The 247,126-nt window shown below is 42.1% G+C and overlaps 2 protein-coding genes across 3 annotated transcripts; both read left to right on the forward strand.

The window, feature by feature from the left end:
• The first annotated feature begins 5,249 nt into the window (after window positions 1-5,249).
• WNK3 (WNK lysine deficient protein kinase 3) lies at window positions 5,250-121,555 on the forward strand. The gene is made up of 22 exons (XM_041001468.1): window positions 5,250-5,786; window positions 29,087-29,259; window positions 32,211-32,431; window positions 33,128-33,285; window positions 39,345-39,433; window positions 43,094-43,313; window positions 48,849-49,143; window positions 51,194-51,393; window positions 51,519-51,668; window positions 74,677-74,738; window positions 77,146-77,296; window positions 79,633-79,749; window positions 80,607-80,750; window positions 80,833-80,884; window positions 83,468-83,599; window positions 83,909-84,807; window positions 88,842-88,932; window positions 89,471-89,601; window positions 90,108-90,727; window positions 92,744-92,958; window positions 117,145-117,347; window positions 121,226-121,555. The coding sequence occupies exons 1-22, from the start codon at window positions 5,250-5,252 to the stop codon at window positions 121,553-121,555; spliced, it is 5,190 nt and encodes a 1,729-aa protein (XP_040857402.1).
• A 16,936-nt stretch (window positions 121,556-138,491) lies between these two features.
• On the forward strand, window positions 138,492-234,074 carry FAM120C (family with sequence similarity 120C). 2 transcript variants are annotated; one of them, XM_040998171.1, is made up of 16 exons: window positions 138,492-139,273; window positions 165,441-165,687; window positions 166,655-166,737; window positions 181,857-181,985; window positions 190,823-190,922; window positions 191,124-191,200; window positions 191,581-191,861; window positions 194,372-194,645; window positions 196,244-196,415; window positions 209,334-209,583; window positions 218,695-218,809; window positions 224,728-224,937; window positions 226,113-226,314; window positions 227,657-227,795; window positions 228,217-228,271; window positions 233,268-234,074. In XM_040998171.1, the coding sequence occupies exons 1-16, from the start codon at window positions 138,563-138,565 to the stop codon at window positions 233,517-233,519; spliced, it is 3,297 nt and encodes a 1,098-aa protein (XP_040854105.1). In that variant the 5' UTR covers window positions 138,492-138,562; the 3' UTR covers window positions 233,520-234,074. The 2 variants fall into 2 exon arrangements, with proteins under 2 accessions (XP_040854105.1, XP_040854114.1); XM_040998180.1 differs by lacking the exons at window positions 224,728-224,937; window positions 226,113-226,314 and having other exon boundaries at window positions 138,561-139,273; window positions 233,268-233,375.
• The last annotated feature ends 13,052 nt before the right edge of the window (window positions 234,075-247,126 follow it).

Consider the following 247,126-nt stretch of genomic DNA (forward strand, 5'->3'; position numbering starts at 1 on the left):
CTTTGTAATTGGCCTCCTTGTTTTAAGTTACATGACATAGCAGTCTTTGGTGGCTATCTGCCCCTGTGCTCACCTGCTGGCTTCTAATATACAAGAAAATTGTTCGTATTATAACTCACCCATTTGCTCCATGCCATTACATGCAGTTGCTTCTGAATTTCTCCTCAAGATCAGGTTGTTTTCTTTGCAATTCAACTCAGGTGTCTTTTCCAGGAAACCATAGTAGAGCATCTGGCTTCATTCTTTTGCATGTGAATATCCAGTTATTTCAGCAACATTTACTGGAATGACTATTCTTTCCCCCATTGAATTGTCTTTGCACTCTCATTAAAAACCAATCAACTTTAAACTATACTCTTATTTCTAGACTCTATCTTTATTCCATTTATCTATATACCTATCATTAGTCCCATACCCATACTCTCTTACTGCTGTAGCTTTGTGGTAGATTATTAAATCAGGAAGAGTAAGTCCTCCAATTTTGTTTTCTTTTATACAAAATTGCTTTTTGGTTTTTGTTATTATGGATTCCTTGAAGTTCCATTTGTATTTTTGGGTTAGCTTGACATTTTTTTGCAGAGCAATCAGTTGGAATATGTATTGCAATTGAGTTGAATGTGCAGGACAATTTTGGCTTATTTCTTTTAAAAAATTTTCTTTTTTTTTCTACTTTTTTTGAAAGGCAGACTTTACAGAGAGAAAAGGAGAGACCAAGAGAGGTCTTCCATCCCCTAGTTCACTCTACAAATGGCTGCATTGGCCAAAGCTAGCTGATATGAAGCTGAGAGCTAGGAGCTTCCTCCAGGTTTCCCACAATGAGTTCAGTGGCCCAAGGACTTGAGCCATCCTTCTCTGCTTTCTCAGGCTGTAAGCAGGAAGTTGGATGGGAGGTGGAGCAGCTGGGACATGAACTGACAGCCTTATGGAATTTTGGCTCTTGCATTTGGAAGATAAGTGTGCTATGCTGTTGTATCAGCCCCATGAGCCTATTTCTGTGAAGTTCATTTTAGTTCTGTTATTTCCTTCAGGTTTTCAAATTTGATATTTGTTTATATTTTTGGCTTGTGCAATTTTAATGCAAATTTTAAGCAAATGTGGTTCTTGAAGGCAGGGTACATAACGATAACTTTGTGATGTTGATTGTGTTAATAAAGGAAGAATTTTCAGTTTCCTAAAAGATCTATTTATTTGGCAGAAATCTTCCATCTGTTGATTCACTCCCTAGGTGGTCACAGCATGTGTGGTAGGAAGTCCAGTACTTGAGCCAGCATCTTCTGCTGCCCAGGTGCATTAGCCAGGAGCTGCATTAGCAGTAGCCAGGACTTGGATCGCAACTCCAATATGTAGTATGGGCATCCCAAATGGAGGTTTAGCTTGCTGCACCACAATGCCTGCTCCATAAGGGAACATTTTTCTTATTTGTGTTTTGACCATTCAGTTGACAATTTTTGAAGTTACTGTGTTCCATAATTTTTATATGTTCATTGTGTAAAGTTTTAGAAAACACACAAAGAAGCAGAAAGAAAAAACATATGTATTTCCACAATTTGGGATTGGGGTATGTGTGAATGTACGTTTTAGAATTAATATCATTAGTATTATGGAAATTTATTCTCTATATTTTCTTTTAAAATTTAATCCTATGATCTTTAGAAGATTTATTTATTTTAGTTGAAAGAGTTAGAGAGAGGGGGAGCCAGAGAAAGATATCTTTTCACTGAATCACTCCCCAAATGTCGCAGTGACCAAAGCTGGACTGCTCTGAAGCTTGGAGCCAAGAGCTTCTTCTGGGTCTCCCATATGGGTGCAGGTGCTCAGGGCCTTAAGCCATCCTCTGCTGCTTTCCTAGTCCATAGCAGTGATATGATGAAAAGTAAAGCAGCCAGGACTTGAATTGGAATCCCCATGGGATGCTGGCGCTGCAGGCTGATGATTAGCCTACTATGGCACCCCCTCACTCCTTCACCATCTTTTACTTTATTTTTTAATGTGTATTTTTGCTTATAAGTCAGTTACAGAGAGAAAACTAGAGACAGAAAAAAACGTCTTCCATGTGCAGTTTCGTTCCACAAATGGCCTCAGTGGCCAGAGCTGGGCCAGTGTAAAGTTGGGAGCCAAGAGCTTCCTCTGAATCTCCCACATCAGTGCAGGGGTCCAAGGACTTGCGCCATCTGCTGTTGTATATCCAGGTCCCTACCAGGGAGCTGGTTTGGAAGTGCAGCTGCTGGGTGCTCATAATGTATTGCTGGCACCCTAAGTGGAAGATTAGCATCCAAATGGCTGCAACAGCTGGGCCTTTGCTTTGCTGAATGCAGGAGCCTAGAACTCCATCCTGGTTTCCCCAAGTGGGTTGCTTGGATGGGCAGGACTCCAGTATTTGAGCTGTCTTCTGCTTCTTCCTTGGCACAGTAACAAAAAGGTGGATCAGAATCAGAGTAGCAGGGACTCAGAGCAGCACTGTGACTGATACTGGACGCTGGTGTCTTAAATGGCACCTTAGCCTGCTTATCTCCAGTGCTTGTCCCAGAAAGTAAATTTTTAAAAAATATATTTTATTTTTATTGTAAAAGCAGATTTACAGAGGGAAGCAGAAACAAAGACTTTCCATCTGTTGGTTCACTCCCCAAGTTGCCACAATGGCCAGAGCTGAATCAATCTGAAGCCAGGAGCCAGGAGCTTCTTCCGGGTCTCCCACGTGGGTGCAGGGTCCCAAGGCTTTGATCATCCTTAACTGCTTTCCCAGGCCACAGGCTGTTGTGCGGTGTGAATGAGAGCATACCAGACAAGTCTATGATTTATTAAGGAGTCTTTATTAACCAGGTTTGGTGATAACAGGGCTCATTAGAAATGGCAAATCACAAATCCATATGGCAATTCAGTCCATCGAAACCCCAAGAGGAACAAATGGTCATTACCCTGAAGTTCATCCCTTAAACTAAAGACCTGTGCCCCAGCTTCCCCAGCAATGTAACTTATCCCAAGAGACATGCAATGAATGTCTGGACACACTTACACAAAGCTGCAGACATTCATCTTTCCCTGGATTCTCTGCCCACATTCCACTACTGTTGGGCCTCACCACTGCTGGAACTCCCGATAGTACACAAAGTAGAAATACAAAGCATCTTAGCTATCTTCACTATCCCGCCCAAGCAGTGAACAGCAGGTGAGGAGTGCAGGCACACAGGGGCCATGCTCAGGGGATGCCTGTCCTTGGAGTCTGTCCATGGGAAGCCAGAGAGCAAGCAGGGACTGGGGAGGTCAATAGCCAGAGTGCTAGAGTGACAGAAGCACAGGACTGAGAGAGTGAGCCCCTCCTTATCATGAGCCTTTATAAGGGCTTGTGAGGGGAATGGTTACACAACAGTGCAATACCGCCCCCTCTCAGGTGATGGTAGGTGAGTATCACCTGTGGGCAGGAAGGAACACCTAGGTGGTGGTGGTTTCTAAGCTCCTGACCCTGAACTAGCTGCCTACCTCACTACAAAGTAGGGAGTTGAAAGGGAAGTAGAGCAACTGGGATACAAACTGGGGCTCTATGGAATGCCAGGATTCAGAGTTAGAGGTTTAGTCAGTTGAGCCATCACTGCCAATCCCTTTAATTTCTTCCTTTCTTTCTTCCTTCTTTTCTTTTTCCTTCCTTCCTTCCTTCCTTCCTTCCTTCCTTCTTTTCTTCCTTCCTTCCTTCCTTCCTTCTTTCCTTCTTTCCTTCCTTCCTTTTCTCTCTCTCTCTTTCCTTTAAAAAATTTATTTTTATGGAAAGCCAGATTGACAGAGAGAACACACAGAGAGAGAGATCTGCCTTTCACTGGTTAACTCCATAAGCGGCCGCAACAGCCATAGCTGAGCTGATCTGAAGCCATTAGCCAGGAGTTTCTTGTGGTTCTCCCAAGAGGGTGCAGGGTCCCAAGGCTTTGGGCCAACCTTGACTGCTTTCCCAGGCCACAAGCAGGGAGCTGGATGGGAAGTGGAGCAGCTGGGACACAAACTGGCACCCATATGGGATTCCAGTGCATGTAAGGCAAGGATTTAGCCACTGGACTATTGCGCTGGGCCCCTTTCCTTCTCTCTGTGTGTTTTCTTTTTTCTTCTCCTTCTTCCCTTCCTTTCTTTTTTTCAAGATTTATTTATATTTGGAAGTCAGAGTTAGAGAGAGTGAGAGACAAAGAGAATAACCCTCCATTTGCTGGTTCACTCTCATGGCTGCAGTGGCTGGAACTGAGTTGATCTGAAGCTAAGAACCATGAAATTTTTCCAGGTCTCCATTGTGAATGTAGGGTCCCAACTGCTTGAGCCATCTACTGCTGCCTTCTCAGATCATAAGCAGGGAGCTAGATGGGAAGTGGAGCAGCCAGGATATGAACCAGGGCCTATAGGGTATGCTCATGCCCCAGATCAGAAAATTAGCTTGCTCTCCTACTGTGCTGGCACTCTAGGAATGAAATTCTAATAATGCTGCATGTTAGCCTAAGTAAAATAAGCCAGACATAAAAAGACAAATGTTTGAAGTAGCTAGAATAAGCAAATTCCTTGAGGTGGAAAGTAGGATACAGAGTAGCAGGGAAGAGAATGCGAATGGATAGTGAATTATTGTTTAATCAGTGTTGTTTCAGTTTGGGTGTTGAAGTTGTAGACATGGACAATAGTGATGATTTCACAGCAGTAGGAATGTGCAGGATGCCACTGAATTGTATACCTAATGTGCTTAAAATGGTAAATCTGATGTGTATATTTTGCCACAATAAAAGAAACTGTTGAATGAATTCCGGAATTTTCTATTCAAACCACCTGGAAATCATGTGATTATTTTGTGTGAACTTGTCAAGTGAACTCCATATTTGATACTTATTTTGAATTTGATAGATTGATCGATGAGAGCAAAAACTAGGTTCCTAATTAATATTTGTGAAATAGGAAGATAGAGTGAGCTAAATACGAAGCAGCTTGCTAGGCACTGAGGCTGCAATGGTAAACAAGATAAGACACAGCCCCTGGAGTCTGCTGGTTGCTAAGATTGGACAGAAAAAAAAAAAGAATAAACTTATTAACCCAAAGGGATTAAAAATCAGGTGACTTGTTTTCTCCTTAATGATTTCCTTAGTTGGGTGATTTAAAAATATTCCTTTCCCCCTTCAGGTTGCTATGGAAATCTATGACCACATAAAAGGAAGTACATTTTCATCATTGTGATGCTTGAGATGTAACTGGATTCAAGGGTGACAGAGTTTTCACAATCTACCTTGATTACCATGGCCACTGACTCAGGGGAGCCAGCCAGCACTGAAGAGTCTGAGAAACCTGATGGAGTCTCTCTTGAAAACAGAGCTCCACAGGTTGCCGCCACTTTGGCCATAGAAGCTAGAGTAAAGGAAAAAGCCAACACCTACTCGGCTTCTGGAGAGACTGTGGAAAGGAAGAGATTTTTCCGAAAGAGTATTGAGATGATGGAAGATGACAAAGTTGCTGAATCTTCTTCCAAAACTGAAAGAATCAAGGCTGCCACAAACATTCCAAGAGTAGATAAACTTCCCACAAACGTGCTAAGGGGCGGACAAGAAGGTAAATACCAGCAATGTTCAAAAGCAGCTTCGGAATCCTCAAAAGACTGCTTGAAGGAGAAGAATGAAAAAGAAATGGAAGAAGAAGCTGAAATGAAGGCTGTGGCTACTTCTCCTAGTGGCAGATTCCTGAAGTTTGATATCGAACTGGGTCGTGGAGCATTTAAAACCGTATATAAAGGACTGGACACGGAAACCTGGGTTGAAGTTGCTTGGTGTGAGCTGCAGGTAGGTGCATATAATCTTCTTGGTTTTAATGAATTCCTGTTTTAACTGATCTGGCCTTCTGAGTGATCCAGGATTAAAATATATCATAGACGAGAATAAAATTAAGGGCTTGTCCCTTGCTTCCCAGAATTTATGCTGTTTTCCTAGATTCTCTTAGAAACTCAGGCCGAACTCCCCCCCCACCCCCCTTCTGTTGTTCCTGTTTTCTTTTAAGGGGAAAATGTGTGCTGTGGCTTTCTTAGGAAAAATTTGTTAATTTATTACCATTAGGAAATCCCTAAAGTTCTATTTAATGAATGCTTATGAAAGCTTCATAAATGTATGCCTTCTGAGTTGATCCTTTACCCTATACTTGATACACTATAATACAGATGTGTTTGGTGTGATATTTACCCTTTTTTATTTTTCTTCAGAAAAATGCAAGTGATTCATGTGGTTCTTTTTGGAACAGGAAACTTTTTAGTGTTTATTTATTTATTTATTTATTTTTGGAAAAGATCTATATGGGTCCAATACAGTTAGCCTAGTGGCTAAATCCTCAACTTGCATGCACTTGGAACCCATATGGGTGGCGATTCATGTCCCAGCTGCTCCACTTCCCATCCAACTCTCTGTTTGTGGCCTGGGAAAGCAGTCAAGGTTGGCCCAAAGCCTTGGGACCCTGCACCTGCATGGGAATTCCGGAAGAAGCTCCTGGCTAATGGCTTCAGATCAGCTCAGCTATGGCTGTTGCAGCCACTTTGGATACAGCTTTCAGCCATTTGGGTAGTGAGGCAGAAGATGGAAGTGCTCACATGTTCATGCTTTCTGTTGCATGCTCTTTCTCTCTTTCACTCTCTTTTCACTCTACCTCTTTCAAATCTTTCTGAAAGGAAGACGGCATCGTGGGTGAGTTAAGCTGCTGCCTTTGACGCTGGCAATGCCATGTCTGTGTGGCAGTTTGAGTCTCAGCTTCCATGCTTCAAATTCAGATTGGTGTAGTGCACCTGGGAAAGCAGCAGATGATCTGAGAACCTGGTCTCCTGCCGCCCATCCAGAAGACCTGCATGGAGTTCCTGACTCCAGTTTCGACCTCTTCTGGAACTAGCTGTTGCAGGCAACTCGGGAGTGATTCAGTGCATAGAAGATTGACTCTCTCTGTTGTTCTTTAAAAGAAATAAACATATTTATTTATTGAAGTATTTGAAAGAGTTGGAGGAGGAGAGATAACAGAAATCTTCCATTTGCAGAATCACTCTCCAAATGATTGCAATAATCAGAGCTGGACCAGGCCAAAGCTAGGAGCTCAGAGCTTCTGGCTCTCCTGTATGGGTGTGGGGGTCCAAGCTCTTGGATCATCTTTTTTTTTAAGGTTTTATTCATTTTTGTTGAAAAGGCAAATATACAGAGAGGAGGGGAGACAGAGGGGAAGATCTTCTGTTTGATGACTCATTCCCCAAACGACAATGGCCGGAGCTACACCGATTCTGAAGCCAGGAGCCAGGAACCATCTTCCAGGTCTCCCACGTGGGTGCAGGGTCCCAAGACTTTGGGCTGTCCTCGACTGCTTTCCCAGGCCACAAGCAGGGAGCTGGATGGGAAGTGGAGCAGCTGGGATTCGAACTGGAGCCCATATGGGATCCTGGCAAGTTCAAGGTGAGGACTTTAGCTGTTAGGCTACTGTGGTGGGTCCTTGGGTCATCTTTTTAAAAGATTCATCTGGTGACTCACTCCCAAATGGCTGGAACAACCAGGGCTGGGCTGTGCTCAACCAGGTCAAAGTTAGAATCCAGGAATTCCACTTAGGTTTTCCGCAAGGATGGTTGGGACCCAAGCACTTGAAACCATCTTCACAGCTTTCCCAGGCCACAAGCAGGCAGCTGGATGGGAAGTGGATGAGTTGGGACATGAACTGCTGTGCATATGGGATGTCTATACTCAGAAGTGGAGGATTGGCCAGTTGAACCATTGGGCCAGCCCCTGGAATGTGTTTTAAAAGGAAAAATGAAAGCAACTGAAGACTGGTGAAATTACCCAGATATTTGACTGCCTAATAAATGTTTATGTAATACTTTAATGAAGCACAGAATGGGGACAGAACATTGTAAAAGAGGTTTTAAACAGAGGTGGGTTGAATATAGGGAATGCTTTTGTCACCTCAATCAGCTGATGGGGAAATAGTGTTCACATGGGAGTTTAAGGTTAAGGTTGAATAAAAAAAAAATTGGTAAGTACAGGTTTATGTTATTCAAATTCTAGTAGTCTCTGTGAGTTGGAATTTGTATGTATAAAATCTCATAATTGCTGCTATTTTAAATTTTTGGTAGGTTTCCTTTTAAATGGGTGGGAATGTGGTCTAGGTCACTGCATTTGTAGCTTTTGTTTGTTTTTAATTTTGATTTTTTAAAATTCTTATTTATTTTTATTGGAAAGACGGATATACTGAAAGGAAGAGAGAGAGGAAGATCTTCTGTCTGATGATTCACTCCCCAAGTGACTGCAACGGCTGGAGCTGAGCCAATCAGAAGTCAGGAGCCAGGAGTCTCTTCCAGGTCTCCCATGTGGCTGCAGAGTCCCAAGGCTTTGGGCCATCCTTGACTGATTTCCCAGGCCACAAGCAGGGAGCTGGATGGGAAGTGGGGCTGCCGGGATTAGAACTGGCGCCCATATGGGATCCCAGTGTGTGCAAGGCAAGGAATTTGTCTGCTAGGCTACTGTGCTGGGCCTTGAAGCTTTTGTTTTTAAAACCATGATTTTCTTTTTAATAAAATTTTATTTTGACATTCTTTACATAGTTAATTAGGGTAAGAAGGTTCAAGGGCTACAGGAAAGTGGATAATACTAGTATGTTTTCCGTATTGTTACCTTCATGTTTAAAGGGGGGTATTAAGGGAGAAGGCCCACCCAATTTCCCACCCTCCCCAGGTCCTGGATGTAGGGCATGCTCTGAGGTTCTTGCTCAAGTGGTTTTGATATTGCAACAGTTATGAATTGCTGTCAATCTTGCCACTCCAAGCACTATGAGTGCTTTGAAAAATCTACTGATTGACATAGTCCATCATAGCTGAGATGGTTGGTTGACCTGTTCTGTCTTCTCTCTTTTCTTCGTTAGGGTTCTGAGTCCAGCATTTAGATTAGGAAGATCTCCAAAGAAACTTCTTGTATGTGCTAACAAGTACAGGGCCTGGCACCGTCCATCGCTCCAATCATCTGGTGGTTGCAATTGCTGGGTTGGTTCTGTTTTCACTCCCGACTTCCACTGGAACCAATGGGCGTTGCAGTCCAGCCTGGTTCTGCCCAGCACATACTTGGCCCTCACATAAACCAGTGGGAGCTGCAGCCTAGTTGGAGCGACCCACAATAACCCCCACCAGGCCCGCCCCCTACCCTGGTTTGCCAGTAAGCGTAGCAGTAATCCAGTCTGTCCCACACCCCATTCCACCCCAGCCGCTATCTTAGTTTTATGTCCTCCTGTGGAAGTAGTAACCCAAGAGGGATGAGCCCACTATTTCCCTCCCAGGCCTCTCCAACTCCCAGATTCCAGCTGATTCTGTGTCTAAGCCCAAACAACCCTCGCCCACTTTAATTTTGTTTGCACCAGTAGGAATAATCCGCCCAGCCCGGCTTTTCCCTGATCTAGTCCACATGAGGCGGACAGGTATGGTAGCTCTGCCTAGTCTGGTCTGCCCCCATCCCAGCCCATGCTCTCCTGCGGAAGTAGCTGTCCTGTAAAGGATCCCTCCCTTATTCCCCTGCCGGCTCTGCCCACTTCCTTTCTTGTTCTCAGGCTGGTTGGGCGCTGTGGTCCCTTCCGGTACAGGCAACCTCACCTCGGCATTCCATAATGTGCACTAGTCTTTGTTGCGACCGACCCTGGGTCGACCCACAGTGGTGCCTGGATTTGCCAGTGGATGACATGGACAGATTCAGCCTGGTCTTGCCCCCATGTCTGCCAATTGTATGCCAGTGGGTAGGTTTCCATGGCCTTTTCTGGGCTGTTTCCTATCATGTTTCTTGTGCTTACCTGCCGGATCTGTGTCCTGCCAGAGGAGTTGCCCAGGCTCCTCCATCAGAACCTCTCCCAATGCCAGGTTTCACGCTTACCAGTGGGTCCATGAGCCAACCCTACTCAGTCCACCTCCTGTCATAGCAGGAACTGTGGCTTTTCCTGACTGGCCTTCCACCCAATCTGTAAAACCATGATTTTCAAACATCACTGTATGTAAGAGTCAATTTTTGCTATGATATGCATATTCCGGGGCCTGTTGTCACAGATTCTGATTTAGTAAGTCTCGGCTGGAGTGAAAAGCCTGCAATTTTCACACACTTTCTAAGTGCCTCTAATTTAGGAAGTCCCTTGATGACTCTGGAAATGCAAGTTACCTCTCAGGCAAGCCTTTCAAGTGGGAGTTGAAAGGTGTGTGTGTGGGGGGGGCTTGGTTTGATTTTCTCATCTTTCAAAACTTTCTAAGGGGGGCCGACGGCATGGGCTAGCGGCTTAAGTCCTGCCCTTGAACCCCTGGAATCCCATATGGGTGCTGGTTCTAATCCCGGCAGCTCCACTTCCCATCCAGCTCCCTGCTTGTGGCCTGGGAAAGCAGATGAGGATGGCCCAAAGCCTTAGGACCCTACACCCTCTTGGGAGATCCGGAAGAGGTTCCTGGTTCCCGGCTTCGGAATGGCATAGCACCGGCTGTTGCGCTTACTTGGGGAGTGAATCATCGGATGGAAGATCTTCTTCTCTGTCTCTTCTCCTCTCTGTATGTCTGACTTTGTAATAAAAATAAATAAATCTTTAAAAAAAAAACCTTTCTAAGATATAAACTGTAGATAATTTTTACACAAATACATCAAAATCACCTAAAATTGTACTTTGGGTACAGTGTTTTAAAGGTTTTAGTATATATGCCTTTCTGGTAAGTAGCATGTGTTTGTATTTTTTTCTATAAAGGCACTGTCTTTTCAGTATAAGTCAGTGTGTTTATGTAATTCACTTTAATAGATGTTTAGTATTTCATCTAAGTTATTTAGCCAGCCTTCTATTTTTGGATATATAGGTTTTTCTTCAATATTTCACTGTTATCAAACTGCAGCTATGGGAAACATTCTTGTATATAATATTGAAGATTATATAAATTTTAGTTTTGTCTATGCACTGTTAACACTTAACTTTTAACAAAAGTATGTAATGTATAAGAGAAATAATTTCCATTAAGTTGCTAGCAGGGTACATGGTAGAGAAAAGAGAAGTGTGTTGTAGACTGTGTGTTCTAGCTTTGCCAAAGGCTGTTTTTGTGACGGTGGAAGGAAATGTTCCATTGGTGGAGACTGCCTAGATGAATTCCTAGCAGCTTTCAGCAGCTCTCAATGAAATAGGGGTTTCTGGATCAACAACATCACTCTGGCAATCTTTGCATTTGTAAAAATGGCCCGGTCCCAGAATCTGCCCTTCCCTACTGGGCCGCTCCCACTGCTGAAACATGCACTCTCCAGGTGGTTCTGCAGTTTTACCTTGACAGAATTAGCCTCCAGTGCCAGACTGCCAGCTGATGCTGCAGCAAAGCCCAGCCAACCCTCACGCTCTGATTTATGCTTGCACCAGTAGGAACAGTCAGCCCAGTCTGGCTCTTCACATGAGGCCCATAGGAGTTGTAGCCGTGCCTGGAGGGTCTACCCCCATCCCAGCTCACGCTCTCCAGGGGGAGTGGCGGTCCAGCAGGGTAGCCCTCCACATTTCTCCTGGGGGGTGGGGGAAGGGTAAACCCTTCCCCCACCCCCCAGTTCTCACATGTGCTGGTTGGTTGCTGAGGCCCAGTGTGGCATGGCCTGCCTTGCCTCGACTTTTGCCAGTGGGTGCTGTAGCCTGGGCCAGCCCTGCCCACCACCAGTTCCAGCTGACACTGGTGGGGATTACAGTCCAGCCCAGCCCAGCCGGCATCCCATCCCAGCTGTAATGTGCTCTGGTATATTTTGCGACCGAACCTGGCACGACCCACACTCTGTTCTGGTGCTCGGATTCGCCAGCAGGTGACGTGAACTGGTTCAGCCTGGTCTGCCCCAACCCGTGCCAAATGTATGCCAGTGGGTGTCTTTCTCTGGCTTGGCCCGGGCTGCTGTCTACTGTGGTTCTTGCACTCACCTGCAGGGACTGTGTCCTGCCAGAGGAGTTTCCCAAGCTCCTCCATCAAAACCTCTCCCATGGCTAGATCTTGCACATACTGGTGGGTCCATGGGCCAGCCTTACTTAGTCCACCTCCTGTCCTGGAAGGAACAGTGGCCTTTCCTGACTGGAATGCCAGCATTCTAAGAGGTGGCTTAATTATGCGGCATGACAATGCTAACTCCCCACCTACTTCCTGCTTAATCTTTTCTCGTAATATTTTTATAAATTTTTTTTCCCTCAGTCTTTTTGTAAAACTTTATTTTTGCATGTTTGTCTTGAAATTCATAGCTAAACAGTAGGTTATAGTACCTTTTTCTTTAAAAAAGACATTTCACACCATTATGAGTTTTAGATAATTTCTCACCCCCCCTCAACTACATTCACAAATCCACACCAGGCACAAGGTCTGAGCAGTGTAAGAACACAGCCAGTGGTAGGCACCAGGAGGCCCTGTAGCAGTTCTTAATAGCTCCACATCCATTTGTTTGGAGTACATTGACATATGGTAGTGCAAAGGACCAGAGGAGGGAGAGGTTTTACTGCTGATGTTTGCTCTTGATCATGTTTTTTTAAAAAAAACTGATGATGTAGGTCAGTTTTAGGATTTTCCTGTAAACATTTGCATTTTAATAGTTTTAATGTTTGGTGGTTTCCATAACTTTTTTTTTCTTTAAAGATTTATTTTTATTATTTTTTTATTGGAAAGGCGGATATACAGAGAGGAGAGACAGAGAGGAAGATCTTCCATCCAATGATTCACTCCCCAAGTGAGCGCAACAGCCGATACTATGCCGATCCGAGGCCAGGAGCCTCTTCCGGATCTCCCACACGGGTGCAGGGTCCCAAAGCTTTGAGCTGTCCTTGACTGCTTTCCCGGGCCACAGGCAGGGAGCTGGAAGGGAAGCGGGGCTGCCGGGATAGAACCGGCGCCCATATGGGATTCCAGGGGCGTGCAAGGTGAGGACCTTAACCACTTGCGCTGGGCCCAGTTTCCATAACTTTTTAAATGCATTAGTAGAATGACTTTTTAATCTATTAATGGAATGTTCTTTGTGGAGAACTGAGTAAATTGCTTGGTAATCATTTGATAAATTAGTAAGTTATCATGTGAGAGAACCATCAGTCATAAGTGCTCTTTAGAAGATGTTGAGACTTGGGCAGGTGATGCTGAAAGGCTGTTTAATGGCACTTAGAAAGTTGGTCACAGGAGTTTGTAACATAGCTTTTTCCTGTACCAGCAACTTAAAAGACAACATTACCTGCTTTTCAACATGGATATACAACTAGGTTTTGGTTTATTTTAGCTTGGAGAAATATTTCCACTTAGTGCATTTATCATTGTTTTCCTGTTGCCCCCAAATTTTTATATGATGGGATTGTATTTTATGTTAAAGAATATAGTTGATCTCTGAAAGTATTCGTTTCCAAAATGTGAGTGAATGTGTTTGTAATCGTCCCCAGGGGATGGGACAAGTGTGAGATTGTATGTTGCTGAGGGTAAACAGGCCTTTTTGAAATAGCACTCAGAATTCTAACTGCCTTGGCTATGGTCTCTGAGCTGGCCCAAGCATGACAGTGAAAAGAAATACTGAAAGGACAAAAAAGGCACAATAGATTGTAGAGGTTGACAGGTTAAGTGGATGTTCTAATATACCTTCATTATAGTAGTGAATCAATTCAAAACAGTGTTGTGGGACCACCCCTAGGAAAATGCATAGCTCCCACTGGAAGCATCTGGGAAACATGAGAAACTGGTTTTCGTTTACTTTCATTCCTCATATAAGCACTATGGAAAAACTACAGATATCAACTGTACATTTAATTAGAAAATTAGAATGGGATACAAAACAGTTGAATTTCCAGTAAGGGAAAAAATAATTTAAAATGCCCAAATACTTCAACGCTTCAATCTGGTACAGTTGATTTTACTCTTGAAATATTTTTGTGACCCCCTCTTTTTGGGAATGTTTCTGTATTCTATTTCAGTCATATAAATATTGTTTCATTGTATTACAGGCACAACCAAATAGTTGTTAGTTCAGTTTTCCACTGTCTTCATTAGATCATATGCAGTGATTGCGTTGAAAAGAGGAAGGATAAAGTTTGCTTATATATGGTCTAGTCTCCTGTTAAAAACTAGACATATAACTTCATGAAGTCTAAATCAGAAAGCAGGTACTTTTACAAAGATGATAAAAGGTAGCAGTGGGCTCAGCATGATAGCCTAGCGGCTAAATCCCCACCTTGCAACTGCCAGGATCCCATATAGGTTCTGACTCATGTCCCGGCTGCTCCACTTCCCATCTAGCTCTCTGCTTGTGATGTGGGAAAGCAGTTGAAGATGGCCCAAAGTCTTTGGACCCTGCACCCACATGGGAGACCCGGAAGAAACTCCTGGCTCCTTGCTTCGGATCTGCTCAGTTCCAGTCACTGCAGCCACTTGAGGAGTAAACCAGCAGATGGAAGATGTTTCTCTCTGTTTCTCTTCTCTGTGAATCTTTCTTTCGAGAAATGTAAAATGAATCTTTAAAAAAAAAGTGGAGGTGGCAGGATATTGTATTGGTCTGGAAAATAACATTCATTTCCCCAGTTAGCTCAGTAAGTTAATTTGAAGCTAACTTTGCTTGATAAACATCGGCAAGGACAGAATACCACCACTAGCACAAGAGTTACGTGTGGTAGGCTGGCTGAATAATAGCTCTTAAAGATATCTGTGTCTTAATCCCTGGAATTTGTGATTAGGTAGCCTTACATTGCAAAATGTACTTTGTAGATGGGATGAAGTTGAAGATTTGGAGATAAGTTATCCTGGATTGTTTGGATGGATCAAGTATAATCGCAAGGGTCCTTATGGATACAGGGTGACCATAGTCAGAGGAAGATGTAACAGTGCAAGGGGAGGTTGGAGAAATTCGTGAACTGGAGAGGCGCAAGAAGCCAAGGAACAGATAGCAAGGTAATAGTTTCTTCCTTGGAGCTTCCAGATGCTTGATCCTTGCTGACACCTTGATTTCAGTTTGATAAGCTTCATTTTTACTTCTCATCTTCACAACTGAAAAATAATCTCCTTAGCCACAAGCTTTCTGGTAATTTGTTATAGTGGCAATAAGAATTGAGTATAGTATACTACAGTTGCCATTCATTTGTTCATACATTCAACAAATAAATAGTGTCTGCAATATGCTAAACTTTTGCTAAGTGTTAGGGACGAAATGGGAAAGAAAAGCAGGCTGAAGCCATATTTGCATAAAGATTACATACAGTAGAGGAAGTTTATAGTCAGTAATAAGAAGGCTTGGAGATTGGAGTTACTGAAAAAATGAAAGGGCTGTTAAATACAGGTTTGTTTAAAGGAAATGGTAGGGTTGGGTGTAGGAAGCCAAAAGGGGGACCACTTCTTTCCTACTTAGTTTTCTTTTTTTAACTTTTTATTTTGAGATAATTTTCTACTTAGAGAAGACTTACAAAGATAGCACAGAAAGTTCCTGTATGCCCTTTACCCACTTTTATAATATCCTGACTAGAAAATGTGTATTAAAACTAAGAATTAACATTAACATAATACTGTCAACTGAAGCACAGAATGGCTTTGGAATTCATAATTTTTTTTTCTATTAATATCCCCTTTCAGTTTTATGATGCAATCCAGAATCCTATACCCCTTCTCCGGTGTGACAATTTTTCTGGTATTCCTTGAACTTTTGGAGCATACCATTCAGTTGTTTTGTGGACTGTGCATACTTTGAACATATCTTACATTTTTTCCATGAGTAGGCTATACGTTTTTTAAGACCTGGATACTTAGCAATGATGCACCCTTCTTAATGTACATGGTACTGCTGTTACTACTGATGATAATATCCTCCTTACTCATTTGGTAAAAAGTACTGTCTGCTAGGTTTTCTTTAAAGTTATTGTTTTTTCCCATTGTGTATCAGGAAGTATCTTAGGGGAGATACTGTGAGGTTATGCAAATATAGTGTTTCTCCTTAAACTTTCAGCCACTAATTTTGTCATCCTCTGGTGTATCTTTGCTGTAATACTTTAATGGTGGTGTTCTAATCATGATTTTCTATTTTCCACATTGATTCTCCAGTATTAAATAGAATTCTCTCTTCATTTTATATTATTTCTTTCCTATATATGTCTGTGGAGTTTGTGATTTAGCTGCTTTAGTATATTTAATGATTTTATACTTTGCATTTATCAAGATTAACATTGAAGATTTACAGAAATTAATTTTTATTTTTAATCTAAATTTTTAATCTTTGCAATAGTTATATGAAGAAAGGATTATTAATTTTCAAACATTAGAACTAATGTCTAGGTACATTAAGTAACTTGTCCAAAGAATAGAGATGTGTTCCACTGATTATATGTGTAAAATTTGCACAGATCATATGTATAAAAATGTATTATGTATTCTGTATAAAAATTTACCCCTTCTAGTTATCTGAGCAGAACATTATGTTTTTAACCCTCCTATACTTTTAACCCTTCCTTTTTAAGTTTTGAGAATTATTTTAGCTTATTTGAAAGACAGAGAAACAGTAAGAGAAATCGATCTTTTATCTACTGATCTAGTCCCCAAATGCCCACAGTGTGCAGGTCTGAAGCACGTCAAAGTGGAAGTGGGGAACTCAGTCCGGGTCCGTGTGTGGGCTTCAGGAAGCCAAGTGCTTCAGCCATCCCCTTTACCTCCCAGGGTGTGTGTCAGTAGGAAGCTGGATCCAAAGCCGAACCAGGACTCAAACCTAAGCTCTGCTATGGGATGCATGCCTCCCAAGCTGTGTGTCAAATGCCTTCCCAACACATGCTTTCTTAAGTGGATTCTATTTGAAATAAGGCTATTTATATCATACTGTTAAAGCTCTAGGGATACCGGTTATTGGGATCTTTCAAGGGCATTCACTGGCATGAGGGTCCCTGAAAGAATAGTTTCCCGCTTGAATTGCCATGTTTCTATATTTGATCTCACCTTTTGTGTAGACTGGTCCAACAGGTGATAAGGCAGACTAGGGCTAACTAAAGCTTGTAACTCTCGGATACAAGTTGGTTAATTTAGAGGGAGGAACAGAGTTGCTAGGTGAAATTCTCCATGCGGTCTATAGGCTGGATGGAAGAGAAGCTAAGTGGTAACCAGAAGCTGGATTGAGGAGTACGGAGTCAGATCAAAGGAACTTGATGTTCCTGCATGTTCCCCTGCTAAGGCACTGGCCTGAGCAGTTAAACTGAGTGCATAGAACCTGAGCATCCTCTTTGCTCAACAGTTCTGGAAGACAAGTGAACTTGGTTCTATGCATGGTGTGTTACTCTTTTTGACTGTTACTCATGAGCAGATTTTTTTAAGATACCAATACCAATGTGATAGTAAGGTTTTAAGCCAATAAGGCCAGACTATGACTATAATCTCCTGATTTCCTGATTATTGCTTTGATGTCATAATTTACAAAATTTTTTACAAAGATTTATTTTTATCAGAAAAGCAGATATATATACAGAGAGGAGGAGAGGCAGAGAGGAAGATCTTCTGTCCCATAATTCACTCCCCAAGTGACCGCAACAGCTGGAGCTGAGCCAGTCCAAAGCCAGGAGCCAGGAGCTCTTCCGGATCTCTTATGTGGGTGCAGGGTCCCAAGGCCTTGGGCCGTCCTCGACTGCTTTCCCAGGCCACAAACAGGAAGCTGAAAGGGAAGTGGGGCTGCCAGGATTAGAACTGGCGCGCATATGGGATCCCAGGCGTGCAAGTTGAGGACTTTAACCACTGTGCCACCGCGCCGGGTCCCATAATTTACAAATTATTACTACCGCAGTGTGTGTTTATTTTACTTAATGTTAGTTTTGGGGTTCACTGTCTGTCCATAGAAAGCAGTTTGTGAGTGACGTAACCACAGTCATTACAGCAAATCTCTGTTCTGAGGGGGTAGAATGATACACTTTAGAAAGTGCTTAGGATTCACAATTCCACATTCTGGGGCTCCAGCATTGCCTGTGCCAAGTAGGTACCCTAGACAAGACAAGTAGCTGAATATTTGGATCTTTTTTTTTTTTTTAACTTAGGAAGAAAAAAGGGAGCAGAATCATGGCACAGTGTATGAAGCCACCTCCTGCAGCACTGGCATCCCATATGGGTTCTGATTTGCATCCTGGTTACTCCATTTATGATCCAACTCTTTGCTATTGTCCCTGGGAAAGTAACAGAAGGTGGCCCAAGTGCTTGGGTTGCTGCCATCCGTGTGGGAAAGTTCCTGGCTCCTGACTTCGGCCTGGCCCAGGCCTGACTATTATGCCCAGTGGGGAGTAGACAAGTAGATTGAAGAACACTCTGTCTCTCTGTCTCTAACTCTGCTTTTCAAATCAATATTTTTTTAAAAATATCAAAAAATAAAATAAGCATTTTGATTATCAAAAAAGAAAACCTCATTTACTGGAAATTGTATGCCTATTAAGCTTAGGAAATAAAGCATTAAAGATTAGAGTTAAATGCTTATAAAGCACACGGTATATATGTTCAATAAATGATACTGATGAAATACTGAGTAATCTCATGGTTATCGACAATATTCTGTGATAAAGTGTTCTCTAGGCTAAGTATCATTTTTAATCTTTTGTGGTATGCATCCTTACTTGAACAAGTTATTTTATAATATAGCTTTTATATAATTCTTGATGATTTCTTCCTTTTTCTACATTTGTAGAAGCAGATTCATCAGCTTCTGACCTGGTTCTGTAGATCGTTGTGGTGTTTGCATTAAGGCCCATAGCTGATAAGGCTGTAGTTTACCTTTTGGAAATGAAATGCTTCTTATCTTGAATAAATACATATACAGGTTAGTCATATTGGTATTGTGCCATGTCTCAGGAAAGGGTTTGTGTACATTTTTAGCATTCCATATGTTATAATAGATTAAGTGTTTAGTTAACATTCATAAAGGGATAACAATTTTTTTAAAGTAGTATAGAGTAGTTGAAATCTATTTGCTAAATTTATATTTGACTTCTGTGTGTCAGTTATATAGACTAATAATTTAACATTGGAAAAATTGATGTTTGATATCTTTTTGGAATAATAGTGCCTTGATTCAAGGATCTTTTTTTAAAAAAAAGATTTATTTATTTTTATTGGAAAGATGGATATACAGAGAGGAAGATCTTCCATCTGATGGTTATCTCCCCAAGCAGCCCCAACAACTGGAGCTGAGCCAATCCAAAGCCAGGAGCCAGGAGCTTCCTCCAGGTCTCCCATGCGGGTGCAGGGTCCCAAGGCTTCTTTGACTGCTTTCCCAGGCCACAGGCAGGGAGCTGGATGGGAAGCGGGGCTGTTGGCATTAGAACCTGCGCCCATATGGGATCTCGGCGTGTTCAAGGCAAGGGTTTTAACTGCTACACTATCGCGCCAGGCCCAATCATTTTTACAGACTAGGATTTCCATGACTTGACTGTGTCAACTCCATTTGTTACCTCTGCTGTCTAGCTTGTGTTTTGTGGCTCCTTACTCATTTCTTGTGTAAAAACTCCTCTTTGATGATGTGTGAAAGTTATTTATCAAGTGGGTATTACTAGTACAATAGTATTTGTATTTATTTTAAAAGTTTTAAAAGGTTGATTGATTATTTAAAGGGCCGGGTGACAGAGAAAAGAAGACAAAGCTCTTCCACCTATATGTTCACTTTCTATATGTCTGCAGCAGCCAGGGCAGTGCCAGGCTAAAGTCAGGAGCCAGGAACTCCACCTGAATCCCCCATGTGGTGGCAGGATCCTTAGTACTTGGGCCATCACCCTCTGTCTTCCCAGGTTCGTCAGTAGGAAACTGGGTTAGCAGTGGAGTAGAGTGTTGAAGTGGCATGGTAATATGGAATGTGAGCCTTCTAAGCTGTGTCCTTAACCCTTTACATCATGATGCCCATCCTTATTTTAGGTATTTTTTTTTAATCCCTTATGGTATCTTCTTTCCAATTTTAGTATATGTGCTGCTGAAGCGAGCATATGATATCTTCTTTATTCCATAGGATATTTTAAAAATACTATTTATTCCAAAGAGAGGGAATGAGGAAAAGAAAAAGAGAAATAATATCTTTCATCTGCTGGCTCATTCTCCCATATGCCTGAACAGTCAGTGCTGGACCAGGCTGAAGCTGGGAGCCAGAATCTCCCACATGGGTCCCAGGAGTTCAGCCCCTGAGCCATTACTTGGTGCTCCTGGCAGAGCCTATTAGTAGGCAACTGGAATGGACTCAAACCCAAGCACTCTGATAAAGAATATGGCTGTCCCAACAGCAGTGAAACACACTCTTACATGTTTAAATGTGGATTACCATGATAGCATAAAAGTTCTACTCTGTTCCATCAGACTTTGGTACAAGTATGACAGATTTACTTTCCACTTGTTGAATTATAAGGGGCCCCTTGAAGATCTTGACTCTCCCTCTTCAGTGGACTTCACCTCTTCTGGGACAGCAGTTGTAATTTTGTAGTTATTAACTCCTCATGTTTGTTCTTTAGGAGCAAAGGATTAAGTAGGAGGAAGGGTTTAGTTTGGCACACGAAAGACTTGCATTCTAATTTAATCAGAAGATATTTGAATTTATTCATTATTCTGAAGAGTAGATCTGCTGATCTATCATGTGTGACTGACTTCTAGCTAATTACAGCAACATTTAGGACTCATTAGTCATCCTAGGTTAGAAAACCATAAACTGTTTTTTTGGTATCTTTTAAGTTTAGCATTGCTTTTGTTCTTCAAGTAAGTCTTTTTGCATTTTTTTGTGACAAAATATACATTGGATAAAATTGACCATTTGTGTGTGTGTGTGTGTGTATGCACGCGTGCGTGTGCACACAGGCACATGCGCATGTCTTTAAAGTAGATAGCGATTTATAAAAAATGTTGTAAGGAGCAGGTGTTATGGTGCAGCATGTTAAGCCGTGGCTTGGGATGCCTGCTGGAAAGCTGCTTCAAGTCCTGATTGTGTTACTTCCATCCTGCATCCTGATGATACACATCTGGCAGGCTGCAAATTGTGGCTCAAGTGCTTGCATTCCTGCCACCCATATAGCAGACCCAGACTGAGTTCTAGACCCCTGGGTTTTGGCCAGGCCCTCCAGTCATTGTGAGCATTTGATGGAATGTATTGGAGAAAAATTTTTTTCTCTTCCCTTCACTCACATGAGAATAACCAATGTTTAGTGTTATCATTTCAGTCATTTAAGAAGTGTATAGTTCATTCAGATTTTTGTACAGACATCAGCATTATCCATTTCCAGAATTTTCTCATCATCACAAACAGGAGCCCAGTGACCATTAAAACAGTAAATCTCCATTCTCTAATTTCCACTAGTGGCTGGTGGTATCCACTGTTTACTTTCTGTCTCTGTGTATCTCGTAAGTGGAATCAAGCAATATTTTTCATTATTATTTCTGGGTTATTTCACATGATACTATGTTTTCAAGATTCATCCCTGTTGTTGTAAATAGTCAAAATTTGATCTTAAGAATAAACAGTATTCCCATTGTATGTATGTATAGCATGCTTTTAAAAATTCCATTTCATTTATTTGTGTCATTGAAAGGCACACATGAGTGTGTGTGCCATGTGTGTGCTCACACACAACCATAAATACACAGAGATCTTCTATCTGCTGATTCACTCCTCAGATGGTTACACCGGCTGGGGAAGTGCCAGGGAGAAGCCAGGAACCCAGAACTCAGTCTGAATTTCCCACATGCGTGGTGAGGGTACAAGTCTTTTTTTTTTTTAAGATTTATTTTATTTTTATTGGAAAGGCGGATATACAGAGGAGAGACAGAGAGGAAGATCTTCCGTCCCATGATTCACTCCCCAAGCGGCCACAATAGCCGGTGCTATGCCGATCTGAACGAAGCCAGGAAGAGGGAACTTCCTCCAGGTCTTCCACACAGTGCAGCAACCCAAGGCTTTAGGCTGTCCTTGACTGCTTTCCCAGGCCACAAGCAGGGAGCTGGATGGGAAGTAGAGCTGCTGAGATTAGAACTGGCACCCATATAGAATCCCAGTGTGTTCAAGGCAAGGACTCTAGCCACTAGGCCACCGCACCAGGCCCTTGGCTAATAATTTAAACTCAGAACCTGTAGTAGATTTTTCTAAAAAAAAAAAAAAAAAGGTAAACATATGAAGATACTTTAACATGTTTATGGAAAAGTAGAATTAAAAAATGATTTATTTGGGAACAGAAGTTTTGAGATCTGTGCATATTTTTTCATAATACATGTTTTGGTTAAACTGATAAGTGTTTATATAGGTTTAGTAGGAAATTTCATGTAGTAGATTTCATTCAGAATAGAATAGATCCAATAAACAAAAGGAGTAGAGAACAACTGAATCTTATAATCCACTGACACTGATCGGTGTGTGGAATTTTGTATCCTCCAAACAGAATATGACTATAAATTACTACATAATTTGGAGTAAACCAGTAGATGCAAGAACTTTCTCTGTCTTTCCTTCTCTGTTAATCTGATCTGACGTTCCAATAAAAAGAAAGAAATCTTTGAAAAGAAAGAAGGAAGTTGAGCAGCTAGGATTTGAACCAGTGCCCAAACATGGGTTGCCATGTTCAACAAGCAGTGGTTTAATCTACTGTACTACACTGCTGGCCCCTGAGCAAAATAATTTTATAAAGATATATAAAATACATAACTATATATTAGATATATACATATACATATATATTATATTCAGCCTTTAAGAATATATTGCTTATAGATTAAAAACAATTCAAGACTTGCACGAATTGGAGTAGTGGTTACTTCTTGGAAGTGAAGAATGGGGATATAAATAATCGATTTCTTGGGTGCTTCCGGTAGATCTAGAATGTTTTATTTATTCAAATATATTTTTTAAAATAAGGAAATTGAAAAATGGAAAACATGAAAGCTGTTAATATATTAGTTCTTAGAACTTTTTTTTAAAGTAAATTGACACATAGTTGCATATATTTATAGGGTGAAAGATTACATTACAATTTAGGAATAGAATAAGAAATAAAACTTGTTAACATGCTCATTACTCCCAATGCTCATTTTTTGTGGTGATGATGTTGGCAACTAATGTATCGCTGTTTGAAATCTAGGTTCTTGCCTCCCACTGAGATAGAGATGCTAAGCAGAAACTGGTATTGTGTGCAAATAGGAACAGAGTTTATTTAGCAACTAGGGGAAAAAAGCATACATTTGTGCGTGAGTGTGGGCCACCACACGGGGATAAATACACAGTCTTGTAGGCTAAAGTGTTACCCATTAAATAGGAAAAAATCCTGACACCAGCATTTCGAAGTGATAGCAGGAGAGGGCCATCTGCCACGGTGGGAAGAAGGAAAACAAAAGCCGGATGTGCAGGTGCTGTCAGAGAGAGTAAACAAGAGGGGCCCTCTAAGTGAAGTCCCTGCAGGAAAGAGCCCATACCTGCCTCCCACCTCTTTTTATGAGGAAAGGGGTGCCAATTCCTACTGGATATATGTGTGGGGTAGGGTCTTAGCCTTACCCTAGTTCCCAATGCAAAAGGTACATCTTAGGAAAGTAGGCACATCAAATCAGTAGTTACAAGAGATAGGGTAACATTGCAGGGGTACAGGAATTCTAGCTCACCTGAACTTTAACTGCCTGGTTGTAACACATCAGGGAGAACATTTGAGATTTACTCACTGATTTTCAATTATAAAATGATTACTCCACATTTTGACTTATATTTCAAAGAAAAATGTTTCTTCTCATTGAAGCTTTGTACCTTTTGAAGATCATTTTCCCATTATTATTTGTTTTTTAGAAAAGGTTATTTACTTGAAAGGCAGATAACAGAGAGAAAGGAAGGGACAGAGAAGGAGAGACCTACTTGGTCAGTCCCCAGATGTCTGCAACATCCAGGGCCGAGCCAGACTGAAGCCAGGAGCCCACAGTTCCGCTTGTGGCTCTCAGATGGGTGGCAGGGGCTCAAGTACTTGAGGTATCATGTGCTGCATTCCCTGGGTATGCGTGAGTAGGAAGCTGCAACTGAAACCAGGCATTCCAACGTGGAATGTGGGTGTCCCCAGCAACAGATTAACTTCTGTGCCACAGCCCGCTCATCTTCCCATTCTTTATGTCTCAGTTTTATAATTCGGACAAGGAAGCACACATTCAGAACTTGAGTTTTCGCTAACCTCTATGACAAGTGATTCCACTATTTTTTATTCATATATTTTTATTTTGGATTCTGAATTATGTGGTACAATTTTGTATAGGCTGGGATTCCCCGCCCCCAAACTCCCAGCCCCAACACTATCAAAACTATTTTTCCAATTAATTTCATAAATCGTGTATAATCTTAATACCAAATTCTTAAATTAAAGAAATGCAAAAGTTAATATACAAATAGATGTGTTAAAAATCTTTAGTAAAATGTTGACAAATACAAGTAAATAAGTTCTGTTTTAAGCATTCATTGTTAGTTCCATATCAGGAAATTTACCAGCAGATCATATGATCATACCAGTAGGTGCTGAGAAAGTGTGATAAAATCAACCATTTCTTATTAAAAAATTGGAGGAGCAATATGTATAAATCATTCCAACATTGTAAGATATCTGTAAAAACAAAACAGTGTCCAGAATACAATTTCAGCTATGAGATGATCAAACTGTTCTTAGGAAAATCTGGTGTAAGGTAGTGATGATTCAACATTGTAAATGTTTTAGTGCAATCAGTAAGATAAGGAAAGCACAAACATTGAAAAAGAGATAACTTCGTTTCTTTTTGCTGATGATAGATGTATTCCTGGAAAATGTGACTCTCAAGTTTTGCTCTGATATAGAATGTAAAATATAGTTACAAACTTGAATTTTGTAAAGCTAACTTTGCTATGTAATATCTAAACTAAGATAGAAACATCACAAGAAAACTATATACCACATCCCTCGTAAGAATAAATGAAAAAATGTTCAACACAGTATTAGCATATTGAATGTAGCAATCCCAGAAAAGTTCATTCATGGGAAAATTGAACTGAAAGAATAAGGGGTCCATGCTGTGGCACAGTAGGTGAAGCTGCCACCTGCAGCATGGGTATCCTCTGTGGGCACCAATTCATGTCCTTGTTGCTTGACTTTTTTTTTTAAGATTCAGTTTTATTGGAAAGGCAGATTTACAGAGAAAAGGAGAGACAGAGAAAGATCTTCCGTTCACTGGTTTACTCCCCAAGTGACCGCAGCAGCTGGAGCTCAGCCGACCTGAAGCCAGGAGCTTCTGGATCTACCATGCAGGTGCAGATTCCCAAGACATTGTGGCATCCTCTGTGCTTTCCCAGTCTGTGAGCAGGGAGCTGGATCAGGAGCAAAGCAGCCGGGACACAAACTGGTGCCCATATAGGATCCTGGCACTTGGAGGTGGAGGATTAGCCAACTTTGTAGCAACAAAACCAACAGCATCTCAGAACTGTCAAAACTACTTAAGCAATACCTTTAGAACATTCTTCTCTTCATTGGGGTTTCTATTCCTGGTACTGATGTAGTTTGACAGCTTGGAGTTGCCCCTTCCTGTTTCCTTCCCCCCTCTCTCCCACCTTCATATAGGAGAAAAGGAAGAAAAAGAAACTTGGAAGAATTTGTTTCACCCGCCTTCCCCCTCCCCACTCTAATCAGTGGTACTCATGGGCATTCATCCTTGTGACCTATATAAACAACGTCAAAAATAAAAGTAAATTTTGTGAAGTTTCTTTTTTAATGGGCTGGTGCTATGGTAAAGCTAGTGGGACTGCTCCCTGTGGTGCTGTCATCCCATATTGGTGCTTGTTTGAGTCCCAGATGTTCCGCATCTGATACAGTCTGCTAATGATGTGCCTGAGAGGGTGGTGGAGAATGGGTCCCTGCACAGGAGATGCAATGAAATTTCAGGTTCCTGGTCCCTCTTACTCTCTATAAAACTCTGCCTTTCAAAAGGATAGCTGAATCTTTGAAGAAAAGAAAAGCATTTATTTTTAAGGCCGAGTTATATAGTGCAGAGGGTAGTGGGGTGTTTGGGGAATGGGAGAATTCTTCTGTCTGCTGAATTACTCCCCAAATGGCTGGAATGTCCAAGACTCTGCCTGGCCTAAGCCAGGAGCCTGGATCTCCCACATGGGTGGAGAGGCCCAAATACTTGGGCCGTCTTCCAGTAAGTTCCCACATACATCATCAGGAAGCTGGATCAGAAGTTGAGACTCCAGTTGGCACCCACAGTAGATGCCTAATTTGCAGGTAGCTGCTTAATGTGCTGTGCCACAACACTGGCTCCCAAAGTGTGTATTCAAATCACTGAACAAAGTTTTTGTACCTTGAATTATATGACGTACTCAGTACACAAATATAGTAGAATCAGCACAACTAAAAAATGAGCTAAAGATTTGAACAGACATTTCACCAAAGATGACATATGTGTGATTCAACACCTTCAATCATTAATGCAATTAATAGTCTGATATTCCCATACACTTATTCATTTGGCTCAAAACAAAGCAAAATACCACTGCAAGGTTTCCTATGTGGGTAGCAGGAAGTCAAAACACTTGAGCCCCATCTGCTGCCTCGCAGGTGCATTACCAGGGAGCTGCATGGGCAGGTGCATTACCAGGGAGCTGCATCTGCTGCCTCGCAGGTGCATTACCAGGGAGCTGCATCTGCTGCCTCGCAGGTGCATTACCAGGGAGCTGCATCTGCTGCCTCGCAGGTGCATTACCAGGGAGCTGCATCTGCTGCCTCGCAGGTGCATTACCAGGGAGCTGCATCCGCAGCAGAGCAAGCAGGATGCAAAGCTGCATGTTGATATGGGCATCTCCAGCCGTGGCCATTGCTTAATCTGCTGTGCCAAAATGTCCATCTATGATTGATAATTTTATTTTGAAAATTTTTTGCTTGACCCTTCCTAATATTTGTTACTTCTCTGCAATTATTTATGTATTTCCTTTGTTATTTTGGTATAATTTGTAAATTAGCATTGTCAATCAGTTTAAAATAGAAATTATGTCTAGATGTTTAGCAAGCACACTTAAGCTTTTTATCAATATCAAAACTTAAATAGTTCTTTTTAATTTAAAGATGTAACAATTTTTGATGGTTTGCTAAACTTACTTTATATGTAGATATTATATACTTACCTTCATTTTCTCTTGAAAATAAGAATATCACAAAATGTAGAATTCGTGACAATCATAAAGTAAGGAAATTAGGCTATATTGTCATGCACATTTATAATTCAATGAACCAGTGTCTATAATTATGTTCAAGATAATATGACATCCATACAATTTTTATACTCTACATATTAAGTTTTACAAATGAAAGTATTTGTCTTTCTGGCCAAGCTTATGAATTTCCCATCATTTTGTCGCAGATGTCCAAATTTCAGTCTTATTGTAGCTGAATAATATTTCATTGTGTACATATACCATGCTTTACTTAATAGTTGATAGACATCTGAGTTAATTCCATGTTTTTGTTTTCAAAAATTAAGTAGTTCTGTCAGTCCTGTCCTGCCATGTGCAAGACAATAGTTTTCATTTTCTTCCTTCTTTACTAATTAAATTTTTTTTTTCTACAATGGAAGCATGGTGTTATGACCTTCCTAGCTTTTTTAAAAAAAGATTTATTTATTTTTGTTACAAAGTCATATACAGAGGAGGAGAGACAGAGAGGAAGATCTTCCTTCCGATAATTCACTCCCCATGTGAGCGCAACGGCCAGTACTGCGCAGATCTGAAGCCATGAACCAGGAACCTCTTCCGGGTCTCCCATGTGGGTGCAGGGTCCAAAGACTTTGGACCGTCCTCGACTGCTTTCCCAGGCCACAGGCAGGGAGCTGGATGGGAAGTGGAGCTGCCGGGATTAGAACCGGTACCCATATGGGATCCCGGCACGTTCAAGGCGAGGACTTTAACCACTAGGCCACTCCGCCAGGGCCCTACTAACTAAATTTTAATAATGTAAGCTGAAAATTTAATTTCAGGCTGTTCTTTTTATGTTATATGTCTTCTATGTTAATGTGTGGAAAACCCTTTCACTTGTATCAACTAAATCAACAATGATTACTTAGCCTTAAATTTAAGTAAAATTTATTGAAAACTTTTTACTATTTATTAGATGCTTTGCCTTTCTTTTCTAATAATGTTATTTTTATTAAAATTATTTAAACTTTCTTTTGTCCAGAAATGTAGGAATCTTTTCCCTCTTAAGCTTGAGGTAGCTTGTCTAAGTTTAGAATTTTAGGATCACAGTCATCCCTCAGAATTTGAGCTCTTGGAATAAAGTCCTAGTGGCTAAGTCGTCGCGTTGCATGTGCCAGGATCCCTTATGGGAGTTGGTTATTGCCCCAACTGCTCCATTTCCCATCCAGCTCCCTGATTGTGACCTGGGAAGGTTGTAGAGGACAGCCTTGGGACCCTGCACCTGCGTGGGAGACTCCAAGGAGGCTCCTTCCTGGCTTGTGGCTGCAGATCAGTTCCGCTCAGGCTGTTGCGTGAGTGGGCCAGCTGGAGAGTGGGCCAGTGGATGGAGGATCTTCTCTCTGTCTCCTTCTCTTTGTAAATCTGACTTTCCAGTGGAGATAAATGTATCTTTAAGAAAAAAATTAATTTGATAAACATTGCTGATTTGACATGAAACATTTTACATAGCAGATTAGAGATCTGATGTCTATTTAAAGGTCTTTCATTGGTTAGAAACCTGATATTTTTTTTTCTGGAAACCTAGGTGGTTCTTATTTTTACAATTCAAAATTTTCACCCCAGTAATTGTCTAAGTTTCTTAACATTGTGATCAGTCTTACGAAGATTTTATGTGTCTTTTAGAGTAGAAAATCAAGGCTTTGTTTGGGAAAATGTCTTGTTGCTTGATTCAACATTCTTTGTCAATTTTGAAATCATTTTTTGCGGGTATTGATAGATGTTTATAATGTGGAAATTAAATGTAGCAATTGTAGTATTGCTGTATGGGAAGAGTCAAAATAACTGCTGTAGAAAGGATAGTAGTGATTATATAGATCCTAAGAACTGATTGATAGGTGAAAATAGATAAATGTATGAATGCTTGCATGAAACAACAAAGTGCTCATTTGAGTAGCTTCTGAAAAATGGGTGAGAGTTTCTGTCACATTATTTTGGAACTTCTTCAATTCCAGGACCGGAAGTTAACCAAAGCTGAGCAGCAGCGCTTCAAGGAAGAAGCAGAGATGTTGAAAGGTCTCCAGCACCCCAATATAGTTCGGTTTTATGATTCCTGGGAATCTACAGTAAAAGGAAAGAAATGCATCGTGTTAGTGACAGAGTTAATGACTTCAGGAACCTTAAAAACGTAAGTTGACTGTAATAATGTCAATGAGGTTTTATTTGAAGCTAATTTTCAGCACTAATAGAAGTTGCTTATGAGTGAATATTGTTTTTTTGCAGGAATTGCCAAGATTTACATCTAATGAATATGTTAGGAATTGGAACATGTTAATGAGAGAATATGATTTCATTTTAAAGCAATTTTAAATTTTATTTGAAAGACAGAGTTAGGGAGAGAGAGTTTTGGTAGTGGGGAGAACACTTCCACCCACTAGTTCACCCCCCAAATAACTGCAGTGGTCAGGGCTGGCCCAGACTGAAGCCGGGAACCTGGAACCAAGCTGGGTCTCCCAGGTGAGTGGCAGGGGTCCAGATACTTGAAGTATTTGCTGCTGCTGCCTCAGGCACAATCGCAGGGAACTGTTACGGAAGTGAAATAGCTGGTACTCAACTGATACCCACATGGGATGCTGGTGTCACAGACAAAGGCTTAATTTGCTGCACCACAGTGCCAGCTCTTATACTTTCATTTTGTAAAAGATAATGTTTGGGTATTTGTCCAGCATCACAAATTTACTAAACAGTAGTATGTGATTATAGTCTTTGGTTTTGAACCTCAGTTTTTCATGTTGTAGTATAATTACTTGTAAATGCAAAATGTGAGGTATATGAGCATTTTTCAAAAAGTTTGTGGAAAATGTATTATGAAATATGTTATTATAACAAGTAAAAGTAGGAAAAGGATGGAAGTTAGGAGTAAGTCAGGGAGAGAAAGTGTAGGGTAGAAAATATTATGCTTTTAAAAAAGATGTATGTATATGTTGGACCCAGTGCTGTGGCCTAGCAGTTAAAGTCCTTGCTTTGAACGCGCCGGGATCCCATATGGGTGCCGGTTCTAATCCCAGCAGCCCTGCTTCCCATCCAGCTCCCCGCTTGTGGCCTGGGAAATCAGTCAAGGACGGCCCAAAGCCTTGGGACCCTGCAGCCACATGGGAGACCTGGAAGAGTTCCTGGCTCCTGGCTTCAGATCTGCGCAGCACCGACCATTGCAGTCTTTTGGGGAGTGAATCATTGGAGGGGAGATCTTCCTCTCTGTCTCTCCTCCTCTCTGTTATGTCTGACTTTTCAATAAAAATAAATAAACTAAAAAAAATATATGTATATATATATATATATATGTATTTGCAAGTTAGAGAGTGAGGAGGAGGAGGAGAAGGCGAGAGGCATCTGCCATCCCTGGGTTTACTCCACAGTTGGCCACAATGGGCACGGCGGATGTAAGCTGAAGGTAGGAGCCAAGGGTTTAGTCCTGTTCCCCCATCTAGGTGCGGGCATGAGCTCAAGCAACTGGGCTGTCTTCTGGTGCTTTCCCAGGTACATTGTCATAGAGGTAGATTGGAGGTTAAGCAGCCAGGTCTCAATTTGGTACCCATATTGGGTACTGGCATCACAGATGGAGGGTTAATGTGCTACACCACAACACCTGCCCTATGTGCTCTTAAAATTATGTGTATGAAATATGTTAAGTTTTTCCCCTTTTATAAACAAAACAAGTTTTACAGTGCCATGTGTGAATCACAGGTTTTTTTTTTTTTAACCAAAAAATTACTTATCTTTTAATTCCTGTTTTCCATATACTTTTTGATTGCCCCTTTAACATTTCCTAGCATTTTTTGGTCTAAAATTTTTTGGTGTGTTTTTTTATTTGCTTGAAAGAGTTACAGAAAGGGAGAAAGATCTTTCATCTACTGATTGATTCCCCAGATGGTAGGGGTTGTGCTAGGCCAAAACTAGGAACCAGGAGCTTCATCTGGGTCTCCCGCATGGATGTAGGGGACCAATCAGTTTACTGTCTTTGATTGCTTTCCCTGGCAGATCAGCGGGGAGCTGGATTGGAAGTAGATCAGCCAGGAGTTGAACTGATTCGATTTCCATGTGGTATGCCAGTGTCTCAGGCTGTGGCTTTACCCACTAGGCCATGATGCCGGCTTCTCTAAAATTTTATTTAGTTGTATTTTCTAAGTAATTATTAGAAATATGGGCCCGGCGCGGTGGCGCAAGTGGTTAAAGGTCCTCGCCTTGCACGCCCGGGATCCCATATGGGCGCCGGTTCTAATCCCGGCAGCCCCGCTTCCCTTCCAGCTCCCTGCCTGTGGCCTGGGAAAGCAGTCGAGGACAGCCCAAAGCTTTGGGACCCTGCACCCGCGTGGGAGACCCGGAAGAGGCTCCTGGCTTCGGATCGGCATAGTATCGGCCCGTTGCGCTCACTTGGGGAGTGAATCATTGGACAGAAGATCTTCCTCTCTGTCTCTCCTCTCTGTATATCCGCCTTTCCAATGAAAAAATAATAAAAATAAATCTTTAGAAATAGAGAAGTGTCTTCTTAAAATTACTGACAGTCCGGGCCCGGCGCCGTGGCGCAAGTGGTTAAGGTCCTCACCTTGCACGCCCGGGATCCCATATGGGCGCCGGTTCTAATCCCGGCAGCCCCGCTTCCCTTCCAGCTCCCTGCCTGTGGCCCGGGGAAGCAGTCGAGGACGGCCCAAAGCTTTGGGATCCTGCACCCGCGTGGGGGACCCGGAAGAGGCTCCTGGCTTCGGATCGGCATAGTATCGGCCCGTTGCGGCTCACTTGGGGAGTGAATCATCGGACGGAAGATCTTCCTCTCTGTCTCTCCTCTCTGCATATCCGCCTTTCCAATAAAAGAAATAATAAAAATAAATCTTTAAAAAAAAATAAAATTACTGACAGTCCACAAAAGACTACTCTGGAGTAATTCTCTGTTTAAATTCCAAGTTTGATACTTAGTAAGATGTCTAATTTTAGATAGAAAGTCCTTTTTTCCTAAGGGTCAAGAGTAAACAACTTGCAGCTAGCCATCATAGAGAATAAATTATCAATCACTCATGTGATTTGCTTGGATAGTGTTCATACAATAAGTTACTTACATGTGGTCTTTTCATTTTCTTTATATAGGTATTTAAAACGATTTAAAGTCATGAAACCAAAGGTTTTAAGGAGCTGGTGTAGGCAAATTCTAAAAGGATTACAGTTCTTACATACTAGAACTCCTCCCATTATTCACCGGGATCTGAAATGCGACAATATCTTCATCACAGGACCCACTGGATCAGTGAAGATTGGTGATCTTGGACTAGCCACCCTAATGCGAACATCATTTGCAAAAAGCGTTATTGGTGATTGATTTTTTTTTTACAATTTACTGCTTGGGTATAAAGAAGTTTATCAATTGTGTAGGTTTACAACAGAGATCAGAAAACTATAGGTCATGGGCTAATCTGGCCCACTACTTGTTTTCATAAATCAGATTGTATTGAAACCACTACCATAGCCACTGTTTTATAGGTTGATTCTGGTTATTTTGGTACTACGATGACAGAGTTGAGTAGTTGTGTAACAGAGACTTTATGAATAACAATACCTACAATGTTTACTAAGTTATCCTTTATAGAAACCTTTCCTACTTTGAATTTTGTTTTGCTATATATGAGTGTATTGAAATATTTCAGAGATAAGTCTGGTATATTTCCTGTGGGATATATCCAGAAATATTTAAATGTCCTGAGGATTTAAGAAAATTTAGTTAATTGAGAAAAATTTAAACAACTAAAAAAAAAAAAGGATTAAAACGCACAGATTTTATTCTTCAGTGTTGTCTTGAGCAGTGTTGTATCTTATCTGTAAAGATAAGGAACAAATTTTAGGTGCTTTACATGAATAATAGAAAATATTTAACGAATTTCATACTTAATAACATTTACCGTTGGGTTGTAGAAAGTCCCACAGGTAATCTTCCCAACTAAAGGACTGTGGTCTTGCTGAATTCACCTTTTTGCTCTTAATAAAAATGTGGATGTGCTGCTATTTTGTAGGTACTCCTGAGTTCATGGCTCCAGAGATGTATGAAGAACACTATGATGAATCCGTTGATGTCTATGCCTTTGGAATGTGTATGCTAGAAATGGCTACTTCGGAGTATCCATACTCGGAGTGCCAAAACGCAGCTCAAATTTACCGCAAAGTAACGAGTGTAGGTATAATTTTACTCTTTACTTCACAAAATTCCATATTTCTTGTTGAAGTGGGTAAAGCTGATTCAGTCAAACCGAATTTTTGTCTTAATCCTAGAGTAGTGGTAAATTTGAAAAGCATAATGAAGCAAATTTTAGAATTGTGTAATGTGCCTACATACTCCTTGAGTCATATAAAATAACTGTATTACTTTCTTTAGGAAACTATTACTGATATTGTATTATTTATATCCATTTTTGAAGAGGTTTTAGTATCAAATGGACCTTTTCAGTTGAAAAAATTTTAATAATGTTTATCTATTTGAAAGAGAAAGAGTGAGATTGAGATTTATTTCTTATCCATGATTTTCTCCTCACATCCCTAGACCAAACTCCTAGACCAAAGTCAGGAGTTTGGAACTCTGTCCACAACTTGTACATGACTGGCAGGCAGCCAACCCCTTGAGCTGTCATCTCCTGCCTTTCTGGCTACCCATTAGCTGGAAGCTGCAGCCAGGAAATCAAGCCAGGACTTGATCCTAGACATTCTGATAGGAGCTGTAGTGCCTATTGGTGTTTCCATATGGCTGTCTATAGATCTTACTTTTCAAGGGTGGAAATAGAGATTGGCTGAATAGTTTTCAAGATGTTTTCTAGTTCCAAAAACCTTATTATGAAGTTATATTCAAAATACCGTTCAATAGACATATTCAAAATACAGTTCAATATTCATAGTATTTGAGGCTCTGCTATGAGTAATTTTTTAAAAAGAATCAGCAAGCAATGAAGTTCTGAGTAAGATATGTTTGCTACCCTCCAGGAATTCAAATTTCTAGCAGGTGAATAATATGAATTCATAGATAACTATAAATGAGAGAAGTGTAAGAAAGGTGAAAGCAACGTATTATGATTATTCAAAGGACAACTCCTTCATGTCCTGTTGAGTGCCTGTATGTAGGTCTTGAAAAAAAATTGTTACAGTGTTGCAGGAAACTAATAGGTACTGTTTTTTAAAATCCTGGTTTATTAATAAGAATAAAAATTGCATGCCTTCATGGGGTATAATGTAATGTATTGATGCATGTATATGATGTGGAATGAGTAAATCAATCTGGTTACCATATCCGTCTTCTCACCATTTTTTGTGTTGAGACATCTGAGGTTTGCTTTCCAAGTTATTTCGAAATATATAACATTATTATTGACTATAGTCATCCTGCTCTGCTGTAGATCTCCAAACTTACTCCTCTTGTCTGACTGGAACTTTGTACCTTTAACCAACAACTTCTCAATTCCTTCCTTTGTCCTCAGCCTGGGGTAAACACCCTGTGAGTCTGACTTTTTACATTTCTCATGTAAGTGAGATCATGCAGTTTCAGTCTTCCTGTGCCTGACTTGTTTCACTTAGCATAATGTCTTCTGAGGTCATTCATGTTGCAAATGAGACTTTCTTTTTTTATTTAAAGGTTAAATGCCCTTCCATCCTATGAATATACCTTAGTTACTGTGTTTACTCATCCCTTGATGGACTTCAGGGTTCTTGTGCATAGTCAATGAACGTAGGATAGTCAACACACTGATGATAATTCTTTTGCATATATACCCAGAAGTGAGATTGCTATCCTCACTTTATTTTTACTTATTTTGAGAAACTTCCATACATTTTATACAATAGCTGTACTAATTTCTGTTCCCACCAACAGCCTTTGTTACACATACTTGCCAATGCTCTTATGTGTCAGGTTTTTGAAAGTTTAGTGCTTTAACAGGTGTGTAAGTGTGTGTATAGTTCTTTAATGCGTGTTGTAGACCACATGATTTAATCTTTATACCTTTACAAAACTGAGCACCATCTTCAATTTACATATGATGAGATTGAGAGCAGAGTTTGTCAGTAGCCCAACTTCCCATATCTAGTGATTGTGGTAGCTTCTGATCCTGAAGTCTGTCCAACTCTGCAAAAGCTTGTTTAAGGAAATAATAAATAAGGCCAAAAAGCCAGATGTGAGATAGTCTGTAGAACAAATGACTTGCTTTCTCCAACAAATTCAATTCATGAAAGAAAAAGGGGGAGACACTTTATAGAATACAAGAGACATAATGGTAGTAGCAAGCTAGTAAATGTATAATGGGTTCTCTGCAATGCTGAAAAGCACTGGTTTTGAGAATTTTCTGCTTTTTGTAGTGTAAGTATTTCCCCTAAGACTGGTTTAAAGTTAAGCAGTGTGACTTCACTGAAGGCTGAACTGGGAAGAGATGTACCGTGACAATTATGTGTTTTTTACAGCATAAGATACAAACGACCTCAAAACATGCATAATGGTAAATTACAGTTGGGGAGGAAGGTTGTCAATAAGTATTATGTTGGCTTTTAATATAATGTTTTAATGGTAACTTTACATGATTTAACATTTTAAAATCTCTGTGTTTAACAATTGGCTTCCAAAGTTGTTGAAAGTCTGGTAGCTCTTGTGTGCTGGGGTAAGCCAGCTTCAGTGTGGCCTTCATGTTTGTTTGGATCCTGAATTGAATAAACTAGCTATTAAGACATAGTTCAGGGTCCAGCACATTGGCTCAGTGGCTAAATCCTTACCTTACAATGGTTGGGATCCCATATGGGTGCTGGTTTGTGCCATGGCTCCTCTACTTCCCATCCAGCTCCCTGCTTGTGTTCTGGTAAAGCAGTAGAAGTTGGCCCAAAGCCTTGGGACCCCGTACCCGCATGGGCGACCCAGAAGAGACTCCTGGCTTTGGATGGGCTCAGCTCCAGCCATTGTGGCCTCCTGGAGAGTGAACCAGCAGGTGGAAGATCTTCCTCTCTGTGTATTTTTCTCTCTGTAAATCTGCTTTTCCAATAAATAAATAAATATTTTAAAAAGAAGACAGAGTTCAGATAATTTTGTGAATTTGAGCATGAATTGAGGTTTAGATTATGTTAAGGAATTATTGATGATTGTTTTGAAGTGATATGAGATTTTTTTTTTTAAAGATTTATTTTTATTATTTTTCCATTGGAAAGGCGGATATACAGAGAGGAGAGACAGAGAGGAAGATCTTCCATCCAATGATTCACTCCCCAAGTGAGCCGCAACGGGCCGATACTAAGCCGATCCGAAGCCAGGAGCCTCTTCCGAGTCTCCCACGCGGGTGCAGGTTCCCAAAGCTTTGGGCCGTCCTCGACTGCTTTCCCAGGCCACAGGCAGGGAGCTGGAAGGGAAGCGGGGCTGCCGGGATTAGAACCGGCGCCCATATGGGATTCCAGGGGCGTGCAAGGCGAGGACCTTTAACCACTTGCGCCACGGCGCCGGGCCCGAGATATTTTTTTAAAGGACATGATGTATTAGAGATGTACACTGGATTTTTAAATTTACTTTTTGAAAAAAAAAATCTATGTAACTTGAAAGTCACAGTTACAGAGAGAGAGGGAGAGATAGAATTTTTACTTCCCCGATGACCACAATGGCTGAAGCTGAGCCAATCTGAAGCCTGGACCCAGGAGCTTCTTCTGGGTCTCCTATGTGGGTGCAGGGGCATGAGAACTTGAACCATCCTCTGTTGCTTTCCCAGGCCATAAGCATTGGTCTGGATTGGAAACCAGTGCAGCTGGGACTCAAAACGGCATCTATGTGAGATGCTAGCACCACAAGTAGAGGATTAGCTGCCTACCCCACTGTAATAACCCCACAAATAGAAAATTTTATGGACAAAATGATGCACTATCTGAGATTTGTTTTGAAACATTTCAGGACATGAAAAGTTTTGGAGTATTCAGCTAGACCAAGGTTAACAAAACATTGTTTTTTGTTGAAGCTGGTGATAATTACGTGGGACTTATTATATTCCTTGCATTCTACTTTTAAATGTCTGAATATTCCTATAATAATTTAGAAAAGGAGCTTGATTTTTTTTGGTCCATCTTTCTTTTTACTTAGTTACCTATATGTGTTCAGTTTTTACATATTGGTTTTTAGTTAAGTGAAAATCAGATAGAGATCTTTTATCCATCTTTACCTTATTCTCTCATTGCTAGTGCTGGGCCAGGCTGAAGCTAAGAATCTGGATTGTAAGCTCAGTACTGTTCTTCCCTGTGGATTGCAGGGACCCACATCCTTGGGCCATCACCATTGGTCGCCAAGGAGGATCATTAGCTTGAAGCAGGAATTGGGAGTAAAGGTGGAACTCAAATTCTGGTACTCAGATATAGAGTGTAAACGTCCTTATTGGCTTATTTTTCTTTCGAAAATATTTATTGATGTTGAAAGTCATAGAGACAGAGATTGGGGGAAAGAGAGAGAACTCTTTTATCTGTTACTTCATTCCCCAATATCCACAACAGCCAGAGCTAGGCCAGGCAAAAGCCAGGAGCCTGGATCTCCATTAGGTCTCCCCTATAGGTGACTGGAACTCCAGTTGTTGGTGCATCATCTGTTGCCTTCCAGGTACATTAGCAGGATCCTGCATCTGAAATGTGGAATAGCCAGGACTCTTAAGCAGGAACTCCAAGATGGCATTGTGCATTGTAAAGCATCTGCTTAACCTGTTGTACCACAATGCCTGTCCCCTACAGAGCATCTCAACCACTGTGCCAAAATACCTATCTCTTACCTGTATTTTGGAGGGACATAAATAATGATTTTGTAATTGAATTTATAAGTGGTAACTTCCCAACTATCTTCACTTAGTAGCAGAGAAAGAATAAATATCATGGCTGAGAATTGGGTAAGAAGTCGGTGGAAAGGTTGAAGATGTGTGTCTGTGTGTGCAGTGTTTTTGAATTTGGAGCCCCAGGTTAAGTCCTTACATTACCAGATTCATTTAATACAATACTGGCTTTCTGACTGTGTGTCTTGTGAGTCAGTTTGACAGGTCTAGAAGTAGATCTTCAATAATATATTTCTGCTTCCAGCCAAATCTGAAATTTTCTGTTAAGTTATGACAGTACTTTTGCATTATTTTTGTGATATTTAAAGCTCATAATTATAAGGTAGTAGAATATAAAATAAATAGATTCATACAAGTAAAATAGCTATCATAGGAATGCTTTTAGTTGTCCAGATATCATTTGTTATTGCATTTCTGGAGCTTGATTATTTCATTTGAGGTAAGTTTATCAATATGTTAGTATTTAAGAGGGAAATAAATAGATTTCTCAAATAGATTTGTTTCTATTTTAATTATACACATATGTAATTGGTTTCCTCTAGCTCTTCTAATAGGGTTTGAAATATAATGACTTGATTTCCTGAAATAGGAAAAACCCTATTTAGAATTTTCAAAAGGTTTTAATAACCTTTATTTTTTAGTAAAAGGCGAAAGATGATCTGAAGAGAAACATGAGTATAATTTTTTATTACTGAAAATATTCGTCTAATCTGTTTTGCACATTGGAAGTTTATTGTGTATTTAAGCAGTATATCTAACAATTATGGGAATTTTCGATGTGATAGGTTATTTTGAGTACATGTTAGTTTCCTTGTGATATTATTGTATTATATACATATATCTGCATACACATACACATAAATTAAAGGGCTTTAAAACGTTTATGGGAAATTTGCATTATTTTTACATTGCGCTTTCCCATAAATTTAAAATCTTATTTATTTCTTTGGGAGGTAGATAGACACAGAGAGCTTCCATCCTCTGGTTTCCTCTCCAGATAGCTGCAAGTAAGACTGGGCTGATGCCAGGAGATTGGAACTCAGTCTAGGTTTCCCCCTGAGATAGGGATAGAACTACCTGCTACCTGAGAGGCAACATTGGAATTAGGAGGGGAAATGAGAAGATTGGACATCTTAACAGGTACATATACTTGTCTTCCATGAACTTTTTGAAGCCATTTTGTATTTATAAAACATATTTAACTTTGCCTGTATTGTTGGAGCTTTTGATTAGTTCTGATTTTTTGACTTTTATTTGTAAAACTATGACAAAACTTGTCAAAAGTTATTAAATGTGTGTATTTTTATTATTTAAAGCTCAAACATGGCTTAGTGATAAAAATAAAATTTAACAAATGTCATATTGACTTGGCTTCCAATGGCCAAACTTGTGAGCAGCACTGTTTTTCTTTTCTTAGGGCATAAAACCAGCCAGCTTTAATAAAGTCACTGATCCTGAAGTAAAAGAAATCATCGAAGGGTGTATTCGTCAAAACAAATCTGAAAGGTGGGTGCAAGTGTAGTGAAATGATCTAAGTGATGTGAATGTATTTTCCTCTTCTTTTGCATTTGGTCATTTTCTCACTTTTTAATCATGTTAAATTTGACTTTTCACCAAAAACAGCCCAAGCATACCGTCTGGAATGAAGTGTGTCAGTGCATGTTCTTTACCTTTTTAGATTTTGATATCATGTTCTGATTTTTTTAGCTGACACTTGGGTTCTATTAATGTGTATATTTTCACTGTGAAATAATTGCAGTACCTTTAGCCATCAGTTCAATGGGTCCTCACAAGTTCATTACTTCTAATAGCTGACAGGGAATAGATTTTTTTAAAAAATATTTTTTTGTTTGTTTGTTTGTTTGTTTGAACGGCAGGTTACAGAGATAAGTGGAGAGAGATTTTGTATCTCTTGGTTCACTCCTCCCTCACTCCTCATATGGCTCTAAAGGCCAGGGCTGAGCCTCGCCAAAGCCAGGAGTCTGTTGCTTCCTCCAGGTCTCCCATGTGTATGCAGGGGCCCAAGTATTTGGGGCACATTGGTAGGGAGGTTGATTGGAAGTGGAACAGCTGAGACCTGAGTTGTCACCTGTTTGGCATGCTGTCATTGCTCAACGTACTATGTCACCACACTTGCCCCAACAGAAAATTTTTATTTAATATCCTTAAGTTATGAGAATGATAAAGATAATATGGATACTTTTGTTCAAGAAATAGTATTCTGTTTTTTTTCACAAAAAAATTTTGAAACAGTGGGGAAATCACAGAAACACTCATGGATAAAGTGGGAAGAGATGGGAAAGATTGGGAGAGATGTTACACTTCCATATGTTATGGATGCGAGAGAGATCACACTGGACCCAAGTGTAGGATGTTAGGAGGAGTTTTCATTTCCCAAGCTTGGTGATAGCAGCTCCCGCTACACTCCAGGAGCCACTGCACCAAGCTGCGTAAATCAGGGGTTTTTAAGCTCTCATCTGCCAATCAGATTGAGAGCCATGCAGTTAAAAAAAAAAGGTTTCAGGCAGGAAAGGAGTTACCAGAGCCCAAAGTTTTCCTATAGTTAACTAACATAATGTAACACAGCGGGAGGCAGGAGGGGATAGGTGCACAGAACTTCCGGAGTAATTTCTGCACTGTCAGTTGTTCTAAGTCCTCTGGAAGGCAGGAGGAGCAGGATGTACTTTACGTGCCTTCAATTAATTTGAATGGTGCGAGAGGAGGACAGGAATCCTAATATTCTTCTTTTTGTTTTTTTTAAGATTTGTTCATTTTTATTGGAAAGTCAGATCTAGAGAGAGAAGGAGACACAAATATCTTCTCCTTTAGGAACATGTGTGTCTGAGTCCCTGCTTTCCATTCTTTTGGATATATATGTATAGAAGTGAAATCGATAGATCACATAATACTGTTGCAATTTTTGAAGAAGTGCCATTTATTTTCTGGAGTAGTTACACCATTTTGAATTCCCTTCAGCAACATAGGGCGATTTCAACATCCTCACTAACACTGGCTTCTCTTTTCTAATAATAGTCATCCTAATGGATGTGAAGTGGTGTCTGCACATGGTTTTATCTTTTTTTTCTCTAATGACTAGTCATATAGAATATCATTTCGTGTGCTTATTGACTGCTTATCTTTGGAGAAGTGTCTGGTCAAGGTTTTTGCCCACTTTAATTTTGTTGTTGAGTTATACAAGTTTAGGTGTACTCTTTTTAAAAATAAGGCTAAAAATGCTATGTTGAAGTAGCTGTTTTAGCTTGGGTTCTGGTTGTGTGCACAACATTTTAATTATGATCCATTACCCATGAATATTGGAATCTTCTTAGTGATTCATGATATATTGGTATATAGGAAAGAGTACAGACTTCAGTGTTCAGATCTGGACTCCAGTGTGCTCTTGAGTGATGTACTTAGTTATTTCTCAAAATAGGTATTATTTTGATTACCCAAAGAGAAAAAATATATAAAACATACATTAGAGTAATGCACATTCAATAAATTATGTCTTCTGCCACTGTTATTATAATTACTCCTTAATAAAAACAGACAAAATTTTAGTAGGCAGAGGACTAAGCTTGGTTTTCATTGCTTCAAAACATCTCACATTAGCCCATGTTAGCCTAATTAACTGGTGTCAGATTAGTTTTCTAATGTTGTCTTAGTTACTAAAAATGTGGAGGTTTGAAAAATCTACTTACAGGAAATTGCTCTGTCTCTATGCTTTTTATATTTTAACTAATCCAAGAAGGGTCAAGGAGACTGCAAGGAAAAGGTTATGCATTTTTGCAACAAGTTTGTGAAGTACTTTTGTATCACTTTCAGCTCTCCCTGGACTATAGTACAGAGTAAATATTATATGCCTGTTTGAAAAGTTAGTAAAAGAAAAAGAAAGTTGCTCTAGCTTCTTAATATTTTACACGCAATCTTTATTTTTCTTCAGAGATGGTTATTTCCTAATATCATGCTATGGTTGTATGCTATAAATATTACCGTGACCTAAAACCAGAGTTCAATATGTGAAGCAAACCACTGGATGTTGTTGAGCCAAATGCAGCGCTCACTAAGGAGTGAAGTACACAGACTACACTATTGTTAATGGAGTCAGTGACTTCTATTTATAATATTCACATGAAAGTTTAACTTTGTAATTTACTTTGGAGTTTATATTCCTGGATGGGAAAACTTTCTTTTTCTAAATGTCTGTAGTCTCAATCTTAGCAACTTAAGTCAGTGTAGGGAAGCTAATTAATTCACTTAGCATGTAATGCAGTATTTCTCCAGTTCTAGCTTGTAATACTATAAAAAATTTTATTTACATTCATTGGAAATGCAGAGTTACAGAGCAGAGAGACAGAGAGAAAGATCTTCCGTCCACCTGTTCATTCCTTAAGTGGCCTCAATGGCTGGAGCTGAGCCGGTCTAAAACCCGGAGCTAGGAGTGTCTTCCATGTCTCCCACACAGATACAATGTCTTGAGGCTTTGGGTCATCCTCTACTTTCCCAGGCCAGAAGCAGGAACCTGGATGGACAGTAGATCAGCAGTGACATGATCCAGGTTTTAGCCACTGTGCCATCACTCCATATCCCCCTTGGCATGCTTTATATATATATAGTTGTGTTACTGGTAATTTTAAATTTTAGCATTCATTTTTATTTTCTTTTAATATTCATTTTCTTGTTATTTGAATGGCACAGAGAGGGAGTGGGAGAAAGATACATTAGGAGATCTTTCATTCTTGATTTCATTCCTCAAATGCCCAAAAGAGCTGGGGCTGGGCTACGCTGTAGGCAGCTTGTGTGCTCCCTTCTGCCTTCCAGGGACACATCGACAGGCAACTAGAATTGAAGATAGAGTTGGGCTCAAATCTAGGTGTTTCAATGTGAGATGTATGTTTCCCAAGTGGAGGCTGAAGCAGTATGCTAAATGTCCAACCCATCGTTAAATTTCAGTGGAGATCATTATGTGTGCATTTTAGTTTCGATTTCATTGTGTCTCTGGTAGTAAGATGGATATGAAATTTTGTTTAATATGGCAATCTATTAATTGCTTCATTAATAGAACATCTAAAATAAGGTTCACTTAATGCACTTAATTTTTTTCTGAATAAAGGATTGACATGATTAGAAGAATTGATAATAAGATATATACATTTTGTTCATTAGGTTGTCTATCAGGGACCTACTAAACCACGCATTTTTTGCTGAGGATACAGGATTGAGGGTGGAGTTAGCTGAGGATGATGATTGCTCAAATTCATCGCTGGGCTTGAGACTCTGGGTTGAAGACCCCAAGAAATTGAAAGGCAAGCACAAAGACAATGAAGCTATTGAGTTCAGTTTCAATTTAGAAACTGACACACCAGAGGAAGTAGCATATGAAATGGTAAGTAAATCCTGCTTTCCCATCCACCCTACTCCTTATAATTCCAACATTGCTTTCTGTTTTTTGCCCATTACTTTCTTTAAAAACATTGTTAGTATGAAATGCATATCTATAGCAGAATATATTAAATTTATACATATCATATAATGAATAATAAGAAACCATCTTTGTTAAGAAATAGATTATCAGTGCCTTGGAAGCCACCTGAATGTCCCTATCAGTTTTGTCCCTCTCCTTTACCACTGTAGGTAGTATTTGCCCTGATGTTGGGATATCTGGAGTCCATCTTTTCTCTGTCCTAAGAAGGAACTCAAGGACAAGATGTAGGTCAAGGTTACCGAAAAATAGCATTTGTTTTCCTGCTAATTGAAAGTAAACAATGAGGAATGAATGTAGGGAAGCTCAAGAAATAACTTCAGTAAGGTTTGGGATTGTCCCTCTATATGATCTAGAGGCACAGGGGTGGGATTAGGAGCAGGACTAGAGTACCATACCAATCATGCATATCCTAACCCTGTGTCAGTAATATCAGAAGTGACATGGCATTTAGAGGCATGATGGGATTGGGAGTGTTAGACATAGTATTATAATCACATTATAATGAACTCCCGGTCGTGGGGATGCAGAATGCAGTCATGTTGGATAATTTTAACGAGTGACAGTTCTAAGCAGCCACACTGTAAAAGCTTTGCTTTTCTGATTTACAGAAAGGAAGAGCTTTAACATTGCATGAAAAGGAGGATTTGGGTAGTGTATGGAAATGCATGTTTACATGCTACATGTTGTAGAGTTTTGGGGTGGTATATAGAAGGGGTGATTTGAGCAGCTTAGGCAAGGCAGTAGGGCAGGCAGAGCTACAGTGTGCAGGGATGAAATGGGCAAGGCTGCAGGGTTGGAAAAATTTAGTACCTCCTGGCTGGTGCTACTTCCTTGCCTGCATTAATGGTATTGTCTGATTAGTTGAAGAATCCCAGGAGAAGGTGAGCTGAGGAGTGTTTGTTGATCATCATTTGGCTCAGCTTCATCGAGAGCTGATGGGATTCACTTCTGGGGAACTCCAAGGGTCAGGCCGTGAATGAGTCTAGGACAACTAACTCGGCATGATCAGGGCAGCGGATCCAATGATGTGTCTACTCACCACGTGGTGTGGTGGGGAGTCGGACCCCCTGACTTTCCACTTCTGGTCTCCCCTCCCACCCTGAGTAGTAGGGCTGGCAGATGAGTACTGGGGGAGAGCTGCCAGGACACACCTGCTCCTGGCAGACACAGCACTGGCATGAGGGGGCTGTAGGAGCTGCTGCAGCTCATGGTCAAGATCAGCTTGGGACAGATTAAGCCAGGTTTACTTATGCATTCTGCTTTCAGGGCAGAGAAGGATGGAATGATTATGTTAGAAGTAACTAACTCTTTACTATCTTTCTAATATTGTCTTTGCTTCAATCTTGTACTGGACTTCACTTTCTTTGAACTTTTCTCTTTCATGGCTTACCCTTATTAGTGACATACATCTTATACTACCCTCTTTTTAAACATTTATTTATTTTTATTGGAAAGGCAGATTTATAGAAAGAAGGGCACAGAGAAAGATCTTCCATCCACTTTTTCACTTTGCAAGTGGCCACAATGGCTGGAGTTGAGCTGATCTATTGCCAGAAGCCAGGAGTTTCTTCCAGGTCTCTTAACATGGGTGTAGGGGCCCAAGAGCCTGATCCACTCTCTGTCACTTTTCCAGGCCACAAGCAGGGAGTTGGATGGCAAATGGAGAATCTGGGACACAAACCAGCACCCATATGAGTTGCTGGTGCTACAGGTGGAGGATTAGCATGATATACCACCACATCAACCCCCATGACAACCTTCTCTTAAAATTTTTTTTTAATCTGAAAAGCAGAGAAACACACACACACACACACACACACACACACACACACACACACTCAGCAGATCTTCAGTCCTCTGATTTATTCTTCCAAAGGCCCGCAACAGCTGGGGTTGGGATAGGCTGAAACCAAAAACTAAAAAAATCTTGGAATCCTCTACTGGATTGTCAGAGACCTGGGTATTTGAGCCATCATCTGTTGCCTGCCAGGCTGTGTATTAGTAGAAAGTTAGATTTGGAAAGGGAGCTGGAGCTTCAACCTGGGTATTAGAATATGTAAGCTAGGCATCCTAAGTGTTGTCTTAACCACAAAACAGATGGCCACTGCTCAAGAAAGTGCACATGAAAGATTCATTCTTTGAAACTTTCATATATTCAGATGTCTTTTATTTTTAAGGTTTATTTATGTTTGTATTGAAAAGGCAGATACACAGAGAGGAGTGACAGAAGATCTTCTGTCTGCTGATTCACCTCTTTAGTGGCTGCAATTGCCAGAAGCTGAGCCAATCCGAAGCCAGGATCCAGGAGCTTCTGGGTCTCTTCTGGGTGCAGGGTCCCAAGGCTTTGAGCTGTCCTCAACTGCTTTCCCAGGCCACAGGCAGGGAGCTGGATGGGAAGTGGGGCAGCCAGGACATGAACTGATGCCCATAAGAATCCCAGCACATGGAAGGCCACTTTAACCACTAGGCTACTTAGTGGACCCGAAAATGCCTTTTTAAAATCTTAATGTTTCATTGGTTGATTGACAGACTAAGACATTTTATGTTGAGATTTATTTTTTTTAAGTCATAGCTCTATGCTTTTTAGCTTTGTCCATTGCTCTTCAGAAGTCCAAAGCTGTTCTGATTCCTGATTTTTTCAATTTGACCTGTTTTTTTCCTCTGTGCATGTTTGTATTTTCTTTTTGCTCAGTATTCTAAAATTTCATAGTGATGTGTCTTGATTTGAATCTGTTTTCATCTACTGTGTTAGACCTTTTTAATCTGTCAACCTATATTCTGTAGTTTATCAGATATTTCTTGACGTATTTTGTTAATAATTTTTTATCCTTTGTTTTCTCTTCCTGGAATTGCTATCACTTGAATGTCAGGCCACTTAAGCTGGTTTCCCAATGTTGTTTTTTATCTTTCATTTCTTTGTTACTTGATTCTTTTCTTCTTACAAATGTTACCAACTTTATTTTCTAAGGCTTCCATTGAAGTTTTCATTCCTGCCCTCATATTTTACATTGAAAATGTCTTTTTGCTTTTTTGTTTCTTAGTTAAAATAAACATCTTGTTCTTTGTCTTATAGATGTTCTATTGCCATACCTATCTGTGTTAATGTTTTTAACTTTTTCCTCCCATTGTGGTCTCTTTTCTCTAAGTTACTGTTTTGTTTGTTTGTTTGTTTGTTTTGTGTGTTTGATCTTATTGTTAGAGGTTTTCTCCTGTTTCTTATCATTCTTGGCTATCTGCTTGTAATTAATAAGAGATTGTATTAGTTTTATCTTGGTGCTTAACAAGCTACCATAATTTAGTGCCTTGCAAATGTCCCATTCCTTCTTCAAAGCCAACAATGGCATGTCAGATTCTTCTAGTATCACCAGCTGGTGAAAGTTTTACTCACATAATCACCCTAGATTAAGCTCAGCTGTGCTGTATAATAGGCATGATGCCTTGTGATATTCAGTTTTGGGTGAAAGGAGGAAGTGTTTTTGAACTTCCATAATTTTGCCTGCCACATATAGTAGCTAAACTGGATATACCATCCAGATCGTTCATGTTGGACTTGCTAACATTGATCTTTACTGTAGGGGATCTGTGTGGGCAGTTCTTTGGGGGAATATCTGATAGCGGTGTTTATGAGTATCTCATTTTGAGTTGATCAGATTCCCCAGAGTAATATCTTTTAATATCTTTCCTGGGGGGTAAGAATCTGTTACTGAGATTTTGCTGGCCCAGGGGAGAAGAGTTGGTTTTTATTGTGTTTGACCTCCAGCATAATTTGGTCACTTAATAATCTAATTGTCAACATGGTAGCCACACCATCAACTCTAATTTATGTTCTGTAGTTCCTTTTGCCTTTTCCAGAGAAATATCCAGACATATGGGATAGTGATGGAACAGTCACCCAAAAATATGGATTGGAAAGTCAGATCAGGGACCTAATTAACCTCTTCTCAAAACCCATTCACTTTGTCTTCCCGATTTCAGCCATCTCTTTTGACTTTACCCTCAGTTCTGAAAGTGCCTCTTGCTGCTAGTTCTCGTACTTTGCGTATTCTTCAATATAAATGAAAATGGTTTTCAGTATTTCCTATTTCATTTTCCCACATCTTCTAGATCAGTTATAACTTCTATTTGTGTTTTGTATTTCCAGATGCCTTAATGTTTTTGTTGTTGTCTTTTTCTTATTTTCCCATTGTTTCTTTGTTGGTTTATAACTTAAAAATTTATTGAGTGGATTTACAAATTTTCCTCCTTTTCATAGGGTAAAAAGGTAAGCATATGTGCTCTATCATACGTTGTAATAATGTTTCATCTACTGTGAGATTTGTAAGAGTTAAGATCCATAAAACATGTATACTGTAACACTGAGAATGCTATTCCATGTTAGCTTCCTGAGTCATGTCTGCTGCTCAGCCTGTTCTACTGAGACACTATGTCAGAACCCTCTCCTTTTTTGCTTACTCTTCAAATGCTAGTATGTATAGAAACTTGCTGTGAGCATACGTTGTCTACCTAGAATGTTGACCTTCCTTAGTAGCTTGTACGTTCCTTTTACATCATATATATATGGTTTATTTGAATGAGTTATAGACACACACATACAGAGAATGTGAGAGAATGAATGAAAGAGAACATCATCCATCCATTGGTTTTCTCCCCAAATGTCTGTGATGCCTAGGGCTCCGGCAGGCTGATGCCAGAAGCCAGAAGCTTCTTCCAGGTCTCCCAAATGGGTTCAGAGGCCAAAGGGCTTGAGTCATCCTCTGCTTCTTTTTCCCTAAGCAGGAATCTGGATTGGAAGTAAAGCAGCTACTATACAAAGTAGTACTCATATGGGATGCTGTCCTCACGGACTGGCTTGACACACTGTGCTACAACACCAGCCTCCCTCTTTTTAGGCCCCCCCCCTTTTTTTTTTTGCCTTCCTCTGTGATACTTTCTGTATTTCCTTCAGAAGAGCATATGTTTCATCTGGGTAGCAGCTTATTTTATGTCATTTGATTCTAGGTTTGTAACTGGCTTATACCACCAGGTTGTGTGTTCATTCGGGACTAAGGATCAAACTCAGGCACCTGTAAATTTTTGGTTCCACTATTGGGCACATTATAGATACTCAATGCTGCTGAGTGAGGGAATCTTTTTAATCTTTTAAAAGAAGTGATGCCATCATACATTGTCTCTCATAAGGCTGTATGTATTGAGGCATAATATGTATGTTTCTATATAAAACCAGAATTATTTCAATTACACTTTGTGGTATTACTTATGTTTCGATTAGAGGCTGTGGCATTTATACATGTTTTTGATTATGAAAGAACACAGAAATAAATGAGGTGTTATTTAATGGAGTATGGAATCTGGGTACACAAAATAATTTTGCTAGTAAAGTAAGTTAAGATCTTACATGTTTAAGAAATAGTTTGCTTACTGTGTTTCTACCTTTAGGTCAAGTCTGGATTTTTTCATGAAAGTGATTCCAAAGCTGTTGCTAAATCCATTAGGGACCGGGTGACCCTGATAAAAAAGACGAGGGAGAAAAAACCTGCTGGGTGTCTAGATGAACGAAAGGATTCCCAGGGCCGGTGTAAAGGGAACGTAGCTCCTCAGCACAAGACTGCAACTTTGCCCCCTGCTCCTGCTCAGCATACTGGCACTGAATGTGAAGAAACTGAAGTTGATCAACATGTTCGACAGCAACTTACACAAAGGGCACCACCACAACACTGCTCCTCTGTTACTGGTAATGTACTTGGCATTTATAGAAGCAAACAAGCATAAAAGCATATTCCACTAGCTTTAAATAACACTTTTGTGTTTTTCAAATATTTGAAAATGAAATTTTTAAAACAAAGGTTTATTTTTATTGGAATGGGAGATTTACAAGAGAAGGAGAGACAGGGAGAAAGATCTTCCATCCACTAATTCACTGCCCAAATGGCCACATGGCTGTAGCTGCGGCAATCCAAAGCCAGGAGCTTCTCATAGGTCTCCCATGCCGGTACAGGGTCCCAAGGCACTGAAACAGCATCCACTGCTTTCCCAGGATACAGACAGGGAGCTAGATGGGAAGTAGAGCAGGCAGGACACAAATCAGTTCCTGTATGGGATATGGGCACTTTCAGGGGAAGGATTATCCTGTTTCAGCCACTGTGCTGGCCTTCACTTTTGTGTTCTTCAAAACATTCTTTTATCTTTCATCTCACAAGCTATCAAAAGCCCTGAGTAGGTCAGCTAGTTTCGTCCTTTTAAAATTGAGAAAATGTTCTGTTAGTGATTTGGACATCATATTCTTTGCAGCATTATTATCTGGCATGTTGTTTTGTTCAAGGAAGAAGTAAAATTACCTTATTCACAATTTTGAGGGTGTAGCTTAAAGCCTTTAATGAAGAAAATTTGGAAGTAAAGAATACAATTTCCCTAAGAAAAAATTTTGTGCCTTTGAGATCTTTTTATTTCATTTTGTTATTTTTTTTTTTGCTTTTTAAAGGTTGTTTTATGATACAGTTCTATAGGTTCTGGGATTTCCCGTCCCCCTCCTCAAGTTCCTTTCCCTATCCCATTGATTTCCCCTGCAGCATTAACAAAGGGTGGTTCTTCATGAACAGTCCTAAGTTCTTCATGCTGTTATTGGGGTAGTATTCTTTTGTAAAGACTTATTTATTTTGTTTGAAAGTCAATTACAGAGAAAGTTAGAGAGTTCTTCTATCTGCTGATTCTCTCCTCAAATGGCCACAACAGCTGGAAATGGGCTATTCCAAACCTGGAAGCCCATCTTCCTGGTCCTATATCGGTTCATGGTCCCAAGGATTTGGTCCGTTCTCTGGCGCTTTCCAAGGCCATTGGCTGGAAGCTGGATTGTAAGTGGAGCAACTCGGATTAGAAGTGGTATGCCTGTGGAATGCTGGTGCTTCCAGTGGGACACTAGCTACCATGCCAACTCTAAGGCCACATTATTTTCCTGGTTTTGTTTTGTTTTGTTTTTTTGTTTTCCAGACTTAGGAGAAGTTTCATTTCCCAAGTGATCAAGTGAATGTAGAAGGGAAGGGAAAGTTCCTCCCAGGGGGATCTGGGAGATGGGCTGTCTCTTCAAAGGAGAGATAGACATCCCCAAGCAGAAGTCTTTATTCCAAGATTCTAATAAAAAAGATAATGACACTTATATTTTATTGAAATTGTGAGGACAAATGTATAATTTAGATAAGAGTAATTATGTGATGGGCCCAGCACAGTAGCCCAATGGCCTGAAGTCTTTGTTTCGCACCAGTGCCGGTTCTAATCTGGGTGGCCTTGCTTCTCGTCCAATTCTCTGCCTGTGGCCCGGGAAAGCAGTAGAGGGTGGCCTAAGGTCTTCGGACCCTGTACCTAAGCAGGAGACCTGGAAGAAGCTCCTGGCTTCTGGCTTTGAATCTGCATAGCTGCGGCTGTTGTGGCCACGTGTGGATTGAATCATCAGATGGAAGATTATTCTTTCTCTCCTCCTATCTATATATCAGACTTTCCAGTAAAAAAAAAATCTTAAAAAAAAAAGAGTATATAGAGTTGAGTTTTATGCAATTTTTTTGCTTTTAGGTTAGACGTACAAAAAGCACTTTATTCAGCATTTCATTGTCTGTTGTAGAATTGACATGTGTACATGATGGATTTTTCTGCAAGTACCTATCTACTTCAATTGTGTCAGGTTGTCAGAATAAAAACAAAAAACATGTAAAAATTCTTACCATTAGCTATCATTATCTATACAATTTGGATATTGTAATTTCAATTTCCTGTTGTTTGTTTCTTTGTTACAGGTGACAGTGTGTCTGAGGCAGGAGCAGGAGCAGGAGCAGTTACACGTTCAGATACATCCGGTCAGCCCAGTATAGCCTGTTCCCAAAACCAGAAGATGGTATCTCAAATGGGTTCTAACACCGCACAATCTGAAATGAATATTCCAGGTCAAATTTATCCATCTCAACAACTAGTGGGACACTACCAGAACATTTCAGGGGTAAGGTGTACTGCTATCTTTTAAAATATGTAATCAGTATATTTAATTCAAGTGAACAAGGCTGTCTTTAATGCCATGGTTTTTGTTTGTTTGTTTGTTTTTGTTTTTTCCCTCTTATTTAGCAGTTGCAGAAGCAGCCAAATTCAGCTCAGCTCCCAAATTTGCCTTTGGTTCAAGGTCAATCCACTGTTTTGCCTGTACATGCCCTTGGATCTACAGTCGTTTCACATCCTCAAATTTCTCCTTTAAGTGCCCAGAAGGTTTCACAGGTAAAGGTAAGACATTTTCTGAGGCTCTCTCTTCATTTAAACACATTTGCCTTGATCTTAGCCAAAAGGCTGTGAAAGTAATAACGTTTAAGCAAATTTAACATTACCTATATTTTGTGAGAGGCAAAGATTCCTTTACTTTCATTCACCATAGTGTAAAGGTCACTGAAAGTTGAAAGTTGCTTGTTTTTCTTCACCTAAGACATTCTTCCTGACTATGTGCTTAACATTGTGTAATTAGAATCTTGAGACACTGCTTGTATAATTAAACAGAGAACTCACTGTAGGGACAAAAGGTTTATTTAGCACTTGGAACTCTTCATATTGGTAATGATAGTTTGTTCTTTATCTTGAACTTTTCCAACTTTGTGCATGGATGGTTGTCTGTTGTAGTTAATTAAAAATAATATTTAATAGACTTGTACAATTTTCAGCATGCTCACCTAAATTCTTGTTTTGGTTCATTTTTTTCTTAAGAGAAATGAGATGTGTTTTTGTCTTTCAGGGTGATCTTTTTCTTTTAAAGATTTATTTTTATTGGCAAGTCAGATTTATGCAGTGAAGGAGAGACAGAGGGAAAAATCTTCCATCCACTGATTCACATCCCATGTAGCCTCATCATTTGGAGCTGAGTTAATCTGAAGCCAGGAGCCAGGAGCGTCTTCTGGATCTCCCTTGCAGGCGCAGGGCCTCCAAGCTTTGGGCCATCCTCTCTTGCTTTTCCAGGGCACAGGCAGGGAGCTAGATGGGAAGCTGGGCCTCTGGGACATGAACTGATGCCCATTTTGGATCCTTTAGGCACTAGACTATTGCACCGGGCCCTTTCAGGGTGATCTTAACGTGAGTGTTATGTATTTGTGACAATGAGGAAACAGATCAGTAAGGGTCTATATGTACCCTTGTTCCCTAGGTTGTGGACTCTGTAAATGGTATTGAGCTTTTCTGTGCCATTATCCTGTTTTTTCCTCTCCCCACCACCATCACCTACACGTACGTTCGGGCTGGGACTAAGATGGTCTGAGCCCCTACTTGTTCTCTGTTAGGTAGCTGCTGATACATCTCTTTCCTTGCATAAGCACCAGGAACTGTGTTTGGCCTTTGGAGAAGATGGACAGACTTCAGCCCAACCCATAATTTTAGACTTTCAGTTACTGGAGTTCCACAATCATTCTTCTCTGCACTTTCTCCTCCGATATTACCTGCTCCACAGATGACCTCCCAGCATCCAGTAGTTGAGCCTGACCCTAGAAATAGGAATCTGGCATAAATCAAAGTACCAGATGTCAATTTCACTTCAAGGTTCTAATTGGCTAATCACCCTCCAGCTTTGTCAGATCATTCCTCTGCCAAATATGTGAACAGTGCACAAAATGCTATTGGTATGCTTAGGTACCTTATATTTCCATTAGGGGACACTCAATGTCACAGCCATACCCATTGTGTATCAGGAGTCTGTAACTCTAGATTTTGCAATGCCACAAGGCTAGATTTTGCATTTGGAAGAATCTTGTTTCCAAGCCTTTATGAAGCAGCAACCATTATTTTTTCAAACTAAGGATGCGGCATCACTACAAAAAAATGTTCAGCAGGACTGTCATCCACACAAGTCTGAAGCTGCTACAAGTCAGCAGTGTGAAAGCCTGGTAATAAAAGTGTGATTTAGCCCCCATAAAGTCCATCTTACTCTGTTCAACACACTTTTCCAGGGCCGCTTATAGAACTACTGCTTTTCCCATTGAAGGCACCTGCGCAACTGCCCTTCATGGTACATCCCCTGTAGCAGACTCCTTATTCATCTCAGCCAATTTACCCAATCCAGGCTCCAGCACAGTTTGTTTATTCTTTGCTAGCCCTGGAGCATCCTGTTTACACTGTACAACCTCTAAGAGTTATCCAGTTCCACCTGCAGGACAGCCCCATTATTTGGCACCAGACCAATGTCAGCCTACTTGGCTGTCCAACACATGGTTGGGTCGCCTTTTTTTGACCAGCCAGCATATGCAATTCTGGCAGCTTATGCTGTGTAACTATGGAACAGCCACACTTACCAGATACTGCCTCTTGAGCATGTCTCTTATTCAGGACAAACTACTTATAGCATCCAAATAACTGAACAGATAACTTTTTTGACTCAAGTATTGTATAGAATAATCCCTCCTACTAGCACTCTAATACACAGTACAAACTCTGCTGATCAGAAGTTGTGTTCTGAATAATCTTTCATAGTATGTGTGCAATAAACTGGTTTAACACAACCACCTGGTAGTACTACTTTAATGTTGGAACACAAGTGTTTTTAATATCAACTTAACACACACGCACATATTCCACTGAACTATTGCTTAATGTGTAGCACTCAGTGGCTCTATCTGAAACAACTTCCAGTTTTGCTCAGGCTCAGTGAGTTAGTTCTTTACTTCCCAGATGGCTGTGGAAGGACAGTGTCAACCCCCTGGGCAGATGTCCTTCATTTAGCAGTCCTCTTCCCAGGCCCAGAGCCAGCATTTCTCAGCACAGCTCTGCTAATCACATATAACACCAAGCCAGGTTTCTCATTCAGATTTCATTCAGCATCAGCAGATGACTCATTCATCTAATAAGCAAGCACAGAAAACCTGCCAATTGTCTACTCAAGAAGTTTCCATAAATCAATAGCTGTCTGTATAGCCAACATGCTGTTCTTCTGCAGCAAATACTGACTCACAGTCTCATAGCCAAGTTCAGCATTACTTGGTATTCCAAAGACTATTACAGACATGGCTCTGGTTATACCTCCTTAAAAAAAAAAAAAAAGATTTTTCTTTATTTGAAACAAAGAGCTACAGAGATAAGGAGAGACAGAGAAAGAAAGATCTTCCATTTGCTGGTTCATTTCCCAAATGGTCACAATGACCAGAGCTGAGTCAATCTGAAACCAGGAACCAGAAGCTACTTCCCATATGGGTGCAGGGTCTCAAGGCTTCCCCAGGCCATAAGCAGGGAACTGGATGGGAAGTGGAGCAGGCAGGACATGAGCCAGCATTCATATGCAGTGCCCGCATTTGCAGGTGGAGAATTAGCCTATTGAACCACCACATTGGGCATCAGATTATACCTCTTTTGCAAGAACAATTTACACCAGGCAGCAGTCAAGCAACAATTTGTAATGCGCTCTTTAGAACAACCTCAAATGCTTCAGGCATTAGACAACAAACTTTCCCTCTAGAGGAAAACCCAGCAGGGCACAAACTGGCATGTATCCAGCTGCAGTCTGCTGGCCAGCCACAAGACAGCCATCTTCTAGTTTAGCACCTGTTTCTGGATCATTAGAACCACGGTTACTACAACAACAAACTCTTTGTTAAAATTCTGCCCGTCCAAATCAGCTGTCTTGTTCTATTTATCCCCTAACGCCTTGCATTCCACTACCAGCTTCTTTTGCCTTTCAGAGCATTTTTGTGTTACAGACACAGCAGCATTTGCAAGGCTAAGAAATTCCAAAGGTAAATCCTACTGGGGAAAATGTGAATGATTGTAATTTTTTTCTGTATTATTCTAGGGTCAGGGAGACAGTGAGCTATAGTAGAAATGGCACTAGATTGGAGGTCACACTTGGTATTCCTAGCTCTTTTCCTAACTTACTGGGTGAGTTTGGTTCAGGCCCTTTCTAAATTGCCTCATCTGTGTAATGAAGGGATTAGGCCAGATTATCACATCAAAACTATTTGAGCACCTGCTTTGGATATCCATGAACAAAATGTAAAAATATCTTCTGTCCTTGAGTTTAGTTACCTGAGGGCAAAGGATTATCAGTAACCACTATTAGTATCAAAGGTGGCCATCCAAAGTAGGTCTCATTGAGAATGTGACATTTGAGGAAACTATTGAAGGAGGCGAATCAACAGTGTATGTTCCTTCACACAGAAGGAATAATGCAAGCAGTGTTCCTTGTGAAAGAGTGTGTCAGACCTGTTTGAAGAACACTGAGGAAGCTACTATATTTTTCTAAGATATCTTAGTCCTTAAATGTTAGGAGCCTATTTTCTTATTGTTTTACATTTATAATCACATCTACCTTTGTGAGTTAGTAATTAAATCTGCCATTATTTTTAAGTTTTAATTTTTTATTATTTATGACAGAGAGGGAAAATATCCCATCTGTTTACTTGTTTTCCCTGCTTGTTTTTTATGGATTGTTTATATCCCTGCTTGTTTACATGGACTATCAGCAGCAATCCACGGCTAAGACCTTTACTGAGAGCTGGGGACTCAGTCTAGGTGTCTCTTAAGATAGCAGAAGCTTAATTACTGGAGCCATCACCGCTGCCTCCTAGGTCTAAACTAGCAGGAAATTGGGTTCAGGATCAGGAATAGGAATAGCCCTTATGTATACTACCCTTACGCAAAGCCTAGGATGGCCTATCCTTATCACTGTTTTACAGATTAGGAAATGGGCTCAGAGATGTTAAGTAATTTTTCTCATGTCATACAGGAGAGCCACAAGAGAGAGCTTTTGACCCAGACTACCTGGCTCCAGAGGCTGTGCGGTCAGAATTATACTCTATCGCCCTTTTGTAAGATGATTATCTTCCCTGCTGGAACTAGAGGAAAGGGTATGTTAGGGTGACTTCACTGAGATTTAGTTAGCTTGTGGACTTGATCGAGTTCATTAAGTCAGGGTAGGGGAGAGGCAGCAATTTTTTTTTTTTTGTTATTCTGCTCTACATACATAAATATTTACAGAAGACTCTAAATGTATTGGGTTTAGATAATGAAACAGTTTGAGGTACTTAAATAAAAGGTATGCTATACTATACAAATTATTGTATGGTGATGATCTATTACTATTATAAACATGTTTACATTAAATACTATTGTTTTATAAAATCTTCATGAAGAGCACACATTATAATGAATTCTGATACATACATACTAAGAATTGAGCAAGATTAAGTAAATATTAAATATCTTTGCAGATAAAGTTTCTTCAGATGGACCCTATTATTCCAAGACTTGTTTCTTTAGAAAAAATTGTGTTTTGGGTTGTTCTTTTCTTTTCTTTGTTTTTTTTAAGATTTATTTTATTTTCATTATAAAGTCAGATATACAGAGAAGAGGAGAGACAGTGAGGAAGATCTTCCATCCGAAGGTTCACTCTCCAAGTGAGCACAACGGCTGGTTGCTGCATCGGTCCCAAGCCAGGAGCCAGGAACTTCCTCTAGGTTTTCCTCATGGCTACCGGGTCCCAAAGCCTTGGGCTGTCCTAGACTTATTTCCCAGGCCACAAGCAGGGAGCTGGATGGGAAGTGGAGCTGCCAGGATTAGAACCAGTGCCCATATGGGGTCCCAGCATGTTCAAGGCGAGAACTTCAGCCGTTAGGCCATGGCACCAGGACCCTGTTCTTTTCTTTTTTAAAGATGTATTTATCTATTTGAAGGACAGAGTTACAGAGAGAGACTGACTGATTAACCAGTTGACCGACCGACATTTCATCCACCAATTTACCCCCTATAAGTCCACAACAGCCAGGATTGGGTCAGGCTGAAGCCAATAGTCAGGAGCTTCATTTCAGTCCTCCCATATTGGTGACAGGGTCCAAGCACTTGGATCTTCTTTTGTTGCTTTCCCAGATGTATTAGTAGGGAGCTGGATTGAAAGTCGAATAGCTAGGACTCAAACTGACACGGGATGCCGGTGTTACAAGTAGCGGCTTAGTCTGCTATACCTCACGTCTGGCCCCTAGAATGCTGCATGCTACAAAGCATTTTGGATTGAATGCTCGTTTCTGTGGTGGATCATATGTATTATTTCTTTTCTTTGCCTAATAACCCCCAGATAACTTACCTGAACAATGCAAAAGATACAAAGTAGTTGGAAAAATTATAAGCACTTTTATACCTACCACATAGATTTTGTGATATTTACTCTGTCCTGTATCTGCCTACACAACCCTTTATTTCTTTATTTACACATCTTATTGGTGCTTTGCAAAGTGAAAATAAGTTCCTGATATTAGTGTACTTCATCCATAAATTCTTCAGCATATATATCATTAAATTCGGCATTCTTTTAGCTTAAATTTATAAGAATTCACAGATTGCAATTCATTGTGTTTTAACAAATGCTTGCTTATACTTGTGTAACCAAATCACCATCTGTCTATAGAATAAATGTTGGCAACCTTTTTTGTTAAAGTTTAGAAAGTATCAAACTTTATGGGTATGTTTTATCTGTTGCAGCAGCTACTCAGTTCTACTATTGTACGCATGAAAACAGCCATGTTATATAAACAAATAAGCATGCTTCTATTCCAATACAACTTCTGTAATGAAAATCAGTCATATACTAGATGTGGCCCAAATGTTTTAGTCTACCTGGACAATGTAAAATCTTGTCATTAGTCTAGAAAGTTTCTTTATGCCTTTTTCTGTTAGTCCTCCTCACACCCCACCAGCGTATACTGTTGTTATTGTTGTTGTTTTTAATTATAAACCAGTTTATCTTGTTCCAAACTTTCTTATAACTGGAATTATATAATATACTATGTAATGTTTCTTTCACACAACATGGCATGTTTTTGAAATTGTTACATGTTGTGTATATCTGTAGCTCATTCGTTTACACTGCAATGTAAATGGATATGAAATGAATTTATATCCTTTCTATTATGGACACCTGAGTAATTTCTAATTTTTTGGCTATTATGAATAAACTACTCTGAGCACACTTTTTTTTTTTTTTTTACAAAAACCACAGCTATATGCAGCTGCCTAGATTACCTTATACCTAGGCAAGTATTACTGTGCTAGAATAGCCAATCAATAGCTGGTAGGCATTCTGGGCCTGGTTAATGTCAAATTAGTGCTAACTCTAGCAGTGTGCCAGCTGAGTTAACTTCTTTTTTTAAAGATTCTAGGGAAAGGGTACAGAGCACCACTGAGGACACATGTAAGCTAGACCACCCTACTGCCACCACCATTGTCATATACATGCAGTGGGATCGTGCATTTCCTGGGGCCAGGAGACTGGTAATGGTTTGCAATGGGTGCCACTGGGGACTTGTTTGACATGTATGAAGTGATTTCTTGCCGCTTCCATGGACTGGGCCACTGTACCCACAGATAATCAAGGGAGCTAAGACAATGTAGATAATGGAGAATATCGGAGGGCCTTCCTTGTTCGAGTCAAAGCACAAGAGCTGGGGCTTGAGGAAGATTGGACCAAGCTAGGTTTTTGTAGTCACTGGTGCTCAAAAGAGCCGTGTTTGGGGGTGAGTGTGTTAGGGATTCTTTGGGGTCACCCTGACTAGGACAAAACATACACTGGTGCAAACAAAGGCAGATGCTGGGGGCATGCCAGGCCAGGATAGGCCATAGCACTGCTGATGCATGTGAAAGCTGGAACTGGCAATGGCCTGGACCTGGCTTGCTTGCAGCACCTGCTAGTAAGTGTCAGGGCTAAGGACAGGCCATGCCGGGTTGAGCTGCACACCCAGTGGCATGCACCAGACCAGCCTCCTATATAGGTCTCATGTGTGCTGATGGGTGTGGTAGCCAGACCTTAGGAGTGTCTCCCTATCTCACTCACCTTGGGCTTGCTTTCTTGCTCACCTGTGAATGCTGTCTAGTCTGTGGAAACCTGTAGTGATCATTCTGTATATTTCAAATAAGCTCCCACTCTGGCCTGTCTGTAATCTGGTATGCAGGTGTGTATGATCTGCTCAGGTGACACGGCATGGTGAACCTTGCCCCTCTCCTCCCACTGGTCCCCTGCAGTGGGTTCTGACAGTGTGGCACCCTTCTGAGCATTCTTATACAAGACTTTAAGTGAATATGTTTTCATTTGTCTTGGATGATACCTAGGAATTGAATTCCTGAATCGTAGAATAAATGTTTCACTTGTTAAGAGGTTTTCAGAATTTCAAATTGGCTGTACTGTTTTATACTAATATCAGCAATGTATGAAATTCTTACCCTTTGTCAACATTTGGTGATGTCTTTAATTTCAGCTGTTCAGATGAATGTGTAGCAGTATGTCGTTGTGGTTTTATTTTATATTTCACAGATGACTGTGATGTTGGCTCTGTGTGTGTATGTGTATACTATGTGAATTTCTAAGTCATTTACTCAGATACTCTTCCCTTGTTTTATGATACAATTAAGTCTGTGTGCATTTTGAATCCATTTTTGTTAAAAATTTCTTAATTTCTAAATTTGATATAAGGAGGTGGCATGGAGGAAGAGAGAGAGAGAGAGCAAGAGAGAGACACAATATCTCAGAAGTAACACTCCTGTTACTTCATTCCTCAAATGTTCACAGTGATCAGAGCTGGAGCTGGGAGCTTAGCACTCAATTCTGGTCTCTGATGTTAGTGACAGGAACAAAACTGCTTGAACCATTTCCTGTAATTCCTCTTACCCAAAACTATTAAAACAAGAAGAGAGAAGAGCATGGGAAGGCCCAGAAAGTTTTTAGTACATGTATTCTGAATGACATTCCAGGACACTCTTGAGGCCGTAGCCTCAGATCCTACACTGCCAAGTCCTCGTGCTCTGATCTACAATCTTCACAGATTGATGGCAGTTCAGTCTTATCCTTGGCACACCTTAAGGGAGGGTATGAAATCAGATTGAAATATTATTCTCTGACAGGTGAGGGAAATCACAGCCCAGAGATGTGCTTTTTGTTCTGTAAAAGCAGAGCCTGAACCTGCTTTCAAGGCTCTGGACACTTGCATGTAGCTTTAGAGGGCAGAGGTGTATAAGTGAACCGTAGGGTGTGAAAGGAGAGCAAATTAGTGCTGTCCTAACCCATTCATACCACACTTTCTTGGAATTGCTGCATTACCGGAAATATAGACAGATGGTCTGCCTTCATGCACTGTAATGAGTTGCTCAACAGGCATGGGAAACCAAGAAACAACCCAAGAGAGTCTCTTGGCAGACACCCTGTGATGATGTCCTGATAAAACACAGCTTCAAAGTAGCCAGCAAGGCCCCATAGCACTGTGTTCATATCCATGGGGGAACTCTAAGCACTTTTTAAATGTGAATAATCATGTAGTCTCCAGTTGTTTTCCACTTATTGTGCCAGCTAGAATTTCCAGTTCAATGTTAAATAAGGGTAATGAATAGGAAAGTCTTATCTTGTTCCCAGTCCTAGGGAAAAACATTGAGTGTTTCCCCATTAGTTATGATACTAGGTTTATTGGTGTTCTTGGTCAAGTTGAGGTAATTGCCCTTTATTCCAGGTCCACTGAGAATTTTTATCATGAGTATGTATTGATTCTTGAGACATTTTTAATGTTCTAGTTCTATGACTATATGATTTTTTAAACTTATTTACATATTGTAGATTTTATTGCTTTCAAATACCAAAACATTCTTGAAGCAAACTTGATCATGTTCTATAGTTCTTTGTATACATTAATGGATTTGAATTTCATGATATTTTGCTGAGGATTTTTGAATCTTAAGCCGATGGGATTGAGAAATATTGTTCTGTAGTTCAGTTCTTCCGTATCTTTGGTAGTTTTTAATCTAGTGGTTCTATCAATTGGTAAGAGTAGGTGTTGGAGTTTCTGAGGAAAATTGTAGGTTAATGTATTTATCCTTTTATCAGAGTCATTTTTTTCCATCTGCTTTGATCTTCTCTTATTTGATATATCCACATTTAGAGTGGATATTTCTTCTTGGTGGATTGATCTTTTTGTCGTTATTTGTATCTAGTAATTTTCCTTTCCTATGAAGTCTATTTTATCTGGTATTATGTATCCACTCCTACTTTCTTTTGATTAATGTCAGGCTGACACATCTTTTTCCATCCTTTTACTTTCAGCTTAGCTATCTTCTTGTGTTTGAAGTTTCTTGTAGAAAACATTTAGTTGGTTTCTAACCATATTTTTTTATTCATTCTGTATTTTAAAGTTATATTAACCTGCAATTTAAAACTTTTGTTAAATTCTGGTTAAAACAAACATCTTAGAATGATTTTCTGTATTCTGTACCCTTGCTAAATATTATTTTATTTTTTAAAGATCTATTGTATTTGGAGTAGGTACAGTGGTGTAATAAGTACAACTGCTGTCTGTGGCGTAGGCATCCCATACGGGCACCATTAGTGTCCCAGTTACTTCAGCTCCCTGCTGACATGCCTGGGAAAGCAATAGCGGTCAATCCAAAGACTTGGGTCCCTGTATCTACTTGGGAGACCTGGAAGAAGTTCCTGGCTCTTGACTTCAACCTGGACAAATCATTGTGGCCATATGGGGAGTGAACCAGCATGTGGAAGTTCTCTGCCTTTAAAATGAATATAAGTATTTGATTTTATTATATAAAAACTACATGAAATTATATGAAAATATTTGATTTATTTGTTTGAAAAACAGTGATGAGGAAAGTGAGAAAGAGAGAGAGAGAAAGCGACATCTGATGATTTACTCCTCAAACATTTGTAAAACCCAGTTAGAATTAGACCAACTGCGGGAGCCTGGAACTTCATCTGGGTCCACCATATTGGTGGCAGGAGCCATCTTTTTTGTGCCGTCCTTCACTATATTCCCAACATCATCATGCATCAGACGTGGAACAGCTAGGACTTGAACCAGCACTCAGACATAGGATGCTGGTGTTGTTTAATGTGCTGTATTTCCAAATCCGGCACTCTGGCTTTTCAAAAACCTTTGCCAGAGAAGTCTAACACATGATTCATCTAAGGTATTTCTGTAATTTCATTTCATTTTTCTCATTTGAGTTGTGACTTTTTCTTTTTCTTGACATATGTCAAGAGATTTTTTTTTTTTTCTTGTATCCCAGACATGTTGAGTATGAAGGTTAGGGAGCAGAGAGAGCTGATGTCTTTAACACTTTTTTTCTGTGCTAAGCTACTGGTTTGTGGAACTCTTTTCCTGGCTGCCTTCTACTCCTTGGAAAAAATGTGAGGAGTTATGAGATTTTCAAGGCTGTCTGCCCCTGGGCAGACTGGGCCAGAATGTTCTGAATAGTTTTATGCTATATGGTTAAGGGCCAGGTGATTCCAGACTTGGACTTTCCTGCACCAAGAACATCCTGTGTCTGGAAGGCTCTCCCATTGTTTGTAAGATTGGCAAATGCTGGCCTTAGTCACTATCTGCTGCAATGTGAAGGGCCAGGAAATACTAAACAGGCAGTGCCCCTTGTATGGGTAGAAATGTGTACCTTCTCCCTGATGCTATATGGAGTGTTAAATGGGTTCTGTTTTTGTCATTGTGGGGAAATCACACATGCCAGCAGATGTTAGACTTGGTGAGGTAGCTATCTACTCCAAAAAGGCAGATTGAACTCACTGTTACTAATTTGTATGGGGTGTGTACTGAGTCAGCTTGTTGCTCAGGCATGCTGCTTGTGGTAGGTGTTCAGTGTGGGGCGATTTGGTGTTCAGTGTGGTGTGATTTGGTGATTAGGTTTAGTATTATTGTTACATACAGATTAGTCTTGGTGCTGCTGGTGTACAGTACAGTATGGGGCCTTTCTGGTAGGCAGGTTGCTACTCCAAGGACTGGATAATACTGCTGCCACCAGACATGAGATATGCGTTGGGGTATCCTGTTTATGTTCTGTTGTTGCTAGCTGTTGTGTTCTATTGTTGCTCTTACTGTTAGTGGGTATTGTACATGGTACAGGTTGACAGACCTGCATTGTGTTCTTGTTGCTGATTCACTCCTCAAGTGGCCGCAGTGGCCAGAGCTGAGCTGATCCAAAATCAAGAGCCAGGAGCTCTTCCAGGTCTCCCACGTGGGTGCAGGGTCCCAAGGCTTTGGGCTGTCCTCAACTGCTTTCCCAGGTCACAAGCAGAGAGCTGGATGGGAAGTGGAGCAGTTGGGACACGAACTGGCATCCATGTGGGATCTCGGTGTTTGTAAGGCAGGATTTAGTCACTAAGCCAGTGCACTGAGCCCTAAATGTATATTTTTGAAATTTGAGAGGTGAAATGAGATATGCCTCTAAATTCAGTGAATCAAACACAGTGCCCACAATAGCAAAGACTGAATTGGGGCATAAGTCAGGAGCTAGGAACACGATTGTTTGAGCAGTTTCTCCTGCCTCCCAGAGTCCTCATTGCCAGGCTGGATTCAGGAGCCAGAGCCAGGAATTAAACCCATACACCTCAATAAGGAACACAGGTGTCTTTTGTTGGTTTTTTTTTTTTTTTTTGCTTTTATTTTTAATATTTATTACAAAGATGAAGGAATGTAGACCTATGTGGGCCTCTGGTTAATATGGAGAGGGCTGGGGTGCAGGGCAGGGTGGGTGAGATAAATGATTCAGTTTTCCCTCCTTTGTCCATGGCACTGGTGGCAGAGGGGGGCCAGTGAGGAGTTGGGCGAGGTTGGATAAAGTGTACCACTCCTTTTGTGACACTATTACATCAATGCATGGTGATGTAGATGGTTGTTTGATGTTGACTTTGAGGCCCCAGTGTAGGGAAGAATGTATCAAGGGTGTTACTTGAGTGGTTTTGATTATGAGTTTGTCTTTGTTACAGCAGAATTGAGAAATTCTAAGTTCCGTTGGCTGTCCTTGTCTACCTCAGTGTACCCACAGACCTAGGTGTTTGTAGAACCTGACCTGGAGTATTGTTCAACCTGTCCTTTATATCTCTTGCTGATATACTTGAAGTCTTCTGTTGACTTAGATGAGCTGACTTATCTTTCACGTGTGTCTATGTATGATCACAGTTCTTGCATGAGGGTCAGTTACTGAGGTTGCCTAGTCCTGCAACATGTGCTCTGGGATTGGATCACATGCCTGTGGGATTGTCCCTGAGGTTTAGGATTGAGCACAGAAGTCTAGTCGGGGAGCCCTCAAAGGAACCTCACCTAGGAGGTGCTCAGTCTTTTGTCTTGTGTGTACCAGCTGGTACAGCAGCCACTGCACATTCCAGTGGGTGTGGCTACCTGATTAGTTCCACCCTCCTGCACCAGCCAATGCACATACCAATCAGTGGGTGATACAGCCTAGTTATGGCAACCACAGAGAGCCTCTACGTGGTTTACCTCTAGCCTCAGTTCTTGCACATGCCTGTGGATGCTGTGGCCTAGCCTAGCCCAACCCAACCTGCCATCATCCCTTACTCTAGTGTGTACCTGTGGGTGCTACAGCCTAGCAGTGATGTCCCCAAAAATCCTCTAACACGCATCCCTCACCCCAACCCTCACACTCACTGGTGGGTGCTGTGGCCCAGCCTGGCCTGGCCCAGCCTACCTCCATTCTCAGCTCTCGCTGGTTGATGCTGTGATCTAGCCTGACCCCACCAACCCTCATCCCCAGCTTTCACATGCACTGGTTGGTGCTCCAGTATAGGAGTATCTTCCCACAGGACCTCCTGCCAAGCTCCCCCCCCCCCCAGTTCCAGTAGTCATATTTGCCAGGGGGTGCTACAGCCAGGCTGGCCTGTCCCAACCCAGTCCTAGCCCTCATGGGCAGGTGCTGCAACCTGACCCAGACCAACTCCCCGCCCCCAACCTGATTTCACATACACTGGTGAGTGCTGTACCTCAGCCAGGGTGTCCTCAAAGATTCCCCACCAGACCTGCTCCCAGCCAAAGTTCTCATGGGTCCTGAGGCCTAGCTGGATCTGTCCTACTCCCACCCTGGCTTTCATGTGTAGTGGTAGATGCTGCAGCCTAGTTGGTGTGGCACTAAAGAACCCCTACCAGACTTGCCCCCAAATGTTGCTATTTAAGTATTGCTACCTAGCTGATTCTGACCGCTCCCCAGCCCTGGATCTTGTGTGCATGGGTAGTGGTTTTGCCTGACCCAAGGAGACCCTCCAGAATCTTTCTTGAGATTCACGCTGTCTCAGCTGCCTTGTTTACTAGTGGCAGTGGCCTGGTCCATGGCAGCCCCGATAAATCATTTTATACATGTCAAACAAGTCCTCAGTGGCTCCCATTCCAACTTGTTCCCAATCACTGGGACCCTAGCAATGCATGCCTACCTCCCCACGCCCCAAACGCACATGTGATACACTGATGACAGTGTGGTGGCCCTCGCTGGTGTGTACCCACAATGGCATGGCAAGTGCCCTGCCTCCTTACCCCAAGATCTTAAAAAGCAAAATAGAATAAGCAACTTGCTGCACAAAGTATAGTTAGCATAGAGCTGGCATGAACCCGGCCAAGAATGCCTGCCTGCTATTGGCTGCTTTTCTCCCATCAGTCTAACACTTGCCTAGGTACAAGACAACTTAGGCAATTGCCTACAGCTGGGGGAGACACAGGTGTCTTGACCACTAGACTAAACACCTGTTCCTAAATATTGACATTTTATTTATCCAACACCAAGCAGTTTTCCTTATAAACAGATAACAATTCTAATCTTTGTAGACTTGTTTATTGCTAGCTGGGTTGTTTCATGTCTGTCTGGCAACCTTAGTTCTCAGGTTACAAAATTATTTGGGTGTTCCTTGCTATAGCTGTCTCTTTTCTGATATTTCTCCTTGTGTTTTCTTCATGGAATTGGTGTTATAAAAGTCCTTCCTCTGCTTTCTGTCTTGTGATACTGTGATTTGTCTTTGGGAGATTTAGCTGCTTTAGGGCTTGCCCTCAATTGCAAAGCCATAAACATGACAAACTCACTTAGTGCCTTTAACTTTCTTTCAAGCATACATCCCAATATTTTTATTTCTACTTTTGATTGTTCTCCTATGCCTCTGAATTTTTTTTAGCAAGTGATACGTATTTCTGTGTGTGTGTGTGTGTGTGTGTGTGTGTGTGTGTGTGTGTGTGTGTGTGTTGAAAGGCACAGTAATAGAGGGGGAGAGGCAGAGATCATGCAGCTGTTTTTATGCTTGTCCAGAACTGTTAGTTATCTATGTACGAGTTAGTTTTATAGCATAATCACTGGAAATAGTCTCTCCTTCCTAATTTTTCTCATTGTTAAAGTTCATCCTTGACTTAATAGAAGTGACCACTACATTTTCATCTGTAAACCCAGGGGAATTGATAACAAAGGGGTGAGAGAATTTCTGATTGTGAGAGTTGTTCTTCATCCTGTACCTGTACTTTCTGTCAGCTCCTCTAGTAACAGAGAAGCCTTAGGGAGAGCAGACGTTTGGTCTGGTGATTGTGAGACCCACATACATGCTGGAGTGTCTGGCCCCAACTTCTGACTCTGACTCCTGATTCCAGCTTGTTGCGAATATGGACTCTAGGAGGCAGCAGGTGATGGCTCATTTAGCTGAGTCCCTACCACCCACTTGGGAGACCTGGATGGAGTTTCTGGCTCCCAGTTTCAACACAACGCAGTCCCAATACATTTGGAGAGTGAAGCAATGGTTGATAGCGTACCCAATTTTGCTCTCTCCCACACAGATACACTCTCAATCCCCTCCCCTTTTTTGTCTCTCTCTCTCTCGATAAATTTACAAAAAACAAAATTCTTTGGGAAATTGATCCCTACTCTAGTTATTTTGTATTTCTAGTATCTTATAATACAAGTGGTTGTTTTGTAATTCCATATTGATTGAATAAGTTAATATTAATAATACCTGTAGGCATATGAGCGTGCCCTAAATGAAAGAAGTTCCTTGTGTATATTATTCTTGTTAACTAAGTAGGGTTTCCACTTCATTGGTGAGGTTATTTTTGATTGGCAGCCTAAGATGTGTTCTTGGTTTTTCACTTTATTTTTCTATATAGCAATGAACTAGAACAAATTAGAAACAGGGATTGACTCAAAGTTCAGATGCAGTTGGTGATTATTTTTTCACAAGCTTTGAAAAACTACTGATTCTGATTTTCTTTTTATGAGTCAGTGAAGAATTTAATGAGAAATTTTTTTGAAGAGATGAAGCTTAAGGAAAAAAAAACATCAAATCCCATGAGATACAGTTTCTGCTGATCTTTGGTGAGATATATCTTCTGTAGGCAACAATTAGATGGGTTTTGTTTTTTAATCCAATCTACTAATCTATGCCATTTGGTTGATGAGTTTAAGCCATTTACATTCAGTGTTAATATGAATGGATGATAATTTGGTCCTGTCATTTTAGCAATGGGTTGTTCATTGGTTTAGTCTTCTGTTGGCATTTTACTGGGATGTTCTTCACGTTTGCCTTTGGTTTCGGTGGATGCTATTCCTCTTCTCTGTCGAGAACAGCTTTAAGTATCATTTGTAGGACAGGTTTGGAAGAGGCATATTTTTTAAACTTTTCTTTACTGTGAAAGAATTTTAGAAGAGTCAGGGCAGTGTTCGGCCATGGGGTTGGGACGAAATGGATCCCTCTGCAGCATGGTGGCTGCCAGGTGTGCCCGACCCAGGCCGGACCCAATGCCTGGGACTCAGGTCATGGTAACTGCTGCCACTCGATGAGCTAGTCCTAGGCTTATTTGGCACCAGACTCTGCCTGCTGGCCTTCTGGTGGCAAGCTCTAGGGTGTTGAGGACATGTAATTGCTTTCTAGGGACATCCATTGATAAGGCAAATGTGAGTGTATGTGAGGGATGAATGCTGTGTGACTCCCAGTGATGGCATCATGGAAGTTGCTGGCAAGTGTGGGGAATTAGACCTGGAGGTTTGGAGGGGAGAGTCCATAAGATCTATATGGGCCAGACTGATTGACCAACCCACATGGGGTGGGCTGTTAGCATAGAGCATTGCTGACTGCCACATGCCAGTCCATACAAAAGCTATGGCTGGGGGCCTGTGTATCAGGGCTAGGTGCCAGTACCTGACTAAGTATTGGAACAGGTGACGGGTCACATTAAGCAGGGTCATGACAGAGAACCAGGTCAGGGGGTATATTCTGTGGGGGATGTGTGGGCCTAACTGCGGAAATACGAGTCTCGCTGGTTAGCTCAAGAGTTGGGGTGGTGATGGGCTGAGCTAGGTGTGACCAGGGAACCTGCCATCACTCACAGGTAAAGGAACCAACAACAGTCTGGGAAGGTCAAGACAGCAGCACCCGAACGTGCATCCTAAAACAGGCTGTGGGGTTGGCTGGGCTGCTACATTCACTAGCCCATACAAGGCCAAAATGGAAGGGCAGACTATGCCAGGCACTGGCTTAACACCCACTGGCATGTATGAGATCTGGGTCTGGGCATGGGTCAACTGGGGGAACTTGGGAAACTCCCCTATTGAGTCACAACTCTCACTGATGATCACCTGGTCCAGGCCTGGGGCTCGGGCAAGCTGCGCAAAGTAGCTGCAATAGCTGGCTGATGTGTGGGTTGGTTAGGGATGGGCATGGCCGAGCAAGCCTTAGCTCACAAGCAAGAACAGAAATCAGATAGGAACACAGGTCACGCTAAGCTAGGTTCATAAACTGACTGGTTTGCATGAGTCAGGGATGCCAGGTCACAGCATCGAAGGCAAAGGCCAAGACAGGTGAGGGCTATGCCAAGCTGGGTCAGTGCAACTACTGACATGAACGCAATCTGTGGTTGGGGAGCCCAGGTGTGATCTTGGTGCGTTCAAGGCGAGGACTTTAGCCGCTAGGTCAAGGCGCCGGGCTGACTGCCAGGATTAAAACCGGCAACCATATGGGATCTTGGCAGGGTCAAGGCAAGGACCTTAGCCGCTAGGCTTCTGTGCCAGGCCCATCCTCTTGAAATTAATTGCTCTGAAGAGTTAATATCCTTGTTATTTATTCTTTGGATATCTGAAACTATTTGACAGTGACTAAATATAAATATGGATATAGATATAGTTTTTTCTCAATTAAAAATAAAATTTCTGTTAATCAGATATGTAGTGCATTACTATAGATGGGAGCCAGTTTGTGTTATTAGATCTGAGTTTGAACTTTGGCTCTTAATTCACTGTATGAGTTAAGGAAAGTTATTTAGTCTGTCTTAGTTGGTTGTTTCCACCTGTAAAACAAAGCTTAAGTTGCTTTTTTTTGCATTTATATCTTATTTTTAGTTATATAAAAATAAGATGAATTGACACATACATGATAATGCATATTCAATAAAATACTATATGTGGTAGATAAATTGTTTTCATTGAACAGTGCATTCATTCATATCAACTTTTTTGGCTGTTATAAAATCTTCATTATGTTGGAAAAAATGTTTACAGCATATTAGGATTAGAGCAGATAATACATGAGTAGTGCTTGACATAAGTGCTCAGTAAATAGTGGTTGTTAAACAGCAATTCAAAGGGAGAGCATTTGTGGAACTAGTTATACAATAAGGCAGTTCATGAGATGTTTAAAAAAGTTTATCAGTTTGGTTCCCTTTATTCCAGAATAACTGACTGAGAATCTCTGCGATGTTGTACATGGCCTTAGATTTTCTTTTTTTCTTTCTTCCCTTCTTCCTTTTTCTTCTCCTCTCTTTTCTTGGATTGTATAATGTGCAGCTAGGACTGAGATTAATTGGTATATAAAGCAGAGGACTGGTGGAACGAGTAGAGGAAAAAGAGCCAAGTAAAAAGCTCTGTGTTAGATGCAAGATTCTTTGCTCCGAAGTTCTTGGGATAACTTATCGATTCATTCATTCTTGTTTATATTTCAATATTGGCTTCCATCTCTTATAGATTAAGCTTCCTCATTCGTAAAATAAAGGTTAACTACTTACTGCTTACTGTTTTTTAAGGATTGAATTTAATGTGCTTAGCAATAAATAGTAGGCTTTTTTTTAAAGATTCATTTATTTTCATTGGAAATGCAGATTTACAGAGAGGAGAGATAGAATGATTTTCCATCTGCTGGTTCACTTCCCAAATGCCAACAACAATCGGAGCTGTGCTGATCTGAAGGTTGGAGCCAGGAGCTTCTTCTGGGTCTCCCATGTGGGTGCAGGGTCCCAAGGCTTTGGGCTGTCCTCCGCTATTTTCCCAAGCCATATGCAGGATGGGAAGTGGAGAAGATGGGACACAGTGCCCATACAAGATCCTGGGGAAGGATTACCCAGTCAAACCATTGCATGGAATGCAAGGATTTAGCCACTGAGTGTGCTATTCTTAATAGGAATAGGGATTGAATTTGAAGTTGGGGGTATATTGTTCTGTACATTCTCTTTGTCTTCCACCTTATTCAACCTGTCCTTAGGATTTTTTTTCCCTTAATCAATTTGAGTAGCCCTAATCTTAGATTAGATAATCAGCTCCTTATCATAGTCACTGGCTAATATTGAGAGTAAGCACTTTAACAAATTACATTTGAACAAAATGCATTCAAATTAAATTATATACATTAAATTGAACAAAATGCATTCAAATTAAATTTTCGTATTCAGGCAACTTCAGAAAATGGTAGTAGGTCTCAGGTAGATGCAGCAGTGTCACGGTATCCTGGTACCGGAATACGGTGGCAAAGACTGCAGGAAGTAGAAAGAAAGAAGATATAGACATGATGAGAAAAATCTGGAATGATATTCTATATCCACTTGAAAGTATGGATGGGATTATTAATGAGGCTTTGTGTTGGTCCTTTGAATCATAGCTGTTTCGTTTAGCTGCCTTTTTAAAAAGATTTATTTAATTTGTATTGCAAATGCAAAGTCATACATATATATATATATGAATTTGCAATACAAAATACATTTATATATAGAGAGAGAGAAAGAGAGAGAAAGAAAGAGAGAGGGAGGAGAGACAGAGAGGAAGATCGTCTGTTCTATGAGTCACTCCCAAAGTGACCACAATTGCTGAAGCCACACCAACCCGAAGCCAGGAGCCAGGAGCTCTTCTGGGTCCCCCACGCAGGTGCAGGGTCCCAAGGCTTTGGGCCGTCCTCCACTACTTTCCAAGGCCACAAATAGGGAGCTGGATGGGAAGGGGGGCTGCTGGGATTAGAATTGGCGCACTTATGGGATCCTGGTGCTTCAGCTGATAGGCAACCATGCGAGGCCGGGTTTATCTGCCTTTTTATTATAAACAGATATTGAGCAATTTTTGCAGATGTCTTTCAGAGTTATGAAATCTTTCAATTTTTTTCTAATGATTAAAATTACCATATTTTATGTTGAAAGAGTGCGACCTGTGCTATGATGATCAGATCTGAGGGTTTGTAAATATATTAGTATAAAGTTAGTTTATTTTGCTCTTATTTTTAAAAAAAGATTTACTTTCTGTTATTGAAAGGCAGATTTACAGAGAGATGGAAAGACAGAAAGACCTTCTTTCCACTGGTCCACTCCCCAATTGGCCACTATGGCCAGAATAGAGCCGATCTGAAGCCAGGATCTAGGAGCCTTTGATGGGTTTCCTATGCACGTGCAGGGTCCCAAGGCTTTAGGCCGTCCTTGACTGCTTTCCCAGGCCACAGGCAGGGAGCTGGATGGGAAGCGGGGCTGCTGGTACACGAACAGGCACCCATATGGCATCTAGTGAATGCAAGTTGAGGATTTAGGCACTAAGCCTTCGCGCCGGGCCCTATTTTTTTGTTTGTTTTTGCCAAAGCAATATGAATGTAGATAAACTCTCTCTTCTTTCTCTCTCTCTTCTTTTAAATTTATTTATTTGTATTGGAAAGTTAAATATACAGAGAGGAGGAGAGACAGAGATGAAGATCTTCTGTCCGATGGTTTATTCCCCAAGCGTCCTCAACCGCTGGAGCTAAGCCCTTCTGAAGCCAGGAGACTGGAGGTTCTTCCAGGTCTCCCAGGCGGGTGCAGGGTCCCAAGGCTTTTGACCACCCTCTACAGCCTTCCCAGGTCACAAGCAGGGAGCTGGATGGGAAGCGAGGCCGCTGGGGTTAGAACCGGCGCCCATATGGAATCCCAGAGCAGTCAAGCCGATGAGTTTAGCCACGACGCTATTGTGCCAGGTCCCCTTGATCCATTTTCTTGCCAGCTTTTGTGTAGGAACGTATGCATGTGTATTTTGAAACTAGTAATATGTTCTCGTTAATATTTTTTTTTACTTTAAAACATTCTTATTATGCACATTTTAATTAATTAATTAGTTAATTAATTAATTTGCATGGGAAGATGGCCCAAGTATTGGGTCCCGGCTCCGTGTGTGAAATGCTCTCCAAGTACTTTCTCCTTTCTTCTAAAGGAGGATGAATCGTCTGTTTGTTTCTATCTCCCCCCCCCATCTCTCTCTCCAGGAAGCACAGGCGGGGTGACTTGCACGAGGTGGGGTGGGGCTGGCACAAAGCGCGGGCAAGCACGTTGCGCCACTTAGCACCACCTCCTCACGTTCTCGACGTAGTACTCTGAGCAAGCCATAGGAGCTGCATAAGGGGGCGTTCACATCCCCCCCTTCCCGCCCAGCTCCTTCTCTGGCGTTCTTCAGATTGAGCGGGCTTGTAGCGTGCTGCTCCCAACCGACACGAGATTGGACTCTGTGGAAGTTGGGCTGCCCGAATGCACTCAGGCCAGTGTCCGGGGGCACCTCCGCTGGCTGCAGCTTTGCATGGTAGGTGTACAGGGCCTTCTGCGGGCCTTCTCCACCCTGTTTCCCACCGGCTTGGCCTTGCCGCCTCACGGAGTGAAGGCCGCCATGGCGGCCCAGGGACGGTGGCCTGCTCGCCCGGCACGCTCACCTGGCCGCACGGCTCCCTCGGCCGTGGCTGCTCTGAGCGGGCCGGCCCGACTGGCTGTTCCCTTCCCCAGCTAGTATCTCCCAGGGCTGCTCCAAAGAGCTTTCCTGCTTCACCAACGCAGAAAATGGAGGAGCTTTCCTGTTCCGCCCGCTACGGGAATGAGCGCCATTTTCTTCCTCACCACATGGAAGCCTAAACACACTTGTAAAGGGCTATGTAATATCCACTGTGAATATGCCTTTATTTATTAATGGAGCCAGAAGAGGAGGCAGTAATGATTTTTTTTTTTCTGTTTGCAACTATATTCCATAATGCAACAAGCCATTGTTACAGGGAAAAACTGATTTTCATCCTCCTCCCCCCTTTTTAAAGATTAATTCATTTTTATTTTAAAGGCACAGTTGCAGACAAAAGAGTGAGAAAGAGAGAAAGATTACCTTCGATTTGCTGGTTCACTCCAGAAATGGAAAATGGTCACAGTTAGTGGGTATCGTGGAGGTGCTGTACCATCGGGGCTTTGTAAACTAGGCTTTTGCCTATGATGTCTGTTCCCAATATGGTTGGAGGTTCAAGTCCTGGTTGCTCCACTTCCCATCCAGCTCCCTGCTTTGTCACCTGGGAAAGCAGAAGAGGTCGGCTCAAAGCCTTGGGATCCTGCACCCACATCGGACACTCAGAAGCTCCTAGCTCCTGGCTTCGAATCAGCTAAACTCCAGCTATTGTGGCCATTTGGGGAATAAAGTGCTCTCTTTCTCTGTCTCTCTCTTTTTCTCTCTTTCTCTCGCTCTCTCTATATATATGTCTAATTCTGCCTTTCAATAAAAAACAAGTACGTATCTTGAAAGATCAGAAAGTTAAAGAGAGATGTGTTCGATCTGCTCATTCATTGCCCCATGGCTGTAGCAGATGGGTGTAGTCAGGCTAGAGAGCTTAGTTTCATCTAGCTCTCCTGTGCAGTTGACTTTGGCCCAAGTGCTTGGGCCATCTTCTGCTGTCCAGGCCATTAGGAGGGAGCTGGATTCAGAGTGGAGCAGCCAGAACCTGAACCTGAACTGGAGCTCATATTTGGTGTCGGCGTTGCAGGTGGCAGCTTTATCTGTGCCCCTGAATTTGAATTTTTTTCCTGTGTTTGTTTTTTAAAAAGCTTCAATTTTTCTTCCAGAACCCTGTGTTGCAGCTACTACATAGTTGGCAATATTCTAATGAAAAGAAACGAGTGGAGGAGACCAGATAACTCTTCTTACTAGTTTTATTACCAGGATTGAAATCTTAGCAGTAGTGGTATCCATTGAAAAATAATAAACCAAGGTACACAAAACACTGTTGACTTTTGAAAGTGAAAAACTGCATTGAATTTCATTTTTCTTTAGATTTGGTAAAATATCAAGAATAGTATTGATGTAGATATTAAATGATATACATGTGCTACCTATTTTGAACACTAACCAAAACATGAAATCTAGTACTCATGTTTTCTGAAATAGCAGGAAATACATCTTTAGTTTAAATTTTTCCATTAACAAAGCAAATTTTTTTCTGTACTGTTTATAGCCTACATTCCAACCCGTTGGAGTTGAACAAGCAGCTCTTCAACAGCCAGATTCAGTTCGAAGGTAAGTAGTCGTGTTGAATTAATTCCACAGAAACAATGAAGATGTGCTGAATGAGATGACATTATTAGCTTCTCTGGTCTCTGTGTGCACATTTAACAAAAATGTTAGGTATTTTTGTATAAATTAGCATTATATGGATTTTGGGATTGTTGACCATTTAAAACATTTTTTTTAAATTATGCTGTGTTTTTCTAATGAGCTTATAAGTGTTCAAGATGGACATAAGAAATAATGCAAATTAGTTTCAGTGGATGTTACTCCTTTTCTCTGTCAAGAACATCTTAAAACATCTTTTGAGGGCAGGTTTGGAAGAGGCATATTCTTTTAACTTCTCTTTACTATGGAAAAATTTTATTTCATTTTCAAAGACAAAGGAAAGCTTTGCTGGGTACGTTATTCTGGGCTGACAATTTTTTGCTTTTATAATCTGGAATATGTCGCTCCATTCTCTTCTGACTTGAAGAGTTTCCTGTGAGAGGTCTCCTGTAAATTTAATTGCCATTCATTTATGTCAGTTGATTTTTTTTTTTTTGCCTAGCACATTTAAAGGTCTTTTTCTTATGTTCAGCTAAGGAGAGCTGAATTGTGATGTGTTGTGGTGACTATAGCTTTTGGTCCACCCTGTTTGGAGTCTGTGTCCCTCCTGTAGGTTTTTTTTTTTTTAATTATTATTTTATTTTGATAATCCTTATGTAGTTGATTAGGGCACAAAGGGTCTAGGGCTACAGGAAAGTGGGTAAGACCATTGTTTCCACATTCTCTTTTTTTTCTGTATCTGGGGTAAGGGGGGAGATAAAGGGAGAAGCCCCTCCCTATTAGGATAGTTTTCCTTTATTATTTTATTTAATATATTTTTTAAACCCAGCTTCTCTTTCTGCACGTTCTAGAACTCGAATAATTCCTATATTTGGCCTTTTAATTGTGTCTTTCAGTTCTTTAATACTTTTTTTTAGCTTGACCCAACTCTGCTCCTAGCTTTCTATTTATTTCCTCCAGTGACAGGAAATATTTTCCGTTTCTGAGATTGTTTCTACTGCTTAGTTCATTCTGTTTTGGAGATTCTCCATCATACTTTTAGTTTGTTCCACTGTATTCTTAATTTCTGATATATTGGTTTTCATTTGATTCATTTCCAGTGACATATTCCTTAAATTCCTTGGATGCTTGCTTTATGTGCTTATCGTTGTCAAGAAGCTTTATAACAAGTATTTTAAATTCTATGTCCCCTATTTTCTCAAAGTATTCCTCAGTTAACTCAGGTTAGCAAAGGCTTTTGCTCCTTTGCAGGGGAGAGTTCTGTAATATTCATTATGCCTTTGTGTCTTCTTTTACTTTTGGTCCTACTTCTGGTTAGCAGATTCCTTAGCACAGGTTTCCAATTAATAATGCAATTTAAAATAAAGATACTGCTAATACACAAAGTAAGAAGGAGAGCCAGAGAGAAAGATCTTCATCCACTGATTTACTCCCCATGTGGCTGCAACAGCCAGAGCAGGAGCTTCTTCAGTGTCTCCCATGGGAGTGCAGGGTCCCAAGACTCTGTCTCTCCTCCTCTCTGTATATCTGACTTTGCAATAAAAAAAAATAAATTTTTAAAAATGAAAGTAGTAAAATTAATTTAAAAGATATGTGTCTGGAACAGAAAGTCCCTAAGCCTATGGAATTGTATAATGAAAAATAAAAATTTTAAAAAACATTATCTTTGAGTAAAAATAGATATCCATTTAGTGGTTGCTGATCTTCTCTTCTAAAATTTCATGCATATTGACTTTTTGATTTATGGAACGAAACTTATTAGAAAGAAAGCTGAAAGTGAGTTTTACAGATGAAAGCTGGCCTGATCTTTCATAATCACTACTGACTTGTAAAATGTATCTAGTTAGAAGTAGTTAACATGGAGCCATTTTTGTATCCTCTATTTTCATTTCTTGTTCTGTTTTCTGCAGTACTCCTATCTCCCACACTATTTTGATAACTGGTTTGTTACATAAACAAGTAAATTTCGCCTGAGAATTTGAGAAGTTTTATTTGAGTGTATTGCTGAGGTAACCCAAATAGATGAGCTTGATCAAGAACATCCCCTAAGAAAAAGAGATCTACCTCTGGGAATGTTTTTCTTCCCATTCTACCATTGTAAGAAGATATTTGCCAAATAAATATAATATCTCATTTTTCCATGACTTTAAAAAGCAGCTTTATTGTAATATTCACATAGTATAGAACTCAGCCATTTAAAGCCTGTACTGCAGTGGATTTTCATATTTACAGAGCCCTGTAATAACTTATAAAAGATGTTTATCAGTTTCCCTTTCAACTGTATGAGTTTTGTAATCACTTGGGAGTTTTATTTTTTTTAAGAATTTTATGATGAGGATTGAAATAAGTTGATTTCTTTTAAAATTACTAGCTTGAATCAAGATATGGCAACTATGAAGGAAAATACCAGTAACCTTGATAATACCAATGTGAATGGCAAACCACCGGACCGGATTAAGCAACGACGGGCTTCCTGTCCTCGACCAGAGAAGGGGACTAAATTTCAGCTTACTGTGCTTCAGGTCTGTATGTAAAGGTGATTCAGTGCAGAGTGAATGTGGTAGATCTGGAGAACCAGGGAGGGGCAGTTGTGTAGAACAGGTGTGTAAAATATTGTGAAACTCTAATTTTCTTTCATTAAAATAAATTATGGTGAAAGTATTGTGTGTAAATATAGGGAAGAAAATAAAAGCCATTGGAGTTTGCATTATGATTCAGCGGAAGAAGTTGTTCGTTGGGGTGCCCGCATTATATTTCAGAGTGCTTGGCATGGCTTCCTGCTCCCGTGCCTGGGAGGAATCAGAGGATGTCCTAAGTGCTTGGTTGATTGCTTCCCACCCTTGTGGGAGGCCCCGATGGAGTTCTTTGCTGCTGACACTCGGCTCTGTTGTTGCCACTCAAGTGACCCAGCAGATGGGGTTTCTCACTTTTTTGGGTATATGTTAAGTAAAAAAAAAAAAAGTTTGTTATTGTCAATCAGTGTTAGTTCTTTTAATAGTTTAGTTTTCATCTTTTTCCTCCTGTGTATGTGCAACATTTAAATTTTTTTCACATTTTATTATTATTGCTATCATTTTACGATATAGTTCCATATTCCCTATCCCCTCCCCAATTCTCCCCCCACCAATTCCTTTATATCCTTACTAACATATAGTTCTTCATACTCAGTCATATGTTCATCATTGTGGGCATGGACAATGGCAGAGAGTCCAGAATCCTATTGTCAAAATATAAACAGTTTCACTGTAAGTCCATCTTTGTCTGGAGACAGAGATGCTTACCACACTGCGTCCTCACACCTGGTTGTTAGTCTCCATTACATAACTACTGTACATTCCCTTAAATGAAAAGTTATGATACAAAATCAACAATAGAAAGAAGAATAGAAATTTACAATGCCATGAAGTTAAATGACATGTTACTAGATATGACAGTCTCCATTACACAACTACTATACCTGGCATTGTTGGCGGCAGCTTAACCTGCTGTTGTATAATGCAGCCTCTATGTAGAACTTTAAAATTGAAAATGTAATTGTACTTCTAATAATAGTGAAAATGTATTGAATTCATTTGTGGTATGTACCCTAATGTTATATACTTATTTTGTCATTTAATCATTTTGTAACCCTTTATTTTAGGTGGTACTATATTCATTAACAAAAAATGACAACACTGAGGATCATAGAAGTAAAATAATTTATCCAGGATTATTTCACTTAAGAATGATAGCACCAAATATATATCTAGTAGTTTAGACATTAGAATCTATAGCACTTTCCAATATAACGTATAGATATTTACATGAAAGTGCTATACAGTTTTATATTCTATATGTTTAAAAACATTATAGAGTCCAGGGTGATGGCCTAGTGCCTAAATCCTCACCTTGCACGTGCCAGGATCCCATATGGGAGCTGGTTCATATCCTGGCGGCCCTAGTTCTCATTCAGCTCCCTGCTTGTGGCCTGGGAGAGCAGTCAAGGACGGCCCAAAACCTTGGGACTCTGCACCCATGTGGGAGACCTGGAGGAAATTCCTGGCTCCTGGCCTTGGATCTGTGCAGGTCCAGTCATTGTGACCACTTGGGGAGTGAATGAATGGATGGAAGATCTTCCTTTCTGTCTCTACTCCTCTGTATTTGTAATTTTCCATTAGAAATAAAATATTTTTTTAAAATTATAGATCAATAGATAATGTATGTTTTCCTGTATAATTAAATAGTATTTCAGTAGCATATTTTTAATAAGGCTAGGCTTCGTTGTGTAGACATCCAGTTTAACTATTCCCTCCGTTCTTTAAGTTCTCTATGTATCTGTGTCTGCCTGTCTTTTGTTCCCTTTTTGTTTGTCTTTCCTCTGCAGCAGACAGCCTTATATACATTAATCTTCATATTTATAGCCTTGATTGTATCCTTATGACTGATCCCTGGAAGTAGAATTAACAAAGAACATGGTGACTGAAATTTTCTCAATGCATTTTGCTAGAATGCTGTCTGGAAAGGTTGAACTTGTTTGCATTTCCATTACCAGTTACTCTTGATTGGAGTCCATTTGTAACTTTAAGGGAATTTGGCAAATGAGTGATTGAAGTCTTTTCATTACATATACCTTTGCTTTTTATTAAAAATTTTTTTTTCTGTTTACTTTTGCATGTGGCTGTATAAACCTTATTATTAGAACCTGTTAGAATTTGTCATATAGTAGCTAGGTGGAGTTTCATCTGGGATCCACAAAATCTTTTCAGATTTTGAACTGTTTAATTCATTTTCCATATATCTTAAATGTGCCCTTATGTGTAATGCTTCCTGACTAGTTAGCAAAGATTGACTCTTCAGTTGGTGAAATGTTTGTACTTAGGTGTCAACCTCTGGAGACAACATGGTGGAATGTCAGCTGGAGACTCACAACAGTAAGATGGTCACTTTCAAGTTTGATGTTGATGGTGATGCGCCAGAAGATATTGCAGACTATATGGTTAAGTACAGCAAAATCAAATTATTTTTCCTTCAATATTCTCTGTCCCTTTTCCTCCAGTTCTTTCTATAGAGCCATATTTTTAAAAATACAGTTAGTTTTGACAATTTATGATTATGATGAAGGGCACGTCACTGTATCTTCTCAAGTTGCACTTGATTTATCTGGGAAATATGAGATGGTTCCCTTAAAATATGATTGCTATCAATGATTCTCTTGTTGCATGCTAAAATCCCCTGAAAAGCTCTTTTCAATTCTGTTGCCTTGGTCCCTGATGAAATCTGCTTGGAAGGGGGGTGGCGGCGGGGATGCTTACATCGTTAGTGCGTAAAATGTCGTCCAGGTAATTCCAGTATGTTAACCACTGATCTAGCATCTGACATGTGGGTGTTCAAGTTTTAGTCATCATTTCATTTAGTTCTGCCTCTTGTTTAACAGTGATTTTCTGAACTGTTTCTTCTTTCATGCTTTTCATGAATATTTCGCCTAATTAAAGGTCTTCTGGACCTTACTTTACCATCTTTGGAGGTATTTCATTTGTGATTTGTTGTTTAAAAGCTTGTGGGTTTGAACTTGCTAGTTTTAAATTTTGCCTCAATTTTATTCTGCAAGTAAACAATTTGTCAAACACCATAATTTTTTTTTAATGTTGGAAATCTAATTAATTAGGTAATGCCAATCTGACAAATGTCAGTAGCCTCAGAAAATTTAATGCATTATGTGACCATTTGTTACTGATTTTTTAATTCTATTGTGATACTTGGATTTAGATACTCAATGTAAAGTTTTATGCATTATCACTATTTGAAGGAAATGAAATTCATTCTCATGAATAGGCTTCTTTTACTTTGGAACAGGTTGAAGATAATTTTGTGTTGGAAAGTGAGAAAGAAAAATTTGTAGAAGAATTGCGAGCTATTGTAGTCCAAGCCCAGGAGATCCTTCATGTCCGCTCTACTGTGGCAGTGGAAGGAAGTGCTTTGGAATCCACTGGTAACCAAGTAAGAGCAAATCCTTTAGCATACAGGTCTTCTTAGATATGCATCAAGAACTTTTTTACTTATCTGGTTATTTTTAATTTAGGCTGGATCAGCTGAGCAAGTACAGATAAATTCAGCATCTACTCAGACTAGTAGTAAGTATATTTCCCATTTGATTTTTGACATGAGACATTTGGTAACGTTAATTTACACTCTTTATTGGGAAATATGTTCCACAAGAACATCATTTGCTCTGTTGTTAATGTAGATTTTCTTTACTGAAATGCACCTTACTTGTAGTCTCAGGGGAAAGTTCATCTTCCAGTTCCCTCAAACTGTTGGGTCTTTATTTGCTTTACTTCTGAGTTGTCCCATGGGATTTTACTAAAATACCAGTTTCTTTAAAGGTCTAACTACCTGAAACTTAACTGCTATGTTCAGTTTGTCTCTGACATGAGACAAACTTTGTTAATTAAAATCATTACGTCGTATTTGTCTTAGTAGTCATTCAGATTTTGATTTCATTCTACCTGTTCTGATGACTGCTAACTTTTGTAAATACGATACTGGGTAGACCCCCCAAGACCATTGCTGTTGTCTCCTATCTTCCTTTCTGGTGACAACTTCCTTCTCCATGCTTGTCTGTTTTGGTTAGGGTGTTACGTGTCCCGAGGGGATTATAAAAACATGAAGGAGCAAAAGGTGGTGTGGGAATAATGGAGCCGTGCAACATTGTCTTGAAATTGAGTTTGGCTGTAGTAAGGATGCCAGAGTCCTCCTATGTCTTAACGTTTCTGATGGGCAGAAATCTGAGCAGATTTCTCACTGACAAAGTTTAAATCACAACACCCATCTGAGTCAAATCATTTCCACAGCAGAAGTTCAGCTGCAAAGGTTGTTTTACTTGAAAATTTAAAATTATCATAGTAAAATTGATGTTTTCCTTTAGAATATAATTACCTAAATTGTAATTACTTGTCTAGTTTTCATTTAGGTATCCCACCATATCAAGATATAGAGCAGGAGAGGCAGGTTTTCATACAACAGTGTGCTCTGTTTCTTCCAAAGAGTGCCTTTATTCTCTCTGTTTAAGAAAAGTGACCTTGGGGCCCATTGCAGTAGCCTAGTAGTGGCTAAAGTCCTAACCTTGAATGCACTGGGATCCCATATGGGCAGTAGTTCTAATCCTGCCCACGTGGGAGATCTGGAAGAAGCTTCTGGCTCCTGGCTTATGATCAGCACGGCTCCGGTCATTGTTGCCACTTGGGGAGTGAATCAACAGAAAGAAGATCTTCCTCTCCGTCTCTGTCTCTCCTCTCTGTATATCTGACTTTCTAATAAAAATAAAATAAATCTTAAAAAAAAAAAAGAAAAGAAAGAAAGGGAAGCACCTTGGAGTGGTTGCTGACACCTACCATGTGGTGTTGATAAAATGCTTTGCTATTTGCTTTTTCCTTTTCTTTAAGATTTATTTGAAATATCTAGAGAGAGAATGGGAGAGAGAGAGAGATCCTCCATCTGCTAATTCATCCCCCAATGACAAGGTCTGGGCCAGGCGGAAGCCAGGAGTCCAGAGTTTGCCTCACAAGTTCCAGAGTAAAAGCAGTTGGGCCATTCTCATTCTCCACTGCTTCCCCAGGCTCTTTAGCAGAGAGCTAGGAAGGAAGTGGAACAGTCAGTTCCATTGAAGTTGTTTTCTTAACTAGTTACACCAGAGTGCACACACGAGGCTTATTGTTTCATAGACACATGAACTTCTCTTAGGAAGCAGTCAAATAAGCATAAAGATTTCTGTGAGCCTGTATGAATGAATTTCCATACTTTACTTGTCGCTCTCAGGGACATCTAATTGACTTTTACTAGACTCATTCAAAAATTAAGTTTCTTGGAGAGTTAGCACTAGGTTCTTATTTTGACCCTGTTTAGCCATGTCTTCTAATGTGATCTTGATTTGTTTTTGAAAATTGTCCCTTTTGATTTCACTCTGATCTGGTTATGCCAGATGAATTCAATCTGAAATTCTATGAAATTGTTTAATAATCTCAAGTACTTTTTGCCTTCTTTATAAGTGAGCTCCCAAGACTGACATACTAAATGACCCATTCTCTGAATCACAGTCCTTGTAAATACTAGTTGTTAAGCAGAGTGCTTTTCTTCTAATTGCTTTTGATTTGTTTACATAGAATCAGATGCCTTTCTAAAGATAACAAGTACTTAGTTTCTTTATGCAATTTGTCAGAGCTGAGATGCCTAGCTGTAAAAATTACACATATAGAAGTGAGTGCTGCTGGAAGCAGATGCAAGACAAAGTTCATTTGTTTTAAAGCATAAGGTCATTTGTTTAGAAACATCTACTTATTGATTTAGAAGGCAAAATTACAGAGAATGAGAAGGGGATAGAAATATTTTATCCACTGGCTCACTCTCTACATGGGTATAATAACCAGACCTGATCCAGGTCAAATCCAAGATCCAGGAGCTTTAAATAGGTCTCCCACAGCAGTTCAGGGACCCAAAGGCTTGGGCCATTTCCTACTAGTTTCCAGTGCACATCAGGAAAGAGCTGGATGGGAAGCGGAGCATCCCAGGCTTCAACTGGAGCTCTTATGGGATAGCAGTGCTGCAGGCAGCAGCTTTATGCGCTATGTCACAGCACCAACCCCAGTCAAAGTTGTTAGGCAATAATATAATAAAGTGAACTATTAACATTACTAATTTTTTACTAATTCTTTTCACAGATGAATCTGCTCCTCAGTCCTCCCCAGTGGGTCGGTGGCGATTCTGTATCAATCAGACCATAAGAAACCGTGAGGCCCAGTCTCCTTTTCAGCAGTCTATGTCTGCCGTTCCTGGGCTAGAAACATCTCCCAGTAAGCTACCATTCTCCCAGCGTTAGGCCACGGGCATTTTATGCTTATGTGGATTGTCCTAAAAATTTTTAAGGACATCATTATTAGGATACAGCTTAAGCCTTGTTAAATTTATTGTTTAGTAAAAAAATGAAAAAAAGTTTTTCTTTAATCCCTTGAGAGATTGAATTCTGTACATTTTCACTCTATGAGAACTACCACACCAATTTTCATTTGTTCCTTGTTGTACCTTTCTCTCTTCAGTTTTGGTACTAGTCCTTGGTTCATGCTCACCATTACATGCCTAGCCATTGTTTGTTATTATTTCAGGTGTAAGAAACACAAGTAATAAGGAAGTATCTCAGGACACGCTGCTAACTAAAGAAAATCATTCATGCCAGCATGCACTTTTCACCTCCAAAACAGAACACAAGGATGTAGTTGATGGCAAGATTCCTGAATGTGCAAGTATAAAATCTGAGCTTCCAGCCATACTTTATGAAGTTAAAGACACAGTGGCACCAGTTACTGGTACTTCAGTCCATTCAGTTTCAGTTGAACACGAGGGACTCAGCAACCAAGCAGGCGTATTTATGCCTATTTATCCAGGTCACCACACTGCCAATCAAGTCCATGTTAGTGAATCAACCCAGATCACTGCAAGCTCTCATACAACTCCAGTACTCATGTCCAATCAAAAGCCTCAGTCCTTAGCAGTAAAGCAAATGAATATGGATACAGACTTGATTTCCCAAGAAGGAGAAACCACAGTAACCAGTGAAATGAGTTCTCCTAAGACAATAATTCCTATTCAGACTCCTGGCATTGAGCATACTTCTGTTCTGCCTACTGCCGTCCTGGAATCTGATGGAGAAAGACCTCCAAAAATGGAGTTTGCAGACAACCGAATTAAAACTTTGGATGAAAAGCTGAGAAATCTGCTGTACCAGGAGCACAGCATCTCCACTATCCACCCTGAGAGTCAGAAGGAAGCCCAGAGCATGGACTCTCCATTTTCGTCCTCAGCTGAAGAGATGCTTTCCTGCCCAGTGCTGGAAGTCACAGCCGTCACTCACTGTGCAACTCAGAATAGTCCTGCACAGTCCCCTCATTTGCAGCAGACAGACTCTAAGACTATGTCAAATGTGGCTGCAGGTCAGCCTAACATATCAGTGTTCAAAAGAGACCTGAATGTGATAACTTCTGTACCCAGCGACTTGTGTTTACATGTAAGTATCAATTCTTTCCAGCCAGCTCTTTATCCTTATTATTCTAAAGAAACGCCTTCTCCACTAAAGTTCCATCCTTTGACATAAAATAGTCCGAGTCACAAGAGTCCACAAACATCTTAGAAGGCCATGACTTAGACTGCGGGTACTTGGCACTTTTCAGTAAATTTGGCAAAACTACCTTTTGTAAGAAAGCCCTATCATGAATTGGGACCATGAGAGCAATCTGTATGTTTATATTAATGATGGAAAAAATTTTAGGAATTATTTGTTGTTGTTGTTTGAAAAGCAGAATTAGAGGGAATGAGAGAGAGAATCATCTGCTGGTTCACTCCCCAAATGGCTGCAAACCCAGACCTGAACTGTTCAGAAGCTGGGACCTAGCGACTTCCTCCAGGTCTCCCACATGGGTGTTGGGACCTAAGATTTTACACCATCCTCTAGTGCTTTCCCGGGCCAGAAGCAGGGAGCTTGATGGGAATAGGAGCAGCCAGGACACCCAGTGGGTTCCATGTTGGATGCTGTGTCCACACATGAGAGGATTAATGAACTACACTGTGGTACCGGCCCCAGAGCAGAAATTTGTTAGATTTCCACTTAAAATACCTGTTATCAGTTTGCTTTGTAAAAAATGTAATGATTTTTTGGGGCCGGTGGTGTGGCCTAGCAGCCAAAGCCCTCACCTTGAATGCACTGGGATCCCATATGGGAGCCGGTTCTAATCCCGGCAGCTCCACTTCCCATCCAGCTCCCTGCTTGTGGCCTGGGAAAGCAGTCGAGAATGGCCCAGTGCCTTGGGACCCTGCACCCACATGGGAGACCTGGAGGAGGTTCCTGGTTCCTGGCTTCAGATTGGTGCAGTACCAGCCATTGCGCTCACTTGGGGAGTGAATCATCGGGTGAAAGATCTTCCTTTCTGTCTCTCCTCCTCTCCCAAGTGTTTGGACGCTGCACACATGAGGGAGACATGGAAGAAACACCTGGCTCCTGTAGTTTGTGCCTTTGGACCAACTCAGCTCTGACTGTTGTGACCGTTGGGGAAATGAACTGACAGAAGAGTGTTTCTCTCTGTTAGTCTTTTTCTGTAACTGCCTTTCAACTAAATACATTAATCTTTTGGAAAAAAAGGAAAAATCATCTGTAATTCCAAGATTTGTTTAAATTAGATACTGTCAGAACTTTTATTTCCCATTTCTATCCCTTCAAATCATAAGGGCAATAGCTAATAAATTGAACATTTGCTTTTCTTATGCTTACAAATATCTGTTTACGTACACATGGCAACATTTCATTCACAAACATTGTAGATATACATATTGATCTATAACTTATTTTTCATCATAGGTGTCTTTTCACAGGTGTCTTGACCACCGTATCTTTTTATTATATCAGCAGTGTATTCTTGCATATAATGTAAAACTTGTCCCTCTCTCAGCCTATGTCTACAGCTGTTAAATCTTTCCAGACACAATTTTAATTACTTACAGAGCACAGGTAAATGTTATGCTTATGTAAATTTGTTGTTTTGCATTTTTCCCATTATTTAAGTCCATCTAGCAATATCAGTATATACCCATAGTCCAACTTAGTTTTTGAAACAAACACATCATATTCCATTGAAGAGATGTAATTTCTTAGCCGATTTTTTTTTTGAAAGACAGAATTTCAGAGGGATTCTAACAGCCAGAGCTGGGCTGATGCAAAGTCATAAACCAGAGAAGCCAGGAGTTTCTTCCAGATCTCCCATGCAGGTGCACCGTCCAATCTCGTTCACCATCCAAATGACCACAATTACCAGAGTTGAGCCAGTCTGAAACCATGAGCCAGGAGCTGCTTCTGTGTCTCCTACATGAGTGCAAGGGCCCAAGCAATCGGGTTATTCCTCCACTGCTTTCCCAGGCATATTTGCAAGCACCTGGATTAGAAGTGTAGCAATTGGAATCCAAACGAGCAGCTGCGGTGGCTGCTGCACGCAGTGCTTTACCTGGCATGCCACAGCACAGGCTCTGAATAGATATAATTTAAGGTGTTTTTTTGTAAACTAGTACTTTAATATTATATAATTATTATATAAATAAAAAAACAATTCAGAAGGATGAAAAAATAAAAGTAATTGTATTAATACTCTTCCATGTTTCGTCCCGCTCAATAAGTACTGGCAGCTGTCTGATTTTAATTCTTGCCACTAATTAAAAATAATAGATGTAGTCATCTCTTTTATGATTTGATAATTTTTAACAAGCCCTGTTGACTTTATGTTATGAAGAGTGAGAAAATCTCGTTTTTGCTTTCCTTCCGCCATTATTTTTTTTTAACTTATTTATTGTTATTGGAAAGTCAGATACAAAGAAAAGAGGACAGACAGAAAGATCTTCTGTTCAGTGATTTGCTCTTTAAGCAGTCACAACAGCCTGAGCTGTACCTTTCCAAAGTCAGGAGTCCAGAGCCTCTTCTGGGTCTCCCATGTGGCTGCAGGGTCCCAAGGCTTTGGACTGTCCCCAACTGCTTTGCCAGGACACAGGAAGGGAGCTGGAAGGGAAGTGGAGCTGCCAGGATTGGAACTGGTGCCCATAAGGGATCCCGGCATGTTAAAGGCGAGGACATTGGTCACTAGGCTACCGCGCTGGGTTTGCAACATTTACATTCCCTGGTTGAATAGTTTGCTTTCATCTATAACTTGTTTTAAGAATAACAATAATAAATAGCATTATATATTTGAAAATTAGCATTATAGAGATTTCTTTCTATTTTGGCAGCTTAACCTGTATCAGCTCAAATAAATAGCATTTATGTTATATGTTATCCGATGATCTGGTAGTATAGTTAGAACCAAATAAAATAACTCTCTGCATTTAAACTTTGTGGTGTCAAGAAGACTCTGTCTAATGTCACTATCTAATGGATCATTATGATGTCAGCAAGTCATAAATTCTCTTTTACAGCAAAGCTTCTTCGTTTATAATCCATTGATTGTGTAATGCATTAGCAGGTTTTTTTCTGCTCGTGAGGGTACAACCCTGTTAGTAAATCAAAGTGGAGATTAAATTTCCACTTGAGTTTTGATGGAGACATTGAGACCACAGCAGTTTCTTTTTAGATTTCTCATTACTGGGCCCGCCTGGTGCAATAGCATTAGTGGTTAAACTACCTGAATATTCCTTTGATGCCCCATGTGTTACTGTGTTATTTAGTAAATGTCTAATGAACAGTAAATATGTCAGGTTTTTTTCATTTGAATTAAAGGATGATGACACAAAGTCTTGAGGATTGTATCATAGTAATCAGGGGAGGACTTGAAAAGGTGAATTTCCCATGAGCATTTTAAAGTCCTAGCCACCCAAGTTTACAGTATTTTGAAGTAGTTCCCACATATGCCGTGGTCTGTTTTTTCTTCCTTCCATTTTATATACCTGTTTCTACATCTGTTTCCTCTGTCATGTCTGCGGATTTAGACTGATAAGGGAAGCTAGAACAAACGTTTCATTTGCCATCTCCATCCAGTTATTAAATATTAAAATCTTTTATGTAATTTCAGTGGGAACAGTGCAGCAACACTTTATAAGTGTTCTCAAGGTTTTTTTTTTGTTTGTTTGTTTGTTTGTTTTTTAAGTTTTTTATTGTTTCTCTTCTTATGAAAGTGGTGGTTTTAGTGGTCCACAGTTGGATTTTTAGAAGGTAAAAATCTGATTCTACAGAATTTTTCTTTCAGAAATTCCTGTCTTGCCCTGCATCTTGACAGTGCGTCCTCAGGACAGTATGCTTACTCTCAGATAGGCTGTCTTCCTTCCGACAAGTGCTAAGTCTCATTCTTCGCGCTTTTATATTTGCTTTCAGTCTTCAATTGGTAGTGATTGATTTCATGTGTTTCACAGTTTTTCTGGTTGTGTGTATTAGTTTTCTATATTCATTAATTAACTATATGTAGATGCGTTAGGTTTGATAAATGATTAATGTATACCTGAAACCAAAAAATTTTTTTCTTCCCTATCCAGATTACTATTTGCTTAATGTTTCTCATTCTTTGTCTCCATTAGGAGATGTCCCCAGAGGCTTCACTTCCAGGGGATCCAGAGCCCTATCCTGCTGCTGTGTCAAGCGCTGGAGCCATTCGTCTGCAGACAGGAGGTGGATATTTTGGCCTAAGCTTTACTTGTCCTAGTCTCAAAAATCCTATTAGCAAGAAATCCTGGACTCGCAAATTAAAAAGCTGGGCGTACAGGCTACGGCAGTCAACTAGCTTTTTCAAGAGATCAAAAGTCCGTCAAGGTAGTGTGCTTACAGTCAGGGACATAGACTAGGTAACATCATTTTTCATTTACTTATTTTTTTGTTATTATTGTTCATATACAAATCCTGCCACTTTTTTCCATGTAGCCTATGTATGTGACATATCCCATTAATGTCATTGCCATTTTTTTCCCTTATTTTATACAATTTACTTTTCTGGTTATTCATTTCATGTAGATAATAAATCTGGGGATACATATTGCAATGTGTGATTTAGAGTTAGGGATTTTTACAATGTTACTTATTACATTAACACGTTTTAATTGTCTAGCAGGAGTTAACATTTTTTTCTGATTGTCTTCATTTTGGTTAATGTAAACAAATTTAGACTCTAACAATTTTCTCTTTTCTACTTACAACTTGGCACAACTTGCAGCTGAAACAGAAGAGTTAAGATCAGCAATTGCTCTCGATCCCATGCCTTTGACACGAGAATCTTCATCCGACACTAGGGCTTTGAGTAGATGCAAAGCGATGGGTGCATCATTTCAGCGGGGTCGGTTCCAGGTTTGTGTTTTCAGTTGAATCTTTATCTACAACAACACTCTCGGCTATAATAGCACTGAACATCTTGCCCTTTCAATGATGATTTAAATGTACACATCATTTTTCAACTTGTTATTCTTGCACATATCCCTTCACATTTTGAAGACACCAGAGATAATCTAAAGAAAAGGGGGTTTTAGTGGCTCAAAAAGAACTTTGAACTGGGTCATCATTTTTGGTGGGTGGTTTGTCATCTTTATTTATCAGTTCAATTTCTTGTCCTTCACAGTCTTGGAAGCTTTAATGTGGAATTTTGCATGAGCGATGTGATGCCAAGTCTCATGGAGACTGACTGAAAAGATTTGGATAGAGGGGGCACAGATGAGATATTTTTTGGTAATATTAATACATGTACGTTACAGTAGACCATCCACTTAACTATGCTGTGTAGTGATGCTCAATTTCCTTGCTGATGTCACCTTTTGGTTAGGTCCCTTGCCAGACAATTTTACCTTTTTGTGTCTCAGGTGATTACGGTTCCCCAGCAGGAGTCCGTGGAAGCAGCTTCGTTTGAAATGGAACCTGCATCGAGCGAAACAATAAACCATTCTAGGGAAGAAGCTCGAGCCTTTACGGAAAGAGCAAAGTCTCAGTCGGCAGACCTGGAACCTGCTGCCCAGAATGTACAGACTTCACTTTCTTCTCTGAAGATAGGAACTCTGCACCAAACCATTGACGAAGATAAAGGAGCTCCCAAACAGGGTGACACCTTCTTATCTTTCAGTACGACATGTGAGACTGACGTATCTTCAGTGACTCCTGAAAAGGAGTTGGGAGAAACTTCAGCTACAGGAAGTAGCATGCACTCTGATTCCAGACTGTTGCTCAAAGAGAGAAAAACACTGGCTGCTAGCAAACAGCTTAGTTCTGATAGTGAATTTTCAACTACACTTTCTGGCAGTGGAAAGGCTGTCGCAAAGGCTGGTGCAGAGCATGATCCAGGCTTACCACACCAGCAAAGGGAACAAGCCTATACCGCAACGCAGAGCTCGCTTTTCTATTCTCCATCTTCCCCAATGAGCAGTGACAATGAGTCAGAAATAGAAGATGAAGACTTGAAAGTGGAGCTTCAGAAGTTACGAGAAAAGTAAGAGCTGTTTATCTTCTGACATCAATCTGGCTGTCCCTGACCAGTACTATTTGAGTGGTAGCTAATTGAGAATTGGTGGTATTTTAATGAATGAAAGTGATTAAAATCATTTTAATGGTAAAAAGTATGAAGAATGCTAATCTTAGGGATTTATGGATATTACTGTTCTTGCATATCAAACATTTTCATAGTTTGAATATAATTATTTGTTTATAGCGTGATTTCTTCCATAATATTTTGTTGTGTGTGTGTCTGTGTAAAATAGAAATGGGTGAAATGGCACTCATTTCTATTTCTAATGATTCTTTTAAGCCATTCTGAAAAGACAGGTGTTTTGTTTTTGGTTTTTATAACTGACTGTAATGGGTACTTTATATTGAAGATAGGATATGGAGTCTCAAAACCTCATGGAGCTCGAGGCCTGGAAGGAAATTTATGATTTAGTCTATACTTTTAATGGTTTTTGGGGGGTGGGAGGGATTCTCTGGTTTCTTTGCAAATTTCTTATACCCTGAGAACGATAGTCTCACAGTTTACAGTCCTATAATCCCGTAATAGTGAGCTTAGGCTTTACAGTTATTTTATTTTGAATTAATTGTCGTCTGAGAAGTGTGGTGATGAGTGAAAGTATTGCATAAGAAAAGGTTTAAACAAGAGTAAAACAGCAAGAGAAACAAGCTCCCATTTCTCGTGCCCGAGTCTCACTTTGAGAGGTGACCACTGTGAACTGTTGGGCAGATCCTTGCCACTCTTATTCTGTACATTTGTACACATATGTAGCTTTTGCTTTTTAAGAAAGTGGAGTCATAGTATACATATTCTGCATTTTTAAGTTATCACCCATGCACATGTTTACACAAATAAATTACAACTACTGTGTACTGTTTCAGTGCGTGGGTGTATGCATATTGATTCCTCTTTAATGGAAATTTTAATTTCCCCCATGTTTTGTTACATAAAACATGTTGGAGTGAACATTGTTATGTTTCTTTAGACATTTATGAGTATTTTTTGTAGAATATTTACAAGTGGAAGTTGTAAAAGTTAAAAGGTGAATAGATTTTAACTTGATAGGTTCTGCTAAACCATGTTTCAAGCATAACCCTAAACAAAAATATTTCACATTTTACATTTCAAAAAAAGTATATGAAAGTGCCCCTTTCTTCAGTTGCAGACAGGCTGATGTTAGGCATTTTTAAATTTTATCCCAGTTAGATAAAAATATATAAAATTTTTCCTTTTTCTTATTAATGGTAAGATTATCTGTTACCTTGTGTTTATTGGCTACTAAATCTATTTCTTCTTTCAAAAGGCCTTTTTATTTTTTGTCCCAATTTATTTGTTTGAATCTGAGAGGGAGATACTAAGAGAGAGGGGTCTTCATCCACTGGTTCTTTCCTCGTGTGGCCAGAGCCAGGCCAAGGCCAAGAACCTCATCTTGGTCTTCCACATAGGTGACAGGGGCCTGGATACTTAGGCCATCCTCCACTGCTTTGCCCAGTCCACTAGCAGGGAGGTTGATTGGAAGTAGAGTATATGAGGCAAAGAACTAGCATTCATATGGGACGTTGGCCTTGGAGGTAGCAGCCTTACCTGTTAGGCTGCAGTGCCAGCCCCTTCCGTTTTTTGTATAAAGTCTTTGTTTTTCTTAACTGGTTTTTGTGAGCTGTTTATATGTCCTGAATGCTAGCCCTGGAGTATATGGTTCACATATTTTCTTCCTGCTTATGCTTATAATAAGAGAAATATTAATAATTATAACTAATTGGCTTTAAATTTTGTTATTTTTCACTATATTCAAGTTTTAGAAATTTGTTTTTGTTGATGTGTTCCTCTGTGAGTGATGTTTAATGTTAGGCTTAGGAAGGTGTTTCCCATTCTAATATTGTAAATATTCTTGGCTACTTCTCCATTCTTAATTTAACCTTTGCTTGTAGTGGCTTAGTGTTTCCTGGCTCATCATCTTTGTGGTCTCCAAGCCATTAAAGTGTTTTCTGCATGGTTTTCATTTAGACATATTCAGGAAGTGGTAAATCTTCAAACCCAACAGAACAAGGAACTACAGGAGCTCTACGATCGCCTTCGGTCAATTAAAGATAACAAAGCCCAGTCGGTGCAAGTTGCTTCGCCACCACCTGCATCACCACGCCGACCAAGATCTTTCAAAAGTAAACTTCGCAACCGCCCTCAGTCCTTGACACATGTGGATAGTGGCGTGGTTGCCACAGGTAAATCAATCACAAAAGTAAAACCAAAAAAATAATCATTTGTTTTCCATTAGGTTAAAATAATTTATGCAAGTATTTGTTATTTTGAGATTATTCTTTAATGTTAGATATTCTTTATAAAATATTGATGAGGATAGTTGATAGATATTGAAGAATAGCTGGGAGTGTGTTATGTTCTCATTTGGAAAAACAATTAAAAGCCTAATATTGATCCCCAGAATAATTTCTAGAATGTTTTCCATTAATGGGAAACTGTTGGGGATGCTTGACAATTCCTACTCCATCTGAGATAAAGAATCTTTGCTTTTTATTTTATAAGAATGTTAGTAAAATATACTTCCTTGACTTTGAAAAATAGAAACCCAAGCTCTACTTAACTAATATTATGTCAGACATCCTTGGTTCCCAGTATACCATCAAGGTGGGTTGAAGATGCAACATAATAATACATTCATATGTGAAATCTCAATAGAATTTGTAGTAGACAGAGTAACCCCTCAGGTTCCATCTGCAAATTTCCGGAACCTGTAATTATGTTAGCTTATATGGCAAAAGAAAAGTAAGCTTAACAGAATTGCTACTCACCTGATTTTAAGAAAGATCATTTTGGATTTGGTGAAACCATAAGGGGTCCTTGAAAATGAAAGAGGGGTTCAAAGACATAACAACAAAGAAATAATTGTCAAAAATAGTAAAAGGGGACTCCAAAGCATTGAGTGAGCTCTCTAGAAGCTAGAAATGCTAGGGCACAAATCTCCCTTAGTGCCTCAAGAAGAAACATTGCCCTGCAAACATTTGTTTATAGGCAGTGAGACCCCTGTTGGACTACGAACCCACAGAACTGTACGCTAATACATGTGGTTGTTTCAGGCCACTCAGTTTTTGATCATTAGTTGTAGCAACGGTAGACAAGTAATAGAGAACTTAAGGATAGAAGCTGTATTTGGAGTGATCCTCATAAAGATAGGATTGAATGGTAGACTTGAACGAAGGCAGCTTTTGAAGCAGAAGCAATGCGCTTTTCATTGGGTTACAAATTACCATGGCTATCCTTGATTGCATTCTGTCTGTCTCAAATGTGTTATTTTTATGCACACTTTTTCTTCCTTCAAATTTTGGCTTTAAAATGACTTTGGCTCGTTCTAATCCGAAAACGTTTCACTTTCAGATACTTACTTACTTGAATTTTTCATTTTTCATTATCCAAATGGAAAAAATACTTATTTACTTGAGAGTTAGAGTTACACAAAGAGGGAGAAATAGTGAGATCTTTTACCCACTGGTTCATTCCCCCAGATGACTACAATGGTTAGGACTAGGTGAGGCCTAAGCCAGGAGACTACACTTCCTTCCAGGTCTTCCACATGCATAGCAGGGGCTCAAGCACTTGGCACCATCTTCTCTGCTTTTACCATGCCATTAGCAGGGAATTGGCTTGGAAGCAGAGTAATTGGGACATGAGCCAGCACTCATATTGGATGCCAGCCTTGCAGGTGGTGACATTATCCGCTTTGCCACAATATAATACCTAGAGTTTTTAGATTTATTTGAAATTTAGACACAGAGATAGACATAACAGATTCTATCTGCTGGCCCACCCTTACCCCTGATTGCCTGAAATTTACTAAGACCAGGGCAGATCCAGGAGCCTTAAATATCATCTGTGTCTCCCACATGACAGTAGGGAACCACACATTAGCTTTCACCTGTTCCCTCCCAGGGTATAAACTGGTAGGGAGTGGAATTGGAAGCAGAGCTAGCATTTGAACATGGGATGTAAGCATTTTAATTGCTGCACCAAATGCCTATGCCTCAGAGATTAGTTTTACTTGTCCTGCTCATCTTCGTTCATGACAAGAAGTACATCAGAACCATTGCCTGGCCTGATGTTGAGCTCTTCTGCACACGGCAGCTGTCCAACTATTTATAAGCAATATGTTTCAAAGGAACGCTAGCTCATGATTAAAAAAAAAAAATGCCTCTTGGGCCTGGATTTTTTTTTTTTTTAACTCAGAACAATCTCTGGAATTTTTTCAAGTTATTTGGTGTTTCAGTGGTTTATCGCTAAGCAGTAATCCAGGCCATGGATGTACCACAGCTTGCTTATCCCTTCACCTTTCACCTTTTGGCAGAGTGTGTGAGTTGTTTCCAGTTTGAGTTTTACAAATAAAGCTGGGTTGTAAACGTTTATGCACAGCTTTTTTGGTGAACATAAGTTTTTAGTTCACTTGAAGAAGATACCTAAAAGTGAGATTGCTGAGCTAATGATATTCAAAAATTTTAAGAAACTACGAAACTGTTTTCCTAGGCAGCTATATCATTTTACATTAGCATCAGCAATGAGTAAGAGTTCTAGTTTGTCTAGATGTTCTTCAGCACTTGGCAGTATTAGTATTCTTTATTTTAGTCAATCTACACAGGTATGTGCTAGTCTAACCTGGTGGCTTGAATTTGCAGTTCCCCAATGGTTAGTGATAAGTGTTTTTCTTGTGCTTATTTGTGTTGTCCATATATTGTCTTTGTTGATGTGCCTCTTCAAAGCTTTAGCCATTTTCCTGTATTCTGGTTTATTTTTAACTGAAGTTTTTATTGAAATAATTGTTGATGTTTACATGTACATGAAGAAATAATACAGAGAAACTCTGTATATCCTTGACACAGTTTACCCAAAAGGTAACATTTTTTACTGTTTTTAAATGAACAGAATGTTAATTTTCATATGGTTGATTTTTTGAGAATTTTTTTTTTCTGTATTTTGGATAAAAATCCTTTGTGGGACATGTGACTTGCAAATATATTCTTCCAGTCTGTACTTGTCTTTTCATTTTCTAAACAGTGTCATTGGAAGAACAAAAGTTTATGGTTTTAATAAAATACACTTTACTAAAAATTTTTATGTATTATTTTTTGTGTAATGTCTAAGAATTCTGGAATACAAAGTTTCATTTATGTTTTCTTCTGAAAATCTTACAACTTTGTGATTTATATTTAGAACTGATACAGTTTTAGTTACTTTTGTATAACGTGTAAGCTTTGTTATGCTTTTGCATATGGATATGCAGTTAAACCATTAGCATTTGGTGGCAAGAGCATCATTTCTCTGAAAAGCTTTCACATCTTTGTCAGAAATCAGTTGGCCATCTATAAAGGTACTTTGAAAACTTTGTGGAAAATGGAAATAGATGTTTCTTTCAATGCAAAAATAATGGTTTTGAAATCCATGCTTAAGTTTTTTTATGATGCCCATCTTCCATGAACTTTTGCAAACCAGTCATACATGTGAGCACATTTCTGGATTCCTGCTCTTCATTCCATTAATGTTTCACCAATAACACACTATCTTCATTGCTGCAGCTTTCTTTCAACTCTTTACAATGATATTATTAAAGTCAGTCATCGTGATCCCTGTGACTTTTTTCATTTTAATATTGTTTTAACTATTCTAATAAGGTAGTTAGCCATTACTTTTTGTATAAATTTTAGAATCCGCTTGACTGTATCTAAGGAATGCTTGTGCTGTGATTTTAAAAAAGATGTTTAGTTTTTTTTTTTTAATTGGAAAGTCAGATTTACACAGAGAAGGAGATACACAGAGAAAAGGTCTCCGATCCACTTCATTCCTCAAGTGGCCACAACGGCTGGAGCTGAGCCAACCCGCAGCCAGGAGCTTCTTCCGAGCCTTCTATGTGGGTGCACGGTCCCAAGGCTTTGTATCATCCTTTCCTGCTTTACCAGGCCACAAGCAGGGAACTGGAAGAGAAGTGGAGCAGACGGGATATATACTGGCACTCATATGGGATCCCAGCGCATGCGAGGCGAGGATTTAGCCACTAAGCTACCATGCTTGTAATTTTTGTTGGAATTATCTTTATATTTCTGTTTGAGGACAGTTGATGTTACTATGGTGAGTCTTCTGATCAGATAGGATGTATCCCCATGCTATTTTTCTTGATATTAGTATGATATTACATGGAACTCAAGACATGGATCATAAAATGAAGAAGGAAGGATATAACAGGAGGGTGTATTATGTGCAGGTTGTAAATCAGTGAAGGCAACATTTAAAGCTATATGTCAAAAAATGTTATCTGTACATTTTTTTTACTTTCTGTGTATGTATTAACTTAAACATTTAAAAGAAAACATATAATTCCCTCTGTTTGGCTTACCTTACTTAGCATAGTGATCCCCGGTTTATTTTGTTACAGTTGTCAGGATTTGATTATTTTTGCATGGCTAAGTAATACTCCATTGAGTATATGCTACATTTTCTTTATCCATTCATCAGTCAATAGACATCCAGATTTATTCTGTATCTTTGCTATTTTAACCTGGGCTGTGGTAAACTTGGGAGTATAGGTTTCATTTCATATGTGGACTTTATTTCTTTTGGGTATGTTTCCGGAAGTGGCACAGTAACCATCTGTCCATGATGGTTACACTAATTTGCATTCCCACCGTGTTAGGCTTCCCTTTTCTTCACGGCCTTGGCAGCGTTTGTTATTTTGTGGGTTTCTGTTCATAGCCACTCAGACTGGGGTGAGATAATACTTCATTGTAGATTTTACTTGCATTTTCTTTTTTCTTTCTTTGTTTTTTTTTTCTTGCAGAAATACTTTTTTAAAGGTATGTTGTTTTTAATTTTTTTATTATTTTATTATACCGTTTTTAGGTATAGGGATCTCCCCCTTTCCCTCTACTGTGTTCTTCCTCCACTTCCCCCCGCCATTTCCCTCCATATTACAGTAGTATAGCCCTTCAATAAAAGTTGCAAATCTAGCATTCTTCTATTCTGCTTCAGAATAAAAGGTCTCCCTGTGAAATTGTAAAATACACCTTGACAATATATTAGACTTTCCGACTTTGTCTACACCATGATGCGTCTAAATTTATTTGCATTTTCCTCATGCCTAGTGATCCTAATGTCTTTTTTTTCAGATACGTGTTGGCCATTTGTAATTATTTGGAAACCGTCCTTATATCATTTGCACATTTCCTAACTGGATTGATCATTTTCTTGTTGAATTTCTTGAATTATTAATCCTTTATCGCCTGGATAATTTGCAATTTTTTTTCCATAGTACTATCTTTTTCTGGTTTGGTTTCAGGGAAAAGCTGACCTGATAAGGGAGTTGGAAGATGCTTCTTTCTTTAAAGTTTCCTTATGTTTAATTGCAGTTTCATTGGAATGTGCTCCATGTGCCATAGAATTCACTCATTTAATATGTGAACCTTTCTGATTTGTATACCTATTACAACAAACTGATTTGAAAGCGTTTTCATTAGTTCAGAAACATGTGCATAGTAACAGTCTCCATTGTAGCTCCTTTATCCAAATACACCACACTCCAGTCACAAGCCCACGCAAGGATAAATATGCTTTCTCTTTCTACAAATTTCACTCTGCTGAACTTTTTGTATCAGTGTCATCACGCAATATATGATTTTACTGAGTGATTTTTTAGAATGCCTTGAAGGGTCAAACGTTATAGCATCTATCAGTAATTCATTTTTACTGCTGAATAATGTTAAAATGTATTATATATGTGTAAACATTTTCATCATTCCCAAAAGAAACCCTACTCCCTTAACCGTTGGTCCTCAAGTTTCTCCTGTTTTCCAGTCCTTGTCAGTCACTAATGTATTTTCTTTCTGTATTTGCCTCTCCTGGACTATTCATGTAAATTAATTTTTTGCAACATGTAGTCTTACTGCTGTCTGCCTTCACTCAATATATGTATAACACTTTATTCTATTGTTCCTGTATGATGCTCATTTCTGTCGCAGATACCATAGCGTTGTATGAACATGCCATATTGTATTTATTTACCAGTAGTTAAACATTTTCTTTTTTGACTGTGATGAATATTGCTGTGAACATTTTTGTTAAAATTTTATGTGAGCACATATTTTCATTTTTCTTAGGTAAATGCATAGGATTAGATTTGTTGGATTCTTAGGTACCTCAGTGTTTAATCTTGTGAGGAATTGGCTACATTTTTTTTTTCTTTTCTGCAGTGGCTACTCTATAAAAGGTGCGCATGAGTACAATTTATCATTGAAAATACTCCATCTCAAGATGGGCAATAGGGGACTGGCATGTGTCACAGTGGGATCAGCTGCCACTTGTGACACTGGTATCTGAACTGATGTACCAAACCCGTAGCCCTAAGCTGTGTTTTCTTTTTCTGCCTATGCTTTTTATGTCATATCTACAATTCCATTGCCCAACCCAAGATCATGAACACTTGCTCTTATATTTTCTCCTAGAAATGTAATGCTTTTAGATTTAGTTCTTTGATCCATTTTGAATTAATTTGTGTCTGTGTAGTGTAACCAGAAGGCCAATTTTTTTTTTTTTTTTGTAGGTGGATATCTGCTTCTCCCAGTACTGTTTATTGAAACAGTTGTTCTTTCACAGATATGTGAATTTATTTCTGGAATCTTTTACTGATCTCTGTGTCTTCCCTATGCCAGTCCCACACTGATTTGATAATTAGTATTTTTGTTTTCATTCATTTCAAAGTCATTTATTTTTCCTGATTCCTTCTTTGAGCTATTCATCATTTAGGACTCTATTATTTAATGTCCACATATTTGTGAATTTCATGAATTTCCTTCCTTTTCTGATTTCTTCTTAAATTTTTTTTTTTTTTTTTATCGAAAGCAGAGTTACAGAGAGAGAGGAAGAAATAGAGCAGTATCTTCTATCTGCTGGTTCACTGCCTGAGTGAGCAGAATGCCTGGGGCTCTTCCATGTCAACGCCAGGAGCTTGGAACTCCATCCAGGGTTCCCATGTTGGTGGCAGTGAACCAAGCACTTGGGCCATCTTTCATTGTTTCCTCAGGCATATTAACAGGGAGCTGGATCAAAAGTGGAGCAGGTGCAACCTGAACCAGCTGCTATATGGTTATTCATATTGAAGGCTACTGTTTAACCCACTGCATCAGGCTCTACTGATGACTAATTTCATTCCATGTGTCAGTCACAGGTTTTTCATGGCTTCAGTCCTTTAGGTATTATTGTGACTTTGTTATCCCCTATTGTCATTTTTGTAAAAAAAAAAAAAAAAGTTCTAAGTATATTTGAGAAAAGGCTATACCCAATTGTTAGAAGCAATATTTCATATGTTCTGTTACATCTGCTTGGTTTATAGAATTATTAAAATATTCTATCCTAGTTGTTCTGTCAGTTGTTGGAAATGAATTAGAATCTCCAACAATTGTTTCCATTTGTCCTTTCAATTCTATTTTTGCTTCATGTGTTTTGAAACTCAATTGTTGCATGTACATTTATAGCTGTTATGCCTCCTTAATGGTAATAGATGTTTCTGACATTTTTGGTTCTTGACTTATAAACTGCATCTTCTATTTCACTTTTAATATTTATTTTTGGGTCTTTGAATTCAAACTGTTTTCATTATGGACACCATATGGATAAATTCTATATGTTTTCCCCATAAGGATTTTTATAGATCTTTCTTATAGAAAATTCTTGTTGCTTGCCTTTGTTCCTTTCTTCCTTGATTCCTGCCCTTTTCTTAACAGATATTTTCTAGTATAACGTTTAATCCATCACTGCATAATTCTTTTTATTGTATTTTGTTATGAAACCATGGGAATTGCACCTGCCTTTTTAATTTAAAGCAGCACAGTTCAGTAATATGAACTTAATTTAATTTTGATGAGGTATTAAATTTAATATGAGTGTTCATGCAAGTGCATGCCTGTGTTACCTACCATTTTCTTTGTACTATTGCTCTTACATTTTTATGTGTCATAAGCCCAGCAGTAGAAGAGAATTTTAAACAGGAAGCACATTTACACTGAATATGATGTGTACCTCTATTGTTCCCTTTTAACGGTGTGCTGTGTTTCTTCATGTGAACTTGAATTGTTTCTAGCATCCTTCCATTTCTTCCTGAAGAACTGCTTAGTGGGATGAATATTCAGTGCTGTACTTGAGATGCAGTTTGGAATGCCTGCATCTCATATTGGAGTGCCTGGATTCGAGTCTTGGATCTGCTCCTTTTTCCAGCTCCCTTCTGCTGTACACGGTAGGAGGTAGCAGGTAATGGCCAAGGTAGTTAAGTTCCTGCTATCCATGTGGAGAACCTGGGTGAATTTACAGACTCCCAGTCACTGCTTGGCCCTGCCCTAGCTGCTTTGGGCATTTGCCGAGTGAAGCAACAGAATGGAAATCTCTCCATGTCTCTATGTGCATCTATTGGCGTTTCCAGTAAATAAATGATTAAAAAGGAATTTTATAAATGCTTTAGACTTCCTTTAATATTTCTTGCAAGACAGGTTACCTAGCAATGAATTTCAAGATTTATTTTTTAGAAATGTTTTCCATTTTTCCTTTATTGTTATTTTTTGATTAATGGAGCTTTTGAAACCCAAGGACATAGAGTGCTATTAAATTGACCAAAGGCCTAGTATAATTCAATTTGTAATAACTCTTCTCCTTTCCAGAAAACAAGATATGGGGGAAAAAAGACAAGATTCCTGGGTTTAGTAACTAGGGAATATGAAGGAAATATTGAATTTTTCCAGTGTGAGTAGACTGTGCGTTTTCTGTGCACCAGAACATCTGTTGTTGTTGTTGTTTAAGATTTATTTATTTTGAAAGAGTTACAGTGGAGGGTGGGGGAGCTTTCACTCCCCGGATTATCTCAACAGCTAGGACTGTACCAGGCTGAAGCCAGTAGCTTCATTGGGATCTCTCCTACATGGGTAGAAGGGCCAAAACATTTCAGCTTTGTTGCACTGCTTTCCAGGCCATTAGCAGGGAGTTAGATCAGAAGTCAAACAGGTGGGGCACTAACTGGTACCCATATAGAAGTCAGTGACATAGTAACTTTACCCTCTGTGGCGCTGTGCTGGCATTAGCATTTGTTATTCTGGATAGATCTGTTAGGCTAAGTTACAGTCCATTCATTGTTTTAAAAGTATATTTATTTGGGCCCCATGCAGTAGCCTAGTCCTTGCCTTGCATGTGCCAGAAGACACTCCTGGGGCTTCGGATGGGCTCAGCTCTGGCCATTGCAGCCCCTTGCGAAATGAATCATTGGACACAAGATCTTCTCTGTTTCTCTCCTCATTGTACATATGACTTTCCAATAAAAATAAATCTTTGTATTTTTTTACTTAAAAGGCAGAGTTCCATATAGAAGGACAAAGAAAGAGATACTCTGTGCTGGTTCACTGCCCAAATGACCACAGTGGCCAAAGCTGAGCTGATCTGAAGCTAGGAGCCAGACACATTTATTATTATTATTATTATTATTATTATTATTAGGCAAATTTACAAAGAGAAGGAGAGACAAAAAGCTCTTCCATCCATTGGTTTACTCCGTAAGCTGCTGCAGTGACCGGAGCTGAGCTGATCATGAGCCAGGAGCTTCTTCTGGTTCTCCCATGGCATGCAGGGACCCAAGGCTTTGGGTCATCCTGTAGTGATTTTGCAGGCCACAAACAGGGAGCTGGATGGGAAGTGGAACAGCTGGAACATGAGCCAATGCCTATATGGGATCCTGATACTTTCAAAGTGAGGATTTAGGCACTAGACTATTACTGCACACAAACACACCCATATATGTTATATACATATATATTTTGGGAGGAGGAGAGAGCCAAAACTCCCATTCATCTGCTTGTTCACTCCCTATGTCCTCAGTGGTCAGGCCAAAGGCAGGAGGTAGAACTTAATTCAGGTATTCCATGAAGTCAGAGACTTAATATCTTGAGTCATTGCTGTTACCTTCCCAAGTTCTTTGACTAGCAGCAAGATGGAATCATAATCCAGGGTTGGATACTGAACCCAGACACTTGGATGTGGGACACAGCTGTCCTAACGAATGTCTTAATCACCAGGCCAAACTATAACACGACAGTTAATGCTTTGCTTAAAAAGTGTGTTAACAAAGTTTCATGTTGTAAAATACCCAAGAATGTGAAACTTTTAAATATTTTTTATAAAAAGAAACCTGATCGTTGGAGCTTGCACATTCCTGGATTCAGTTACACATTATAAGAATAATGTACTCCGTTCTAATTGTGACAGAAATCAAAGTCAGGGCATATTCACCAAAGGTCATGGTCTAGAAATGCTTGGTTCAATGGAAATTTAGGGATTTCAGTTGTTTGTATTCCATTTGTCAGAAAGGACTGGCTGTTAGAATGAACATTGAAAGTACTAAGATGCTTTTGTAAGTCTCTTAAGAGTTAGTAGTCTGCCCTTTTTCCCAATTCTTTCTTTGAGAATTTTATTCTTTATAAAGCAATGGAGAGCTGCCATCCACTGGTTCAATCCCTCCCATGCTCAGAAAGACCCCCAAGCTGCAGCTGAAGCCAGAAACCATGGACTCAATCCGGGTCTCCCAGGTGAGTGCTAGAAAGCTGACTTGAGCGATGCGATACTGCCTCCCAATGTGTGCATCAGCAGAAGCCAGAAATGGGAACCAAGTCGGGACTGAGACCCAGGCATACCAAAATTTTTGGCTTTGGTGTTTCAAGTTACATCCATTTTGTGTTACGGTGAAATGTTCGAGGTGGGTAATAGAATAGAGTTTTATTTCGCTTCCAGTTTTGGAAGCTGGATATCCATGATTATTAGGTGAGCCATGTAGTTGCCCTTTAGGGTGAGCCTAAAATGTGATGACATTGTGATGAATGCATATAGGAGCAATTACTCTCATGGCCAGACACAAAGAGATTCAGGAATGAGGCCCAAGCTTTTATAACAACTCACCCTTGCTAGAATTACAGGACTTTCATGAAAGTCAAAGACATGAAGAAAATCTTTAAAAGATTTATAAGATATGAGGGAACTTCATAAAATTAAGAGCTAGATTCTCATGGAAAACCAAACAGGCCATAAAAGAATACAGTGACATTGTCAAAGTGTTCAAAGAGAAAAGACTGGTGCAGGGCAAGGCGGGGTGGGAGTGAAGTCCCGTTTACAACACTTAGAAATGCCTTGAGGCTTACCCTGTGCTGCTTTCAGTGAGTGCGCAGATGTTTATATTGTAAGGAAATTCTGGTTTTCTACAGGTGAATTTACAGGAAAAAAAATTGGAAAGTGTTGTGGGAAGTAGGGAATGCCATTAAATATTTTAAAATATGCACTCTCTTTTTGGAGCCAACTGTTCATTTGTACAAGTGAACTGAATATAGCTGTTTAGCTATGGATCTCATCGAATTTAGTTGTAGTTCATTGACTTTGAATATGCAGATTAGTATTTGTCATTTAGTTTTGGAAATCAGGTGCCATTATTAATACTTTTTCTCCTTTTATGTTTTATTCTCATTTGTAACTTTTATAGAATTTTCATTTTTCTTCGCAGTAGTCTCATCAGATGATTCCATTTGCTCACTCAAATCTCTTTATTAGGTCACTCTATGCAAATTTTTACTTCAGAGATTGCATTTTTCAACTCCAAATTTTGTTTCATTTATTTTTCTTTAATTTTTTTTATGTGTGTAGACTCATGCTTTGACAGCAGGTCAAACCTCTACCTGTAATCCTATACGAATGCTGGTTTGAGTCCAAGATATTCCATTTGTAATTCAGCTGCCTGCTAATGCACCTGAGGAATAAGTAGAGCATGGCCCAAGTACTTGGGTCACTGCACCCATATGGGAGGCCCGAAAGAGTTCTAGGCTCCTAGACTTGGTCTACTCCAGCCCTGGCCATTGCTAGCCATTTGGGGAGTGAGCCAGCAAATGAAAATGCTCTCATTCTTGCCCTGCCTCTCAACACACGGTCACAATTCTTTGTTATTTATTTGGTAAGGTTCTAATTTTTATTTTTGTTTGTTTGTTTTACATTTGGTTATATTTATGTTAGCTAATTTGAAAGTTTTTTCTATTAAGCCATAACAGATATAGGCTCCCTCAGCAATATTTCACATCCTTTCCTATTTCTTTACTCAATGTTGTGATAAAAAACAATATTTTAGGGGCCAGATTTGCAATTTGATCTCTTGCTATTTTTCTTTTGATCTGGTTCCCTGTTATTTTGCCTAGGAAAGCAGCAGAATGCATTGCCAGTACTTGAGCCATTGCTTTGTATCGAAGAGACGCATGGAATTCCTGGATCCTGGTTTGGGCATGATACTGAACAGCCACCTGGGGAGTAAACTAGTGGATGGGAGATCTCTTTTTAAAGATTTATTTATTTTTACTTGAAAGGCAGATTCTACAGAGAAAGATGGGAGGCATGGAGAGAGAGAGGAGAGAGAATTTTCCATCTATTGGTCCACTCCCTAAAAGAATGCAACAGCCAGAGCTGAGCCAATCTAAAGCCAGGAGCCAGGAGTTCTTCTGGGTCTCCCACATGGATGCAGGGTCTGAAGGCTTTGGGCTGTCTTCCACTGCTTTCCCAGGCCACAAGCAGGGAGCTGGAACCTGAACCGGTGGAAGTATGGAATCTGGGCACTAGCAGGTGGAGGATTATCTTGCTATCCCTCTTGTACCAGGCACAGAAGATCTTTGTCTCTTTGCTGTGCAGAAATAAATCTTTAAAAATGTTTTTCTTTTTTTTAAATTTTGTGTTTTAAGTAATGTAGAGTATCAGATTATTCCATTCCCCCATGATTTGTTGTTGCTCTATTTTTTATTGTTGCTGCTTGTTCATTTAGCAATTTCCTTGACAAATTCAATATTACCTAGTGTCTGTTCTTTTAATTATCTGATATAATTTTAGATTTTCTTTTTTAAAGATTTATTTGTATTTGAAAAATAGATTTAACAGAGAGGAGAGAAAGAGATTTTCCATCCACTTATATCAGAGGATTAGCCTGTTGAGCCATTGTACAGGGCCATTTTTGAAAGTTTATTTTATTTATCTTTGGAAGGCAGAGAAGGAGGGAAGGGAAGAGTTTGAGCTTCCATCTACTAGATCACTGTCCAAATTGCTGCAATGGTTGGAGCTGTCGTGACCTGAAGCTAGGGACCAGGAGCTTCTCCCAGGTCTCCATTGAGGGTACAGCAACCCAAGGACACAGGCCCCTACTGGTTTTTCAGGCCTCAAACAGGGAGCTGGATGGGAAGTGGAGCAGGTAGGACAGAAACCAGTGGCCATATGGGATGCCAGTGCTACAGAAGACAACTTAGTGCACTGCACCAGCTGCTTGGTTTTCACTTTTAAGCTGTTTCATAAGGTTCACACCTGGCCTCTGCTTCGCTTTCATCCCCCTACCTGGAAAAGCAGCAGAAGCCTTGGGACCCTGCAGCCACAAGGGAGACCCTAAAGAAGCTCTTGGCTCCTGGTTACAGATCAGCTCAGCTCTGGCTATTGCAGCCATTTCAGGATTGAACAAATGCATCTTTGTGTCTCTCCTTCTCCTGTAAGTCTACCTTTCAAATAAAAACACAATATTTTTAATGAAAGAATGTTAGAAAAAAAGAGTCACTCAGAAAGGGAGAAACAGAAAGAGATCTTGTTTGCTCATTCATTTTGGCATCTGCATCTCAAGGATTGAACCTGGATCAAGCCAGGAGCCAAGAGCCTTTTCCAGCTTCTGTAGGTGGCAGAGTCTCAAGCACTTGAGCCATCCTTTGCTGCTTTTCCCAGGCCTTTGGCAGGGAGCTGGATCAGAAGTGTCTGGAATAAGAATCTGCACCCACATAGAATGCTCACCTTGTAGGCAGTGGCTTTGCTGGCTACATCACAATGCCAGCCCCAACATTTTCTTTTTTTTTTTTTTAATGCTTATTGGAAAGTCAGATATACAGAGAGGAGGAGAGACAAAGATCTGTCCATTGAATCACTCCCCAAGTACTTGCAACAGCCGGAGCTGCACCAATCCAAAGCTAGGAGTTTATTCTGGGTCTCCTATGTGGGTGCAGTGTTCCAAGGCTTTGGGTCATCCTCGGCTACTTTCCCAGGCCACAGCAAGTAGCAGGATGGGAAGTGGGGCTGCCGGGATATGAACCGGTGCATGCAAAGCAAGGACTTTAGCTGCTAGGCTACTGCGCCAGACCCGGCCCTAACATTTTGCTACCTTCTGCCATTTTTGTTTCTTCCAAGACACTGCTGCCTGATTTGCATATTTTCTGTTGCTGCCCTGGAAGCAGCTGTTGACATAAGTTGCCTTAATTTCTTTTGTTACAGAATAACCTTAAAAACCAAAATATGGGTGTGTGATTCAGGATTTCAAGGAGAGACAGAAAAATTTTCCATTAATAGCTTTATTACCAATATGACAAGGGTTGGGCAGGCTAAAACCAGGATCTAGGAGCCACGAATTCATTCTAGGTCTGCCATGTGGGTGGTACAGATGTAGGTATTTGTAACATCACCAGCTGCCTCCCAGGGTGCGTTAGCAGGAAGCTGGAGTCAGAACTGGAGCTGGAACTCAAACCCATACACCCTGGTAGGAGATGCAGACATAGCAAGCACTGACTTAATCACTAAGCCAAATATCCACTTGTTTTTCTGTTTTAAAATTTTTACCAATTTGTTTAATTATCAGAAAGAAAGTGGCAGGTGGGAAAAGAAATTATCTTCCATCTGCTGGTTCACTCTAAATGCTTGTAGCAACTAGGCCTCGTTCTGGCCAAAGCAAGAAGCTAGGAACCAGCAGTTCCACCCAGATCTCCCACTTGAGTGACAGGAACCCAGGTACCTGAGCCTTCCTTATTAGCAGAAGACCGAGTCAAAAGGTGCAAAACCAGTAAGTTCATTTTGGTGTGTGTGTTTCTTTTCTGTCCTGATTTCACTTACTTCAACACATTTTAGTATTTAATTTTAATTCACTAGATTTTGTCTATATCTTTTTAAATAAATTTTATGGTTGATGCAGTGACTTTTCAACCTACTAAACATTCATTTTTGCTTCTTCAAATACAGTACATTAACCTATCTAGGTCCTCCTACCTACTCTTTATAATTGTATTATGTATTACAGCTGCTTATGTGCAAAGGCTGACAGTGCAGAATTGCAACTTTTCTTTTCCTGGAGTTTCAGAGCAAAGCAAAGGAATACACTCCTTTCCCATCTTCCCTAGTATTTTTTTAATCTGAATTTTTTCACTAATAATCCTAAAGAATATTTTTGCCGCACATAGAATTCTGAATTGACTGTTATGTCTTTCATCATTTTTTAAATTCCATGCTACTTTCTGGCTTCCTTCGTTTGTGATTAAAATCCGCAATAATTTGAATTATTTTTTCTTTACAAAATACGTTGTTTTTTGCTGGCTTCTTTCAGAAGTTTTTCTTGAACTTTCAGTAACTATTTTCTTTACATTTTAATAATTACTTGAAACTGGACACACCTTTGCTGTTGTGGATTTATTGTGCTCCTTGAGTAAGTAGTTTTATGCCATTTGTCTAATCTGGAAAGTTTTCAACTAACATTTCTTCAAATTTTTCTTATACTGCTTTTTCATCTCCTTTTAAAATTCTAATGATGCAAATTGTAGACCTTCTGTTATTATCCTACAGGTCCCTTAATTTCTGTGCACTTTGTTTTTCAGCCTTTCTCTCTCCTTCAAATTTAAATTCTTTTTATTTATTTGTGTATTTGTGTATGTATGTATTTATTTATTTTGGAAAGGCAGATATAAAGAAGGAGAGACAAAGAAAGATCTTTCTGCTTGCTTACTCCCCAGGTGGCCACAGCTGAGCCAATTTGAAGCCAGGAGCTTCTGCCAGGTCTCCCACACAGGTGCAGGGTCCCAAGGCTTTGGGCAGTCCTTGACTGCTTTCCCAAGGCTTTGGGTCATGTCCTTTCCTATGCCACAAGCAGGGAGCTGGATTGGAAGTGGAGTAGTCGGGATATGATCCAGCACCCATATGGATCTCAGGTGAATGCAAGGCGAGGACTTTAGCCACACTGGGCCCCAAATTGAAATTCTAGCTTCTGCTATTAAGCTTAACAAGGGAGTTAATGTTAGTTGTATTTTTTGATTCTAATGTTTCATTTATTTTTTTTCTCATTCTTTCTGATTTGTTATCAATTTCAGTAGTTTCAGAATTACTTCAACACTTTTACAGTAGCTGTTTCAACTTTTGTAATATAATTCCAACATCCATGACCTGTTGATGCTAGTATCTTATTTGTCTTTACCCGTAAGTTGATATGGTCCTGGCTCTTTATTGTATTAGATGATATCCTGTACACTTATAATTAAGCATTATGTTTGAGACTCTTGTGTGTTTTTTTAAAGCCTATGTGTAATTGTGGTGTTTCCAGTTGTAGAAAGCGATCAACCCAATGTTTTTTTGTAAGTTTTGATCCGTTTTGCATGGGCTGTTGTTGAGTGTGTTAGCCTTTGCAGTTCTCTTTGGATCTGTCATGCCACTTGTGGGCCTCTCTGTTAGCCATTCTCCATCTCATGTCTGTGGTTTACTGAGGAGCCTCATATTCATGCATTTGCTTTGCAGTGGAGGACCCTGGAGTTCAGCAATCATGGTCCTCAATTCTTTGCGTAATCCCCCTAATACTTTCAGCTTTTCTTTTTTTCTTTTTTAATTCCTCAACTAGAAAACTGTGGCTGTAGTTTCTCTGTACTGTTGTGTTCTACCGTGCCTTTGCCTAGGGCCAGACTTTAGGAGCTTCTTAGAGAAAGCAGAAAATCAACAATGATGGTCATCCTCATGCGACCATGGGTTCACTAATTGGAGAAAAGGGGTCCCGTCCCCGTGAGTTTAGCTTCTGTGAGCTTCCTTTGTGGCTTTTGACTTGGCATCGTGGGATTTCTTGTGGGCTAGAATGAGGGGTATGGAGAAAAGTAGGGGGAAATGACAGAGTTTCTGTTCTTTGTATAAATGGTGCAAGTTCCTGCTTCCTTTTTGCAAGCTAGAAATGGAGCATTTCCTCTATTGACTTTTTGTTGCTATTGAATGCCCTGATACTTTTAGGTTAGTTGTAAGATAACAGGACAAGCTGGTAAGCGTTGTGTTATTTTAATTGTCCTTTTGTGATCTTACTGCTGAGTCAGCGTTGAACTGTTTCCTTTTGGAATTCTCAAAAAGCAGTTGTTTGCATTTTGACCACCTTTTACAGTGAATATATAAAGTCTTGTCTGCCTTGCAGTATGCAGCCATTCATGTCTCTACTGATGTTCTTCATTTTTAATTCTAAACCTGGATTCATGAAAGTGCTCGCTGTGACTCCATTGCCTGGTATTTAGCCAAAGTTCCATTATAGGCTGTGTTTGGGTGGGAGGAACCAGTTTCAGCTGATGGCTCTGTGTGTGCACATGGAATCCATTCAGGCTTGAGGCCTGTTTGGTTGGGTCACAGCTTTTACTCTCTAACATTAGCTTTCACATCTCCACGTCACTTGTCCAGGCTCTGTCAGTCATCAATGTGTGTATGGTGTTGGCTCTCCACTCTATGCTGTGCAGGAGACATTTCCTGCCAACCTGAGCCTATGTAGAAAATCTATCCAGCTCCCTGAAGCTGTCAAGATCCCATACTTCCCTGCTTCTAAATCTCTAAACCAAGCGAGCAAGTGCCCAGGTTTTGCAGGAGCAGCAGCAGTGATAGTAGCATCAGGAGGAGTGGCAGCAGAGCACAGTGTTTTCTCTGCCTGCTGTGCCTCAGTGGAATTGCTGGGCCACACAGCCAGGCAGGCATGAGGGCAATAGCTCAGATTTACACAAACAACCATAGCTTGTACACTTCTTATCTGAACCTTAATAGTTCTCATGAAAAATCTTTTTCTTCTGTTACATGAAAGATTCGAATGTGCTAAAGTGCCTGAGATTGCTTCCAATTTTATGATTGCTTTTGAAGGAGCAGGTTTGTTAACCTCCTCACTTTATCATGCCAGAATTTTAAACTATCTATTTGAATAACAGGAAGGGGAAAGGGAGAGAGTGGCAAGGACAGGGACAGAGAGAGAGAGAATCTTCCATCTGCTGGTTCACATGCCAAATGCCCACAAAACAGCCAGATCAAAGCCAGGAGCCAGAAAGACCATGCATGTCTCTCACATGGATGTCAGGGACCCAAATGCTTGAACCATCTTTTGCTGCCTTCCTGAGTACATTGCAGAAAGCTGGATCAGAAGCAGAGCAACTGGGACTTGAAACGGCACTCTAATGAGGAATGCTGCCATTGCAAGCAGTAGCCTAATTAGCTGTGCCATGACCCTGGCCTCTAGTTTTTTTTAGTAGATGGGAGGGAAATATTTGAGTATTTTACTTCTGTTCATTTAACTTACTAAAGCATTTACATCTGTTCCAAACCAGACTCAACATAAAAATGCTTAAGTGGAAACTATGGTTTGGATTTATTTTTCTCTTTTCAGAATTTATCAAGGCCAGTTTACAAAAATTAGGCCATTCTTCCAGTAATTTCCACTCATTAGTTCTAATAGCTGTTTTTCTGTGCTTCTGATAGACTATACTTTTTTCTCATTTGTCATGATTGGTTGGAACTTTTTTTTTTGGACTAAGCTCATCATTTCTTAAAATGGCAGTAAGGAATAGGCATTACGTGGTCAAATGGGAAATATTGGATTTGGACGTATAAAATGAATTTCTTATAAAGAATTTCCAGAAAGGAAATAATGTACAGTATTTCCCAGATGGTTTTATCAGAGCCCATTTTGCACAGAATACATTTTAAGAAGCCTATTTAAATGTAGAGATTCCTATCCATCCTTCTCTACCCACATCTATACCTTTCTTATGGGAAACTTGAGTTGCTGCAGTTTTGCAACATAATATTCACAATATGTTACAATATGTTACGCAGTTACCTTATAATATAAACCCTGTGCCATATTTTGCAAAATGCTTAACATAACAGGCCTGAGGCTGCTATCTTTAGAAAGTGCCTGCTCGCTAGCCTGGCCATTGGCTGGTGGTTTCCCTATGTTCCCTTACTGAAAAATAGTTCACTTGGCCTTATTTGTTAGTATGAATGGTTGGACTTATGCTGAACACCTGTTGTCCTTCTGAGAGTCTGGAATTTTGGTATGTGTCTCTGTGATCAGCCTCCAATGAAAACCTTGGGCATCAAGTCTCTTCCATGGCAGATACTTGTACACCTGTTGTTGTAATTTTTGTTGCTAAGGAAAATAGCATGTTCAGGTTTGGTCCTTCAGAATAGGGAGGAAGTATAAAGGAAGGAAGTCTATGTGTGAACTCTTTTAAGATGTGTTTATTTGAAAGACATGCAGAGATACATACAGAGAAATATATTATCCTTCTACTGGTTTGCTCCTCAGACACCATGGCTGAGGCTGGGCCAAGCTGTCACTGAATGGATCTCACATGGGTGTCAGGAGGCCATGTACTTGGAGCATCTTCTGCTCTTTCCCCACACACATTAGCAGGAAGCTGCATTAGATATGTAATAGTTAGCACTTAAGCTAGTCTTCGGACCCAAAGTGCCACAATAACAATCCCATGAATTTCTTTAGATTTTTATATTTTTCCTTACCCACCCTTTTGTGTGTCATTTGATTGTAACAAGCCTTAGCCACGAATATATCTGTATGTCTAGTCCTGTGAGACTCTTTAGCAAATCAGTGATTGTGTGGGTAGCTTTGCGGACCCTGAAGCATAAATACACAGTGTATGTAATTTTAATCTCCCCAAACAATTCTGTAAGATAGGTAGGTAGGTATTAGAGTTTATCTCTTATGTAAGACTAATATAGTGAGGCTGAGCTACTTCCCTTGGATTTCAGTAAGTGTGGAACTCCAAATCTGTCTGACTCCAAAGCCTTGGCTCCTAACTATTGCATTGCATTGTCTGCTGTTCCCGTAAATTGTGTCTGCAGCTGCACTGGGTCGAGATGACCCAATGGAAGCTCATCAAAGGTGATAGTGTCCTGAGAATGCTTCCTGTAGGAGATAAGATTTGAGTTGCTCTTGAAAGGTAAATGAGCAGGATTAAAATCGAATAGATGGAATAGAAACAGTATTGTAATGCCAATAGGTCAAATTGCATGTTATAAAAGCACACAGATGGTATGACTCAAGATTTATTTTGGCAAAAGGCAACATAATGGTTGGGTATAATAAAAAGTTTACACTAGAGCATTTTTCTTTCATGCTTAAAAAAAATAGCCTTGGCAGCCACCACAGCTTGTCTGTGGTAATGTTTGGTATAAGATACTGTATTTGATGTAACATAATTACATATTTTATCTTAATAAGTGATATACATTTGTTTAAGGATAATAAAAATAAAGAATGTATTTGTTCTGCACAAACTACCATGATTTCCAAGGACTTTGTCACCTGAAAAAGATGAAAACTCACTCTTGTGTTAACATTAAGAAATTATTGAGGCTTTTTTAAAGCACTGGAGTAAATTCTGAAAACAGCTTTTAATGACTATTAATCAAGTGACAGTGTGAAGATTATGAGTATATTGGCTACAAACAGGAGTGAGTCCACTTAGATCCTTACAATCATAGTAGTTCGTGCATAAGATGATTGTGAGATTAAAGAATTATGGATAGGAACATAGGTCAAAGATGTTATATTTAATAATTTGTCATAATGTGGTAGTAGACTTGATGTGCATGCATGGGGAGAGGGGCCCAGGGGTCCAAATGGTCTGAGACTGAGTGGTTAGGAGAAAATGCAACATCTTTAACAGCGATACAACTTCTAGGTGAATGGTCAAATTAAGACATTACAGGTTGGTCTGTGAATTGGATTGACCGATTTATTGACATCCCAGCAGAAAAAGCAGATTTTGGAGTTGATTGTGAAATTGGAATTGAAGAGAAAAATCAAGGTTTGAGATAAAAGATGAAAACATTTGTGGCGGCAGAATCACTGAAACCACTTGAACGGAGGTACATCTTAAGGGAGAGAGGGGAACGGAGCACCAAGAACTGAACTCTGATTTTACTAATGTCATCAGCAAAGAAATGAATAGTATTAAAGAACGTGCTAATAAGAACTGTAACTGCTACCAATCATAAATGACATTTGCAAAATGTTTATTTTAATGAGCCTTGAGTAGGAGCTCTCGGGATTGTCAGCTTAAGTGGTCTTTTATAATATGAATAACTGTTACATGAAATCAATAAGTGTTCCTTTCAATTGTAAAGCCTAATGAGGCATGAAATAACATTCAAATGGCATTTTCCTTGTCATATGACACACTGCTCTTGGTAACTTTGGAGGAATGTGTGTCTGTACAAGTGAATGGATCTGTGGCCGTTTTAATCATGGCATTACCCCATCTCATTTCATTTGAATACTTGTTTTTGGTTTGTTAATGTTTTGGCTACCAGTTGAATGTTGCAGATAACTTGTTCCACCTGAGTTGTACAAAGAAAGAGTCTTGACATATTTTCCCTTAGTGCGGAAAGATTTTTTCTTTAAGGTGGATTTATTTGAGACAGTGTAATGAATAAAAATATTTGTGACAATAGATAAAACAGCTTAAGGAAAAATAATATTAACATACATAACATGGCATAAATACATTAAAAATTTATTCTAGCTTTACTGTCAAAGGAAGATTGCAAACAGAATGAATAAAATGAAGGAGAAAGAGTGACAGAGGAGGAGAGACAGAGAAAGAGATCTTCGATCTGCTAGTCCATTCCCCAAATGAACAGAACAGCCAGGAAGGGGCCAAACTGAAACCAGGGGCCTTGAATTCTATCAAAGTCTCCCATGTGGGAGTCAGGGACCCAAATACTTGAGTAGTCTTCTATTGCCTTTCCAAGCGCATTAGCAGGGAGAAGGAAAGGAAACAGGGCAGCCAGGATTATATCCTGATATGGGGTGCCAGTATTGCAAGTGATGGCTTGACCGGCTGCACCATATTGCCAAACCTCCAGAAATTTTCTCAAATCTATTTCTTGGGCTGGTACTGTGGTATATCAAGTTAAGCCTCCATCTTCCATGCCAGCATCCCATATAGGCACCAGTCCTGCCTGCCCCACTTCTGGTCTAGCTCTCAGCTGATGGCCTGGAAAGGCAGCAGCAGATGACTCAAGTGCCTGGACCTCCTGGCTTTTGCCTGGCCCAGCAGCAGATAGACAGTGATCCTCTGCCTGCCACTTCGTTCCCCATATGGGCAGATAGAAGATCGCTGTCTGTCCTCTCTCTCAACTCTGCCTTTCAAATAAAAATAAATCTTCCTCCAAAAATCTAGGCAACAAATATTTTCGGAGCTGAAGGACTCAAGGGAGTCCTTCAGGGAGAAGTTGAATGGCAAAAGCTCTCCCATTGAGATGTCGAGGTTTTTGGCTGTTTTTTCCTTTCAGTCCTCCTAGCCGACATCTTTCCAGGGCAAGAATGCCACCCACCAATGCTTCAACTCTGAAGTCTGCCCCGACTTTGTTGTGTTGTTTGTTCCCTTACTGTAGGTGACTAGGAATTAATGTACAGAGAGATAACATGAAAAGAAAACATTTTTTAATTATACACTGACGTGTATGTCTCAATATTTTAAGCCTTAAAAAGGTAATAATTCCAGAGGCTGGCACGATAGGCTAAGCCTCCACCTGTGGTACTGGCATCCCATATGGGTGCTAGTTTGTGTCCCCGCTTCTGATCCAGCTCCCTGCTTACGGCCTGTGAAAGCAGTGGCAGAGGGCTCAAGTCTGTGGAACCCTGTACACACTTGGGAGACCCAGATGAAACTCCTGATTCATGGCTTCAGTTCGGCCCAGCTCCAATTATACAGCGCTTTGGAGTGAGAACCAGCAGATGGAAGACCTCTCTTTTTCTCTCTATTAACTCTGCCTTTTAAATAAGAATAAAATAAATCTTTTAAAAGGAAAAGGAACAAAAATGAACAGTGACAACCCCAACAATATGGTATGTCATTTTTGTATATCATAGTTGCTCCAAATTAGTAAACAGTATATTGTAAAGCTTTTGTGTATATTCCAGTTCATTCATTAAGCTAGTGATTTTCACTAAAGCCTCCATTTCATATAATTTCCTTGAATTTGAATTTTCAGTAGTACAGAGTTCTTAGAATCACTGACATTGTTGTGTCCTCCCAATTTAAGCACTTGCCTCGTGTATTTTTCAGTTAATTACATGGGTTGACATGATAGCATGGAGAGCACTCTGACCTAACTGTAAGATGCTTGGAGTGTAGCCCTGGCATTTAGCTTGCTGTTTGCCCTCTGGATGCCTGTTTCCCCATCTGTAAAATAGAATAAAACTTGTTATGCCTATACCACAAGCCTTCTGTAAATTTCAGAGAGAGAGAAAACTGAAAAATGTGGAGGTATCTTGCGTTAAGAATACTAAAAGCTGTGGAATTAAAAAAAAATACTAAAATGTAAATAAAGTACCTTAAAATGTACAAGAAAGTTTCATGTGCTTGTTGAATCAAGCCTCTGCAAATGTTATTGTGCTTCAGTTTCACATCTGTATTTTCTAATGTTAGTTTTAGACCACTCTGGCTTGTAAACTGAACCTGATGAATTTTTTGTATGAGACTTATTTAGTAAATATGAATGCTAATACTAAATTATCATTTCAAGACAGTGTGATGTTGGGATTCAGAAACTACACCTGTAGGGTCATCTGTAATTGATTCCTTTCATGTGTTCGAACACACTGTGCTGTGGAACTGAAGAGGCTCATCAAGCCATCTGTGTCCTCATTGCGGCTATGCTAGATGAACATTCCTTTTTAATTATAATCACAGGCAGAAATGTTAGTGATGAAATCAAATAAGGTTCGCGTTTTCCCATATGTTGTCAGTCAGTATGGTATATTGGGCTGTATAGTTCCAGCCTTATCTCTGCAGTAACTAAGAACTCAGACATGTCAAATTACCCTTTTCAGGCTTGTTTCCCCTGTAACAAACAAGGGGTATGGATTACACCTCTAGATTCTTTGCATTTTTGCATTCTGTAATTCCTTAACTATTGTATCTGCATCAGAAGAGACTGAAATAAAGATTATTTATATTAATATTTTTGGAGATAGTGTGTATTATACTTGACTTACACCTAGGGTAACCGTACAATTTACTATCCAAACAAGAGGGAACTTTGGAGAGTTAAGTGGGTAATGTTAGTAATTACTCCAGGATAACTGACAGCCTTAAAGCAGAACAGTACAGGTAAACTAGAAGGTCTGGTCACCCGAATCTATACCTCGTATGTGGTTCTCCCTTATAAAATACAACTGCGTTGTTGGCCAAAGCAGAGTTACCTATTTCTCAATGTTTTCTTTCTTTTTTTTTTTTTTCATGGTTCTCCTGGTTTTTTCTTTATAGATCCACCATGTGTGCAGAGTAATACAGTAACACCCCAGCAATCTCCAGCCAGCAAAAAAGGCATGTTCACAGATGACTTACACAAACTGGTGGATGACTGGACCAAAGAAGCAGTAGGAAGTTCTCATGCCAAGCCAAGTTTAAACCAGCTTAAACTGAGTCAACAGAAGTTAGAGACAGAAAACTGGAACAGAGTCTGTGAAGTAAGTTGTTTACACTCAATCTTTTTCATATATGAGAACTAAAACCATAAAAATTGACTGTCTTGGCAGTAGGGTTATAGTCACTATGAGAAAAAATAAGTATGATTTATAACATACTTTTGTCTGTGTCTAGATTCATTATCTCTTGCAAAATTTAGCTTCCAACAAGAAATCAGAAGGCTTTTTCTGAGAAGGGGCCAGTTACTAAATATTTTGGGTTTTCCAAGCTACACTGTTTCAGCTACTCAACTCTGCTATCGTAGTACCAAAGCAGCCATAGATAAGATGTCAACAAATGGGCATGACTTCTTTCCCTTAAAGCTTGATTTATGAAAAGCTGTAATTTGCTAACTCTGATTTTAAATGGTCTATACTTGACCTTAGCCAAATGGCACAGCGCAATAATTTTTTTAAAGATTTATTTATTTCTATTACAAAGTCAGATATACAGAGAGGAGGAGAGACAGAGAGGAAGATCTTCTGTTCAATGATTCACTCCCCAAGTGGCCACAATGGCTGGAGCTGAGCCAATCCAAAACCAGGAGCCAGGAGCTCTTCCGGGTCTCCCACACAGGTGCAGAAATATAGAAATATAGAAATATAGAAATATAGAAATACAGAAATATAGAAATACAGAAATATAGAAAATTGTCTCCAATTCATTCTGGAATGGGAAGAAGGCAAGTTTATAGAACAGCACATTTTGTATAATGCAGTTGATATAAAATTATATACATTAGAATTGATTATATGCATACAGAAATACAAACATCTGAACAATATGCTGGATGGTGGAATTTGGACCCTATTTTACTTTATAATTTTGTTTAAATTTTTCAAAATGAGTAAACCTATTAAAATGTGAATCAAGACTTAGAATATGAACCCTCAGGATTGAAAGTGATATATGAGTGTGTTGTGTGTTATGTTTCTGTACACGTATGTGTATGTGTAGGGATTGAATATAGTTTGGTGAAGAATGTTAGAAAATACATTTATGATTAACATTTCAAACATCATATGTTTGAAAGTCCAGATTTCCCAAATTAGCCAGTAGTGCACTTCTTGGGGGAGCTGTGTATGTTTCTTGTTCTTGGTGCTGATTTACGCGTAGATAGTATCACCATTGTAGAAATGGGAACTCCCGAACGGAAAATTTCAGGACGTAAAGCCATTTGTACTGCCAGTGAGAGACCCTCAGAGTATGTCTGAATGGAGACATTTATTGAGTAGTCAGAGGACAGTGTGTTGCAGTAAATAATGGTGGATGCTTGGAGAAAAAGGCGAGTCGAGAACAGCATGTGAATAGAAGTGTTGAAGGCCTTTAACAGCCTCAGCATTGCAAACTGAGCTCAGTCGTTGACCAGCTGTGTGATTTAGACAAGTCAACTGATCTCCTTGGGCCTCAGTTCTCATGCCTGTCAAGCAGGAGTACTTTGAGGATTAAATGAGGTCACACTTATAAGTGTGTATATTCACAGATGTTGCATAGTAAGTTCCCTCTGTGGTAATTCTTTTATATTTTTAGGTTCACTTGATTATGTGTTTATGTAAAAAGTCCACCTCACTAGTGTTCTTGCATGTTACCGTTCCATTTTTGCTTGCAGAAAATGTATGTGCCAAACCCTTTACTGGGTGAGCCTTCTGCTAGACAATGGATTTGATGAGTAAAAACAAGTTCAATCTCTATTCTCATGGAATCTATACTGCAATGGGACAGTTAATTGTAAATAAATATAAAATCACAGCTGTAAAAAGAACTACAAAGGAAAGATTGAGGATACTTTAGGAGAAGTCGAATAAGTGAATTCACAGGTGGCTTCCCTGAGAAAGCGGAAGTTGTGAGAGATCCGAGCGATGAGTAGGAATGCCTAGGTAGCAAAGGAGAGGCTGAGTGCAAGCAGCCTGATGCACACGCGTGCAAGGCCTGTGTGAGGCAGGGAGCAGGAAGGGACTGAGCGCTGCCCGTGCTTGGAAAGGGCCAATGATTTGGGACTTCGCCTTCATTTTAAACAACATGGATAGTGACTGAAGCTGACTTTTTTTTTTTAGTCACTCTGAAAGAAGAAAAGACTTGGGGTGGTTAAGGGTAGATATTGATAGGCCATTTAAGGGTTAGTATTCCAGGTGAGAGAAAATGAGTTGAAGAGAAATCTCTGCCAATTCCCAGAAATGTTTTAAAGAGGTGGCGACGGATATGGTGATGGAATGGAAGGTTGGTGGCAGGACTACAAGTCTGGTTGTATAACTGAGTATTTTTCCAGTTTACCAGTCATCTCCTTGGAAAACATGAGTAAACTCTGTGTTTTAGAATTGCACAGTTGAATCAGAGATACCTTTAGGAGATTTAAGAAATGTATGACCTGTTTTCAATTAAGTCCATTTAAAAAATTAAAACCATATTATCATTGTGTGTGAGATAATGCTCGTTACAGAATTTAGTCAATGTAGAAAAAAATACAAATTATAAAATCACACCTTCAAATCCCATCACCCAAAAATACTTGTCATTAACTCTTAGATAAATATCATTTGACATGCCATTTGATATCTATGTGATTGCATTGAAATAACTTTCCAAAAATGTAATTATGCTATGTGTGCTGTTTTGAATCAGAAATACTTAACTTTCCTTTAATACAAGGAAAGTCCTGATATGTAGAAGCAATTTTTGAACTTGAAATGTTTTCTTACCTCATAAGATGCTGTTGTTCATTTTTTTTTAAAGACTTATTTATTTTTATTACAAAGTCAGATATACAGAGAGGAGGAGAGACAGAGAGGAAGATCTTCTGTTCAATGATTCACTCCCCAAGTGACTGCAATAGCCGGAGCTGCGCCAGTCTGAAGCCAGGATCCAGGAACTTCTTTTCCACGTCTCCCATGCAGGTGCAGGATCCCATAGCTTTGGGCCGTCCTCGACTGCTTTCCCAGGCCACAGGCAGGGAGCTGGATGGGAAGTGGGGCCGCTGGGATTAGAACTGGCTCCCATATTGGATCCCAGCGCGTTGAAGGCGAGGACTTTAGCCACTAGACCATGCCGCTGGGCCCATGTTGTTCATTTTTTGAAGTGAAAAACATTGCCTGAAGTTGAAAGTTTCTAAATCAACTTTAGCTGAAAGTTCAGTTTCGGCTTGAAAAATTTAATTTAGAATAGTTAAGCATTTTTGACTGGCATAAAACTGTCTTAAGTATTTACTTCTATTAGATTTATTATTCCTTCTATGCATGAGATTTCATAACATCTATAAACATGAACAATCACAATACAGTAGAAACATGCAGAAATATACTAGTATTCATCACTATTGTCATCAATTTCGATTTCTTAGAACAAAAGTGTTAGACTTTTAGAAACTTAGTAACATGGTATAAGAATAGGAGGGCGGCAGTTACCAACCACTGCTGTATTGTTATGCCACAGTCCGTCTTGCTCCCATTCTCCATCAAATTATGTAGTAGGATGGGCTATTGTCTATGCCACTCTGAGAAAATGCCAGAGCTAGCAAAATGAAATAAAGATCTCACAGTATCACTAACATGAGGAAAGGAGGTGGGAGGGGTATTTAATTCAGGCCTTTGAGCTAACTAGTACTATATTCAAATTCCCCACTTCACTATTAACTTGCTTGTTAGGGCTGGCTAAGTGACCAGTTTCAAGTTTCTGTTTCAGCATATGAAGATGGCTGCCCTGTAAGGTAGGACAGTTATGAAGCTGAAATGAAATCAGGCCAATAATTGTATTTAATTCACAGAGTGTCCCATAAATGGCAGCTACTCATAGTAGTAATAAAAGTAGTAAGCCCCAAAGAATAAGAAGGAATACAGACTGGTCAAATAAACTGATCTTTTGTTTCTATTTTTTTCTTTTTTACTAGAATACTCCACCTACTATGGGCTACACATCAACATGGATTTCTTCTCTGTCCCAAATTCGTGGAGCCGTCCCAAGTTCCTTGCCACAAGGACTCCCACTCCCTTCATTTCCTGGGCCGTTGTCATCATATGGAATGCCCCGTGTTTGCCAATACAATGTTGTGGTGGGGACGGGGTACCCTGTACAGTGGGTAGGAGTTTCAGGAGCACCACAACAGCCTGTGGTAATTCCTGCGCATTCTGGGGGGCCGTTCCCAGCAGGGATGAACTTGCAGCCATTTCCAGGATCTACCGTGCATAATCCAGCTGCGGTCCCTCCTGGTCCCAAGTGAATTCGAGTAAATGATGTATACAAAGGGAGATCTTTCCTAGATTATTTTCAGGACACCTAAGATATTAAAATTTCATCCTTTTGGGTTCTGCCGTATTTTCCCTCATGTGAATTTACTTTCACTTTTTTTTCATTCTTGTGTGGTATTTGATACTGCTCTTCTTTCTGTAGAAATGTGCGCTTTGCACATAGAACACTGCACACGGAGGTGTTTTTCACTTTGAATCCTATCCTCTTTGATACTTGATTTTTTTTAAAGAAAAATAAATAACCTTTCAGAATGCTGTAATAAGCTCAGCTTGAGCATTTCCATTTCCAGGACACTTTCCATGCATTGCTGAGAACCCCCTATTTTTTTATTGCTACAGTCTGCAGCTGGTTAATACTTTTTATTTTAAAAAAAAAAAAGATTGATTTGCCCCAAATGTGGATGGAAGTGAAGCCCTCCACTAGCCGGCCTCTTAGGGGATTTTCACATGTTTGTCTTAGGTTTACCTTTCACTGAAGACAGGAGAACTTGGCTGCAGGAAGAATTTGGCTGTATAAAAATCCGGATAACTTTCTCAACCAACACAGAACACGAGCCCTTTTTAATGTGATTTCCTTCCCGTTGCCACAGCAGCACGAGCAAAGCGGCGGAGGGAAAGGGAAAAAAAATGAAACAGAACTGTAACAGTTCCTTGATACTGCAGATATTGTAGCTGCTTTAGGGTTTGGGTAATAATTCCAAGCAGCTACCTCCTTGCCTCTCATGCGCACACTGCTTTGGTTTGGAGCATTTGAGGGCATTGGTGTGGCTTGCATTCTTTCGCAAGGGATACTTTGCAGCTGTTACCAATCTCATGGGATGGACACGCCGGTGTTTCTCACCAAGGGGTTGAAGTTACACCTCTTGATCCATTCTTCTGAAGAGAAATGTACTTGATACTTATACATGAAACACTGGCTTTACAGGGTTCCCAGAGATGCGGGGCTCGCACTGCCCTGCAGAAAGAGAGTAGACCCTAGAAGGATACTATTTAAGTTGCGCTTAGCTTTTGGGGAGGTTACCATTTCTTAGTTGTTATCATTTCTGGTTAGTATCTGTAGCATTGGAGATGATTGTAGAACTTAGATGAGTTTGGCAGCCTCTTTAGAATCTGAGAGCAATCACTGTCAAGTTGCACTTTACTGGGTTTTATCCAGTTTTAGGAGGGAGGGGAGGCAGTTTCAAAATGTACTCCTTTGGTTTTTAAGAAGGTTAACTATGATAATCCTAAAGGCTGGTCACAGGGTTGCCCCATGTTCAGTCTGTGTAAACCCAAATAGAATCCTTAAATGATATTCACCAACTACCAACTGCACATATCTAAACTGTTTACGTCCCACTCAAGATTTCAAGGTCATTTCTAATACATGCACCTAATTAAGAGTTCTGTCTAATTGTAAACATTCCAAATTGTCACTCAACATTTACGTTAACCCATTTTCTTCCATATCCATGTAAAAGTTGTACCCCGTGGACTGGCCAGGCTTACTGGGTGGACTTTGTTTGCACAGTCTACTTCGTGACATTTTGGTACTCTTTTTTTTTTTTTTTCAAAACCCGTGTCCTACGTTGTTTACCTGAAGATCAGCCCATCATCACCAAGTCTCTGTCGCTGTCCTTTGTTGTGAGAGTTGCTGTTGGCAAGAGCCCAGTTGTTGTTCTAGAACACGAGCTGGTGTAGATGAGTCTTTGCAGATCTTGTATACAGATTCTTCAGATTTCATCCACAGTGTTACTTTGCAAGTTGAAGTGATGGGAGGACGTCAGCCCGATGCAGGATGCTTGCACTGCAAGGTTTTCTATGTGTCCGAAAGAAAAAAAAAAAAAAACTGCTCCTAAAATCCATACTTCTTTAAACTTTTTCATGTTTCATGATAAGAATTGACTTTGTGTGACTACATTGAGACACAGGACTGAGAAAGGGAAAATACTGCAGGTTTTCAGACCCCTTCTCGTCATGGTTGAAAGCTGTGTCCCCCAGGATGAAAAAGCTCCATGGATGAAAACATACACATTTGGTTAACAGCTGCTCTATATCATATGTCCTGCATTTTGTCGCCAAGTCTATTTTGCATATAATTCGTTATTCTTGTTTGCCTGCAGACTTTGGCAGTGCCTTGTAATATTTAGAATCTTTTCAGGTTTTTGCTGGAAAGAAACATAATCTTCTGAAGGTTGAAGGTGGTGAATTTGCATACTGCTGTCCCGGTGCTGACTGCAGTGGCTGGGCGAGCACATGTGCTGAGTATGCCGTATGTATATGTAGCATTTGTGGAAGTTTTAAAATACAGAAGAAAGTGAGTTAGTTTAGAAAACAATGTTCACATTGCTGTGCGGTTTTAAATTCTTTTTTTTCCCATGACTTACATGCTTGAGTCGAGTTATAGTCATTTGGACTATACATTTTCAACTAATTTTCTATCTAGGAGTTTTGCATTATTTTATAATTTTGCTAAATCATATAATAGCGCTGCTTTCATTCTTGCCTGAGGTATGTTTCCTCCCCATAAGTAATTAATCCTTGAGGTGAAGCTCAGAAATTCCCTTCTTACTTAACCAAGAGCCTAATAATAATAATAATAATAATAATAAGGGCCTTCCTACCTATTTTCAAAAACCACACAAAACCTGTCCTCATTTTCCTCCTTGTAGAACAGATAAAGGCTGACCTTAATAATTGTGCTTGTAAAGTTTCTTTGGGACATAGTCATATGTCCAGCCACCATGTTTACTTCTCCAAGTGCAAGTCCAATGAATAGTGCTGTATTTCCATGTGTAGCGACGTGAACGTCTCATCAGGAAGTAACTGCTGCTATGTCTGTGAACTTGGGTGTTAACATCATACAAATATGAAACCAGTATTGATATAAATCTAATGAAAATAACCCTGTGTATATTTGTGGCAGTCTTAAATCTTTAAGGTAATTTGCTGTAATATAACAATTATCCATTCTGGTTTTTATCCCTTCCTTGCCATTTTTCTATCCAGTGATTTGACAGCAAAATTATCTATGAAAGTTTGAAAGGCGCTTTTCCGCTGCAATTTTTGGATTGGATGATGACGGGATACATCAGTTTAGAACCCCAGATTTAATTCCAGTCCAGTTTTTTTTTAATCTACCTCGTTTTCAGTGCTATTTTGGGTGCACAAATAAACACTGCCTGTGAAACTTGTTTGTTTTTGCCTTGCTTCTCAGTATTCATTCAGATTCTAAATCTGGCCTGCCTCTTGGCTCCAGCGCAGACCAACTTTGGAGATAAGAGGGACCATCAGCTCTGCCACCAGTCCATGTTGAAGTGACGAGAGCAACATGTCTATGAGAAATGTGCTTTGAGAATTTGAGGATGACAGCAGAGAAATAAATCCAACTGATGGCAAGATAAAACTTAATTGTAGGAGTTAGCTGTGAAATTAACAAACGAGGTGAGAAAGTACCTAAATTAGTCCAGTGCCTGTAACTTTGCATTCTTTATTAGAGACACATTTCTCTCTGCCTAAAAAGGGCTATGGGTTGAAATTGCTTTAACTACCACAGTGAAGTATTTTACAAATCCTGCAACAGTGGCCTGCCATTCAAGGTATTCGCATACCGCTGGGTATTTGTATTGGTGATGTTGTTATCTTAAAATTTGTTCAATTAATTTAAGTTGAATTGTGGTTGGTGATAAGGGTGTTTTATATGACTGTTTTATCTAGTGTATGGAGGCATTGACTTTCTTTGCTGTCTCCTGTGAATAATGAATATGATGGGTTCCTTTATCTCCCCCAAATCAGCAAATGTTTGTAACCAGATGTTCCTTGTTTCAGATGTTTACTGTACAACAAAACATTGCAGCATATTGAATAGTATTACATACTGTACTTTGGTCATCGGGCACGGTCATATTCATGAGGTATACTTGCCATCACTTACTTCATCTTCTGTTTAATTCAGAAAAACTTGATTTGTTTCAGATAATGTTCAGGCCGTTCTGTGGTTAGGTTTTTACAACCTGTAGTTAACTGGAGACTTGTTCTCCCCCCTTTGTGTTTCAAAGATGAACCAGAAAAGGGCGTGTGTGTGTGTGTGTGTGTGTGTATAGAAAAGGCCTTTGATTTGATTAATGCAATTTGTGGGCTCAAGAGCCTTTTTAAAATAACCAAATATGACTATAAAATGATGACATTCAAAGTTGTTAAAATTCTTTGAAATTAAATCAGTGTGAAATTACTTATGGAGCCAAAATGTTTTCAGGTCACCCAGGAAATAGTTTTTGTTTGTAAAAGGTTGGAAACAAATATTGGTCTGGCAGCTGGACAGCCACCGTCCAGAAGCACCTGGGTAGTAGCTAGGTCAGGCTGAAGTCGTTTTCCGCTGACATAGCTGGAAGCATGTAAAAAGCAACAGCTCCCATTCTGGAAGATTTTAAATAAAGGAAAAACAAACAAAAAATATCTAACCAGAAGGCTGAATGTCAAGCAAGGAGGGAAGAGAGAAACTGGGCTCTGAGAAAAAAAAAAAAGTGCCAGTGTAAAATAAACTCCTCAACGCGTGCGCATCGTGCTTCTGGTTTGTTTACCTTCCGCGGGGGAGGGGGCTGCATTTCTTTTTCATTTCTAACATCAGGTTTGAGATTGAGGGTTGCGGTCAGCAGATTAGACGACTACTCGGAAAGTGCAGTCGTTCCAGGTCTGTCATGCTCAATCCCTTACAGCTGTACCTTGTTTGACATGACTCTAAAGCATGTAGACCTAGCGCAGCATGGGAGCCACTCAGGAAGTTTATGCAGTTAATAAACTTTCATGCATAATTTACTATGAAGTATGCAGAATTTCAGCCACTTCTCTACACTTACCATTTAGTTGTATATGTGAACTCTCCTTTCTTAATTGGGGAATGTAGCATTATATAGAATGATGTTAACCTTAATTTTAATCATTTTTGACGTTAACTTTGATTTTGTTTTGCTTTTTATTTTTGTTTTTATTGTTTTGTTTTGCTAAACCAAGTGGTCTGCCTTTCAGCAACTGTTTTGATTCTTGCAAACTGTGATTTTTCTTTCATTTGTATTCCAGCCATTGTATTCTGTTTTTGTTTCCTGGAAATTTTGTTTGGAAACAGAAAATAAAGGCTGTATAAAATGAGTATGTTATCTTATTAAAATACTGTTGTAGTCACTGCAATGCTATGGCTTAAACTGGCTTTTCATTTGCCAAGTACAATATAGCATATCTAGGAAACGTTGTCTTACAAAATCAGCAAAATCATGTTCCCTCTAGATTTGCACTTCCTAAAAAGACGTCCACTGGATCTGTTCTCCACACTTGTAAATGAGCTATAATTTTAACCATCAGTGTCATCTACTGAATACCTACTCTGTTAGCAAAGACTTTACCTGTGATATTTTAAACTCATGCAACAATCTGGTCGAATAGGTCTGACACTGCACTTTAGACAATTTAAGAATCACAGATATTAATTTACCAGAATCACATAGTAAATGGTGAAGATTGGATCCAAACTCGGCTCTCAGTGACTCCACAGCTCATGGGGAAATCCCAGGCCACACTGACTCAGAGACGCTGCATGCAACGGAGCCCAAACACACTCAGAACACATTTTAATCTAATCTTTGGGATTCTTCAGGATTGAAAAAAAAAAGTTTATTTTTATTGGAAAAGCAGATCAGATTTACAGAGAGGAGAGATAGAAAGATCTTCCATCTGCTGGTTCACTCCCCATTTGGCCACAATGGCAAGAGTTGATCCCGATCTGGCGCTAGGAAGCCCGGAGCCTCTTCTGGATGTGTCACACGGGGGCAGGGTCCCAAGGCTTTGGGCTGTTTTCTACTGCTTCCCCAGGCCACAGGCAGGGAGCTGGAGGGGACGTGGAGCTGCTGGGACATGAACCAGTGCCCACATAGGTCCCAGCATTTACAGGGTGAGGATTTAGCCAATGAGCCATCACACCAGGCCTCTCCGGAATGGATATTTTGACATATCATTCATGAAGTTGTATCCAGTGACTATTTCATACTTTCAGAAGTAGAAGTGTTTATGGTGCCAGTAAGGATTCAAACTACATGTGGTATGCAAACATATTAGTATTTCTTTTCATAACGATAGTGTTTTTTCCATCTTCAGGAAAATGTGCATTTGGAAACGCCCTTCCACACTTCTCGATCACCACTCTGTAGTGGCTGTCAAACCAGAGCAGATCACTTACCCTTCTGATAATATACACAGAAAAATCCTACAAAGGGCCCCAGAGGAAGAGTAATAGGCTTCACATAAATATTCAAGATTATATGAGTATTTAAAAAGTGTGTTTTAAGCTGATCTAGAGCCATGCTCTGTCTTAGGGCGTCCCTCCAGGGAGGCAGTGAGGGACAGGGTAGATCATTTTCTGAGTCCCAGTTTTGTCAACCTTCCATTTTCTCAGTCCTGCAATGTGATGGTTGTACTAAATCAGGCCTGTAAATGCATCCCCTGCTGACTAATTTGCTGATTTTGCTTATTAATAGGTATTGCTCGTAACATTCACACTAAACTGAGACATCAAACTGATTTGGAAATGGGTCCCGATTCTTCTTAGAATTAACACAGATACCTTCTAGTGTCCAGCAGACTCGATCCATATATGGGTCTTTGAACTCAGGAGCTTGCTTACGTTCTCAGTTCCAATTTCCTGATCCATAGAAAGGATGCCTGCCTCAGTGAATTTGTTTTTATATATACATATCTATATAATATATATTTAAATATGTTTTAAAATATACATATTTTATTTTATTTCTAATACTGTTTATATAGTTGAGAGGTACGCACACCCATGTGGGTCTCTGATTAGGGTGGGGAGGGTTGAGGCATGGAGGAAGGTGGGTGGGACAGATATTTCAATTTTTTTCTCCTATGTCCAAAGGGAGAGAAAGAGAGGGATACTCCTTACTCTCAAACCGCAGCAGCACCTGGGGATGGGGGATGGTCGTTTAATGACACCTTAGAGATCCTGATATGGGGAGAAATGTTCTGAGGGTGTTATTTAAGTGTTTGGGTATTTTTTTTAAGATTTATTTTTATTGGGAAGTCAGATATACAGAGAGGAGGAAAGACAGAGACAAAGCTCTTCCGTCCAATGATATTTGAGTGTTTTTGATAGTTCTGAAATGTCATTGGCTTCATTGCACCAGGTTGAGAAAAATCTTCAAAGGTCTGTTGGCTGACCAAGTCCACCTCAGTGTATCCCCAGGCCTGAGAACCATGTTGCAAATCTTGGCCAGGAGAATTGTCCAAACTGTTCTGCTTTCCACTCTGACAAGGTACTTGCCATCCTCTACTGGCCTAGATGAGCTGACTTTCATATCTTCCATGTGCATCTGGGCTTTCTGTCCACTGCACAGGAATCGGTAATTGAGGAAGCCCAGTCTTAACACATGTACTCCAAGGTCAGATTACAGATACTGTGATTTTCTCTGTGGTTTTGATGAGTCCAGTGGTTTAGTTGGGGAGTTCCCCAAGAAACCTTGCCTGGGGTGACCTCAGACATGACTCTTGTGTGCACCAGCCAGAGCAAGATTGGGTTCAGCCATCACCTGCACCAGCCAGTGCACATACTGGTAGATGCTACTCCTGGTCAGTTCCATGGTCAGTTTCATCTTCAGTCCCATCTCCCATGCAAACTGACAGTGCTGCAGTCTAGCCCAGCCTGGCCTGCCACCATGGGTGCTACAGCTTAGCTCAACCCAAACCGCCCCAGACCCAACCCACACATATAGTGATGGGTGCTGCTGCCTTGACTAGCCTGGCCTGCCTGCATTCCTGGTTCTCATGTTCACCAGAGGGAGCTGCAGTCCTGTAGGAGAGTGCCCACAGTTCTACCAGGCCTGTTCCCAGTCTTGGATCTTGGGACTGCCTTGGGATGCTGTGGTCCAGCCTGACATGACTCACACACAGTCCTGGCACTTATCAGTGACTGCTGCAACACAGCCTGGCTAGCCCGCACCCATTCTGACTCTCATTTGTGCCAGCAGGTGTGAAAGCCTAGCCCAGTTTGGCCCACCCCCAGTCTTAAGTTCTCATGATCACCAGTGAAAGCAGTAGCCCAGCAAAGTAGTCCGCAAAGTTCCCCTACCAGGCCTGCTCCTAGCCGCAGGTCTTGTGTGTGTCACTGGGTGCTACAGCCCAGTCTGAGATGATCCAGCCCCACTCTCAGCTTTTGCCAGCAGGTGCTACAACCTGGCTCAGCCTAGCCCACCCTCATTCCCAGCTCTGCTTGGCAGGTGGAGCTGCCTTGCCCAGTCTGGCCTAACTCTAGCCCTCATGTGAACTTGTAGGTAATGCAGTGCAATCTAGCCTGGCATGCACCCTGTCCTAGCTGTTCATGCCAGTGAGTACTGTGGAATGGCCAAGCCCGGCACACCCTCAGATTCTCCTCACACGTATGCTGACAGGTGCTGCTGCCCAGCATGTCCAGCCTAGACCCAGCTCTGACTCTCACGAATGGGAGCTGCAGCCTAGCAACAAAGTTCCCCAAGTTCCTCTACCAGGCCTGCTCCCAGCCCTGGAACACGTGTGTCCCTGTGGGTGCTGTGACTCAGCTTGCCATGGCCAGCCCCCAATCATGACAGTCACTAGCAGTTACTGTGGTCTAGCCTAACTGCTTGGCACCCATTCTAGCTCTCGCAGAGGGTCGAGGGTTGAAAGTTGTTGATGGTAATACTACAGCATAGCCCAGCCTGGCCCACCCCCAACCCCAGCTCCCAAGTGACCCAATGGGAGCCACAACCTAACCCAGCCTGTCCCACACCCTGTTGGCTCTTGCAAGTACCAGCAAGTCCTAGAGCCTTACCCGGTCCGGCCCACTCCCAGATCCAGTCCAGGTGCTGCAGGTTTGGCCAGCCTAGTCCATCCTCACCTCTGGCTCTTGCACTCCCTAGTGGCAGCTGCAGCCTAGCAGAGGATTCCACAACGTTCCCCTACCAGTACTATTCCCAGCCCTGGATCTTGCACATACTGGCACATGCTTCAACCCAGCCTGGCATGGCCCACATGCCATCTCAGCCCTTGCTGGCACGTGTTGCAGACTAGCCCAACCACACGTGACCCACATCCTGTACTGGTTCTTGTGTATGTCAGTGGGTACTGCAGCCTGGCCCAGCCCAGCTCTGGGGTTGCTTTGAAACTGAATTAAAACAACCTATCAAGGATTTAGCTCCATACCTAGTATGTAGTAGGTTGACTCAAAAAAAATAAAAAAAGTACTAATGGATCCAATTATATTAGTCTGTTTTGTGTTGAGCAATTGACTTGAGCAATCCCCTGCTGCTTTCCCAGGCCATAAGCAGGGAATTGGATGGGAAATGGAGCAGCCAAGACACGTACTGGCACCCATATGGAATGCTGGCACTACAGGGTATAGGATTAGCCTGTTGAACCATGGCACCATCCCCTGAAGAATTCTTTAGTCCTGCAAGACATACAGCAAATATTCTTACCTGATTTTTTAAAAATCAAATCTAGGGAACTTTGCATCTGACTCTGAATCAAAATCAAATAAGCATTTTGTGTCTTTAAAGGAACGCACTAGACATCTGAAAAGGAAGTACAAAGATGCAACTCTCTCAAGATCCAGAGCCAGCCCCAAAGACAGTGAGGAGCTTTACACATCTTGAGCCAGATGACAGCTGCTGTGCTCGCTGCAAACAAGCTGCTCCTCGCAATTCTCCAAACCCAGGTCTGATGATTTGCCTACTACCGAGCAGCGTTTAGGACACAAAATGAGACAAACAGGAAAGCAAGAACTGTCATAGGAGGAAAACAATGAGTATAAGATGAAGAACCCCAGGCCAAGGGTCACAATTCAAGTAGATTTTCACAAATGATAGCCAATTTATTCCCAGTGTAATCAACCCAATATTACCAGGAACACATGTGGTGTTCTCAGAGTGAATAAACACAGAAATGCGTGATCCAAAAAGCCATTTTCTTTTTTTTTTTTTTTTAAGTTTAAGCTTTACTTTTATTGGAAAGTCAAATCAGGTTTACAGAGAAAGACTTTCTGACAACTGGTTCACTCCCCAAGTGGCTGCAATGTCCAATGCTGAAGCGATCTGCTCTGGGTCTCCCACATGGGTGCAGGGTCCCAAGGCTTTGGGCCGTCCTCCACTGCTTTCCCAGGCCACAGGCAGGGAAGTGGGGAAGTTGGGACTCAAACTAGTGCCCTTATGAGAATATTGGCACTATAGGCTGGAGACTAGCTTGCTAAGCCACTGTGCTGTTCCCTTCATTCTTGACTAGGGGAACTGGCCATGTAAGACAAACCTTACTCTTTTCCTGTGCCTTACGTTTTTACTCACTTGTTCCAGGATGCGCTCTGCAGATTCCAGAGTGTCTTAACTATGTCAGCTGCCACACGCTGGGCCCCAGAAACCTGAGGGGGCAGAACGGTGCGATACCTTTCTTCACCACAGGCGCACAGCCAGCATCCCTGTGGGTTAGCTGGCAATGTACAGTGGATTAATGAATGTCGCACGTGACACAGGAGCCTAAAGACCAGAAGGAAACCATTCACTTGCATGCTTAGGTTTCAAAATGGAAGGACACCCAAAGTAGAAATGTGATTGGACAAAAGGATATGAAGTAATGGCTATAGACCTGAGGCAGGGAAACCTGGCCAGGCCCATACACTCTGCTGCTCAGGCTCTCTCTGTTACACATGCCAATGTATATGTGTATATGTATGTGCATATACTTGAGCCACTGAGCCATCACATGCTATCTCATGGTGTGGACTAGGAGGAAACAGAATTGTGAAGTGAAGCCGGGATTGGAATGGCGGGACATCCTATGTGGGGTCTTAACCACTCCGGAGCACTCTGTGCCGCCTTCCTCCCCCTGGGTGTAGGGCAGGAGCTTTCTAGGACGAGACCCTTCCACTGAGGGAAGGGAGGCGAGACAGGGAATGTTCTAGATTCCGCAGCTTGCTCTGGGGAGCCGGTTTCCCTGAGCAGTCCTGTGAAGAGGACTTGTGGTTGCTATGACACACTTCAGAAGGAGAGGTAGAAGGCAGGAGGACATTCCACCACTGCGGCCCTCCACCCCTATTTAACCTGAAGGACTCCACGTGCCAAAGGGCCAGACTCTGAAGTGTCATCACCTGAAGACGTTAGAGCCTGCTGGAAGAGTCAGCATGTGGGTCTTGGGACAAAACTCAACTAGGAGTGAGTACAGCGTAGATGATGGTCCACATAGGAGCAGGAGCTCCAGGTATATGTGGAGACTATTACCAGCTGTTAGAATTGAAAACGACTGGTACACGCTCAGCCTCCACCTGCAATGCCAACATCACATCCTGTCCTGACTACTCCACTTCCCATCCAGCTTCTTGCTTGTGGCCTGGCAAAGCAGCAGAATATGGCCCAGGTCCTTGGGCCCCTATGCCCATGTGGAGCACCCAGAAGAAGCTTCTGGCTCCTCCCTGTGGATCAGCCCAGCTCTGGTTGTTGTTGCAGCCATTAAGGGGATGAAGAAGCAGATTTCTGTCTTTCTATCTCTGTTGTAACTCTGCCTTTCAAATGAAATAATCAAATCATAAAGGACTAGTACACATGGTTTATGTTACAGAAGACAAAGCCAACTCAGGAATGTAGCCAATATTTAACTTTCTCCATTCCAGCTCAGTGGGTCTCAACCCTGATTGTCCATGATGCACGCTAGGGGAATGACTTTGAAATACTAGTATTTTGTATGAATATATTTACCACTACTAAAGTATACACTTCAACATGTTTAAGATGACAAGCCTGGTTTTTTCGTGTTTTATCACCATTTTCCTGCTTGTGGTCTGGGAAAGCAATCAAGAACAGCCCAAAGCCTTGGGACCCTGCACCCATGTGGGAGAAGTGGAAGAGCTCCTGACTCCTGACTTCAGACCGGCTCAGCTCTGGCCATTGCAGTCACTTGGGGAGTGAATCAGATGAAGGAAGATCTTTCTGTCTGTGTAAATCTACCTTTCCAATTAAAATAATTAAATCTTAAAAAACAAAACAAAAATAATATTTTTCTTCCAGGGTGCAGCTTTATCCGTGGCATGTAGCTGGTATTAAATAAATTTGTTAAACAGTGAGTCCCTGTGTCGCTGACACAGGACAGATTCAGAATGCTATGTGATTTTTTAAAAAATGTATGTATTTATTTGAAAGAACATTTTACAAAGGGAGGGAGGGAGAGAAAGAAAGATCTATTTATGTATCTATCTGCAGGTTCACTCCGCAAATAACAACAGCCGAAGCTGTCTGAAGCCAGGAACCTGGAGTTTCTTCCCTGTCTCCCATTTGGTTGCAGGGTCCCAGGCACTTAAACCATATTCCACTGTCTCCTAGGCACATTAGCAGGGAGTTGGACGGGAAGCAGAGCATCCAGAAGACACCGCTCACAGGGTAGCTTCACCACAGCATCCCAATCCCTAAGCAAATTCTTAAGGAGCAAACAGTTGTTTGAACTGGTCATGCAATTGCAGCCTGCACACTGGCTCAAAAGCACTCTGTTGAAATCATGATTCTACAACATCCACTAGCCCCTTTCTGTCTTCAGGGTCTTGGTCTCTGTTATCTATATCCTGTCTATGGCTTAGGCCATTGTTGTGCACTATGTGTTTGGAATGTTGTGCTTAAGGAACACAAATACAACTCAACAGTGTGGTTGGGCCTGGGATGTGCACTTAGATGGGTGCTAATTTTCAAACATGGGACTATGTTAGAATCACCTGAATGGTGAGATATGCCTACAAACATTTGGGAGGCCCAGCACGGTGGCCTAATGGCTAAAATTCTCACCTAGCATGCACCGGAATCCCATATGGACGTCGGTTCTAATCACGATGACCCCGCTTCCCATCCAGCTCCCTGCCTGAGGCCTGGGAAAGCAGGCGAAGACAGACCAAAGTCTGGGGACCCTGCACCAACATGGGAGACCTGAAGGAGGCTTCTTTCTGGCTCCTGGCTTTGGATTGGCGCAGCTTCAGCTGTTGTGGCCACTTGGGGAGTGAATCAGCACATGGAAGCTCTTCCTCGTTTGTCTCTTCTCCTCTCTGTATATATCTGACTTTCCAATAAAAACAATTTTTTTTTAAAGATATTTGAAAGGCAAAGAGATTTTCAGTCTTTTTGGTTCACTACCCAATGGCCACAAAGGCCAGAGCTGAGTCAAACCAAAGCCAGGACCCAGGAGATTCTTCCAGGTCTCCCACGTGGGTACAGGGTCCCAAGGCTTTGGGCCGTCTTTGACTGCTTTCCCAGGCCACAAGCAGGGTGCTGGGTGGGAACTGGTGGACCTATGGGAATCCAGTTCTGCAGGCAGAGGCTTTGCCTACTATGCCATTGTTCTGGCCCTGAACTATGTGTTTCTTAACCTAGTCACACCTCCACAATTTCTGATCCCCATAGGCCGAGGATGGATCATGACAACTTACATTTATAACAGTAAATGTCCAGAGGATGACTGTCACAGGAAAAAAGCAGTTGAGGTCACTGTTATGGTTAGTGAAATGATTAACCAGAATAGAGTGAGCACGATCAGATGTACTGAATACACCATGACAGAGCTGCAGGCAGGCCAGCTGGAAAGCTGTCTCCTCACACAATGCAGACTACTGTAGAAGCAGCTGAGCTGGAAACCACAGTACTTTCTTTTTTTCAAAGAAAAAATATTTAGTTTTACTGGAAAGTCAGATATACAGAGAGGAGGAAAGACGGACAGGAAGATCTTCCGTCCGATGATTCACTCTCCAAGTGGCTGTAATGGCCGGTGCTGAGCCGATCTGAAGTCAGGAGCCCAGAGCCTCTTCTGGGTCTCCATGCAGGTGCAGGATCCCAAGGCTTTGGGCCTTTCTCGACTGCTTTCCCAGGCCACAAGCAGGGAGCTGGAAGGGAAGTGGAGCAGCCAGGATATGAATTGGTGCTTGCAAGGTAAGAATTTAGCCACTGAGCCATCACAGCAGGCTCCTTTTGTGGGAATTCGGAATGCTAAAAACAAGTGCCAGGGATCTCATCATTAGGCTCCAAATCATCAGATCTGCTAAAGGAAGTAGGCTGAATAGCCTCCTGAGTCATTCTGCTGAAGCTTCTATATATTTTTTTAAGATTTATTTTTATTTTTATCACAAAGTCAGATATACAGAGAGGAGAGACAGAGAGGAAGATCTTCCATCCACTAGTTCACTCCTCAAGTGACTGCAACAGCCAGTGCTGCTCTGATCCGAAGTCAGGATCCAGGAACTTCCTCCAGGTCTCCCACGCGGGTGCAGGGTCCCAAGGCTTTGGGCTGTTCTTGATTGCTTTCCCAGGCCACAAGCAGGGAGCTGGATGGGAAGTGGAACAGGCAGGACATGAACTGACATCCATATGGGATCTTGATGGTTGCAAGGTTAGAATATAGCCATTGAACCTGCAAGATGGGCCCTAAATTGAGCTTTAAAGATCCGCGGTCTGTCAGCAAGGTCCCAGCATCTCTGGCCCCCAGAAATTGTAGATTTCTGTACAAGCAGAAGGGCTGCTCTGTTTTGAATCCTAAGAGCAATCAGCAGGTACTTCACAGCCACATAAACCAGAATGCCCACTTCTTTCCTGGAGGATCACCCATCACCGTCAGCTCCACGTTTTGGATCTGTCATCAGTCTCATCCCACTTCTAGTGCCAGTTCTTAAATGAGTGCAACTTTTCTTTTCACAAGCAGTAGTTTCAAACCCAAGTGTATATTAAAAACAATAAGGACAGGGTTGTGGCACAGACATCAAGGACAGTAATGCCTCAAGAGTGATGTGGCTAAGGGCCCGGCGCGGTGGCACAGTGGTTAAGGTCCTCGCCTTGCACGCCCCGGGATCCCATATGGGCGCCGGTTCTAATCCCGGCAGCCCTGCTTCCCATCCAGCTTCCGGCCTGTGGCCTGGGAAAGCAGTCAAGGATGGCCCAAAGCCTTGGGACCCTGCACCCGCGTGGGAGACCCGGAAGAGGCTCCTGGCTTCGGATCAGCTCAGTTCTGGCCATTGCGGCCACTTGGGGAGTGAATCAGCAGAAGGAAGATCTTCTTTGTCTTTCCTCCTGTGTATATCTGCCTTTCAAATAAAAATAAAATAAACCTTTTAAAACAAGAGTAAGAGATAAACAGGATAAAAAAGAGATTCAGTGTGAGAGAATCTTTCACCAGTTCATTCACTGCCCAAATGGCCACAACCGCCAGAGCTGAGAAGAGTCAAAATCTGGAACCAGGAGCTTCCTCTAGGTCTCCCCATGTAGATGCAAGGGCCCAAGGCTTTGTGCCATCTTCCACTCCCCCATGCATTAGCATGGGGCTTGATCAGAAGTGGAGCAGCTGGAGCTAGAACCAGTACTCATGTGGGATGCCAGCACTGCAGGTGGAAGATTAGCTTGCTATGCCATGCCAACTGCCCCTTTTCACTTTTTTTGTTTGAGGGGAAGAGAAATCGAAATTCCCATGTGCTGGTTCACTTCCCAAATGTGCAAGGCTACTGCCACGGAGTCCCGAAGTCAGAAACCTCATCAGTTGAGCCCTGACTGCTGCCTCCCTGAGTCTGCATTCATAGGAAGCTGGAGTGAGATTGGAAGTGGGATCGTAGGTACTCTAACAGGGAACAGCAGTGTGGTAACTGCTCCGTCCAACACAAGGCCCCACAATGTAGAGAGAACTGCCTGCCAGTTTCCACTGCCAGCAAGGGCCATGGATGCGACTGCTCCCTTCGCATCTCCTCTTCTGCTTATTCCTGCTCACAGAGTGGGCCGTAAACTCCTAACCACAGGCAGGTGTTCCATGGATTTCATGGAGCCTGCTGCAGATAGATTTCTCAAATGATTATGTCTCCATATGTCTGAAATTAGAGCCCTTGCAAGCTATTTTGAAAAGCTCCCAGACAGACTAATTGCCAATGAGGTTTGGAAATCAAGGCCTTCACCGCTGGCCATACTAGTTCCTTGGTACCGAAAAGATGCAACTTGCACTTTAATTCGTGTGGCTGCTTATCTCCCAGAGCTAGGGCAGGAGATATGTACTTTTCCTTTGTCTCAATGCTGCCTTGGGCAAATGAACACTGTTAAGTGTCAGTATTCCTGAGACCACCAACTCTTGCAAACATTACAGTAGCTAAACGTGGAGTTGCACAGACACGGTCATGGTTAGCATGTTCAATATCTCAAGTGTGTTCTTCTCATTCATTAAAAACATGCTGTTAGTTTTTCCACTGGGAGAAAATTCTCCCCTGTTGGGGGTTTTTACCTCACATTAGCTAAATTCCATCCATCCAGTCTACTTCTTTTCCCGTGATTCATCACTCCACTCCTCCCCACCCTCTTGCTGTCCCCAAACTCTTTTTCCTGGGAAAAGCGGTAAATACCCTGAAGCCACTCTGTGGGATGCAAGCTATTGGAGTGCAAATGCTCAACCCACATCAGCAGGCCCCGCCTCCTGCGAGCCTGGGAACGCAAGGCCTGACAGGGGTGGTAGTCCGGTGCCTCGACTGCATCCCGGTTCCACTGAGCCCAACACTACAACTCCCAGGATGCCCCTGATCCCCGCCCCGCCCCGTCGCCCCTCCTCCAGCTAGAAAGCGTGTACCACCGAGAAGACGAGGCAACATGGCTCCCGGAGGTGGAAGGCACAGGCTTCACCCCCTTTGCAGCGGTTAAGCCCAGCCGGAGAGGAGAAAAAGCAATGAGACGTGACTAGAGCCCATCATCGCTTTTGTCCTCGCAGCCTCTTCTGAGTCCGGTCGGCTTACCCCCGTTTCTCCGCACCCCATTCCAGCTTGTGCTCCCCTCCCCTCCCTTCCCCGCCCTCATCCCACCGCTCCCAGACCCCTCCCCTCGGGAATCCTTTTCCCGCCCCCTGCCGCCCCCCGCGGAGTGCGCACGCGCCCGCCCCCAGCTTCGCGCCCTGATCGCAGCCTTAGCCTGCTCGCGCAGCCTCCGTCTCATCTTGCCTACCGACGAAGCATGGGCGTCCAGGGCTTCCAAGAGTTCCTGGAGAAGCGCTGTCCCGGGGCCGTGGTGCCCGTGGACCTCCTCAAGCTCGCACGCACGGTTTCTCGCCAGCAGCAGCAACAGCAGCAGCACCTGCACCTGCACCGCCAGCTGCCCCCGACGGCAGCCCTAGCGCCCGGAGCTCCTCGCACCGCCAGGGGCTCCACGCCTCTGCAACCGCCGCTCCCGCCCGCTGCCTTTGGTGCCTATTCCGGGGGCGCAGGGCCGACCCGGCACCATCACCCCGCTCACCACTTCCACCACCACGGTCAGGCACCGCCCGGGCTGCACCCACCGCTGCCGCCGCCGCCGCCCCCACCACTGCCTGGTGCCAGGGTGCTGGTAGACGCGGGCTCGGCGCTGCCGCGGCTTTATGGCGGCTACCAAACGGATTGGGTGTGTGGCGGCCAATGGAATGCCATGCTGGGCTACTTGTCAGCGCTGTGCCAGGCTTGTGCCTATCCCGGCGGCGACGGCCTGGAGCTGGTGGTCATGTTCCCAGGGGGCCTGGGCAAGGACCGGCTGGCCGAGTGGGGCCGTCGGTGCCAGGCTGAGCGGCAGACAGCGCAACTGATCGTGGGACACGTGGGCAACAAGGGCACCCCTCCACCACGGGCCTGGTTCCTGCCACCGGCCTGCCTGAGCCACTGCGTGAGGCTAGCACTCATCCGCTTCCGGGTCAAGGTGAGGGAGGGGCCGGATCTTAAATAACACGCCCCACACCTGTTCCCTCTGAACTAAACACCTAACCACCTACCCACTTCCCTGCCCCCCATCTATTCACTTACCTGCCCAATCGGCTAACCTGCTCCCCAACTACCCTCTGCCATCTTACGCCTCCTATCCCCCTCCCCCTTCATACCCTCTCCTGCTGCATCTCTACCCGTGTCACCCTGGTGGCCTCTGTCACATTCACTCACTCTGGTGAGTGACCAGAGTGGACCAGCATTCAGTTGTTTGTTTGGCCTTTTTTCTTTCCTCCAAGTGATGTGACTTTCCTGCCCCCTTTGCAGTTGGCATCTTCTCTCTCTTAAACCTTTGTTCTAGCAAGTCAATGAAAAGGATGTTAATGGAACACCTTTCTTAAGCTTTGTTATTCTGTTTGCCTCGATTCTTTTCTGTCCATTTGTCACTCAACCTTTTTCAGGCTTCTATGCCCTCCTACCTTAGCCTAAGGATGCGAGCAGGCCAAAAAAAAAAAAAAAAAAAAAAAAACCCACTGGTTTGAGTCACTGTTCAACACCTGGAGACCCACTGAGTGTCATGGCTTTGAAAAACATGTGAGGCTAGTTCTCGCCCTTAGGAAAGGACATCTGCACACACAGAACTGTGATCTAATGGCGTACATGTATGTGACTGTGTGTTTTGCTGCAGACAGTAAATAGGGCAGTTGTTTGTTGGGAGTGTGAGGGAGGGATGTCTGTGGACTAAAACGGTTCCCAGGAGGCTTCCCTGGAAAAGTGGTGGCTCACCTGGCTCTTCAGGGGTGCCTTGGGTTGGAATGGGCTACAGCTCTGGGGCTGGAGGAAGTGGTTGCTTCAAGGGGGAAGAAGAAAATGAACAGAAGCACAAAGGAATGCCAACTGCGGGAGGCCCCCTGGGCATGTAGTTGGGTCAGTGCATATGGGGCCCGGGGAGGTGCCTGGCAGCAGCCCCGCTTCTTGGCACCCCTGCTATTGCTCGGTGGCTTTGCCATAATCTGAGGTTTCAAGTTGCTACGTGTGTTGAATGGCATGGCTGCACACTGTAAAGAGGGGGGCAGGAGGAAGATGAGGATTGTTCAGGGTGGCGTAGCCCAAAGGAGCAAACCCACTCTGAAGCTGAGGTTATGGAAGACATCACCACCCTATTTTTGTTTTGTAAAGATTGATTTTGTTTTCATTGTAAAAGCATTTACAAACAAGAGGGACAGAGAGAAACCTCTTCCACATGCTGGTTCACCCTCCAGATGGCTGTAACGGCCAAAACTGAGCCCATCCAAACTCAGGAGCCAGGAGCTTCTTTTGGATGTCCCATATGGGTGCAGGGCCCCAGGGCTTTGGGCCGTAATTTATTGCTTTCCCAGGCTGCAAGCAGGCAGCTGGATGGGAATTTGAGCAGGTGGGATTAGAACCAGCGCCCATGTGGGATGCTGCTGCTTGAAGGTGGAGGATGGGCCTAGTGAGCCACAGCGCCAGCCCTAAAAATTGCCACTCGTAGGGATTCCCGACGTTGGGTAGAATTATGGGGATGAAGGAAATGGCTAAGAGCCTGGCAGAGCCTCAGAGAGGAGCCTGTAGCATTTGCAGTTTGTGGCCAGAATCCAGCCCCACTGGAGTCCCATGTGCCCAGCATCAAGTCTGCATAGGCTGAGCACAGGATGGTTGGCTTTTGCTAATGAAAGATCTAGTCATGTTTGGCCTGAGGAATGGAACAAATGGAAAATGGTCTCATTTGCTTGCTCTGCTGACCAGTCATGCTAAAGGAGATTCTTCCTGCCCAGCCATTCTTGCCACCTTCCTTTTCACTGTTACCCCCCAGACTTGAGAGCTTTTAACCTGCTCAGGCCGTAGCAGCTAGTTGATGAAACACTGTATACCAGGTTATCCTTAACAATGTAGCAAATGAATAAATAATATCTGTTTTCCAAAGGAGGAAACTGAAGCATGGTATGTTTAGAGCCTTTGCCCACTGGGCTTGAGTTTCTGGGGTTTATGGCCATGGAGTCTGTTTCTAGAGCTCAAGTGCTTGAGACCAGAGCTCTAAGTTGAGTCTTTAGAAAGAGCTGCTGTGATTTGCGTCACTTCCAGATGCAGCTAAACTCCTGGCTCCAAGCTCAAGACAGGTTCAGGTCCTTGATTTTGACTTGGCCGTTTTTGGTGCTTGCTGAAGCCTAAGTGTTCTGCTGGTTGCTGCGATTCAGAGGAAAATAAGTGGCCTTTGCCGTCATCCATGAGGTCTGGGTTTCCTAAGAGACTGGGAGGCCCCATAGCAGATAGTGTGTATCAGTTACAGATGATGTAGAATGTAGCCCCTTGGCAGGTGTGGTTAACTCTGATAAAGGGAGGTGGAAGTTGGGAAAGGCTTCACGAGTGGTGAGGAGGCCTGATGCTGGTCCAGGTGGTGGTCCAGGGTGTCACCACCAAGTCGTCATGAGCTCTCAGTAGATTTTCATCGGAGCTTGGTGGAAAACATGAACATTGGAATATTGGTTTGTATTTTCTAGGCTTTTTTAATACATACTTCATCTGTCAAGATTGTTTTGAAAGGCAACAATTTTGTTGTGTTTTGTTGTACTTGACATAAAATCTCATTTGAAAAATGCCAGCAGATGATCCAAAAAAAATCAGATGAACATGTGATCGATCGAGGCTAGTACATGGTAGAATCTTAGTGGTAAATGGATGTTTACCAAAGGGTTATTTCAACTGTGGCATGTTTGAAGTTTTTCATAGTAAAAGATTGGGGAAAATATTTCCAGCAGTCCATTTTAAGTTGCCAGAATCACTATTGGGGAAATGCTCCACAAAGCTAGATTGTAAACAACCGCTTGATTTCCATGTTCCTCATGTCTTCTGTACTTTGGGAACAGGATACATGGTTGTCCCCTAAATGATAGGTCAGTGAGCCTAAGAGAATGGGTGGGAGTGACTTCCTGAAGCATGTCATGTGGCTCCAAAATTGTTTTGTCAAGTATCTGTCCCTGTTACCAGTGAGGTTCTCTTGCTTCCGTCACTGGCTCTCTTGCTGCTGGAGTGGTGGAAAAACTGGATGTGATGAAGACTTGGGATGACTGATTATAGTTTACAGTGTCGCACTGTGTTGTTGGCATGGATGATCTGTGTTCCGTTTCCTTTCACTTCATGGCAGTGCTTCAGAGCAGAGTCCACTGCTGGATCTCTCCTCTGCTTGGTTGTGTTCTTCAGGCTCTAAATAGAGCACAACATGGTCTCATGCTTCTTTAGATTTAGGATGGAGAACATGGAGGTTAACTGATTAAATGATAGAGAAATTTCTTGTTTGCTTATCTGTTTAGCATTAGACATTTAGGACTTCGACGGAACGATTCAGTGTATGTTGTTGGAATGAATTTTCTCGTTTGGTTTCTTTTATGTGCTCAACAGTGCTTTGTGAATGGTAATGGTTAGGGGTAGGAAGATTTAATGAATGTACAAATGGCTTGCTGGGTCTCTTGCTAAGGGTTTTAGAAGTAGAGTAAACTAAAGCAGTTTTAGACTGAATCAGGAAATGATGTAGGGTGATTACAGGAATGAGTGCTTTATTTTAGGGAAGGTATATATTAGATACTTAGCACATGAAACTCATCATAGCTATAGGTTTTTTAAGTATGGGGCTAATTACAGGAAAAGGAATTTTTGTGAACAAATATTAAACTGCAGTGATTAGATGTGGCGGAAAACATGTTAATCCATAAACAACAAGGTCTTGCGAAGCCTGATGCTTCTCATCTCGTGCTTCAGTTCTCCAGAATGCAGTAGAACAATGGCTGCTCTACTTCTTGACTGTTGACCTGTCCTCAGTCCTAGACAGTCTGAAAACTCAGGGACTTTTCTCGGTGCTTTAACTGCCAGGGAAAATGATTAAAATGTATCTCTTGTTACAGCCTGAGCAACAGTGGTATGTAAAGTACTTTTTAAAAACCGCTTATTTGAATGTCAGAATTAACACAGAGAGAAGGAGAGAACTCGTTTACTCTTCAGATGGCTACAGGGCCAGGGCTCCACCAGGCCACAAAAATGAAGCCAGGAACCAGGAGGTTCTTCCAGGTGTCCCCAATGGGTGGCAGAAGCCCAAGTACTTGGGCCATATTTCCTCGGCCATTAGCAAGGAGCTGGATCAGAAGTGGACCAGCTGGGACATGACCCATACGAGGTGCTGATGTTATAGGCAGTGGCTTTAGCTGCTATGCCATAAACCAAAACATTGCCTCATAAAGTACTTTCTAAGTAGTTCAATGAATCCTTATAGGCTTGCAAGGTACATGGTTTTTTCCCCATTTAAATTCGAATAACTGAGGTGCGAAGAGAGAAAATGATTTTCTGTGGTCTGGCACCATGAATTAGTGGCTGAAAATCCTTGTTCTACATCTGTATTACTCAAGAGTCCCTTTCTACCCTCTTTCCTTTTTGGGGATGGGGCGGTACACTGTTGTGTAATACACACTTTTATTGGCTAGATAATATGGGTAGGTACATGAACAAAAAACACTAATAAGTAGATTTATTGAGCACTTAGCTGGTGCCAGCATTGCTAAATGTACACTCGTGCCAATGCAAGGCAATGTGTGAGCTCACTGCCAAGCGAGTGAGTCACATGGCGATGCTATAGGCATTCAAAAGCGGCAGGCCCTTTCTTTGCTGCATTTCCAGTCTCCCCCTCAGATTTCTTTCACTTAGGCATGCACAAATAAACGTAAAAAAAAACAAAAACTTCTCCTTTCCTTTGTTATTCCCTGAAGCCATTAGCCTTGCCCCTTTCTTCCCTTTTTACCATTTTTGAAAAAGAATAATGAAGTGCCTGTTGCTGCTTTGTTATCTGATGTCACCACTCTGAATCTACCACATCCATTCCCATGGCTTTCTTGCAGCCTGTCTCTGAGCCCTACCTTCCTTTGCCTCTACAGTCTTGCTTCTGATAGTGAGTCCCTAGTTCTTTCTCCTCCTCTCCTGCTTCCTTCCTGCTCTGCCTGCTGCTTGACTAGCAGTGCTCTCAAGGCCTCTGTCCTAGTCCCACTGCTTTGCTGCGTTTGTTTCTTCAGCAGTATCATTCTGACTGGAACCCTGTCGTGATGATTTCTGTAGCTCTCTAACCGCACGGATTTCCAGCTCTCTGACATCCAAGGTGAAACTCACTCTTGCTCCAAAACTAGTTCTGTTTCCAGTGATTGTTTTTTAACAAGTGGTGTTTTTTTCACACCACTTTCGGATACCACTAAATCCTCAATTCTTCAGTCTGTCAGTTCCCACGTTGACTTGTTCATCAAATCTTCGCAGGTTTATCTGAAAATACTTCTGAGTCCAGCTACTTACCTGCTTCTGTTCCTTTATTGGAGCGCAGGCCCCCATTAACTGTCTGAAAGGAAGCAGTTCAACTTGTTCCTTCGCCATCACATTCCCGGGCTCCATCCATCCACCACGTCACTGTCACACGTGTGAGGGGACCTTGAGAAAGTTTACGGTCATTGTGTAGTATGAGAAAACTATGCCTAAATCTCCAACTTTTTGCACTGAAATGATTTTTAGATTCCATTTGCTGCGAGCGAGCTGTCTGAGGTCCCCTGACAGCATCCGGAAGGCCCTGGCTGACAATGTTGCATGGCCAGAGATAGGCACTGGCTTGCTGTTCCGTTCTCACCAGGCCCACGCATTTCATCCTGGCAGACAGCGCGCCTTCCGCACACAGCCTCCTCACAGTCTCTTCAGGCCACTCCTGTGCTCATTTGCTCCCAACAGCCGCCCCAACCATTCCTAACTTTCTTTGCTTAGACACGCCATGGCCTCTCACACAGTGCTTTTCTTACATAAAAATCGGCCTTTGCATAGCATGCTCCTGTTCAAAAGTTGCCACTGTGAACTCTGTCCCAGCCAGCCTCTGGGCTTCCTTCGCCTGTGCTACCAGGAATTCTGTTCCTAACTCCTCTGATATCCCCCTACACGCACCATGTTTTCTCATGTTACATACATTTTTCTTTTAAATGAGTTTTGAGAGGGCAGATCATTTGCCGTAGGACTGACACAGTCTACACAACAATGGTTGGTGCAATGGAGGGTGCTTGTTGGACTGTAGAGGGCTTTGAAGGTCAGGTAGGTGAGAATTTGAAACTTTTGTTTTATAATGCTATATGGTAATTCTATGTGAATCAACTCAGATTGCAAAGTAAATTACCATATTTTTTTCCTGTAGAAATTCTAAGAACCACTTTGCAATGCAGTTACACAATATATTGCTCTTTGCATCATAGCTCACCGGTGTGCAGGCCCTGTGTCCTTTGTGAATCTATATGTATGTGTGTCTATATATATATATTTTTTTTTTGCTGCTCCACTTCTGATCCACCTGCCTGCTACTGCGCCTGGGAAGGCAGTGGAAGATGATCTGGATGTTTGCAACTCTGCTACCCATGTGGGAGACGTGCATGGAATTCCAGGCTCCTGGTTTGGCCTGGCACAGGTGCAGCTTTTGTAGCCATTTGGGAGTGAACCAGGAGCTGGAAGAGATCTCTCTTCCCTCCTTTGATCTCTCTTCCTCCCTACCCCTATAATACATAAATAAATAAAACTTAAGAAGTGGCTACCTCATGGGTTTAGTGTCTGCCATAGATTTATTAGGTCATTTACTCTTCACAGCAACCTCCCATGGTGGGTATTAAGCATTAAAAAAAATTTTTTTTTATATTTTTGCTTTTTAAAAATAAAAGTATTTATTTAGGAAAAGTAGATTTATAGAGAGAAGACAAAGAGGAAGATATTCCATTCATTAGTTCACTCCCCAAGTGGCCATGTTGACTGGACCTATGCCCTTCTGAAGCCAGGAGCCAGGAACTTCCTCTAGGTCTCCCACGTGGATGCAGGGTCCCAAGGCTTTGGGCTGTCCTCCACTGCTTCCCAGGCCACAGGCAGGGAGCTGGATGGGAAGTGGAACAGTTAGGATAGGAACCAGGGCCCAACTGTTTTTTTAATATGAAGAAGTTTTTAACATTTATTAGTATAACCATTTCCTGGTTCACTCCTCAAATTCTTAAAATGGCTGGGACCGGGGTTAGGGTGTTTGAAGCCTGGAATTGGAAACTGAACCCAGGTTTCCCATGTGGTTGACAGAAACGCAATCACTGGAGACATTACTGTGGTCTTGGGGTCTGCTCTAGCAGGAAGCTAAAATCTGTAGCCAGAGCTGGAAATGCAAGCCAGGTATTCTGATGTGGTTGCCTTAATTGCTAAGCTAAATGTCCACTCACTGTAGTTAAAATATTGGCAGGCTCAGCATAGTCACCCAAGACTGTGCTGCTAGAACATGATTAGTTTGAGATTTGAGCCCAAGTCTATTTGACACTGGAAACAATATGGTTACATTTTGTTGAAAGATTTGTTTGCTTGAAAGTCAGAATTACAGAGAGATCTTCCATCCACTGCTTCCCATCCAGATAAGCTGTAATAAGCAGTGTGGAGCCAGGCTAATGCCAGGAGCCAGAGGCTTATCCAGGTCTTTCATATTTCTAGCAGGGACCCAAGTACTTAGGCTATGCATCTTTCCCTGATTTTCCCGAAGCCTTAGCAGGGAGCTGGATCAAAGTTGGAGCAGCCAGGACATGAACCATGCCCATATGGGGTGCAAGCATTGCAGTCAGTGGCTTTACTCAGTATGTCACAACTCCGGTCACGTTGCGGGCTTTTTTTTTTTTTGCCCCTATTTATTTTTCTGTTATTTATCTGAGAGAGAAAGAGATCACTTTCCCTCCCATGTGCTTGTTGTTCTCCAAATGACCACAGTAGCCAGGGCAGGTCAAGTCAAAGCCAGGATTCTACAAATTCCATTTAGGTCTTCCAAATGGCTGGCAGGAGCTCAGATACTTGGACTGTCTTCTGATGCTTTTCAGGACTATTAAGGAGCTAGAGATTGGAAGCACAGCAGGTGGGAATTGGACTGGTGTTGCTATGTGATACAGATGTCACAATCGGTGGTTTACCCTGCTGTGCCACAGCGCTGGCCCCTGAATACTTTTTCTTATGTTAAGGTTGTATAGCTTGAGTGTGTAGCCCTGATCTAGTTATGTAACCCTAGGGAAGTTTAACTCTTTTGTGTCTTGGTTCCTTCATTTGGGACGATGAGGATAGTCACAATATCTCCATCATAGATGTTATCAGAAGCATTGAGTGATCAGAAGTGCTAGAGCGTTATGGAGCATAGCATATGACTCAGAAGTAGCAGCTATGGTTATTGGACCAAGATATCATGTGTGTGAAATCAGTTAGACATTGGTCATCTTATTCTCAGGCTTTAAGTTTAGCACAGTGTGCAATGCACACTCCATGATTTACCTCCTAGTATCTAGACTCATTTCCACTCAATATTTCCTTTTAAAGTTAATTAATTTGTTTGCAAGAAAGCTTTTTTTTTAAAAAAAAAAAAGATTTTACTTATTTTTAGTGGAAAGTGAGAAGTACAGAGGAGGAGAAACAGAGAGGAGGATTTTCTGTCCGATGATTCACTCCCCAAGTGACTGCAACGGCCGGTGCTGCACTGATCTGAAGTCAGGATCTTGGAGCCTCTTCCGGGTCTCCCACGCAGGTGCACAGTCCCAAGGCTTTGGGCTGTCCTCGACTGCTTTCCCAGGCCACAAGCAGGGAGCTGGATGGGAAGCGGGGCAGTCAGGATTAGAACTGGTGCCCATATGGGATCCCGGCGCATTCAAGATGAGGACTTTAGCTGCTACACCATTGTGCCGGGCCCACAAGAAAGGTTTCATCTACTTGTTTCACTCCCCAAATTCTTACCAGTGGCCAGGGCTGGACTGCAAGCAAAGCTAGGGATTGGGAACTCAAGTGTGGTCTCCTGTATGGATGGCTGTAGCAGGAAGCCGGGGTCAGGAGCTGCAGCTGCCAGTCAAGGCCAGATGCACCGATGTGGGACGCGGGTATCCTAGTTCCTAGGCCAGTTGTGTTGAAGAATGGACTTTGTTCGATCAGTATATATTTGACTCCTATATGTACCAAGCAGAGACCAAGACTGTGAAGATGTGAATGAAAGAGACTTCTGAGCTTATGAAGCTTATAATCCATCGGGATAAAACACACTAAAGAGACAAAAAATTTAATATTTTCCAGAATTGTTGTGACAAAGTGAAGTAGGTGAGTGAGATAAGCGTGCTGAGGTCATGGGTGCCCCTCAAGAAGCTTGTAGTCCAATAGCAGAAACAATTGAGAAAGTGTATTTGGAGCTTCCAGGATTATTTCTGTGGCTCTTCTTATTGGACTAGATCATAACCAATAAGTGATAGAGCCATATTTGCATACCAGACACCAAAACCTTGGCCTTGCCATACAGGAAATTCTTTTTTTTTTTAAGATTTCTTTATTTTTATTGCCAAGTCAGATATACAGAGAGGAGGACAGAGAGGAAGATCTTCTGTCTGATCATTCATTCCCCAAAGTGACTGCAGTGGCCGCTGCTATGCTGATCCGAAGTCAGGAGCCAGGAGCCTCCTCCAGGTTTCCCATACGGGTGCAGGGTCCCAAGGCTTTGGACCATCCCACACTGCTTTCCCAGGCCACAAGCAGGGAGCTGGATGGGAAACAGAGCAACTGGGATTAGAACCAGCACCCATATGGGATCCCAACACATTCAAGGCGAGGACTTCAGCTGCTAGGCCACCACACTGGGCCCAGAAAATTCTAAAGGTTGTGGCAGAGATGACAAACTGTCAGCCCATTGCAATAAAGGATACATGCCCATACTTTTGCCTTGGTCTCCACATTTTTCTTTTTTTCTTTTATGATTTATTTATTTGAAAGGCAAGGTTACAGGGAGGGAGGAAGAGATACAGATGTTTCATTCCCTGGTTCACTCTCCCAATTTGCCACAGTGGCCAGAGCTGGGCAGGTCTAAAGCCAACAGCCAGGAACAACTTCTGGATGCATGACCCCCAGCATTTGGGCCATCTACTGCTTTTTCAGGCCGTTGCCATGGAGCTGGATCAGAAGTAGAGCAGCCAGGACTCGAACCAGCACCCATATGGGATGCTGATTTTGCAGGTGGCAGCTTTACCAGCTACGCCAAAAGACTAGCTCCGCTGTTTTTTTCTGAAAGGCATTTATTTTTATTGTCATGAATGTTCACCACAATCTATAATGAAGAAATAGCTTTGTACTGATTTATTAAATTATATAGTTGTACAAGTTGAACAATTGTCATTTTCTGCTGTCACTTCTCTTGCATTAGATGAACAGCTTTTTAACAAATTAGAATTCTGGGCCAACTTCTAAACATTGTGAAATGTTGCAAGAAGACTGACTTTTCAACTATTAAGATATTAGATCCTCAGGCAGTACCAGTTGCCTGTTTTTGGCAAGCCACCTTGTCTTCATTTCTTAGTGTCTCTATTTCATGGGATCGCCCTGACACAGTGTCCAAGTGCAAATTGTTCATGGTAGATATGTTATACAGTGACTCTAAATGCTTGCCACTTTGTGGTATTCATACCCTTGTGTGATTTCCTGACTCTGGTAATGTGGGCTGGACTTAGTGGTTTACTTCAAATGAGCCAAAGCAATGGGATGTTGCTTTCAAGGTATGTATGTATGTATGGATGGATGGATGATGCAGCACATACAGAAGTATATATATTTAAAGAAACAAACCCTGCAACTTGCGCCTTGCTTGCATTTTCTTTCTCTGGCTCTTCTTGCTTGATCTCTCTGATGAAGCAAGCTGCCATGTTGTGAACTGCCCTTTGGGGAGGTCCACATGGAACCGAGGGTAGCTACCAACCACCAACCTGCTAGAAATTGAATCCTGCCAGCAGCCACGTGAGTGAGCTTGGAAGTGGATCCTTCCCTAGTGAAGCCCTGAGAGGACTGCACCCCAGCTGACAGTTTGGTGGCAAGGCCGTGAGAGACCCCGGGCCCGAGGGCCTCCAGTGCTGTGCCCACAGCTGCTCTGAAATAATAAATGTTGTTTAAAGCCACTAAGTTTGTGGGTTGCTTTGTCACGCAGAAATAGACAACTCACATACTATCAATGATGGCACTTATACTTTTGTCTAATAGTTTTGATGAACAGGAGACATTTCTTGTACCCACCTCTATTTCAAGTGAAAAAGAAATGGTACAAGAAACTCATCACATTTCAAAGGAGACAGTAGAGAACCCATTTCTTTGTGGAATTGATGCGTTTTCCTCCATATCTAAATAAAATGTGTCTGTTGAAAGACTTCAATTTAAGATACCATTTAAACATAATAAAGTCTAGTGAGAAAATATGACCAGTATCCAAAAATGAGAATAACTTTAAAAAAGGTTTTAGAATTTCAGCAGGCTGTGTGTTTGAATATAGAAGCAATACTTCTATGAAATAGTTATGTGTTAGATGAAAAAAAAAATCCTACACTTGAAAGGTTGTTTTCTAAGCAGTACTTTTACTAAAAAGTGCCCACTGAATGGATCCGAAATTACATCATAAGCATGCATTTGCAAAGGTTAGAAATACTCTTGCTTAGGGAGTTGACAAAGAGTAGAAAAATAATACAAGAAGTTCATTTATCTAAAGTTTTGCACCTGACACAGCAAATATAAACACCACTCACATAGCTGTCCATTTAGCTGTATACATAGCTTAATGGTGCTCAAAGGATGCTCTCTGACCAACTTCATAGCAATACAAATTCCTAGGACCTGTCCCAGACCTACTCGAGCAGAAGCTCGGGATGGGGCTCATCTGTCTTTGAACAAGCCCTCCAGCAAATTCTGATTCAGGCTCAGTTTTGAGAACTGCACCCAAGTAAAATATGTGTGCTAAGAATGTCAATGTAACTCAAGTCTTCAATTTACAGCCAGTTCCAGGTACATCTGGAAATGATCTAGTTTTGTGTGTTTTTCAAAGTCTTGGAAGGTTTGATACCAGCTGGTCGGAATACTTGTGCAATACTGTTACTGTTGGACTTTGGAAACCTCAATTTGAGGCAGAAGCCCTTTGCAGAGACTTAAAATTAACACCGTAACACCATTCAGGATTAATTTTGTGCTGGCCAGGAGCTGGTAAGGAACGTTGTGGTGTGCTCCAAGCACAGCTGAACACTTTGCTGAATGAATTACTAGGTGTGTGTTTATGAAAATTGCCCTGGTAACATAACTTGGGGGACAGTTGGCTTGGTGGAAGCACTGTACTCAAGGTACTGAAAAAAGTAACTTGGTGGGCATTCAGCTCACCTGCAAAGATTGAAATAACATTGGCCTTGTTTCATTGGCGTTGACTGCTGTCTAGACATTTTGGCTAAAAGCAGGTTGTTCACTAATAGTTTTGTGAACGTACAGTTTGTTTTACTCATTCCTCGCAGAATTATGCCTTTGGGAAACTCATTTGGCAAAAGAGAAACTGGCTGACATTCCTTTGATGAAATTGATTTCCGAGAAATGAAAGTGATGGCCTGACTTACATTCCCATAATTGTGGAGTTGTATACTGGGTTCCACAAAACATTCTCTGACATTTTCTGAAAGTGAACTAGTGCTATTTAATTAGTCTTTCTAAATTAACATTCCTTGTGTGAAAGAAGAGTTACAATGGAGATACAGATTTACCATACTATGATACTGAAAATGAACCATGATGTCATTGATCAAATTTTCTGCGACTTTCTTGGTGCTAGTTACCCTACTGCACTGTGCCAAATATTTGGCCAGTGATGTGGCAGAGCATGTGATAATGGCTTCCCACATGGGCGCAGTTCGACTCCTGGCTTCTCTACTTCCAATCCAGCTCCCTTGCTATTGTACCTGGGAAAGCAGTGGACAAATTGAAGCCAGGAGCCAGGAACTTTTTTTGGGTCTCCCATATAGGTGCAAGCACTTGGGTCACCTAGTGCTTTCCAGGCCCCCTAGCAGGGAATTAGAACAGAATGGAGCAGCAGGATTCAAATTGGTGCCCATATGGGATGTCAGTGTCACAGTTGGTGGCTTTAGTCATTGCACCAGAATGCCGTCCTCAAAATGCCTATATTTCTAACCAGTTGTTTCTCGTTATGAAATTGGGTGAAATAGAATCACAGTGGAAGCATCTAAGGCTAAATTCTGTGTTGCATACTGGGAAAAAATATGTAAGACCTAGCATTGACCAACTCCTGGCACGTAAAGACATCAGGCCTCTGATTCTAAGTCAAAGGGTACCAGACTGAACCAAATGTAATGATCAAATTTTTTCTATTTTAAAACTTGTTTTTGATTTCAAATGTAAACTCCCATATCTCACATGTATATATTGTTAACACATAGCTTGCTAAAAAAAAAACATAATAAATAAAATTACACTTCTGGAACTTGATCTTTGTTAATTCAGCCCCCTCGATTCATTCGTATTAGCTGCCCGCTCCTGTAAGTGTTTGCAGCCAAGGACTCTTGGAGATGTCTTGTCATCTCGTCTTTGCCGCAGTTCCTGTCTTCTTTACTAAGGCAAACTCTGAAGAGCCCTGGAATCTGCCGGTTTGGTCCTGAAAATTTGCTTTGGGCAGAACAAATGCCAATCTTGGGTGATTCCGGAGGCCCTCTAGACAGCAGTACATGCCATAGATTTTTCTGAACAGATATGTTGTAGCCAGTTTTTCCAGAGCTTATGTGTCAGATATTTTATATGAACTTCTTGCAGTCAGGTAGGAATGAGCTTATATCTACATCCTGAGTGACTTAACTCTAACAATTTCAATTTGGGCATAGGTCTGCCTGATGACAAGAATTTTCTGCTGTCTCTATTGCTTACAAAAGTCAATGTCAGAGTACAGTCTCTAGCTCACACACGCACGGCACCAGGTTAGAAACTTTTCCTTTGGTTCTGCTACGTGAGAAAAATAACACCCATAGAAAGAGGCTAGCTCTTGGGGAACAGTAGCACTGAGATAGCAGTGCAGGAGAGCATCCAGTAGCATGTGCTGATCATTGAGTCTCTACTTGAAACCTCTACCTTAATGCTGTATTTCATGCCAAAGACCCTGCCACACCTGTTTTCATGTGGATAATTAAAATGTCTGCAGCTGGAAGAGATGGACAGTTTATCAATGTCGCAGTGAATCAGCCGTGATGCTCTTCTTGCTCCTGGTCGCCATTGTTTTTTTAGCTGATTGATTCAGTGTAGTCAGCTTAATGGTGGCTGTGCTCCACAGTGTGTAATGATGAACATTTGCCTCAATAGTAGTTTCATCCTGATTCGATAGACTTCAGAGCATTAGGGCTTTGCAGCGGAGATAATAAATCAGTCACTTCAGGTCTGCTTTTAAGACGATGCTTCCTTTCCTTCTCTTCTTTTGCCTTGAAATTGAGGTCAGATAAGGAAAGTAGCCCACTTGAGTGGGGCACCAGGTGGTGTATTTCATATGGTGGATGGGAGGGAGGCTAAGATCCCAATAGAATAGAAAATAAGCTGGAAGGAGTCATGGTACAGAGCTTTGAAGATAGCATTGTTTCTTGGTTCTAAAGTTAAATAGCAAGCGAGCAAGCATTAAGCTCTTTCTAGGGTCCAGGCAGTGTATTAGAGAGATGGCTGCAGCGCAGCTCTGCCACGAGGGAGTGGACCATCTCGTTCTTGTTTATGCCCCTGTGTTTATTGGGTTGTGAATTGATCGGAGTTTTGTATTTGCTCAGTATTCCAGGTGCTTTTATTAGAGAAACAACACTGTTGATAACAGGAAGATTATTTTGAAAATCTGGCCTAACTGTATTCATAGCCAAGTTCTGCCACATTGGTAGTGTGATGTGGGGCAAGTTATTTAAATTTTTCAGACTTCTATTTTCCATATTTGAAAAGGCAGTAAGAGGGCAATTAATGATGTGATCCCCATTTCATAGGGTTAGGAGGACAAATGAGATGTTCATCTTGAAATATTTTTATAGCTTTTGAATTATAGAAAGAGTTCTTCTATCCAAATGACTGCAGTAGCCAGGCCTGGCCAGGAGTTGGGAACTTCATATGGGTTCCTCACATACCTGCAGGGATCCAACAACTTGGGCCTTCTGCCTCCTCAGGCTCATTCATAGGGAGTTGGATTGGAGATAGAACAGCCGGGAGTTGAACCAGCCCCCATATTATGCTGGTGCTGCTGACAATTGTTTAACTCTCTGGGCTACAACACTGGCCCCCTGCCTTTCATATTCATCACTACCATGTCAGCTCTGCTAAAGCAGGTATATTTATTCATTTCTGTATCCCAACCCAACTATATCAGCGCTTGGCTGAAGAAATACTGGTTGAAAGTTGTGTGACTATTGTATATATTGGAGATACCACAGTGAGTAAACAGATTTTTAAACCCTAGTCATGTTGAAGCTCACTTCCTAGGGAGCTTTTACATGTTGTATTTTTAAAGATTTATTTGCTTATTTATTTGTTACTTTTTTGAAAGGAGAGACAGAGAATCTTCATCTGCTGGTGTGCTTCCTGAATGGTTGCAACAGCCAGGCTGAAGCCAGGAGGCAGTAGCTTCTGGGTTTTCCAAGTTTGTGCAGGGCCACAAGCACTTGGGCTGTCTTCAACTGCTTTTCCAGGTGCATTAGCTGGCAGCTGGATGGGAAATGGAACAGCTCGGCCTCAAGCTGTGGGATGCCAGTGTGGCAGGTAGAGGCCTAACGTGCTGTGCCATGATGCCAGTCCCTCCTAGGTATTTTTCATAGTAAATCTTCAAATAAAATATTTCTAAATAAAACAAACTATGACATCAGGGATACAAGCTGTGGTTGAAGAAAGAATCACCCATCCTTCCTGGTTTTTGGGTGCTTTTTTCATTTACCCAGGACAAAGTTTAAGGAGCATATGATTTGAAAGCCACTGCTTTAGACTATTTCAGGGTGGGAAATGAGGCATTCAACTTCTTAGAGAGTGGTTGTCACTCAAGTTTTATGAATAGATTTCAGTTCCTCTAGAAGAAGTCACCCCACTGGGAGGTTCGGTGTCTCCCTTGTGTGCTCACAGTAATGTGTGCTTACAGGTTCTCACGCTTGTCTTACTCTGTGCTGCGTGCATCTTGGCACTTAGGAGACCCTTAATGCCTAGTCCATGAAATAAAGCTATAATCAGTTGTTCAAACTCTCACTTCCTTTAAAACTCAAATTTGCTGCTTTTCTATGTCTTTTCTGTGCTGTGGTTCTGGCTTCTCTAAATCATTGTACTGCCTGGGAGATAGCAAGACTCCAGCAAGCTGGACCACATTGGGCCAGACACTGGAGATGTGTGTGCTTCTAGGTGGTAGCAGTGAGCATGCGTGTGTGAGTGGAGCTAGGGTGCTCACTCTTTTGGTGGTCATGTGGCTGGAAGAGTATTTCTCTTTGCTTTGATCGGAATGCAGTGACCGTAGGTCATTCTAGCTTGTGTTTGGGAGAAAATGCCATGATGTGTAATCTGTTTCTCAAGTTGGTCTTGCCATGAGAATCATTGGGCTTGTTCAAAAGAGCATTGCAACCTGCCCTTGCAGCTGCTGAATCGACACTGCACAGGGGGAAGAGCATAGAATAGCCGCTCTCCCCAGGGAATGGAGGTAAAAGGAGTACTAGTTTTCACCATACACTCTCCTATATATTTCTTTTTCTCCTGCCCTGTATGTGTTCTTTTGTTCAGCTGTAGTTAATAATTTGCATTGAGCTTGTGATTCATTGTACAAAATGCATACAAAATGTTAAAAGGTATAAAAGGATATATAGTAAAGAAATATCCCCCAACCCCAACTACTCCCAGGCCATTAGGTTCTTCTCCCAGAGGTGATCAGTATCAGTTTGTTATGCATTCTTCCTAATTATATATAAGCATGCACATTTAATTATCCACATAAATATTTACTGTACATGTTCAAATATTTTAAAAATCTACACTTGTAAAAACAGACAGCATGCAATACCTGACATTCTATACCTTGCTTTTATCATTTAATATACTGGCAGTATTTCCATATGTGTACTTGTGTCTTGTTATTTTTTATGGGTCTTTACTATTCCATCCTCTGAATACATTATAGTTTATCTTATTCGTGTTCAGCAGTTGTAGGTGATACTGCAGGGAATATCTTCTACATTTGCAAGGCTGTGTTCACACTTAAGCATTGTTGTTCCAAGTGTTTTATCTAAAAGATAATGCTTTGGCAGCACAAATTGCTGGGTCAAAGGATATGTGTGCATGTGCGCATGCATGTGTGTATGTGTGTTTAATTATTTGAGAGCGAGAAAGAAATGTCTTCCAATGCTCTGGTCATCTTCCCCCCACCACACACACACACCCATGACTGCAGTGGTGCCAGCTACCTGAGCCATCGGTGTTGCTGCCACAGTGTGCATTACCGGGAAGCTGGGGGCAGCTACAAGACCCTGGGCCTCCAGTGTGTGACCTGGATGTCTTTAAGTGCTAGCCAAAGGCCCACCCCTCCTGTGTGTATTTTCCCAAATCCATTATAATCTTAGGGGACCATCATGATCTATGCTTCCCACCATTGCCCAAAATGACAGAATACATAGTATGATTATAATTGTATTTATCCTTTCAACACTGTGAGATTCTGTGCAATTTCATCTATGATGTCTTCTATTTTTTAGAAAGAGATTTCTTTGGAAGACAGATTGGCAAAGAGAGGGAAAGATGGAGACAGAGGTCTTCCATCTGCTGGTTTACTTCCTAAATGCATGCAACATCCAGAGCTAGGCCAGGTCAACGCCAGGAGTCAGTGAGTGTGCAGCTCTCCCATGTGGGCGGCAGGAGCTGAAGCACTTGGGCCATCATCAGTTGCCTCCTAGGTGCATGAGCAGGAAGCAAGATGGAATGCACAGAATAACTGGACTTGAAGCAGCCATTCCAGTCCTACATGGTAGCTTAAGCTCCTGTTCCAAAATGACTCCCCTATTTTTTATTGATTACATTGCATTATGGGACACAGTTTTATAGGCACTGGGATTCCCCCCACTCCTCCCCAGACCCCATCCCCATGGTGGATTCCTCCACCTTGTTGCATTACCACAGTTCAAATTCAGTTGAGATTCTTTTATTGCAAGCATCTACCAAGCATAGAGTCCAGCATCTTACTGTCCAGTTAAGTTCAATGGTTTCTTGGGGAGACCATCTCTGATCTGAAGGTAGAGCCGACAGAGTATCATCCCAATCAATTAAAAGCCCTGACATTACATCAGTAACATTTTATAACGTTATGGAATTAGTTGACATGGTATTGAGTAACCAATATGTTAAAAGAGGAAAAAAAAAAAAGAATGCAAGTTCTGAACCACATCCTGTGACTTCTACATTGACATTGCAATTATTAGTTTATATACAACGGGTTCTATACACCTTAAAATGGCTATAGATTACTATTCAGCTGTCTATTTTAATTTTAGTATTTAGCAGTTTATAGCGTTGAAGCATGATTTTGCAGAACCTGGCTGTTTTTCGGGTAGTCTAACTGTATAACTCTAACAAGACATATGTCAACTGTTGAGGTGAACAGTTTTAGGAGGGGTGTGCAGAGAAATCGTCAATACCCTAGTAAGGAGTAACTAATCTTTGTGTCCCACCCAGTGAGTTATAAGTGCATCCCCACTGACTGTTTCCTGTCTGTTTCTAGGCTTTCCTTGTTGTTCTCTCTTTATTCTAGGTTTTTTTGTTTATTTGTTTGTTTGTTTGTTTTGAGGGGTTTCTGGAGCGATCCTGATGGTCATTATGAGAGAGGGTGGGGACCCAAAGTCAGAACCAGGCAAGGACCAGAGAAAGCTCCTCTCCCTAGTCCCGAAGGAAGTTTACTGTTCTTCTGTTTCTGCACACTGCTCAGTGCTCCTGGATCCTACAAGGCAGGATTTGGGCTTCTTCCATCCCATGAGGTAGATCCAAACGGGGGTGGGTGACCTCAGAGTTCTTGGCCTCCGAGGGCACTCCAATTCCCCGTGGTCTCCTTGGCGGTTGGGATGTAGTCCTCGGTGCTCATACTGATAGTCCTAGGTGAGGATCTGGGAGTCTTCAGGGTTGGGATACAAGCCTCCTCCTGTCCGCCTGCTCCACTTTGCCTCCACCCGCCCCCCACTCTATGCATATGACTTCCATGACTTCCTGTTAAGAGGTTGTCAGGATCACTCCTGATTCCCCCATATGCCTTTGTAGTTTTGCTATTGTCTAATGCTGATTCGAGTCTGTTGTCTATGAGTTGCCAGTTATGATCCTGATAGGTTATATTTCCCGTCTTCCTCACACCTTCTAGGGTGATGTAAGATTTCTCCACTCTCCTTCCCCATTTCTGAGTAGCATAGTGACTGCTCTATTTTTAAAAAAGATTGAATTTATGTTATTTGAAAGGCAGAAGTACACATACACAGCAGGGCAGGGCAAGACAGACCCTCAGACCCTCTGTCTGCTAGTTTGTCCCCAAAATAGCTGAAATGGTCAGGGCTGGACCAGTCTGAAGGCAGGAGCTTCATCTGTGTCTCTCATGTGAGTCACAGGGCCCCAAGCACATGGACCATCTTCTGCTGCTTTTCCCAGGCCATTAGCAGGATTGTGAATCAGAAGTGGAGTAGGTGGGATTTGAACCTACACCCATATGGGAAGCTGACTCTGCAGATGATGGCTTTTAACCACTACACCACAGTGTTGGCCCCTACCCTGTTGCTCTTATGGCTGCATTGCTGAAAGTATGAGGTAGGAACTGTAGTTTTTTGTCTCTTCACATTATTCTTCAGGTATCTTGACACCATGTGTGAGTAATCTCTGTTTGATCTATGCTTTTTCCCCCAAGCAGATAAATTATATTTAAATGAAAGGAAAAAGGAATTGCTTTAAATTAGAAGTTACATCAACCAAGAGCAGAATGTGAACCCTACTTGTGCCATGAATTGAACAAACCAGCTCCCCCTCCCCATCAGGCATTTCGGAGGCAGTTGTGGGAAATACAGGGTATTACGGTAGTGAGACACTCCATTTTATTGGGTGTATTGGTATTGTGAGCATGTTATTTCTTAAAGTACTTAACTACCAGATAAATAATGCAGGATTTCTGAGTCAACGAGTTTGATGTCTGGAATTTGCTTTGTAGTGTGCCAGACGTGGCCACCAGCTGTGAAAAGCTACTTCAGTATTCACTAGTTGGAAAAAGAAATGGAAGTTCAAAGCACGGTGCGTCATCACCTCTCACATCCGTTAGGATGGCTGCTCTAAAATCTACAAATCACACGACAGACAGCTGTGGGGGATGTGCAGACACTGGCGTACTTGTGCACTATTGCTGGAACTGAAAAATGATGCAGTCGTTATGAGCAGTGTGGAGGTTCCTCCAGAAAATACAACTAGAATTCCTGAGTCAGGAATTCTGCCACTTGGTATAGATGTGAGAGAATGGGAGGCAGGATCTCAAAGAGGCGGCAGCACACTCTTCACAAGAGTCCAGGACGGGAAGCAGCTCAGATGGCCCCGGGCTGAAGGGGTAAATGAAACGTGTGTGTCATGGTGAGCCCTGCTCCACCTGAGTGGCACTCTCCACAACACAGGTGGGCTGCACACTTGCAAGCGGGGATGGTGCCGCACTTCACGTAGGTTTCTAAATACACAAGAATGTGCAAGAAGCAAGGGCCGAGTATTTGAAGTAAGAGTGACTTAACATTCAATGAAACTGGAATAGCAATGAAAACTGGATATTCTTGTCCTGGGAGTTCATTATGTTCTCTGTATGTTTAAAATCTTCTATAATAAAATGTTCTTAAAATGAGGACTAGAGGAGTGGGGCTTTGTGCACAAAACTGAATTTGAACCCTAGCCCCACTTTTGAAAATTTGAGACATAAAAATCAGTCATGCTTAATGTGTATAGACAGGCACACATTTGTCACCATTGTCTAATTCCAGAACTTTGGAAAGCTAAAAAGAGCCCTGATACCTACCAGCAATCACTCCTCATTCTTTCCCCCTCCTCATGGTTCTATTTTGGGACATTTTATACATAAGGAGTCATGGAATATGTGGCCACTTTTATCTAGCATATTTCACTTATTATAGTGATTTCATGGTAGCATGAATCAATACTTTGTTCCTTTGTAGCTGGGTAATAACTCCCTCATCTGAGTATACTACATTTGTACAGTGTATATGACAGGCATTTGGGAGGTTTCTACTTTTTTCGGCTGTTATTTAAAAATTCATTTCAGGGGCCAGTGTTGTGGTATAGTGGATTCAGCCACTACCTCCCGTGCCAGCAGCCCAAATTGACACCAGTTAGTGCTCAGCTGCTTCACTTCTAGTCCAGCTCCTTGCAGTTGTACCTGGGAAAGCAGAAGATGGTCTGAGTGTTTGAGCCCCTACCATCCACGTGGGCAGCACAGATAAAAGTTCTGGCTTTTGCCATGGCCTGTGCCATCTGGGGAATGAACCAATGGCTAGATCGATCTCTCTCTCTCTCTGTGTCTCTCACTGATTTTCAGAATAAATTTAAAAAACCACTTTTAAAAATGAAAATCTGTTTGAAAGACCAACAAGACAAAGAGAAGTCCTGTGTCTGCTGATTCCCTTCCCCAAATCCCTCCTGTCTCCAACAGCGCATGCTCACAGAAAGCAGGATCAGAAACAAAGCTGGCACTTGGACCCAGCTACTGCAATGTGGGATGCAGGTTCCCAAGCAGGTTTCCAGTCCTGTGTCAAACACCTGCCTTGACAATATTTCTTTTTTCATTATTTGAGGGATGGAGAGAGAGAAAGGAAGATAGAAGAAGGTAGAGGGAGGGAGGGAGGAGAGAAGGATGCTTGCAGGAAGCGGATTGTTGGAAAGCAGGTGCCCCTGGGAGCTGGGAATGGAATGCCGGTCTTCCACCATGGGTGGCAGGACCCCGATGACATGAGTTGGCACTGCTCCCTGCCATGGTTCATATTAGTAGGAAACTGTAATTGGAAGCTGGAGCTAGGACTTATAACCACGTACTTCCACATGCCTAAACAGCATCCTCAATAACATGGTAGCTACTAGTCCAAATGCTCACCATGTGGACAAATTTTTGTGTTGACGTAGCTTTTCAATTTTCTTGTGGGTATATACCTAAGAGTGGAATTGCTTTATCATGTGGGTGTCATATAGGTCCAAGTATTTGGGACCATCTTCCGCTGCTTTCCCACGTGCATTAGCAAGGAACCAAAAGTAGAGCAGCCTGCTCTGAAACCAGCATTCATTGGGAGTACTGGTAATAGGCTACACCACAACATTGACCCCCAAATTAATGTTTTGTATTGCACCTTGTTTTTGGTGCACCCATCATATCCATATTGTATACAGCTCCCCTTGTGTTAACCATTCAGCAATTGTCTTGTTTGTCAGGTGTACCATGGTGGTATCAACAATGCTTATATGTACTAACCCTGGTCTTCCTTAGTAATAGTCCCAAAGTACAAAAGTAATCATTCTGGCTGGCAATTTGAAAATAGCAAAGACAAGCTGCAAACTGTTCTTTTTAGTGAAGAAGTATAAATTCTCAACACAGTAAAGATAGGAAAAACAAAGCCCTCCTGTTCAGAGATTCCCAAGCTCAAAGGTTGAAAACAAAACAAAACGTCTTTCCTTGAATTTGTGAGGGAGGAAAAGTATGTTTCACTTAGTTTTTCTGTTACACCTGCAAATTGCAACAATGTGTGTGATCACTAGTTAATTAGCATCGAAAGAGTATTAAAGATAGGCATTTTAGAGCAAAACCAGTTTATGTAGTGCTTAGTACTGTGCACAGTTTGAGGCATCCTCTGGGGGGGTCTTGGACTGACTCCCTTGGGGTGACGGGGGCCAGGAGCTACTGTACTAATGCCTCATGGTGTTATTGTGAAGTTAGTGGGCGTGAAGAAGTTTGGGAAGAGTGCATGGCACATGGCAGATGCTCAATTGGAGCCTAATACGATCTTCTTTTGTTGCTCAATACCAGCCAACACCTGCTCTCTGTCCACCCCCTCCCCCGCCATGCATGTGTACACATACCTTCTGAAGTAAATCCAAAACAGGTGCTCTCAGAGGATGATGCTGTTGTCCATTCAGTTCTGTCACTGTGTTGTCTGTCTTAAGTCCTGTAAGAGTGAAGAGGAAAGTATGATGGGGTTGCTCAACAGGCTAATCCTCCATCTTTAAGTGCCAGCATCCCAAATGGGCAGCGGTTCAAGTCCTGACTGCTCCACTTCCACTGCTTATGGCCTGGGAAGCAGTAGAGCATGGCTCAAATCCTTAGGCCCCTGCACCCATGTAGGAGACCCCAAAGAGACTCCTGCCTCCTGGCTTCAGATCAGTTCACCTCTGGCTGTTGCATCCAATTGGGGAGTGAATCAGCAGATGGAAGAGTTCTCTCTGTCTCTCCTTCTCTATAAATTTTCCTTTCCCATAAAAAATATTTTTCCAAAAAGAAAATTTAAGCATTCTCTCAAATACATTACGCAAACGAAAAGACTGAAGAGGTCAGTCAGAACCATGCAGTTTATCTAAGAAGGAATTTGAAATGTCAAGAGAGAGAGGCAGGAGTCCGTTCTGGGCTCAGAAGGCAGAAGTCAGCAGCAGGAGCATTCGTAGAAATGAGCAATGTAGGAGTGAGGCAGTGGTGAATTCGGAATGAGATTCTTATTCTATTTTTTAAAGTGAGGATGCAGAATTGAGATATTAAGCTTTTTAAGAGGATGTTATTTTCATTTGAAAGGTAGAGTTGCAGGGAGAGAAGGAGAGACAGAGAAATTTCTTCCATTTGCTGCTGCACTCTGCAAATGGTCGCATGAGCCAAAGCTGGGCCAGGCCGAAGCCAGGAGTCTGGAGACTCCTCCAGGTCTTCCAGGTGGGTACAGGGGCCCAAGCACTTGGACCATCTTACGCTGCTTTCCCAGGCACATTGCTAGGGTGCTGGATTGATAATAGAGCAGTCAGGATTTGAGCTACTGCCATGAGAGATGTTGATGCTGCAAGCAGAGGCTCAGCTTGCCATGCCACAATGCCAACCCCACTGTTGTTTTCCATTACTACCTATCCTGCACCTGGAGTCATGGGGCTTTTTTTTTTCCCTATTCCTGGTCCTCATGCTAATCAGGTACTCATGCCAAGTCATTTGTCCTCTCAAGGCCTCAGTTGCCAAGCAACAGAGTTCAGCCCTTCAGACTAGATAAAAATCACCAGTCTTTGGCGTTCCAGAGCTCAAGTAGCTTGAGTGGTACATAATTTGCGTCAAACCAGCTGCTGGTTATGCGCACAAAGAGCATGGCTGTGGGTCACTTTGACCCAGGTGGCTGTTTTCAAGTTCGTTGTCTCAGAGCAGGGCACCTTACCTTTCTGAGCCTTGGTTGGCTCTGCTCTTAAATGCGCTGTATAATGCCTACATGTTCCGGTGGTGCTGGTAGAAGTGGGCATGGCACATTTCACATGTACGTGCCTGGGACCAGGCAGATGCATGCTCAACTTGAAACAGCCTAAACCTATAGTGTTCAATCACGACTGGAGCTACCCATAACTCTATATACATGGATTGCAATGATTTTCGGCTCTTTTGCCTAGGTAGCAAACACACACAGACCTTTCCTTCCTTCTCTACCAACCAACTTCCTTCCTTTGGAGTGACCTAATGTGTGATGTGCCTTTAACTTTGACTAGACTGTTTCCATAATCCTGCAAAAAATGTGATGCATGAGGATTCCTGTTAGACTCCAGGAAACTATGACAGGTTAATTGCATTCATCAAAATTATGCAGTTCCATGGTCTCTAGAGCAAAAATGTTGGCTTTGCTCTTTCTAGCCCTATGATCTTAGGGTAATAAAACATCTCTGTGACCTTATAAGATTATATTGTTTACCAAGCTAATGCATGTAAGTACTTGAGCATTACTTTGCACTAGGTACATATTCAGTCTCTTAGTCATTACTGTTCTACTATTTAAAAAAAAAAAAAAAGATTTATTTGTGGGCCCAAAATGGTAGCCTAATGGCTAAAGTCCTCGTCTTACATGTGCCAGAATCCCAAATGGGCACTAGTTCGTGCCCTGGAGTCCCCACTTCCCATCCAGTTTCCTGCTTGTGGCCTGGGAAAGCAGTCAAGGACAACCCAAAGCCTTGGGTCTTTTGCCTGGGTAGCAAACAAACATGTATGGGAGTCCCAGAAGAGCTCCTGGCTCCTGGCTTTGGATTGGCTCAGCTCCAGATGTTGTGGCTACTTGAAGTGGCCAGTTGTTGAAAGATCTTTGTTTTTGTCTCTCTTTCCCTGTTTGTATGTCTGGTTCTAATCTTGGAAGTCCCGTTTCCCACCCAGCTCCCTGCTTGTGGCCTGGGAAAGCAGTGTGGGATGGTCCAAAGCCTTGGGACCCTGCACCCGTATGGGAAACCTGGAGGAGGCTCCTGGCTCCTGACTCCTGGCTTCAGATCAGCTCAGCTTGGGTAGCTGGGGTCCTGCCATCCATGCAAGAGACCTAGTTTGAGTTCCTAGCTACTAGCTTTTGTCGTGGCCATTCTGAGTGTTTTGGGAACGCGCACCAGTGGATGAGAGCTCCCTCCATCTCTGTCTGTCCCTCAAACAGGTAAATGATGTGGAAAACTGAAGTCATACGGACCTCGTTAATTTCAGCATTCTGATTCTGAAGCACTTCAGGCCAACTTCATTAAAGGAGGCTAAAAAGGCTAGATAGTTGAATGACCATGTGTATAATATGAATTCTAGGCTGGGAGAGTATTTTTCTTATTTTTTTTATAATTGTGATTTATAATTTTTATTTTTGTTTTTTATTCGGAAAGGCAGAGAGACTGTGGTATAGATGGAAAGATCTTGCATATGCTGCTTCATTCCCCAGATGCCTCTTACAGCTGTGCTGCTCCTGCCTGAAGGAGGGAGCCAGAAACCCAGGTCCTTCAGCAAGGAGCACTTGAGCCTCATGTCCTGACCTTGGCTATGTGCATCCTCAGAAACAGAGCCAGGACTGAAACCCAGGCTCTCCACTATGGGATGTGGGTGCCCCAAGCAGCATTGGAACTGCTGTACTGGGAAGCTTTCCTGGTGATATTATGTGTCTTTTTTTTTTTTTTTTCATTTACGTATTCTGTTGAAACACACATAAAGTTAAATTTCACCAAACTCTACACTGTAGTTCTTAAGCTTCCTAACTTCTAACAAAATCTGGATCAATTTCAGTGGCATGATGTGTTCTCTGCTTCCCCCGCAGGTCTTTCAGAGCCTTGAGGATCACCATCTGGAAGTGGTAGCTTTTTTCAGGGAAAATGGTTTCCATGGCCTTCTTGCTCATGACTCCGAGTACGCACTCTACAATATCCCCTCTTACTACAGTTCCCACGCTCTGAAGCTGAGCTGGAATGGCAAGAACCTCACCACAAACCAGTTCCTGATGCAGGAGGTGGCCAAACAGCTGGGCCTGAAGCGGATGAATTTTCCCATATTTGCCGCATTGCTAGGTGGGTAATCCAAGGAGGAGACTCCATGAATTGGTAAAGTGCCCTCTTGTTATTAGCAGATAAGAGTAAAGTGAATTAGACTGTCGAGACTGGATTTGTCTTTGAAAGTCCACATGCCAAACACTGTGTTTGGGAGAACCCAGCAGGCTATTGGGCTTCCTAGTAGACCATACTAAAACTCATCATATTGTGTGATAGATTGCTACAGAATATTCTAGAACCTTACTCTGACTCTTGTAAAGCTTTTTTCTTGGGTTTTCATTTATTAGCTGTCTTATGCAGAGCATGATTTTGGCCAGTTGTTTTGTTAGTCCTGTACAAGTTTGAATCACTCAAAGCGTTAGCATTCGTTCCAAAGTATTAAATTTAGATCAGAAACAAATTTGTTGCTTATGTTTTTTTTTTTTCTCTTCGATTCTTTTGTGCTAAGATTTTATGGTGAAAATTTCCAAAAAAATACAAGAAATAAGACGAAAAACTTTGTAGTAAAAACCCTATATCCACCACGTGGATATATATCCACCACCCTATATCCACCACCATTAATGAAGCTGGGTCGGAAGGAGAGAAGGTGCGACGTGAATCAAGCTCTTGGACGAGGGAGGCCGTGTCCCAGGCAGGGCCTTCACTGCTGTGTGACACGCCTACTGCGAAACAGTTCTCACTTCATATCCCACTACAGGCGCATACTAAACAGCTGCCTTGGCCAAGTTGCCAAACTTGTCCAAACATTAGTTTCCTTTCCTAAAAAGACAGGGATAATATTAGATGTGTGAGTCATGACAGCAGTGACTCATTTTAGGCACTTGATACCTAGTAGATTATCAACACATAGCTACTACAATTATGGTACGAGGAATATGGTCCCTTGGGAATAATGTGATCATTTTCTGCTCCCAGACTTCTTTCATGGCCTGGAGGTTCTAAGAAAACTTTGTAAACAATAAATAACCAATGTGCTTTGTAGGAAACCACATTCTCCCAGATGAGGACCTGGCTGCCTTTCACTGGAGCCTGTTAGGACCAGAACATCCTCTTGCATCACTTAAGGTAAAGTGCCCCTTTCTCCCAGCTTCCTGCCCACCGCGATTAAGGGGACATCTGGTTTTGACTGGCTTTCTGATGTAATAATCAGCATGGAATTGCAAGAATTTCAAATATCTGCAGATAAAAAAGAGTTAGTTTCTACACTTAGTATCTTATCTGAAGAACTCGTGGAAATCTGTGAAGAGCACCAGTATCTCAGTAATTCAGTCACGAGGAAAGAACAGAAGCAGAGAATTCACTGCAGAGGACGTGCCGGGCCAGTTACGGGCCGATCTCGGCAGTGAGGAGGAACGCAGATGAGCAGAGCGCTGTGATAACAGTTTTAAGCACACTTTGGAAAGTTTCTCCACCTACTTCTGTGAAGGCTGGAGCAACAATGAGATCCTCGTGCATTTCTGGTGATTGTGTGAAAATTGTGTCCATTTGAACTGTTTGTTTCATTCTTTTCCTCCTTCCCCAAGCCACTAATACTGGTGCTCTCTCCTCATTGGCTCACTCTCGGTTCATGGGCTAATCTGCTATTTCAAGGACAAAATGGGAGCAAGGAGCAAAGAGAATGTCTCTACATTCTCTTGATCTCACCTGTATGTATCTGTGTGTACTGCCTGCCTCCTGTAACTGGGGGTAACCTATCCACTTACACCAGCTCATGGCTGACCTGTGGATGTCTTTGTCTGAGGCTAGCCCTTCCACTTACACAAGCCCCTCACGGTCTCACCAGCTGAAGAACATCAGCACTATAGTTCTCCCACACTGCCTCTTGCATCATCCATTTTTCTCTTTTCATTATAAACATACAGCCAATGGAAAAAACAAAAAGAGAAACACTCTTGATCTCATTTTCCCTGGCAAAGCTCCTGCTCCATATTTCTTCTTACTCCTGTGAAGTGTTGTCTCTCACCCGACCTGCTCACTATCCTCTTCCTCTGTTCTCTCTTCCATCTGATTTGCTGAGGTTGCCCTGATGAGGTCTCCAGGACCCTGCAAGTTGAAAAGCTTGCTGGCCAGCTGGCAGTTTCCATCTCTCCTGACCATCAACAGCGTTGCTTAGAGTCACTGATTCTTCACTTGGGTATAATGTCACTGCTGTCTCCTAGTTTCTTTATTTGTTTAAAGATTTTTCCATTTGTATTGGGAAGACAGATTTACAAAGAGGAGGAGGGACAGAAAGATCTTCCATCCACTGGTCCACTCCCCAAGTGGCTTCAATGGCCGGAGCTGGGCCGATCCAAAGCCAGGAGCCAGAAGCTTCTTCTGGTTCTCCCACTTGGGTGCAGAGAAGATCTTCCTCTCTGTCTCTCCTCCTCTTTGTATATCTGACTTTCCAATAAAATAAGTAAATCTTTAAAAAAAGCACTCTGAGCATCTTTTAGCAAGTATCATTGGTTCCTCCTTTAATGCTTTTTGAAACTTAAGCAATTTTTTAAAAAATTTAACAGGTATAAAAATGATTTATGTGGAATTATGTAGCCTCAATGGCTAGGACTATGCCAGTCCAAAGCCAGGAGCCAGTTGCTTCTTCCAGATCTCCCACGTGGGTACAGGAGCCCACGCACTTAGGCCATGCTGTGCTGCTTTCCCATGTGCATTAGAAGGCACCTGGATTTGAAGTGGAGCAGCTGCAACTCACTGGCCCCCACGTGGGATTCTGGCATCACAAGTGGTAGCTTAACTTTGTATGCTACAATGCTAGCCCAAGCATTTAACATTTCTTAGCTGGGATTATCCTCTAGTTTTAAATTTAAAAAAAAAAATAGGAAATATACAGCACGTTACCATTATCTGTAGTCATCCTACAATTCAGTAACCCCCAAGAACTTATTCCTGTTTACCTATACCTTAGTACTTATCAGGAAACATTTCCCTGTCCCTTCCCTCCTTCTTCCCAACCCATCCTTTGGCAATAATTGTTATATTTTAACTTTTAGGAAATCTCCTATTATTTAGGGTCCACATGAGTGAGAACCCATGGCATTTGTCTTTCTGTATGTAGCTTATTCCAGTTCCATTTGTGGTGTTGTAAATGATGACATTGCATCCATTTTTATGATTGCATACTTACTATTCCACTGTGTGTATGGACCACATTTGCTTTAACCACTTATTGGTGGATAGACACTTCAGTTGTTTCCATGTCTTGGCCTTATGAATAGTGCTGCAATAAGCATGGGAACGCAGACTGTTCTCCAGCTGGCTGTCACTTCCCTTGGATACATTGTATATATGCATGAGTATAGCATCGGTGCATCGAATGGTAATTCTATTTTTAATATGAGGGGAACATCCCTACTGTTTTCTACAACGGCTATTCTGATTTACATTCTCACGAGCAGTGTGAAAATTTCCCTTTCCTTCACATTCTCCCAAGCACCCAGTGTCTTTTGTCTTTTTGATAAAAAGGCAATGTTACTAAATGAGGCTATCTCATCTTGGTTTTTATTTGCATTTCCATGGCCATTAGTGATGTTAGACACTTTTTTTCAATATTTCTGGTAGCCTTTGTATGTCTTTCTTTGAAAAATATCTATTTAGATTTACTAACCATTTTTAGGTTTCTCTTTTGATTAAAAAAGATTTATTTTTATTTGAAAGGCATATTTTACAGGGAGGGGAAACACACAGAAGGAGAGAGAGTGAGAACCTTCCATTTGCTGATTCACTCAGCCAGAGCTGAGCCAATCCGAAGCCAGGAGAGGGGCTTCTTGCAGGTCTCCCATGTGGGTGCAGGGGCCCAAGGCTTTAGACCATACTCTGCTGCTTTCCCAGGCCACAGGCAGGGAAATGGGTGAGAACAGGGTGAGAACTGGATCAGTGGGAACATGAGTTGGTGCCCATATGGGCTGTCAGTGCTGTGGGTGAAGGATTAGCTTTTGAGTTGAGTTCCTCATATATGTTGGATATAAATTTGATATGGCTTGTAAATATATATTGCCATTTGAAATTTACTTCTTTACTCTGTTTGTTGATTCTTTTCCTCCTGTAAAAGTTTTCTAGTTTGTTGAAATCTCATTTTTCTATTTTGCCTTTTATTTCCTGTGCCTTTGGTGTCTAATCTAGAAAATCCTCTATTCCAGTGTCTTAACATTTTTCCCTACATTTTATTTTCAAAATGCATTTATTAATTTGGAAGGTAAAGTGACAGAGAAAGTCACACACATATACACTCATGCACACACATCTTTTGTCCCTTGATTCACTCCCCAAATCCCTGCAGTAGTCAGGAACCCAAGCCCTTGGGCATCTCTGCTCCCTTACCAGGCACATAAATAGGAAGCTGAGTCAGAAGTTTATTGGCTCGGGCTTGAACTGGCACTCTAGTAATGAGATGCCTGTGTTATGTTCTGTACCATAATGCCAGCTCCTTCCCTATAGTTCCTTCTGGTTTCAAAGTTTCAGGTCTCATATTTAGGTCTTAACTCCATTTTGGGGTGATTTTTATACATGGTGAAAGATAAGGATCTAGCTTTATTCTTCTACAAATGGATATCTAATTTTCCCAGTATGATTTGTTGAAAAGACCATTCTTTTTGGATTACATGTTCTTACCACCTTTGTCAAAGATCAGTTGACTGTGAATGTTTCGATTTGTTTCTAGGGTCTCTATTCTGTTCCATTGATCTATGGATCTGTCTTTATGCCAACACCATGCTGTTTTAATCACTGTGACTTTGTAAAATTTTAAAGTCGTGTAGTGTTATGCTTCCTGCTTTGTTCTTTTTGCTTATGATTGCTTCGGAAATTCGTGTTTTTTTTATAGTTCAATACAAGTTTTTGTAGGGTGTTTTTTTTTTTTTTTTTTTTTTTTTTACTATTTATGTGAAAAATGTCATTGGTGTTTGAGAAGGATTGAATTAAATCTGTAAATCACTTTGGATAACATGCACATTTCAATTATATTCAGTGTCTCAGTCTGTGAGTGCAAGATGTTTTTCCAGTCCTTTGTGTTCTTTTCAGTTCTTTCATCAATGATTTACAGTTTCATTGTGGAGTTCTTTCACTTCTTTGGTTAAACTTGTTCCCAGGTATGTTTTGTAGGTATTTGGAATGAGATTACTTTCTGCATTTCTTTTTTAGATGATTCAAAATACTGCTACTGATTTTTTACCTTGCTTTTGTATTCTTAAACGTTGTTCAGTTTATCAGTTTGGATAGCCTTTTGGTGGAGTTTTGGGGCTCTTTCTTTAAGATCACATCATCTGGGAACAGAGTTTGATTTCTCCCTTTCCAGCTTGGATGCCTCTTGCCTAACTGCTGTAAGACTGTGTTGGATAAAAGGGGTGAAAGCCGTCATCCTTCCCTTGTTCCTGATCTTATCTCTTATCTTACATATGTCCTTTATTAAGTTGAGGTATGCTTTTTTATCTAATGTGGTCAAAATTTTTATCATTAATGAATGTAGAATTTTTTCAATGTCATTTCTGCAGTTATTGAGATGATCATATTACATCCCTCATTCTATGGATGTGATATATTTATTGATTTACATGTCTTGAAGCCTCATTATACCCCTACATTGCATCCCATATGATCAATGTTGAATATAATGTCCTGTTGGATTTGAGTTGCTGGTAGCTTTGCATCCATGTTCATCAAAGATCTTAACCTGTAGCTTTCTTTCTTTAAAAGAGGTATCTATCTGTCTGTTTGAAAGAACTACAGAGAGGGAAGGAAGAAGGGAGGAACAGAGAAAGTGAAATTTTCCATTCACTGGGTCACTTCCCAAATGGCCATAGTGGCCAGAGCTAGGCTGGTTTGAAGCCAGGAGCCAAGTGTCCCACATGGATGCAGGGTCCCAAGGCTTTAGGCCATCCTCTACTGTTTTCCCAGACAATTAGCATGGAGCTGGATTGGGATAGAGCAGCCAAGACTTGAGTAATCGCCTTATGGAATGTTGGCATTGCAGGCAGAAACTTAACCCAATATACCACAATGTTCGATCCAACTTGCACTTTTTTGTTATATTCTTGTGTGATTTTGATATTCATGTAATGCTGACATTATAGAACGAATTTGTAAGAATTTCCTCCTCTTCATTTTTTTGGAAAAAATATAAGAAAAATTGGTGTTAACTTTTTTTAGATAATAATTTTTATTGTTGATGATTTTTACATAGTTCATTAGGAGGCAAAGGTTCAAGGGCTGCAGTGAGGAGGGTGAGACCATTATTCCCATATTCTCTTTGTTTCCTTCCTATATACGGGAAAAGGGAGGAGATAAGGGGTTAAGCCACCCCCAGCCTCCATACCCTGGGATGGAGGACAGTCACCAAATGCCATCTCAAGGTCCCTGTTGTAGGGCATGCTCTGAGGTCCTGCTCAAGTGATTTTGATAGTTCAAAAGTTCTGAATTACTGCCAATTTTGCTACTCCCAGCACAATAAAACCTCTCCAAAATCCACTGGTTGCCCATAGTCCACCTTAGAGTCTTCATTTGCCCAGATATTCACTGCCAACACTTGGCTAGGGTAGTTGATCAATTTGTTCAGTCCTCTCTTATGGTACCAGGTGTCCTCTGCAGGCTCCAAATTACTGCCATATCCTCTATGTGCACCTGGATATGCTGTCCACTGCTCCGTCTGAGCCACTGAGGTAGCCTAGCCCTGACACATGCATTCCACGCTCAGACCATGGAATCTGCAATTCTCTCCATGTTGGAGTTCAGTGATTTAGTTGGGACAATCCCCAATGAAACTTCATCTGAGGTGATCCCAGACCTGATTTTTATAAGTGCTCGCCAATAAAGGGACCGACACAGTCCATTGCCCCAATTAGCTTATGCACATGCTGGTAGTTGTAATTGCTGGATCAGTTGTGTCTCCATTCCTGTCCTCTACACACACCAGTGGCTATTGCAGCCCATCCCAATCCTGCCCACCACACACTTGGCCCTTATGTAAACCACTGGGAGCTGCAGCCTAGTAGGAGCAACCTGTAATAACCCCCACCAGATCCATCCCTGCCCTGGTTTCCATGCTTGCCAGTATGTACAGCAGACTTATCCAGTCTGTCCCACATCCCATTCAGCTCTCATACATGTCAATGGGCATTGAAGCCTAGTTCACCCCAACCAGCCCCTCTATCCATCCCACACATGCTGGCAGCTACCACTCTCTGTCTAGCCATGCCTGCCCCAGTCCTAGTTCTCATGCTCACCAGTCAGAGTGGCAACTTAAGAGGGATGTGCCCACTGTTGCCCTACTGGGTCCACTCCCACTCCAGGATCTTGCACTTTCCAGGTGGTACTGCAGTTCAACTTAACAGAATTAGTCCCCTGTGCCAGCATCTGCCAGCTGATACTGCGGCAAAGCCCAACTAGTCCACACCTACTCTGGCTTATGCATGCGCAGAAGGTACAGTCAGCCCAGCCTGGCTTTCCCCTGATCCAGCTCACATGAAGCCAACATGTGTTACAGCCCTGACTGGCCTGGTCTGCCCCCATCACAGCTCTCACGTTCACCAGTGGAAGTAGTGATCCAACAGGGGGGCCCCGTGTATCGCCCCCTACTGGATTAGCCCCCTTCCCAACTGGGTCTCATATGTGCTGGTTGGGTGCTGTGGCCCAGTCTGGCATGGCCCACCTCAACTCAGCATTTGCCAGTGGGTACTGTAGCCTGGCCAGGCCCAGCCCACACCCAATTCCAGCTCACACTGGTGAGGGTACAGCCTAGCCAAGCCCAGCCAGCCCCCAGTCCTGGCCCTCATGTGAACTGGCTTGTGTTGTGACCCAACAACTCAACCCAGGTGCCAAGATTCACCAGCAGATGATGTGAACTTGGCCAGACTAGTTTGCCCATGACCCATGCCAAATGTATGCCAGTGGGTGTCTTTCTCTGGCCTGGTCTGGGCTGCTCCCTATCGTGGTTCATGCACTCACCTGCAGGGACTGTGTCTTGCCAGAGGAGTTGCCCAAGCTCCTCCAGCAGATCCTCTCCTAGTGCCAGATGTTGCTCTTACTGGTGGATCCATAGGGCAGCCCTGTTTAGTCTACCTCCTGTCCTTGCAAGAACAGAGACCTTTCCTGACTGACTTTCACCCATTCTGGATTTTACTTTTGGGTGTTACAGCTCAGCCAAACCTGGTCCGTACCCTGACACAGCTCACACATGGCTCAATAGGGGCAGAGACCTAGCCCAGCCCATCCTCCACCTACCCTGGTTCTCACGAGCAGCAGTGGGTGCTAGAGTCTAGCCCAGACTGGCACACCCCCGACCCAGTCCACACTTGTGCCAAGGGACACTGCAGCCATGTCCAATCTAGACTGCAGCCCCCACTCAGGCCTGTGCACTCACCAGTGGTAACCACAACCCAGCAGGGGCATCTCCTTTGTTCCCCAAACAGGCCTGTTCCCAGCCATTGATATTGTGTGTGCCAGTGGTTGCTCTGACCCAGCTTGGCATAGTCCCTCCCCTGTCTTGGTCTTTGCCTCTGGATGCTGTAGCCTGGGCTGACCCAGCCTGCCCACAATCCCAACTCTTACTGGTGGGTGATAGATCCTGGCCCTGCTCAGTCTGCTCCCATCCCTGGCTCATGCAAAATGGTAGGTGTGACAGCCTAGCCTGGCATGACCTGTGCTCCAGCCTGGTTTCTGCTCTTGCCAGTAAACTAAGGTTTGCTCATCCCTGCCTGGTCTGCCCCCTTCCAAAACCAAGCCACACATTTGCCAATAGTTGGAGCTACCTTGCCCAGCCTGTCTGATCTCCAAGCCTAGACCATGTGCTTACCTGTGGAAGCTGTGACTCACTAAGGAAGTTTTCCAACTTCGCCTAATTGGCCCATTCCCAGACCCAAATCTCATGCATGCCAGTGGGAGCTAGACCCTTGTCTGACATAGCCTAACCCTCCACCTTGGCTTGTATGAGCTAGTGAATGTTACGGTCAGGCCCACACCACATCCTGTTTTAGGATGTATATGTGTGTGCTGCAGCCTAGACCTGCCCAGCCTAACCTGGCCCAAGTCCTCCTAGAAGCAACCATGCTTGCCGGTAGGGGTATCCACTAAAGCCCTGAGACAAAGCCCTGAGATCGAACTCTCCTGGGACTCTCCCACCTTAACATTTTTTTTTTTAAAAAAAAAAGATTTATTTATTTGTTTGTTTTTATTTGAAAGTCAGGCATACAGAGAGGAGGAGAGACTGTTTGCTGATTCACTCCCCAAGTGGCCCCAATGGCCAGAGCTGAGCTGATCCAAAGCCAAGAGCCAGGAGCTTCTTCAGGGTCTTCCAGGCAGGTGTAGGTTCCAAGACTTTGGCTATGCTTGACTGCTTTCCCAGGCCACAAGCAGGGAGCTGGATGGGAAGCGAGGCTGCCAGGATTAGAACCAGCGCCCATGTTGGATACTGGTGTGTGCAAGGCAAGGGCTTTAGCCACTAGACTACCTGGCCCAGTGTTAACTCTAAAAGTTTTAAAACAGGGTCCAGTGCTGTTGTGTAGCAGCCTAAGCCTCTGCTTGTGGTGCTGGCATCGCATAAGGGCACCAGTTGAAGACCTAGCTTCTCCCAGGCAGAGGATGGCTCAAATCCTTGGGTCCCTGCACTCATGTGAGAGCTCTGAATGAAGTTCCTGGTTCCAGCCATTGTGGTCATCTGGGGAGTGAGGCAGCAAATAGAAGATCTTTCTGTCTCCTTTTTTTCTCTGTCATTTTTCTATTCAATTACCATTCATGGCTGTTGTTTGTGTTCTCCTTAAATGAAGATTTTTGTTTGTTTTGTTTTTGACTTGTTAAGCATTGGTTTTGGTGGAGTATTAAGCCATCTTATTGTAATGGAAATTTATACAGATTAATACTATGTTATGCCAACAACTAAAATGGCAGACCATGAGAAAGAAAGAAGGAAAGAGGGTGGGAGGGAGGAGATGTCATCATGTTCTTAGAATTGTATCTACCAGTGACATTGAGTCTGTTAAAAAGTATCTAAAAATGTGAAAGTACCAAAAAAGGATATTTTATAGCATTCAGCAGTGAGGCCTACTAGTCCTGGGCTTTTCTTTGGCAGGACATGTTTATTATTATTATTGATTCCATCTCACTACTCATACCTGATCTGCTTAGATGTTTTGTTTCCTCAAGAGTCCTTCTTAGTGAGGTAGGTATGGCCAAGAGCTTGTCCTAATGTTCTAAGCACTTGAATGTGTTGCTGTGTAGTTGTTCAAAGTACTCTCTCAGCGAGCCTTTGCATTTCTGCAACGTCAGAATGTTTCCGTCTTTCATCTCTGGTTCTCTGTATGAGGAGTTTTTCTTGGTTTGTCTAGCAAAGAGTTTATCAATTTTCTTTTTCCGATGAACAGGCTTTTTATTTAATTGATTTTCTTTTCTCCTGTGCTTGGTTCCAGTCTCGGAATCATTCCTTTGTGTTTCGAGTTTTATTAGCTCTTTACTTCTACCAATTCGGGGTTTGATTTGTTCCCATTTCTCTATTATTTTGAGATGCAGGCATTGATGTGCATAAAATTCCCTCTTGTACTTCTTTTATGGTACCTGTAAGTTTTGGTATGTGATAATTTCTGTTTTCATGTATTTTAAGAAATGTTTTCATTTCTTCCATCATCCATTGACTGTTCAAGATTAAGTTGTTTAATTACCATGTGCTTGTGTAGTTTCCAATGTTTCTCTTATTAGTGACTTCTGGTTTTGTTGCATTGTGGTCCTAAAAGCTATTGGTATGATTCTGTGCTTTTAAATTTCTTGAGACATGCTTTGTTGCCTGTCATATGATCTATGCTGGAATATTTTCCCTGTGCTGCTGAGACAGGTGGGAGTCTGCTGATGTTGGATGGAAGCCCCGGACATGTTGGCTGGGCCCAGGGATGAAGATTACAATCTAGCTCTTCCTCTTTTATGATTTTCTATCTAGATGAGGTATCCATTTCTAAAAGTGGAATGTTAAAGTTCTCTAGTGTTGTAGTATTATAATATCTTTATAATTATTATTATATTATTAAGATACAATATTCTATGCTATATACTAAAAAGATTATATACTATATAATAATAAAGTATAATACATTATACTATTATAATATCTGGTATTGTGTCATCTCTTCTTTTAGTTCTATTAATATTTGCTTTCTGGGAGTTTGCATTTTGGCATAGTGGTTTTAAGCCACTACTTGCAAATTCCAGCATTCCCATGTGCTAGCTCAACTCCTTGCTGCTCAGCTTCTTTCTCTGTCCTTCCCTCTCTTTGTAACTCCTGACTTTCAAATGAATAGATGATTCAGAAAATCCATTCAGCCGTTCTCCGTCTTTTAATTGGCAAATGTAGGCCATTGACATTTAAGGTAATTGTTCTTGGGTAAGGTCTTACTGCTGTCATGTTGATACTTCATTGTATTTTTATTGTAGTTCCTCTCTCTGTGCTTCTCTAACCACAGCTTCACTTGTGGTTCAGTGGTTTTCTCTAGCGGTATACTTTGATTCATTTCTTTTATAACTGTTATAGGTTCTTGCTTTGTGGTTTCCATCCATGAGATTTATAGCAAAAGTCTTTTAGCAAAGAGATAAGAAATAATAATAAGGAAATTTATGCTTTTCTGTTCCTCCCCACATTTTGAATTTTTGACAGTTCACTTATTTTAATATTGCCTTAAGATTTTAATATAGTGATTATAAAATTTTTGATCTTCACAGTAAAAATAAACACCACTTTTACAATGTTAGAGCAAAGCTTCTCTGACCCGTGAGTTTTCTACCTGCTGATATTTTCTACTTATTAAAATCTTCTTCCAGTTTGAAGAATTCCTTTTAGCATTTTTTGTAGCATTTATCTGGTGGTGATAAATTCTTTGAACATTTATCTGGGAATATCTTTGTGTCTTCCACACATATGAAGGATAGTATTGCTGGAGACAGTATGTTTTTAAAGATTTTTTTTTTAATTTGAAAGAGTTACAGAGGCAGAAACTCAAACACACACACACACACACACACACACACACACACACACACACACACACACACACACACACACAATCTTTGGTTTCCTGCTTTATTCTCTAAGTGGCCCCAACGGCCTGGGCTGAGCCAGGCTGACTGGTGCTTCATCTAGACCTCCCATAGGGGTCACCGAGAGCTGGATTGCCAGTGGAGCAGCCCACATGGGATGCCAGTGTCACAGAGTGTGGATTCACCCATTATGCCACAGTGCCAGTCCCTAGGGACAGTATTTTTGACTGGCATTTTTTTTTTGCCTCAGTACAGCATCACATTTCTCATTCCATATGATAAACTTTTCAATTGAAGAATGTCTGTTTTGATTTCATTTTGGTTGAATCTCTGTTGGAACATCGAATTATTTTTCTGTATTCTCTTGACATCTTGAAGTGCTTGCAAATGGCAGTTGCTGGATGGTTGCTCTTTGTCTTGTGACGAGGTCAGCGTTTCCTGGAAGTTCTGGCTGCTTGTTGGTGTGTGGCAGCACTGCGTATGGAAGCATTAGTGTTTAGTTATCTAGATTCATCTGGGGCCGTCCTTGTAGAAATCCTAAGCGGTTTGTTTGATGTCTCTGTTTCTGTACTAGATTGCAACTGAAGTCATGGTCTACTCCATAACACTGCTGGAATGTTCTTGCTGACTCATTTCTACACTGCTCCCCAGATTCCCTTATATCTGTAATCTGCAGTTGCTGTGTCATTCAATATTACTGAGAAAGTACCCGCAAACAAGTGGCCTGTCCCTTTAAGCCTCTCCCTTTTGCCTGTGGTAGTCTCAAATTCTTTGTCCTCCATGCACCAATGCCATGACTCTGTACCACATCTGGAGTTCCCAGCCCACCAAGACCAGTACAGCACAGGGTCAGGCAGTTAGACGCAAGGGTCACATTAGCCAACGGCTGATGAAAGCTAGAGTGTAGGAGTGCCCACCCGGAGCCGTGCGTCAACGTATGCAGAAGTCCTGGGGATAGGCACTGTTAGGATGTGTTCCAAGCTGGATTTCATCAGCCTGGTACTAGGTCCCGAAACAGCTCTGTGATTCCTTGTTGCATTCCCTGAGATTGCTGGGAGTGTGACACGGGCCTCCCCTCAGCTATGCAGGCAGGCCCTAGGTGGATCTCACCTGAGTCTCACAGTTACCAGGCCCTGTGCAACTATTAGGGACACACCAGGGCTGCCAGAAGTTGATGATGCTACACACCAAAACAACTAGCTTGTCTCCCCAGGCTAGAGAGGCTTGGCGAGCTGCAGGTGTAGGCTGGTCTTTGCGCTCCCTAGCGCGATCCTGAGCTCCCTCTTGTGGCTTCTTCGCACAACTGCAGTTTGACTTTCTGCAGGAGATGGGGGGAGGGGCCTAACTTACATTGGTTCCCTGGGACAGAAGTCTGCGATTGGGTCTGGGGTGGGAACGGGGAGTAGTACAAGGGAACTCTGACCTAGGCAATTTTTTACGGTGGGCCTGACACTGGCATTCAATCCGCTCTCCCTTTCCCAGGCAGGAGTGTCTGTCCACGTTGTTTAGGGCTGGGGGCAACATTAGCACAGCCAATGCTTTCCTTGGTTGCTTTCTTCCGTAAGACGTTGCTTATGATTCAAACGCAAGGAGGCGCTGTGATTGGCTTCCTTAGCGCTTGTGAAGCAGCTTGCCCTGGCATATGGCTTCTCACAGTGCTGGCGCCTTGGGGCGATCATGGTTCCCCATTCTTGCAAACTGTATCTGTTGCCCATAATTTTCCACACTGCCACCCTGGGCAACCCGCCATGACTTTTTGTTGTTGTTAAGATTTCATTTATTTATTTATTTACTTACTTAATTACTTGAAAGCGAGAGATCTTCTGTTCCGTCTCCACCGCTACTTTGGGCAAACCACCATGATTTTTGTTAAGATTTTAATTAATTAATTAATTAATTAATTAGAGCTTCCTTCCGCTTTGAGTGCCTAAATGGCCATAACAGCCAAGTCTCCCATGTGCGTGGCAGGGTGACTTTCTGGCCTCAGACCAGAATTCCTATAGGAGATGCTGACATCTTGAGCTTAACACGCTACCCCACAACTCCAGCCCCACTTGCTTGGATTATTATAATAGTTTATTAGCAGTTGATTTTCTGCTTCCTCTCTGTTCATATCTCTTCATATCTTTTCTCAGTATATCAGCAGTGTAAGGCTTTACCAAAAAAAAAGAAGAGAAGAAAGAAAGAAAGAACAACTGACTCATATCCTGTCACCTTTCCCTTTCAAATCCCCCAGTGTCTCGTTGCGTCATCCCCGGGGCCTTTGGCCTGGCCGAGGAACTCAGCTGCGTGGGCCCTGATGCTGTGTCTGCCATCTCATCTCTGCCCTTGCTCTTAGCAATGCTGTTGCCTCCCATCCAGCTCCCTTCGCCCTTTGAAAGGTTCGCACAGACGTCATTTGCTCAGGGAGACCTTCCAGTTCCTGCCCCGAAAGGGCACGTGGGTGCACGTGCACACACGCACACGCAGATGTGCGTGGCACTGCCCAGCTCCTTCGCCCTGACCTGTTCCCCACAGCACTGAGCTGCCTAGAGCACAATGTTGTTCTTACAGAATTCCCTCTTTTAACCCCTTTTACCCATCCCAGCCTGCAAGGACGGGGCTTTAGTCTGTCTTGGTCTCTGCTGAGTCCCCGGGACCTGGGACAGTGCTTAGAGTAGGCAGCAAACATTTTTGAACAGATTGAATGATAATGGCCTTTTAGCAAAGCCGTTTCTATAGAAATGATTGAAGTTGTTTATGCCTATGACTCAATCATGACAATTCAAGGGAGCTTGCAATTAACTGATTGGAACGTGGGCAGCAAGCTATACGCACATTTCACCAGAGCAGTAACATTTTTTTTTCTCCTTAAAATTACAAGTGTCATACGAGCAGGGAAAGGGGTCTTATAGGAGGTGAGTCAGCATTGTACCATCTCCCAGATTTGACAGCTGGCAGGCTGCTGCCACATTTGCTGGGTTTCATTGTTATCATTGCTAATGTGATTCAAGGCACACAGCATATTTCAAGGCACTTCATTGCTGTCTCCTTGTGTGTGCATCACTGAAACACCTTGGTGCTATCTTCCATAAACACAATGCCATAATTACTCCTAAACATGAAAGGCCTTGATAATATCTTTTTTTTTAAAGCTGAAAATATTTCTTTTTTTTAAGATTTATTTTATTTTCATTACAAACTCAGATATCCAGAGAGGAGGAGAGACAGACAGGAAGATCTTCTGTCCGATGATTCACTCCTCAAGCAGCCGCAGCAGCCGGTGCTGTGCCAATCCAGAGCCAGGAGCCAGAAACTTCCTCCAGGTCTCCCACGTGGGTGCAGGTCCCAAGGCTCTGAGCTGTCCTCCTCTGCTTTCCCAGGCCACAAGCAGGGAGCTGGATGGGAAGTGGAGCTGCTGGGACCAGAACCAGTGCCCATATGGAATCCTGGCGCGTTCAAGGCTAGGACTTTAGCCACTAGGTCATGCCGCCGGGCCCTATAATGTCTTAATATGCATTCTGTTTTCCTGATGGACTCTTAAAAAAAAAAAAAACCAATTTTGTGATGTTGCTTCAAGCATGTTCTGCACGTGGCAACATTATTTTTTTTAAACAGTTGTTTGAAAGAAAGAAAAGCAGAGAGAGAGAAAGAGGGAGAGAGAGATCTTCCATCTGTGGATTCGTGCTCCAAGTGGCTGAGACAGCCAGGGCTGGGCCATAGCAAAGCCAGGAGCCAGGAGCTGCATCCCGGTCTCCCATGCAGATGCAGGGCTCTAGCACTGGGGCCATCTTCTGCTACTTTTCCCCCAGCTGCAGTAACTTGGAACTAGAAAAACCAGGCCTAAACACCAGTGCCCATATAGGACACTTTTATAGGTGGTAGCTTTTACCCCTATCCTACAGCGGCAGCCCCACAGTGTTGCTTTTCAAAGCACAAAAGCTGGAAGCAGTCAAAATGTCTTAGGTGATAAATGAAGATGACAGCATAAGGTAGGAGGATTATATCTACAACTGTTTGGTCTCTTGCAAGTGCAGCTATACTGAGAATAAGAGAGGGGAACTATTTTTCAAAATAAAAATAGTTTAACTCCTGTGGGTCAATGGATTGAGTCGCCTTGCAGTCCTCATGTCATCCACCTTACCCTTTTTCTGTTACCCATCTTGCATATCAATGCCCCTTCCTTGTCTTGCCTGTTCTAGGTTCGAGCTCACCAGCTGGTTCTCCCTCCGTGCGACGTGGTGATCAAGGCTGTTTCTGAGTATGTGAGTTCCATCAAGGACCCCTCAAACCTCGATGTGGTTGGAAAGGATGTTTTCAAGCAGTCTCAGGTGAGCCAGCGTTCCTCTTTCTCATAACTGGGACACCAGCCTCTCTCGTCCCAGCTGCTTGTCCCGGGCGGGCTTGCAGATTACACGTCAGGATTTCCTGGGTTCTCCGAAAATATCACCAAGCCTCGATCGAGAGAGTTCTGTTTTGTACTAGAATGATGAACATCCAGTCTGGGAAGTTTGGAACATGGGGAAAACACTTAAAATCTCATTGGGCAGAAAGCCTGCTGACCGCTCTCCCAGTTTTGTATGTGTACGCTAAGGTGCGTCTGAGAGCGGACGATGAGTCTGCGTAAGACAAGGATGGAGCAGGCATTTGACACAGCAGTTCAGACTGCCACATCCCCTGTGGAATCGCCTCTGCTCTTGCCGCTCCTCCAGCTCTGCTGATAGCTGGGTCCCTGGCACCCACATGGGAAACCTGGGCTGACTGCCAGTCTCCAGTCTCCAGCCTGGCCCGGCTCCAGCTGGCAAAGGCATCTGGGAAGTGAGCCAGAGGATGGGAAATCTCTCCCTCTCTTACCTTTCAAACAAATCACAATCAAAATTTCATTGTTAATCGTGGAGAAAAAAACTCAACTGGTAATTTATCCTCTTAAAATGAAACCAAATTTTCGGAAAATAACGGTTTTATTTATAGCAATTTGGTTTGTACTTACAACAGTGGGTTTTTCACTTTTTGTTTTAATATACAAGTGAGACATAAACTTGTGTTGGAGTACATCCCCAGGTTTCTCATGGTGTGCCTCTGTAATAACACCAAGCCTAGCCCTGGTAAGTCACATGTTTGCTCTCTGTCGTAGTAGTTATACCTTCTAGAGAAAGTTCACATGAATGTAATTCAATAGTGGGCAATTTCTTGAGAACAGCTTCTTTCATGCACATAATGCCTTGGGATTTTTCTAACTTCTTAAATATTGACATACTGATGATTCATTTCTTACTGAATACATTCATTCTGTGGATACACCAAAAATTTCAAGGGATAGCGAGACTGACTCCAGTTTTTGATGCTTGTGAGTAGAGCTGATATAACATTTATGGACAAGTTTTGGCACTAACATAATTATTCATTTCCCTAGTGTAAGTACCCAGAGGTGGGATTTCTGGTAACACGGTGAGTGTGTGTGCAAATTCTTACAAACCTTGCCAAGCCATTTTCCAGAGGAACTGCTCCATTCCTTCCTGGCACTTGGTACTCACTGTATTTTTTAATTGTCAAATAAAACCTCTCTATATTATATATAACACATCAGTTTGAAATATGCATATGGTTTGGAATGGCTAAATTGAGCTGATTAACATACACATTACTTCACGTACTTTTCCTTTCTTTGTGACAATGACATTTAAAAACTACCCTTGGGCCCTGTGTAATGGCTTTAATTGGCTAATCTTCCACCTCCAAGAGCCAGCATCCCATATGGACACTGGTTCATGTCCCAGCTGCTCCACTTCCCATCCAGCTCCCTGCTTGTGGCCTGGGAAAGCAGCGAAGAATGGCCCAAGTACTTGGGACTCTGCACCTGCGTGGGAGACCTAGAGGAGGCTCCTGGTTTCAGATTGGCTCAGCAGTTCATAGATCCTCTTTGGTGGATGGTGTTTTCATGAGCAGTCTTTCTCCTGTCATTTAATGTATTTGCTTGTTTACTCACTGTTGAGCTGGGATAATTCTTCACATATTTGTATACAAGTCTTTGTCTGGTTTCTGGTGTGAAAATATTTTCCCATCTATTAATTCTTTAAGATTTATTTCTTTCATTAGAAAAACACAGTTTCAGAGAAAGAGGGAGAGACAGAGAAAGATCTGTCATCCACTGGATCATTCACTAATTGGCTGTGACGATCGGGACTGGGCCACACCAAAGTCAAGTGCCCAGAATTCTGTCTGGGTATCTCATGTGAGTGGCAGGGAATAAAGTACTTAGACCATCTTCTGCTGCCTTCCCAGGCACCTTAGCAAAGAGATGGATTGGAAGCGTAAAAGCTGGGACTCAAACTGGTGCTCTGATATGATATGCTGGTGTTTCTGGTAGTAGCTTAACGTGCTGTGCCCCAACACTGGTCCTATTATCAGTACTTTCGACAACATCTATTACAGAACAGAACTTTTGATTTTCATCCAGTTTTGTCTCATAGATCATGCTTTTGATGTTTTATCCAAGAGTTCTTTGCCTAATTTGCCTAATTTTTTCCTGCTTTCTTTCACATTGTGGGCTAATCAGTGTACGATGTACTAGTTTTTTCATTTGTCTCTTTGAATATGAATGCTTGATTATCTGTACAGTTAATGAAGAAAACTTTTATGCATTCACTTCCCTTTTCACCTTTGTCAATAATCTGGTAGTCATATTCATGTGAGGCTATTTCTGGACTATCTTTTGTTCAGTTGCTCTGTGTCCTTTCACAGTAACCCATATTCTTGATTATTATAGCCTTATAATAAGTCTTTAAATTGACTAGTGGCTCCTCTAATTTTATTCATTTTCAGTATTATTATTTTTTAAAGATTTATTTTTATTATTATTATTTTGTTTATTGGAAAGGCGGATATACAGAGAGGAGAGACAGAGAGGAAGATCTTCTGTCCGATGATTCACTCCCAAGTGAGCGCAATGGCCGATGCTATGCTGATCCGAAACCAGGAGCCAGGAGCTCTTCTGGGTCTCCCACGCAGGTGCAGGGTCCCAAAGCTTTGGGCCGTCCTCGACTGCTTTCCCAGGCCACAGGCAGGGAGCTGGAAGGGAAGCGGGGCTGCTGGGATGGAACCGGCGCCCATATGGGACCCAGGGCGTGCAAGGCAAGGACCTTAACCACTTGCGCCACCGCGCTGGGCCCACTTTCAGTATTATTTTTTAAGTTCAATTGCCTTCCCACATAAATTATAGAACAGCCTTATTTATTTTTACCAAAACAGAAATCTTAGTGTTTAGATTAGAGTGATGTCAAATAAATATATAGATGATTTTTGCTGAGTGTCCGAATCCATGAATATAGTATGCCTCTCTAGTGAGTTCTTCTTTGGTTTCTTTCAACAACTAAAACTCTCATAATTTTAAACATGTAAGCCATGTACATATTATTTTATATTTAAGGTACCCAATATAAAGACTATTGCTTTGCTCATTTCAATGTATAGGAATATGATTGCATTTTATGTATTGACTTTGTACTCTGTAAGCTTTCTAAACTCACTTATTAGATCTAGGAGGGTTTTTTGGGCAGATTTGATGTTGTCTGTGTTTTTGTTTCCCATCTCTGTGCCATCTTTTGATTTACTCACTGTTTAGGATTTCCAAGTAATCTTGAATAGCAATACTAAGAGTAGGCATCCTTATCTCATTCCTGATCCTTAGAGTGTTTAGTCATTGCTAAGTATGATATTTTGTATTGATTATGTACATGTATGTAATCAGGTAGAAGAAATTCTTATATTTTAAAATACGATTTATTTTATTTGAGAGGTAGAAGCGTTATGGCCAATGATGCTGGCACTTGCATGTGGAGAATAAGCCTTTTGTACAAAGTTTTTGAAGTAGCCCCATGTATGTATTTTAGTAGCCAGTACGGGTCTATTTCTGTCTCTTTAAAAAAGAAAAAGATTTATTTTTGGGCACAGCACAATGGCTCAATTAGCTACTCTTCCTTCTTCGAGTGCCAGGATCCTATATGGGACTGGATTGTGTCCTGGCTGCTCCACTTCCCATCTAGCTCCCTGCCTGTGGCCTGGGAAAGCAGCCGATGATGGCCCAAAGCCTTGGGACCCTGCACCCGCGTGGGAGACCCGGAAGAGGCTCCTGGCTCCTGGCTTCAGATCGGCTCAGCTCTGACCATTGTGGCCACTTGGGAGGGGGTGGGTAAACCAGCAGATGGAAGATCATTTTCTCTGCCTTTCCTTTTTTCTGTAGATCAGCCTTTCCAATAAGATATGTTAAATGAGAGTGGATGAAGGAAGGGATAGAAAGATCTGCCAGCCACTGGTTTATTCCCACAAATGGACCCAAGAGTCAGATGTTAGCTAGACTGAAGCTAGGAGCCGGGAACTCCATCTGAGTTCCCTGTGTGAGTGGCAGGGGCTCAGTTAGTCGGACCGTCATCTGCTGCCTTCCTAGGTGCGTGAGGAAGAGCCGCATCCGAAGCGGAGCAGCTGGGACTTGAACTGGTTCTCTGATATGCAGTGCTGGCATCCTGAGCATCAACTTAACCTACTCGGCCACAGCAGCTGTTGCTGTCATGTATTCTTAAAATGAATGAACTGCTGTGTGCAACATCCTGCTCTGGCCCTGGACGGGACTGCGAAGAAACTGTTTTACTTTTTAATTAGTTAAATTTTATTTTTTGTTTTGTTTTTATATTTTATTTTATTTATTTTTCAAATTTTATGATACAATCCCATTGGTTCCTTTTTGTTTTTGTTTTAAGGGTTTATTTGTTTTTATTGGAAAGGTGGGGTTATAGAAAGAGGAGAGAGGAAGATTGTTCATCTGCTACTTTCCTTCCAAAGTTGCTACAATGGCCAGAGCTGAGTTGATCTGAAGCCAGGAGCCAGGAGCTTCATCTGGGTCACCCATGTGGGTGCAGGGTCCCGAGGCTTTGGGCCATCCTTGAGCAGGATAGGAAGTGGGGCTGCCAAGATTAGAACTGGTGCCCATATAGGATGCTATCACCACGGGCAGAAGCTTAGTGTGCCATTCTACCATGCCATGTCCCAGAAACCATTTTCTCTCCTCCTAGAACTTGAGGCTAAGTGGAGGGGAGGCCGAAGCCAATCAGTAAGCCCAATAAAGAGAACAACGCAGATGATGAAGCAGGAAGGGATGTCAGGAAGAGCGTTTGAGACTCACGAAGGGAGGGTGCTCACCTGGCAGGACACAGAACGGGACTGCGTGTGAGGGATGTGCTTCTGTAACTCAGAGTATCTGCAGAGTGGATCGTTGATCTCAACTTATGGGCGTTAAATATTCTGTAAGACATACGAGGGCTCCTTAAAATGCTAATGGGAAGTGTGTGTTATAAAAAGTTATGCATGAATTTCAGAAGGTTTACACCACAATAAACCTGTATTTTGTAAATTTGTATTTATTGAAAGAGAGAAATCTTTTTTAATAAATAATTTTTAAATTATGCTTTTCCTGAATTTGAAAGACAGCGTTAGAAAAGGAGGGACAGAGAAAGACACAGAGTGTCAAGCTGCTGTTTCACTCCTTAACTGGGTACAGTGGCCGGAGCTAAGCAGATCTGAAGCCAGGAGTCCGGAGCTTTGTCTGGGTCTCCCAGGCACGTGCAGGGGCCCAAGGTTTGAGCCATCTACTACTCCTTTTCCAGGCCGCAAGTAGGGAGCTGAAATGGAAGTGGAGTTGCCAGGACACAAATCAGTGTCCATATGGGATGCTGATGGTGGAGGCTTAGCCTACTGTGCTGCAGGACGGTGAGGTCTTGATTTCTTTTGCTTGTGCATGCATACATGTAAATGAGGGAGACTGGCGTTCCATCGAAACGTGGAGCACTAGCACTCTTAGGCTCTGGGACATGACATTGTAGATGCTTTAAAATTTTTTCCATCATGGGTTCAAAGTTTTCTACAAGAAACAAATACTCTTTTGCAATGATCAACTGTTTTTGTAAAAACAAAAACAAAAACTCTTTTGGCGAAATGAACATTCTTGGATGCTGGTGATAGGAGTATAGCTCCAGACGTGTGGTTCAGAAAGCGATTTGGTACATGTTGTCGAGAGTCTGTTAAAATGCTAACACTTTGACCTAGTAATTGTACTTCTCAGAAGTTTCTCTATTAAATAATTCAAAGAGATTTATTTATACATATGTTTATGAGAACATGTTTTGTAATGAGAAGTTAGAAATGACTAAAGAGGCCCAGAGTGATGGCCAAGTGGCTAAATGCATGTGCTGTGACCACATGTGGGCGCAGGTTCATGTCCCGGCTGCTCCACTTCCCATCCAGCTCCCTGCCTGTGGCCTGGGAAAGCAGTCGAGGACGGCCCAAAGCCTTGGACCCTGCACGTGCGTGGGAGACCCAGAGGAAGCTCCTGGCTTCAGATCAGCTCAGCTCTGGCCCTGGTGACCTCTGGGGATGTGAACCAGCAGACAGTAGATCTTTCTCTTTGTCTTTACTTCCCTTTGTAGATCCGTGTTTCCAATAAAAATAAATAAATCTAAAAAATGGCTTAAGGATAACATAGTCTTACAATCCATTTGATCGGAATAGCAAGAGGATTTCTAAGTAGCTGTGGAAACGGCTTGACAACTGAAGAACTCCTTCTCAGTTGGTATTCCCGCCCAAGAGATAAACAGTAATTTTTACCTGTTCTGCCATACATTACATTAATGGAACTTTCTATGTCCTCACATGTGTCTCTCCTTTTATTCAATATAATCATATCAAGGACATTTAGACGTGTCATTGTATATCAATGCTTTTTTTCTTTTTATTACTATATGACATTCCTCTGTATGATTATACTGTAATTTATTCTCTTGTTGATATATATTTATCTCAAGTTTAACATATATATATATATATAAATGAAGGTATTACTAATAGCCTTTCATGGTTTTTTTTGGTATACATATCTGCTAATTTCTTCTGGGTCATGGTGCCAAATGATAAGATATGTTTAATTTATTAAAAGATTTATTTTCTTGGAAAATCACATTTACAGAGACAAGGAGATACAGAGAGAAAGATCTTCCATCCACTGTTCATTCCCCAAGTGGCCAAAATGGCTGGAGCTGAGTTGATCTGAAAGCAGGAGTCAGGAGTTCTTCTGGGTCTGCCACATGGGTGCAAGGTCCCAAGGCTTTGGGCCGTCCTTGACTGATTTTAGGGCACACGCAGGGAACTGGATGGGAAGCAGGGAGACTGGGATTAGAACCAGCGCTCATATGGGATTCCAGCGTGTACAAGACAAGAACTTTAGCCACTAGGCTACTGTGCTGGGCCAAAATATGTGGTTTTATATGCATTTAAGTGCTTTTAGACCTTTTGGACCAATATAATTTAATTTTTACATTATTGTCCTAAGGATATTACCTGAAATCCACAAATGACTTAAATGGACAATATCTACTCTTTATAGATACTCTTTTTAGCATTTTAAAATTTTATTTCAAAGACAAAGAGACAGAGATCCTGTTGTTTTACTTCCAAATGTCCACAACCAGTGGGACCTGTTCACGGAGCCCAGAACCCAGTGCAGGTCTCCCCTATGGGTGACACAGACCCAAGTACTTGGGTCAAAATTCACATGAACAGGAATTTGTTCAAAAGCAGAGCAGCCAAGGCTTGAACCAGGCAGCCTGATTTTAGTGCCTGATGTGGGATGCATGTGTCCTTGACAGCTTAACCAGTGACCCTCCACCCCCTGCTTGATTTACAATAGCTAATAGTGTTAGAGTTAGCTAAATGTTCGATATTAAGAAAATTGTTCCATAATTGATGATACATTCATAGGGATGAAATATGTAAGCCCTCCAAAATTATTTAAATAGTTTAGTTTAATGTAATAAAAGCAAGACAAAAGGGCCAGCATTATGGTGTGGTAGATAATGCTGGCATCCCATATGGGTGCTTTTTTGACTCCTGGCTGCTCCATTTACCATCCATCTTGAGGCTAATGTGTTTGGGAAAGCAGCAAAAGGCAGCCCATATGTTTAGGCCCCTGCATCCTCATGGATGCTCGTTCAAATCCCAACTGCTCCACTTATTTTATTAAAGTTTTTTTGTTTTTAATTTGAAAGACAGAGTCACAGAGAGAGTTCCTTCATTCACTGGTTCACTTGCCAAATGGCCGCAATGGCCAGAGCTGAGCCAATACAAGCAAAGACCCAGGAAGTTCCTCTGGGTCTCCCATGTCGGTGCAGGGTGCTAAGGATTTGAGCCATCTTCTGATGCCTCCCCAGGCCACAAGCAGGGAGCTGGATTGCACAGGTAGGATCTGGAGTGCAAATCAATGCCACATGGCATGCTGGCACACAATTGGAGGCTTAGTCTACCATGCCAAGGCACCAGCCCTGTTCCTGCTCTGTAGGAAGCTCCTGGCTCCTGACTTTGGATCAGCTCAATTCAGGCTGTTGTGCTCATGTGAGGAGTGAATCAGCAGATGGAAAATTTTTCTCTCTGTCTCTCCTTCTCTCTGTAAATCTGCCTTTCCAAAAAAAATAAAATAAATAAATAAATAGATCCTTTTAAAAATGCAATAGTGTAAGTAAACACCACAAAATATCTTTAGATAGTGCTACCATGTGGTTTTCCCCTGCTCCATAGGCACTTTTAAATGATCACAGAATCATTTTCAATAGCAGACAATATAAAGCAAGTTCAATTTATCTAAGGATTTAATAGTATTTCTTTTTTGAGGCAGAGAGAAAAAGAATGAGAGAGAAAGAGAGAGAGAGAGAGAGAGAGAGAAAGCTTCCCTCTACTGATTCAGTGCGCAGTTCTCTGCAGTGACTGGGGCCAGAACCAGGAGGCAGGAACGCAAGCAGGTTTCCCATGCAGGTGATAGAGACTCGATGACTTGCATGCTCACTGTTGCCTCTCCAGGTGGGCAGTGGCAGGAAGCTGGTGTCTGGAGTCAGAGCCTGGGCTTGAATGCAGGCCCGCTAGGATGGGACACAGAGATCTGAACTGTTCAGGCTGAATGGCCATTGCCTTTCCTTTTATGTCTCCCTGCCTGATGTTCTGTGGAGTGGAAATCTGTTCTCTTGTATTTAATAAAATAATGATTTCTGTTGTTGTTTTGACTCCCAGATTGTAAGTTATATGAAACAGATGCATTCTCATAGTTTTTCTAAAAATTTGATGTTCTCTCATGCAGTCCAGGACCGAAGATAAAATAGAACGATTCAAGAAAGCCGTTGAGTACTACTCGGTCACAACCAAGCTCTCTTCGCTGCCAGTGGGTCCCTCTTTTCTTGGTAAGGCTGCCATTTGACCCCCAACTACTTTGTTACTGTGGCAGATTGAGGTGATCTCCCAGGAACACTGGGGCCAGAGTAGCATCACCTGTTCATGTTGTTATTTCTTGGTAGATTTCCATATGACATTGTGTTAGCAGAATCTAACGTGATCAAATTATTGGGCTTGAATAAAGTATGGATCTTTCTGTTGGCCTTTAGGCTTTCGGAATAATCGCCTTGGAAATCCTCCCCTTCCACGAAATCAAATGGGCACCATTTCTACTGGAAAGCCAATGGTAAGCCTTTGTTAGTGCTGCTCAGTTTGCTTCTCAATCTTTATAATCTTGGGTTAGGAGTGATTCAGTGTCGGCAGAACTCCAACGCTCTCTAAGCCTATAGTCACGCTATGTCACTAGAACAGCCAAGTCCATCACCATGAGGACCCTGCAGAGATGGATTAGCTGGTGTTAAAGAGTGGCCCTTGGAGGCCCCGGGCAGGTTCCTTCTCCAGCCTCTGGAGGCATCTGGCCCTGTGCCTCTATTAGAATTCTTCCTTGTTCCTCCACTTTGTATCTCAACACCCCCTGCTCCTGGCACCAATTACTGTGTTGAAGCTACTGAGGGACCCACCTTGGAGCTGATGTTAAATAATTTTTGTGTCTGCTTCGTCCTTTAGTTTTCTCACCAAGTACCCCAGAAAATGAAATATCCACCACCATTCCCAATGGGACCCAGCTCATCACTTCTCTTGTCTCCCCACACTTTGGGGGAGTCACACACTTTTTCTGAGGACCCTGTGCTTCAGGACAGCCCCTTTGCCAACTGGGCTGTCTCTTATGACTCGTCTGCATCCCAGTTCCCCAATTACCTGCCTTCCAAAGCATCGCCACCTTTGAGGCCAGACTCGTCACATTCATCATCTTCTGATGGTGATGAGCCCAATGGAGCCGGCTCTGAGTAAGTATGTGTATGGATCAGCTACCTCTGCGTGCTTGTGTTGGGAACCTGGCCAGAAGGTGTGGGCAGAGTGTGATGTGTTGGATTTCCTAAGAAAGTAAAGTGGGAAACCATTCTCTATACTTACTCACTGCGTGCCCCTTTGACCCCATGTAGAGGGGCGGTGATTTTCAGCCCCTCAGACCACTGAAGTGAAAGGCAACAAAAGTGGTTGGTGAGGGCAGCATTGGCATGGATATATGGTGTGTGTCATGAGTGTCACCTCCTAATTCTTGAAGGAGGTAGATGAGCTTGGTTGGCTACTTAAAGAGTCTCTCCCCAGCTGTAGGCAGCTGCCTAGGTTGGGGCTGAGTTAGTCTGTTAGAAGCAGGTGTTATACTTCTGGGAGTAAAGCAGCCAATAGCTGGCATGCATTCTGGACCTGGATAATGCCAGTGTGCCAGCATAGTTACTTATTATTACTACTACTACTACTACTACTACTACTATTTTAGATACATGGGGAAGACAAGGGAACACTGGGCAGGGACATACCATCACTCCCCTAGGCCAGGGATTGGGGCACTGCAGATTGCCTGGGGAAGGAGGCTCTGAGGATGTATTGGTGTGGAAACAGCTGAAGGCATGTATGACAGGGGAAGAATGACTTCTGAGATTTTCCATGGACCAAGCCAAAGTCCTCGCGGATGTGCGACAGAGCTCAGATCAGGTAGTTTAGAGGGGAGAAACCAAAGGACATGTCCAGGTCAGGCCAAGGCACCTGTGCACGTGGGAAATCTGGGCTGGGCTAAATAGTATCACCCACTTCCTACTAGCACATGTAAAAGCTCAGTCTTGGGGGGCATGCCTGGCTGGGCGAGGCCACAGTACGCACCTGCAAGTGTTGGAGTCGAGAGTGGGCCGGATCGGCCTAGGCTGTAGTACCTACCAGAATGTGAGAGAACTATATATGGGGGCAGATTCTGTAAGGGACTTGTGTGCCTCTGGGGGACTACAGTACTCACTGGTTTATGCAGAGTGCTGATAGTGGTGACAAACTGAGCCAGGCTGGACCATGTAGCTCACCTGACACTCTGGGAGCCAGGGCTGAGAGGGCTGGGCCAGGCTAACCGCATCTGCCAGGACTGAGGACATACCTTGCAAAGAAGGGTCACAGCACCCACTGGCACACATGCAATGTGGGGCTAAGAGCAGGTAGGGGACCTCGGAAACTTCCCTGCTCTGCTGCAGTTTCTACTGGGGAACACAAGGGGCTGGGCTGGGGCTAGGCCGGCCTGGGCCAGACGGTACTACCTGCTGGCACACACGGGAACTGGGGCTTGGGCCAGGCCAGGCCAGGCAAGGCTGAAGCACTTGTGTGGGCTGGGACTAGGGGCAGACCAGGCTGAGCCAGGCCACGGCACCTGTTGCATGCACAAGAATCAGGACAGGGTGTGGGCTATGCCCAGGTGGGCTAAGTTGAAATACTTGCCAGTGAGAGCTGAAGCTATGGGTGGGCCATGGCCAGGTTGAGCCTCCACCAGCATGGTAAGCATCTGCTGTAGTACCTACCAGTGAGTGCCAGGACTGGGGGCTAGCCATGTCATGCTGGGCCACAGCATCTACTGGCACATGCAAGATCTGGGGCAGGGAGCAGGCCTGGTATGGGAACTTGGAAAATTCCCCTGCTAGGCTGCAATTCCCATGGGTAAAAGCAAGGACTGAGTCAAAAAAAAGAAAAAGAAAAAGAAAAAAAGAACTGAGCTTAGGGGTAGGAACAGGTCAAACTAGGCAACAGCACCTGTTAGCATATGTGTGAGCGGAGCCTGGGGATGGGCTGGTTAGGACAAGTCCACGGTTCACACTGGCACAAACAAGAGCCAGGACAGGTTGGACCATAACACCTCCCAGTTCACATGAGGGCTAGAGGTGGGCCAGGCTAGGCTGCTGAACCCACCAGCAAGAGCAAGACTGGGTATGAGCTAGGCTGAACCATGCTGTAACACCTGTTGATGAATGCTGAGACGGAGGGCAGGCCATCTCAGACTGGGCCACAGTGCCCAATAGCACACATAGGAGCCAAGGCTGGGAGTAGACCTAGCAGGGGATTCCCTTGCTGGGAACTGAGCAGTTAGCTGCATCCACTGCTATATGCATTGGCTGGTGAAGGTGAACCTGACCCTGCACTGGCTGGTGCACACAAGAGTCTAGTGAGATTACTGCAAGTGTGGTTTCTTGAAGGAACTCTCCAAGCAGACCACTGGCCCCAGACTTCGGCTACCCTGGAAAAATCACAGGATGTGTGGTCTGACCTTGGAGTGCATGTATCAGGACTGGGCCTCCTCAGTGGTTGATGCCTGTGCAGTGGACAGCATTTGTTTTGGGTGAATGTGGCCCTGAAGGCAGTGAGAACCTCTGTGCGGAAGGGGCAGGTTGAATATTCTAGGAGATGCCTTGGGATTAGAGCAGATGCCCCGACTACAGATCTCTCTACCAGGCTCACTTTTCTGTTGTTTTTTTTTTTTTTCCAGTCATGTCACAGAGGCACTTCAACAGCAGCCTGGATGGACAGATCCCAGTGGCGAGCGCGAGTCTTGGGGACAGCCCATGGATGCTGGCGTTTCAGAATCCAGCCTCGGGGACGGAGAGCCCCACATCCCGTCTCTGCTTTCTATGTCCACAAGGAACCACATGGATATCACCATCCCACCCTTGCCTCCAGTCGCCCCGGAAGTCTTGCGGGTTGCGGAGCACAGACACCGCAGGGGTCTCATGTACCCGTACATCTACCACATCCTCACAAAGGTAGGCTGGCCCCGCCTCCTCCTGGGGCTTAGCACCATACCACATCCTCCCTAAGACCGCGTGAACCAGAGGGAATTCAACCACCAGTATCTGAAGGGAGGAAAAAAGAGAACAAAGGTTCTCTCTCTCTCTTTTTTTAAGATTTATTTATTTCTATTGGAAAGGCAGATTTACAGAGAGAAGAAGAGATAAGGAAAAAATCCTCCGTCCACTAGTTCACTCCCCACGTGGTCGTAACAGCTGGAGCTGAGCTGAAGCCAGGAGCCAGGGACTTGTTCCAGGTCTCCCACGCGGGTGCAGGGTCCCTAAGCTTTGGGCCGTCCTCAACTGCTTTCCCAGGCCACAAGCAGGGAGCTGAAATGGGAAGTAGAGCAGCCAGGATATGAACTGGTGCCCAGATGGGATCCTGGCACTTGCAAGGCGAGGACTTTAGCCAATGAGCCATCATGCTGGGCCCGAACCCAAGGGTTCTGGTGGGAGCCTCATTCAATTCAGGGCCTCACCTAATGCGAAACCACTAGAAGATGGGACTGAGTGGCAAATTAAACCCCCAGAAAAGGAATGTAACTGATATATTTTTAAAGTATCTTCCCTTTCATCAACTTGAAAGGCAGCAATCTTCCATATGCTCATTCACTCCCCAGATGCTGCCAACAGCCCCGCACTGGGAGCCTGGACTTCCACCCACGCCTCCCGCAGGGGCCCAAGCACCTGGACCATCCTCGGCTGCTTTCCCAGGTGCATTTGCTGGATCAGATACACAGCAGCCTGGACTTGGGTTGTCACTCTGATACAGGATGCATGTGTCCACAGTGGTTGGCTCCCCTCCCGTAGGATGCCCAGCCCTCACTGTGGACGTCTGCAGTGTTTAGATCCCATGCTGACACACTGCAGATCTGGGAATGGATATAGCCTAAGAAGAGGCTTCAGGTCCTGGTACCTTATTTCTTCCTGTTTTACTGCAGAGTTGCTCTTCACGTATCGTGCATAACCACGTGTACCCAGCCCCCAGCAAGGCTTCCAAAATGGTCCTGCCCACTAGTCAGCTACGGATGGTCAAAGCTGACACTTTAGAAATAGAATTACTGGGCCTGGTGCCATAGCCTAGTGGCTAAATGCTTGCCTTGCACGTACCAGAATCCCATATGGGTTCCAGTTCATGTCCTGGTTGCTCTACTTTCCTTCCAGCTCCCTGCTTGTGTTCTGGGAAAGCAGCAGAGCATGGCTCAAAGCCTTGGGCCCCTGCACTCACATGGGAGACCTAGATGAAGCTCCTGGCTTCTGGCTTCAGATTAGCTCAATTCTGGCTGCTGTGGCCTCTGGGGTAGTGAACCAGTGGATGAAAGACCTCTGTCAGTCTCTCCTCTCTGTATTATGTCTTTCCAATAAAAAATAAGTCAATGTTGTAAAAAATGGAATGTAGCTTAAAATTGGCTGTGGTAGGCTGGGTTCCTGTTGGGCCACAATTCTGTCTGAATGCAAACAGAAAAGGGAGCAGAATTCACGGAGGCTTCTGCTGTTCAGGTGATTCCCCAGATCCGATCTAAACCTTGCCGGGACTGATTTTTCTCCTTGGCCCCGCACTCTTCTCTCGTTAGGGTGAGATTAAGATTCCTGTCTGTATCGAGGATGAGTGCAACATGGAGTTACCTCCAGCCGCCCTCCTGTTCCGATCAGCCCGTCAGTACGTGTATGGAGTTCTTTTCAGTCTGGCAGAGACCCAGCGGAAAATGGAACGCCTGGCCATACGGCGCCGGCTGCCTGTGGAAAGTAAGTGTGGTGCTGATGTTGGCACGGCTCTCCTGACTTGACACATCCATTCTACGTATGGCCCTGGAGTAATCTTTAGGAAGATGTGTCATTCACCGGAGTATAGATTGGCATAAACGATACATGGAGTGAAGCCTGATTCTGAATGAGTTCTCAGGGGACTTGGGGAATGTACAGGTGTATCTGACACAATCTCTCCTCCATGAGTTTTTGTTTGTTTGTTTGGGGTTTGATCCTGTGGGGATTGGAAGGCCTTGAGATGTTTTGAAGCTGTAGAGTGACATAGTGAAATTAGCATACTCAAAACAACACTCTAGATTTCTGCTTCCAGGAAGAAGGAGTTTATCAGAATTACTGCTCCCTAGCCTTCCTGCTAAGAACAACTGGAAGTCCAGGGCAGTATATAGGAAACAGGCACAAGACATTCTAGCGGGGGAAGAAAAGGCAGACTGGCTGAAGACCTTGATGCTGCAGCGTGGCCTGCAGTACAGTGATGAATTCCCTGCGATTTCTTTCTTTTTTTATGACTTATTTGCTTTTATCAATAAGGCAGATTTATAGAAAAAGAAAGAGAAGAGAGAGATCTCCCATCTGCTATTTTGCTCTTCAAATGGCTGCTCTTCAAATGGCTGAAGCCTCCACTGCTTTCCCAGGCCACAGGCGGGGAGCTGGATGGGAAGTGGGGCAGCCGGGACACGAACCAGTGCCCATGGGAATGCTGGCACTGCAGGCAAAGGATTAGTGTGCTCCAACTGCCTAGATTTTCTGAACTCACATTTCCAATACTTGGGTGTTGGACAAGCTGGTATCGCAGCAATGGCAACAGCTCCAGACATGAAAGTCCTTGAAAACCCTGTGTTCTCTGCGTGAAGGACAAGGGGAAAAAAGGAGTAACCTGACTAGATAGTGAGCCACTCCCAGCCTCAGCAGCAATGCCCACAGAACCACTTCAGACCTCTACCCCGACTGGGCTGCAATGAGGAACCTCTCCTGCTCCTGCTAGGGAGGACTCAGACAAGGTCAAGTCCAAAGGCAAGATTTGCACTCACAAATAGCCGTAGTTAGACGGTGTCCCTTCACCTGCTGCAGAAAAGATATGCTAACACGAACGCTTTGTTTTTAATAAAGAGATCAGAGTTACGGAGAGGGAGAGAGAGATTGATATACTGTCCGCTGGGTTACTCCCCGCATGGAGTTCATCCGCGCCTTCCCCATAGGTGACCAGATTCCCCTGCCGAATTCCCAAGGCCATTCAGTAAGATCCAGAAGCTTTTAAAATAGCACTCCAAATGTCTGCACTTCACTAGCAAATTCCTCATTATGCCCCAAACCAGAAAGATTTCAAATTTAGATCTCAAACCGACTGAGAAAACAGAATGAGCACTGAAGCGGCACAAGCTGGACTTCCGTGACGAGGATTTCAACACAGTGATCGTAAAAATGTTTTATGGAAAATTAGCTACCTGCTTGAAATGAATGAAAAATCACTCAACCCAGAAATAGAAGACATGAAGAAGAGCCCAGCAGAAATTAAGAGTAAAAAAATAATAGAATACGGGCCCGGCGCGGTGGCGCAGTGGTTAAGGTCCTTGCCTTGCACACCCAGGATCCCATATGGGCGCTGGTTCTATCCCGGCAGCCCCACTTCCCTTCCAGCTCCCTGCCTGTGGCCCGGGAAAGCAGTAGAGGACGGCCCAACGCTTTGGGACCCTGCACCCGCGTGGGAGACCCGGAAGAGGCTCCTGGCTTCGGATCAGCATAGCATCAGCCGTTGTGGTCACTTGGGGAGTGAATCAACGGACGGAAGATCTTCCTCTCTGTCTCTCCTCTCTGTATATCCGCCTTTCCAATAAAATAATAATAATAATAATAATAAAAATAATAGAATAGCCAAACTAAAACACTTGATGACCGAAGGACTTGAGCTGTCCTCTGCTGCTGACCTAGGCCACAAACAGGCAGGGTGTTGGATCAAAAGTGTAAAAGCTGGCGCTCATATGGGATGCTGGCACCACCGTTGTAGGCTTAATTTACTACACCATAGCACTGGTGCACAAAATTGCTTTTTCTTTATTTTAAAAGGCAGAGAGAGAGAGAGACTGACATTGCTGGTCTGTCAACATGCTCACTTCCCAAAGGCCCACGGCAGCTAGCAGTATGCCACCTCATGCTGGAAGCCAAGAACTCAATTCAACTTTCTCCTGTGGGAGGCAGGAGCTCCTTGAGCCAGTGTCTTGAGCAGTATCCGAACCATTATGCTAAATGCCTTCGCCAAAATAGCCACTCTTGACTTTTCAAAAAATATTAAAAATATAGGTATTTGGGCCCGATGCAGTAGCCTAGTGGCAAAAGTTCTCGCCTTGCATGTGCCAGGATCCCATATGGATGCTGGTTCTAATCCCAGCTGCTCCACTTCTCATCCAGCTCCCTGCTTATGACCTGGGAAAGCAGTCAAGGATGCCCCAATGCCTTGGGACCCTGCACCCATGTGGGAGACCCAGAAGAACCCCCTGGCTCCTGGCTTCAGATTGGCTCAGCTCCAGTCATTGCAGCCACTTGGGGAGTAAACCAGCAGAAGGAAGATCTTTTTCTCTGTATCTCCTTCTCCCTCTATATCTGCCTTTTCAATAAAAATAATAAATAAATATTTTAAAAATAAGCATTTATTTATTTATCCGGAAGGCAGATGCTCTGATTCAGCCCCAAGCGCCGGGAGCAACCACCGGAACCTGGAGCCTGGAACCCCAGTCAGGACTTGCAAGCTGATGGCAGTAAGCAAAGTGCCCATATCTGTTGCCCTCCAGGCACATTAGTAGGAAGTTGGATCTGAAGCAGATGATCCAGAACTCATACCAGCACGCCACTATTGTGTGTTTTGGTGTCCCAAGCAGTGACTTGACCCACTGCACCACAAAGACACCTGTATGTATAATTTGGTACCTAAAAATCTAAAACATGTACTGAAAAGGATACACAAAAAGATACATTCAAAAACAAGTGTGTTTAAATCGAAGTGGAATTTAAAAAGTGTTCAAGTTATTCATAGGAAGGGATGAGCAAGAAAGCAGAGAAATAAAAAATTGAAGAATCTACAAGGACAGACTTAAGCCCTACCATATCAGTTCATTAAATGTGACTAGCATACACCAATTAAAATGCAGAGATTGGGAGCCTGTGCTGTGGGTGAAACTGCTCACCTGCAATGCTAGCATCCCATATGAGTGCAGATTCAAGTCCTCCATGTGACTAGAAGTTCAAGTTCCGGCTGCTCTGCTTCTGATCCGCCTCCCTAGCAAGGATAACAAAAGTGCTTAGGTGCCTGCCCTGCATATGAGTGCGTTGGATCAAGTTCCTGGCTTCCAGCATGCCCCCGGGCCAGCTGAAGGCATTGCAAGCTTACAGTGAGTGAACCAAGAGATGAGAGCTCTCAGTCCGGCCGCTACCCAGATCTACTGTCAGATCACTGTGGGACCCAGCTGGAAACCAGCAACAGGGCAGCAACAGGAAAATATAGCACTGCTTGGAAAAATATCAAAGCATATATCTATATCTATGTCTATAGCTATACACATCATAATCTGTGTAATTCCTGAGTCAAATATATATATAATATTTATAATATGTAATATAATATATAAATAATATATGTAATTACTGAGTCAAGTTATACATAATATATATAATTTTATAATATAATATGTGTACATATTATATCTAATTATATATCACATACACATATATATTATATATATATAATTTTCAAGTCAAAAGGGGACTCTCAAGAGAAAGAAATACATTGATGTAAGTGAAAGTAGAAATCTAGGTGATCCTTGATGTACAATAGGATTATGTACCATGAAGCCTATTATAAATTGCAAATATCCTAGTTGGAAATGCAGTTAGAACACCTACTGAACGTCACAGCTTGGCAGCACTCTACACTGCAGACTCTTGGTTGTTTATCCTTGTGATCACACGAGTGGGAGCTGTGACACACGCTGCCCTGGAGGAGAAGATGGTATCCTACTTCACAGGAGTAGCCTAGGGCCAGAGCAACATTCAGAACTGAAAAACAACTTCTACAGAGGGAACATGTGAGCGCCATGGAGTCTGAGAACCATCCACGTTGAGCCATCATAAATCCAGGACCACCGGCACAACCTCCTAAGATTTGTGTGATGGAACGGAAGTGCTGCTGAGGAACAGCTGTGCTATACAGCTGCTGATTCCAGAGCATGCGGGGAGTAGTAGAGGAGCAAAGACTGGCTTTGTGGTTCATGGGAAAGATGTCAAATTTTAGATCGAAAGTGAGTGTGCTCTTACAAAAATTAGTGCCAGTCTAGCGTGTGGCTATGCACTTGGCCTCAGAGGAGTTGGTGGCTGCTTGGTGACGCTCCAAGAACACTTGGGATATGATGATGCTGGAGAACGTGAGAAACGTCATCTCAGCGGGTGCTGTAGTTCCCAAAGGGTGGCAGTGTGTGAGGCAGAGCAGGGACGGAAGCTGTGGAAGGTGAAGGGCAAGAAAACCGGCCGGGGAGCTATCTCGAGTTGATGCAGGAGAGAAATTGGATGGATGTAGGAACGTGGCAAGGCCCTTGCTGACGCATCCATGCCCCTGATGCGTCAGAGAATCCATTCAGGTGAGAAACCCCATAAATTTATTGGATGTGACAAAGAGTTCAGCCAGAAATGACAGCTCTTGAAACAACTCATTCAGTGAGCGACACAATAAACGGAATACACTGAAGACGCTTTCCCGGAAAAACATCTCATTCTCTAACAGCAGAACCACAAAAATAGAAAGTGACAAGGCTTTTCAGTAGCACAGAGTCCATCGTGAAAATAACCCTAGCAGTTTAATTTATATGGAAAAACTTGTCATGAATTTCATGTTCTGTCCTACTGATTTCATGGGTAAACGTTTGAGTTATAGACAACTTTATACACTATTGCAAGTTGTGAAACATTGACTAACATGGCAACAGATTGACTGCACTTACATGTAATAGTGTGCAGTGCCCCTGATGAATAATCTTTACACCCAGGATGGAATTGTAGCACAACAGGTTAAACCATTACTTGTAATTGCTGGCATCCCATATTGGAATGCTGTTGGAGTCCAGGCTGCCCCATTTCCAATGATGCATCTGAGAAAGTAGCACAAGATGGCCCAGGTACTCGGCTTGTTGGGCTTCTGCCACCTGCAGGGAGACCAAAGTGGAGTTGCTCACTCTTGGCTTTATCCTGGCACAGCTCTGGCTCTTGAGGGCTTCTGAGAAGTGAAACAGTGATTGAAAGATAGCCCCCTCTTCCTCTTTCTCCCTCTTTCTTTCCTTCTCTCCACTTTTCTCCCTCTCTTTCTGTCACTCTACCTTTTGCATAATTGTTCAAAAAACCTTTACATAAATTATAGAAATGTCAGTGCTGCTTTTAAAACTTATATGACCACAGATTTGAAATATATTCTGGGTATACAAAATTATATAATGATAATAACAACACAGTGTTATGTATGTAGTATCATTGAACTGTACAGTTATTTTTAAAGATTTATTTATTTATTTATTTATTTGAAATAGCTTCAAAGCAGAGTAAGAGAAAAACAGAAAGGAGCGGGGCCGGGGACAGAGAGACAGAGAGAGAGAAGAGAGAGACAGACCTAAAACCTGCTGATTAACTCTCCAGATATTCACCAGGGCTGGACCAGGCAGGAGCCAGGGTCTCCCACATGGGTGCAAGGGCCCAAGGCCTTGGACCATCCTGCACTGCTTTGTCAGACCATCATCAGGGAGCTGGTTGGGAAGTGAGGCAACTGGAACAGGAACCAGAGCCCATATGGGATGCTAACTTCACAGGTGGTGGCTTTACCAGCTATCATAATGCATCCCCCTTGAGCTGTATAGTTAAGATGGTTGATATAGTAAATGCTATATATTTTACCATATAAAAAGTAATGAAATCTCCCCAAAGTAAATCCTTTCTGAGAGTTAAATTCATAGTATTAAACACTCACATACAGGGCTGTCATTGTGGCATAGTGGGTAAAGCCACCATCTGCATCATCAGCATCCCATATCAGCACTGGTTCCAGTTTCAGCTGTTCCATTCTCAGCCCAGCTTTCTGCTAATGTGCCTGTGGCAGTATCGGAAGATGGTCCAAGTGCTGGGGCCCCTGCACCCATGTGGGAGATCAGGATGGAGTTCCTGGTTCCTGCCTTTGGCCTGGCCCAGCTCTTCCTAGCTGTTGTAGCTGTTTGTGGGATAAAGCAAAAGGCAGAAGATCTATGTCTCTCTCTCTCCGCCCCCCCCCCCCCCGCCGCCGCCTCGCCTCCTCTCTTACTCTGTCTTTCCAGGAAATCAATAAATCTTTTCTTTTTTAAAAAAAAAGAAATCCAATCACTAATGTAAACCTTCACTTGAAGAAATAAAAAGAGGGAGAGAAAACTAAACCCAAAGGGAGAAAATAATAAAAGCAGAAGACACTGGGAGAAATCGATGAAACAAAACTTTTTTCTTTGAACAGATCAATAAAATTGACAAACTTCTGGTAATATAGCAAAGAAGGAAATGAGAAAAGACACAAATTACTAATACCAGAATCGAACAAGGGATATCAGCAGAGACCCTGGAGCCATCTGAAGAGTTAGATTGTGGCAATACTGCTCTTTGTGTGTATAGTTGACAACTCAGATGCAGTGGAGCAGTTTCTCAAAATAAACTGCTCTAAGTCACCCAGTGAGAACTAGTTATCGTGGATATTCCTCTACATACTAATAAACTTTTATTGAAAATATCCCAAGATTGGAATATGGCTTAGTGGGTTTTACTGGTAAATTTTATGAAATGTTTAACAAAGAATTGATATCAATTCTACGAGTCTTTTCCAGAGGATAGAAGAGAGAACACTTCCAAAGAATGTTAAGAAGCCAGTACTATTCTAACATTAAACCCTAGCATCAGACATTTGGCTTGTGGTTATGACACTGCTTGGGATATCCACAGTGCTGCTTGGAGTGTCTGGGTTAGAGGCCAGCCCCAGTTCCAGCTTCCTGCTGATAGACAGCCTGGGAGGCAGGAGATGATAGGTCAAGTACTTGTGTTTCTGCCACACGCACGGGAAACCCAGGTGGAGTTCCTGCTCCTGGCTGTGACCTGGCCCAGCCCTGTCAGGTGCAGCATGTGAGGATGAACCAGCACATGGCGAGAATCAGTCTAGCAGTTTCTCTCTTCTCTGTTCTGTTCAAACACAGGAAGTAAACAAAAAAAAATTTTCTTTACAAACACTGGGCAGTAATACACTTCATGCCAATATATTTTATGGACTGGATGTTTGTGTTCCCTACACATGTTTTTATGGAATTGCCCACTCCCTATGTAATGGTTCTAAGATTAGTCTTTGCTAGCTAATTGGGTTATGGGGTTCAAGGTTTCCTGATAGCATTAGTGTTTTTAGAGAATGGGCCTGTCACTACATGGGTCATGCAGAAGCATCATTTTCAAAAAAAAGTTGTTTGGTTTTTTTTTTCCATCACTTTCGCGACACATTGGTCATTCCGTAGCATGTTGTTTGACTTCATGTTGGTGTAAATTTTCTGTTTTTCTCCCTGTTGTGGATTGTGTTTTCTGGCTCTGTATTTAAAGGGATGTATAATAGAAGTATAGCAGAGACTGACATGTCCAGATGTGGAGACATAGTGAAGTATGCCTCTCTGCATCCAGACCAAAGGTGGACTCCCAGTGAAACTGTTTGAAAATATCCTGACAGTAGGATGCTGGACTCTCTGACATTGTCCATCCTACGTTGTTGGGAAACACTTCAATAACAGCATGATGGACTTATGACTGGTCATGAAGGACTACCTATTTTGATACTAGAGGGAAAATCAGTAGGCGGAAGGGGACTTGGGGAGGGGGGTAGGAAATTCCAGAGCCTACGGAACAATATCATAAGAGGATAATAATAATAACGATGATGATGATGATAAAAGACAGTGGGCCCAAGAAGGCTGTCCCTGTGTTCCACCACCTGCAAGCCAGGCAGCAGACTCTTCCCAGATGCATCTGCCAGCATCTTGAGGTTGGACTTCTCAGCCTCTAAAAGCTATGAGAAGTGGACATCTGTTAACAGCCACCCAGTCTATGGCACTTTGTTATCGCAGTCAAAATTGACGAAGACAGTATCAATGCAAAATTCTTAAACATTTTTATTGGGGAATAGAATTCAGCATTATATAAGAAGAGTAATGTATCGTGGCCAGAGGAGGGCCATGGTTGCAAGGCTGGTTCAATGTTCACACAGTCACAATCAGTGTGGATTATCATATAAAATTGAAGAAAAATCACATAGTTTTATCAATAGGTTCAGAAAAAGCATTTGACAAAATCTGATATTCACTTATAATAAAAAATTCTCTGGAAACTACAAATGGAAGGAATATGCTCAATGATATTTATGAAAAAATCTTACAGTTAATATATCTAATGGCAACAGAGTAAATGTTTCTTTTTTCTTTATATCAGGAACAAAACCAGGATGTTTTCTCTTTCCACTGTTCTTCAATAGAGTTCTGAGTTTTAGCTGCAGCAATAAAGTAAGAAAAGGGAATAAAATGCATACACATTACAATGAAAGAAAAAAATTGCAAATTATATATAATATATTTAGAAAATGATAAGGAATCTGCAGTGAAACTTCTGGGACTAATAAGATAGTTTATTGATGCTACAGGATTCAAAATAAACATTTCAAATTTTATTATGTTTATATTACCACTAAATATGTGGAACTGAAATTTAAAAAATACCATAGTGCTTACAGTTCCTCCAAAGAAAATTATTTAGTTATTTAACAAAAGATACTCAAAGTCTGCATCAATCAAGTTACAAAATGATGAAAAAATCCACAGAGGTCTAAATAAATAGAAACACAAATATTCACAGATTAGAAGAATCAACATAGATATAAATTCTCCCCAAATTAATACACAGGTTTGAAACAATTCCTATCAAATTTTCAGCACAATTCTTTATATAGACCAGATCATACTAATAATTATATAGAAAGACAAAGGATTGAGATGGTGGTTCAATGGTTAAATCCACACTTAACAAGTTCCAGGATCCCATATGAGCTCCAGTTCATGTCCAGGCAGCTCCACTTCCCATCCAGCTCCCTGCCTGTGGCCTGGGAAAGCAGTCGAGGATGGTCCAAAGCCTTGGGACCCTGCACCCGTGTGGGAGACCTGGAAGAGGCTCTTGACTCTTAGCTTTGGATTGGCTGAGCCACAGCTCTTGCAGCCATTTAGGGAGTAAAACAGCAGATGGAAGATGTTTGTCTCTCCTTCTCTGAATAAAGCTAATATGCCTTTCCAATAAAAATAAATAAATCATTTTAAAAAGAAAGACAAAGAATTTAAAGTAGCTAAAATGATATTGATAAGGAAGAGTAAGTTGAACTTGCTTTCTTACATGACTTACATAGTTAAATAAAATTATTCTGTATTGGCAGAGACATCAACACAAAGTTCTGTTTTCATCCTGTTTATTATTTGAAAGGCAGAGTGATAGAGAGCCAGAGAAAGAGGGGAAGCAAGAGGGAGAGAGTGGAAGCCTCCAGCCACCGATCCACTCTCCAAATGCTTGCAACATCAAGGACTAGGTCAGGCTAAAGCCAGGGACCAGGAACTCCATCTAGGTTTTCCACATGAATGAAATTTAAGCACTTAGGTCATCCTTTGCTGCTTTCCAGGTTTGTTAGCAGGAATTGGAATAGCAGAGGTTGTTGTGGTGGTGCAGCACTTTAATACAATGCTTTAATGGCAGCATCCCATATTATAGTGCTGCTATTTTTTTTTAAGATTTCTTTATTTTTATTGGGAAGTCATATTTACAAAGAGAAGGAGACACAAAGACAAAGATCTTCCATCCACTGGTTCACTCCCCAAGTGGCCACAGTGGCCAGACTGAGCCAATCTAATCCCACGAGCTTCTTCTGGGTCTCCGAAGTGGGTGCAGGGTCCTAAGGATTTGGATCATCCTCGACTGTTCTCCCAGGCCACAGGCAGGGTGCTGAGGGGGAAATGGAGCAGCCAGGATATGAACTGGTGCTCATATGGGATCCTGGAGCATGCATGAGGACTTCAGCCACTAGGCTGCCACGCCAGGCCTGATACAGTGCTGTTTTAATCAGACGCTCTGCTTCTGATCCAGTTCCACACTAATGTGCCTAGGACAGCAGCAGAGGCTCCAGGCTTTGGCCTGACTCAACTGGATGTTGCAGGTATCTGGGAAGTGAATCCGGAGGTGGAAGATCTCTGCGCTTCTCAACATCTGTATCAGTCTGTGAGAGAAGTAAATAAATCTTAAAAACAAAAACAAGAGTAGCCCAGTCTCCAACCAGCACTCCAATACAGGAGTCTGACACTACAAGTGGTGTCTTTTTCTTTTTTCCCCATGTATTTGTTTTCAGGTAGTGTCTTTTTTTTTTTTAATTGTTATTAACATTGTATTATGTGATACAGTTTTATAGGCACTGGGGATTCCCCCCACCCCTCCCATGCCACAACACCAGCCGTAATACATACTGATTTTTGAAAAGCTGTAATAGCAGTTCTTTAAAAGAAGGAGGAATTTTTAAATGATAGTCAATCAAGTGGATATCCATAGGCAAACAAGTATACATCCAGACTAAAATCGAAAATATTTAAACTCTGAAAAACTTTAAAAAATAACATAATTTAGAAAATTGCCAAAAAAGACATCCATGGATTTTGTTTTTACTGGAAAAGATACATATCTTAAGATCTTGTGACCCTGCACATGCAAGGGAGGACCAGAAGAAGCTCCTGGCTCCTGGCTTTGGATCAGCTCAGCTGTGGCTATTGTGGTCATTTGTGGAATGAAGCAATGCATAGAAGACCTTTCTGTCTCTCCTTTTCTCTGTAAATCTGCCTTTGCAATAAGAATAAGTAAATCTTCAAAGTGGCTATGCTGAATGACACGATAATATCTGCATGTCCGAGCATACAGAAAATTGAATCATTTACAAATTCCTGGTAGGAATGTAAGAATGAGATTACCACTTGCAAAAATTAGTCCTTTTCAATACTAAAAATCAACTTACCATACAGGCCAGCCTAGACATGGTTGGACATTTATTCCAGAGAATTGAAGATTTATTTTTGTGCAGGGGCTTGTTCACAAAGCACCTTTGTTAATAGCCCAGCCTGGATACATCACAGATATTCTTCAGTCAGTGGATCATGAAACTCCGTTACATTCCTATCATGAAAACTAGTCAGGGAAAAGGGGAATGAACCATTGATTAAACCATGTGAATGACCCTCAAGGGTATTATGCTGAGTGAATTTCATGGCCATCTGAAAAGGTCACATATTGCACAGTCCTGGTTATGTAACAACCTCGACATGGCGAACTGGTGGAAATGGAGATGGAGATGATTACTGGTGTGAGTTAGAGGATACTAGAAGGCACTGGGTGTGACAGTGCAATAGTTCTGTAGCCCAATTACAGTGGAGGTTACATGAGTCTGTACAATCTGGAGCCTTGCATACATGTTGTCCCAGTGTCCATTTCCTGGCTTCAATGTTATAATCATTCCAAATCTAACCCTTGGGAAGAGTAGGTGACAGGCATCTAAGACCTCAATCCACCATTATTATTTTTTTTTTTTGCAACTCCCTGTGAATCTATAATTGTTTCAAACCAAGACTTTCTTTTTTCTGAACGAATGCTCTAGAGCAATGGATGTGAGGTGGGCACCAGACAGGGTGAAAGTAGGAACCTTCCAGCTGGAGACTTCAGAAAGTGAAAGAACCATGACAGTGTTTGTTGTGATGGAATTAAGGGGACAGAGAGAAGGCTGCTAAGAGGGCAGTCAGTAGGACCGTGACAATAGGCAGGTGTGTAGGAAGTGAGAGAAGCAAGAGGCCAGGCTGACCCCTGGGGCTCCATCTTTGGAAGCTCGGATGTACTACAAGTAGGAAGAAAATGTTAGTTTTGAGAATTTTGTGAGATTCCTTAAGCTCTTTATGCTTCTTTCTTTGCCCAGCCTGATAGATACTCTTAGGAAATTAGTTTATTTTTCTCTGAAATGAGTTTCTTTTAAAATTTTGTTTATAGGGCCCGGCGCGGTGGCGCAAGTGGTTAAGTCCTCGCCTTGCACGCCCGGGATCCCATATGGGCGCCGGTTCTAATCCCGGCAGCCCCGCTTCCCTTCCAGCTCCCTGCCTGTGGCCTGGGAAAGCAGTCGAGGACGGCCCAAAGCTTTGGGAACCTGCACCCGTGTGGGAGACCCAGAAGAGGCTCCTGGCTTCGGATCGGCATAGTATCGGCCCGTTGCGGCTCACTTGGGGAGTGAATCATCGGACGGAAGATCTTCCTCTCTGTCTCTCCTCTCTGTATATCTGCCTTTCCAATAAAAAATAATAAAAATAAATCTTTATAAAAAAAAAAAAAACAAAATAAAATTTTGTTTATATAATTCAATGGAAGAGAAAGAGAGAACATGTTCTCCCGTTGGATGACCACTCTGCTAATGAAGAACAGTGGACATCGGGCCCTCATTTCTTCATCCACAAAAGGAACACTGTGTTTTGTGATAACGTCATAATAGTTCTGAGATTCCCTGAGGATTAGATGAGATGTAAACTGCTTAGCATGTGTCAAACAGGTAATGCTTCCTATTCTTGGTGTTACTATTGCTAACAGTAAAAATGATAGTCATATTATATATGAGTGTTGAAATGTCACATGTGTAAGTATTGTTAACAAAGCATTTTCCAAAAGATATGGTTGATAAAAAATTACGACATGTTGAAATGTGATCAGTTTCAGAAATACTGAGAGAATGGCCTCTGGCCATTTTTTTTTTTCTGCTCAATTTCTGTTTTCCAGTTCCTTCGGTGATCCTTAAGGAGTGGTCTGCCTACAAAGGCAAGTCACCTCAAACCCCTGAGCTTGTGTCTGCGCTGACATTCCGGGAATGGACTTGCCCAAACCTCAAGAAACTCTGGCTCGGCAAAGCCGTCGAAGACAAGAACCGAAGAATGAGGGCCTTCCTGGCCTGCATGAAGTCAGACACACCCAGCATGCTTAACCCAGCCAACGTTCCCACCCATCTGCTGCTCATGTGCTGTGTACTTAGGTAAGCCACATGACTGGGAGGCGGCTGGTTCCTTTCACATGTGCTTTTCTGGTATTTTCTTTATACAATCTTTTTTTAAAAAAAAAAACAAAAAAAAACCGTGTTTCAAGTCAGGGAGAGTGCTTTTGTTTGTTAGCTCGAAGGAAGCACTGAGGGTACTTTCAGCTTATGATCTGTCAGTGTATGATCTGTTTTGTGTTCAGTTTTCTTTCCTTTTTGTTCACTTCAGCTCTCATGCCTCATCCGGTTCCCTTCTCCTGCGTGTCCAGTCAGCCCTTCCTGGGTGTCTGGGGTATGTGTCCTTCCAACCCTTCTTCCATGTGTGTATTTAAGCCATCTTTGTGTCTATGCACACAACAAAAGTTTGTTCATCTGGTAATTCTGTTCCCTTTTATCCAGGAAAGGTATAGTGCTTTACTTTTCTTCTTCTTCTTCTTCATTTTTTTACTTTTCTTTAATTATTATCATTTTATGATACAATTCCATAGGCCCTGGGATTTCCCTTATCCCCTCCCCAAGTCTCCTCCCCCCTCCTCCTCCCACTGAGTTCCTCTGTATTATTACCATAGTGTAGTTCTTCATACTCAGTCATATGTCCATCATTGCGGGCATGGACAATGGCAGAGAGTCCAGCATCCTATTGTCAAGATATAGTTAACAGTTTCATTGGGAATCCATCTTTGATCTGAAAGTAGAGATATATACTGCCTTGTATCCTCACATCTGGATAGGATAGTCTCCATTTCACAGTTACTATACATCCCCTTAAATGAAAAATCAACAACAGGAAGAAAAATAGAAATTTACAATGCCATGAAGGTAGCATGTTACTGGATAGGATAGTCTCCATTACATTGTCACTATTTAGGAAGTGAACCAGCAGATGGGAGACCTCTTTCTGCTCCCCTTTCTGCCTTTTACATTTAAAACATTTTTTTAAATGAGGATTTTATGAATTATATGACAAAGTCAATGAGAATTTATTTGTGGTCAGCTGCACAGAAGCAAGGGTGGGATAAGTGGGAAGACCAGCAACCGTGTACAAGTAAAATTTGGATTTGTCATAATATCACAGAAGTATTTTATTTTTATTCAACTTTTATTATAATGTCACAGTAGCAGAAAAATTGGAAGAATATCATAATCAACATACATAACCCTCACCTAAATTCTGAGAAGTGTTCAATAAGTCCATGGAGTGCATATTATGAGAAAAAGTATGCTTGAATTTTAAAACTCTTGGGTTAATTCCATTCTCCATAAACTTTTTAAAAAACCTCATGCACTTTCATTATACTTGCTTTATAACAATACTCACATCACATGTATATGTATGTCTAAGCATCCATCTTTTGAAATAAATTACAATTATTGCTATACATTTCAAAATAAATGTGGCTGTCAGCAGACATCTCCACTCACCAAGAAGTTTCTGATTTTGTCAAATCCATCCATTTCTACCTTATGATACATGCTTTGGAGTCTCATTTAATAAATTCTCTCTTACCCCTGGGTTTTAAAGATGTATTTCCACATTTTAAAAGATTTATTTATTTGGGACTGGCACACTGGCTCACCTGGCTAGTCCTCCACCTCCAAGTGTCAGCATCCCCTGTGGTCATCTGTGTCTTGACTGCTCTGCTGCCCATCTCGCTCCCTGTTTATGGCTGGGGAGAACAACAGAGGATGGCCCCCATGTCAGAGATCTGCAAGAAGCTCCTGGTTCCTGACTTCAGACAGAGCCAGCTCTGGCAGTTGTGGCCATTTGGTGAACCAGTGAATAGAAGATCTCGCTGTCTTCTCCCTCTCTCACTGTAACTCTGGATTCCAAATAAATATTTTTAAAATATAGAAAACTATCTTCACAACCCAGGGGGCAGGGGAGAATGTATTAAATGTTAGCAGTAATAAGTGATGGCGTACTGCCTAGAGGCAGGGAATAAAAGCTAGGATGATGCTCTTGCTTGAAGACCCCAAAAGAAAAAGTGGCATCTAGGGTCATTGAACGTAGGGTGAAGCGATGGTTTATAAATCGTTAACCTAGGGTTAAAAAAACTCATAATGCAGAAGTGCTGCAATATTACCCATGCTGTTGTCCCTGGTCATGCACTCAGTCCCTTGTGCATAATGACTCTAATCTTCATAATGCCACTGAAAAGCTGGAAGTATTGATCTCCATTTTGGCATGAGGAAATAGACTTGGAGAGCCATAACTCCTGAGGCTTACCTAGCTAGTGAGCGAGTTTACTCAAGTCTTTCCAACTTGTGATCCCTACATTTTGTTTTGTTTTAGAATTTATTTCATCTTATTGTATTTGAAAGACACAGTTACAGAGAGAGAAGGAAAGACATAGTGAGATCTTGCATCCAGAGGGTCACTCCTCAGATGGCCACAGTGGCCAGAATTTGGGCTAATCTAAAGCCAGGAACCAGAAGCTTTCCCAGGCCATTAGCAGGCAGCTGGATTGGTTGTGGACTTGAACCAGCTATAATATGGGATACCAGTGTCACAGGCAGAGACTTAATTTTCTATGCCACAGCCTAGCATCAATCCCCAAGATTTTTAAGAATATAAAATGTCAGGGAAATTCAGTTACACAATTAGCATAACATATGGTTGGAAATTGAGAATTCAGTTTTAGGCAAAGAATGTGGGCACTGGATAGGAATGCTAAAATACAGCCTGGTTAAGTACTGAGAGTTAAAACTTAGTTACCTTTTCTAACTAAAGGTAAAAAAGTGCCTCCTATAAAAATAAAGCCGTACTTGAGGATTTATGACTACAACTTAGGTTGGTAAAGCTTCTGAACAATTAATTGGGCTATAGGAATGGCATCTTCTAGCAATGACTGATACAGTTTTGAAGAAGGCAGAAATAATCACTGAGGAGTGAGAGATACAGACCAAATTTTTAGGTTTCAGAGATATAACCTTGTTGAATGTGGAAAGGCATGAAGCAAATCTCTTAACCATTTCTAGCCAAAGTTCATTCAGAAACCCTTCCCAGCAATAGAGCATGATGTTATGCAGGGATTCTGGGTAAACTTCAGGAGTTTCTCCTGGGAAACAAGCAGTGGTTTGGGGCCTCTGTTGTGGCACAGCACAGTGACCTACCACCTGTGGCACAGGTATCCCGTAGGAGCACTGGTACCTGTCCCAGCTGTTTCACTTCTGATCTAGCTCGCTATTAATAGCCTGCCAAAGACAGCAGAAGATAGCCTAAATGCTTGAGTCCACCTACATGGGAGACCTGGGTGGAGTTCCAGGCTCCAGCCCTCAGCCTGGCCCAGCCCTGGCCATTGGGACCATTTGGGTGGTGAAGCAGTAGATGAAAGATCTATCCCCCTCTCAAATATATAAATTAATTCATCTTTAAAAAAAAAACAGTGATTTGACTTGTACAGCTAATAGGGCTTTTGGGATAACTGTGTGTCATGCTGGCTGATTGAGAGCAGAGATTTATGCATAAATTAATTTAAGTGACTTGACAATAGTCCTAAAGCTCATGAAGAAAAACAAGTAGGCAAGAATAGCTTTGGGGGAAAAGTTAAATTATTTATTCAAGCAAAGAGAGGGAGAGGGGGAGGGAGTGAGAGACACGGAGCTCATCTGCTGGTTTATTCCTCAAATGATCACAATGGCTGGGGCCAGGCCAGGCCGCGGGAAGGAACCAGGAGCTTCACCTGTCTCCCGCATGAGTGGTAAAGGTCTAAGCCCTTGACCCATCATCTGTTACTTCCCAGCGTGAGCATTAGCAAGAAGCTGGACTGGCAACGCAGGTGCCAAGACACAAATCATTGCTGATGCTGGATTCAGGTGACATAAGCAATGCCTGCCCCGCTCGTACATTTCTGTTGGTTAGGGGAAATATTTTACTACATGCATGCAATGTCGCTGATCAAACCTGACTAGTGACTTTCTGTTTCCTTAACTCCTTTTTGTGTTTACAGCCTGTCAGCCCCTCTCTTCTGCTTCTCTGTATGATGTAAGATACATTATGGTGAACTTGAGCTCCCCCATCCCTGTACTGTGAAACATTAGAATCAGTAACTTCTGTCTGTGTTTTGATCCCTGTTGTTCAACCTCCCTCCATTCCTCCCTCCTACCGCCACCCCTCCAAGCTTCCCAGCCCCTACTAATCACTTTTATAATGTTCCTGTTTGTCTAACTAATCCTTTTTTCTATTTTTTCACTTGAACATATGAGAAAAAACATTATTGTCTTTTTGTGTCTGGCTTATTTTACCTAATATGCTATTCTGCAGTTCTATTCATTTGGATGCAAATGCCAGCATTCCATTCTTTTATATGGCTGAGCAATATTCAATTGTGTGTCCATGTTAAGATTGGAGTATTTGGTTTTTGCTATTGAATCGTTTGAGGGCCTTATATATTCTTTTCTTCCCATTTTTCTTTATCTTTGACAATCTTTACATAGTTCATTAGGGCACCAAGGTTCAAGGGCTACAGGAAAGTGGGTAAGATTGTTATTTCCACATTTTTTTCCCTGTATCTGGGGTAAAGGGGGAGATACAGGGAAAGCCCCACCCAGCCTCCCACCCAGCCCAGGTCCCTGATGTGGGGCATGCTCCAAGTGTCTTGCTCAAGTCGTTTTGATAGTTCGAAATTTATGAATTGCTGCCAATCTCACTGATCCAAGCACAATGAGGTCACTGCAGAATCCACTGATTGACATAGTCCACCTTAGAGTCTGTTTGCCCAGTTTTTCACTGCCAACATATGGCTAGAGTAGTTGATTGATTTGTTCTGTCCTCTGTTGTGGTGCCAGGTATCCTCTGCAGGTTCTGATGGACTGCCATGTCCTCCATGTGCACCTGGTTATGCTCTCCACTGCTCCGTCTGAGCCTCTTAGGAGGCTCGGCTCTGGCACTTGCACTCCCTGGCAGACCATGGAGCCTGCACTTCTCTTCATGGTTAGGGTTCTGAGTCCAGCAGTTCAATTGGGGAGATCCCCAAAGAAACTGTCTGAGGTGTTCCCAGACCAGATTCTTGTGTGTACTTGCAAGTACAGGGCCCAGCACAGTCCATCGCCTTGATCAGCTGGTGGTTGCAATTGCTGGGTTGGTTCTGTTTCCAGCCCTGTCTTCCACTGGAACCAATGGGTGTTGCAGTCCAGCCTGATTCTGCCCAGCACACACTCAAGTGTCTTATATATTCTTTAAGATATGTTTATTTTTAGAGTTGGACAAAATCGGATTGCTTTGATTTCTTTTTCAGATAACTCACTATTGGTGAATAATATCAGTACTGATTTTTATACATTGATGCTCTAATCTTTAACATTGCTGAATCTGATCATTCTGATCATTTTTTAATCACTTCTTTGTGTTGGGGGTTTATATATATATATTTTAGATAATGTTGTCGCAAACTGACAATTTGACTGCATCCTTTCCAATTTGAATGGCTTTCATTTTGTTTCTCTTGCCTAACTGCTATAGGACTTTCAGTACTTCCACAAATACATAAAGCTTTAATTATTTATCTACTTGAGAAACAGAGAAAGAGAGCCTCCGTTTGCTGGTTCGCTCTGCCAATGGCCACCATGGCCAAAGCTGTGCTAGTCCAAAGCTAGGTGCCTGAAGCCTTCTTCTGGGTCTCCCATGTGGGTGCAGATGTCCAAGCACTTGGACTGCTTTTCTATGCACATTAGCAAAAATGGAGCAGGTAGAACTCAAACCAGTGCCAATAAAGGGATCTTACTGCCACACGTGGCAGCTTTACTCACCACAGAGTTGGTCTCTAGGACTTCAGTTCTGTGTCAGATAAAGGTGAGACATCTTTGACATGTTTCACATCTGAGAGAGAAAATCTGCAAACTTTGCTCATTCTATATGATGCTAGCTGTTGGTTTGTTTTTTTTTTTTTTTTTAAAGATTTATTTTTTATTGGAAAGGCAGATATACAGAGAGGAGAGACAGAGAGGAAGATCTTCCGTCCAATGATTCACTCCCCAAGTGAGCGCAACGGCCGATACTATGCCGATCCGAAGCCAGGAGCCTCTTCTGGGTCTCCCACGCGGGTGCAGGGTCCCAAAGCTTTGGGCTGTCCTCGACTGCTTTCCCGGGCCACAAGCAGGGAGCTGGAAGGGAAGCGGGGCTGCCGGGATTAGAACCGGCGCCCATGTGGGATCCCGGGCGTGCAAGGCGAGGACCTTTAACCACTTGTGCCACCTCGCGGGCCCTAGCTGTTGGTTTGTTATACTTGGCCTTTATTTAGTTAAATAGGTTTCTTCTGTGCTTAATTTGTTCTGTTTTTATCACAAAAGAATGTTGAATTTTATCATATTTTTTCTACATCTATTGAGATGATCACATGATTTTTGTCCTTCATCCTATTGTCGTAGAATATCGCATTTATTGACTTATGAATGTTGAACTATCCTTGTATCCTTGGGATGAATAATATTTTAAATGTGTTGTTGGATTCAGTTTGCTAGTTTTTTGCTGAAGTTTTTGGCATCCACATTCATCAAGAGTATTAACCTTAGCTTTTTTTGTGTATTGAGTCCTTGTCTAGTTTGGGTGTCAAGGTCATGCTGATCTCATAGAAGGAATTTGGAAGAATTTCCTCCTCTCCTCTTTTCTGGAGTATTTTTTTATTATAAAGAGAACAGAATTTTATTCATTCCATACATAGAGACCAAGAAAATAATAAATTTTGATCACTGCCTTGTTTCCCCCACCCTCCTTCTTCCTTCCTGTATCTTTATCCATTTTTACTAAGATGTAATTTTAATCCACTTGATGCTTACAGGTTTAATTTGTCACAGGTTCTAACCCTGAACAAGTAAAAATAGGAAGACCCCCGTTCCATAGAAGTATAAACATATCCAAGAGACCCTCTCATTACTAAACATTTTTTGAATCATTTAAAAGAAGTTTGTGTTAGCTCTCAGTGTTTGGTTAACTTTCTGCAGTGAAGCCATTTGATCCTGACCTTTTTCTCTAATATCCGGTTTTAAGACTTATTTATTCAATTATATATGTATGTATTTGAAAGGCAGAGTGACAGAGAGAGGGAGAAACACAGAGAGATCTTCCATCCATTGGTTCACTCCCCAAATGGCTGCAGCAACCAGGACTAGGCCAGGTCAAAGTCAGGAACCTGACCAAGCTCCATCCCAATCTCCCACAAGGGTGACAGTGACACAAGAACTTAGGCCAGCATCCACTGCCTTGCTGGGCACATGAGCAGGAATGCTGGCTTAGAAGCTGAGTAGCTGTTACTTAAATTGCTATTCTTATATGAAGGTACAAAGTCCTAAACAGAGACCTAACCTAGTGCACCACAATGCCCACCTACCATTGTCTTTCCATCTTGTCATCAATTTAATTTAATTCTTCTCTCTTTTTTCTTATTTATATAACTTTATCAATGTTTTTATTCTTTTGAAGAATTATCTCTTTGTTTAATTGATATTTAATATTTTTCTTTTGGTTCTTGCCATTTATTATTCTCTTTTTGTTAAAAAAAAAAAAAAAAAGGATTTTTTTTTTAAGGCAGAGTAGGTCTGGGATGATGGCTATATTGGCTAATCCTCCAGCTCCAAGCACTGGGAACCCATATGGGTGCCAGTTCGTGTCATTGCTTCTTCCATAAAGTTCTCCCTCAGTAAATCTGAAGACACTGTCCTTCCTTTGTTGTCCTGTTTCTTTTCTGTGACCAAGACAAGGGCAAGACACCTACATTCGTGGATCCCTTCTTTGCTATTCTTACTTACTGGTTTCTCTTTCTCTTTGAAGGACTTTTTTTTTTTTTTTTTTTTTTTTGCCTTATTTTGACAGGTCTGGCAGAGATAATGTCTCTCTTGTCTTTTGTCTTTCTATCCCTTATCTCTATAGGATAGCTTTTCTGGGTACAGTGTTCTTGACTGCTAATTTGTTTTCCAGCCATAATGTGGATGTCTCATCTCGCTGTAGCCCAGCAAGGCCTCTCCTGCGAATGGTGTAGTTGGGCACACTGGGGCATGTTCCTTGATTTTGCAGTCTTGAGTCTCTGCTCTTCAGCTTGGAGAGCGTGCTTAGTAGGTCTTGGGGTAGACCTAGTGAACTTGAATGTAACTGGTGATCTCTGACCTTCTTGTATCTAGATAGCTGTATCTTCTTAGAGAAAGTTTTATGCTATTATCCCATTGAAATCCTTTTGACTCCTTTGATATTCTGAAGTCTTCCTTCAACTTGAGTAATTGAGAAATTTCCTCTTTTCATGCTGTACAAAGTTTCCATAAGCTTTCTTTATTTCTTGACCAAGACACTACTACAATCCAGGAGAAGACTCAGATGGAGATCTGAGCTCTGGCTTTGGCCTGGACCAACCCTGATTGATGTAGGCATTTTGGAAATGAAACAAGATGAAAAGATCCATCTCTCTCACTCTGCCTTACAGGCAGATAAAAAACAAATAAACAAACATTTTAAAAGGCAAATATGTGAGCCTGGCACGGTAGCCTAACGTCTAAAGTACTTATCTTACATGAACCAGGATCCCATGTGGGTGCCTGCTCTTGTCCCAGCATCCTTGCTTCCCATCCAGCTCCCTGCTTGTGGCCTGGGAAAGCAGTGGGTGCAGGGGTCCAAGCACTTGTGCCATCTTCTGCTGCTTTCACGCCCTAAGCAGGGCACTGAATCAAAAGTAGAGCAGCTAGGATTAGAACCGGTACCCGTATGGGATGCCAGTGTCAGAAGTGGTGGCTTATCCTACTAACCATGGCACCGGCCTCAGCATATATACCCTTCTCTCAACCTAGAACAGCCTCCCCCACTTTTTGTCTCATTGAATACCATAAAGCCTTTAAAACTCAGTTTGTGCTGACTCAGCATACTTTCTCTGCCTCTTAAAGTTACAGCCCTCCATGGTCTCCTCCTCATCTACATGACTCTTAGTGTGAGTGTGAGATCCAGGCACTGATCTAGTCACTGACAGTGCCTGTCTCACGTAGCAGCAAGGTTGCAGGTAACCACAGGTAACACTTCTTTTATTCTCAGTTGGAATGTACTAGCCGGAAGTGTAGCCTAACAGGTTATTAGCTTAATGGATTGATCTAATTCATAAGCTATTGTTGCCTGCTGATGATGTTGTCTTTTTCTAGGTACATGATTCAGTGGCCTGGTGGCAGAATCCTGCATCGCCATGAGCTAGATACCTTCCTTGCCCAGGCAGTGTCAACACAGCTTTATGAACCAGACCAACTCCAAGAACTCAAGGTGATTTGGTCTGCCCTCGTTTATATTCTTTTCTGAGCTCATAGGTCTACTTTGGGGTTTCTTTTTCCCTGAAACTGAAGAGTAAGTTCTACAGGTAAGCTTATGATAGTGTTTAGCTAAACAGATTTATGTCTAGTCATGCAGGTGCTTGCTATACTGTCCCATAATGTTGGATTCACATCAGAAAAGATGTACAGAAAAAATGAATATCATATAAGGCAAAGGAATTATGGCCCACAGACTTCAGTAAGGTTTCTGTCCTTACAAGACATTCCATGGGGACTCGTCCTAATGTTTTCCTGTTTGTGCCTCAGTTAATGATCACACGCCCTCCTTTTAATAATCCAATGGGAAAAAGTATCAAAAAAATAAGAAAAAAAACTTCCATAAAACAGAAGGCAGTAGAACAAAGTGACAAGCACAAATGAATAGATTTCAATTCTTTGCACCAAAACAAGCTAAAGTTCATTTTTGTACAAATGTTTTCAAGTACACTAGCAGAGATACGGGCTCTGAAGCCAAAGTACCTTGAATTTGAAGTCATTACATCCTGACTATATGACCTTGGGCTGGTTACTTAGCCTCTTTAACTTCTGTGTCCTTGCATACAGGACTGAGAGTATGAAGTAAAAGGATGCCTTCCTTATACAATTTCTTAAAAGATCCATTTGTTTTTGTTGGAAATACAGATATACAAAGAGAAGCAGAGATAGAAAAATCTTCCTTCTGCTGGTTCACTCCCCAGGTGGCTGCAATGCCACTGGGCCTACCCAAAGCCAAGAGCCAGAAGCCTCTTCCAGGTCTCCCACATGGGTGCAGGATCCCAAGCCTTTGAGTCACCCTCTACTGCTTTCCCAGGCCACAAACAGAGATTTGGATGGCGAGTGGAGCAGGCAGGACATGAACTGGCACCCATATGGGATCCTGGCACGTGCAAAACAAGAATTTAGCCACTGAACCATCATGCAGAGCCCTTTCCTTGCATATCTTAAGTACACAGTATTTGATATATGTTGGCTATTAATATAAGACACTCCTCCCCAGACTTAAATAGCCAAGGTACTTTGAGGTCCTAATAAGGCCTCCAAATTTTAATTTATGTTAAATCAGCTAAGGGAATGATAAAATAGTGTTAGGCAAAATAGCGAATGGTTCCATTCTTCAATAAATGTAATATTACTTGGTCCTAGAGCAGATATTAGTTACAGACTGCAGATAACTTCTCTTACTAACAGCTGTCCCAGGGGCCACTGCAGTAGCATCATAAGCTAAGCTTCTGCCTTTGGTACTGATATCCCGTTTGAGCACTGCTACAAGTCCGGTCTGTTCAACTTCCTGTCCAGCTCCCTTCTAATAGCCTAGGAAAGCAGTGGAGAATGACTTAAGTCCTTGGGCACTGGCACCCACCTGGGAGACCAGGAGGAAGCTCCTGACTCCTGGCTTGGTATCAGCTCAGCTCTGGCTGCTGCAGCCATCTGGGGAGTGAACCAGTGGATGAAAGATTCTCTCTCTCTCTTCCCCTCTCTCTCCCCGCCTCTGTGTAACTCTGCATTTCCAATGAAAATAAAATAAATCTTTAAAAAAAAAATAGCTGCTTCAGGACCAATTTCAGATAACCAGTATCATGACAACTTTGATGTTTTCTTCCAGACTCTGGTCAGGCAGTAGTCACAATGTTGAAACACTTTATGTCATTGTATACAGTCAGCACTCCATGGCTGTGGGTTCTGCAGCCAGGCCAAGGGTCAGAAATCCTCAGGGCAGAAACCTGCATCTTGATATGGCTGTTGTGGTGCAACAGATTAAGCTATCTCTTGGCATGCGCACATCTTGTTATCAGAGTGTTTGTTTTGGGTTCCGACTTTGCTTTTGATCAACCTTCCTGATAATGCACCTCCTGGGAAACAGGCAGGTGATGGCCAAGCACCTGAGTTCTCACCACTCACATGGTGAGGGGAAAACTGGATGGAGTTTCAGGCTCCTCCCCCAGCCGTGGCTGTTGTGGACATTTGGGCTATGAACCAGCAGGTGCATGATGAGTGTGTGTGTCTCACTGTTTCCCTCACTTCGCATTTCAAATAGATTTGTTTTTATTATGTTGCATTATATGACACAGTTTCAATGTTTTTTTTAAAGATCTATTTATTTGAAAATCAGAATTAGAGAGAATTAGAATCTTCCATGCACTGGTTCACTCCACAAATGGCCATAGCGGCCAGTGATGAGCCAGGCTGAAGCCAGGAGCCAGCAGGTCACCCAGGTCCTTGGGCAGCAGAGGCCCAAGCACTTGGGTTATCCTCTGCTGCTTGCCAGGTATATCAGCAGGGAGCAAGATGGAAAGTGGAGCCCCAGGCCTTGAGCTACACTTGATCTTAGCCAAAAGGCCGAGAAGCGACCTAGGCCTTGAACTGGTACCCAAATACAATGCTTGTGCTGCAGGTAACAGCTTTACCCAATATGCTATAGTGCCAGCCCCTTCAAATAGGTTGTTTTTAAAAATTTCATCTATATTCAACATGTACAGGCTTCCTTTATTTTAATTTTATTTTTTTAAAGATTTATTTATTTTTATTACAAAGTCAGATATACAGAGAGGAGGAGAGACAGAGGAAGATCTTCCGTCCGATGATTCATTCCCCAAGTGGCCGCAACAGCCGGTACTGTGCTGATCTGAAGCCAGGAGCCAGGAACTTCTTCCAGGTCTCCCACACGGGTGCAGGGTCCCAAGACCTTGGGTGGTCCTCGACTGCTTTCCCAGGCCTCAGGCAGGGAGCTGGATGGGAAGTGGAGCTGCCAGGGCTAGAACCGGCACCCATGTGGGATCTTGGAGCTTTCAAGGCGAGGACTTTAGCAGCTAGGCCACCACGCTGGGCCCCTCCGCTGCCAGGCCCCTCCTTTATTATCATTATTACCTAAACAATAAAATCAAGTGGTTACTGACATGGCATTTGCATTGTGTTCAACATCATACAATAATTTGGAGACACTTTAAAGGATATGGGAGGATGTGTGAGCAAGCACTGCACAATATTTTTTTAGGGACTTAAGCTAGCTTCAGCGAATTTTGATGCCTTTGGGACCGTAGGACCAAGTCCTGTATAACTACTAGACAGCTGTATGAGTTTTCAGTCGATATCAGCTATATTTTCTGTGCCTCAAAACTTCTAATAAGATCTAAACAAAAAATAAAATAAAAATAAAAAAGACTAAATTAAAAAAAAAACTTTCAGTAAAATCTGGTTCTGTTGATGTGGCATTTAATTATTATAAGATTGACAGTAAAGATCATTTGCTATTGGGCCTGGCATGATGGCTCAGTGACTAAAGTACTCACATTACAAGTGCCAGAATACCATATAGGCACCCATTCGTGTCCTGGCTAATCCACTTCCCATCCAGCTCCCTGCTTGTGGCCTGGGAAAGCAGTGGAGGACGGCCCAAAGCCTTGGGACCCTGCACCCACGTGGGAGATCCAAAAGAAACTCCTAGCTTCGGATCAAGCTCATCTCTGGCCATTGTAGCCACTTGGGAATGAACTAATAGATGGAACATCTTTTTCTCTGTCTTTCCTTCTTTCCATAAATCTGATCTGCCTTTCCAATAAAAATAAATAAATATTCTAAAAAATATATTTATTTTTATTGGAAAGACAGATACACAAAGAGGTGGAGAGACAGAAAGGAAGGTCCTCCATCCGATGGTTCACTCCCCAAGCGGCCACAATGACTGGAGCTGAGCCAATCTGATGGCAGGAGCCCAGAGCCTCTTCTGGGTCTCCCACACGGTTGCAGGGTCCCAAGGCTTTGGGCCGTCCTCGACTGCTTTCCCAGACCACAAGCAGGGAGCTGGATGGGACATGGAGCTTCCTGGATTAGAACCGGTGCCCATATGGGATCCCGGTGTATTCAAGATGAGGACTTTAGCCACTAGGCCATTACACCGGGCCCAAAAATAAATATTTCTTAAAAAGTTTCTTGATATGTGTTTCTTAGTTGTAATATAGCTTCCTCATCAGCTTTATATGAGTGTCTGTTTATTTCACTATACACTCATCAACACTGAGTATTGTTTTTGAATATTTTCTAATTTTACAGGCAGAAGAAAGGTCTCCTGTTCATATCTTTTTTTTCCATTTTAGTGTAATTTTTATTGATGAAATATCAGTTTGCATTCATATCATTAGTTTCATTATTATTTGACGTAAGTGAGTAGGTGTGGTGCTTGCCTGTGTGCCATAGTAAATGTGAAGACAATGCAGTTTGACAGGCCTGGTGAGCAAAGAGTCACCAGTTTTACAAAGAGAGCTTGAAGCAGGAGCAGTCAAGAAGACAGTGTTCCTAGAAAGAGGCTGTTTCCCTTCTAGGGGGCTGGCAAGCGTCTTTGCCATCATCTCAGGGGACAGCATGGGCAGAAGCCACTGCTGCACTCGTATGTCAATAGGGAAGTGTGGCATGCTCAGGCTGAGCTAGGATAGCCAGCAGGAGAGGAGTACCAGCAAATGTGGTCAGTAATAATACAGGTTGGTAGGCCCCGCGCAGTAGCAAAACTTCTGAAGTCCTTGCCTTGCACACACCAGGATCCCATGTGGGCGCATGTTCGCTTCCCAGCAGCCCCGCTCCTGGCTCCTGCCTTCAGCTCAGCTCAGCTCTAGCTGTTGCACTCACTTGGAGAGTGAATCATCGGACGGAAGATCTTCCTCTCTTTCTCTCCTCCTCTCTGTATATCTGACTTTCCAATAAAAATAAATAGATCTTTTAAAAAAATAATACGGAATGGCTATCCCTTATTTGTAAAGTGTGGGACCAGAATATTTTTCGATTTCAGTTTTTTGTTTGTTTGTTTGCATTTGGAACATTCCCATATACCTAATATAACAGCCTGAGGACCCAAGTGTAAATACAGAATTTATGTTTTGCGCATACCTGGGACACCTGGGCTGACGGTAGTTTTAGCTAATGTTTTACATGTGCCTACGTTTTGTTTACAACCTTCTGTGGTCATGCCAGTCTCTGAGAGTGCCACGTTTCAAGGCATTCCAGATTCTGGATTTTCAAATGCTCAACTAGTGGTTTCTCTTGAGTGGTTATACTCTTTTTAAAAATATTTATTTATTTTTATTTGAAAGGGATATTTACAGAGAAAGAGAGACAGAGAAAGAGATCATCCATCTGCTGGTTCACTTTCTAAATGGCCACAGTGGCCAGAACTGGACTTTTCTGAAGTCAGGAGCCTGGAGCTTCTTCTGGCGTCCCCCTGGGTACTGGAGCTAAAGCACTTAGACCATCCTCCACTGCTTGTCCGGGCACATTAACAGGGACCTGGATTGGAAATGGAGCAGCCAGGACTCAAACTTATGCCTGCATGGGCTGGCTTCTTTTCTTTTCTTTTCTTTTCTTTTCTTTTCTTTTCTTTTCTTTTCTTTTCTCTTCTCTTCTCTTCTCTTCTCTTCTCTTCTCTTCTCTTCTCTTCTCTTCTCTTCTCTTCTCTTTTCTTTTCTTTTCTTTTCTTTTCTTTTCTTTTCTTTTCTTTTCTTTTCTTTTCTTTTCTTTTCTCCCTTCCTTTTTTTTATTGGAAAGTCAGATATGCAGAGAGGAAGAGAGACAGAGAGGAAGATCTTCCCTCTGATGATTCACTCCCCAAGCAGCCACAACAGCCAGGGCTGAACCAATTCGAAGCCAGGAGCTCTTCCAGGTCTCCCACGTGGGTGCAGGGTCCCAAGGCTTTGCGCCATCCTCCACTGCTTTCCCAGGCCATAAGCAGGGAGCTGGATGGGAAGTGGAGCTGCCGGGATTAGGACCGGCACCCATATGGGATGCGTGCAAGGCGAGGACTTTAACCACTGCGCTACTGTACCAGGCCCCTTCCTTCCTTTTTCGTAGTAGTTTCTCACTAGTGATTTTTCCTTGTGGTTGTTTCAGATTGAAAAACTGGATGCCCGAGGGATTCAACTTGCTGCTCTCTTCATGAGTGGGGTCGACACAGCTTTGTTTGCCAATGACGCCTGTGGCCAACCAGTGCCTTGGGAGCACTGCTGTCCCTGGATTTACTTCGACGGCAAGCTGTTCCAGAGCAAGCTCATTAAAGCAGGCCGAGAACGTGTGTCCTTGGTCGAGCTCTGTGACGGCCAGGTACCGGCATGCTGGAGGTGGCGGCTAAGGTCCCTATGTGGTCTGCTGCGGGGATGCATGGCATGGAAGGGAGAGGAGCAAAGACGGGAGGGACAGGCGGGGAGCCTGCAGTCTGAATATATGTTATGAAATTGTGATGTCAGGAAAAGTTATGATGAGCTGAAAGTCTTCGTGTGCCCCTCTGTTTTTTGTGGTACAGATTTCTTCCCCATGGACTACTCAGATATACTCGTATGCCTCTCCCAGTTTGGGGATTTTATTTCCCTTATTTACAAAAACCACTGTTAAGTCACTTTGGCATTGATGCTGTTGTGACTAAAGGGACTGTGTTTCAGAATAGAAGGTGCTAGTGAAAAGCACGTGCGGAGTAGAGGCTGACTGGTTGGCAGGGCCCCCTTGGGAAAGGTGAAGGAAGGCAAGGGAAAGGGAACCTTCCTTATTCCTTTATCCATTTGGCAGGAATGGATTGAGGGACCAGGACAGGGGTTGGCAAAATACCCAGCCTGCCCCTGTTTTTGCTTTTTAAATAGTGCTCATCCTGTACTTGTTAAAGAAAAAAAAAAAGCTTTATTGGAACCCAGCTATATTCATTTTCACTTACACTGCTTTCATGCTATAATGGCAGAGACAACATGGCCCCTAAAACCTAAAATATTTACTATCTCACCCTTTTCAGAAGAAGTTTGCTGACCTCTGGACTAGAGGTATGGACTTACCCTGGACAGAGCCCAGGGTCTTCAATCCGGGGTATGGGGAAAACGGTTAAAAGGCTTTGTGCACTTCATGGTCTCTTTCACTTTCTCTCTCTCTCTCTTTTTCTTGCAAGTCTTTTACCTCTTTCATTAAAAGAATGACTTAGTCCATTGCTGACCATGTACTAGATCACCAATAAGTCCTTGTTGTTACATTTGCCTTTCTTTTCCTAGTCAATGTGCCTCACAAGGCCATGGTCACAACTGATAGGATCATAGTGTGGGCTTCTGTGGAGACTGGGGGCTTTTGAGCCACACAGACTTCCTGAGGATGTAGCTTGGCCCACTTTATTCCAAGCCTCAAGTTTTCCTTTCATGGGACTAGAATTGTGAGAGCGTGCCTAGCATGTTCAGCACCGGGCCTGAAGCGTGGGAGAGGGGCAATAAAATTGCAGTTGCTGTTATTTTGTTCCTCGTTTGAAGGCTGACCTGGCAACCAAAGTGGAAAAGATGAGACAGAGTATCCTTGAAGGAGTCAACATGAACCATCCACCACCTTCGGCTCTACTTCCATCACCTACTTTTGTGCCTCCTATGATGCCCCCTCTCTACCCTGTTTCACTTTACTCCCGAGCTATGGGCTCAATGCCACCTCACGCTCAAGGAAGGAGCCGAGGCTTTGCAGGTCAGTACCTCAGAATGAGCTATTTGTCGTCCTCAGTTTCTTTTATAATAACCCATGCAGTCATTCTTGCCAAGTATCATAGTAGCAGTTTCACCTGTGTCTTCTCTCGCTTACTTTCCATCCTGGGTTGTGGCAGGCAAGTGAACAGCTTACCAACATGGAGGGTGGAGAATAAAGCCCATTGGATTCCCAGTCCACTATCTGTGGAGGTCTTTGGCCCCCAAGCATTTGCTTCTCACCAACCACGCTCAGGCAAGCACTGATGCGGAAACCAGGAGTGACTTTATTAATATCTATGACTCGTATGAACGGTATCTTCATGGCTGCTCTTAATGTATTCATTCTCTGTAGGCAGATGCACACAGGAGCTTGCAAGAAGAGCAACAGGAGTTGATGGCCAGCGTTGATAGCTCCCTGTGCCCATTTCCACTCTGGGAGTAGATCTGACATGTTGTCCCTTCCTTCAACTTTCAGATTTGTGGAGAGAAAGAAGTCATCATACATGCCCCTCAAAGGGTTGCAGTTTAGTAGGGAAAATAAACATGCCACCAGTGATGTTTGATTTCCAGGTGCTGGTGGTTCACAAGATCCTTCTTGCCTGCCTTCTGAAAAGCCATGCTAAGATCCCCAAATGCAGAGCTCTTGTCCCTCTTAGGAATACTTCCTTGTTTCCTGAACTCTCAATTTTACATAAACCAAGCATTGTTTACATGCTCAATGGCGTAATGGTGGTTAACATTTGATTTCTTTCCATCAACTAAAATTAAAAGCCTACTAGAATTCTTCTGTGTGCCATGAAGACTCACTTCTATTCCAATTTATGTAACTCAAGCATTCTTTTGAGTTTATACATGCAGAGTTGGGATTTCGTCTGGCTTCAGGAGAGATTGTCTTGAATTCTTTCTGGCCTTCAACTGTTGTTTGATATGCTTGCTTTTCAGCGATAAATGACTGCTAGTTTAGTTCCATTATCTTCAATTTAATTTGGTGTCCAGCTGATTTTACAGTGTGTGTAGGGACATGTGTTTATGCCAATGTGGTTTTGGCCTGTAATTTTCTAAGACACTTGAATCTGTGAGCAAATGTTAAATTGCTACTGTGTGTCAGGCCCTGCAATTGAGAAATGAATAATCCACACCCCATTTGCTAAAGTGAACGTGTACAGATCTTCAACCCTTAGCCCTGCGTTTGCTGTCATCATGATCCCTCACTGTTATCACAGTCTTTTCATCAAAGGGACATGGAAACATGAAGAGTAAGTGGGCTGTAGGATCCCATGTTCTCATGTCTTGTTCTGCATTGCACTTTGCATTCATAACTGACTTTGTTCCTTTCTCGCCAGGTCTCCATCCCATCCCAACCCAAGGAGGAAAACTGGAGATTGCCGGGATGGTGGTGGGCCAATGGGCTGGCAGCAGATCCTCCAGGGGCCGAGGATCCTTTGGCATGCAAGTGGTGTCTGTTGGCGGGCCAGGAAGGGGGTACGTATTCACATAGAGTGCTCTGAGCTAGTGCCAGTCAGGGAGTCCTTGGGGAAATGGCTCAGCTGTTGAACCCTTTTATTAAGGAAGGAGGCATTTGATGACTTCCCACTTTGAAAACCCATGTTACATCTAGTTCAACAAACATACAATAAATAAATTTAATATGTTACTGAAAATGAGCTTTTGCCCTATAGGAAGACTTGAGTTGTAGAGCAATTCAGTGTAATGTAAAAATGATAAAGATTAGGAGTTTGGCAATGAGAACATTGCCAGGGTGAAGGAATAGGGAGGTAGAAAAGTGGGAATGGGGGTGGTTGGTGTCTTAACTCTAGGAGGTCAAATTTAGAGGCGATGAACAATTGAATGGGACTGCAGATTCCTTGTTTCTCATGATCACTTTTTGTCTGTCTTGCTAAAGGCATGGAAAAGAACAGACTGGTAGAGGAATCAAAGGACACAAAAGGAACAAACAAGTAAGCCCCTTCTTTTGACATGTTCTAGCTTCTGTTTGCTATCCCTTGCATTTTCTTTCTTCTTTTAAAGACTTTTACATTTGTTTTTATTTGAAAGAGCTACAGAAAGACACAGAGAGAGAGAGAGAAAGAGATTCCATCTTCTCGTTCACTCCCCAAATGGTCACAATGGCAGGAGCTGAGCTGATCCAAAGCAAGGATCCAGAAGCTTCTTCTAGGTCTCCCATATGGGGACAGAGTCCCACGGACTTGGACCATCCTCCACTGTTTCCTAGGTATATTAGCAGGGATCTGGATAGAAAGTGGAGCTTTCATTACTTGAACTGGCTTCCATAAGGGATGCCAGCAATGTAGGTGGAAGATTAGTCTATTATGCCACTGCGCCAGCCCCCAACACCTGCATGTTCAACTAAATTCCAAGAGATCAGCTGAGATGTGGAAACCTGAGCTGCTCAGGGGAACTTTCATTCCTTCTCCAAGTGTTGGATTTCATTCCCCTGCTCTTCAGTCATCTAGTAAGGACTGGCCTGCCCAGAACTCTTTCCATAGGGCTGTAAGTTTCACTTTTTCCCTGAGTGAAGTCATAAGATAGAAACCAGGCATTTGTCCTGAAGCCCTGTGTCTGACATACTTTGTGTCACGTACAGCCGGAAGAGGGCCAGCGTGAAGCCCGAGGGGCCAGCAGAGCTGCTTGTGGCATTTGGCCCCCTGCCTTTACTGAGCACGGAGAGGAGGGGAGAACGTTGCTGCTCTGTTGTTGCTTTTTTACTTCATTTATATTTTTTTGCTTATAAAATTGTGACTTCCTCGAGGAGCAGACATAAAGAAACAGAGAGAGGAAAGGCTCCCGATCTCTGCTTCATTCCCTGAATGCTGAAGAGCTGGGAACTCCAGTCAGATCTCCCACACAAGTGACAGAGACCCAGTACTGGGGTCATCACCTGCTACCTCCAGCATGCACATTAACACATTAGCGGGAAACTAAGATCAGAAGCAGAGCTGGGAATCAAACCTGGGTATTCTGAAATGGGAAGCAGGCATCCTAAATGGCATCTTGACTGCTACGCCAAATATCCACCCCTGCTTGTTCTTTTTTTTTTTTTTTAAGATTTATTTATTTTTATTGCAAAGTCAGACTTACAGAGAAGAGGAGAGACAGAGAGGAACATCTTCCCTCCAATGTTTCACTACCCAACCCCCAAGTGACTGCAACAGCCAGTGCTGCGCCGATCCAGAGCCAGGAACCAGAAACTTCCTCCAGGTCTCCCATGCTGGTTCAGGGTCTCACGGCTTTGGGCCATCCTCGACTGCTTTCCCAGGCCACAAGCAGGGAGCTGGATGGGAAGTGGAGCTGCCGGGATTAGAATCGGCGCCCGTATCGGATCCTATCACGTTCAAGGTGAGGACTTTAGCCACTAGGCCACTGCGCCAGGTCCCTTGCTTGTTCTTAAAGACTCAGGAAGGTCTTAAATTTTCTTTATGGTCTTCATTAGATAGCCTGCTCCTTCCCAAAACATAAACTCTGAGGATCTATTCTTGTAGTGGGCCACAATCTTATAGTGGACTAAGACTGCTGGGTCCCTCCTACTACAGCAGCTTTCATTTCTTGGGCGTGTAGCTTCTACCAAGCCCTGTCTACTAGACATCTCTAATCCTAGGCAGTTTTGACATCAGTTTTCAATCTTGACTGTTCTCCTGCATACAGTCAGCTCTTACTTCCTCCATATTAACCTCTGCTGTCTACTGTTTTCTCAAAGAATACCAATCAGCTTTAAGGTTATTTTGAGCCCAAAATGGAAATAGAATACTAGATCCCCTGCCCAAAGCATTTTATAATGTACTCCAAAGCTAGAAAGCAGTGACGGTAGAATTTTTTCCAAAACTCTCAAGTTCTTTCTAGAAACTGCTCAGGTTAGGTAAAAAGGACTGTGCCCACATGATCCTCCCTAAAATGGCATAGTCTTGGTGAGTGCATAATTCAAGATATGATCATCAGGCATACAGTCTGAAAATGCTGATATTTTTGGCATAACTAACAGTAGATCCATCTTTCAGTGGTTGATTCCACTCCCCAGGACTACAGAAATATCTTTGCCAATACGGCTAGGGGAAGGGAGAATGAGGGAAGTGATAAAGTTCTGATCCACAATCAGAAAACATTATTGTGATATATTGCACATGTCCTCTTTGCCATTTTCTGTCACAAAAACATGAGCTCATGGATGCCATATAAATGCCCTAAGAGGTATTTAGTGCTTTCGATTTTCTTTTTTTTTTAAGATTTATTTATTTATACTTGAAAGGCAGATTTACAGAGATAAAGAGAGATACAAGGGTCTTCCATTTGCTGATTCACTCCCCAGATAGCCACAACAGCTGGAATGGAGCTGAGCTGATCAGAACCCAGGAACCAGAATCTTCTTCTGGATCTCCCAGGTGCAGGGCTCCAAGGACTTGAGCCATCCTCCACTGCTTTCCCAGGCCATATTCATGGAGCCAAAAGGGAGGTGAAGCAGCTGGGACATGAACTGGTGCCCATGTGGGATGCCGGTGCCACAGGTGGGGAAATAGTGTGCTACACCACTGCACTGGCCCCTATCCATTTTCAAAAGGAGGAAACTGAGGGTCAGAAGAGTAACGTATATTGCCCCAGAATGTCCAAGAAGTCAATGTCAGAGTTTACATTCTAGCCTGAGCTAATTCCAAAGGCCGGTTGTGGGCTAATTGCAAGATAGTGCAAAAACTCAATTGTTGGAGACTAGAGTGGGACTGGCGCTCCTAACCAGGATTTGTTAGAGCTTTCTCTCTAAGGGCAAGTTTTGAGGCAGCACATTGTAACAGAAGCTTTCTTGGGGCCCTGGAATCAGAACAATGATGCCAGCCAGGCATGACTCAGTTGTTATAGTGTGTCAGACACTCTCGGTGTATCCAAGTGTCTTCTATGCAGGGTCTCATTGAATCCTTGCCATAACCTGTGAAGTAGGCACTGTGGTCCTGTCTTCCTGAGCTTACTTCTACCCCCCACTGTAATTCTATATATTCTCACATTCCTACTTAAAGCATTTATTTGCAGTGTTTTGATTTCATTGCTGGCTCCCTTTGGAATTGGGTGACTAATTCCATCCCTGTGTGGAATTTTAGTGCTTCCATCTGATTGTTGGGTTTTTGGACCGCGTTTCATAGTGACTTCCATATTTTTTTTTACAGACTTTGTGGAGCCAAATGATTTAGCTGTGAATCTAGTTTTGCCATTATTGACCAAAATTTAAAAGGTATTAGATTTCTACTATGAATTGTGCCTTAGTAAAAATAATAAGCCTAGGAAGTCAAACAGGCTAGGATGTAATCGAGGCATGTCAGTGACCTTAGGCAAGCCATCTTACTTGTCGTTTTAATGCTTTTTTAAACAAATGTGTTTACTTTTATTTGAAAGGCAGATTTTACAGAGAGAGAAGGAGAGACAGAGAATGACAGCTTCCATCCCCTGGCTCACCCTCCATATGTCCATAATGGCCAGAGCTGAGCCAATCTGAAGCCAAAAGTTCCTTTTGGATCTCCCACGTGGGGAGACAGGAGCTTCTTCTAGGTCTCCCACATGAGTGCAGGGGCCCAAGGACTTGAGCCGTCCTCTGCTGCTTTCCCAGCTGGTAAGCAGAGAGCTGCTTTAGAAGTTGAGCAGTTGGGACTCCAACCACTGCCTACAAAGGGGAAACCGGCACCAGAGACAAAGGGCTAGCCTATTGTGCCATGGCACTCGCCCCTAAAATGCTTTGTAAATTTTTTTGAGGGACAGACAAGGTGAGAAAAGACAAGGTGAGCTGTCACTCCCCAAAACAGCCCGAACTGGATTGAGCACCCAAGCCAAGAGCTGTGTATTCAGTTCAGGTCTCCCATGTGAGCAGTAGGAAGTTCATTCACTTGAACCCACATCATTGCTTCCCAGGATCTGCAGTAGGAAGAATCTGGAAGTAAGGAATGGGGTTGGTTGTAGAACTCCAGTACTCCAGTATTTGGCTGTGGGTATCTTAACCACCCTCTAAATCACTCACCTGAACACTCACCCCGTTTTACTTTTTTGAGTGAGCCTCTGTTATCTTATCTATAAAATAACCAAGAGAGTCTGTAGCCACTCTCAGTAGCAATCAGAAACCATTGTTAGTTATCATTAGTGTTCATTTAGAGCCAGCACTGTACTGCAAGGCAATAGTGCAGTTCATGTGATTGTTGTTAGTTATAAAAGATTCTGTGGACTATTAAACAGCTCCACCTTATTTGTTTTTGTGGGTTTTTTTGGTTTGTTTGTTTTTTCATTCATTCAGTTGTCAGCACTGGACGGTATTAAAAAGCAGTACAGGAGACAAGCTAGTCATGAAGGAAAGAGAGGTTTATTGGGCTGATGGTTCTGGAGGGGGTGCCCCATGGGGTGGGTGTCTGCTGAAGTGGCAGGTGTCAATGATACCACGTGTCAAACACATGTAATTGGATTCAGTTACAACCTTCTTAGTATCATTGACTTATGAATTTGGGATTTGATGTTCTGCATGAATTCTGGAACCAAATCCTGTTCTAGCCATAGCAGCAGACACTAGACTTTGGAAGCTGAGTGAGCCAGGGTAGAATCAAATTCCTGCCACTTCCTGTCTGGGTGTCCCTGGGCAAGTGGCTTCAGTCTTCCCAAGCCTCAGAGTCCTTTTCCATAGGATGAGGGCATCATAACATGTGCCATTTAGGTTCCCTAGGAGTATTAGAAAAATGTGTCACAAAGCTCTATAAGCACTCTATAAGCAGTAAACGTGTCATTATTTGTGTGGTCATTGCCATGAAATTTTGGTCAAGTCTCAGGATGATGTTCAAATGCACTAGCTGTCAGCAAGCTTTGACCTTTCTGATAGTTTTGCAAAACAGAAGCAACTTTTCTGTTAGCCTGCAACCATGCTGGAGACAGGTTATGGAATGTTACATTCACATAGCATCTCTGAATCTCTGTTTTTGACAGGGCTCTACAGATGGAGTCTCTAAACCCCTGGAGCTTCATCCAGGGCGGCCACGCTTACAGTTAAATGGAAACAATGGCACATTGATCAAGGAAGAAAAGAGTGATCGTCTTCCTGCTCCATCACAATGTGCCTTATCCAGAGACCGCAACATGTGTAGTAGTGGAAACCGCTGCCTCCCCGGGAAGAATGGGGAAAAGAACCACTTACAAGAGCAGAAGCTGGAAACTCTGGCACAGCAGAAAGAGGAGTGACGACCTGATGATGGCTTCACCTGATTAGGAAGAGGGGAAAACCTGTACTTTTCTGATTCTAGGCCTAAACTAGAGGAGGCTGTAAATGTTTACCCTGGGTTTCCCACTGCATTTTGATGAGCTGTCCTGCTGCAACATATTGTCTCTCTTTTGCTGGGCTTCCAGGCTCAGACTGAGGGGGAAGTTTTGGTAAAAGATGAGTGGCAGCAACAGGGATAGTTCCTATTCTCCAATGGAATATGTAGTGCCAATATTTTCACTATCTCCCCCTCTGGGAGCCTGTGAAGGCAATAGTGCTTAGCAATTGGATGTGGTCATGCAAGCTACTAGAGCAAAATCCCAGCCTCGGTTTTCTGAATATTTACCAGGATACTCAGCTACAGAGTTCCATGGTCATCAGATGGGATTTCGGGGACAGCTGTCTGTGGCTTCTTGCCATAGAATCGTTATCATCTGCCTCTTCTTTCCCCTCCCAAATTATTCACCCCATAATTTTATACCACCACCTCTAGCTCTGGCCTACCAATCAGATTGGTAGATGTTTTCAAAGAAGTGACACAGTGTTGGTTATTTTATTTTAGTTTTTTGTCTTATACACTTTAAAAATAACTACCAATGGCCTTTGTATTGGGAGATTCAACTGAGTCGGAAAAGTGCCGGGCAGATTTTTCCTGCCTTTCAACCACTTCTCGCTGCCCACACCCGGAAAGGGTGGTAATCGATATAATGAAATTGAGTATGAAAGGGACTCAAAAAGATTGTGTGTGTGTGTGTGTGTGTGTGTGTGTGTAGATGTGTGTTCGAGTGTGTGGGAGTGGATGCTTGAATGGGTGGGTGTACATATGTATGAGTGTATATGCGTACACGTACCCTTTATATAAAGAGACAGATCTATTTATCTATACATATTTTATATATATATATAAGTGTGTTTGTGTGTATATACATATACATGTATATGTATACGCATGCATACATGCATACATGGTGATGTCCCAAAAGATTTACTGAATTTCCCAGAATTGTTTCCACTGCTATGGAGTGGTGGGTTTCAAAAGACCACACTTTAAATCTGAACTCCTTACTAAGTCACAGCCCATCACAGTTATGAGAACATGGGCTTTTTCTAAATCGGACAAAAAAAAGTACTTTCCAGAGATTGCCTGTTCAGAACAACACACACCTGGGTCGCTACCAGCTGAATCTTGAACAGAGCCCTCACATCCCATATGGTGAAAACAGGAAGTTGGAATGGGATTGGGAAGAGCTGTGCAATTCCTTCTGCAGGTTTGGAGAGCACAAGGGGGTGGGAAGGCAATTAACATTCGAAAGGGCTTTCAGCCAATTTGGAGAAAAATCTCTTCTGAAACTCCAGAGTCAGTTTGACTAGTGATTACTTGACATGAATCCCTGAAGGAGAGAGGCCTAGCATTGGAAAGATATGAGGTAGGGAAGTGTGAGGCAACTGACAAATTTGATTTTACATGCCTAGATTATTTCATTTGTTCATTGACATTTTGACTACTGGATCTTTTCATTTGCTTTCCAAGGAAGACTTCAGAGGACTCTAGCCTGGGCCTTGAGAAGTATTCTGTTCAAGATCCTGAGTCCCGTTTGGTGGCCAGGATGTGCCCAGGATAAAGAGGCTGTTCCTCTTTGCTGGAGATGATCTTGAGACAACCTTGCATTTCCAACTTCCCTCCTTGATAAATTATGAGGGATGAAAACATGGCTAGCAACAAATTAGCATTATGTCTACGTTCAGAGATTGAGGCTTGCAGCCTCACACACCTCCTTTTGGGCTTTGTGATATTCTTGCCCATAAAGTACCATTTCTACAGGAATACAACTAACTAGACTTGTAGGTAGCAGGTTCTCTCTTTTGGAAAAACTCCATGCACATTAACCCTCCACAGGTCCTTGTGATGATTTTGTTTTCCCCAGACAACCAGAAGACTGTGTGCTCACTGCCCACTGGCAATGACCATACCATAAGAACTTGAAAGAGTCAGACTGTTTCATTCCAAGTCTGTTCCAGTTTATAAGAACCCGTAGTTTGTAGGGCAGGGAACTCTGGAATGCCTTGCCCCATGCCCAGATCATTCTTCCATAAACCTATGTATGACAAGCATGTCCACCTAGCCAGTTAATTAGCAGGGACAGAGTTACAGAAAAATAGCCTGTTTGGAATCATCTCCCCTGACTTGGTTCCCCTTGTCTTGGACCTGCTGACCTTTCACAACGTCTTCAAGGCTAGGACTTCTGTATCCAGCAAGGGAGGGAATTAGTAACTAATTTAGATGGCTTGAAATTTTCTTTCTGGAGTGTGGAGGGCTCCAGAGGGCTTTGAAGCTCTACAAATAATCAGAACCACTGAGCTGTGATTGATAAATATCTTGTGTATATATCCAGTCTCTAATAGGGAAGTATGCGGAGTTAAGTGGTAAGATCGGTTTGCTTCCTGTTTCTGTGCATTGTGACTCTGATCACTCAGATGACAGTATTATTAACTCTCGCCATGGTAAAAAGATATTTTGTAGACATTCACTTCGAGAGGTCAAATTGCTGCTTTGACAGGGATTATTCCAGTTTGCCAAAAGGCCTGCTTTTCTCCCTTCTGCACAAACTCTACCTTCCTCTGGCCTGGCCCAGGGTGAAACAAGTTGACTTGCTTTCAACCTTGATTTCTTGTTCTAAGTCAACATTTTAGTTTTGGAAGGTTTTAAGAGAGAACCTTAAAGGGCCACATTTCTAGATTTTCATTTATCTGCCAAAAATACACAACTTAAATTAAAAGCCAGCAAAACAAGGTTCCTCACTGGGAGATTAACTTTGCCTAATTGGAGAAGCCATCAGGGAAGGTGGAGCCGTGGTCTCTGCTGTTTCACTTGAGGAGCCTGGCATCCTTCACTGGAGGTCCCATTTCTGACTGTGAAGTGGCCTCTCTTGATCAAAGTCATGTGGGAACACATAGAGATGACCCCTTTCCTTTGGAGGGTCACAAGCAAAAACACCCTGGTTATACATAGCTGCTGACCCCCAAGGACATATACCATTCTTGATTTCTGTTGGTGTATCTTGGGGTCGGCCTGTCATTTCTACCCTTATTCAATGGCCAGTCTGATCTGGACCAGGCCTGACAAACTTCTGTTCCCTTGCTTTGTGTTTCTTCTGAGCCAGTAGGACTCTGGGTAGACTTTGAAGCCCAAGAAGCAGTACTTGCTTTGGCTAGGGACATTTGATTTTTTTTTTTTTTTTTTGGTTTCCATCTTGATTTTCTGGCATTGTTGGCCAAGTCACACTAGCTTTTTTTGTTGTTGTTAGCACTGGGAAACACGCTGGAAGAGACATTAGGGAGGGTGATTAAAGCCTGGGGGTGGGAGGGCATCAGTGCTTATGAAGGGTAGAATGAAAGTGGGAGTAGAAGTTTAGTTATGGTGATTCAGTCCTTTGGAGCCAAGAAGGCCCCTGTGGCATGTCAATGCTACCATTTCAACCACTAAGACACCCCCTCCCCATTCCTTTGAAATGACAATACAAGTAGACCACAGTTGTAAGTAGGTAGTATAATTTTACTAAGGTTTAAACATTATACTTGTTCCCTTCCTGGTGCATATTTCCTAAATATGCTTAGGATTGGGGGTTGCGGGGAGGTGGGGGGTAGTTTTCACGGTTCCATTGTGTGTCATTCTCTTTTCTCCCTCCTGTGACTTTGGCATCTTCTCATTTGATTTTCTATTTTCTTTTTCCCTTGGCTTATTGCAATCGTGTGCTGGTCAGGTAGAGAGCTCAGTGCACCCATTCTCCTATTGCTGCTAATTATCTTCGATATTGTCAGAGGTTATTTTGGTGTTCTAGGAAAACAATGTCATATTTTCTGCAAGATCATCTGTTCCAAGTAAAAAAGCAAAATAAAACATCCCCTGTGCTAGGGTGCCCATTTCAGCTTTTGACATTGCCCCTGTACTTTAATAGATGCTCTTTTTGTCCGTGTTGGTAGTAACTAATGACTAGTGAATTTTCATGTAAATGAAGCAAATTAAGTATTTCCGGTTTGATTAATCTCTCATAACCCTGCCAAATCTGATGACTTTATATTACTTCCCAGAAGGCACTTTCCCCCCTCCTGCCTTTTATTTTCTTCTATTCTATTTTTAGACTAACACATTAGGTAAAGAACTTTAACTACAATGAGTCAGTGATTTTTTTTTTAGTGCTCCCTAATAAGTGATGTTATTGACAAAAGTAAGAAATTCTTTCATTGTTTTTTTCCCTGTGATCCTATCCTCTCCTGTGCTCTTGACAGTGTGTTTAGTGGACGGATAATATGTATTTCTCTTCCCCACTCCAAGATTCCAAATTCCCTGCCTTTTTGGCCCACCTCACCACAAAAGCTCCATAGTTCATTAATGTAAGTTTGAATGGATGCTTCTTTGGGGAAACTACAGGAGTCAATGGAAATGTTTCAGGAAGGAAAGAGGTTGCCTCAGGAGTTGTTCTGTGATGGAATCTGGTCTGTTGTTCTGTTAATGCTGATGGAAAGAAACTTACAGCGCTTAATAAAAGTTTATTCTTTTAGTAAAAAAAATTGAGAAATAATTTTAGTGTGAAGTGTGATTTCTTCTCCCGTCTCTGGATCCTTTGGTGCACATGGGGAATAAACGTGTCAATTCCACAAGTGTTGCACAGAGATTTAGGAGTCGATCTGTAGAACAGCGTGACATGAGAATGCTTGAAAACAACAGCAGATTTTACATCCTGGTTAGCTTCTTCTAAAGGCTCTGTTAACTGCACCATTTCCCAAACGGAACCCACCTTTCTGAAGCCTGCTTCTCTTCACGAGGGACATAACCTCCAACACTCAGTTACGCACGTCACTAACTGCGCTGACTGGTGCTTAGCCCTCGTGCTGACACGGTCCTCTATGTCTGACATTTGTATTCATTCTCTCTCTCTTTTTCTTCTATATCATTTTCTTACCTTGCTTCCATGCCCCGCATGTTTCAGGACATTTTGCCTTAAAAGACAACGTACCCTTTCATGAGGAAAGACTCCATATCTTTCTTGTTATTGTTGTTGCTCTTGAAAAGATTTGTGACACAAGAAAAAGAATCATTCATTTACCACATCACCTTTCAAAGAAACAAATCTAGAAACAAGCTAAATAAAATGGGTCTCAAAAAAAAAAAAAAAAACCTTCAGCTCTGAATTACTGTTGGAGATAAGAGGGACAGTTGGAGCAAGGCCCGAAGCTCAGACTCTGCCATTCCTGTTACCTTGATATTTCTCTGGAATGGTGTGAACTTGGCCTCGTGTGTAGAGATTGTAAAAGGAAGCAGCTGTGCCCAACAGCTGTGAGACTTGGAGGCTTGCTCAAGTTTGTAAACACTTTATCCTGAAATGAAAAATCTGGTATTTACTACTTAGTTTATTTTATGTAAGATCATTCATATCTGCAGATGTTCTTTCCTGCCCCAGAGGATTTAGTGGCTGGAAATCTTGGGCATGTGCTCTTTAAAGTGATCATTTATCAGTAATAGATAATTCTCGTTTTTGCCCTGCACAACATTCCTTCCTTTAGCTGGAAGTACAACCCACTTTTTTTTTCCTATGAGGAAGCATTGCTGCCTATCTTGGGATGAAGGTTAGGCTGACCTTAAATCCTATGGCTTTACCTCCCCCAGCATGGGAATGGAGGGATGTGTGACCCAAAAAAGGCCACTTGAGCTTTCTCATGTACTTGATTAAGAAATTGGCAGAGTGAAAATGTCTATGATCCCAAGCATTAGGACTAATGTGAATCCAGAATACAGTCTTCTGCCTAAATCTTCAAAAACAAGTCTTTACATATGAGAAATATGAGAATTGCATAATTGTTTGGGATACACAGAGAGGTATCCCTAAAGTTTATAGCTTTGGTTCTTGATTCAGTCCCTATGCATTCTTAATCCCATTCTGGAGGGGAAAAAATAAAATAAAATGTATCAGGATAAGCTAAGTTTTGCTGTAATACCAACTCCCAAACTCAATAGCTTAACAAAGGTATACTCTTCTCTGTTTAATACTTATTTAAAAGAGATACACAGCAACAGGTATGTTGGCTCAACTGGCTGATCCTCCACCTATAAGTGCCAGCATCCCATATGGGCATTGGTTTGTGTCCTGGCTACTCCAGTTCCCTTCCAGCTCCCTGCTTATGGCCTGAGAAAGCACTGGAGGATGGTTCAAAGCCTTGGGAGACAGGAGGAGGCCTCTTGGTCCTGGCTTTGGGTTGGCCTGATTCTGGCTGTTGCAACCATATGGCGAGTGAGTCAGCAGGTGGAGGATCTTTCTCTTTCTTTGTCTCTTGGTAGAGCTGCAATTCTTATAAAAATAAATAAATCTTTTTTTAAAAGAGCATAAATAGGGCCCGGCGCGGTGGCACAAGTGGTTAAAGGTCCTCACCTTGCACGCCCGGGATCCCATATGGGCGCCGGTTCTAATCCCAGCAGCCCCGCTTCCATTCCAGCTCCCTGCTTGTGGCCTGGGAAAGCAGTCGAGGACGGCCCAAAGCCTTGAGAACCTGCACCTGCGTGGGAGACCCGGAAGAGGCTCCTGGCTTCGGATCAGCATAGTATCGGCCCGTTGCGCTCACTTGGGGAGTGAATCATCGGATGGAAGATCTTCCTCTCTGTCTCTCCTCTCTGTATATCCGCCTTTCCAATAAAAAAATAATTAAAAAAAAAGCATAAATAAACAAAGAAGTGACCCAGAGAGAAGGAGAATCAGATCTTCCATCCACTGGAACATCCTCCAAATGGCTACAACAGCTGAGGCTGGACCAGTCCAAGATCAGGAGCTTCATCCAGGTCTCCCACATGGGTGGCAGGGGCCCCAAACACTTGGGCCATCTTCCACTGCTTTTCCCAGATTGAAAGTGGAACCACTGCAACAGGAACTAGTGCCCATATGGGATGTTGGAATCCAGGCAGCGACTTTACCCACTGTGCCACAAAACCAATCTGAAATGAATACTTTTGTACATGGCTTCTGCACCTGTGTGGCAAACCTGGAAGAAGCTCCTGGCTCCTGGCTTAGGATTGGCTCAGCTCTGGCCATTGCAGCTACTTGGGGAGTGAACCAGTGGATGGAAGATCATTCTCTATATCCCCTCTGTAAATCAACTCCCAATAAAAATTTTTAAATCTTTTTTTAAAAAAAATAATAGGGAGTGGAACTAATAATGCCTATCCTACGTCCCTTAATATATGTTTTGGAGAATAACATAATCTAGTGCATGTAAAATATAATACACTGGAAACAATCCAGATGCCCATCGAAAGAGGAATGGTACGTCTACTCAGCCATTAAAAAGAGTGAAATCCAAGCCCAGCGTGGTGGCCTAGTGGCTAAAGTCCTCGCCTTGAACACACCCAGGATCCCATCTAGGCGCCGGTTCTACTCCCAGCAGCACTGCTTCCCATCCAACTCCCTGCTTGTGGCCTGGGAAAGCAGTCATGGACAGCACAAAGCCTTGGGACCCTGCACCCATGTGGGAGACCTGGAGGAAGTTCCTGGTTCCTGGCTTCAGATCAGTGCAGCACTGGTCGTTGCGCTCACTTGGGGAGTGAATCATCAGAGGGAAGATCTTCCTCTCTGTCTCTCCTCCTCTCTGTATATCTGATTTTGCAATAAAAATAAATAAATCTTTTAAAATATATAAATAAATAAATAATAAAAAGAATGAAATTCTACCTTTTGCAACAAAATGGTCCTAACTGGAGATCGTTATTATCAGTGAAATAAGCCAATCCCAAAAGCACAAATATCATATGTTCTCTTTGATATAAGGCACCCTTCATGCAAAGACAAAATAAATAGTTACTTGTGTAAATAAATATATACATACATTGTTATAGATGTACTATATAGTGGAGACTAGCATTCCGGGAAGTTAACATACATTGCAGGATGCATCTCTACTCCTGAATAAAAGGAGGACTCCCAATGAAACTGTTAAATATACCTTGACAATATGATACTAGATTTTCTAGCTTTGTCTATACCTACAATGTCATGATAGCAGAATGTCAAATGTGTAACTGTTATTAAGGGACTATAGCACTGTAATAATATGGGGAAAAATTATGGGAGGGAAAAAGGGAGAGAAAGTGGAGAACATGGGAGGAATCTGTGTCATAGAAAGTAATAAAAATAATTTAAAAATATATACAACATGTTGAGAATACATTCTTGACATACTGGTTTTTTTCTTTAAGATTTATTTGAAAGAGTTAAAATAGGAGAGTGGAGATCTTCCATCCACTGGTTTACTCCCCAAATGGCCACAATGGCCAGATCTGGGCCTTTCCAAAGCCAGGAGCCAGGAGCTTATTCCAGGTTGCTCACAAGCCCATGGGGCTTCTTCTGTTGTATTCCCAGGCACATTAACAGGGAGCTGGATCAGAAGTGGAGCAGCTGGGACTCAAACTAATGTCCCTATGGAACGCTGGCACTCCAGGCAGCAGCTTCACCTGTTGTGACATAGTGCCAGACCCTCTACTCCTGAGTCCCTGCAATTACCATATGCTTGAACCTGGACTAGCTTTCTGGGCTAGCTTTCCCACCCCGACCACCCTAGACCTGTCAGCCTGCAGCCAATCCACCACCAGAGAGCAGATACATTAGTGAGCCCAGACAAGATGAGCCAAATCTGCTACATTCAGAGCAGCAGAGCTATGCAACCAATTCATGGACTCACGAACAATGGTAAATGGTTGTGGTTTCAAGCCACGACTTTTGAGAGGGTTGATTATACAGCAGTGGCTAATGCACCATCAGTAATGTAGTATGAATTATGCTTTACTGCAAGGTCCACTTGTTCTGTAGATAAAACGTCCTTCACATTATCTAGTCTGTACTGCCTCTCTCACTGCTGCTTTCCTTCTTGATCTGTTAATATTAGCATTTGCCGAAGTTTCTATGCTCATCTGTCTCCACACTGTACTCTCACTGGTCAGTTTCATCCTGTGCTATGGCCTCAGCATTTAACATGTATGCAGGTGACTCCTAAATCTACTGAACTCTGCTCAGCTCCAGAGGGAGAGTTCAAAGAGACTGCTGGGCAAGCCCACAGAACACTCTTCCAGAAAAATCACAGTATGTTCAAAAGTGAAGCCTTGCTCCTGCCCCTCCAATACATCCTAGACTTCCCCAGCCCCTAGTTTCATGTCCTTATATGCAGTTAATGTCATCACCATTCTCATACTCACCCAGACCAGGAACCCCAGTCACTTCAGATTCTTCCTTCATGCTACCTGCTTAATCACAACTTTAACATCTGTCCCTTTTCTCCGGCTTTATGTTCCTTCCTTTTCATGTACAGTGCCCCCTCTCCTTTTTCCTGCTTCCTCTTCTTTTTCCTATTTCAAGAATGAACAATGATTCAGCTACATTAGCATCAGTTGGAAACCTGGAACAAGTGCAGACTATGAGACCCCCCCTCATATCTACTGAGTGAGAATCTGCATTTTAACAACAGCTCTAATCCAAGTGCACATTCAAATATAATAAGCGGTAATCTATTGCACCTCAGCCTAGATAGATGTACATCCTCATCAGTTATGGCCTATGCTCCATGCCAATGGCACTCAAAGCTGACTATACATCAGTAGACTTAAGAAGTCTTCACTTCCTGCTCATCTTTTCATAATGTGTGATGTGCATTAGTTGTCCTCTCACACAGAGATAGAAAGACAGTGCAAATAACATTTTCTTCTTCTTCAGAAGAAGAAAATTTTGATTTTAAGTAATGAACTCACAGTTACAGCCATAGGATAGCCAAAACTGTTGTTTTCTATTAGTCCCTCTTCCTTGCTGGCCATAACTTATAGCTTACCCAGATTGTTTTCTCAGGGTCACTTTGCCCATATCCATGCACTGGGAGCAGCACAACCACCTGGTTAACAAACTAAATGATTTTTGAATGCAAATTGAAAATTGAAGACTTCATTGCTTTAGCCAAGGAAATAAGAAATATAATTACCGGGACAATGGAGGTTGTGAGTCTGTTCCTTTAAGGTCAGCAGAAAAGAGAAGACTGACCCACCATTCCCAGCAGGATTTCCTAGGCTCACCCTAAATTAGCTCATTTAGTCACGAGTCCTCTGCTGAAATATGTTGTTGAACAGAAGAATTTGGAGTACGATTAGCTTATCCTAAAATTTTTGGCCTAGCAGTGGGGAGAACCGATACCCAAATAAAAATCTGGTGACTGCTAGAAAGGAAAAGGGATTCTTGTTGAGAAGGTATTAGCAATGGGCCTGATGCGTTGGCCTAGTGGCTAAAGTCCTCGCCTTCAACGCACCAGGATCCCATATGGGCGCTGGTTCTAATCCTGGCAGCCCCACTTCCCATCCAGCTCCCTGCTTGTGGCCTGAGAAGGCAGTCGAGCACGGCACAAAGCCTTGGGACCCTGCACCTGTGTGGGAAACCTGGAGGAAGTTCCTGGCTCCTGGCTTGGGACTGGTGCAGTACCAGCCTTTGCAGTCACTTGGGGAGTGAAACATCGGAGGGAAGATCTTCCTCTCTGTCTCTCCTCTCTGTATATCTGACTTTCCAATAAAAAAATAATAATAAAAATAAATCTTTAAAAAAAATTTTTAAAAAACAATAAATCTTTTTTAAAAAAGAAGAAGGCATTAGCAAAGAACACAGCGTTCAGTTAAATATGTGCAGGGTTTATCTTAGTATAAACTGCCAGATTACATCCTCAAAGATTGCAGTAATGAATAATCTTCCCAGCAGTACATGACTTTGTCATGGTGTCATCACTAGCCTTGTGTGATCACTTCGTAAATATGGTGTTTTATTGTTTTGATTTGTGTTTTCTTTAACTGTGGATGAGGCCAGACAGATTTTCAAATCTCTTTGATGTGTGTTTATCTCCCTTGGTAAGGTATCTGCTTTTTCCTGTGCTCATATCTATTGGGTCTTGCCTTTTTCATGTTGTTCTTTTTTAGAGATTAATTTATTTCAAAGGCAGAGTGCTACACACGCAAACATATATTCCATTCGCCGGGGCTGGACCAGGTCAAAGCCACGCACCTGGAGTTTTATCCAGCTCTCTGCGTTGGAGGTAGGCCCCGCCCTTGGGCTGTTTGCTGCTGCTTTCCCAGATATGTCAGTATGTGCTTTGACAGGGGATGCCAAATCATGCTGAATCACAACACCTGATCCCCCCCTTATTGGTTTTTCTAAACGTTTTTGTAAATTAAGAACAATCCATTTGTCATATATTAGGGTACTTCAAGAAGTTCATGCAAAATGGATTTAAAATAAAAGTTTGTTTTGCTGCAAAAACCTTAAAAGCCAGGCTGATTTTTTTTTTTTTTGCATAGAATATATTTTTTATGAACATTTTGAGCAACCCTTATAGGTTGGAAATATGCTTCCTCATTTTTGTTTTTCTTTTCCATGTTTAAACTTCATTTTTTTAGCATTTGATTTAAAAAAAAAATTTAAATATGCAAAACAAAAAGTGTGGCATAACAGGTTAAACCATCACCGGTGGCATTCCATATGGGCTCTATTTCAAGTCCTGGATTCTCCACTGCCAACGTACTTCAGAAGGCAGTGGAATATGGCCCAGGTACTTGGGCCCCTGTTGCTCATTAGGATACCCTGCTGGAGTTCCAGGCTCCTGACTTTGGCCTGGTCCAGTCTCAGCTGTTGCAGCCATTTGCAAAGTGAACCAACCGATTCAAAGAGCTCGCTCTATCTATCTATCTATCTATCATCTATCTCCATTTCTCTCTCTCTCTGAACTTTTCATTACAAATAAATAAAAATGAATTTTAAAAAATTGTGAAAATTGTGAGCTGGGCCCTGCGTGGTGGCCTAGCTGCTAGAGTCCTCGCCTTGAACGCACCAGGATCCCATATGGGCGCCAGTTCTAATTCTGGCCTGACCACTTCCCTTCCAGCTCCCTGCTTGTGGCCTGGGAAAGCAATCCAGGACAGCCCAAAGCCTTGGGACCCTGCACCCGCAAGGGAGACCTGGAGGAAGTTCCTGGCTTGTGGCTTCGGATCGGCACAGCACCGGCCATTGTAGCCACCTGGGGAGTGAATCATCAGATGGAAAATCTTCCTCTGTCTCTCCTCCTTTCTGTATATCTGACTTTACAATAAAAATAAATAAATCTTTAAATATATATACTTTAAATTATATATTATATATGTATATAAGATATATCTTTTTATAAGTAAGTTTATATATATGTACATACATATATATATATAAACATTAGAGGTGGAGACGGAACTTGCATCCTTTGTTTCACTCCTCAAAACACCAACAAAGTGCAGGACCAGGCCTGGTTGAATCTGGGAGCTAGAAACTTACTCCAGGTCCCTCAACCATGCAGTAGGAGCTCACTTACCTGAGTTTCCAGGGTCTGCAACAGCAGGAAGCAGGAATCAGAACCCAGTCCCAACTTGAAGCCAGCTACTTTGATATGGGTTGTTGACATCACAGTCAGGGTCCTAACTGCTGTGCCAAATGCTGGCCCTACCAACTTCATTTTTTTACTGATACAACTGAGACAAATGTCAATCACGAGACCGCAGTGAGATTGGCTAGCTTTTCATTTTGAGGAGGATTTTCTGGTGCTACAAATATCATTGGCACTATTACGAGTATGTTGTAGGCAGTGACAATATCAGGGCTAAATTATTTCAAAATTCAAAATTTGGTACATCTAGAACTGAGAATTCTTGCACAACAGTTTTTCTAAAAATATTTAACTCTTCACAGAAATCAGTTTCATGTATGTGAATCTAATTTTTAATATCAATGTATATAATACTGCTTAGTGTTTTCTCTGGTATTTCTTTTGTTGATCTCTCTCTCTTCCTTTCTGTTTAAGGAATTTATTTTTTTAGCTTGGAAGTCAGAGCTACAGAGAGAGGCGGGGAGAGACAGACAGACAGGCACAAACACATGAATTTCCACCTGCTGGTTCACTCCCCAGATGGCCACAATGGCTGGCGCTGGGCCAGGTCAAAGTCAAGAGCAGTAGCTTCTCCAGGTCTCCCATGTGGGTTCAGTGGCCCCAACACTTAAGTCATCTGCTGCTTTTCTTAGGCCATAAGCAGGGAGCTGACCTGGTCCCCATGTGGGATGCTGGTGGATGTCAGCATCACAGGCAGCGGCTTTACCTGCTGTGTCAGGACACTAGATCCTCTGACATTTCTTTTAACTTACCTAGGTCATAAAAGAAATGGAAAATGCATTATTTGTGTATAATTTTAAATGTCTGTGGGGCCGGGTGCAATAGCCGAGCAGCTAAAGTCTTCACCTTGAACATACTGGGATCCCATATGAGCGCCAGATGTAATCCTGGCAGCCCTGATTCCCATCCAGCTCCCTGCTTGTGGCCTGGGAAAGCAGTCGAGGACGGCCCAAAGCCTTGGGACCCTGAGCCCGCGTGGGAGAACTGGAAGAAGCTCCTGGCTCCTGGCTTAGGATTGGCTCAGCTCCAGCCTTTGAAGCCACTTGGGGAGTGAATCATCGGAGGGAAGATCTTCCTCTCTGTCTCTCCTCCTCTCTGTATATCTGACTTTGTAATA

This window comes from Ochotona curzoniae, unplaced genomic scaffold (genome assembly GCF_017591425.1).
Source record: "Ochotona curzoniae isolate NIBS_2020 unplaced genomic scaffold, NIBS_Ocur_1.0 contig_1274, whole genome shotgun sequence".
Taxonomy (NCBI): Eukaryota; Metazoa; Chordata; class Mammalia; order Lagomorpha; family Ochotonidae; genus Ochotona; species Ochotona curzoniae.

Bases quoted from the DNA above. Each gene is read 5' to 3' on its own strand.
- FAM120C (XM_040998171.1), top strand. From the start codon at position 138,563: ATGGGCGTCCAGGGCTTCCAAGAGTTCCTGGAGAAGCGCTGTCCCGGG. The intron at 191,201-191,580 runs GTAAGCCTTTGT...TTCGTCCTTTAG, and splicing joins TTTCTACTGGAAAGCCAATG to TTTTCTCACCAAGTACCCCA. The intron at 224,938-226,112 runs GTACCGGCATGC...CCTCGTTTGAAG, and splicing joins TCGAGCTCTGTGACGGCCAG to GCTGACCTGGCAACCAAAGT.
- WNK3 (XM_041001468.1), top strand. From the start codon at position 5,250: ATGGCCACTGACTCAGGGGAGCCAGCCAGCACTGAAGAGTCTGAGAAA. The intron at 33,286-39,344 runs GTAGGTATAATT...TTCTTTTCTTAG, and splicing joins TTTACCGCAAAGTAACGAGT to GGCATAAAACCAGCCAGCTT. The intron at 88,933-89,470 runs GTGGATATTTTG...CACAACTTGCAG, and splicing joins CATTCGTCTGCAGACAGGAG to CTGAAACAGAAGAGTTAAGA.